Consider the following 244,626-nt stretch of genomic DNA (forward strand, 5'->3'; position numbering starts at 1 on the left):
TGCAAAGAAGGGCTTCTGTAACAGGAGCCTCTGGAACTATAGTTGCTGCAAAGCCAAAAGTGAAAGCAATGTCTACAGAAGAATCATTTGCTAAGGTATTGGAGAAGATAAATGACTCCTTGGAAGAATTAAAAAAGCAAGGTGCAGAGACTAAATTGCAAGTTGCTGAAACTAAAGTACAAGTTGCTGAAACAAATAAAAAAATTGAAGAAATCTCTGGGAAAATTGACTTAAATACCAAAAGTATAACTGACCTTGGGAATAAAGTGAACTCAAATGCAGAAGCAATTGGGAAATTATTGGAAGATTCATCTACAACACGAAAGATAGCTGAGGAAGCCAAGGAAATTGCAACTGCTGCGGAGGAAAAATTTCCACCAGTTTACAAGAAATTGGATGAGTATGAGCTGGCACTCTCTATGCAGGATATGCAACGCAAGGAGAGGAATTTAAGGATCAGACTTGTGCCGGAAAAGGAAGGAGACAACTTGGTGGATTATTTGACAAAAGAATTCTCTGATTTTTGGAAGCAGGAGTTGGAGAAAGAGGACTTTAAGATAGAAAGTGCATTCAGATTGGGAACAAGACAGAAGAAGAATCGACCCAGAGATTGTCTTATTTCTCTAAGATCAAAGGAGGAGCGAGATAAAATACTGAACCTGCACTACCAGACAACCCTTCGAATTGAAGATTCTTTTATTGAGATCTTCAAAGACATCCCTAAGAGTATCTTGGACGCAAGAGGACACTATAAGGACCTGGTGACACTGCTGAAGAGGAACTACATACCATTCAGGTGGGAATTTCCCCAAGGCCTGTCTTTTAAATATAAGGGAAAGAAGAGAAGAATAAAGACTGTAAGTGATAAAGACAAGTTCTTGGGAGAGCACGAAGAAGACCTACAGAAAGAGACATTTCCAGGACAGGGGCATCCATCACTGGACACGAACACGGCACCACCGACAGACGAGGAACAAAAACAGGGAGCTGTAGGAGGAAGGAGTAAATAATCCCATCATGGCTTTGCAACTTCTAACCTGGAATTGTAACGGCTTGAACATTCCCAGGAAGAGAAAAAGTATATTTCATGCCTTAAAGAAAGACCAATTGGACTTGATTTGCCTACAAGAGACCCACGTGACAAGAGCACACAGAAAATTATTAATAAATAAAAGACTGGGACAGGAATTTATATCCTCAGACAGAGTAAAAAAGAGAGGAGTGGTGATCTACGCAAAAGAAAAATTGCAACCGAAACAAATCTTTAAAGATGATCAAGGAAGATATTTGGCAATTGAAATTCAATCCCAAGGAGAGAAGTATTTGATAGTGGGAATCTATGCACCAAACGAAGGGAAAGCTGAATTTTTTAAGAAGTTGCATGGAATCTTGATGGACCATATGGATTACAACTTAATTTTGATGGGAGATATGAATGGAGTAGTTTCAACAAATATGGACAAGGCACAAAGACAGGTAATAACAAAAGATGGAAGACTACCAAAGACTTTTTTTGAAATGACTGACAATATGGACTTGATTGACATTTGGAGAACAAAACACCCATTAGAAAGAGAGGGAACCTTCTTTTCTGAAGCCAAAATGACATGGACAAGGATTGACCAAATCTGGGTGACTAGCAGTATGGCTCCGAACATAAAAAAAGTAGAAATCTGCCCAAAAACTTTCTCCGACCATAACGCTGTAAAGATGGTGATGAGGCAAACAACAACTGGTTCCTTCAGATGGAGAATGAATGACACATTATTCAGAGATGAGGAGATTTGCAAGAAGGCCCAAAAAACTTTGAAAGACTATTTTGAAATCAACTTAAGGTCTAAAGTAGAAAAAAGAATAGTATGGGACGCAAGCAAAGCCGTGATGAGAGGGTTTTTGATTCAGCAAAATACTTTAAAGAAAAGAAAGCAAAATGAGAAGAAGGAGAGAATTTTGGAAAAGATAAAAGAAGGGGAAAAACAATTAAGATCAAAGCCAAAATCCCAAGAGATTTTAAGAGAAATTAAATTTCATCAAACACAATATATGGAACTGATGAATCAAGAATTAGAGTGGAAAATTAAACAAATGAGACAAAAGACCTTTGAATCTGCTGACAAATGTGGTAAGTTACTGGCTTGGCAAATAAAGAAGAGACAAAAACTCAACACGGTAACAAATATAGAAGTGGAAGGAAAAAACATAAGTAACCCAGCGGAAATTAGGAATTGTTTTCAGAACTACTTTAGACAACTCTACACACAAGGGCCGCAGAAAGAAATGGTCATACAACAGTTCCTCGAGGAAAATGGGCTGAAAAAAGTTTCGCAAGAAAGTAAGACAATATTGAATCAGGAGATATCAGCACAAGAAATTGAAGATGCCATTCAAGGCATGACGCTGGGTAAATCCCCCGGACCGGATGGACTGACTTCCAAATACTACAAAGTTTTGAAGGAAGGGTTGATACAACCTCTGAAGGAAGTCTGTAATGAGATTATGGAAGGGAAAAGGGCACCCGATACGTGGAGAGAGGCCTACATTACACTTATACCAAAGACAGAGACTGAAAAGACCCAACTTAAAAACTACCGACCCATCTCGTTATTGAATGTGGATTACAAAATCTTTGCTAATATTTTAGCAAAGAGACTGAAAAGAGTTTTGATGGAGGAGATTCACGGGGACCAAGCGGGCTTTCTCCCAAAAAGGCATTTGTCGAACAATGTAAGGAATATAATTGACATTTTGGAAAAGCTGGAAGTGAACATAAACACTAAAGCTGTTTTGATATTTGTGGATGCCGAGAAAGCCTTTGACAACATTTCTTGGAGTTTTATGTTGAAGAACCTCCGGGGGATGGGGGTAGGCCAAGGGTTTGAGAATGGTATAGGTGCAATATACTCTGAACAGAAAGCTAAATTAATTGTAAATAATGTGGTTACAGAAGAGTTCAAGATTGAAAAAGGGACACGTCAGGGGTGCCCTATCTCCCCATTACTTTTTATATCGGTCCTGGAGGTTTTGCTTAATATGATTAGGAGGGACCAGCTGGTTAAAGGGATTCAGGTCGGAGTTAAACAATATAAATTGAGAGCATTTGCAGATGACTTAGTACTTACATTACAAGAGCCAGAAGCTAGCACGAAAAGAGTTTTGGAAATAATTCAAGAGTTTGGTCAAATAGCAGGATTTAAATTGAATAAGTCTAAGACAAAGGTTTTGGAGAAAAATTTGACACAGATAGAAAAGGAAAGGTTTCAGAATGAGACAGGGTTAACTGTGGTTAAAAAAGTGAAATATTTGGGTATAAATATGACAGCTAAAAATGTGAATTTGTTTAAAGATAATTATGAAAAAACTTGGAGAGAAGTGAAAAAAGATTTGGAGATTTGGTCCAACTTAAAGCTTTCCTTGTTAGGCCGTATTGTAGCTATAAAGATGAATGTATTGCCAAGAATGTTGTTTTTGTTCCAAGCATTGCAAATAATTGATAAAATGGATTGTTTCAAGAGGTGGCAAAAAGACATATCTAAATTTGTCTGGCAGGGCAAAAAGCCCAGAATTAAATTTAAGATATTAACGGATTCAAAGGAAAGAGGGGGGTTTGCCCTGCCAGACTTTAAACTTTACTATGAAGCGGCAGCTTTCTGCTGGCTGAAAGAATGGCTACTTCTTGAAAATACAGACATTTTGGATTTGGAAGATTTTAATAACATTTTTGGGTGGCATGCATATTTGTGGTATGACAAGGTCAAAGCACATAAAAGTTTCAAAAATCATATTGTCAGAAAAGCACTATTAAATGTCTGGGTCAGATATAAAGACTTGCTGGAAAATAAAACTCCAAGGTGGCTGTCGCCAATGGAAGCTAAGGCAGTTAAAAAGTTAAATATGGAGTCCAAGTGGCCAAGATACTGGGAAATTTTGGAAAAGGAAGGGGACAAATTGAGATTGCAGAGTTTTGAGAAATTAAAAGGGAAGGTGAGAGATTGGTTCCACTACCATCAAATAAATGAAGCGTTTAAACTGGACAGTAAAATTGGCTTCCAGGTGGAAAAATCAAAATTGGAGATAGAACTGTTAGAACCCAGTACTAAGAATTTGTCCAAAATGTACAATTTGCTGTTGAAATGGAATACACAAGATGAAACGGTTAAATCGGTCATGATTAAATGGGCTCAGGACATTGGTCATAATATTTTGTTTGCTGATTGGGAAAAGTTGTGGACCACCGGGATAAAATTTACGGCATGTAATGCCTTAAGAGAAAACATTATGAAAATGATATACAGGTGGTACATAACCCCAGTCAAGCTTGCAAAGATTTACCATGTGCCTGACAACAAATGTTGGAAATGTAAAGAAACTGAAGGTACATTTTTTCATCTTTGGTGGACTTGCCCGAAGATTAAGGCATTCTGGGAAATGATCTATAATGAACTTAAAAAGGTATTTAAATATACTTTCCCCAAGAAACCAGAGGCCTTTCTCTTGGGTATTGTCGGCCAAGGGGTGTTAAAGACGGATATAACTTTCTTTATGTATGCTACAACAGCAGCTAGAATACTCATTGCGAAGTACTGGAAGACGCAAGAACTACCCACACTGGAAGAATGGCAGATGAAGGTGACAGACTACATGGGCTTAGCAGAAATGACGAGCAGAATCCGAAACCAGGGAAGAGAAGCAGCGCAAGAAGAATGGAAAAAATTCAAGGACTATTTAAAGAAATATTACAAAGTTAATGAAAGTTAGAATGATGTTGGACTGGAAAGTAAATGGTTGCTATTAGCAATGGTTAAGACAAGGAGAATAAGGAAGTATAGTCTAAATTTAAATTAAAATAGGGGAAGATTTGCTGAACAATCGATAAGAATTTGGAATACAGAAAGGGGAGGCATGAGGAAGTCGGGGAAGATAGGATATGAAATTAGGATATGAAATGATACATGTTTTTTTTTGTTCTGTTTTTGTCTTTGTTTGTTTGTTTGTTGTGTTGTGTTTATATGGAAAAAATAAAAATATTATAAAAAAAAAAATAGAAAGGGCGAGACCCCGGCGGGCAGGTGGACCCAGAGGAGGAAAGAGCAGCGGAAAAGGTGGAGCAAGGCGAGGGTCTTAAACTGGTGTACAGGGGGAGGAGATTCAGAGGGATCATCAGCGGTCTGACAGTTGAGATGTGGGGCTGCGCGCTGCAGCTCTGGAAGTGAAACTGAACTTCAATAAAGACTTTTGTACTTAACAACGAAGCAGCGTTGGTCCTTTGTGAGCTGGGACCTTGGGCAGCTCTGACACACACGAAAGCTCATACCAATAACAAACTTAGCTGGTCTCTAAGGTGCTAATGGAAAGAAATTTTTTATTTTGTTTCGACTACAGCAGACCAACACAGCTACCAACCTGTAACTAGTACTGTCCCCTTCAAGAGCTGTGCTGGATCAGACCAAAGGCCCATCTAATCCAACACCTCAACCTTTGGGATTTTTGACTGTTGCTTTTTGACTTGCAGGAGAGCGGAAGCCATCAAGTTATGTGAAAGTAGCATTATTCTCCAGCCTGTCAGGATTTCATAATTTCAGTCTCCCCTTCATGAGTTTTCCATTCAGGTATGAATTACAGAGGAAATGAATATGAATGGAAATAAATTACAGGTGAAATGGATTCTGAAGCAGGAGAGGAAGTCAGCTAGCGGGAGAAAGGGGGAAGGGAGTCAAAGGCCAATAGCAAAAGGCCTCCAGCGAGACTCAAAAGAAAGACGGTATCAGGGACAGATTTGCCTGAGGCTCACAGATGGCAAGAAAGGGTTGTAAGGGATGCCATAGAATCATAGAATTGATGCATATATGGTGGAATTGTTTAAACATCAGACAATTTTGGGAAACAATATACAGTGGTGCCTTGCAAGACGAAAATAATCCGTTCCGCGAGTCTCTTCGTCTAGCGGTTTTTTCGTCTTGCGAAGCAACCCTATTAGCGGCTTAGCGGATTAGCGCTATTAGCGGTTTAGCGGCTTAGTGGCTATTAAAGGCTTAGCGGCTAAAAGGCTATTAGCGGCTTAGCGGCTTAGAAAAAGGGGGGGGAAGCGAAAAAAATCACAAGACTCGCAAGACGTTTTCGTCTTGCGAAGCAAGCCCATAGGGAAATTCGTCTTGCGAAGCGCATCGAAAAACGGAAAACCCTTTCGTCTAGCGGGTTTTTCGTCTTGCGGGGCACCACTGTACAATGAAATGAAAAAAATGTTCAGATATTCATTTAGGAAAACATCAGAAGGTTTTCTATTGGGAATAGTACCAGGAAGTCTAAAGGAAGAAAACAAGACATTATATTTACATGCAACAGTAGCCGCAAGGCTATTGATTGCGAAAAATTGGAAAAGTGGTATTATACCGACAAAAACAGAGTGGCTTGCCAAATTATTGGAGTATTACAATATATCCAAAACAGTGGGAGAAATTGGAAGGATCTCAAAAGAGAAGATAGACAAGGACTGGAAGTCAGAACTCCTATTAGAATAAACAAGTTCCGTTATAAATACTGAAATACTAAATAAGATGGATAACAATGTGTAACAGAAAAAGAAGCAGGAAATTGGTTTAAAAGTGTGTGAAAGAAAGTAATAGAAGTGGAAAGAAATTGCAATTGAGTAGATCGGAAGTTTAACACAAGGGTGGGGTGAGGGGTAAGGGGTAGGAAAAAGAAGTATCTATGGGATTAAGTGTGGGTATGTATGAATATTTTTAAGGATTGTATGAAATGTATGTTTGTATATTCGTAATGTGTGTATTAATGCTGAATTATTTTAATAATAAAAATTAATTAAAAAAAAAGAATTGTAAAGGGACCTCAAGAGTCATCTAGTCCATAGACTTTTTATCATATGTGGTGGGAATGTAGTGAAATTAAAAAAATCTGGGAAATGATATGCAATGAATTGAAGAAAATGTTCCAATTAACACTTGTAAAAAAGCCTGAAGCATTTTTGTTAGGGATTGTAGGAAAAGACCTGCCAAGGAAATTTAAGAACATATTCATGTATGCGACAACGGCGACAAGAGTCTTGATAGCACAAGGATGGAAGAACGAAGAAATCCCGACAAAAGAACTGTGGCAAGGGCAATTGATGGATTATGTGGAACTGGCGAAATTGACGCACAAACTCTATGATAAGGACAACTGTGACTTTAAAGAAGAATGGGAACCTTTTACAAAGTACTTAAAGAAACAACAAAATGAACTGGAACTTGGCAGGTTTTGAATAAACAAACACAAATTTATTATTGGTAACATATAGACAGATAATTTAAGGATCTTTACAACTTTATAATATGCAGAGAATAACATGTGCTGAAAAACCAGAGAGAGGAGATGAGGGAAGTCCGGGCGGGAAGGTGGGTTTCTTTTGGGGAGGGGGGAGGGAAAATTAGGGGGGAAGAGGATGATATGTCTTTGATAAATTGTTATGCTGAAATTCTTAATAAAAATTATTTAATTTTTTTTTAAAAAGAGTCATCTAGTCCAGTCCGCTGTGTTGCTGGAACCACAGCTAAAGGATCTCTGATGTGTGGGCATAGAACATTCTGTAGCATGTCTGTAAATATTTGCCATGGATCTCTTTTTTTATAATAATTTTTATTAATGTTAACATATAAATTATAATACATACCACAAAACTTCATCATTTATACAGTCTTTTTGGACTTCCCTCAGCACCTCTGATGATCCACCGTTTTAACCACTTCTTATGCCTTTCTTAAATTCTTATTACCTTTAATTGTCTTAACTAACCCTCCTCCCCCTTTATCCATTTTTGCAATAATTCCAATAATACTCCTCACAAAACTTCTTGCAAGCCTACAAACGTAGTCTGATCATCACAAATACTTTTCAAATAATCTGTAAATTTACTCCAGTCTTCTGTGAATTTCTGGTCCCGCCAATTTCGAATCCTTCCTGTTAGTTTATTCAGTTCTGCATAGTCCATTAATTTCATCCTCCATTCTTCTTTCGTCGGTAACTCTTCTTGCTTCCATTTTTGGGCCAATAACATTCTTGCTGCCGTCATTGCACATAAAAACAGCTTACATTCCTTTCTATTTATATCACTTCCTACAATGCCCAATAAGAATGCTTCTGGTTTCTTTATAAATGTATATTTCAACATTTTTTCCATCTCATTATATATCATCTCCCAGAAGCTTTTCACCTTTTTACATTCCCACCACATGTGATGAAATGTTCCTTCTTTTTCTTTACATTTCCAACATTTATTACTAACTTTATACATTTTAGCTAACTTGACGGGTGTAATATACCAGCTATACATCATTTTCATTATTTGCCATGGATCTCAACCAATAAAAGCTGCTGTGGGCAGTTCTGGTTGCCTCATTGCAAAACGGATATTGAAGAGGTGTGAAAAGGGTTCAGAAAATGGCAACCGAAATGAGGAAGGGAATGGAGCAACTCCCCTGGGAAAAAAGGCTGCAGCGTTTAGAGAAAAGGTGAATAAGAGGCAACTTGGGAGAAGTCTAGAAAACGATGCATGGCAAGGAGAAAGCGAACAAAGGAAAAAAGAATTATCCCTCTCTCTCCTAACACTGGAATTCGTGGACATCCATTGAAGCAGACTGTTGGAAGAGTCAGGATGGAGAAAAGGAAGGACTTCTTTCCTGCAATGCAAAGTTAGACTGTGGAACTCCCTCCCACAGGAGGCGGTGCTGGCCACAAACTTGGATGGCTTCCCAATTTTTGCAGGGGCACAGTTAGTGCCAGCACCGTCCGTTAAGAGTTTGGGTGTAATCTTCGACACTGTTATGTACAGAAGTTCTCACCCTGGGCCAGCAGGGGGATACTGTAGATAGTTTTCACTCAGGTCCACATATGCAAATAAGGGAACGAAAGTGACGTTCAGTGATTGGATAGTTACAAAAAACGGTTACTGTTGCGTTCTAGTGGAGCTCTATATAAGCAGGCTGGCTGAACCCTTCAGTTCAGTTGTGTTCTGGCCTGTGAATAAACAAGAGCTGTTTGAAGAATCGCTGTGTTGTCTGATATGTTCACCCACAACTTAACAGACACCTCCCTTTCCATGGAGGCGCAGATTTCAGCTATAACAAAGGCGGCATTTTTTCATCTCTGCCAAGCTAAGCAGTTGGCTCCTTACCTCTCTCGCCCTGACCTAGCCACTGTGATACACGCGACGGTCACCTCCAGAATGGATTATTGTAACTCATTCTACATGGGGCTGCCCTTGAGACTGACCCAGAAACTCCAGAGGGTGCAGAATGCTGTGGCGAGACTCCTTACAGGGTCCTCGTTGTGGGATCACATTCACCCGGTGCTATACCAGCTTCACTGGCTCCCGGTGGAGTTCAGGATCAGGTTCAAAGTGCTGGTTTTAACCTTTAAAGCCCTATGCAGCCTAGGACCCTCATACTTATGGGACCGCCTCTCCTGGTATGTCCCACGGAGGACCTTACAGTCTGCAAATAAAAACATCCTGAAGGTCCCAGGCCACAGGGAGGTTAGGCTGGCCTCAACCAGAGCCAGGGCTTTTTTGGCTGTGGCTCCGATCTGGTGGAACTCTCTGTCACAAGAGACTAGGGCCCTGCGGGACTTGACATCTTTCCGCAGGGCCTGCAAGACAGAGCTGTTCCACCAGGCTTTTGGCCAAGGCACAGTCTGACTCCCTCCTTTGGCAATCCTCACAGAACTCTAGCCCAATGGTTGTCATCAATTTGATTTGAATTGATTTTAGAATGAATTGATTTTAGAATCCTGTGTTACTTTTATTGTCGTTAGCCACTCTGAGCCTGGCTTCGGCTGGGGAGGACGGGATATAAATAATTTATTATTATTATTATTATTATTATTATTATTATTATTATTATTATTATTTTATTAGGGATTGAACAAATCAGTGGAGGACAGGGCTATCGGTGGCTATCAGGACTCTGCCTCCATAGCTGGAGGCAGTGATGCTTCTGAATACTATTTGCTGGAAACCACAGGCGGGAAGAAGTCTCTTGTGCTCGAATCCTGTTTGTGGGCTTCCCACAGGGATCTGGTCAGCCACTGTGAGAACAGGATGTTGGATTAGATGGGCCATTGGCCTGATCCATCAGACTCTTCTTATGTTCTCAAATCTAAAAAAGGTAAAGATAAAGCTGTTGTGGTGCGTCCGAGGGACAAGGGGCAATTGGCAGGCCCCCAACTGGCTCCAGCTCACCGGCCGGTTGCCAGTCGAACTCCAGTCCTCGGTTCTGCATCAAAACTGTAACTCAGAGCTTCAGAAGCCTTTCAGAAGCTGAGCACGCAAGCCAGCAGAGATAACAAACTCTTCGCGACGGAAGGGCGGACAGAGGCATACGTAAAGCATATTTACAAGCAGTTTATTCAGGATAGATCAATAAAAAGAAAACATGTCTGCTCTCCTTCATGTCTAAGAGCAAGAAGCATAAAGCAAAAGCTATACACAAACGGAAGTTCCCAGCAAGCTGTGCTGGAATGTAAACAGACATGTGACATACAACAGCTCCACAAATCTGTTTAGGTGCAACGGAACATCAATATCCTAACGAAAGGACCCCTGGACAGTTAAGTCCAGTCAAAGAAGAAGAGGAGTTTGGATTTGATATCCCGCCTTTCACTCCCTTTAAGGAGTCTCAAAGCGGCTAACAATCTCCTTTCCCTTCCTCCCCCACAACAAACACTCTGTGAGGTGAGTGGGGCTGAGAGACTTCAGAGAAGCGTGACTAGCCCAAGGTCACCCAGCAGCTGCATGTGGAGGAATGAAGACGCGAACCCGGTTCCCCAGATTACAAGTCTCTTAACCACTGCAGCACACTGGCTCTCTATGAGGCGACTATGAGGCGCTCATCTTGCTTTCAGGCTGAGGGAGCCGGTGTTTGTCCACAGACAGCTTTCTGGGTCATGTGGCCAGCAGGACTAAACCGCTTCTGGTGCAACAGGACACCGTGACGGAAACCAGAGTGCACGGAAATGCCGTTTACCTTCCTGCCACAACGGTACCTATTTATCTACTTGCACTGGCGTGCTTTTGAACAGCTAGGCTGGCAGGAGCAGGGACTGAGCAACGGGAGCTCACCCCGTCATGGGGATTCGAACCACCAACCTTTTGATCGGCAAGTCCAAGAGGCTCAGTGGTTTAGACCACAGCGCCACCCGCATCCCTGTTCTCAAATCTAGCAGAAATGCATGGAAGATGGAGGATCAGGCTTGGCTACTAGGCACAAGGAATGATGAGCAAATCTGTCAATTTTGGTTTCTTTCAGTTTCTCGTTTTTCCAATCCATAGTCCTGGGCAGGGTTGAGTCCACAGTGTCTTTCACCTCGCCCTCAGCATCCTCAGGTACGCAATGGATGTAGGACTGTTGTAGCACAGCTGTTTGGAGCACCACTGTAATTTTACTCATCAGGAGAACCATAAGAGGTGTCCTTCAGCTGTGCTGCTGTTATATAATTTAGCCGATTTCTTCACAGCACTCAGCATGTCTGTAAAAACTCTCTTTTCTGTACGTAGAGAAAAACAACACTCTGTGCAAAAGGGTTACACGGAGAGCTTTTGGAACCAGAGTACAGGACTGAATGGACCTTTGCTTGTTTAGTTCATAAAATGTACCGTATACATGGTTTGACAGGTGTGTTGTTGTCGTTGTTTTAAAAAAGCTCAAAGTGATTTACAAAAAGAACAAAATAAAAGGACTCTTTTAAAACATTCCGAAGAGCAAATTAGCGACAAACTAAAAACAGATTAAAACAGATGGGACTTCAGCAGTTCAAAACATTCATCCTGATTTGATCCCAATTTGCTTGCATGAATACATCTTCCTATTAGTGATTTGTTCATCCCCTGCTTTTCAGTGCATTTTCCTGTAACTTTCCTAACCATAAACATTTTGTTGGTTTGTTTTCCGAGCGGATTTGTTGCACCTGAGCACTTCAACGGTGCGAAGCTGAATTTCTGCTGTGCGACTGAATCCTCCGCACAAAGTAGTGATGGAATGGAGGTGTCCTCTGTAGTTCAGATGGTCAGAAGGTGGAAGTGGAGGTTGTGGGAATGTTCAGGGATGCAGGAGAGGATATATTGCCTGATTCTATCCTTATCCAACTTGTGTTAACAAGTTCCACAATTTCAGCAGAGTAACATTCCCCTTATTTTAAACTTTGCAACGGATGCGTTTGCTCAGGCTCGCTAAAGCCTCTATAATAACTGTTGTGGTATTTCCCCCTTATTCCCTCATAAAATAGAAGAGACGACACAGTCTTTTACAAAAGTATAAAAAGAGTTTACTCACATTCTGTTCACAATCAGATCCCAGAAGGCAGACTTAGCTTAATGAAGTAACATACACTTGGAATCTATTTCATAAGGAGACAGTCCCTTTGTCCTCTCTTGGCTGGAAGCCAAGAGGGCAACTTTGGCTTAGTAGATGTTGTTTCTTCGATGCATGTGGTGAAAGAGAGAGAGATGGCTGCCCTGCCCTGTGCTTTTGTCGTTACCTGCACAGGTGAGGCCACGCCCACCTCTAGTCACATGCAGAGGAAGTCTGTCCCAGCCCAGAAGGAAACAGGAAGTTTACCTGCTGGCTGGACAAATATTCCTCCCCATGTGTAAACAGGTTCACTCTAGGAATGTTGTACTTGACTGCTCTTGTGTTTCACATCCCACAGAGGTCAATCAGTGGCTTTTGACCACAAGAGCCAAAAGGAAGCTCTCTGTGTACCTTTGGAGGGGATGGAAAGCTCTGTCAATTCTGGGTCTCTCTATTTCTCATTTCTCCAATCTTAAATTCAGATGTCTGTATTGGTTGGAGAACCACATTGGAAAATCTAGATATGTAAGTGCCAGTTCCCCAAACACAGCTGCTATTATATTATTTCAGAAAGTGTGGGAGAGTTGCCTTTAAGGCAGGCTTCCTCAAAATCGGCCCTCTGAATGTTTTGAGACTACACTCCCCATCATCCCTGACCACTGGTCCTGCTAGCTAGGGATCATGGGAGTTGTAGGCCAAAAACATCTGGGGGGCCAAGTTTGAGGAAGCCTGCTTTAAGGGTTCGTCCACACTTCTGCCTAGAAATCACGGGTCTGACCGGTTTTGCTTTTACCCCACTGTTCCCGCCCCCTCAGAAATCCTGCTCTTTAGTGCTAAATTGGAACAAACAGCAACCTGTGAAAAACCCAATTGTCGTTTGTTCCGATTCATTGCTAAACCATGGGATTTTCCGGAGGCAAATGGCAGAGCAAATGGAACCGCGGATGAATGCTGATGGTGAACTGAATCAAATTCTTGCCCCATTCCTATAACCCCTGAATGAGAGGTTTTGCTGGAGGAGAGTCTTCATGTCCTCCTCCTCCTCCTCCTCGATTTGGAACCAGAATGCAGGACTAGGTGGGCATGAAGGAGCTGGAAGCTGCATTGGGAAACAGCGGAACCAGAGGAAAGGGGCTCCGAAAATTCACCACCCTTCCCTAAAGTTTGCAGGTGACCATAAAGGGAAGAGGAAGTAGCGAGGATGGGCTTGTGCTCGCATCTTCTGTTCTAGCAACATCTTGCTCACAGCACAGGGTGGATATTTATATCTCTACAGTTTAGGAAAAGCAGAGGAGCTTGTCGCTCGGATGTCTTCAGTGCGTATTTTGAGCCTGTTATATAACAAACAAAGAAAGAGCAGAAAGAAAATAGTTTCTCATGGTTGCCCCCTTCCATTTACTTTAGAAGACTCTGAATGTGCCGAACCGCCAGGCAGAGCATCATCTTAGTGCCATTTAATGCAAATTACACGGTGAACATGGAATGGGCAACAATCAGATGCACAATAGGTATTATATCGAGAGCTTGTTTGCATCATGCGTTTGTGGGAGGGAGGGAGGGAGGGAGGGACGTGGGTGATGCCACCCCAATTCCAGCCATCAGGGGTACAGGGAGGCACAGCCCTGGGGAGGTGACAAGTCATTAAGGCTACTTACACCTTGTTCCTCTCTTCCCTCCCATGGCCAGGTTCCTGGTTGCTCTCCTAATGTGCCCACCAGCCTGTGCTTGCTGTGGTTTAACATCAGATGAGCACATAACAAGATCTCTGAGCAGTTTGCAGGTGGTGCTCTAAAAGCCTCATGAAAATAATAATAATAATAATAATAATAATAATAATAATAATAATAATTTATTTACACCCTGCCCATCTGCCTGGGCTTCCCCAGCCACTCTGGGCAGCTTCCAACAAAATATTAAAATACCGTAATGCATCAAACATTAAAAGCTTCCCTAAACAGGGCTGCCCTCAGATGTCTTCTAAAAGTTTGGTAGTTGTTCTCTTTGACATCTGATGGGAGGACGTTCCACAGGGCGGGGGCCACTACCAAGTAGGCCCTCTGCCTGGTTCCCTGTAACCTCATTTCTCGCAATGAGGGAACTGCCAGAAGGCCCTCGGCGCTGGATCTCAGTGTCCGGGCAGAATGATGGGGGTGGAGATGCTCCTTCAGGTATACTGGACCGAGGCTGTTTAGGGCTTTCAAGGTCAGCACCAACACTTTGAATTGTGCTCAGAAACATACTGGGAGCCAATGTAGGTCTTTTAAGACTGGTGTTATGTGGTCTCGGCGGCCGCAAACTGGGATGAATGCTCAATAAACGGATTGCCTAAGGTATCCTCTAGGTGAGCCGAATTCTGGGTCCAGGTGCCTCACTCCTCCGTTGCCCAGATCGTCTCATTCACACAACCACCTGCTTGTCTGCTTCGCTCCCAGCCTGAGGGAGGAGGGCCCCTCTGCAATGACAAAAAAATTAATAATGGAGGTGTTTTCTTTTCTTGTCCCCAATCCCACATTTGGTCTGTTCCAGCAAGATGTTTCAGGGCCCACGGCCATCTGTCTGCTGGCTTGTTTCAGAGAGATGCTACTGCCACCACTTGCATTTTTTGCTTATCGATGAATTGCCTGTTTACTTATCGCCTGGAAGGTAGGAAGAAGGCTGGATCCTGTCTCCCCTGCATAAGCATCACCTCTGAGCTGTGCCAGACCTGCTAAAGGATGAAGGTTTCGCTTGCTCCTGCTCCCTTCCTTAAAATGCAATCAAAGGGATGCTTCAGTTTGCTAAACTCCTAAAACACGCCGAGTGTGGCTGAATGGAACAAACGGTTCACTCACCCCAGTATCCTGTGCTTGGCAGAGGTCACAAGATCTACCGGAAGGATGGTGCGCAAGGCTGCTCTCAGAACCATCTGAAGTTGCTGTCAAGGTTCAGGCTCTAGAATAAAGTTGGCGTCAAGGCTGCTTATGTAATTCTTCCTCCTTGATTTTATTCCCAAAGTGGCATGCATGTGTTTGCAGTCTTCCATTCTTCTGCTTTTTTTTTAATTTAAGGGCTCCCTTTTAAGGGCTTCTGTGCATGTACAGTAAGGTTACCAGATTTTTTTCAATGAATCCAGGGACACTGCAAACAAACAAAAAACAAATAATAATAATAATAATAATAATAATAATAATAATAATAATAATATCTTTATTGTCATTGCCCCCTCTCAGGGACAACGAAATTACTTGACTGCTCCATAAAAACCCTAATTAAAACAATACAGTATAGTACAGCAAGGAAGATTAGATGACTTTCAAAGTCCAGGCTTCCCATTCAGGGCCGAGATCGCTCTGGAGAAGAAGCTGTTCTTAAGACGGCTCGTTCTTGTCTTCATCGTCCTGTATCTCCGTCCCGACGGCAGGAGCTCGAAGAGACAGTGACCAGGATGCGATGGATCTTTTACTATGTCCAGTGCCTTCCTATGGCACCTTGTGGCATAAATCTGCTCTAAGGTGGAGAGTGGGCAGCCAACAATGCTCTCTGCTGCCTTAACAACTCTGCACAACCCCATCCTGTCCTGGGTAGTACAGCTTCCGTACCACACACATAAGCCATAAGTGAGCACGCTCTCAATGGCACAGTGATAGAAGGCAAGCAGCAGTTTCTGCGGAAGATGGTTTTTCCTTAGAATTCTCAAAAAGTACAGTCTCTGCTGCGCCTTCTTCACAAGCCTCCTTGTGTTGACACTCCAGGACAGATCCTCTTGTAACAACCACTACACGTTGAGGAGCAGCCCCATCCCAACTCCTATTTGCATGTAAGCAGGAGGGGGCAGGGATCTCTCAGCCAGCGCGATGCCTCCCTTCCCATCGGAGCAGCCCCAATCCCATTCCTACTTGCGGGCAAGCAGGAGAGGGCGGGGATCCCTCAGCTGGGAAGGGAGTCTTCACATTGCCTAACTGAGAGATCCCTGCCCCCTCCTCTGGGCGGCTTCCAACAAAGATTAAAAATACATCAAAAGGTAATGCATTAAAAACTTCCCTAAACAGGGCTGCCTTCATATGGCTTCTAAATGTCAGGTAGTTGTTTATCTCTTTGACATCTGATGGGAGGGCGTTCCACAGGGTGGGTGCCACTACCGAGAAGGCCCTCTGCCTGGTTCCCTGTAACATTGCTTCTCACAGTGAGGGAACCGCCAGAAGGCCCTCGGCGCTGGACCTCAGCATCTGGGCTGAACGATCGGGGTGGAGACGCTCCTTCAGGTAACCTGGACCGAGGCCATTTAGGGCTTCAAAGGTCAGCACCAACACTTTGAATTGTGCTCAGAAACGTACTGGGAGCCAATGTAGGTCTTTCAAGACCGGTGTTATGTGATCTCGGCGGCCGCCCCCAGTCACCAGTGGAACCCTGGAAAACCACTGCTAATCAGTGTAGACAATATTTAGCTAGATTGATCAATGGTCTGATTCGGTATAAGGTAGATTCCCAAGTTTCTATTGAGGATTCATCCTGATTCACTTGTGGAAGGTCCACATGGCTTCCCGTTATGCTTCTGTTCACCCCATGCTTTTCAGTGCCGTTCCTGTCACTATCTAAATGCAAAAAGCCCCTTAAAAAGAAGTGGATTTCCTGCTCCAGGGTGACAGAGGACATTGATCTGCTTTAATCACGCAAAGCTAAATTTCTGGTATGCTCTGGAATCCCTTCCACAGAATAGTGACAGTCTGGAGGCATTGTTATACTAGTAGCTGTCATTCTCTCTCTCTCTCCAGGGAAGACCAGGAACTGTCAGTCGGTGCTGCAGGGCTGTGAATCAACAATAGGAAATTTGCTGCATCCTTCCCAAGCAGTTCAAAGGATGCTTCGGAGGAGGAACCATGACTGCTATAAAACCAAACTTTGTTTTTAATAGAGAGATGCTCTGATTGGTCTGCAACATCTCATAGAATCATAGAATCATAGAGTTGGAAGAGACCACAAGGGCCATCGAGTCCAACCCCCTGCCAAGCAGGAAACACCATCAGAGCACTCCTGACATATGGTTGTCAAGCCTCTGCTTAAAGACCTCCAAAGAAGGAGACTCCACCACACTCCTTGGCAGCAAATTCCACTGTCAAACAGCTCTTACTGTCAGGAAGTTCTTCCTAATGTTTAGGTGGAATCTTCTTTCTTGTAGTTTGGATCCATTGCTCCGTGTCCGCTTCTCTGGAGCAGCAGAAAACAACCTTTCTCCCTCCTCTATGTGACATCCTTTTATATATTTGAACATGGCTATCATATCACCCCTTAACCTCCTCTTCTCCAGGCTAAACATGCCCAGCTCCCTTAGCCGTTCCTCATAAGGCATTGTTTCCAGGCCTTTGACCATTTTGGTTGCCCTCCTCTGGACACGTTCCAGTTTGTCAGTGTCCTTCTTGAACTGTGGTGCCCAGAACTGGACACAGTACTCCAGGTGAGGTCTGACCAGAGCAGAATACAGTGGCACTATTACTTCCCTTGATCTAGATGCTATACTCCTATTGATGCAGCCCAGAATTGCATTGGCTTTTTTAGCTGCCGCGTCACACTGTTGGCTCATGTCAAGTTTGTGGTCAACCAAGACTCCTAGATCCTTTTCACATGTACTGCTCTCAAGCCAGGTGTCAGCCATCTTGTATTTGTGCCTCTCATTTTTTTTGCCCAAGTGCAATACTTTACATTTCTCCCTGTTAAAATTCATCTTGTTTGTTTTGGCCCAGTTCTCTAATCTGTCAAGGTCGTTTTGAAGTGTGATCCTGTCCTCTGGGGTGTTAGCCACCCCTCCCAGTTTGGTGTCATCTGCAAATTTGATCAGGATGCCCTTGAGTCCATCATCCAAGTCGTTGATAAAGATGTTGAATAAGACCGGGCCCAAGACAGAACCCTGTGGCACCCCACTAGTCACTCTTCTCCAGGATGAAGAGGAACCATTGATGAGCACCCTTTGGGTTCGGTCAGTCAGCCAGTTACAAATCCACTGAGTGGTAGCATAGTCAAGACCGCATTTTACCAGCTTCTTTACAAGAATATCATGGGGCACCTTGTCAAATGCCTTGCTGAAATCAAGGTAGGCTACATCCACTGCGTTCCCTTCATCTACCAGGCTTGTAATTCTGTCAAAAAACGAGATCAGGTTCGTCTGACATGACTTATTTTTCAGAAATCCATGCTGACTATTGGTGATCACAGCATTCCTTTCTAGGTGCTCACAGACTGTTTGCTTAATGATCTGCTCCAGAATCTTCCCTGGTATTGATGTCAGACTGACAACCCCTTGAGAGGTTGTGGACTCTCCTTCCTTGGAGGTTTTTAAGCAGATGTTGGATGGCCATCTGTCATGGATGCTTTAGCTGAGATTCCTGCACTGCAGAGGGGTTGGACTAGATGACCCTCGGGGTCCCTTCCAGTTCTACAATTCTGATTCCATGAATGACATCTTCCAGCCTTTACCACCCTGGTGGCATCCAGATGTTTTTGGATTGCAGCTTCCATTAACCCACTTCTGACAGGAACTGCAGTCCAAAAGATGTTAAATTATTTTTGTATGCCACAACTGCTGCTCGTATTTTGTTAGCTAAAAAGTGGAAAACCCAAGAATTACCAACGATAGAAGAATAGCAGATGAAGATGATGGATTTTTTGGAGCTCGCCGACCTAACCGGAAGAGTCCGCGACCAGAAGGAGGAGGAGTATCAGGAAGAGTGAATTAAATTTAATGATTATTTAGTTTAAAATGTTAAGTTAAATTAACTGAAAACAGATACCTAATTGGCTTAGGATTTTATTTATGTTAAGTGATGAATTAATATGTTTAATTCCATAATGTGAAGATTTAAGGATGTTAATGTTTAAGTTAAATTTCATAAGAATTGTGATTTGGAAAACCGTTAAAAGGACATGCAATGAAATTCAACCATGGGGAAACAAGGAAGTCACTTAACAAAGTTAGTAAGTGTGATTTTCAATAAGGTTATGATTTATGTTTGTTTGTCTTGTGTGTTTGCTTGTTTATAAAATTGTGAAAACCAATAAAAAAACTTGAAGAAAAAACACAAAAGCATCTGGGTGCCACCAGGTTGGCAAAGGATGACATAGTCAAGCCAGGCAAAAACTCTCTGGGTGTGAAGTAGAGCCCATGAAGGGGCGTGGCTTGAGGAGAGGGGCGTGGCTTGGGAAAGAGCTCTGGGGGCCAGAGAGAGAGAGGACTGGAGAGCTGGATTTGGCCCCAAGGCCTGTTCCATCCCTGCTCTATTATTTGTTGGAGAGAGAGCAGGTGGGGAGGCAGGGAGAGGGAGGGGAGTTGAGATTTACAGATCTCCCTTCCTTTCAATTCCGGCTGCAAATGACTTCGCAACTGCTCTCCCACACGCTCTCAATACGGATTCTAGCAAGTCATCTCCCACCCACATGGAGTGCATCATTTTAAATCTGGAGAAGAGTGTGTGCGTGTGTAAGAAATGACAGAAAAGGCATTCTTTGGGAGATGAAGTTGGCACACAACTCACTAAAATGAGAGGGCACTAATTTGGCCCGTCTTCCACTGGTCTTGGTGGCTGCTGGCATAAAGTTTCTTCAGATCCCAGAACAATCCAAGAGGTATTAATTATTATTTTATATACATTTTATTAGTTTTTTTTAACATATCATTTCCAACAATCATATAACATAACTTCTTATCTTATACAATATTTTAGACTTCTGCCAATACCTCTGCTGATTTTCCATTCTTTATCACTTATTCTGCATTTCTTAGTAAAGGGATCCCTGACCATTAGGTCCAGTCGTGACCGACTCTGGGGTTGCAGCGCTCATCTTGCTTTATTGGCCGAGGGAGCCAGCGTACAGCTTCTGGGTCATGTGGCCAGCATGACTAAGCCGCTTCTGGCGAACCAGAGCAGCGCACGGAAACGCCGTTTACCTTCCTGCTGGAGCAGTACCTATTTATCTACTTTCACTTTCACGTGCTTTCGAACTCCTAGGTTGGCAGGAGCAGGGATCGAGCAACGGGAGCTCACCCCGTCGCAGGATTCGAACTGCTGACCTTCTGATCAGCAAGTCCTAGGCTCTGTGGTTTAACCCACAGCACCACCCGCCTCCCCTGCATTTCTTAATTTCTCTATTACTCTTAATTATCATTAACTACTAATTCCCCTCATAGTCTTTCTTCCAATATTTCAAATAATCATCCTTACAAAACGTCTTGCAGTCCTACTAGCGTAATCTGTTCATTACAATTACTTTTCAAATAGTTGGTAAATTTACTCCAGTCTTCTAAGAATCTCTGGTCCCGCAGGTTTCAAATCCTCCCTGTTAATTTATCCAGTTCTGTATGGTCCATCAGTTTCAACCGCCATTCTTCTTTCGTCAGTAGTTCTTCTTGCTTCCATTTTTGTGCCAATAATATTCTCGCTGCCGCCAAGAGGTATTAACTAATATGGATTCCATGCGTGATTAATTTGATAATTAAGAACCTAGGAATAGCTTGCGGCTGGACCAGATCAATGGTGCACCTAGACCAGCATCCTTTTCTCCCAGTGGCCAACCAGAGGACTCTTTGGGAAACCAGCAAGCAGGATCTGAGCACAGGAACACTCTCTCCTCCTGTGCTTTCCAGCAATTGGTATTCAGAAGCAACGCTGCCTTTGACCGTGGAGGCAGCGCAGAGCTGTCACAGCTAGCAGTCCTTGATAGCCCTCCTCTGATTCTCATAAAGCAACAAAAGCAGAAACAGTGTGTGTGTGTAGCCCAAGCCAGGAACAGGTTAGATCTCTGCAGGAAATACTGTAGTTCTGCCGGTGTTGGCAATTGTGGCCAAACACATGTAACCATTTTGTGCTGGTCCCGGGGTGTGTGTGTGTGGATACCGTGCGGCGTGGTCTGAGTCGGGTCCTGGGTCGAGGGTCTGGAGGCTGTCTGTCAAGGGCGAAGCTGGGTCCAAGGCAAGGAGCCGGGCGAGGTCAGGAACTCCGGAAGAGCAGGTCTGGGTCCTGGCAGGAACAGGTTTCCACTTGCTTTCGAACTGCTAGGTTGGCAGGACCAGGGACCGAGCAACGGGAGCTCATTCTGCCACGGAGATTCAAACCGCCGACCTTCTGATCAGCAAACCCAAGAGGCTCAGTGGTTTGGACCATAGCACCACCCGCACCCATATGCAAATAAAATAAAAGCTACCTACTGTCTGTCTATCTCCAATTTACTCTATCCCATTTACTTTACCAGTTGGACACGGATACGACTTCTTTCTTACTCCTAGACTACTAGACTAGTTTGTCCAAGGGGCAGATTTCCATAACGGCACCCACCCCTCCCACTCTGAGTGGCACAGCCCACTCTGCCTGCTCTGCTAAATATTGTACCTGCAAAAGGGTTTGGCTTTGCTACATAAGGGACCATAGAAAAATATGGTCTTCCACCTGAAGACTATTCTACTGACTCTACCACCTTATTCTACTGCACATGTAGACCAGTGAGTGTTTGAACCAGAGTTTCTATGGATCTAGAAAATGTCATCCTGAACATTTTCTGGGAACTGGGAACATGAGAATGCAAACATTTTCTTAAGGGAGCATCAAGTATAGACTGTACGTGCGGATCCAGGAAGCACACATTGTTCGGGATTCCTGCGTTTTGTGCGTAAAGCTGAAGGCGGCTGCTACACATGGATTTGCCTTCCTGACCTAGAAATCCCCCTCCATCCCATTAAACGTTCCAAATCCATGTTGGAAATGTATAACTCGTTTTGTAAAAAAACTAGGTCAGGTATTTTAATATTTTTCATTCATTCCGATTACGTTGGTAAATGGATGTTGGAAGTCAAAGCATTGATAATTCATCATGCACCATGTTAAGGCTAAACGGGAGATTTAAGCCTCATATTTTTCAAAATACTTTTTCTAATCTTAGGAGACTTCCAGTGGATGCGGGAGGGGAGAGCATTTGTCTAGCTTTTGTTTATTAATCTGGAGCAAAGCAACTCCACAGCAAGCTGAAAACTTTGTCTAGTTTTATGCACAGGAATCAGAAGCAGTATTTACTTTATTTCCTGTTTCCTGTATTGACATAAGAACATGGTAAAGGTAAAGGACCCCGTAACAGTTAAGTCCAGTCGAGGGCGACTATGGGGTTGCATCACTCATCTCGCTTTCAGGCCGAGGGAGCAGGCGTTTGTCCACAGACAGCTTTCTGGGTCGTGGACAGCAGGACTAAACTGCTTCTGGTGCAACGGGACACCGCGACGGAAAACAGAGCGCACGGAAACGCCGTTTACCTTCCCACCATGGTGGTACCTATTTATCTACTTGTACTGGCATGCTTTCAAACTGCTAGGTTGGCAGGAGCTGGGACAGAGTGATGGGAGCTCATTCCATCACGGGGATTTGAACTGCCGACCTTCCGATCGGCAAGCCCAAGAGGCTCAGTGGTTTAGACCACAGTGCCACCCGCTTCCCTATAAGAACATGAGAACATAAGAAGAGCATCTAGTCCAGCATCCTGTTCTTGTTGGCATCCTTTGGTGGTCACGATTCCAGCTGGCTAGCCCCCAGCTGGATCATGCCCTTCCAGTGACGAACCCCCGATCTCTGGTGCAACGTAAATAAGCGACTCAGACTTTAAAAGTCTGAGCACGCTGTATCAGCAGAGTGTGCTGCACAAACAGAAGAGGCTCCGAGGCTTGTGGAAACATATTAACAGCTAAAGATTTATTAAGCATAAAGCAGGACAAAAGAAACATGTTGTCTCCCTTTCTTCTCCTTAGAGAGTCCAAAGCAAAAGCTATACACAAAACAGAAGTTCCCAGCAGACTGTGCTGGAACATAAACAGACACGCAACAGTTCCATGTCTGTAACTAAAGGTGGAATGGGATTTTCCAACAGTTCTTACTATGGGCAATCAGATACCCCCAAGGGAAGCGCGCATGCAGGACCTTAAGCCATGGCCCTCTCCCCTCTGGTGGCTTCCAGCAACTGATATTCAGAAGTTTGGCAGATTTTAAAAAAAGAAAACCCGTTCCCCACCGTTGGAGGGTATTGAAATTTCTCATGCCTACTTCTTTCTTCTGACAGGTGCACAAAAGCACCCCACCCTGTGCAAATGATCAGTCTATGGGTTTTCCAGCAAGAGAACACTTTAGTTTAGAGACCCCTCGCCAACTCCCCTTTTTATTGCCTCTATTCATTCCACCAGTGAAAATGAGGAGTTCCTTTGCACTTCCTGGGGACGTGACAGGCAACTCAGTCGCACCAAAGGACCTTGCTGTCTGCTGCTGATTATGTCGCAAGAGAACTTGCGCACTGGCTTCCCACATGGGCTGATAGGCAGGTCCCCTGAGGGGCTTGCAATGTGGAGTCTGACCCAAGTCAAGACATGGAAGCTGTTTTCAAAGGCCTCTCGTGGCAGCTTTAACGGAAATCTAACATTTTAAAACCTCAAATCCTCATTTTGTTTTAAACTTACTGTATTATATATCTCACTCAGGAGGTTGTGGACTGTCCCTCCTTGGAGGTTTTTAAGCAGAGCCTGGGTGGCCATCTGTCATGGATGCCCTAATTGAGATTCCTGAATTGCAAGGGGTTGGACTAGACCACAGTGCCACCCGTGTCCCTTTTATTACCTTACACGTCGACTGTTGTTGTTTAGTCATTTAGTCGTGTCTGACTCTTCGTGACCCCATGGACCAGAACACGACAGGCTCTTCCACTGCCTCCCGCAGTTTGGTCAAACTCATGCTGGTAGCTTTGAGAACACTGTCCCACCATCTCTTCCTCTGTCGTCCCCTTCTCCTTGTGCCCTCCATCTTTCCCAACATCAGGGTCTTTTCCAGGGAGTCTTCTCTTCTCATGAGGTGGCCAAAGTCTTGGAGCCTCAGCTTCAGGATCTGTCCTTCCAGTGAGCACTCAGGGCTGATTTCCTTCAGAATGGAGAGGTTGGATCTTCTTGCAGTCCATGGGACTCTCCAGAGTCTCCTCCAGCACCATAATTCAAAAGCATCAATTCTTCGGCGATCAGCCTTCTTGATGGTCCAGCTCTCACTTCCATACATCACGACTGGGAAAACCATAGCTTTTACTATACGGACCTTTGTTGGCAAGGTGATGTCTCTGCTTTTTAAGATGCTTACACGTCCACTACATATGATAAAAGGTGCCTACAGTTCTAAGATTCTAGGTACAGTGGTATCTCGGGTTAAGAACATAATTTGTTCTGGAGGTCCATTCTTAACCTGAAACTGTTCTTTACCTGAAGCACCACTTCAGCTAATGGGGCCTCCCACTGCTGCCGTGCCGCCGGAGCACGATTTCTGTTCTCATCCTGAAGCAAAGTTCTTAACCCGAGGTACTATTTCTGGGTTAGCGGAGTCTGTAAGCTAAAGCGTCTGTAACCTGAGGTACCACTGTACTGCAGTGTGAAAGAATCATTAGAAAATGGGACAGGAGTGCAGGCGTTATTACCAGAAAAACTAATGCCAAACCCCTCACATCTGAATGCCCCTTAGCTGTTTATGGAGGGTAGGGACAGCCTTCGTCCCATAAAAGATGTTGAGATCTGCTGTCTGGAGCCCTTGTCTTTCGTGGCCCATAAATGTCCTGCTGGGATAACAAGCCATCCTGGGGACGCAGGATGAAGCCAGGGGGTGGGGTGGGGGGAGACACGTGAGGCCCTCTCTTTCTCCTGCAAGACTTTGCCTTGGAAATCGGCATGTTTTATAGGCTGCTCCAAGGCGGTCTCCGAAGCCTTTTGTGGTGCCTCTGCTGCCATGGCAACCTCTACAGATTCTGGTCACGGTGTCAGCCTCTCTCCCGGCCACCAAAAAAACCTTATCTAAGTCAACCGATGCTCCACAAGGCAGGCGTGAACAGAGCTGTGTGTGTTTGTAGGAGGGGGGTGTTGCCTTCGAGTGCTCCTGCTCAAGCCCAGAGAAAGCATTGGGGGTTTGGGCTCCTTCGAAGGGCTCAGCAACAGCTTCCCGGTGATGAGACGCTCCTCCTCCTGTGATCTCTGTCACACAAATGTGCAGGTACCACAGGGAGGAAGAGGTTGGGCTCTGGCTGACTGAACTGGTTTTTAAAAGCAGCTGCATCTTCCCCCCATCCCCCGCCACCCAAAACAGATACCATATATCTTGCTCTATAAGACTCACTTTTTCCCTCCTAAAAAGTAAGGAGAATGTGTGTGAGCCTTATGGAGCGAATGCAGGCTGCGCAGCTATCCCAGAAGCCAGAACAGCAAGAGGGATCGCTGCTTTCGCTGCGCAGTGATCCCTCTTGCTGTTCTGGCTTCTGAGATTCAGAATATTTTTTTCCTTGTTTTCCTCCTCCAAAAACTAGGTCCGCCTTGTGGTCTGGTGTGTCTTGTAGAGCGAAAAATACGGTAATATGCCCGTTACATGCCACCCCAATCTCAGAGCGGTGAGAAACTCCAGGTTCTGGGCAGTTAACCTGCTGTGGTTTCCTAGGCATGAAGGTCAGCGGAGACCGTGGTGTCTCTAGGATAAATGATTTTATAAGGGTATCATCCCTTAGCCGTAGCTCTTACAACCCAACTCATTCTTTTGGGCTGCTGATGAGGACACTTAAATTCATCCTCCATTTGGGTCCAAGGGACCCGACCGTTAAGTCCAGTCACAGACGACTCTGGGGTTGCAGCGCTCATCTCGCTTTATTGGCCGAGGGAGCCAGCATTTGTCCGCAGACAGCTTCCGGGTCACGTGGCCAGCATGACCAAGCTGCTTCTGGCGAACCAGAGCAGCACACAGAAACGCCGTTTACCTTCCCGCCAGAGCGGTACCTATTTATCTACTTGCACTTTGATGTGCTTTCGAACTGCTAGGTTGGCAGGAGCAGGGACCGAGCAACGGGAGCTCACCCCGTCGCGGGGATTCGAATCGCCAACCTTCTGATCTGCAAGTCCTAGGCTCTGTGGTTTAACCCACAGCGCCACCCGCGTCCCTTATGCTATCTGTTAAACTTATGCAAATAAAGCATTACTTACTCTTCATCCACTGGTGTGCTTATTGACTCCAGATCTGGAAAGAACCCTGCCCTTGGCAGAATAGTTGGTCCATCCAGCTCAGTGTTGTCTACACTGGCTGGCAGTTGCTCACCAGGGTTTTAGGCAGGGCTTATTCCCAGCCACAGCTGGAGATGTTGGGGACTGGACATGGCACCTTCTGAATGCTCTAACACTGACCTACGGCCCTTTCCATGGAAGGGTTGTATTTTTTATACCTACTAAAGGTAAAGGTACCCCGACCGTTAGGTCCAGTTGCGGATGATTCTGGGGTTGTGCGCTCATCTCACTCTATAGGCCGAGGGAGCTGGCGTTTGTCCACAGACAGCTTCTGGGTCATGTGGCCAGCATGACTAAGCCGCTTCTGATGAACCAGAGCAGCGCATGGAAACCCCATCTACCTTCCCGCCGGAGCGGTACCTATTTATCTACTTGCACTTTGATGTGTTTTCGAACTGCTAGGTTGGCAGGAGCTGGGACCAAGCAACGGGAGCTCACCCCTTCGCGGGGATTCGAACCACCGACCTTCTGATCGGCAAGCCCTAGTAGTCAGCAGTCACCTAAGGCAGGGTTACCCAAACTCCCCATCATCCCTAGCTAGCAGGATCAGTGGTCAGGGATGATGGGAATTGTAGTCCAAAAACAGCTGAAGACCCAAATTTGGAAAACCCTGGTTTAAGGTCATCCATAGTCCTTTAGCTATTGAGGTGCTGGTTGATGAAATATGCTGTTGGCTGTCAGCTACGCACAGTTCTAGGACGAAGGTAATCTGCTCTGGACCCAACATCCCTTTCTTTCTTTAAAATATTTTTAATCCACTCTTCCCAATGCAAAAAGCACAATTTTTTAATGTGAAATGAATGTTCAATCAATATTCCATTAGAAATCTTCAGGCTGCAATCCACCGCGGTAAGTACCACTGAATTCAATGCGACTTAACTCTAAGGAGGAGAGGATTACGCTGCTAATTAGAGACAGCGCCAGCAAAAAACTTTCATAAGACCCTCCAGCCGATTAACCAAAGACCTCACAAATAGGTGACCCTTCCTATAAGTACCTCCTACATGTACCTTCCATTATGGGCGTAGCCAGGGTTTTTGTTGAGGGGGCAGGACTTTTGGGGGGGCAGAACAGATGTGATTGGTCAGTTAAGTATTTTTATTGTTTTACTTGATCTAGGGGGGCAGCTGCTTCCCCTACCCCCCCTTTGGCTGTGCCTATGCCTCTCACAACATCTGGACAACTACAAAGAAGATGGAGAAACCAGTGGATTCAAATGATAAGAAATGAGTTTCCTACTAAACTATTGGACATTAATAATAATAATAATAATAATAATAATAATAATAATAATAATAATTTATTTTTACCCTGTCCATCTGGCTGGGTTTTCCCAGCCACTCTGGGCAGCTTCCAACAAAGATTAAAAATACATTAAAATGTCACACATTAAAAACTTCCCTGAATAGTACTGCCTTCAGATGTCTTCTAAATGTCAGGTAGTTATTTATCTCTTTGACATCTGATGGGAGGGTGTTCCACAGGGCAGGCGCCACCACCAAGAAGGCCCTCTGCCTGGTTCCCTGTAGCTTTGCTTCTCACAGTGAGGGGACCGCCAGAAAGCCCTCGGAGCTGGACCTCAGTGTCTGGGCTGAACGATGGGGGTGGAGAGTTGTTGGACAGTGGGACGGTCTCCCTCAGAAGGTTGTGGACTCTCCTTCCTTGGAGGTTTTTAAGCAGAGGTTGGCTGGCCATCAGACATGGATGCTTTAGCTGAGATTCCTGCATTGCAGGGGGTTGGACTAGATGACCCTTGGGGTCTCTTCCAATTCCATTATTCTATGAAGAGACCAGAGAGGATGACATCCACAACAGGGACTCTAGAATCTGGAGAGTCCCAGAAAGCCAGAAAGCTGGGTGACCACCAACTTAGGCCAATGGGTTTTCTTACTTGCCACTACTCTGAAGGCACTGCCAAATCCTCAGGGACGCGTTGAAGTGGATCTTTCACCTCCTCCTGTTTCCATCATCGCTTTTTTGGGTTGGACCAGAAAGCCCGGAGAAAGCGGACTCCATAAAATGGTGGAAGACAAAGTGGGTCAGCATGTTATTCTGTGGGCGGGGAATGTACAGCTTGTCTTCAGTCTAATTCTGTGCAATCTGTTCCACAGTGGGGGGTTTAGGATACATTGAGTAGGAGGCAAAAGAGAAAGGAAAAAAAAAGTTAAGTTTCATCTTGCATCCTAGTGCTGAAATTTCCCTGCTGCCATGGCAACCAAATTAGCTAAAAATAAAAAAAGTGTGCTACCTTAAATGGCGAACCCTGGCAAGCTTCCTCTGACGTCGACTGTGCCCAAGTTGAAATCTGCAATCATGGCTCTCTAACGGCATTCAAAGGTGCGGCATTTAATTAGCAGAGGAGTTTTATCTCTGAGCGAGGGCTTCCCAGCTGCTCTGCCTCCTTGCCTTGAAATTGGTGTGATTACAATTAGGCATACTTCACAGCTCCTGAAATCCCCTGTTCCTCGTTTAAAAACATCTTACCTAGAGAGGGAGATTGTAGAATCTCCTAGCTTGAGAATCCGTTTGAAAGCCAGCAGGCCCTGTCTTTCAGATTTCCATGTTGGAACTGAGCCCCACCAGACCTTCTATGGTCCCAGAGAGAGTGGATAACACCTCTGTCTATAGACCTTGCATCCAAATTCAAGTGGGCTACTTGCTGTTGGCCAGCTCCCCTTCAGGAACGTGGAGAAAGGGTGGGCATGGTCAAGGGATTTATTTGTTTAGATGCACAAAACCACTTAATGATCAATGAATCAATCAATCAATCAATATCTACTATATATTTTAGAAATTCATCATGTGAAAGGCTGGGCTGGATGAATCCCAAGCCGGAATTAAGATTGCCGGAAGAAATATAAACAACCTCAGATATGCAGATGACACAAGCTTGATGGCAGAAAGCGAGGAGGAATTAAAGAACCTTTTAATGAGGGTGAAAGAGGAGAGCGCAAAATATGGTCTGAAGCTCAACATCAAAAAACCGAAGATCATGGCCACTGGGCCCATCATCTCCTGGCAAATAGAAGGGGAAGAAATGGAGGCAGTGAGAGATTTTACTTTCTTGGGCTCCATAATCACTGCAGATGGTGACAGCAGCCACGAAATTAAAAGACGCCTGCTTCTTGGGAGAAAAGCAATGGCAAACCTAGACAGCATCTTAAAAAACAGAGACATCACCTTGCCAACAAAGGTTTGTATAGGCAGTGGAAGACAGGAGTGCCTGGCGTGCTCTGGTCCATGGAGTCACAAAGAGTCGGACATGACTAAACAACAACAACAAAATTTTAGAAACTGGTTCATTCACCATGCATTTCGATACCTCTTAAAATATTGTAACCAAATTTCACAGGATGATCCCTGAGATCAAGGCAGTGAGTTTCCATCTATGTTTAGATACGGACAGATGCCATTTTGAATCAATATGGCAGACTCAACCTTCAAAACTACACTGATCTTTTTGTTTTCTTAGCATTCCCACCCTCACCTGATATGCAGCTTCTGGAAGGTTCTCCACAAGGAAATGCAGGGGGAGGGGCAAGCTGAAAAGGGTTCCCCCCTCCTGTCATAGAAGATGCACTTTCCAAGTGCAAATAGCTACCAGGGTGAGATTCCAGCAGATTTCAATTTCCCATCTTGGAAGCACCATTTAGGAGACCCCAGCTCTTTGGAACAGATTGGAGCAAGGAATTAAGCTTATCTGGCCATCTGGGAAGAAGGGTGGACTCTTCTTGACCTACCTAGCCAAACAGAAGGGGGATTTGCTTTTTAGCAGTTGGCAAGTCTGATCACTTCAGAACCATGGCAGGTTCTCTGGGGTCATTCTGAATACAGCTATATTTCCACTTTGTATTGCGGCGAATTACAGTGGACAGGTAGCTTGGAAGTGAATATATTTGCTGCAGGGTCTCGCATTTCTAAGTCCCTCCTTCCCTGTAAAGTCCCCACCCTTTGGGAATAGCAACTCCTCCACTCATATATTAGGTATGGGTCACCCTCAATCAGGTAGTCGGTGTTTTGCAGAACCCAAGTGAATATCAGAAATGTAGGTTTGCACAATTAAATTGGATTAAAGCCCTCTGCCACCCTTTTGCAGTAAATCCACTTGAAAAGAATTGAATGTTTTGCTGTACGGAAAGTGATGGAGAAATGTACTGAAAAGTGTGGGATGAACGAATGATTACTGGGAAGGTGTATAGCCACAATGCAAGGAAATAAAGTTGAAACTCCAGCGGGTGCAGAATGCTGCGGCGAGACTCCTTACGGGGTCCTCGCTGCGAGATCACAGTCACCCGGTGCTATACCAGCTTCACTGGCTCCCGGTGGAGTACAGGATCAGGTTTAAGGTGATGCTTTGAACCTTTAAAGCCCTATATGGCCTAGGACCCTCGTACCTACAGGACTGCCTCTCCTGGTATGTCCCACAGAGGACCTTACGGTCTTCAAACAAAAACATCTTGAAGGTCCCAGGCCACAGAGAGGTTAGGCTGGCCTCAACCAGAGCCAGGGCTTTTTTGGCTGTAGCTCTGATCTGGTGGAACGCTCTGTCCCAAGAGACTAGGGCCCTGCGGGACTTGACATCTTTCTGCAGGGCCTGCAAGACAGAGCTGTTCCACCAGGCCTTTGGCCAGGGCACAGCCTGACTTACTCCTTTGGCAATCCTCTCAGAACTTCTAGCCCAGTGGTTGCCATTAATTTGATTGGAATTAATTTTATAATGAAATGATTTTAGAGTGTTTTATGGTTTTACTGTTGTTAGCCGCTCTGAGCCCGGCTTAGGCTGGGGAGGGCGGGATAAAAAAAAAATATTATTATTTATTATTGAATGCTTCTTGTGGTATAACAAATTAGAAACGGATGCTCAACAAAGACCTGGAGCAGTGTAACATAATGTAAGCTTTGTGCAAGCCAATCCAGGTTGTCTGGAGGAATCCAGTGATTAACAGCACTTCGTTTTTATTTTTAACGTTTAGAAAGTTCCATCCAAGCAAAAGGAAAAGCAAACTAGACCCTGCTAACGTTGGTGCAAAAGTCTTTCTTTCACTCAGGGGTGGGAAACTCAAGATGTTGTTGGACTTCCACCAGCTCCAGCCAGTATGACCAATCGTAGAGTTGGGAGGGACTCAAAGAGTCATTTAATCCAGCCCCCCCCCCCGCAATGCAAATAATAATAGTTAAAGAACCCCTGTTCTTTACAAAAATTAAAAAAGGAGCAGAGGCGTAGATGGTTCAGGATATGGAGCTTGGACTCCCAGGGCCACCCCCTAACAGCACCACTTCCTTCTCTTTCCTCCACAGCCCCACTGATGACTGCTGCCTTTGCTCATGACACCCACAGCTCTGCCTTGTTGCTGTTGTTTAGTCGTTTAGTCGTGTCCGCCTCTTCGTGACCCCCTGGACCAGAGTACGCCAGGCCCTCCTGTCTTCCACTGCCTCCCGCAGTTTAGTCAAACTCATGTTTGTAGCTTCCAGAACACTGTCCAACCATCTCGTCCTCTGTCATCCCCTTCTCCTTGAGCCCTCCATCTTTCCCAACATCAGGGTCTTTTCCAGGGAGTCTTCTCTTCTCATGAGGTGGCCAAAGTCTTGGAGCCTCAGCTTCAGGATCTGTCCTTCCAGTGAGCACTCAGGGCTGATTTCCTTAAGAACGGAGAGGTTTGATCTTCTTGCTGTCCATGGAACTCTCCAGAGTCTCCTCCAGCACCAGAATTCAAAAGCATCAATTCTTCGCCGATCAGCCTTCTTTATGGTCCAGCTCTCACTTCCATACAGCTCTGCCTTAGTGAGGCAGTTTTCTAAAGTTAAAAAGTCAGCAGGAGACATTCAGGTGCGTGAGAACTGAAGTGGTCCAGAGGAGGGAGATAATTAGTATACCAGGAGGGCAGATTTTTTAATTACTACTTGATTCAAATTAGATGTCATTTCCCCCCCTTTTTTAAAAAAAACATATTAAGGTGTCTGAACACTTCCAAGAAAGTAACAGCGCTTCAAGAATTAATTGCCAGTTGTGTGGCTCTTGACCTTTTCCCTGCAACTCTGTGTGAGCTGGGGAGAGGGAGGGGGAAAAACCAAGACAACTGGGTTGGAAGGAAGAGAAGACCAAATTTTCTAATTCAGTATAACGGAGCAAGCCACTTTACACCCAACCAGACTGTGAGTCCATCTAGGTCAGTATTGTTTACACTGACTGGCAGCAGCTGTCCATGGCTTCAGGCAGGGGATATTCCCAGCCCTGCATGGAGATGCCATTGCGGATTGACCCTGGGACCTTTTGCATGCAGAGCAGGTGTCCTGTCACTGAGCCACAGCCCTGCTGGTCTTCAGCAACCTTTGGAAGACCATGTGCCAGAGAAGAGGAGTTCAGAGATGTTTGTAAAAAAATAATTTTATAAGCTGTGTGTCCTCGTTTCTCAATTTGATCTTTCTAGGTGGTTTTGTATGTTTTGTGGTATTTTATGCATTATAATCTGAGTTCAAGGATGCACTTTCTGAAAGTAAAGGTAAAGGACACCTGGACGGTTAAGTGCAGTCAATGGCGACTATGGGGTTGCAGTGCTCATCTTGCTTTCAGGCCGAGGGAGCCGGTGTTTGTCCACAGACAGCTTTCTGGATCATGTGGCCAGCAGGACTAAACCGCTTCTGGTGCAATGGAACACCGTGACAGAAACCAGAGCACAAAGAAATGCCATTTACCTTCCCACAGCAGTGGTACCTATTTATCTACTTGCACTGGCATGCTTTGAACTGGTAGGTTGGCAGGAGCTGGAACAGAGCAGCGGGACCTCACCCCTTCACAGGGATTCAAACCGCCAACCTTCTGATCTGCAAGCCTAAGAGGCTCAGTGGTTTAGACCACAGCGCCACCTGCGCAAAAACTCTCAAGGAGCACATGACTCCTATGGATTCAAAGGGCAAGAAAGGAGATTCCAGCTATACATCAGGAAGAAGTTTGATGGCAAGTGCCGTTAGACAGTGGAACGGATGACCTTGGAAGGAGGTGTGCTCTCCTTCACTAGAGGTTTATAAACAGAGGCTGGGTGGCTGTCAGTCAGGGATTTGTTAACTGTGATTCCTGCTTTGCATGGACAGAGACGGATTTAGGGCAGTGTAACCACAGGGTGCAAGGACCAAGGGGATGCTTTCACACTAGTCGGTGCTGGGCTTTGGGAAGGAAGTGTGAGGGCTCTGACAGAATCCTAGAGTCCTCCCTCTTCCTTCCCCAAGCCTAGTTAGCACTTGCCCAGCTTTCTGAAGTAGGAGGAAGGGCTCTAGGACCCTGCCAGAGCCCTGTGCCTGTGGGATTGTTCAGGGTGGCAGGAGAGGATATATATTTTTATCCCTCCTAAGGATATATATATATATATGCTTCCTAACTTGCGCTAGCATAGTTACATTCCCCTTTCTTTCATGCACAGCAGACAGCTGGTTGCAGGCTTGTGTAAGCCTCTCACTATTATACAATTCAGTCTGTCTCAGATTGAATTGTATACTCCTAGTAAGTTTCCTTAAATCCCCCTTAAAATAATAAAGAAACGACAATCTTATTTAAAGTCAACAAAAGAAGTTTACTTACATCAGTTCACAGTTGGATTCCTGAAGGTAGACTTAGTTACAAATATGTAAATGTGGATCTACCCCATATGGGGAATAGTCCCAGTGCTTCTGCTAGCTGATAGCTAGCAGAACACTCCTAGCTAAGAAGCTGGTTCAAAGAAGAAGGAAGTGGGGGGGGGAGAGAATGCTACGTGACTCGTCCTTTTGTTACCTGGACAGGTTAGGTCACGCCCACCTTCTATCACATGCAAAAGGAAGGATGCTCCAGCCCAGGAGGAACAGGACATTTTGACTGGCTGGACCAAACATTCCCCTGCATATCCATTCTAGGAAAACAAGGAATATTGTATTTGACTGCTCCCAGTGGATTACACTCCACAGTGCCTCCTTCCCAAAGCATAGCATCTCCCTTGCCCAGCTTTGAGGAGGTGTGAGGGGCAGGAGTGCCTTGAATATGGCCATGCAATGGCGCCATATTACCAAGGTTCACCCTTGGCATGGGGTTGGACTAGATGACCCTTGTTGTCCCTGCCAACTTCATAATTCTATAATTCTGTGATGGAGGAGGGCCAGTGAGGGGTGTGGCTTGACCAGAGCAGGTGCCCGGGACAAATCAGCCATCTCCATTGTGCCTTGCTTTAGAGCTGTGTCATTCGGATGGACGCAGAATCTCAGAGCTGACGGGCCTTTGTTTTTTGTGAGTTTATGATGAATTGGCTCCAGTTTGATGGGGGATGTTTGGCTGAGGAAGGATTTTTGGCATGAGGCTCTCGTTGCAGGATTGGGGAAGGAGGAATGACTCACTCAAAGTAGCTGAGTGCTGGATCCTGGCAAGGAAGGCAGGGAGAAATGAGACAGGAGAGAGCGCCCGTTACGAAATCTGCAGTGCTTCCGCAGATGCCCTGTTCTTCTGAATGGCCAGTTATCAACCTCAGGACCAGCCCACACATTGAGGAAATGCTGATTTGTCCTGGCTGTTGTCAGAGCTGTAGCTACAGGGTGAAGTGGGAGCTAGCCAGGTTTCTTTTGCCCGGGGCGAAGCTTCCAGAGGGGCACGGTTGAGGCTCCCAGCCTGTGTGTGTGTACATATTTGCCCCAGGTGAAATAAAGCCTAGTTTTGCCCCTGGCAGCTGGTTCTCCAGTGAAGTACCGAGCACACACACAATGCCAGCCACTTGTGTGGCTGAATCATAGCTGTCAACTTGCAGATTTGAAAATAAGGGACCAGCAGCCTCGAAAATAAGGGATCAGCAGCCAAAATAAGGGATTTTCCAAGCACAGGTATGTTCAACTTCCGAGCCCCTCCAAGCCAAAGGCAGAAAGCCCAGCCAGCAGCCAAACGAAGCCTCAAGCGGTGGTTCCCACAGCACAGCAACCTGGCAAAGGGGATGCAGCAAGGAAAACCACCGTCACCTCTCCGCTGGGAAGCGCTGAGCAAAGGCGAATCCCCAGGCAAGGTGGCCGATTTGATTGGCACAAGGCATGCAAGCTCCACCCCCCCAGTTGTTCTTAGACTCCTTATTGGGTGAGCAACATGGCCAAGCAACACAGTTGGAGCCTCCCTCCTCCCTGGCTGGCAGGCAGGGAGGGAGGGAGGGAGAGGAGCTGCTTCCTTTGAAACCTGGGAAATTTAAGGGACATCATCAATAAGGGACAGCAGTGTGACACAGCGCTGGGATAAGGGATTTTCCCGCCAAATAAGGGACGGTTGACAGCTATGGGTTCAATCATGGAATCACGGAAATGTGGAGTTGGACCCCAGGGGTCATGTAGTCCAACCCCCTGCGATGCAAGAATCTCAAGTAAATCATCCCTGGCAGATGAGCATTCAATATCTGCTTTAAAACCTCCAGTGAAGGAAAGCCCACCACTTTCTGATGGAGTCCATTCCACCATCAAACAGCTCTTGCCTCCAGAAAGGCCTTCCTGATGCTTTGAATCTCCTTTCTTGTAAATTGAAGCCATTGGTTGGAGTCCAACAGCATCTTTCTTGGGCAAGCCTTGCTGAAAGGGGAGAGGAGCTAGCAGGTCTTATCACAAAACAAGATACCCCTTTGGATCCTAAAATAGCCCTTCCGTTGTACTACTCAGAAGCTGCTCAACAACTTTCCCACAAGGATCTAGTTACTCGCCTGATGGCTTACAATTGCAAGGAGCTGGAAGACTCTAAATGCAGGCATGTTTGAGATCAGGACCTCACAACTCAGGCGTTTAATATTGTTACACAAGTCGGTTCTTGGGAGAGACTGGCTGCAGGCAGCCTACACTGCTGTCTCTTGAAATGACTATGCAGTAAGATCTGGACTCATTGCAGACAGAAGGTGTAAATAGGTGAATAAGCCATATTCTCTTTTTTTTTAAAGAAAGTTTTTATTAAATTTTACATTTTTATCATGTTGTTGTCGTTTAGTCATGTCCGACTCTTCGTGACCCCATGGACCAGAGCACACCAGGCACTCCTGTCTTCCACTTCCTCCCGCAGTTTGGTCAAACTCATGTTTGTAGCTTCGAGAACACTGTCCAACTATCTCGTCCTCTGTCGTCCCCTTCTCCGTGTGCCCTCCATCTTTCCCAACATCAGGGTCTTTTCCAGGGAGACTTCTCTTCTCATGAGGTGGCCAAAGTATTGGAGCCTCAGCTTCGGGATCTGTCCTTCCAGTGAGCACTCAGGGCTGATTTCCTTCAGAATGGAGAGGTTTGATCTTCTTGCAGTCCATGGGACTCTCAAAAGTCTCCTCCAGCACCATAACTCAAAAGCATCCATTCTTCGGCGATCAGCCTTGTTTATGGTCCAGCTCTCACTTCCATACATCACTACTGGGAAAACCATAGCTTTAACTATACGGGCTTTTGTTGGCAAGGTGATGTCTCTGCTTTTTAAGATGCTGTTTAGGTTTATCATATTACATCATATCAATTCATCAAAATAAAGAAATGCATTCCCCCAATTTCCCTCCTCCCCCCCCGACTTCTCTCAACCTCCTATTCTGGTTCCCCTCAATATTGGTTTCCTCTGCTTGCTTTCCTGTACCTTCATAGGGAATCTCTATATAAATTGTATATAGATTATTGTTATCTTTTATCACTTTGGCATCATCTTTATAGTTTTTATACTTATTTTTGATAATTGTACATGTTTACTCAAACCCTGCTAGTGAATCTATTTCTTTACATTGTTTCTTTAAGTACAGCATAAATGGTTCCCAATCTTTTTAAAATTATTGTCTTTGTCTCTGAGTCTTTCTGTTAATTTCGCCATTTCAGCATATTCCATCAGTTTTTGTAGCCATTCTTCTTTAGTTGGTATTTCTTCACTTTTCCATCTTTGGGCTAGTAGCATCCTAGCCGCATTCGTAGCGTCCATGAAGAATTTCTTTTTTTCTGTTGGCAATTCATGACCTGAAATGCCTAATAAAAAAGCTTCTGGTTTTTTTTTTTAGTAAAGGTGAACTTAAACATTTTCTTAATTTCATTATAAATCATATCTCAATAATTTTTAATCAATTTGCAGCTCCGCCACATATGAAAAAAGTGCCTTCCTTTTCTTTACATTTCCAAGACTTATTGGAGCCTGTTCTGTACATTTTGGCTATATTTTCAGATGTAATATACCATCTATATATCATTTTCATATAATTCTCTTTTAATAGTATACAACCAGTAAATTCACTCTCCACAGTTTCCCCCATTCTTCCATAAGCCATATTCTTTTGTTAAATCATTTTTATTAATTTTCCAATAAAAAACATCCAATTAACATGTCAAATCATAACCCAATTAAAATAAAAAACTGAAATAAAAAAGACCAAATTCTCATCCAAATTACAATTATTAATTTTTTGGGACTTCCCATAGTCTGGACCTTGAAGCATATCCAAACTTCAGTTCTGCCTCTCCATAAGCCATATTCTTTTTTTTTTTTAATAAATTTTTTTATTGGTTTTTCAACACATATTAAAAGACAATACAACACATTACATAAACAAACAAACATATAAACACGTATAATTTCTTGACCTTTCTTTCCTTAAACCTTCTTTCAGCGACTTCCCCATACCTCCCCTTTCTGCATCCCTGTTTTAAATCATTCCAGCAACCCCTAATTTCAATTTCTTATAGCACTTTCTTTAAATCTTTTTTCTCATATCCAATTGTTTGTCACTGCAATTCTATTTTGCATTACCCAAGACATTTTAACATTCATTAATTTTGCAACAATTCTTAAGATAAACTTTAAATTTCTTCCAGTCTTCTTCCACCGTCTCTTTCCCTTGGTCACGGATTCTGCCAGTCATCTCCGCCAGTCCCATGTAGTCGATCACCTTGGTCTGCCATTCTTCCAGTGTGGGTAGTTCTTGTGTCTTCCAATACTTTGCTAAGAGTACTCTTGCTGCTGTTGTAGCATACATAAAAAACGCCCTATCTTTCCTTGACACCAATTGGCCTACCATGCCCAGGAGGAAGGCTTCTGGTTTCTTCACAAATGTGCATTTAAGCACCTTTTTCATTTCATTATAAATCATTTCCCAGAAGACCTTAATCCTAGGGCACGTCCACCAAAGGTGGTAAAAGGTACCTTTCAGTTTCCCATAAGCCATATTCTTAAAGCCACGTGGTTGGCACCACTTGGGCTCTTGCCACCGCTCAGCAGAGAGAGGGGCAGGTACCCAGCTTTTATAAGACTATAAATGGACAAACCAACAACCCATGGAAACCAATACTTTCAAGCAACCTGGCATAGTTTTATTATACCTGCAACGCTGGCAGAACATGGCTAGGGGCCTCAGAGGACGCATGGAAATTTGTGGAATGATGCCTTTGCCTAAAAACTGGAATGACTTCAAAGTTAGATGTGACTAAACAGATATTTAGTGCATCTCTCTCTCTGTGTGGATTGCTGAATACTGATGGTTGCTTCTTGTATAAAAACTTGAAAACAATAAAATGTTTTTTTTTGGGGGGGGGGAGGAACTGCACCAGAGCACTATAGGTCATCTCAGACCCACCTCCCACTCTGCTGCCCCCTTTTAGAACACCCAAAACTTTTTGCTGGAGATGGCTACCTTCCATCGACTCTCAAGAAAGGAAAAATCTGGGCATATTCAATGCAAAAAAACAAACTTTGAAGACTGCCTTTCTGTTCCCCGTTATTTAACTGCCGAGTGCATGCGCAAATGAACCAGGAAATCTATATCTGGTTTCATAACCTTTTCCCACACTCCTAACCACCGCTGCGTCTCTCCAAAGAGTTTAGCGAGCAGGGAAGCAAAGATTACAGCTCTTTTGCTTATGAAAAAAAGCAACACTCCTCGGGGCAATATTGAACATGACAAGGAGGCAGCAGCAGCATCTTGTATGGCCCAAAGCATTGTCTCCTCGAGTTAAAGAGGGCTGAAATATCGTGTCAGGTAGAAAGCCACGGGATGCGATGATGGTACATGACGATGGGGAGGTGGAGGGGGAAAGCAGCCCCACACTTCCTGGTTTTCCTATCCAGGAGGTTTGCTGCTCATTTGCAGACTAAGCAGACCCTCTACCCTGATACAATGATAAATGACCCATGGTTGCCCACAGAGGCGCAAACATTGAGAAGAGGAGATTTTTACTTGGCCAAAGGGAAGCCAGGCTTGGTGATGTGTGTGTGTGTGTGTGTGTGTGTGTGTGTGTGTGTGTGGAGAGTGTGGGAATGTTCAGGGGTGCAGGAGAGGATATATTGTGAGATTATATCCTTATCCAACTTGTGCTAACAAGTTCCCAAAATATCAGCAGAGTTTATAGACATTCCCCTTTAAGTTCGCAACGGTAACGCTTGCACAGGTTCGCTAGAACCTCTATAATAATTACTCTGGTAATTTCCCCTTTGTTCCCTCTTAAAATACAAGACACAACACAGTCTTCATAAAAGTATAAAAGAGTTTACTCACGTTCTGTTCACAATATGATCCCAGAAGGCACACAGGCTTAAAAGGTAAAATACATTTAGAATCTATCTTGTAGCAAGATAGTCCTTATCTCCTCTCTTGGCTGGGAGCCAAGAGAGCATCCTTAGATGTTTCCTCATCGAAGGAAGATGGCAGAGAGAGAAAGTGGCTGCCTGCCCTGTGCTTTTGTCATTACCTGCACAGGTGAGGCCACACCCACCTCTGGTCACATGCGGAGGAAGTCCGTCCCCAGGAAGTTTACCTGCTTGCTGGACAGACATCCCTCCCCATGTTCTAACATGTACACTCTAGGAATGTTGTCATTGACTGCTCCTGTGTTTACATCCCACATACCCCTTCTCAGGCAATACAACATATACAAAACATAAACAACTTTATTCAACCACCCAGAGTCCCAGCTTGACACGTAGATTCTGGAAACTCTCTCTTGGTAGGGGTTTCGTCAGGATGTCAGCAGTCATCTCTTGGGTGCTGCAGTAGGATAGCTCCACAAGTCCATCCTGGATCATCTGGCGTATGTAGTGGTATTTAACCCCAATGTGTTTTGTTCTGGCCAGGAACTTCTCACTCTGCGTCAGCTTCAGGCAACTTTGATTGTCCTCCAGCAAGCTGACAGGCCCTTTCCTCACCAACCCAAAGTCCTTTATGAGTTGATCAAGCCAGGCGATCTCTCTGCAGGCTTCTGTTGCTGCAACGTATTCTGATTCTGTGGAAGATAATGCTACACAGCTCTGTTTATAACTGCCCCATGCAACAGGTCCATCCCCAAACATGAAAACATGACCACTTGTTGATTTATAATCAGCATTATCCCCAGCCCAATCCGCATCAGTATACCCAACCAACTTAGGGTCTCTGACGGCTGGTAACCTTAATTTACAATTCATGGTACCCTTCAAATATCGCACCACCCTCTTTACACCTGCCCAATCATGCTCAGTGGGAGAATTCACTTTTCTGCTAAGAATCCCCACAGCATTAGCCAAGTCAGGTCTACATGTGGTAACTAAATACAAAAGTTTACCAATCGCCGACCTGTAGTCATTGTTGTCTGGCAACTGCTTCGAATCCTGCTGATTCTTCAGGAAGTCAGTAGCCATCGGTGTAGCAACTGGATGTGCGTCTTGCATCTGCATGTGCTCAACTAGCTCGTGGATCTTCTGTCTTTGGCTGAGAAGAAATGAGCCGTCCTCTTCTCTTTCCACCTGGATCCCGAGGTAGTACTGGACATCTCCTAGCTCCTTGACCTCCACCTCTTTGCTAAGGTGTTTTACTATTTGTGTATAGTCTCTCTCACTTGCTGTAGCAATAATCAGGTCATCAACAAAAGCTAAGATATATGAGAATTGTCCATTATTTGACTTACTGTACAAGCACTTGTCAGCGTCGCCTTGCTTGTACCCAAGTTGCGTCAGCATTTTATGCAACTTCTGGTTCCAGGCTCTAGCAGCCTGTTTAAGTCCATAAAGTCCTTTCTGGAGTTTGCACACTAAATGTGCCTCATGTGGTTTTACAAAACCTTTGGGCTGTTTCATATAAATTTCTTCAGAAATCTGCCCATGTAGAAAAGCGGTAGCAATGTCTATGTGTTTCACTCTCATTTTCTTGGAGGCCGCAATGCTTAAAAGCATTCTTACGCTGCTGTACCTCACGGTTGGTGCAAAAACTTCATCATAGTCTTCACCAAAACGCTGTGAAAATCCCTGTGCTACAAGTCTAGCTTTGTAGCGCTGCACTTCTCCTTCTGACCCCTTCTTAACCTTGAAAACCCATTTACTGCCAATGGCCTTCTTACCAGGAGGCAGCTCAGTGAGTGTCCAGGTCTTGTTCTGATGCAGTGCATCCATCTCCTCCTGCGCGGCCTTCCTCCAGAGACTGGCTTCAGCAGCTGGCATCTCCTGTATTTCTTCCCAAGTGGAAGGTTCCTGTGGAAACGCCGACCCTGCAAAGTAGGACAGCCGTAATGGTGGGACACCTTTGTTGGTTCTGGACGAGCGCCTGACCTCTGGTTCTGCAACCGCATCAGCTTCCTCATCCTCCTCCAACGCAGGCATGTCCCCATCTGAGTCCTCATCTTCGTCTCTGGTGCCGCCAGGGTTCTGGTCCTCTGCGTCTTCTGGTGCGTCGCCTGTAGGGGGTGCTGTAACACTCGAAGGCAGATTAGTACTTTGTGGGGTCTCAAAAGGGAAATATACGAACTCTTGAGTCCTTTCTGACTCATCTGAAGAATCCACAACAGTGTTCTTAGTGTCTACTTTTCCATATTCATCAAAATAAACCGCATGGTATGCATTTGTCTTACCAGTTTGTAAGTCCATAATTCTGTATCCTTTGCCTCCAGAGGCGTATCCCACCAGGATACCTGCTTTTGCCCTGGAGTCAAGCTTGTGTCTGTGTTCCTTGGGCACGTGGAAGTAACACGGACTTCCAAACACACGTATGTGCGACAGATTGGGAGCTTTCCCATGCCAAAGTTCAAATGGTGTGCGCTCTGCACCTTTAGTTGGCAGTCTATTCTGCAAATAGACCGACGTGTATACTCCTTCGGCCCACAGCTTCTGTGGCAAACATGCATCCTTTAGCATGCACCTTGTCATGTCCATAATGGACCTAAACTTTCTCTCAGCTATGGCATTCTGCTGTGGTGTGTAAGGAATTGTGGTTACGTGTGCAATTCCTTCCTTGGCCAGGAGAGCCTGCATTTCATTTGAGCAGTACTCACCTCCATTGTCGCTCATTAACACAGCTGGAGCTCTTTGGAATTTGTTCTTGACCATGGCAATGTATTCCTGGAGCTTGTCCACTGTCTCACTCTTCTCTTTGAGGAAATATACAACACAAAATCTTGAAAAGTCATCCAGAAATATTAAAATATATCTATTCTTTCCCAGTGAGGGAACATTCATGGGTCCACATATGTCAGTGTGCACTATGTCAAGCACTTTGTTGCTTCTTTGTTCTGCACAACGTGGAAATGAAGGTTTTACAGCCTTCTCAGTAATACAGCTTATGCACTTTGCTGGAGCTTTGTTGCTCTGCTTTACCTGCAAACCTCTTACAAGATCTCTTTTCTGTAGATCCAGAATGACGCTGGTGTCTCTATGTCCAAGCCTTCTGTGCCATAGGTCCAGATCTGCCTCATCCTTCTGGCTGGAATGTGCCACTTTTGCAGACTGGTTCTCTGAAAGATCAAGCTCATATACACCATTGATTAGCTTTGCTTGAGCAAATACTTTGCCATTTCTAGTCACTTTACATTCTCCATTTCCAAATGTGATCTGGAAACCTTTCTTGTCCAAAGTGGACACGCTGATTAAATTGCAGCTCAGCTCTGGAACATACAAAACTCTAGAGATTGTGTTCTCAATGCATTCATTGTTTATATTGCATTTCAGACTCATGGAACCTGCACCTTTTGCTTTAACAATGTTCCCATCTGCAATTTCAATTTCAGATCCTTCTTCATCCTCTATCTCATTAAAATAGTCCCTTTTATGACAAAAATGGGAGGATGCACCTGAATCCAAAATCCATTTATTACGTCTATTCTCACGATTCTGGACAGTTAAATTCCTTTCTTGCAGTAGCCATGTGCATTCACATTTCCCCTTCTTTTCCCCTTTTGGCTGAAAGGGGTGGGGTTTCTTCGCTTTAGGAGCTCTGCAATTCTTTGCAATGTGTCCTTCTTTGTTACAATTGAAACAAATCACTTTCTTAGGCATTTCTTTCATCTTTGTAAATTGCCTAGATGCATAACTGCTGTCTTTGCTTCTAGCATTTCTCACTGGAGATTCAGCTCTATCTCTGCATTCTTCTTTTAAATAACCAATCAAGTCTTTAAAAGTCAGACCTTGTCTATGTTCCATCAAACTTACAAATGCGCTAAAGCGTGGTCCAAGTGATGATAACAAAAATGCTATCTTTGTATCTTCATCAAAAGCTTTGGGAGTCAAATCAATTCTTTGAATAATCTCAGTAAACTTGTTGATGTGCTCTGTGAATTCCTCTTTTGAATTCATCCTCAATCTGGTTAATTTACACACCAAGTTTCTGAAGCAGTTTATGCTAGATTCTCCATACACTCGCTCAATATCTCTTAAGATTTGAGATGCATCATCTGTACTATTTATTAATGATAGCTGCTCATCACGAAGTCCACTCAAAATTATGTGTCTAGCTTCGCTGTTCATGCGTTTCCAAGCACTTATCTTGGCTAAATCCTCCTCAGTTGTTCCTGTAGGCTGAGGCTTTAAAGCTTCCAAAATGTGCTTATAATCTAAACATGCTATCAAGCGCTGCTTCCAGTGTATGAAATTGTATTCATTCAGCACAGGCATTCCTAGCTTTGCATCACTATCAAAAGCTGCTCTAGCCATCTTAAAATCCAAAATTTGAAAATTCTTCAAAATTTCAAAATTTCTCAAAATTTTAAAATCAAAATCTCAAAATTCAAAAAAATGCAAAAACAATTCTTCACTGCCTTGGGTCACTGTGAACTCTGAGGGAAGGGGGGGTTGCTTAATCCCCACTGCACAATGGAACAAAGGACCATGTGCTTACCAGGAAGTTAACTCAGAAAAATACTACTCAACTTAAAATCACAATCCAATGCAATCCTTCAAAAATACGCAGAAATATGCAATACTGGGGCCCAATAACCCTTTGTGGGAATGTTCAGGGGTGCAGGAGAGGATATATTGTGAGATTATATCCTTATCCAACTTGTGCTAACAAGTTCCCAAAATATCAGCAGAGTTTATAGACATTCCCCTTTAAGTTCGCAACGGTAACGCTTGCACAGGTTCGCTAGAACCTCTATAATAATTACTCTGGTAATTTCCCCTTTGTTCCCTCTTAAAATACAAGACACAACACAGTCTTCATAAAAGTATAAAAGAGTTTACTCACGTTCTGTTCACAATATGATCCCAGAAGGCACACAGGCTTAAAAGGTAAAATACATTTAGAATCTATCTTGTAGCAAGATAGTCCTTATCTCCTCTCTTGGCTGGGAGCCAAGAGAGCATCCTTAGATGTTTCCTCATCGAAGGAAGATGGCAGAGAGAGAAAGTGGCTGCCTGCCCTGTGCTTTTGTCATTACCTGCACAGGTGAGGCCACACCCACCTCTGGTCACATGCGGAGGAAGTCCGTCCCCAGGAAGTTTACCTGCTTGCTGGACAGACATCCCTCCCCATGTTCTAACATGTACACTCTAGGAATGTTGTCATTGACTGCTCCTGTGTTTACATCCCACAGAGAGAGGGGTTGCAGCTACAGAAGGCAATGAGGATAACAAATGAGGGTGTGATGGCCTGGGATTTGGACTCAGAGGCTGAACCTGAGGAATCCCAGCCTGCACAGGAGTCCCGCCTCCAGAACCAGCTGAGCCGGGACTGGGGCCTGAGCCTGAAGGGTCCTCACCTGTGCTGGGTCCTCAGGTGCAGGCACCAGCTGTGTCTGCTCTGGCTCCTGAGGTGATGGAGGACCCATTGCCTGCAGGTGCTCCACTCTCAGCCCCGTCAGAGGAAGCTGAGGTTGCCTCTGGGTCCGGTAACCCTCCAGCCTCTCCTGAGCTGCAGAGGCAGAGGGAACTAAGTTCCCGCAGGAGGAGTGCTCGCCTCCAGGCCAGGAGAGTCAAGTCACCTGAGGATCGGGGCCGCCCTATGCCTCGGGGCAGATAAAAGCCAGCCAGCCCCAGTCCCAGGTTGCGGGAGCAACATTGTTGGTAGCCTGTTCCTGCCTGCACCCTGTCCTGCTCTTCTGCCAGAGTTCCTGACCTCACCCGACTCCCTGCCTTGGACCCAGCTTCAGCTTGATGGACAGCCTCCATACCGCACCATCGACCTCGGACTGGACTCGGACCTCACCTCTCGGTTAGCCCCCGGGACCAGCACAGTGCACCTGGAAGCAGCTGTCAAGAGACCCCAGGAATGCATGCATAAGGGTCTTGCAGTGGATTCCAGCAAGAAAACGCTCCCGACCTCATAAGGAGCCCAGCTGGGTCAGGCCAATGGCCTGTCTCTAGTCCAGCATCCTGTTCTCTCAGTGGCCAACCAGATGCCTGTGGGAAACCCACAAGCAGGATCTGAGCACAAAAGCAACTCTCCCCTTCTGTGATCTCCAGCAACTGGTATTCAGAAGAATTGCTGCATCCAACTGTTTAGGCAGAGCGGAGCCATCCTGGCCAGTAGCCGTCAATAGCCCTCTGCGCCATGAATTTGTCAAATCCTCTTTCAAAACCACTTATGTTGGCAGTCATCACTGCCAGCTGTGGGAGTGAGTTCCATAGTTCAACTATAAGGTAAAGGGACCCCTGACCATTAGGTCCAGTCGTGACCAACTCTGGGGTTGTGGCGCTCATCTCGCTTTACTGGCCGAGGGAGCCGGCGTACAGCTTCTGGGTCATGTGGCCAGCATGACTAAGCCGCTTCTGGTGAACCAGAGCAGCGCACGGAAACGCCATTTACCTTCCCACCAGAGCGATACCTATTTGTCTACTTGCACTTTGCTGTGCTTTCAAACTGCTAGGTTGGCAGGAGCAGGGACCGAGCAACGGGAGCTCACTCCGTCGTGGGGATTCGAACTGCCGACCTTCTGATCGGCAAGTCCTAGGCTCTGCGGTTTAACCCACAGCGCCACCCACGTCCCAGGTATAAAAGGGTTTATACCTTGGCTTTTTCTATTCCTGAAAATGTCCCACAAGTGGGTATGGATTGGCGGGCACCAGCTTGGCTACAGGAGTTGCCGGAAGGAAGTTTAACAATTAATCTCTCTTCCCAGGGAACTCTGGGGATTGTTACCTCTGGGAGGTGAATAGAGGAGGAGAGTCGGGGGGGGGGGAGGGGAGATTCTGTGGCTCAAGCAGAAATCCACTGCTCTCGTGGAACAGCTGTGTTGGATACCACACAGACCCATCACAGACCACACAGACAAAAATGACTCCTAAGAGACACCAGGGAAGTCTTCTCCCAGTCCAGGATTAAATTGTGGACTTTTGCTACCACAAGAGGAGGTGATGCATGGACGGCCCTAAAACAGGTGTTTCCCATATGTTATTGGACTTCAGCTGCCATCATTCTAAGCCAGCACGATCAATGGTCAGAGGATGGTGACCTCTGCAGTCAGATACCATCTGAAACACCTCGGGGGACCCATCCCTGCCCTCTGTTTTCATAGGCAAATGGTCTTCAGATATTAACTGCGAGTGGCGCGGGACTGGGTGGGGGAGAAGAGATTGAACGGGGAGAGGGGCGATCGCCTCCCGCCTGATTTACAAGCTTCCCAGACGCGTCAGTCTGGATAAAATGCTGCGCTAAACGGGCCTTTGCTCTGGGGATCCAACCCGCCTCGTCCCGTCCCCCCTCCCAATCCCATTTACAGGTCTCCCAGTCCCAACTGGGCTGTGGTTCCCCCAGCCAATCCCCTTGTACTGGGCGACGGCGTCCTCCTGGGTCCTGGGTGAAGCACCCCAGGGTGTCCTGGGAGTGCGGGTGGGTGCCTAAGCCGCATCCAACGCTCCAGAGAGGACGTGCGCTTCCTTTTCCGCAGCAGGAGCGGCGCCTCTCCTCTGCTGCGGCCGCCCCCTCCTCGGCGAGGGCTGGGGGGCAAGAGGAGGAGCTCCTCTCTCCGGGGGCGGCTTCCCTGGGCCAATGGAGGCCGGGCACTGGGCTCGAGCTGGCCAATGGCGAGCGTGGGGGGGGCCCGAGGAGTGGAGGGGCGGCTGCGGCAGCCAGGCGCTCGCAGAGGCTGGCGGCGCGCAGGCAGAGCGAGACTGGCCGTCGGCGCAGCAAGCAGGCGCTGTCCGCCGTCCCTGGTGCTGAAAGCTCCGTGGTGCTGAAAGCGCCTCCGCTCGCTCGCTGCTGCTGCTGCTGCCGCCGGTGGCCGTCGAGGGGCAGCGGCGGCTGCTGTGCTCCATGGACGAGATGGAAGAGGAGCTCAAGTGCCCGGTGTGCGGCTCCTTCTACCGGGAGCCGCTGATCCTGCCCTGCTCGCACAACCTGTGCCAGGCGTGCGCCCGCAACATCCTGGTGCAGACGCCCGAGGCGGACTCGCCGCAGAGCCGTCGCGCCTCGGGCTCCGGCGGCTCGGCCTCCGATTATGACTACCTGGACCTGGACAAGATGAGCCTGTACAGCGAGGCGGACAGCGGCTACGGCTCGTACGGCGGCTTCGCCAGCGCGCCCACCACGCCGTGCCAGAAGTCTCCCAACGGCGTGCGCGTCTTCCCGCCGACCGTGCCGCCCGCCGCGCACCTGCCGCCGGCCTCGGCCGCTTCTCTGGCGCCGGTGCCGCGCAACTCCTGCCTGACGTGCCCGCAGTGCCACCGCAGCCTGATCCTGGACGAGCGGGGCCTGCGCGGCTTCCCCAAGAACCGCGTCCTGGAGGGCGTCATCGACCGCTACCAGCAGAGCAAGGCGGCCGCCCTGCGCTGCCAGCTGTGCGAGAAGGCGCCCAAGGAGGCCACCGTCATGTGCGAGCAGTGCGACGTCTTCTACTGCGACCCCTGCCGCCTGCGCTGCCACCCGCCGCGGGGGCCGCTAGCCAAGCACCGCCTGTTGCCCCCTGCCCAGGGCCGGGTCAGCCGGAGGCTCAGCCCGCGCAAGATCTCCACCTGCACCGACCACGAGCTGGAGAACCACAGCATGTACTGCGTCCAGTGCAAGGTGCCCGTCTGCTACCAGTGCCTGGAGGAGGGCAAGCACTCCAGCCACGAGGTCAAGGCCCTGGGTGCCATGTGGAAGCTCCACAAGGTCAGCCCCCGGGAGTGTGTCTGTGGGCGGGCGGGAGGGGGGAAGACCTTTTATTTGTTTGTTTTTTGCATTTATATATTACCTTTTCCTCCAAGGAGCTCATGGTTCTCCCCACTCCACATTTCAACCCACAACAATTCCGTGCGAGGTAGGGTAGGCTGAGAGACAGTGACTGGCCCAAGGTCACCCATGGAGATTCAGATGGGGATTTGAACCCTGGTCTCCCAGGCCCTGGTTCAACACTCTAACCACTATACTATAGGGCTGGCATGCAGTAACCTGAAGGGAGCTCCTGGTCCATTCTCTGGGGGGTCCATTCTCCTATCCATCCATCCATTTCATTTCTCTTCTCTCTCCATCTCTTTCTCTCTCACTTATCTACCTCTTCACTTGGTTCTGTTTAAATGTCTTCAGTCTCCAACTCTCCCTCTCCTTTCCCCCCCTCTCTTTTTCTCTCTCTGCCTTCCATCAGCCCCGCCAACCAGATGTTACCTGACTACAACTCCAGAGCCTCCACCATGGCTCACTGGGGCTGATGGGAGTTGTAGTCCCAAGCAGCTGGTGGGCACTAGCTGGGCAGTCAGCTTTGAAGAGTTCCCTTCTTCCCTTTCCATCTCTTGACTCCCTTCATTGCCCCACTTCGTCTTTTTCTGCAAGGTCCCTCCTTAGGGTTCATCCACACCATCCCCCAATGTGAATAGCAAGCTTCCTGGCCCTCCGTTAATTTTCATTTGCCCATAGGACACTCTCCTCTAAATCACTGCCTCCTCACACTTTCGCTCCGTACGGATTTTCTCATACCCTCTCATTTTTAGAGCATGCCTGGTATGTGAAAATCCAGACTGTGGGAGAAGGAACGTTTGTGGAGGCAGTGATTTGCAAGAGAACGTCATACGGGTAATGGAGAATCAATAGATGTACATCCATATTAAGTGACAGTATGGACGAGCGAACACTCTCATCCTTCCTTCCTTCCCTCCCTCCCTCCCGCCCACTCTCCCACCCCTTTCCTCTCATCAGCCAGCTTCCTCTCTACCTGACTAATCAATCCCACCCCCCATCTCCCTCCCTCGCCTTTAATGATTCAGTCTCAGCTCCATGTAAACAACCTTCTTCCCAGTCTTTGCTCCTCGGTGGGCTTCCAGGAGTCCCTTTCCAGACCCCCCCCCAGCTGCTGCCCCTCCTGTCTGTCAGCCAATCCAGCTGCTTCTTGGGGTGCCTCTCACCCTGATTTCGAAGCACAGAACTGCTGGGGCTCCGTTGCCTCTTTTCCCTAGGCTCTTGCCACCCCACCCCCCCATTTTCTTGGCTGCTGTTCAAGTGTTTGCACCAAGCTGCCTGCAGCGCAAAGCAACACAGTCCTGGGGTGAGGAGGTTGGGGGCATTGGGGGTGGATGAATTTAACATTGGCAGATGAGTGGGTGTGGGGGGTGGTCAGGAACAGGGATGGAATAGACTTTGTTATGCTGCAACCCTCGACTGTCCTTATATCACCCCCGGGACTGCCCAGGCTTCCATTGCCTTTGCCCACATCCAGGCGATGTTCCCCGCAGGAACCCCTACGAGCTTTTCTTGCAAACGCACCTCTCCTTTTTCAGGGAGGCTGCAAAGGGCAGGACCAGATATCTAGAGCCAGGGGTGGTGGGCAGGGTGCTGGGATCAATCCTGACTCGGTGCAGCTGTTTCGGGTCTCTCAGCTGCATTTCTGTGTTGCCATATGCGCAGGAATGTGTCATGTTTATTTTGTAAAGAGGGGGGAACGCTTTGCCTATGCCTGCCAGAGGTAATATTTTCAGCCCTGTTCCTTCACTGACGACAGAGCTGGCCATTGGCATTGGAAAAAAAAAATGAATTATTGGGTTCAAATGAAGGGTCTGTGGGGAGAGGGGCTTTAAGCCAGTGACAGATCTCAAGAGCATCAGAGGAGATTTCGGAGGCTGCTTTCTGGAGGATTAGATTTCTCTCCTGAACGCTGACCAGCCCCTCTGCAAATTATTTCAGACGACACTTGATGTTGATTGATGCAGCCTTTGCCAACCTAGTGCTCTCCTGATGCTCTCGGACTGCAACTCTCATCGGCCCCAGCCGGCACGAATGCAATGGGAGTTATAGTTTGACAACATCTGGAAGACACCAGGTTGGCAAAGACTGGCTGAATAAATATGGAGCAGCAACTGCAGTGGTGGATGGGAAGAATGAGATGAGGGGTACGGTTTTAGTCTCCCACCAAATCCACCCATTCTACACCCCACTCCACCCACCCACCTGCTACCCATGTCTAGCTGTCACAAGGGATCTGGCTGCAGGATAGTGACCCTGCCTTTGAGGTAACTAGGGCAGAGAAGCGACTCTGATGTGGCTGGATATCCCCTCCTCCCCCACGTACCCTGATGGAACACGTAAGCCGGGCATCAGCGCATGGATGCACATCGGCATAATTGATTCCCCTCTCTCACACACACCCGATCACCCTCACTGAGCTGTCTGGGCAGGGAGCCAGGATGTGGCATGTTCAGTATGGTGTGTGGGAAGAAGCCACCTAGTTACACATTTATCCCTGGAGAGGGTTTGGCGGTGGTGGTTTTTTGCTTTTTGCAAATGTCGCACCCGGACTGTGAAGTCCATGTTCCAATGCGCAAACCAGAAGCATCTGCCTCTGTTGGAGATGAAGTGCATGTACACCCATCACCGGCGGTTGAAACTCCAGCTACGATTCTGCCTGGTGTAGCCAGAACCAACAGTGTGTGCAAAATTACAGCTAAGTGTTGCATCGTGAGCAAGGAGACCCTGTTTCCTCTCTGCTCATCCGTGAAATGCAAAGTGCCCTCAGGGTCACAAATGTGGGGATAATCACACTGCCTCGCTCTACTCCGGGTTTTCTGCATGGATTGCTGAAACAATGTATGTGGTATGCTATGACTTAAGAGCAGCCAAAGCTTTTAACTTCAGGTCTCATAGTCAATACAGTGGTACCTCAGGTTAAGTACCTAAATTCATTACAGTGGTACCTCGGGTTACAGACACTTCAGGTTAAGTACCGTTCTTAACCTGAAACTGTTCTTAACCTGAGGTACCACTTTAGCTAATGGGGCCTCCTGCTGCCGCTGCACAATTTCTGTTCTCATCCTGAAGCAAAGTTCTTAACCCAAGGTACTATTTCTGGGTTAGCGGAGTCTGTAACCTGAAGCGTCTGTAACCTGAAGTGTCTGTAACCCGAGGTACCACTGTAATGAATGTAGGGCTGTTCAAGGTGCCATGTGAGATGTGGCAGTGGGACATTTCTCCTCAAGCCGCATGAACCAGGAATACACAAAATGTCAATTTTTGAAGTGGGAGCATTTGGAAACAAGGGTGCCCTACACCCAAGGCACTAGCCTTGCCTTCTGCAACCTGGTGCACCCCAGGTGTTTTGGACTACAACTCCCATCAGGTAATTATTGGTCGGGGGGTGCAGACCAGGGTTGGCCATAGACAGAGGGGAGGTATTGGAGTCAGAGCCAGTGATGGGCAGAACTGGACAGAGCACCCCATTTCTCTCTTTCAGCCACCCACCTCTCTCTCTCTCTCTCTCTCTCTCTCTCTCTCTCTCTCCCCCCCCCACACTTCTTTTCTCTCTTTCTCCCACATTCTCTCTTCTTTTCCAACCTTCCTTACTCTCTCATTTCTGTCACCACCACCCCCATCATAGAATTGTAGAATTGTAAGGGGCCTTGAGGGTCATCTAGTCCAACCCTCTGCAATGCTGGAATCTCAACCAAATCATCCACGACCGATGGCCACACAAACTCTGTTTTAAAACCTCCAAGGAAGGAGAGTCCACCACCTTCTAAAGGAGTGCATTCCAGAAGGTTCTTTCTCATGTTTAGTTGGAATCCATGTCACTTAAATCTATGGGTTCGAGTCCTACCCTCCGGAGCAGGGGACAACAAGCTTGCTCCTCCTTCCATGTGACAGCCCTTAAGATATTTGAAGATGCCCATTACATCTCCTCTCAGTCTTGTCTTCTCCAGGCTAAGAACCCCCAACTCCCTCAAGTGTTCCTCATAAGGCTTGGTTTCCAGACCCTTGATCATCTTTGTTGCATGCATTACAGCTTATCTGTTGGATGGATTTAGATGAGTAGGTGAGGATATTTTATTTATTAATTATCCATCCTCTTTCTCTCGCATGTGAGAATGCTATGATGATGATGATGATGATGATGATGATGATGATGATGATTTAGTGCATGGGTTCACAGTGTTTGCATCCCCGTGGGCTAGGGAACAGTGGCTGGCCCAAGGCCATCCCATGAGTTTCAGGGCCTCTGAACCCAGGTCCCCTCAGCCCTTGCCCAATGATCCCACTTCAGTGAAGTGGCATCGCTGCACCAAAGTCAACTTGTCTGGCCCAGTTCTGTTCAGAGGAATGCATTTAAAATCAGCCTTCTGAAATACGTTTTAATTCATCATTGCAATGAATTCTAATGATCTTCCAAGACATACTGAATTGCCGAGACATACTGAATTGGAAGAACTTCCTCACAGTAAGAGCTGTTCGACAGTGGAATTTGCTGCCAAAGAGTGTGGTGGAGTCTCCTTCTTTGGAGGTCTTTAAGCAGAGGCTTGACAACCATATGTCAGGAGAGCTCTGATGGTGTTTCCTGCTTGGCAGGGGGTTGGACTCGATGACCCTTGTGGTCTCTTCCAACTCTATGATTCTATGATTCTATGCCTTGTTTTCGAGACTGTAATTCATAAATATCGACAGGTGAATGGCCAAGTAACTGCTATTAGACAAAATGTGGTGGTGGTTTGCTTTTTGCAGGCAAGGGATTGGGGTTGGCCCTGCTATTAGATCGAATAAGGCAACTGCCTCAGGCAGCATTGACTCAGGAGTAGCAGCAGCAGTTTCTGGCTGTTCCTCCTGGGTCCCCAGCCAGTCTCTGCTGTTTCCACATGGCCACTCCTGCCCCACTTAGAAATCTGACCTGCTGCCTCAGGCATGGTGGGGAATGTCACCAGAGTGGAAGTAAGATTGACTTCTATATGTGGAATTAGGGGGTGGTCAACTTTTCTTCCGCCTCAGGTGGCAAAATGTCTTGGACTGGCCGTGGATGGCATCAAACAAAACTTTCTGGAGAGTGTCTTTGGAGAAAGACACAGGGCCTGGGACTTCACCTGCTTTATGTAACCAAGCAAAAGTTGTCCATGTGGGAATGTGGAGGATAGTAGGAGAGGATATATTGATTAAATATTATCCTTCCTCACTCACGCTAGTGAGTCATGTAGCACATTCCCTTTTACATTGCAGTAAGCTAGTGGATGGATTCGTGAGAATCATTTGAGTTAAGCAATCCAGATTGGATTGTTCCTGGTAAATCCCCTTTGGTTCCCTCTTAAAAACAATAGTGACACAAGGGTCTTCCTTTAAAAGTTCACAGTATGGTGCTGGGGGCAGGCATTATCTTGTAGTTACAGTTACAGAAAAGTGTGGATTCATCTTCTGTGAGGGATGAGCCCTGGTGCTGCTGGCTGAGAGCTAGCAGACAGCAGACAGCAAAATGGAGAGAGAGGATCAAGAGAGAGCAGCATAAGAGGAAGATGGTTGCGTGACTAGCCCCTTTATAGGGTCTGCTAGGGTCACGCCCACCTACCTGGTCACATGCAGGGTGAGGATACTCCAGACCAGGTGTGACAGGAAGTCTTCCTGGCTGGAGCAACATTCCCCTGTGTTTCCACTCTGGGCAAACAGGAAATGTTGTATTTGACTGCTTCAGTGATGTTACATCCCACAGTCACAAGGTACCATGGGGCCAAGCTGGCATTGCCACTTCATATATTTCACCCAGAGCTTGGTTACAACTGCCTTTGCCCTCATAGAGGATGGGGTCCTTTGATGACTGGGAGCAGTGAAGGTCATATTTCTGAGCAAGCAACCCACCCATCTTGTACCCAAGACTTTAATGGAGGGGGCTCGGAAAAGCAGCTCAGAGTGAATTTTTGTAAGATACAGTGGTAACTCGGTTTAAGAACAGCCCTGTTTATGAACTCCCTGTTTACGAACTCTGCAAAACCGGAAGTAGTGTTCCGGTTAGTGAACTTTACCTTGGTTTACGAATGGAAAGCTGAATGGTGGAAGGGTACTGGCAGTGGAAGGCCTCATTTGGGAAAGTATGTTTCTGAGCACAATTCAAAGTGTTGGTGCTGACCTCGAAAGCCCTAAACGGCCTCAGTCCAGTATACCTGAAGGAGCGTCTCCACCCCCATTGTTCTGCTCGGACACTGAGGTCCAGCTCCAAGGGCCTTCCATCCAGTTGGGAGGCCGGTATTATTGTCTCCTTTAAAAACAAATCTAAATTTCAGATAGGGTCCGGTAGAAATTGCTGAGCTATTTGGACCAATGGTCTGACCCAGTGTAAGAGATCATGGACACTGGTAACCAGTTTAGATCTTCAAATAGAGGAGAAATGTGACCATTGCAGTGGGTCCTTGCTGGCAACTTCACTGCCATATTTAATCCTGACAATAATAGCCTTAGAAGGTAGGTTAGTATCCTTGTCTCTATATTTTAGATAGGGTGGGACAGGGGCTGAACGAAGAGCCCCCTAGAACAGGGGGCAGCAAACTTTTTCAGCAGGGGGCTGGTCCACTGTCCCTCAGACCTTGTGGGGGGGGCGGACTATATTTTGAAAAGAAAAAAAAATGAACGAATTCCTATGCCCCACAAATAACCCAGAGATGCATTTTAAATAAAAGCACACATTCCACTCATGTAAAAACACCAGGCAGCCCCCACAAATTAACCCAGAGATGCATTTTAAATAAAAGGGCACATTCTACTCATGTAAAACATGCTGATTCCCTGACCGTCCGTGGGCCGCATTGAGAAAGCGATTGGGCCGGATTCGGCCCCCCAGGCCTTAGGTTGCCCACCCTGTCCTAGAAGGTTCATGCTCTGTGCACATTGGGACTGTGAGTGTGGCTGGCTTTAAGCCAGGAGAATCTGCTCAAGCCACTATTGCAGCACCTTCAGTTTGGCAGCTCTCAGCGCACAAGCAAGTAGACCATGCAGGGCATCAAGCAAAGATTGCCAGGGGGATTGCTCAGCAGTCGAGGAAGTGTGAAAGGAAATGTTGGCACCTAAGCTTTGCACGTTGCTTGTTGCAAAGGAACCAGGAACCGCACTCCAGGAAATTATTTCACTTCTTTTTCTGGTTGCCTCACCTCCCAAAGGATCTTGTAGAGTTGGAAAACGGCTAGCAAGATGGAGATGGAGAAACTCCACTCTGGGAAAAGGTTGCAGCATTTTTTGGGACTTTTCAGTTTAGAGAAAAGGAGTAGAAGTTCTTCTCCCTCTTTAACTGCATTAGAAGTCCTGGATTTAGAGATCACACTAGACAAGAGTTTCAAAAAGCATGGGGGAAATGCAGAGAATACTTCACAAAACAGTGCCCTAAAATACATACCTGGACTTGTTTCGATTAATGTCTGCAGGAGACTTTGTGGATATTTAAGTTATAATTAGAAAAATCTTAATAATTATTCATAAAGGAAACAGCTTATAAGAAGTAAATAAGGAGGCCAGATACAGGATAAAGGAAGTCTTTTATTTGCTGGTTTGTATTGTTGTATGTTATGTTTATTGTATTTCTGTACTGGGGGGGTGGGGGTTTATGTTATGTTGTAAATAAAATTTCCAATAAAAATTAAAAAATAATAATAGAAGTCCTGGATTTGAAAAAAAAAACTGGGATAGAAACAACAACAATATTTTTTTAAAAAAAATAAGAGACGTCAAACATGCACTCCCACAATTCAGAGGGGGGAGGGGGAGTGGCAGCACCCCATAGCCACCAATCAGGTGTGAGGCTGGTTCCCTAGGCATGCCTTTGGCTCTGTGGACTTCCTGTGCTTGTGTGCCGCCTCCTGGCAAGGATGGAGGGGGAAATGGATACTGTTTGCATTTTAATGAGAAACAATCCAATGTGCACTTTTCAAAACAATACCCAAACTGAAATCCAGTCTCCTCTTCAAAATTCACGCTTCCCTGAATTTTGCAATGCAGTTCTACAACCAGGCAATACATACAAAAATGTATATATGGCAGGAAAAGTCACCAACAGGCCCCAGGGTGGGTGACAACAATTTAAAATTGGAAAATAAAAGCAGTTAAAACAAATTACAGTCACAGAAATAGGGTGAAAATAAGAGTTTGGATGCATTCTTTTAGAGGATATTGCATGCAAAAATATGCATATTAGTCAAAACTTCACACCAAGATGTGTTTATCGGGGGAAATCTCCATTGAAATACTGATGAACTTTTATAGGGTTCTTTTTTAAATTGCAAATTGTTGCAGAAATGTGGAGAAATGAATTTAAAGCAGCTTCATCCAACCCTAACTCAAGGAATGGTTGAGGGACTTGGGGATGTTTAGCCTGGAGAAGAGAAGACTGAGAGGTGATTTGAGAGCCATCTTCAAATATCTGAAGGGCTATCACACTAGAAGATGGAGCAATATTGTTTTCTCCTGCTCTGGAGGGTAGGACCCCAGCCAATGGATTCAAATGTCAAGAAAGGAGATGATTTTAAACACGTGGAAGAACTTTCTGACGGCAAGAGCCATTCAACAGTGGAATAGACTTCTTTGGATGGTGGTGAACTCTCCTTCACTGGAGGTTTTTAAACAGAGGTTCCTTAGCTGTGATACCTGCATTGCAGGGGTTGTTGTTGTTGTTTAGTCATTTAGTCATGACCCCCTGGACCAGAGCACGCCAGGCACTCCTGTCTTCCACTGCCTCCCACAGTTTGGTCAAACTCATGCTGGTAGCTTCGAGAACACTGTCCAACCATCTCGTCCTCTGTCGTCCCCTTCTCCTTGTGCCCTCCATCTTTCCCAACATCAGGGTCTTTTCCAGGGAGGCTTCTCTTCTCATGAGGTGGCCAAAGTCTTGGAGCCTCAGCTTCAGGATCTGTCCTTCCAGTGAGCACTCAGGGCTGATTTCCTTCAGAATGGAGAGGTTTGATCTTCCTGCAGTCTATGGGACTCTCAAGAACACCATAATTCAAAAGCATCAATTCTTCAGCAATCAGCCTCTGCTTTTTAAGATGCTGTCTAGGTTTGTCATTGATCCTTCATGGATCACTGCCCCTTCATGGATCACTGCCTTGCCATGGTGAAGGGGCTTGAATAACTCAGAGAAGCTATGAGCTATGCCATGCAGGGCCACCCAAGATGGACAGGTCATAGTGGAGGGTTTTGACCAAACGTGAACCACCTGGAGCAGGAACCGGCAAGCCACTCCAGTATCCCTGCCAAGAAAACTCCATGGACAAAGACAACAGGCTGGACTCTACAATTCCATTATTCTTAGCAGCCATGGAATTTTCTGGAGCATCTCATTGACTTCACAGGTGGTTGTGGGGTGGGGGAATGAAGAAGGACCTTCCTTCACAATTGCAGCTTTCTTCGCCGCTGCATTTCTGCCCTCTCCTGCTCCCTCCCTCGCTTTCCTCTTCCTCCCACCCCGCTTCTCAACAAGCCCAGCCCTCCTGAGCTCAGGAGGCGGAAGTGAGCCTGCCTGACAAGACACAAACTGCTCTGCCAGCTCTCCAGTGTCATCCAGGCCGCCTCAGGGCAAAAGGGCGCTGGGTGCAACACGGTTTGCCACACATGAGCTTCTTCTCCCGGCGGTCTCCTCAGCCAAGCTGTCAAAATATTTCCCCAACATGGGACGCAGCCTGAAAGAAACCTTGCTCCAATCTCCCTTGCCTGGGAAGGTGATTTTTGCCTGCGGTCAGAGATGAGATCAGTTCTGTGAAGCATCCTTGCAAGAACAGAAAGGAGAGGTGGCAAAGCAGTTGGTGATGGGCGACTTCAGCAACAGGCGAGGGGGCTGCCGATCATGGCTTGTGCAATCTTTCAGGTCCTGTGGGTGCCTTTGGATACCCACCTTTGCAGTCTGCAGTGGTAAAGTCCAGATATAAGTTTAACACCTCCATGACAATGAGGCCTCCAACACCGGTGAATCCCAATTCTTCTCAAATTCTTATTTCCACACTTCGATACAGGTTGCGTTCATGGGATTTTGTTGCCTTCCTCTCTTAAATCACTAGAGATTTGGGGCCTGGGGGGTGGAGTGATGTTAGAAGAGGTAATTTGTAGCAATTAACACCTGGCTACAGTCATTCCAGGGACAGGGACGTGGGTGGCGCTGTGGGTTAAACCATAAAGCCTAGGACTTGCCGATCAGTAGGTCGGCGGTTCAAATCCCTGCGACGGGGTGAGCTCCCGTTGCTCGGTCCCTGCTCCTGCCCACCTAGCAGTTTGAAAGCACGTCAAAGTGCAAGTAGATAAATAGGTACCGCTCCAGCGGGAAGGTAAATGGTGTTTCCGTGAGCTGCTCTGGTTTGCCAGAAGCGGCTTAGTCATGCTGGCCACATGACCCGGAAGCTGTATGCCGGCTCCCTCGGTCAATAAAGAGAGATGAGCGCCGCAACCCCAGAGTTGGTCATGACTGGACCTAATGGTCAGGGGTCCCTTTACCTTTTACAGTCATTCCACAAGCAATTGATGGGTCACGGTTGTCATCTTGTGACATGTGGCAATGAAGGCAGCCAGAGCAATTGGTGTTCCGCTATCAAGAAGATGGCACATCCATGGCTTGCGGTGAGCAGAGCCCTGCTCTGCTCTGTGCATTCTATGATGTCCCAAGTGGTGGGGGAGGGCAGGACAGAGGGGATGCAAGCCCCACAGTGCAAATTAAACCAAGTGGTAAGGGGGGGGCGACGTGGTGGTGAGGTCAGTGTGGTGCAAACACAGCAGCAGGGCAATCCGGTGCACCCAACCTTGCTACCACCTTGCCCCTCCCAGTCTACCTCCCAGTTTAGAGTTATGTAACCAAGCAGAGCTCAGGGGCCACGGTCAGCTCACCGCATGGTTGGCTAACGCTAGTCACTGGCCAAATAGTTGACCTAAACTTCAGCCGTTTCATGAAAGGAGCAGTATTATGCAAAACACTCCCCAGAGAAATGGAATGGCTCAGGTTCACTGTCCAGTCTAGCAGTAGAAGAAAAGGTCTTAATGGCATGAGGGAGACAACCATGGGGCCCTGGTGGTGGTGCAGGCGGTTAGTGTCAGACAAGGACCTATACATTGCTTTCTTTTGGGGGGGGGGGGTACGCAGGGGTACGCGTACCCCTAAACATTTTGTGAATCTAAGTTTGGCCTCATTGAGGGGCAGTATTTCAATATGAGTAGGAAAATGAGAGTACCCCTAAACATTTTTTTATTTTAGAAAAAAAAGCACAGTACCTAGAAGACCAGGGCTCAAACTCCCACCCAGGCATGAGCTCTCTGGGTCTGATCTTGGGAGCCAGTCGCTGCCTCTCAGCCTGACCTACCTCACAGGGTTGCTGTTCTTGTTGTTGCTCTTCTTATTTTATTTATTGGGTGTTATGAACCACCCTGAGATCTACAGAAGGGCAGTACAGTGGTACTTAACCTGAAACTTACACTCGGGTTAAGTACTTAATTCGTTCTGGTGGTCCGTACTTAACCTGAAACTGTTCTTAACCTGAAGCACCACTTTAGCTAATGGGGCCTCCTGCTGCCACCCCGCAATTTCTGTTCTCATCCTGAAGCAAAGTTCTTAACCCGAGGTACTATTTCTGGGTTAGGGGAGTCTGTAACCTGAAGTGTCTGCAACCCGAGGTACCACTGTATACAAAACACATCCCCCATGTTGTGGGGATAAAACAGGTAAAAGGTAAAGGGACCCCTGACCATTAGGTCCAGTCGTGACTGACTCTGGGGTTGCAGCGCTCATCTCACTTTACTGGCCGAGGGAGCCGGTGTACAGCTTCCAGGTCATGTGGCCAGCATGACTAAGCCACTTCTGGCGAACCAGAGCAGCGCATGGAAACGGCGTTTACCTTCCTGCCGGAGCGGTACCTATTTATTTACTTGCACTTTGACGTGCTTTCGAACTGCTAGGTTGGCAGGAGCTGGGACCGAGCAACGGGAGCTCACCCCGTCACGGGGATTCGAACTGCCGACCTTTCGATCGGCAAGTCCTAGGCTCTGTGGTTTAACCCACAGCGCTACCCGCGTCCCTTGATAAAACAGGGAGGGTGATAAATGTGTGTCACTTTGAGCTCCCTGGAGAAAGAAGTGGGAAAGATGTTTGTGTGTGTGTGTGTGTTAAATTATTGTCTTGGAAGCGCCACCTCCTTTGGTCTGACACCCAGCGGGGCTCTTCTTGCATTCTAGAGCAGCGATGAGGGACCTCTGCCCCCTCCCCACTCAGGATGTTGTTGAGACTCCAGCTGTCATCACAGAATCATAGAGTTTGAAGGTGTCTCCAGGGTTATCTAGTCCAACCCCTTGCAATGCAATCTCAATTAAAGCATTCATGACAAATGACTGTGGGAATGTTCAGAGATGAAGGATAGGATATATTGTCTGATTATAGCCTTTCCAACTTGTGTAAACAAGTTCACACTTTAGCACAGTAACATTCCCCTTTTTAAACTCACAGCGGATGTGTTTGCTCAGGCTCACCTCTATAATAACTGTTGTGGTATTTTCCCCTTATTCCCTCATAAAAGATAAGACACGACACAGTCTTCTATAAAAGTATAAAAAAGAGTTTACTCAACTCACATTCTGTTCACAATCGGATCCCAGAAGGCAGACTTAGCTTAGAAAAGTAACATACATGAAATATACTCAGAGTCGCAAAGTGATTTCATGCTCTTTATTCAGCTCATAGTGGTGAGGAGGAATGAATGAAAGTCCCCTCAAGGTATCTGCTTTATATACATTATTTACACAATGGGCTGCACATGATTGGCTAATTCCGGAATTCTACTGTAAGCCAATCAGGTTGTGGATTCACTTCTATCTGGAGCATGATTGGGTGGTTCCTGCCAACCAATCATACTGCTGCATTGTTCTAGGACCAATCAGACTGCTGCATTCTGAATCCTATTGTTCTAGGACCAATCAGACTGCTGCCTTTTGGATCCTATTGTTCTAGGACCAATCAGACTGCTGCCTTTTGGATCCTATTCAACTCAGTACATAACAATACACCTGGAAACTATCTCATAAGGAGACAGTCCCTTTGTTCTCTCTTGGCTGGAAGCATCTTTGGCTAAGCAGATGTTGCTTCTTTGATGCAGGTAGTCAAAGAGAGAGAGGTGGCTGCCCTGCCCTGTGCTTTTCTCATTACCTGCACAGGTGAGGCCACACCAACCTCTAGTCACATGCAGAGGAAGTCTGTCCCAGCCCAGAAGGAAACAGGAAGTTGACCTGCTGGCTGGACAAACATTCCTCCCCATGTGTAAAGATGTTCACTCTAGGAATGTTGTACTTGACTGCTCTTGTGTTTCACATCCCACAAAGACCATCCAAACGCTTGTTTGAAACCTCCAACAAAGAAAAGTCCCCAACCTCTTACTGTCAGAAAGTTCTTCCTGATGTTGAGTCCAAATCTCCTTTCTTGCAACTTGAAGCCATTGGTCCAAGTCCTTTCCTCCAGAGCAGGTGAAAACAAGATTGCTCCATCTTCCATGTGGCAGCCCTTTAGATATTTGAAGAAGGTTATTGTATCTCTCCTCAGTGTCCTCTTTTCCAGGCTAAACATACCCACCTCCTTCAACCGTTCCCCATAAGACTTGGCTTCTAGACCCTTGATCATCTTGGTTGCCCTCCTCTGCACACCTTCCAGTTTCTCAACATCCTTCTTAAATTGTGGTACGCAAACCTGGACACAGGACTCCAGAGTAACCTTATGCAGTCAACATTTCACCAGCTTCTCCCCAAGAATATCATGGGGGACTTTGTCAAAAGCCCTGACTATTGGTCATGTTACCTGGGGATGATGGCAGCTGGACCCTTGATATCAGGGAGAGTGACATGGGTTCACCACCCTTATTATAGAGATTCCCGTGAGCCTAGAATCTGTTTAAAGCAAGGCTGCTCCTGAGATGGAAGACCAAAAACTGTAGGGAAATCCAAAAGTCACCAAATCTAGCAGCCGCCCTCACTGAGACATCTGCCAAACAAATTACTGACAGATGAAACAAGGCATTAATTTCTCAGATTTACAAGGGCATGCATGAAGTCTTTCCTTGTGAGGAGTCCCCATTGTGCGCCTGGAAGGGAAGGATGTAAACAGAACCATGCGCTACATCAAAAAATGTTTCAAACTGCTGAAGGAAAACCACCAGCCGTTTGTCACCCATGGGAAATTGCATTGTTCAACACTGGGAGTTTGTGCCTTGTGAGAAATCATTCCCAGAGACAAAACTTGGGGAGATTCTTCCCAAAATATGCATATACATATGCTTCACAGGTAGAAGCTTCAGGGTTCAATCCTGTGTATCTCTGAAGCAGGATCTGAGCCCAGGAGACCTCTTGCCTTTCTGTGCATTCCAGCAACTGGTATTCAGAAACATTGCAAAGCCATCCTAGATAGTAACCCTCAATATTTTTCTCCTCCATGAATTTGTCTAATCCTCTTGTAAAGCCATCCATATTGGTGGCCATCCCTGCCTCCTGTGGCAGGAAGTTCCATAGTTCAACAATGTGCTGTGGGAAGAAATACTTCCTTGTATCTTTCCTGAATCTCCCAACATGAAGGGCTCCTTCACAACTTCCCTTTGTCCCACAATTTCATCTGTTCATCCCTAGGCATGGGTCTGAGAGATCTTTCTTTTGTCCTGCCACTTTTCCCAGTGTTGGTGCTGACCTTTAAAGCCCTAAATGGCCTCGGCCCAGTATACCTGAAGGAGCGTCTCCGCCCCCATCGTTCTGCCCAGACACTGAGGTCCAGCGCCGAGGGCCTTCTGGCGGTTCCTTCAATGTGAGAAGCAAAGTTACAGGGAACCAGGCAGAGGGCCTTCCCGGTAGAGGCACCCGCCCTGTGGAACGCCCTCCCCTCAGACGAAACAAAATAACAAAATTCCTTCCAGTAACACCTTAGAGACCAACTAAGTTTGTTATTGGTATGAGCTTTCACGTGCATGCACCGGAAGGAATTTTTAAACTTTGTTTTGACTACGGCAGACCAACACGGCTACCTCCCTCCCTTCAGAGTCCATCTAGTCTTAGGCGAAAGAGGGTCAGGAATGCTGTTCAAAGATACTGAATCTACCAGCTGTTTCTCTCTTGATGTTTCCTCTTCCAGCTGTTCCTCACCCAGAATTTCCCAGCTTCTGCCTTCTGGACTATGTCCCTCTGCAAACCACTGTTTTAAATCAGTACTGTCCTCCTGCCTTTGGGAAAGTTCAGGAGAAGGGGATGGGGCTCCCATCATTGCATTCCGTTCCTCTGGGCCCATAACCAAAAATGTCGGTATCTCCGCTACGACCGAGCTACTCCTCTGGTCGAGTCCTCCGGAATCGCCTCTGACAATGATTAACGACCTGAGTCTCTGATAAGGCTCCAGAGTAATGCAGAGTATCCAGCAGCAGGGAAGGAGCTGAGAAATATGAGCTACATTGCAAAGAGCTTTTTATTTCTAACTACGCAGACAGAAAAGAAACATGCATGCTCTCTCTGTGAAAGCAGAGAGCAACTGGAAAAACAAAGGAATAGGAAACCAGGAACGTCACATCCATCTTCCGTGAGACTTCCAACAGCCTGGAAACTCTGGAATGCAAAACAGAGTCTTGTGACTCCAAGCACTGCACAGTGGCACAAACAGAAACCAACACATTCCTTCTCGGTCCCTGACAGCCTGTGAGTACCATATTTTTCGCTCTATAAGTGTGCGTCTTATGGAGCGAATGCAGGCTCCTTGGCTTCAGCGATAGCAATGCGAAGCCTCCGAAGCGCAGAGGGAGAGCTCCCCCCGCACTCCGGAGGCTTCGCATTGCTTTCGCTGAAGCCGCCTGAAGCCCCCGGAGCACAGCGCAAACCCCCTCTGCGCTCCGGGGGCTTCAGGCAGCTATCCGCAAGCCTTCGGAGCGCAGCAGGAGTTCCTGCTGAGCTCTGAAGGCTTGTGGATAGCCGCCTGAAGCCTGGAGAGCGAGAGGCGTCGGTGCACACTGATCCCTCTTGCTCTCCAGGCTTCGCTTCGCTGGAGAGGCGCTGCACAGTTTCCCCTCTCTGCGCAGCGCCCCTTCAGCGAAGCGGGAGGAGAAATGGAGGTTCCGCTTCGCTGAAGGGGTGCTGAGCAGAGAGGGGGAGAATTTTCCCCCCCTGTTCTCCCCCTCCTATGGTCCGGTGCGTCCTATGGTCCAGTGTGTCCTATAGAGAGAAAAATATGGTACTTCCTATACCAACTTCTCCTTCCCCAGCCCCAGCTTGCCTGGGCGTGTCCCAGTCCCGGCCACACCCCTCGCCAGGATCCTATTCCACCGCTTCCTCCTCCTCCCCGTCGTCCTGCCAGTTCATGACAGCAAGTCAGTGTGGTGTAGTGGTTAGAGAGTCAGCCTAGGACCCGGGAGAAAGCAGGGTTCAAATCCCCACTTGGCCATGAATCTCACTGGGTGACCCAACTTACCTCAATGGGTTGTTGTGGGGATAAACTGAGGGGGCGGAGGAAAGAACCATATAATCCGCCTTGAGCTCCCTGGAGAAAAAGATAGGATATAAACGCAATAAAAACCAAAGGCAGAAATGAACAGGTAGGAGATGTACCATCACATCCCAAAACACAAGAATCGAGACTGTGGGTTTTTATTCTCTTTCAAGTGTGGAAAGAGCATCGCTCATACAGAGGAGAAATCAATACCCTCCTCTGTGGAACAAATTAAAATGCCCTGTTTGTCGTCATCTACCCTCTGCTTCCTATTCGAATCCAGAGTCCGGGTCCTTTAGCTGCTTCTGTATTTGGCTAATCCTTCTCTGTCTGCGCTCCCTCTCTCTCTCTCTCTCTCTCTCTCTCTCTCTCTCTCTCTCTCTCTCTGCCTCTTCTTTCCCTTCCTCCTCTCTCTGCTCCCCCCTCTCCCTTCACTCCCTCCCCAGAAGTGCCTTCCTTCGCTCTGCTCCAGTAATCTCATTTCTCCCCGAAGCAACACTTTGGCTTTCCAGGCACAAAAGATGGCCTGCTAATTACAATCTGGGCAGCCTCCTCCAGAACCGAAAGACAGACACACACACACACACACACACACACACACACACAGTCCTTCCTTCTCCAAGGTCATCTGAGCACAAGCCTTCTTTTGCAGAAGCTGCCAGCCCAAGAGCCCCCCTACCCCCCCCCCCAGAGTGCTGGAATCCCTTAATGGGTTGCAAAAGGCCAAAAGGAGGAGGGTTGGGCGGCTTAGGCAGATCCCCTGTGCAATTTCCACAAACCAAGCATCCCAGCAAGCCGTAAGCCCACCCAGCCCTTGCCTTCTCCGGAGCAGCTGTCTGAAAGAACCGCTGATAATCCTCCAGCAGGCTGAGCCATTGAGCGAAAGCCTCTTGGGGTGAATGGGGAAGGGATTGCAAATGTTACAGAGGTTGACGTCATGCCTGGTGTGCAATCTCCAGGAAATAATGTACTTTTCTCTCCCTCCCCCTCGTACATTGTGGAGGCATCCTGGCCTCCAACTGCCCCATTACTTATTTAATTCTGCCGGGGAGTTTCCTGGCTGTGGATTGCTGGTGTCAAACATAAGAATGTAACATGAGCCTTGGCCCATCTAGTCCAACATCCTGTTCTCACCCCCATAATTTTTATTAATTTTTCTGTTTTACCATTTAAAATACTCACTTTTACATCCGTAAGATACCAGTGACTTCCCTTCTTCTCTTTCCGTGGTTCATTTTACAAAACATAAACCCCTGCATATTTTATATAAACTAGACCAGGCATGTCCAACAGGTAGATCGTGAACTACTGGTAGATCACTGGACGTCTGTGGTAGATCACCAGCAGATCATTGGCTCCCCCCGAATTTAGGCTCCCTTTAAAAAAGCTCAACATCTTTGCCCTGCACCCCCAAAAAGGGAGTAGATCACTGCCAATTTTTAACTCTGTGAGTAGATCGCAGTCTCTCGGGAGCTGGCCACCCCAAACTAGACCATTCAGCATTCCATTATTACATCATTCAAAACTTATATACATTATATACACTGCTGAATTTATCTTAATGGTGCCCACATTTTCAAATGAACGTAATTTTTCTCCATATATTCAATAAACATTTTCCAGTCTTCTTTAAATGTATGCTTTTCTTGATCTCTTATTCTATATGTTAGGTGTGCAAGCTGCGCATAGTCCATCAACTTAAGTTAATAATAATAATAATAATAATAATAATAATAATAATAATAATAATAAATAATTTATTTATACCCCGCCCATCTGGCTGAGTTTCCCCAGCCACTCTGGGCAGCTCCCAATCAAGTGTTAAAAAACAGTACAGCGTTAAATATTAAAAACTTCCCTGAACAGGGCTGCCTTCAGATGTCTTTTAAAGATAGGATAGCTGCTTATTTCCTTCACATCTGATGGGAGGACGTTCCACAGGGCAGGTGCCACTACCGAGAAGGCCCTCTGCCTGGTTCCCTGTAGCGTCACTTCTCACAATGAGGGAACCGCCAGAAGGCCCTCAGCACTGGATCTCAGCATCTGGGCAGAACGATGGGGGTGGAGACGCTCCTTCAGATATACTGGGCCGAGGCCGTTTAGGGCTTTAAAGGTCAGCACCAACACTATGAATTGTGCTTGGAAACATACTGGGGGCCAATGCAGATCTCTCAGAACCGGTGTTATGTGGTCTTGGCGCCCGCTCCCAGTCACCAGTCTAGCTGCCGCATTCTGAATTAATTGCAGTTTCCATGTCACCTTAAAAGGTAGCCCCACATAGAGCGCATTGCAGTAGTCCAAGCGGGAGATAACTAGAGCATGCACCACTCTGGTGAGACATTCCGTGGGCAGGGAGGGTTTTAGCCTGCGTACCAGACGGAGCTGGTAGACAGCTGCCCTGCCCTTCTGTTCTTACAGTGGTCAAAAAAGCCTGTCGGAAACCTGCCACCATGGCCCCAATATTCTCTCCTCTCATGGTCTCTCACTGTATGCCTTCGTCGTTTAATTGTGTGAATAAGTACTTCCTTTTATCTGTCCCGAATCTTCCAACATCCAGCGTTGTTGGACGTCCACAAGTTTGAGTGTTGGATCCTTGCACAGGTGTGTGGCCTCACCTGTACGGTCTTTTCTGGAAGCCACATATGACTCAGATTTAGCCCCAAAATGAGCATGAGAAAGAGCTCCTTGAAAAGTGCACCTGGTTTGACAGTTGCCAGGTGAACCTGGACACTCTTGTTTACATGTTAGGAACACGAGAAGCTGTCTCATACTGAGTTAGAGCACCGATTCCTCTAGGTCAGTATGGTCATGAAGCCCATGGAGGCATCTTGGAGAGAGTGGTTGGAAGGTGAGAAGGTGTAGGGCAGGGGTCTGCAACCCGCGGCTCCGGAGCCGCATGTGGCTCTTTTACACCTTTGCCACAGCTCTGGGGCGAATACTATCAAGGGGAGGAGGCGCATTGTGCGCCCCGACACTCCCCACTGTGGTGGGCGCTGTACTGGCTGTGAAGTCGCATGGGGGCGGTGCGTGCGTTAGTCACGCACCGTCCCGACGTCACCTTCCCGCCCGCCCGCTACATTGTAAGGGGCATGTACGCTGGTCACTGCATTGAAAAGGGGCATGTACGCTGGTCACTGTTTTGAAGGGGAGTGAAGAACACACACACACAAAAAGGTAACTTGTTAATTTAATGTTTATTTCTATGAGGAGGAGTAATTCTGAGGGGTCAAACAAAGAAATAATAAAAAAGTGACAAAAAAGTTATTTTTATAATGACGAGTTTTGCGGCTCCCAGTTTTTTTTGTCTTCGGAAACGGGTCCAAGTGGCTCTTTTTGTCTTAAAGGTTGCAGACCCCTGGTGTAGGGAATGGAGACGTGGACCCCGGGGAGAAGCTCAGCAGGCTGGGATCTGCCGGCTCAGATCCTGGAGAATGGCGGAGTGGACAGTCAGGGCAGAAATCCACATTGGACGTGGGTGGCACTGTGGGTTAGATTTGCTGTGGTTTACATTTGCTGAGAATTCCCTTTCTCTTTCTGAAATCTAAACGGCGGAGGGGTGTCACCTGTATCTAGTTTGTGTATTTCTTGATTGTGTCTAGTTTCGTATTCCTTGGAAAATCTTCACCCTGAAGCTTCTTGGCAGTGCCCCCACCCTGTGTTTTTCCATGTTACTTGAGAGAGGGGGAATTGAGTGGGAGCAGGGCTGATGAGTGGCGTCATTTTAATTAGAGAACCCTCCATTGATTAGCTCTCCATCTTAATGACCTTGCTGCTATAAATTACCCAAGAAAGAATTGACAAAGGATTGCATTAGGTCCCCGCCTTAGAGAGGCAACTGTAAGGTCATTTTCTACTTCGTTAAGCCTGGGTGCCCTTCCCCCTTCTCATCCCTCATCTATCCTAGGACACCAGCTCCTTTTCCAAGATTGAAGTCGTGGGAGAGGAGAAAAGCACTTTAACCTAGACGAAATTCCGGTCACTGCACACTGGTGATCTTTGTTCTTCCTCCAAAATCTGTTAATGCAAGCGGAAAAGAGACGGGGTGTGCAGAAAACTCTATCAGGACATAAGAACGTAAGATTTAAATAGAAAGCTGCCTTGTGTAGAGCCAGAGCGTTGGTCCCGATAGCTCAGTATTGTCTACACAAACGGGCAGGTTCTCTCCAAGCCCTACCTGAAGGAGCGTCTCCACCTCCATTGTTCTGCCCAGACACTGAGGTCCAGCGTTGAGGGCCTTCTGGCGGTTCCCTCGCTGTGAGAAGTGAAGTTACAGGGAACCAGGCAGAGGGCCTTCTTGGTAGTGGCACCTGCCCTGCGGAACGCCCTCCCATCAGATGTCAAAGAGACAAACAACTACCTGACATTTAGAAAATATCTGAAGGCAGCCCTGTTTAGGGAAGCTTTTAATGTTTAATAGACTAATGTATTTTTATATTCTGTTGAACCACAGAGCCTAGGACTTGCCGATCAGAAGGTCGGCGATTCGAATCCCCACAATGGGGTGAGCTCCCGTTGCTCTGTCCCTGCTCCTGCCAACTTAGCAGTTCAAAAGCACACCAGTGCAAGTAGATAAATAGGTACCGCTCCGGCGGGAAGGTAAACGGCGTTTCCGTGCGCTGCTCTGGTTCGCCAGAAGTGGCTTACTCATGCTGGCCACATGACCCGGAAGCTGTACGCCGGCTCCCTCAGCCAATAAAGCGAGATGAGCGCCGCAACCCCAGAGTCAGCCACGACTGATACCTAATGGTCAGGAGTCCCTTTACCTTTTCCCCAACTCTCTGATTCTATGGAATAAGGCAGGTTCTTATGTTCCAATGCTCCAGGAACCTTCTGCATACAAAGCAGGCGCTTCACCACCAAGCTTTCCCCTTTCCCTTGCTTTTGTGCTACCATCCATTTGCCTCTGAATTCCTGGCATAAATCTTCCAGTGGTTCCTTGTCACTGAAAAAGCCTCCGTGTCTGCATTGATGCACCTCAGGAACCAGCCGTGCAGTGAATTCAGGGCACCCAATTTACATAATGTGGAAGCAATTGATTGCGAGGAGGTGATGAGTAATTGTCTCAACAGCCCGGGCTCCATTTGCCTGCCGCTTCAGCAATCAAACTGCCGCCTGATGGAGCTTTTTCCACTGAGAGCGTGTAAAAGATCCGGAAGGAAATTCTTCCTTCAGTGCCTTTGCCTTCTGCTAACCAGGAGACTCCACAAATGGCCTGCCCTGGAAAGGGGCTGGTCAGGGATGGTGGTGTAGCAGGGACCCTTTTAAAAACCAGGGACCTATGGCTGCGATTGCATCTGTCCCTGGGGCCAAAAATGCACCTTTGCCCTGAATCACATGACTAACAGGAGCTGTCAAGAAGAATATTGACCGTCAAGAAGGATGCTGTCCCTTTAAGAATCAGAGAAGGAAGAAGCGCTGGTCCACAGAGCTAGGAAAAGATAAGGAGTAAATGATGACTCCTGATTCCCTTTCTCTTTTAGAAATACCGCTATCTATTTGCAATGGTTGACAGCATCTTAAAAAGCAGAGACATCACCTTGCCAACAAAGGTCCGTATAGTTAAAGCTATGGTTTTCCCAGTAGTGATGTATGGAAGTGAGAGCTGGACCATAAAGAAGGCTGATCGCCGAAGAATTGATGCTTTTGAATTCTGGTGCTGGAGGAGACTCTGGAGAGTCCCATGGACTGCAAGAAGATCCAACCTCTCCATTCTGAAGGAAATCAGCCCTGAGTGCTCACTGGAAGGACAGATCGTGAAGCTGAGGCTCCAAGACTTTGGCCACCTCATGAGAAGAGAAGGCTCCCTGGAAAAGACCCTGATGTTGGGAAAGATGGAGGTCCCACGGAGAAGGGGACGACAGAGGACGAGATGGTGGGACAGTGTTCTCGAAGCTACCAGCATGAGTTTGACCAAACTGCGGGAGGCAGTGGAAGATGGGAGTGCCTGGTGTGCTCTGGTCCAGGGGGTCACAAAGAGTCGGACACGACTAAACAACTAAACAACAACAACAATTTGCAATGGTTAAATCCATCATGTCTGCATGTGAGGGGGCACATTTGGGGTTGGGTTTCATTTTCAGGGGAGGGGTTGAGGCCAGTGTCAAATCTAGCTAGATGTCCCTTTCCTGGGCTGAAGACTACTATACTATGTCACTTCTGCTAGTGGTGTCTTTGAAGATAGAAACATAGAAGCTCAGGCCCTATGTTTTCTTCTACAGGCCCTTCCTCTGCACGGAAAGAAATCTGCTTTTTGCAGTACGCCCTCACCATGTAGTGTATCTGAGTATGTGCAGAGTGCATTTTTCTAGCCACAGGTTGCAGTAAATTCACATAAGGGGAAAAAAGTGACTATGAGCAGAGTGTCTCTTCTGTAATACTGCCTTTTTCTTTTTTCTTTCAGTAAGTGGGGAAATACTGAAAAACCCCAATCACTTAATTTTGTTCTGGCTTTACAATCCTGCTATCCTGGTGACTTGAGCATTTTGAGCGGGCTGGTAAAATTCTGGCTGGATATATGAGCAAGATCCCCACTGGGAAGGAGTGCAGTGCATTATAATGGGTTGTAGGATCTGAATTGCCATATTTTTTGCTCTGTAAGACTCACTTTTCCCCTCCTAAAAAGTAAGGGGAAATGTGTGTGCATCTTATGGAGCGAATGCAGGCTGCGCAGCTATCCCAGAAGCCAGAACAGCAAGAGGGATTGCTGCTTTCACTGTGCAGCGATTCCTCTTGTTGTTCTGGCTTCTGAGATTCAGAATTATTTTTTTTCTTGTTTTCCTCCTCCAAAAACTAGGTGCGTCTTGTGGTCTGGTGCGTCTTATAGAGTGAAAAATACGGTATTTACCACTTTCTGTGAAATTCACCTCCTGATAATCATTGGCTGAACCTGAGCTGTTGCGATTCTGAGCTGCTTGGAATATTAGGCTCCATAACCTACCTAGAATGTTGAGGCCCAGCCCTGGTGCAGGTGCAAGAACGTGAGCTCTCTGAGCATGTACAGAGGCTTCCACAGACTCATAAGACCCTGACCCTGATTTATGTACCCAAATCCCCTGAATTTCTGTTTGGTTTTATATGCTTTTACGCTGCCGGTTTTGGGTGGTAGTTTTGTTTTAATGAGGCTGCTTGTTTTTATGCTGCATTTACAAACGCTAAATGTTTTTCAATAAATCAAATTGAGTAAATATCAGTCTCACATCTGGAACAGCTAAAACCAGCCTGCACTTTTCCTGGGAGATGGGGTCCTTTCTTCTAACCACATATTTTTCCTCCTTCCCCCCACAGAGCCAGCTGTCTCAGGCGCTGAATGGACTCTCAGACAGAGCAAAGGAGGCCAAAGAATTTCTGGTGCAACTACGGAACATGGTGCAGCAAATCCAGGTACGCTCTTGAATCCGCCGGGTGGAAATGGGAGCTGGATGCAGCATTTAGGGACCTGAAACTGGAAGCCCAAATTGGAACTCTGGCCACTAGTGAACAAGGCTCACTGCCCAGCCAAGCAGCCCCCTAACCAGATGCCCTCTAGCTGTTTTTTTTTGGTTTATTTAATTTATTTAACATAATTATTACAAAATATAAGCAAAATATTGCAAATACATACATATATATATATATTTCAGATAAGCCCACATATATAAAAAAGATAAAAAAGAAGAAAAGAAAAAAGAAGAAGAAAAAACAAAGAGGAAAAAAGAAGAAAAGTTGGAAGAATTTCTTCCAAATTTCTTCTACAAATATCTCTTTTTTATAATAATTTTTTATTGTTTTACAACACACATAAACAATTTTATCCAATTTTAACAAACAAATTCTCTCTTTTCGAACTTCCTTCAGCTTCTCTGACAATCATCCATCTGTACCTCTTAGTTACACATTCCTTCTCCTTTAGTATTGTCTTTAGTCTTCCCTCCCACATCTATTGTTTTGACAATACCTCTTAGATTTCACAATGCTTCTTTAAATCCCACTAACGTCGTTTGCACATCACATATATTTTTCAGATATTCTACAAATTTCCCCCAGTCTTTGATGAACTTTTGGTCTTTAAGATATCTGATTTTCCCAGTTAGCTTGTCCAATTCTGCATAGTCCGTCAGTTTCGATCTCCAATCTTCTATCGTTGGTATTTCCTCTTGTTTCCATTTCTGGGCCAGTAGAATCCTTGCAGCTGTAGCAGCATATTGAAAGAGTTTACAGTCTTTTCTTCTTATCTCTTTTCCTGTAATCCCCAAAAGAAAAGCTTCTGGTTTCTTTACAAATGTATACTTTAACATCTTTTTCAGCTTGTTATATATCATCTCCCAGAAACTTTTAACTTTCTTGCAATCCCACCACATATGATAAAACGTTCCCTCTTTTTCTTTACATTTCCAACACTTATTAGACGTCTTAAACATTTTTGCCAATTTTGCTGGTGTTATATACCATCTATAGAACATTTTCATCACATTTTCCTTTAACGCTGTACATGCAGTGAATTTTAAGTTATCTTTCCATAATTTTTCCCAATCTTCAAATTGTATATTATGACCAAAATCCCTGGCCCATTGTATCATTACCGACTTAACTTCTTCGTCTTTCGTATGCCATTCCAACAATATCTTATATATTTTTGACAGAATTTTACAATCATTATTTATTATGTCAATCTAAAACTTGGAGTCTTTTTCTGCATAACCACATTCTTTCATATCTTTTTTAAACATTTCATTAACCTGAAAGTAATCTTCTACAAATATTTCAATATGAAATGAATAATAAAATTTCATTAATTGACTTCCATCACTTACACTGCACTTCCTATATACATTTTAAGCAAGGTTGTATCTGTTATTCTGTATTTTTCCCATACTATCTCATGCAAATATTATAATCACTAAGTTTTCTAAATATTTCATAAGTCTATTCTAAACACAACCAGTACCTCCAGCTGTTTTGAACTCCCATCAGCCGCCGACCATGATGACTGGGGGCAGATCCACACCATAATTTAAATCATCCATAGTTTAAAGCATCCAGCGTGCATGTCAAGCACATGACTTCTCCCAAAGTATCCCAGGAATGGTTAAGAGCATGAGATGAACCTGTTGAATCAGGCCAATGCCCTATTGAGCCCGGCGTCCCTTTCTCCGAGTGGCCACCCAGATGCTTGTGGGAAACGCGCAAGCAGGATTCGAACACAAGAACAACATTCTCCCGTCCCATAGTTCCCAGTGTAGCCTTATTAGACTTTACCGATTGGTGGGGTCTGCGTTGCTCCCGGACGGGAGGAAGGAAGTCAAATGACACCGAGGTTTGGTTCAGAAAAAGAGTTTATTCTGCTCTCCGGATAGCAGAAGGCACTGCGTGAATCGGTTCACCTCAAGCACAAAAGCAAGAGAAATTGCATACAGTATATATATCCTCCAGGCACCCTCTCCCCCCTTCCCCAGGAATCCACCACGTCAGCTTATACACGTAAGTTGACATCCATGACCATAAACAGATGTTCCTGTTCCAGCACTCCCGACCATAAAAGGTTGTTCCTGTTCCTGCATTCCTTATCTTGGGGTAAGAAGGTCACCAACTCTAAGAGCACTCCTGGCGCCGTTCCCGGGTCTCTTGTCAGACCTGACAAGGTCAGTGCGTCAGTGTGGTCAGGATGTAAGATAAGACCCAGATGTGCCATCCCTGCTCCACTCGGAACTGGCAAGGCCATCCATTGCCGTCATGGACTGATAAAGGAGAGGGCTTTGAGCACTTGTTTATACAGCTAGGTTTCTGTTTATACATTGATTCAAGTGCTCAAGTTAATACATTTTAGAAATTCTCCCTTGGAGAAGTTTCAGACTGACTGCACAGAAACCCATTCCTTCACCAGCAGCTGGTAGTTTGTTAAAGGTCCTGGGAATTGCAGCTCTGTGAGGAGGAAACTAGGGTTCCCATGATTCATTTTGGGGGAGAAAGTCACGTGCTTTTTCTGTGCATTGGAAGTCCATTGAACCCTGGGGCTGATGAGAGCTGTGGCCTAAAACAGCTGGCGGGCACAAGGTTGGCAAAGCCTGCTCTGTTGGACCATGTCACTTACGTGGTTTTTAAAATATTTATATTTTATTTAAGAAATTCAGTGAAAATATGATATGAAAGAAAAGAAATGTGAAAGGAAAGAAAGGAAAAGTTATCAAAACAATTCAATACAGCAGCATATATAAGTACAGTGGTACCTCGGGTTACATACGCTTCAGGTTACATACGCTTCAGGTTACAGACTCCGCTAACCCAGAAATAGTGCTTCAGGTTAAGAACTTTGCTTCAGGATGAGAACAGAAATCGGGCTCCGGCGGCGCAGCAGCAGCAGGAGTCCCCATTAGCTAAAATGGTGCTTCAGGTTAAGAACAGTTTCAGGTTAAGTACGGACCTCCGGAACGAATTAAGTACTTAACCTGAGGTACCACTGCACATAAGCAGCACTTTGTTTTTTTGTTTATTGTGGGCCCAGTCGCAGTGCCACCCCCACCCCCAGGCAGTGGCTAAATGTAAGATGTGATCCATAAACTCAAGCAGACAATGATCTGGATTTGAAATGGCCACAACTTTATTGATTGCAGATATAAGTGGATTTTTGGCTCGGGCGTTGGGTTTTACATCCTTTCCAGCCTGCCCAGACAAAACAAAATATATTTAATTTAAAAAAAGATAAGTGAACTTGGTTACCACGAGTTCCTGCTCCAAAATAACCCTGCACATTAGTAGTACAATTAATCCAACAAATTCTTAACACAACATTATGCTTTTTACAAACTGATTCCAAATATTTATCCACACGCAATCTGTGTTTCAAAGCAATCCGTTCGTATGTCGCTAGAGTCATCGTCTCTTTCATCCACTGATCTAAGGGAGCCATGGCGCCCACTCTGGGCGGCTTCCAACAAAACACTAAAATATTATCTTTCCGACGGAATAATATCAGTCTTTTCGCAAAAGTAAGGGCGCGGAGAATCCGTTTACACTGACCCTTTGTCAAACCCCAGGCAGCTGGAATATAGTTCAAAATAATATTACCATCGGACAGTTTAGATTCCCCCCACCCCAAGTAGTATTTAGGCAAGATGGAGAGGTGTTGGGTACCACTGCTGCTGCAGCAGCATCTTCTAAAGATATGGCATAGCCGAGGCAATTATTCTCCGTGCAGCCTCCCTGCCCCCCAGCCAAGCCTGATAACATCTCTGCAAATGTGCCTGGTGGGTTAATGCAAACCTCCGGAGGAATTGGGCTTCCATGCGGCATTGATTTAAAGTGTGGCTCCTGCGCTGTGGATGGCTGGCTTTGGTTTCCAGGAAGGCTGCTACTCCCCGCCTTTCCGCATTAAGCTGTGGAGAATCATCCATCACAGCCAGGCTGAGCTGTTGCCAAATTAAACCCCCGCCCCCTACCGCTGCCTCTCCCCACTTTGTATGCCTTGATGTCAGTAATCCCTCCGGGGACTAATCCTGCCTCGCCTAACAGAGCAGCCCTGCTGTGGATGGAGACACACAACTGTTTCAGTCGAGGGGTTTGATCTCCAGGAATGGGTTGGAAAGGCCGGGGAGGTTTTGCAGGAGCTCTGCTTTCTCAAGGCAGCACAGAGATGCTGTTCGATTGTGAGGGTCTGATTCTGCCTCGGTAGCTCGAGCGTGTTACTTGTTTTTGTGTGGAGGAGGGGTAATGTAAGGGCTGAGCAAAATAAGCACACGCTTAGGGCATCAAGGGAAAGGGGGGGCACCGCAGACATTTTCCATTGCTGGATTTTTTAACATTCATGGTCACAAATGGCTCAGCTGAGCATTCATTTCCTCAGCTGAAGTATATTTAAAATTCCAGCAGAACAACTATTCAACAAGGCAGACTGCATGTCTTATCTCAACTAAGTGTAGAAGCAGATGTTTTACATAAGATTAGTTTTGAGGATCTGGTCAAAGACTACAATTAGAAAAAGCAGGAGAATTTTTTCCAGATATAAATAAAGTGGAAGTAGACAAAAATAAACACTCTTTCCCATTTTACTGTGGGTTTTGTTTCATTTCAAAAAGTGTAAATTTATTTTATGGTTTATTATGGTTTATATTTTGAATTAGATATATATATATACAGGGCACCCAAATCCTTTAAGTGCTTATGGTCTCTAAAGCTCTTAATCTGGCCCTGATCCACATGTTCTCTTGTCCCACTGCTTCCCCCACCCCTGGGCAAAACTGCTCTTTAGCGCTCAGTTGGAGCAAACAGCAATCTGGTTTTTGCACAGATCGCTGTTTGCTCCGATTTAGACCTAAAGATTGGGTTTTTCCTAGGAAAGGAGCAGGGCAAGGTAGGAACTGCTTAGGTCCATGCTTTCTAGGCAACGGACAAGGAAAAGTGTGGGTGAGTCCTTAGTTCAGCGGTAAATGTGCATAACAACCAGCCATTGTGCACATTCACCAGGCCTCCTGGAGAATGTACACATCATCTGCACATGAAATGTATACGTTTCTTAGTCAAAATCCGCCACCTCCAGCGGGCCTTGGGGAATCTTCATGCAGCTCAGGAGAGCCTTCCCCAACCTAGTGCCCTCCAGATGTTTGGGGTTGCATCTCTCATCAGGCATACCCCTGGGACTGATGTGAATCCTACTCTGCAACATCTGGAGGGCACCAAGTCAGGGTAGACTTGCATGAGGACAAGACCATGTAATGGGAGCTGCTTCAACTGTCCCCATCACTGGGACCATCTGACAGGTGTTTTGCCCCACAGGAGAACAGCGTGGAGTTTGAAGCCTGCCTCGTTGCCCAGTGTGATGCTCTCATTGATGCCCTCAACCGGAGGAAAGCTCAGCTGTTGACGCGGGTCAACAAGGAACATGAGCACAAGCTGAAGGTTGGTCTGGGGTGAGGGTGGTGATGTAGCATCTGGGGGCACCGTACGGCCCTTGGACAAGAACGGCCAGCAAGGTTGACATGGGTGATGAACACAGATGGGAGACAGTCGCAGGAGGGGAGAGTAGCCTTGTGCTGGGGTCCCACTTGTGGGTTTCTTATTGGGGCTACTGGTTGCCCACTGTGAGAAGAGGATGCCAGACTCAATGGGCCATCATCGTGGCCCAGTAGAGATCTTCTGATGTTCTTCTGACTGGTTGTAAATAAGCAGGTGGGGGATGGCTGAGGGCAGACTGAGGTGGTGAGATGACATCCATAAAGGTAAAAGGTAAAGGTAAAGGACGGTTAAGTCCAGTCAAAGGTGACTATGGGGTTGCGGTGCTCATCTCGCTTTTCAGGCCAAGGGAGATGGCGTTTGTCCATAGACAACTTTCCACGTCATGTGGCCAGCAAGACTAAACCACTTCTGGTGCAACGGGACACCGTGACAGAAACCAGAGCGCCCAGAAAACCATTTACCTTCCTGCCACAGCAGTACCTATTTATCTACTTGCACTGGTATGCTTTCGAACTGCTAGATTGGCAGGAGTTGGGACGGAGCAACGGGAGCTCACTCCATTGCGGGGATTCGAACCGCCGACCTTCCGAACGGCAAGCCCAAGGACCACAGCACCACCCGCATCCCTAAAATATAGATCCATATAGGTAGCTGTCTCTCTACATTTGTGAGAACTGATGCCCTCCAGTTATTTTGGATTTCAACTGCCATCGCCTCAAGCCTGCACACTTGCTTTGCTGTTGTTGTTTAGTCGTTTAGTTGTGTCTGACTCTTCATGACCCCCTGGACCAGAGCACGCCAGGCACTTCTGTCTTCCACTGCCTCCCACAGTTTGGTCAAACTCATGCTGGCAGCTTCGAGAACACTGTCCCACCATCTCGTCCTCTGTCGTCCCCTTCTCCTTGTGCCCTCCATCTTTCCCAGCACCAGGGTCTTTTCCAGGGAGTCTTCTCTTCTCATGAGGTGGCCAAAGTATTGGAGCCCCAGTTTCAGGATCTGTCCTTCCAGTGAGCACTCAGGGCTGATTTCCTTCAGAATGGAGAGGTTTGATCTTCTTGCAGTCCATGGGACTCTCAAGAGTCTCCTCCAGCACCAGAATTCAAAAGCATCCATTCTTCGGCAATCAGCCTTCTTGATGGTCCAGCTCTCACTTAAAACCATAGCTTGAACTATACGGACCTGCACACACAATTCAGGGATAGCTGAGCATGGCTTCTCCCTGCGTCACCCAGACTCCCTGAAGCCCCCACCCCCCTCCAGCACACGCAGGAATGATTAGAGGGCTGGGATGATTTAGGGATGAGGGTGCAGCCACCATGGGAGGGAGGGGGCCTGGAAACTGCCGTAGCAACAGTTGCCATAGAAACACCCGGAGATGGAGGGAGGGAGGGATGGCAGTGTGTGTGGCATGTGGAGGACCAGCAGCAACAGATAAGCCCAGGGAGAATTGACCTTGGAGATGGAGGGCAGCTGCCTGTGTGCTGTGCACACTCCCCTCCGAGGAAAGGTTACAGCTCCTTTCCCAGGAGGGGGTTTGCGGCTGCACAAGAGAATTGATTGAAAGGAAATGGACTAGCGGAGGAATGAGAGAGTCCATCTCCCGGGCATTTTCAATGCACCACTGCAACACAGGCTGAATGTAGGAAGAAGGTTGGCCCTAACTGGGTCGGCCAGAGCCAAAAGTCTCTCCCCCTGGGAAGAGTCAAAGGCAGCAGTGCTGAGATGTTTTCCAGCCCAGTAAACTCAAACACATTTCTGCCTATTCAGCAGAGGATACCAATAGGTTTCCCTGCACGCACAGAGGCGTCCAGCTCAGAGCTTTTGGCTTTCCACCCTCATCCTTCCCTTACACCTCTCTCTGTGTGTCTTTGAAGACCGCTGGCATTTTCAGAGCCGAACTGAGATGTCTCTCCTTTAAAAAAAAAAAAAAAAATTATTGGTTTTTATCATACAAAATTATAAAACATACCACACAGTTTATCACAAATGCAATCTTATTGGACTTCCATCAGCACCTCTGATAATCCTCCGTCTTAATCACTTCTTATGCATTTCCTAACTTAATATTGCCTTTACTTCTCTTAACATATCCTCTCTCCTTCTGCATTTTTACAATATTTCTAATCTTACTCCTCACAGAATGTCTTGTCAACCTACAAACGTCGTCTGGTCATCACAAACACTTTTCAAATAATCCGTAAATTTACTCCAGTCTTTGGTGAATTTCTGGTCCCACCGGTTTCGGATCCTTCATGTTAGTTTGTCAAGTTCCGCATAGTCCATTAATTTCATCCTCCATTCTTCCAAGAACTGAGATGTCTCTTCAAAGCAAACCTGCGTCGCTCCTTACAGTAGAATGCAGCAGGGGCTGCAACAAGTTTTTCTGCTGCCCTGCACAGTGGTTGGGGTGGGGTGGTAGATGCAAACTGAACCATAGAATTGCAGAGTCGGAAGGGACCCCAACACACAACCCCCGCAAGCCCCCGCAATGCAGAAATGAAGAGATATCTTTGCCCAACGTAGGGCTCAAACCTATGACCCAGAGATTAAGAAGTTTAGGGAAGTTTTTAATGTTTGATGTCTTATCGTGTTTTTAATATTCTATTGTGAGCCGCCCAGAGCATTCCACAAATGGGGAGCCACTACAGAGAAGGCCCTGTTCCAGACCCTCCAAGTGTCCCTATTTTCTAGGGATGTGGCTAACGACAATAAAAGTAACACAGGATTCTAAGATCAATTCATTCTAAAATCAATTCAAATCAAATTAATGGCAACCATTGGGCTAGAGTTCTGTGAGGATTACCAAAGGAGGGGGTCAGACTGTGCCTTGGCCAAAGGCCTAGTGGAACAGCTCTGTCTTGCAGGTCCTGCGGAAAGATGTCAAGTCCCACAGGGCCCCAGTCTCTTGTGACAGAGCCTTCCACCAGATTGGGGCCACAGCCGAAAAAACCCTGGCTCTGGTTGAGGCCAGCCTAACCTCCCTGTGGCCCGGGATCTCCAAGATGTTTTTATTTGAAGACCGTAGGGTCCTCCGTGGGACATACCAGGAGAGGCGGTCCTGTAGGTACGAGGGTCCTAGGCCGCATAGGGCTTTAAAGGTCAAAACCAGCACCTTAAACCTGATCCTGTACTCCACCGGGAGCCAGCGCAGCTGGTATAGCACTGGGTGAATGTGATTCCGTGGCGAAGACCCCGTAAGGAGTCTTGCCACGGCATTCTGCACCCACTGGAGTTTCTGGGTCAGTTTCAAGGGCAGCCCCATGTAGAGTGAGTTACATGTGTGGGGTATAAATTGTAAAGGGGTGATAATTTGAAAAATGTATCCTTATGGAATGGGATGCCCCTATTTCCATTGGAGAAATGTTGGAGGGTACGCCGTTCTCGTGTTGCCACCCCGTGTGGACAGGGCACTCAGAGAACGCCTCAGATGATGAACGCAGAGTTCGGATGGTGAAGACATGATCACCGCAGTTCTCAAGATGCTGGGTTCTGGTCCCCATCTTGAATCATACAATGTGCGAGGGCTCCAAGACTGTGAAATGACAGAGTTCGTTCAGCTTGTTCTGATTAGAAGAGTGGTGTGTGTGTGTGTGTGTGTGTGTGTGTGAGAGAGAGAGAGAGAGAGGGATTCCTGAGAGAGGAGAAGCTCAGGAAGAAGAAACAGATGACGTTTGCAAAGCTGATAATGAGCTTTGGGGTCTCTTAAAGGTCTTGGATGTAACTTGAGTTCCCTTGAGCAGTTATTTACACAACATCACCCCTCAGTAATGAGTGCCCAGGCCCTCCCGGCTCCCCATCTTCTCTGCCTGCTGGATTGTTTTATGAGCTATAAAGTTGCGTTGAGCATTTGAGTACTTCATTGTGGCCCAGAGGCAGAACTCATGTGGGTCATACCATATTCACATTCGTTGGTCTTGGATTTGAAATTCCACCATCTTTTAATGTCATAGAACTTCCTAATATGTCCTCTAAGCCTTCCATAACAAAACCCACTGAAATAAATGGAAATTAATTCAGAGTGAATGTAGAACAGTGAAACACAAATCCATCAATTTTTAAAAAATTAAACAGACCGATTTCTAGGATATCCCTGCAGTATTCTTCCTAATAATATAATATAATATAATATAATATAATATAATATAATATAATATTATAATATAATATAATATAATATAATATAATATAATATAATATATATAATATAATATAATATACCCCGCCAATCTGGCTGAGTTTCCCCAGCCACTCTGGGCGGCTCCCAACCGACTATTAAAAACACAATACAGTATTAAACATTCAAAACATCCCTAAACAGGGCTGCCTTCGGATGACACCCCCAAAGATTTTAAGCCTTTTTTCTTTTTCTTTTTTTACAAAAATGTTAAAAACAAAGTCATTTTTCAGTTGACTTACCTAAGATCCAGGAGAAAGCACCGCCTTTTGAAAATTCCCTCCAGACATCACTTCCGCCTCTGAAATCCTGGTAATGTCCAGGAAAATCTGGGTGTATGACAGCCCTATGTGGACTTGCAAGTTTTTAACCCCCTGCATTTTTACTGAGGACTGGATTTTCCGTTCCTGAAACTTACGCTTTTGTTTTTGAATGAAAGTAAGTTTCTAGCCCTTATGGACATGGGAAGAGTCCCTGGGGCTGGAGAAGGGCCAAGTGTGACTTCCAGCGATGCTGGAATGGGGCTTGAGGACTCACTAGAACAACTTATTCGCTCTCCAGCGCCCAGCATCATAAATGATGCAGAAAGATAAATAACCATGCATAATGTGGCACTAATTATGCAAAATATATTTGCATTGCTTTATGAGCATCATTTATTTAGAGTGCAGCATTTGTCTTTGCTGTGGCTCAGAGGCTGGGTTTTAAATAATGCACAGCATACCCGGGCCAGTTTTTAACTCTTTGCAGGGCCAAGGGTTTGTAGCGTCCAGATCAAGGGACGTAATATTCCTGCTCGGTTCTGCCTTGGTCAGGCCACACCTGGAGTACTGTGTCCAGATCTGGGCACCACAATTTAAGGATGTTGACAAACTGGAATGTGTGCAAAGAACAACAACCAGGATGATAAAGGGTCTGAACCAAGCCTTAGAAGGAATGTTTGAGGGAGTTGGGTATGTTTAGCCTGGAGAAGAGGAGACTGAGAGGAGAGCCCTCTTCAAATTTCTTCTTCTTCTTCTTCTTCTTCTTCTTCTTCTTCTTCTTCTTCTTCTTCTTCTTCTTCTTCTTCTTCTTCTTCTTCTTCTTTCCAAAACCGAAAAAAGAAAAATTACAAACATCAAATTCAACATCCATATTCATTTTCTAACATAAACCTATTACATAATTAACTAAATTAAAATATACCTAATTACTCTAAACTTCTCTTTGTTGTATACAAACACAACACAGTTTGAAATTTTACATTAAAGTTTTTATATTATAAATAATATAGCCTGGAAAAGAGGAGACTGAGAGGAGATATGAGAGCCATCTTCAGATATCTTAAGGGCTGGCACATGGAGAAGGGAGCATGCTTGTTTTCTCCTGCTTTTAAGGGTAGGTCCCAAACCAATGGATTTAAGTTACAAGAAAGGAGATTCCGACTAAACATCAGGAATAGCTTTCTGATGGTAAGAGCTGTTCAGCAGTGGAAAGGTCTCCCTTGGGAGGTGGTGGACTCTGTTTCCTTTGAAAGCTTTTAACCAGAGGTTGGATGGGCATCAGGGATCCAGGTGGCGCTGTGGTCTAAACCACTGAGCCTCTTGGGCTTGCCGATCAGAAGGTTGGCGGTTCGAATCACCACGATGGGGTGAGCTCCTGCCAACTTAGCAGTTCGAAAGCACACCAAAAAGTGCAAGTAGATAAATAGGTGCCACTGTGGTGGGAAGGTAAATGGCGTTTCCGTGCGCTGCTCTGGTTTCAGTGTTCCGTTGTGCCAGAAGCGGCTTAGTCATGCTAGCCACATGACCCGGAAAAACTGTCTACAGACAAACACTGGCTCACTCGGCCTGTAAAGCAAGATGAGTGCCGCAACCCCAGAGTCGTCTGCGACTGGACTTAACGGTCAGCGGTCCTTTACCAGCCAGTGTGGTGTAGTGGTTAAGAGCGGTAGACTCGTAATCTGGGGAACCGGGTTCGCGTCTCCGCGTCTCCACATGCAGCTGCTGGGTCACACTTCTTTGAAGTCTCTCAGCTCCACTCACCTCACAGAGTGTTTGTTGTGGGGGAGGAAGGGAAAGGAGAATGTTAGCCGCTTTGAGACTCCTTTGGGTAGTGATAAAGCGGGATATCAAATCCAAACTCTTCTTCTTCTTCTTCTTCTTCTTCTTCTTCTTCTTCTTCTTCTTCTTCTTCACCTTTACTTTTGGATGGCCATCAGTCATGGATGCTTTAGCTGAGATTCTTCATTGCAGGCCCTTGCAGTACCTTCCAACTTTATGATTCTTTGATTCAAAGGTTTGTTGATAGGGATGAGAGGTGTCTGGTATTGCAAATACGGTATTTGCACAAGTAGATTCAGACACTCACCAAACCTCAGCCCTCACAAAGCTATAGTTCCCAAAGTGGTTTAATAATCAATCACTTTCCCCAGGAAACTCTGGGAATTGCAGCTCCCTGAGTGGAATAGCAAACTACAGTTCCCAGGATTCTCTGGGGGGGAAGGAACGGTTGTTTAAAGTGATATGAGCCCCCGTTAAATATATAGCATGGAATGGGCCTTATTCAAGAGAATTAGAGGCAGCTGGTAGTGTGTTGAATCGGAGGCAATGCCTCAAGTCCTTTGCAGATTTTGTCTGTAATGTATTATTGTACAGACATGTTGGCCTTCAACTGGGCTTGCTGTTGAGGTTATAAAAAGGCCATAGGTCAGGAGTCACCCCTGGCCTAGGTCAAGCCCTAACCTCACAGGCTACAGCTCTGTCCCCCGACACCAGTTAAGGCCCCACTGGGACTGTGTTGAACCTCCTTCTGTGAAGCTAAGATGGATGAGCCATTATTGAATTTTGGGAGCCCTTGAAACTCCTTCCTTGCCATACCTGAGACAGACCATGCATCACCCTGTGATTTATACACACGGAGTTTATGTGCAGAGCAGATGGTGGCTCCTTCAATAATATTCTGAAAGCGTCAACTTTGAGTGGAGAGGCGAGAGATTTCATTATCTAGGAAGAGCAGGAACCTCGACTTAAGCTGTAAAGAAGATAAGGAGATAAAAGATGGTTTCCCCCGCAAATCCCATATTTGCAATCTCGCTCTCCAGGGCTGGGCTCATCTCCGCAAAGAGCATTACCGGAGGCCGACGTGATGAAAGGGAAGGCTCTTTCAATGCTTTGCTTACTTGTCCTGAGGCTGGAGATTTTATAGGAACAGAGGAAGCTGCCTTATGCTGAATGCCATTGCATGCCCTGCAATAAATGAAATTAAGCACCCGAATGCCATTGCATGACAACTGCCTACCACCAGGTAGCAAACATTGAAATCAAATACTATTAATGTAGACACCAAACAACTGGCAAATATTTGAACACTGAGAGTCGACATCAACATTTGCAAAGGGGAGCAAATTACTGGGAACACATTGACTTCAGTTTTTTAAAAAAGGGAATGCTACTCAGAACTGTGTCTGTATATCTTATTTATATTTATTTCATAAAATTTATAAACTGGTTGTTTGTAAAAATAAACCAATAAAACAAACCACAAAGCGGCTTACAAAAAGATAAAGCAATAAAACCAAGAAACATTTATAATCCTTTTCAACATGCTAGAAGTTAAAATACTACAACAGATTAAAATTCACATTAGCATTTCTAAGCATCTGGGTAGGCTTAGACTGAACAAGAATGTTTTTAGAAGGCGCCAAAAAGAATACAGTGAAGGTCCCTGCTTGGTATCAAGAGGCAGGGGGTTCCCAAGTATAGGCGCTGCCATACTAAACAATTGAGTTCTTAGAAATATGGAGTGGGTGTTATGTGGCAGATGTGTTGTTGTTGCTTTGTCGTTTAGTCGTGTCCGACTCTTCGTGACCCCCTGGACCAGAGCACGCCAGGCACCCCTGTCTTCCACTGCCTCCCGCAGTTTGGTCAGACTCATGTTGGTAGCTTCGAGAACACTGTCCAACCATCTCGTTCTCTGTCGTCCCCTTCTCCTTGTGCCCTCCATCTTTCCCAACATCAGGGTCTTTTCCAGGGAGTCTTCTCTTCTCATGAGGTGGCCAAAGTCTTGGAGCCTCAGCTTCAGGATCTGTCCTTCCAGTGAGCGCTCAGGGCTGATTTCCTTCAGAATGGATAGGTTAGATCTTCTTGCAGTCCATGGGACTCTCAAGAGTCTCCTCCAGCACCAGAATTCAAAAGCATCCATTCTTCTGCGATCAGCCATCTTTGTGGTCCAGCTCTCACTTCCATACATCACTACTGGGGAAACCATAGCTTTTACTGTACGGACCTTTGTTGGCAAGGTGATGTCTCTGCTTTTTAAGATGCTGTCTAGGTTTGTCATTGCTTTTCTCCCAAGAAGCAGGCGTCTTTTAATTTCGTGACTGCTGTCACCATCTGCAGTGATCATGGAGCCCAAGAAAGTAAAACCTCTTACTGCCTCCATTTCTTCCCAGTGGCCATGATCTTCGTTTTTTTTTTTATGTTGAGCTTTAGACCATATTTTGCGCTCTCCTCTTTCACCCTCATTAAAAGGTTCTTTAATTCCTCCTCACTTTCTGCCATCAAGGTTGTGTCATCTGCATATCTGAGGTTGTTGATATTTCTTCCGGCGATCTTAATTCTGGCTTGGGATTCATCCAGCCCACATACTACATGTGGCAGATGTAGTGCTGCCAATTCCATCAACTGAAGTGGTTGATGGAGCACATGTTGGGTAAGGAGATCTTGTAGGTAAATTGGCCCTGACTTATTAAGAACTTTGTAGACTAATAGCAACACTATGAACTTGCCCCAGTAGCTGATTGGCAAGCAGTGCCAATCTCTGAGCACAGATGTTCCATGCTGAGTATGTCTTGTTCCCGTCAGCAATTGTGCTGCAGCATTCTGCACCAACTGCAGCTTCCGGATCAAGCACAAGGGAAGCCACGCATAGAGGGCATTGCAGCAATCCAGTCTTGATGTAACTCGGGTTGCCGTATCTTGAAGAGCAAAAAAAAGAGGACGCTATGATGGCCATTCAAAGCAAAGAAATGCAAATTCTTCCAAATTTTACCCCTGAAAAAGAGGATGTGCGGCAAGACCTTCCCAAGCCAGGAATGGCAATAGCTGCTGATTCCACAAGTCCACCATTGGTGAGACTCTGATATCTGGCCTGCGATTTGGAATCAGTGTGATAAGGACCTCATGTCCTCCTTTTCTGCAGCTTTGCAGAAACTTGCATGAACTCAGCTGTCAAATGTAATCACGAAGAAGCAACACAATGTGTGAGCCCCTCCTACTGGAAGCGTGCAGTATTGCAGTATACGAACTTAAGAAGGCATGGTTGACCTTGCCAACAAAAGTCCATATAGTTCAAGCTCTGGTTTTCCCAGTAGTGATGTATGGAAGTGAGAGCTGGACCATCAAGAAGGCTGATCACCGAAGAATTGATGCTTTTGAATTATGGTGCTGGAGGAGACTCTTGAGAGTCCCATGGACTGCAAGAAGATCAAACCTCTCCATTCTGAAGGAGATCAGCCCTGAGTGCTCACTGGAAGATCCTGAAGCCGAGGCTCCAATACTTTGGCCACCTCATGAGAAGAGAAGACTCCCTGGCAAAGACCCTGATGTTGGGAAAGATGGAGGGCGCAAGGAGAAGGGGACGACGGAGGACGAGATGGTGGGGCAGTGTTCTTGAAGCGACCAGCATGAGTTTGACCAAACTGCGGGAGGCAGTGGAAGACAGGAGTGCCTGGCGTGCTCTGGTCCACGGTGTCACGAAGAGTCGGACACGACTAAATGACTAAACAACAACATGATGGCCATTCAAAGCAAAGAAATGCAAATTGTTCCAAATTTTACCCCTGAAAAAGAGGACGTGTCCTGGAAAAAGAGGACACACGAATTACTGTGGCAAGACCTTCCCAAGCCAGGAATAACAATAGCTGCTGATTCCACAAGTCCACCATTGGCGAGACTCTGATATCTGGCCTGTCATTCGGAATCAGTGTGATAAGGACCTCATCATGTCCTCCTTTTCTGCAACTTTGCAGAAACTTGCATGAACTCAGCTGTCAAATGTAATCGCGAAGAAGCAACACAATGTGCGAGCCCCTCCTACTGGATGCTTGCAGTATTGCAGTATAGGAACTTAAGAAGAGTATATGCTGGATCAGGACCCGAGCACAAGAGCAACATTCCCCTCCTGTTGTTTCCAACAGCTGGTGTTCAGAAGCTGAACCGTAGGTTCACAAGGCAAGACAAAGTGATAACAGCAAGAACCTTTATTGAACTGCAGAACTGGACAACAGGGGCAAAGCAACTGCTTATAGACATTTCTGGAGGCCTGGGCCACTCCCACTCTCAACGTGATTGGCTGTCTAAACTTCCAAGCTGCGAATCACAAGTCAGAGCTTAAGGGCCAATGGCAGAAGCCCAAATCCTGAAATGTTCTGTGATTGGATTAGAATGTTGTCTTATTTTATTGTTGTTCGCCGCCCTGAGCCCGGCTTCGGCTGGGGAGGACGGGATATAAATAAATTATTATTATTATTATTATTATTATTATTATTATTATTATTATTATGTATCGAATCAGAACACAAGGGCTCAGAATCCCTAGTCCAGACAACACAGACCACTGAATACATAACATAATAATAATAATAATAATAATAATAATAATAATAATAATTTATTTATACCCCACTCTGGGCGGCTTCCAACAAAGATTAAAAATACATTAAAATGTCACACATTATTAATGTAGTGCAATATTAAATTGAGAAATATGGAAGAAGTGAGCAAAACGGAGAATTATCAGACAAGCTGATGGAAGTCCAAAAAGAGGATGTTGGTGATAAATTGGATGTTTTGTTTTGTATAATTTTATATTGGAAAATTAATAAAAATTATATTTTTTAAAAAAATAAAATGTCACACATTAAAAACTTCCCTGAACAGGGCTGCCTTCAGATGTCTTCTAAATGTCAGATAGTTGTTTATCTCTTTGACATCTGGTGGGAGGGCGTTCCACAGGGCAGGTGCCACCACCGAGAAGGCCCTCTGCCTGGTTCCCTGCAACCTCACTTTTCACAGGGAGGGAACCCCCCAGTAGGCCCTCGGCACTGAACCTCAGTTTCTGGGCTGGACAATGGTACAGAGATAGAACAGCATGGCTCCTAGCTCTGGAAACATTGCTGTCTTGTGTGTCTCGTTGCAGGTGGTGCGGGACCAGATCTCCCACTGCACAGTGAAACTACGCCAGACGACGGGACTCATGGAATACTGCTTGGAGGTCATCAAGGAGAATGATCCCAGCGGATTCCTCCAGGTTGCTGCTTGATTCTCTTCCCCCTTGTTCATACTCCTAAGAGAAGTGTGGATTTCCTCTTATTGCTGCAAATGCCCTAATTTAGACCTCCTTGAGTTCATGTATACAGTCATACTTTGGGTTACAGACACTTCAGGTTGCGTTTTTTTGGGTTATGGACCACTGAAACCCGGAAGTATCGGAACGGGTTACTTCCGGGTTTCAGGGGTCGCGCATGCAGCCGCTGCAGGTTGTGAACGCTGCTGGTTGCAAACATGCATCCCACTCAGATCACAATTGCAACCCGAGCGTCCACTGTACATTGTGGTGGTGTTCATGACCAGTCCTCTGAGCATAGCTGTCAACTTACAGATTTGAAAATAAGGGACCAGCAGCCTTGAAAATAAGGGACCAGCAGCCAAAATAAGGGACCTGCAGCCTCACCTGTTCCAGGCACTCCAGTCTTCCTGTCCTCCTGCAGTCTGGTCAAATTCATGCTGGTAGCTTCGAGAACACTGTCCAACCAACTTTGTAACCAGAGGTTCAGCTGAATAGAATCTGAATCACATGCACCACAAGGCCTATGCAGCCTCAACTTAAGATGGCTCCCCGGCCTGGCTTTGCACTGCAAAGTTTGCAGCAGCACGTGCCACAAAATGGCGTCCAGCATTCAAAAACCCCCTCAGCTTGCATTAACTAGCCACACACAAGGCATGCAAGCTCCACCCCCCCCAGTCGTTCTTAGACTTCTTATTGGGTGAGCAACATAGCCAAGCAACACAGTTGGAGCCTCCCTCCTCCCTGGCCGGCAGGGAGGGAGGGAGAGGAGCTGCTTCCTTTGAAATTTAAGGGACATCATTTAAGGGACGTTTAAGGGGCATCCATCAATAAGGGACAGCAGTGGGACATGGTGCTGGAATAAGGGACTGTCCCTTCAAATAAGGGACACTTGACAGCTATGCCTCTGAGCAACTCAAGGCTACTTGGCCTAGGAGGACAAGGCGCTTGTGGAAAGGGTAGGAATTGGCTGCAGGTTTGCAAGTCGTCTTGAGAAGATAAACCTGCTAATCTGTTTAACCTTTTAAGACTCGGTCCTTCTCATTCCATCAGGGATGGCCGGAGTGAAGTACAGGGACTGAGCACATCACATGCAGAAGACCCCTAAATTCAATCCCTGGCATCTCCTATTAAAAGGATCTCAGGCAGAGTCACTGGAAGGTGTCTCTGTCTGAGTCCCTGTGGGGAAACACAGCTGGTATAAAGAGACAGTAGTGGGCTTGATAGACCGAAAGATCTGAAGCTGCACAAGAGGAACCATTAAATGCATCTTTTCATTGAATATGCACTTTATAAGATGCAAAGAGAAGTTGCTGAGGAGATGCAGGTTGCTGCAGGCAGAGAAGCAGAGGAGTTTGGCGTCAATGGAACATTTCTTCCTGATGCAAATAGAAGCCTCAGAGGAGGAATTTTGCTCAGGACTACAGCAAAAGCTTAAATTCCCTCCTTTTTGTCTTCTGTGATCTGAATTTTCTCAGGTCTGTTGTGTGGGAATGTTCAGGGAGGCAGGAAAGGATATGTTGTTTATTAATATCCCTCCTAACTTGCGCTAGCAAGTTCCTTTACTTAGCAGAGTTTTACATTCCCCGTTTAAACGCACAGCAGATAGGTGGTTGCAGGTTTGATTAAGCCGCTCATTATTAGATTCCTGGTAAGTCCCCTTATATTACTCTTAAAAGAATAAACACACCACAATCTTGTGTAAAGTATATAAAAGTCCAGTATACCTGAAAGGAGTGTCTCCACCCCCATCGTTCAGCCCAGACACCGAAGTCCAGCTCCTAGGGCCTTCTGGAGGTTCCCTCGCTGCAAGAAGCCAAGTTACAGGGAACCAGGCAAAGGGCCTTCTCGGTGGTGGCGCCTGCCTTGTGGAACACCCTGCCACCAAAGAGAAAAACAACTATCAGACTTTTAGAAGACATCTGAAGGCAGCCCTGTTTAGGGAAGCTTTTAATGTTTAACAGACTATTTCATTTTAATCTTTTGTTGGAAGCTGCCCAGAGTGGCAGGGGAAACCCAGCCAGAAGGGTGGGATATAAATAAATTATTATTATTATTATTATTATTATTATTATTATTATTATTATTAGTTTACTCACATTATCAGTTCACAGTTGGATCCCTGAAGACAGACTTAGTTTCAAAGTATATACGTGTGGATCTGTCCCATATGGGGATAATCCCAGTGTCCTCTTTGGCTAAAAGCCAACAGAGTATTTCTAGCTAAAAAGCTGCTCCAATGACGAAGGAAGTCAAAAAAGAGAGCGAGAGCTTTGTACCTTGTGCTTTTGTTACCTGCACAGGTAAGCTCACATCCACCTCTAGTCACATGCAAAGGAAGGATGCTCCAGCCCAGGAGGAAACAGGAAGTTTCAACTGGCTGAACCAAACATCCCCTTGCATGTCCACTCTAGGAAACCAAGAAATGTTGTATTTGACTGCTACTTATTTATCACATCCCACATGTTGGCCTTGCACCTGCCTCACCACTGGTCCCCCCCACACACACTGATAACTCACCAAGCTGCAGATACTGTAGGCCAGTGGTTTCCAAACCTTTTGGGGGCCACTGCCCCCTTGGTTCCATAAACTCATTCCCCCTATAGAAAGCATTATTCAGAAGAGAGGTTTGCACGACCCACTAAGAAAGGTGATAACACAGTGCAATTCAAAACCGTAACAATTAATTGCACATTTACTCAAAATCCAATTAAAACTATTTAGTTTAATCAATTTAATAAAATGGATGGACTTGACTCAGTGATGCCAGCTCCAGCATCCTCCTGCTGCCCTCTTGCCACTTAACAGCCCCCAGTTAATCCCACTGCCCCCACTTTGGGAACCACTGCTAGAGAAAGACACCCACAGCTTTTGAATCCTCAGTGTTGTGGGAATGTTCAGGGATGCAGGAGAGGATATATTGTTTGGTTATAGCCTTTCCAACTTGTGTTAACAAGTTCACAATTTAGCAGAGTAACATTCCCCTTTTTAAACTCACAACGGATGCGTTAGCTCAGGCTTGCGAAAGCCTCTATAATTACTGTTCTGGTATTTCGCCCTTATTCCCTCATAAAAGATAAAACACGACACAGTCTTCTATAAAAGTATAAAAAGAGTTTACTCACACGTCATTCTGTTCACAATCGGATCCCAGAAGCCAGACTTAGCTTAGAAAAGTAACATACACCTGGAAACGATCTCATAAGGAGACAGTCCCTTTGTCCTCTCTTGGCTGGAGCCCAAGAGAGCATCTTTGGCTAAGCAGATGTTGCTTCTTTGATTCAGGTAGTCAAAGAGAGAGAGGTGGCTGCCCTGCCCTGTGCTTTTCTTATTACCTGCACAGGTGAGGCCATGCCCACCTCTAGTCACATGCAGAGGAAGTCTGTCCCAGCCCAGAAGGAAACAGGAAGTTGACCTGCTGGCTGGACAAACACTCCTCCCCATGTGTAAAGATGTTCACTCTAGGAATGTTGTACTTGACTGCTCTTGTGTTTCACATCCCACAAGTGTATGGCAGTCAAAGGGTATCCTGCGTCTAAGGATGGAATTTGCATTTTGGCTATCAAGGCTTGTGACCTTCCTCACCCCTGGGAGACTTCTCCATCCCTATATTTATCCAAGCCTCGCACACTCTGATTCACCCGTCTCCTTTGCCACCAGATCTCTGATGCGCTGATAAGGAGAGTCCACCTGACAGAGGACCAGTGGGGGAAAGGAACCCTCTCCCCAAGGATGACAACAGACTTTGATCTGAACCTGGACAGTGGGCCTTTGCTGCAGACCATCCACCAGCTGGACTTCATGCAAATGAAAGGTAAATGTCAGAGCAATCCTGTCTCTGTCTGTTTGGAAGGAGTGCCAGGCATGAAAATACGAGGGGGAGGAAAGAACAGCAGGTTTATCAGGGAAAAGAGACGGCGGAAGAAGATTGGAAGAAATTTAAGGACTATCTTAGGAAACATTGTAAAATTATTGAAGGTTAGAACGATGTTGATTCAGAAATTAAGTGGTTATAAGCTGTAATGATTATGTGATCAAGAAAAGAAAGGTTAAAAATTATACAGAAATTAGGGGAAGGATTTGCTGAATTGAATTAATTAGAGATTGGAATACAGAAAGGGGAGGCATGAGGAGGTCGGGAAAGTAAGTTTTATGAATATAAGGGATTGAAATTATACTTGTTGTTGTATATGTTTTGTATGGTTTGTATGTATTTTTACTGTTTTTGTTTTTTGGTTTGTTTTTTCTATTTTATATAAATTCTTAAAACCTTAATAAATATTTTATAAAAATAAAAAAAGGAAAGAACAGCAGGTTTAAAACAGCCGCTAGGTAGAATTTTATTTTAGGCATGTTATCTCCCATGCTTGAACAAAGTTCTCAGGGTGACTAACAACTGCACAATAATTAAATGTCTTTTTTGAAACACTGTTCCCTAGAAACCAGTTTTAAAAGCCGAGCTTTGCTAGTGAGTCTGGGTAGATAACATTTCCATATGGACCAAGACGAGTAATGTTAACTTGTTTCTTTAGGAATGTTACCCGGCACCCCAGTCTCTAGTCCCCAGTCGGCCTGATCTAACAGGCTCTTCTTAGATAGAATCCTAGAGATTCACAACACCATCTTACTAAAACAGGAGCACAACAGACATGGAGCGCACCAACTCATTGCACCATTCTTATGTCCTTAGTTGCGGACATAGCCTCTGGGCTAGGAAAATGACAGTCCAGTGAACTTGTAAAAGGGGAAAAGAGTATTGGGAAATGATCCCTAAGGAATTGAAAAAAATGTTTAAAAGTACTTTCCTAAAAAAAACTAGAGTCAAAAGCTTATTTATGTATGATGCTGCTACTGCAGCCTGTGTTTTGCTAGCCCCAAAATGGAAAACGAACGAGGTCCCAACCAAAGAAGAATGGCAACTTAAGTTGAGAGAATATGCACAACTTGTAGACTTAACATATAGAACATACATTTAGAGAAGATTGGAAAACGTTTATTGAATATATGGGAAATTATTGTGTGCAGCTGAAAATGCTGGCAGCATTAATAATAATAATAATAATAATAATAATAATAATAATAATAATAATAATTTTTATTTAGATCCCGCCCTCCCCGGTCAGAGCCGGGCTCAGGGCAGCTAACACCGGTAAAATTACAATTAAAACATAATGGGGGGGGGGGGACAATTTAAAATACAGGTTAAAATGCAATTTAAAATGCAGCCTCATTTCTCCATAGATCAAGACCATAAGGGGAGGGAAACATAAGGGTCAGACTGAGTCCAAGCCAAAGGCCAGGCGGAACAGCTCTGTCTTGCAGGCCCTGCGGAAAGATGTTAAGTCCCGCAGGGCCCTGGTCTCTTGTGACAGAGCGTTCCACCAAGTTGGGGCCAGTACTGAAAAGGCCCTGGCCCTAGTTGAGACCAATCTAACCACCTTGTGACCTGGGACCTCCAAAGTGTTGTCATTTGTGGACCTTAAGGTCCTCCGTGGGGCATACCAGGAGAGGCGGTCCCGTAGGTACGAGAGTCCTAGGCCGTATAGGGCTTTAAAGGTCAAAACCAGCACCTTAAACCTGACCCTGTACTCCACCGGGAGCCAGTGCAGTTAAGATAAATTCAACAGTGTAAACAAGTTTTGATGGATGCAATAATAGAATAATGAATGGTATAGTTTTTGTAAAATGTGCAGGGATTTATGATATGTAAAATGAACCATGGAAAGAGAAGAAAGGAAGTCATTGATATCATAAGGATGTAAAATGAGTATTTTAAATGGCAAAACAGAAAATTCAATTAAAATTATTTATATGTGTGTGTGAGAGAGAGAGAGAATGACAATCTAGCTTTCTCAGGATGGAAAATCCCCATGTTTACATGCCTGCAGTAATGGCTGCACAATTGCCATTTTAGGAAACAGGGGAAATAAATCTGATGCAGAAATGGGAGCCTTTGCTTCCCTCCTTCCTCTGTATGCCGTTCATTCCAAGACCTGTCCTTCCTGCATTCACACGACTGGGCACAATGCAGCCCTCCTTGCCCAGCTGCCTTCGCATCCGTTCCTCTCCTCCTTGCCAGCTCAGCTGCATTGGCACATCTCAACAGGCCCCATCTGGGGCAGAGTGGCAGAGCAGAGAGACCCAGCAACAGGCAGATGTTTGCTGGCGATGCCCCTGGGCGACCTGCCAGCTGTGAGGTGCCCATCTGCGCCATTGTGGCACTTCAAAGCCTCGCAAGGGGAAGGGATATCCAGACCCCCGTCTTGAAACAGGCTTTGTTGGAGGGCGACGCTCAGGGTGCCTGCCAGAGAACGCCACCTGGGTGGGAACTGTAGGCTTGTGGGGAACTGCGGTTCCCAGGGCTAATGAGAAGGAAGTTCTGAACTGGCAATTTGGTCTCAGTTTGCAGTAATGACAGTATTTATATAGCTTTTTTCCCCAAAAGTGGGGCTAATGAACAAGAAGATGAGATGGCTTACTGATTTCTATACACCCAGTAATTTAGAATAGAAGAAAAATGGGCAAGTTTTAGCTGGCCCCCAGGAGTATCACCTACAATTCCAGTACAAAAATTAAAACAGAACATATAATGCCAAGGTACAGAAACGTCACTACTTATATTACTTGAAGGGTTATTATAGACATGGACAGCCTCTTACAGTAATACTACTACTAATAATAATAAAGATAATGATAGTGATGATGATGATGGTAATAATAATAATAATAATAATAATAATAATAATTTATACCCCACCCATCTGGCTGGGTTTACCCAGCCACTCTGGGCGGCTACCAACAAAAGATTAAAAATGCATTAAAACATCAATCATTAAAAACTTCAAGGCTGCCTTCAGATGTCTTCTAAACAACAAATAGTTGTTTATTTCTTTGACATCTGGTGGGAGGGAGTTCCACAGGGCGGGCGTCACTACCGAGAAGGCCCTCTGCCTGGTTCCCTGTAACTTGGCTTCTTGCAGCGAGGGAACCGCCAGAAGGCCCTCAGCGCTGGACCTCAGTATACCCAGTACACCTGAAGGAGCGTCTCCATCCCCATCGTCCAGTCCGAACACTGAGGTCCAGCTCCGAGGGCCTTCTGGCGGTTCCCTCAATGTGGGACGCCCCTCAATGTGCCCGTCCTGTGGAACGCCCTCCCAGCAGATGCCAAGGAAATAAACAACTATATGACGTTTAGAAGACATCTGAAGGTAGCCCTGTTGAGGAAAGTTTTTAATGCTTGATGTTTTATCGTGCTTTTAATATTCTGTTGGGAGCTGCCCAGAGTGGCTGGGGAAACCCAGCCACATGGGCGGGGTATAAATTATAATTATTATTATAATATTAGGGTGAAGGATGGGTAATAAGCCAACAAACTCTGGCAGAACTCAGAGGCCCCGATTTCCACCCTGGCTGGCGGTAGAAGTCGGGGTTACACTAATTTCTGTTTAGCTTCCTCCCCAGTGCCGGCCCCCCCAATCCTCCAGCTGGAAGAGTGCTGCACCCAGAACAACAGTGCCACCTTGTCGTGGAAGCAGCCCCCACTTTCCGCGGTGCAAGTGGACGGATACATCCTGGAGTTGGATGATGGGAATGGTGGTCAGTTCAGGGTATGTTTTATGAGAGGCGCTTTTACATTGTGGGTGGTGGGTGGGAGGAAGAATAGTGCTGGCTCCGGGTTTTAGAGTTTGAAGGGTTCCTGGGGTCATCTGGTCCAACCCCGTGTGATGCAGGGATCTCAACTGACAGGTGGCCACCCAACCTCGTTAAAAGACCATTAAACTCAAATAGAATCGCGTGGTGAGTTCCCGTGCCCCCCAGGTGGAAATAATGACACTTGACACAATTATTAAGGTTAACGGGCTAAAAAAGGCCACAACTTTTATTGGTTACAGGTGATGAGCGGTATTGGCTTAGGCATTGGTCCTAACCGACTATATCCGACTCCAGCCCGTCCGCTGGAAGTCCGGGAAGGGTTAACCACCAGTAGGGGGAGACCTGCTGATGCACATCAACTAGGAACTCCCCCGGGGTCACTGATAGGGGGCGTGCCTTGGGCCCTCACCTCCATAGGCTTCGGACAGGGCCATGCCCCCCAGGATCCTTTATCGGACTACCCTTCAATATGTGGGGCAGGTGATGGCGCTACCTCCCCTCTTCCATCTACAGAGCAACACCAATGCCTAACCACCAATACCAAGGAAGTTGTGACGATTTGCTACGAGGTAGGCGAAAACCAAGTGGCTGGTGCCAATTTGCCAAGTGGGGAAATTCCTACCAGGCCCCTCAATGGTGACCAACCAAGGTCCATAGCAAGGTCAAGGAATGAAAACCTTATAGGGCGGGAGGGTGGGTGTTATGTACTGAGTTGAATAGGATCCAAACTGCAGCAGTCTGATTGGTCCTAGAACAATAGGATCCAAGAGGCAGCAGTCTGATTGGTCCTAGAACAATAGGATTCAGAATGCAGCAGTCTGATTGGTCCTAGAACAATAGGATCCAAAAGGCAGCAGTCTGATTGGTCCTAGAACAATAGGATTCAGAATGCAGCAGTCTGATTGGTCCTAGAACAATAGGATTCAGAATGCAACAGTCTGATTGGTCCTAGAACAATGCAGCAGTATGATTGGTTGGCAGGAACCACCCAATCATGCTCCAGATAGAAGTGAATCCACAACCTGATTGGCTTACAGTAGAATTCCGGAATTAGCCAATCATGTGCAGCCCATTGTGTAAATAATGTATATAAAGCAGATACTTTGAGGGGACATTCATTCATTCCTCCTCACCACTATGAGCTGAATAAAGAGCATGAAATCACTTTGCGACTCTGAGTATATTTCAGTGGGAAACTGGAACAGCTGATGAGCGGCAAAGAGGGAGATCCCCAGCCGTGTTCTGCCTTTATAGGGCAGGCCACGCCCCCTGAACCGGCCAATTGGCTGGCCAGGGGGTGACGCGGCTGGGAATCCCCCCAATCGCGTGGGGGCTGGCCTTCACCCACCGAGCATGTGGTGGGGCTGTGAAGCCCACAACCACCTCCTCTGAAGGGCGGCAGTGGCTTTGGGACCCTAGAATCACAGAACTGTAGAGGTGGAAGGGACCCCAAGGGTCTAGTCCGAGTCCCTGAAATGCAGGGGTTGAAACCACTGACGCTTTGTGTGCGTAGGCAATCGAGAATAGATTTCTGATGTGAGACTTGGGTGGGTGGAAAGCTAAGGCAGCACAGATGCCTTTTGGGGGGGGGCTGGCTTAAAATAGCTGCCTCCAACATCTTGGAAATAAAAGGCAATTGCTTCCTATCCTCCTCGTTTCTCTGGGGAGCTATGAGTTTCAGGGACAGTTACTCAACAATCAATTTTTCTTAGGAGCAGCAATCAAAAAAACAAATATATGTAATATATTCGCTGGGGAGCAGCCTCGGCTGCGTGGTCGGACATCTGCTTTGCTTGTAGAAGGTCCAAGGTTCAATTTCTGATGCCCCTGAGATGCCCCTGGCTGAAACCCTGGAGAGATGCTGCCAGTCAGTGTGGACAATATTGACCTAGATGATCCAGTGGCCTGGCTGCATAAGGCAGCTTCCTGTATTACCCTATATATTTAAGGTAGGATCATTGCGCAGTGACAGAGCACCTGCTCTGCATGCAGAAGCACCCTGCTTCAGTCCCCAGCATCTTCAAGTTGGGCTGGGAAAGGCTCCCTTCCTGAATCCTTGGAGAGCTGTTGCCAGTCAGTGTAGACAGCAATGAGCACAAGGCAACTTCTCGCAATCCTAATTTTTTGGACATTCGCGATTGTCGTTGACTCAACTGCGATTTGAGCCAGAGTCTTCCTTTGCCTACCGATATTTTGGACTACAACTCCGACCGGCCCCAACCAGCGTGGACTTTTGGAGTAGTGGTACAAAACATCTGGAGGGCGTCAGGTTGGCAAAGGCTGGCCTATGATCTTGCCTCCCACTGTGCACACCAGATCTCTGCTGCATTGCAAAGCTTCTCAGAAAGGGCCCGTTCCCTTTGGGAGCAGTCAAATGCAACATTCCTTGTTTTCCCAGAGTGGACATGCAAGGGGATATTGGTCAGCCAGTCGAAACTTCCTGTTTCCTCCTGGCCTGGAGCATCCTTCCTTGCATGTGACTAGATGTGGGCGTGATCTTACCTGTCCAGGTAACAAAAAGCACAAATCACGCAGCACTCTCTCTCTCTCTGACTTCCTTCTTTGTTTGACCAGCTTCTTAGCTAGGACTGCTATGCTAGCTTCTCATCTAGCATAAGCACTGGGATGATTCTCCCATATCCACATGTACATATTTTGTAACTAAGTCTGCCTTCAGGAATCCAACTGTGAACTGATGTGAGTAAACTTCTTTTACTGGCTTTAAATAAGATTGTCATGTCTTCATTCATTTAAGAGGGATTCAAGGGAACTTACCAGGAACTATACAATTCATTCTGAGACAGACTGAATTGTATAACGGTGAGAGACTCACACGAGCCTGCAACCAGCTATCTGCTGTGCGTGAGAAGGGGAATGTAAACTCTGCTATGTAAAGGAACTTGCTAGCGCGAGTTAGTAAGGATATTAATAAACAATATATGCCTCCCTGAACATTCCCACACATACATCAGCTTTGTATCTTTGTATCCTTAGGAGGTGTATGTCGGGAAGGAGACGATGTGCACTGTGGATGGACTCCACTTTAACAGCACCTACAGTGCTCGGGTCAAGGCCTTCAACAAGACCGGGGTCAGCCCCTACAGCAAGATGCTGGTCCTGCAGACCTCCGAGGGTAAGTCATGGCTGCCGGGATCAGGGGTGAGGCATTTTCCACTGAAGAAGGGCCAGGGGGGTCCTTCCTTGCCTAGGCTCATCTTAGGAATTCTTGCAGGAGATGCCCTTCCTTGTTTGGGTTGCTAAACTGGAGACCCCCTTCCCTCAAAAAAGGAGAGAAATGTCACCTGGGGAAAAGGCGTCAAAAGCGATTTCTGTCCTCCCTGCCCCTTCCGTTCCAAAAACGTGTCGCGCATTTGGCCATTTTTTCTATTTAATAGTTGCAGCCTGCTTTTCCAACAATGAACGTGGGGCTCCAAGCGGCTTGCGACAATCACAGCAGCGCTGAAAAGCAACAACCGCAGCAGCAGCGACCGCTCTAGTGTCTCTAACGCGTTGGCGTATGAGTAAAGCAAACAGGCAAAAACAAACTCATCAGTCAGTGTGATTCAGTAATGTCAGAAGATGGGGAAGAGCTGCTGGGCACTCTCCCTGGGGAGGGGCCGCTTCTTGGCTCAGGCAGCCTACTCCCAGGAAGTGAGATCATTCACAGTTTTTTAATCCTGACTTCTTTTTCACCTTGTATGAGTCCGCAGGTGCACCTACAGGTGGGAGCGCCTGGTGTTTTGTTGGAGCGCAGAGGCAACTCCTTGAGACCCAGAGTCTATTTCTTTTATATCTCTCTCTCGAGTGGGAAACAGCTCCTGTAAAGCTTTCCTCTGCCTCCCTCTCTTCTGACACGCACAGCCTTCAAATTCCCCCTTGGCCTCCGTTTTCCTACTTCTCCCTTCAGCCCCTAAAACAGGCTGTTTTGCCACTTGAGACGGAACAGGCATTAGCCACCCCCTCCCTGCACTGTTTGGCTCGCCACTGGCGCTGTGCCTCTCTTCCTGCATTGTGTGCCAGAGCCCACAAAGCACTGGCAGCAGTGCCATCTTCCGACAGAGGACTGTGCCGAAATCTCACAAGATCCCCTGCTCTCTGTGAGCTCTTGTGAAACTTTGGCAAGATGGAATCAAAGAACGGTGGCGTTGGAAAGGACCCCTAGTCCAACTAAGCAGTGGAGCATGTATCCATGGCGCCGGGGGGGGGCATGCACTGGGGGTGTGGAGGGTGAACGTAGCCTGCTGTGGACCAGCCCCAGCCACCACAGCCACTGGAGTGACCCCAGCCCAAGCTGCTTTGCGAGGCTGGAGTGACCCCAGCCTCCTAAAGCGGCACAGGGCCTTGCAATGCTTTGCAAAGGGGCTCGAGGCTGGGGCTGGGATTGGAAGGTGCATGGCATCTTCCTTGTATCTACGGGACCGCCTCTCCTGGTCTGCCCCGCAAAGGACCTTAAGTTCCATGAATAATCATAGTTTAGAGGTCCCGGGCCCTAAGGAAGTCAGATTATCCTCCACCAGGGCCAGGGCCTTCTCAGTGATGGCTCCGACCTGGTGGAATGCTCTGTCCCACGAGACCAGGGCCCTGCAGGATTTAACTTCCTTCCGCAGGGCCTGTAAGACGGAGCTATTCCGCCTGGCTTTCAATTCGAACTTAGCCTGATCTTTTATTCCCCTTCCTTCCCTCCCCCTCCCCCTCCCCTTTTTATGAAGATTCCCCGCTCTGGGATCCCACAGCTAATTCTCCCCTGGTCTCCTCGCTGGCCCAGACAGGACTAATTTAGCCAGCTAGCCCTGGTGATCGTCTAATGTTTATTGGATGGATTTCCCCCCTAAATTGATTTTATTGTTATTCACGTTTTATACTGTATGGTATGCTGTTTTTTGTTGCATCAATTAAGTGTTTTAAATTTGTTGTTAGCCGCCCTGAGCCCATTTTTCTAGACTGGGAAGGGTGGGGTATAAATAAAAAATTATTATTATTTCTCAAGGCACCCTCCCTGAGCCGCTTTGTGAGGCTGGGATCTGATCATATTCCAGTCTTGCAAAGGGCCGGCTCAAGGAAGGTGGCATGAGCAGCGCTCCCTCCCCAAAAATGTGCCCGGAGCAATTGCCCTGGGAGTCCCCTCCCCCCTCCCTACACTACAACCCTAGTCCAACCCCTTGCAAGGCAGGAATCTCACCTGAAACATCCTGGACAGGTGGCCACCCAAGCTCTTCTTAAAAACCACCAGGGAACGAGAGTCCACAGCCAATGTCTCTTCTTACTGTTCCACGGCTCTTACTTGCCTAAAGATAAGGTTTGCTTGTTCAAGGATTTTGGCTGAGGAGTGTGTGTGTGCGCGTGCACACACATGCATGCACACACACACACACACACATGTGTATATCTATAGATTTGCACCCAGCTTTGTAGATCTGTATGCAGAGTTTTGTATATAGGGTTGCATCCGACGTTGTTGGTCCCTTACCTTTCCCGCCCCGACCTGGCCACAGTGATCCATGCGACGGTCACCTCCAGGCTTGACTACTGTAATTCGCTTTATGCAGGGCTGCCCTTGAAGCTGACCCAGAAACTCCAGCGGGTGCAGAATGCTGCAGCGAGGCTCCTCACGGGGTCTCTGCCATGGGACCATATTCACCCAGTGCTTTTCCAGCTGCACTGGCTCCCGGTGGAGTACAGGGTCAGGTTCAAGGTGCTGGTTTTGACCTTTAAAGCCCTTCACGGCCTAGGACCCTCGTACCTACGGGACCGCCTCTCCTGGTATGCCCCACGGAGAGCCTCAAGGTCCATAAATAACAACACCCTAGTGGTCCCGGGCCCTAAGGAAGTTAGATTAGCCTCAACCAGAGGCAGGGCCTTTTCAGCTCTGGCTCCGGCCTGGTGGAACGCTCTGCCTCATGAGACCAGGGCCCTGCAGGATCTGATTTCTTTCCGCAGGGCTTGTAAGACAGAGTTGTTCCGCCTGGCCTTTGGCTTGGAGCCAATTTGATTCCCTCCCCCTCTTCCTTTTTTCTTTTTCCTTTCTCCTCCTGCGATGAGGCTGCATTTTAATATTCTAATGTTTCAGGATTTTAATGTTGTATTTTAATCTTGTTTTTTAAGTTGTATTCATTCAACTTGTTTTTATTATTGCTTGTTAGCCGCCCTGAGCCCGGCCTTGGCTGGGGAGGGCGGGGTATCAATAAAAATTATTATTCTTATTATTATGAGCTAGCAGAATGCCGTTGGTGGGGCTTCCCCTTCTTCTCCTATCCCTGTGAGCTCCCCCCCCCCCAATTTGGTAAAGCCATAACTGGGAGCCAGTGGCGGAGGGAGGAGGGTGCGGTGGGGGCAGTCTGCCACGGGTGTCTTCACTGAGGGGGGTGACATTTGCCGCGCCGCCCGCCCACGACTCCCAAGCCTACCCCGAGCCGTCGGGGAAAAGGGGGACAGCAGGAGGTGGCTTAGAAATTGCAGGTGAGCGGTGCACCGAATGTTGAGTGCATCGTGCACCCAAGTGGCTATCCCGTGCCTGGGAGGGCACCCTCCGTGCCCTCCCTCGGGAGCACGCCCCACCCCCCTCAATGGGCGCACCCACCCTGGGTCGTGTGGGCATATGCCCCTCCACTGCTGGGAGCTGACCTTCTGCCCCTGGAGCCACGCTCCCCTTGGGAGACTCCCCCCTCTTTGCATTTGCACAGGTAAGGAAGGGCTCGGGTGCCTTATTCGAATCACCTCTTTGGGGAGCTCTGACCTTGAGTTTGCCTTGATCTTGCATCTAGACTCCGAACCGGAGGAGCAGGCCCTGACTTTCCCAGTGCCTTTGGAAAGGCTGCAGCTGCGTAGATCCAGCCCCTTCTCTTCCACCCTTAACCTGCAAAACAGCTTTCCGGGGAGATCCTACTTTGAGCTCAGATCCTCGTCCCACCAAATGAGCTTGCACTCTTCTTTACAATCTCTGAATTCGGCCGGTGGGTGAGCCGAGCGTGCCTGGCGTTGCCTCTTGCGCTGTGCTTCTGGACGTCCCCCCGTTTTTGTTTTGGGGGTTCGGCTCTTGTTTTGTTGCTGTTTGCTTTTTTTTTTGCTTTTCTTTTTAATTTTTTTTTGGGGGGCCCTCCTCCCCTTCTTCCCCCGCCCATGGCGTCCGTGTGAGACGGGACTTGCTGTTCTATGTTGTCAGTGGCCCGCGTTCCACTGTGCAGGAAACTCTGAGGATGTAGGCATGATGTGTAACATGTTTGTTTCTGTGTTAAAAGTTTGTAGACTTTGTTTGAACAGCACCAGCAAGCAAGGATATCATTGCTGACATCCTTTACGTGGACCTGCAGTCAACAACATTGTCTTTGGGAAGGGGAAAAAGTCACAAATGTGCAAAGTTCAAATAGCATTTAGAAGGATATTTAAAAAAAGCTATTTACTTACAGTATTCTATTGATTAAATTTCTATCCTGCTGTTCCTCCCAAAGGAGCCCAGGGCAGGCAGCAATTACTGGATTTCACTACCAGATTGGGGATTTTTAAAATGCAACTTGAGGGTATAACACAACCTTTGCCAACCTGGTGCTCTGCAAATATTTTGGACTACAACTCCCATGAACACCCAGCCAGCACCCTCAGGAGCATATGGGCATGCTGCCTCAGGCTGATGGGAGTTGTAGTCCAACAAGACTGTTGAGCACCCGATTGGTGCTGTAACAGAAGAAGCAGGTTAGATCACAGATGTGCCAGTGATCAGGGATGATGGGAGTTGTAGTCCAGCAATATCTGGAATGCACACCACACCGACTAACTGTGGCACAGCATGTCAGCAAGAAGACTGGGCCAGGAAACGTCTCCCTAACAGGCTAAACTTCCCCCAGTGCAGAGGTTTTGGTGCAGGACAGGAGAACCAATGAGGTCTCTCCAGATGTTGGGCTGAAATGCCCATCACCTCCAGCCGGCTTGGCCAGTGGCCAGAGGAGCTGCTGTCCAACAACGTCTGGAAGGCAAAATGTTGGCTGCCGCCACGTAGGAAAACATCCAAGCTGCGTTTGGGTTCCTGAAGGCGTATAATTCCTGGGTGGGAGATGGGTGCCCACTATCTATAACATTGCTCTTTATTCAGCTCATAGTAGCGAGGAATGGAAGTTCCCCCAGAATGTCTGCTTTATATACATTATTTACACAATGGGCCCCATGTGATTGGCTATTTCCGGGATTCTCCTGTAGGCCAATCAGGTCGCGGATTCACTTCCACCTGGAGCTGGATTGGGTGGTTCCTGTGGACCAGTCAGACTGCTGCATTCTGGATCCTATTGTTCTAGGACCAATCAGGCTGCTGCATCCTGAATCCTATTGTTCTAGGACCAATCAGGCTGCTGCATCCTGAATCCTATTGTTCTAGGACCAATCAGACTGCTGCATTTTGGATCCTATTCGGCTCAGTACATAACACAAAGAAAAATGATTTAAGACATTCGAAAGGTTTAAAATAACGATAAGCTAAAAGCAGCTTAAGGCTTGCACCAGCTATCTAAACATCTGGGCAGGCTTGTCTGAACAGAAACATTTTCAGCAGGCCCCAGAAAGAGTACAGCGGAGGTGGCTGGTCTCAATAGGCAGGGAGTTCCAAAGTGTAGGCCACAGGAAAAGACCAGGTTCTTGCAAGCGCAGGACGGGTCTTACATGGCATCTGCAGCAGTGCCAGTTTCCGCAGATCAAAGCAGCCGAGTAAGGGGCAAGCTGGTTTCCACTGTGATGCCTTCAGCAAGAGAGCAACCAAGGAGAAGGAAGGTTCTAGAAAGCTGTCCTGAGCCTTGGGGTGTAATAGCAGCTCTTCACATGCATTTTCCTGCGGGATATTCTGGAATTATGGCGCCAAGGCCTCCGGTGCCCCTTCTCTCCGCAGCCACCGCCCACCCTTTCCTTCCCACCTTTGCAAGAACCAACCTTTTCAGTTTGGGTTGCATTTTTTTTTTTTTTTTAGGATTCTCCCGTTGCTACAAGCTTACGCTGATGTAACCTCCATTGGCATCTGCCTGACACCGGCGTAAGCGAAAGGAGAATAGCCCTGACATAGATTTCTTTCTTTCCGTCCACCCCATATTTTGGAATGAGGAATGGCACAGTCTTTTAGTTGCTGGGCTACACCGAAGGGCTGGACGCACAACCCCAGTTTTATTATATTTTCCCCATCGTCCTTTTATGGGTTACCCCATCCCACTGCTTTTGTGCGACTGGCTTTCGACATAATCCATCTCCGAACGTTTCTGATCTTGTGTCCCGTGTACGAAGAGTTGGTGGGTCTGCCTGTTTCCTTGTGCGTTCTTGGAGTCTGTATCTTTGGAGTGAATCGGTCTCAAGCTGGGCGGGTGGCTTGGGGGCGGATTTGTGGGGTGGAAGTAGGGATGTGCGGAAGGGAGGATAAACTGGATTCGGTTCTCTTTTAAAAAGCAAACGTGCATAATTTGTGCTTTCTGAAACTGAAACGTTTCCATCGTTTGAGATTCGCCGTTCTCCAAACTTTGCAGCGCAGTTCCCCGGCCAAGTAGTTTGTACAAAAACAAATCTCTTAAGGGGAAATTGACATACCGTATTTTTCGCTCTATAAAACGCACCAGACCACAAGACGCACCTAGTTTTTGGAGGAGGAAAACAAGAAAAAAAATATTCTGAATCTCAGAAGCCAGAACAGCAAGAGGGATCGCTGCGCAGTGAAAGCAGCAATCCCTCTTGCTGTTCTGGCTTCTGTGATAGCTGTGCAGCCTGCATCCGCTCCATAAGACGCATACATCATTTCCCCTTTTTAGGAGGGAAAAGTGAGTCTTATAGAGCAAAAATATGGTATTTGTGGAGATAACAGATAAAAACGCATTCTGGGAGGAATTGCTTTGCAAAAATGCGCACGTCGAACAACGTTGCGTACAAAACAAGTGTGTGATATGCTGGCGAATTTTCGTGAGAACGTCTTTTTAAAAAATTCACGAACTGGTGTGGAAATGTGGAGAGCTTAAGAGTGGGAAAAGAGGAAATTCACAGAAATTCACACAGTGTGTGAAATTCACAGATTCACCTATCCTTAGATGGTTGGTGGAGCTCTTCCCTAAAACTGACACCTTTTGCTTCTCTTGGGAGACGTTGCACAATGGGAAATTGCCCCCCAAAATGTGACGGTCACAATCCCCTAAGTTGGTCTGAATCCAGATTCATTTAAAAGGCTTTTGCTAAGTTCCACATGATCAGGGTTATGTGCATTTCTTCCGTTGATGCTCAAATTCCACCCCCACCAATTCATTCTCCGATTTATGCCAGCTCAATTAGGCACCCTTATTTTTATTTTTTCATCCATTAATACTGGCCCTGTGATTTTCTAGTCTTTGCCAACACACACACGAAAAAGAACAGTGATGGACAAGGAGAAATGAGGGTGTTTCTTTTACTGTTTTTACAAGGTTTTAAAACTGTTTTTAGAAGTTTTAATTGACTTCCACTATGGACTTGTTTGCTGCCATGGTCTCCTCTTTCAGGAGGAAAGGCAGAATAGCAGTAATTTATTATTTTTATCATCACCATCATAGAATTGTAGAGTTTGAGGGGACCTTGAGGGTCATCTAGTCCAACCCCTCCGATGCAGGAATCACAGCTAAAAGAATTCCTGGCAAGTGGCCACCCAGATAGGATAGGAAGAAAAAGTAGGACAGATAGGAAGGAAGAGGGAGCGGACATTGAAACTAGAACGCTCAATATATCAAATTGTATTTAATGTTGTATTTAATGTTTTGAGACTACAATTCCCATGAACCCTGACCACGGGTCGTGCTAGCTAGGGATCATGGGAGTTGTAGGCCAAAAACATCTGGAGAGCTGAGGCTGAGGAAGCCTGCTCTAGTCGCATAGCTAATGGTTGATGATATTATTATTATTATTATTATTATTATTATTATTATTATATGTATACCGTCTTTCTATCTTACAGTACTCAAGGCGGTTTGCAAGCTGAAGAAACAAAAAATGTACAACTTATAACAATCTGATGCAATACAAAAATGTGATAATAAAACAAAGCTTTAAAATAAGCAACCTACATCAAAAAGTAACATTCAACAATTATTAGAATAGTACAAAATAATAATATCAACATATAAAAGTTAAACAGAAATCCACTCAACAGTTACAATAAATAATTTCTAAAACAACGGCAAGCCACAGTACATAAAATAATACAATACAAATTGAGAAGCAGAAACTAAAGGGTGGGGCAAGGCAGGGGGAAAGAGGCCTTGCCTGATGGATAGACCTCGCCACTGGGTTGTCTAAAAGCCAGTGGCAGGGAGTTCCACTGGCTATGTGCTGTGCATGGCCAAAGTGCCACTTGTTGCTTGCCTAGAATCCGCTGCTGTCGATCCACTTCACGGGTGCCAGGTCTGGGTTCTAGAATGGGCATCTCTGGGAGCTTTGACTCCAACTCCCATCAGCCCCTGACAGGATGATCGGGACTGATGGGAACTGGAGAGACGCAGGTTGGGGAAACTCCATGAAATGCACATGTCTCTGGTTCTGATGGTGGGCCTCTGGCTTTGCAAGTGAATCTGGCAAATCCGTTCCGGCGGCTGTTGCCCGCTGGTGCCCCAGCTGCGTGGCTCCTGCCGCCCAAGTCCGGTTGCCCTTTCTCCGTGTCGACGTATGAAATGCAGTGTGTCTCTTTATAGGTTTTGAGGCTCAGTCAGGACCTTTCTCCCAATTGGGCAAGTATATACTTCCTTCCACATTTCGGTGGCATTTGTTCGCTCACTTGTTTTTAACCCTCGACTCCCCCCATTCGTACGTGACAAGGAGAGACCCCCAGCTATACACCCAATGTTTAAACTAACACTATGTTTGGTCCAGTCTGTCCCCCCCTACCTTGTTTGTAACACCTTTGAGGGGTGGGGGAAGAGGGGAGGCAGCCCAGGAAGTGATTCTGAAATGAGAAACAGCTGTTTTTAGCTAGAGGACAAAGCCATCAGCTCATAAGAATATACCGTATTTTTCACTCTATAAGACGCACCAGACCACAAGACGCACCTAGTTTTTGGAGGGGGAGATCAAGAAAAAAAATATTATTTACCCCCACCCCAGCCCCAAAGAGCAAAGAAGCCAAGACAGCCATAGGGATCCCCTGGCTGGAGAGGCTGCGCAAGGCTAAAGAGGAAGCCAAGGCAGTGAGCGGGATGGATCACGCTCGCTGCCTTGGCTTCTTTAGCCTTGCGCAGCCTCTCCCGGCTGGAGAGGCTACGTGCGGCTATGGCAATTCCCCCACCTCCCGCAAAAGCCCACAGGAGCCGTGCACCCTTTAAGGAGCCTGCGGCTCCTGTGGGCTTTTCTACAAGGAGGGAGAAGGGACTGACTGGCCGCGTCAGTCCCTTCTCCCTCCTGGGGAAAAGCCCGTAGGCTTTACCTACCTGCCTGCCTCCCCCCTGCATTCACTCCATAGGCTGCACAGACTTTCCCCCTTAGTTTTTAAGAGGGGAAAAGTGTGTCCTATGGAGCGAAAAATACGGTAAATGAATTCGCAGAGGCTGCTAGAATGCCTCTAGGGGGCGCCTTTGGAGGAAGGCTGTCTTAGAGCATGTGACTGCCCCAGTCTGCCCCCTGCCTGGACACAGCATAGTTAAGCAGAGATTTGAACCCAGATCTCCCTGGTCTGAGCGAACTCACTCTCAGCATCACATCACACCTGGCTCAAGGTGTCCGTCGGAGCCTCTGAAACTCATAAGGGATGGATCGAGTTATGGCACTATGGAAGCAGTCCAATAAACCTAGCTTGGAGTCAACCCTTTGAAGAAGTGAAATTTAGACCTGGTTTTTCTTTAATTGGGTGAGGGATTCTATTGGTTTCTTAGCCGAGTTGTGGGGAGGCAGGAGGAGCTAAAGGAAACCAGCCTCTTGCAGAATTTGGTAGCCTTTCCTTGAGCCCTTCCCTGTCTGCAAAAGCTGTGTGGTCTCCGGTAAACGTTATGTATAACTGTGCGAGGTTTCTGCTAATGCCAAATTGATGTGCCAGCTTTGGCCGGGAGGGGCAAACTAAAGTATGCAGCCAGGATACCAAGCTACAATGAAGCTTGCGGTTGGCGCTTTTGTCCCCTATCAATGCCGACACCGCTTCTCATTTGTTCCCCTCCATGCCTTTCGCTCGGAACGACAACAGTTGATATTAAAAAACTGGTAGCAGGTAGGAGCCAGTTTGGATGCACGGGGCCAATGGAACCTACTGACTGGCTGCAACAGTTTGTGTGTGTTTGTGAGTGTGTTTCAAAAACTTTGCGGCACGTGTGTTGTCCTCAAGGCGACGTCTTGCCCGTAGGAATTCCGGTAACCAAGTCGAAGCCGTGCAGTTGGCACATGCCCAGATTGCTACCCCAAAGCTCTGTGGGTTCCCAGTTGGTGCAGCAAAACTCAGCAACCCAACGGCATCCTCTGCTGTCCTCTGCATTCGGACAATGTGCAATTGCAGTGAAAAGCCTATACAAACAAAGCAGGCAAAGGCAAGGGCAATCAGGGAGCCAAGTCTGCAGGCCCAGGGCAGCCCTGCCATTAGACAGAGTGAGATACTGGCCTTCAGGCGGCAGGTGCAGGGGTGGGGCATCAGCCCCTGGCTTTTCCCCATGAGCCCGTGCTCCACCCATTTTCTGATCTTGCCTCTATCTGTCGCACGCAGCATCGTTTCCATTCTGTTGCAAGTCACCTTCCAACAAAAATGAAGCCATTTATCTCCCTATCTGCTGTGGGGAGTTACTGTACGCAGCTTGCATAACTTACATAGGGAGGAATTCAAATCCCTTTGGATTTGTCCCCAGAACAGGGCTGGCCCTACCACGAGGCAGAGTAAGGCAAGTGCCTCGGGTGGCAAATACTGATGAGCACTGAGTGGAGAGTGTCAGAACCTGCGATTGGCCGAGCTCCTCCGGAATCGCCTCCGACGTGGTTAACGACCTGAGCCTTTAATAAGGCTCCAGCCACATTCCCCATTATGCAGAGAATCAAAACGGCATGCAGAAGTGATGAGATTTATGGCTACATCGCTATGCTTTATTTCTTACTATGCAGACAGAAAACCACATCCTTTCTCTGTGAGAGGCAGAGAGCAACTGAAACAAACAAAGGAACAGGAAACCAGTAACATCACATCCATCTCCCGTCTCCCGTGAGACTTCCAACAGCCCGGAATGTCTCTGGAATGTAAACAGAGTCTTGTGACTCTAAGCAGCTGCACAGTGGCAAACAGAAACTAACAGAGAGAGCCCTCGGGGTTCAGTGGAGGATGCTGAAATAAGATGCAATGGTCTGCTGAGCTTTCGTACGTGGAATGGGACTGGGTGGTGGCAACTTCTTGCCCCCTGCTTCAGGCGGCAAAATGCCTTGGGCCGGCTCTGTCCCAGAAAGCATGTGGAATCATGGCCTTTGACCACCCTGCAACACTCCTCCTCCTGCATGCCTGCATGGAATGCATTTTGTGCCTCCCCCCCCCCCAGCCCAGGGACTGCCATCCCATTCACACAGGTAACTGCTCTTCCCTTGTGTCCATTGCAGTGGCCTGGTTTTCGTTTGACCCAAATACGGCCCACTCGGACGTCATCTTCTCCAACGACAACCTGACCGTCACCTGCAACAGCTACGACGACCGGGTGGTGTTGGGCAAAACGGGCTTCTCCAAGGGGCTCCACTACTGGGAGCTGTCCATCGACCGCTACGACAACCACCCAGACCCAGCCTTTGGTGTGGCCCGCATGGATGTTCTCAAGGACGTCATGCTGGGGAAAGATGACAAGGCCTGGGCCATGTATGTGGACAACAACCGGAGCTGGTTCATGCATAACAATTCACACACCAACAGGTACGTAGCCCAGAGCATCTCTTGTTCCCTCTGTCTCGTCCCCCCGTCCTCTGAACGTTGGAAGCACGCAGTTAGACTATGGAACTCTCTGCCACAAGAGGTAGTGTGATGGCCACCAACTTGGATAGTTTTAGAAGAGGGTTACGATAAGTCCTGGGGATAATTCAGACTGAAATCCCCAGGTGTCAAAAAAGGTTATTTATGTATGCTACTGCTGCAGCCCGTGTTTTGTTAGCCCCAAAATGGAAAATGAGCCAGGTCCCAACTAAAAAAGAATGGCAACTTAAGTTGACAGAATATGCACAACTCGCAGACTTAACATATAGAATAAGAGAACAAGAAGAACATATGTTTAAAGAAGATTGGGAGATGTTTATTGGATACAGTGGTACCTCAGTTTACGAACTTAATCCGTTCCGGAAGTCCATTCTTAAACCGAAACTGTTCTTAAACCAAGGTGTGCTTTCCCTAACGAGGCCTGCCGCCACCGATGCCCTTCCACCATTCGGCTTCCGTTCTTAAACCGAGGTAAAGTTCTCAAACCAAGACACTATTTCCGGTTTTGCGGAGTTTTTAAACTGAATCGTTCTTAAACCGGACAGTTCTTAAACCAAGGTACGACTGTATATGGGAAAATATTGTGTACAGCTAAAAACGCTAGCAGCATTAAGATAAATTCAACAGTGTAAACAAATTTTGATGGATGCAATAATGGAATATTGAATGGTACAGTTTTTGTAAAATGTGCAGGGATTTATGATATGTAAAATGAACTGTGGAAAGAGAAGAAGGGAAGTCCTTGATATCTTGTAAAATGGGTATTTTAAACGGTAAAACAGAAAATTTAATTAAAAATTTACACACACACACACACACACACACACACGAGTGGTTTCTTCTGGGGCGACGCAGGGGTACTCATACCCCTAAACATTTTGTGAATCTTTGTACTTTTGTCCATTTACTATATTTATTTTTCCTGATTTGAACTATAAAATGGTGATTTTATTAAGAGAAAATGAGAGTACAGTCATACCTCTTGTTACGTTTGGTTCAGGTTACGTCTTTTCAGGTTGCGTCCTGCGGCGAGCCGGAAGTGCCGGAAAGGGTTACTTCCGGGTTTCGCCACTTGCCCATGCGCAGACGTCCAAAATGACATCATGCGTATGCGCGGAAGTGGCGAATCGCAACCTGCGCACGCACAGACGCGGGTTGCGTTCTGCTCATGTGGTGAATGGGGCTCCGGAACGGATCCCGTTTGCAACCAGAGGTACCACAGTACCGCGAAGAAGAAGAAGAAGAAGAAGAAGAAGAAGAAGAAGAAGAAGAAGAAGAAGAGGAGGAGTTTGGATTTGATATCCCGCTTTATCACTACCCAAAGGAGTCTCAAAGCGGCTAACATTCTCCTTTCCCTTCCTCCCCCACAACAAACACTCTGTGAGGTGAGTGGGGCTGAGAGACTTCAGAGAAGTGTGACTGGCCCAAGGTCACCCAGCAGCTGCATGTGGAGGAGCGGAGACGTGAACCCGGTTCACCAGATTACGAGACTACCGCTCTTAACCGCTACACCACACTGGCTCTCAACATTTTTTTAAAGAAAAAGCACTGTGTGTAGAGAGAGAGAGGTTAACCATAGACTTGTACACTTGGAAGGGACCCCAAATGTCATCTAGCCCACCCCCCTGAGCTAATGAGGAGCGCTTTCTTTCTCGGCAGGACTGAAGGGGGCATCACCAAAGGGGCTACAGTCGGGATCCTGCTTGACCTAACCAGGAGGACCTTGACCTTCTCCATCAATGAGGACCAGCAGGGGCCAGTGGCCTTTGAGAACCTGGAAGGTGTCTTCTTCCCGGCTGTCAGTCTGAACAGAAATGTGCAAGTAAGGAGGAGTGGGAAGGAGTCCGGGCCTCTGGGAGGAGAGACCGGGAGGTTTCTTGGATCTCGGGATGAGGCGCTCCCGTCAGTTGCTGGAGAGGGGCAGGAAGAGAGTGGGAAGAACGGGAAACCCAGAGTTGCGTTGGCTGGCGATGACGGGAGTTGGAATCCAAAACAGGCGGAGGAACGCCAAGGACTAGAAACTTGCCTTGATGAAAAGCAAGCAAGCTGTGATTCTCAGGTTGCTGGGTTTAATATTCCGAATCAGATTGATACTCAAAGCTAGTGCCCTCAAGCAGGGCATTCTGGGCAGGGGGTGGGCTGGGCAGCAGGTGGCAGGTTCAAACAGCCCCCCCCAAAAATGTCCTGTTCTGAATTGCCCAAACACTCCAATTTCGCTACTCATAAACACGGCAGTGGGGCGGGGCAGTGGGGGTGAGTAGTGTTCTGCCCAAGCCCTCGTTGTCTGCTCTTGTGTGGAATTAGGGAACATACACAACAATGACTAAAGCAAAGCCACCAACTGGCACTCGGCCGCCTCCACCCCCTGATCATTGGGAAGGGCAGTCCCCCCAAAAAATTATTGGGAGGGCCCAAAGAGCTGGGCCCCTAGGAGTTGATGGCTATGGTGTAAAGACAGCGGGGGATTCATTTAATGTGTAAATATACAGTCATGGTCCTGCCATAATTGCCCCTCAAGTCCTAGTGACTTCCTGGGAATAATAATAATAATAATAATAATAATAATAATAATAATAATAATAGTATATTAAATTTTTATTTACACCCCGCCCTTCCCGGTTCAAAAACCAGGCTCAGGGTGGCTAACAACAAATTTAAAACACTGGGACTCTTCAGGATCAGGCCCCAGACTTGGTTCAGATGATGCCTGAGGCAAAGGATCCGGTGCAGACTGAGACTCCTCTGGTTCCGAGTCTGAGCCCAAGTCCCAGGCCATCACACACAAACACACACACACAGATATGTGTGAGCATGGGAGGATCAAATCCTGCCAGCTGTGATGGAATTAAAAATGCCACCCCCACTCCTCACCCGCTCAAGACATTTTGCTGCCTGAGGCAAGGGACAAGATGGTGCCCTTCCCCAAGGCACAGGCAGAAGCCCACTGGACTGGTGGTTGAATCTTACTCCAGTACTGGGAAAGGGAAGTGTCTTCTACTGCAGCTGAATGCAGCCCATCAACATAGCACTCACAATCCCCGCAGCTCAGCATCTGCCGCCTGAGGCTGCTGCCTCACTTTGCCGCATCGTAGGCCTGCCCTGCCACCTCTTGTTGAACCCTGTACCCAGAACCTCCATGTGTCCCTATTTTCCAGGGACGTCCCTGATTTAGAGACGCCGTCCCAGTTTCTGATTTGATCCTGGAATGTCCCTATTTTCACTGGAGAGTATGGAGTTATCCAACCCCTGAGCCGTCTGAAGGCAATCCTGTATAGAGAAGTTTTCTTTTAATGTTTAATGTTTCATTGTGTTTTTATATATGTTGGAAGCTGCCCAGACCCAAAGTGGCTGGGGCAACTCAGTAAGTTGTGTGGGGTATAAATAGTAAAGTTATTATTGTGGAATGAGATGTTCCTACAGTGGTACCTTGGGTTACAGACGCTTCGGGTTACGCGTTTTCAGGTTGCGGACCGCGGGAAACCCGGAAGTACCAGAAAGGGTTACTTCCGGGTTTTGCCGCTTGCGCATGCGCAGAAGCGCTAAATCACGCATGCGCAGAAGCGCCAGATTGTGTCACACACATACGCAGACGCAGTGATGAAGGTTACGAACTCTGCGGGTTGCAGACATGCCTCTGTCATGGATTACGTCCGCAACCCGAGGCTCCACTGTATTTTCATTGGAGAAATGTTGGAGGGTATTTGTACCAAGTTCTCTTTGCTTGCAGGTGACGCTGCACACCGGTCTCCCAGTCCCGGACTTCTACAACGCACGAGGCTCCATGCAGTAAGGAGTCAGGGGGCGCCCGGCGGCTTTTTCTCAGGACACACCGAGAGACCTGCATTCGTTTTCTTCAGGAATTGACCTCATGGGAGAAAGGAGGAGAATATCTGGTCGTCTGGTAACCCCAGGCCAGCGGAAACCAAATTTTTTAAACAAACCAACAGACAAAAAGTGGGGTGGAATCTAGAGAAGAGAAAGGACCAAGCAGACTTTGGGCACCCGCCAGGGCCACCCCTCTCCGCCTTTCCAGCCCCACCTGTACTCTCTTCTCTCTCTGTGTGTGTGCACGAGTGTGTGTTTGCTTTGCTAATTTTGCTCTTTCGGCTGACGACAGCGTTCCCAGAGAGATCCTGAGATGTGACTCTCTCGAATCAGCTTTTGGGTTCAGTTATTCTTTCAGTTTGCGATTTCCCCTTTCCCCTAAATGTGGATCAGATTCCCAAGGGCGCGGTGTCTGAACCAACTTCCGGATTCTCCAGCCAGAAGGAAAACTGAGCTTCACTTGCTACGGATGGAGAGTTGTGCATATAACATCAGCCAGACCCCCACCCCAAGCCCCTGGGCGGGCAAGAATTGGCTGGTCCTTGAAGGGTTTGCAGAGTCCAGTTGACTTTTGCCTCCTCTGTCCTCGTGGCCTTTCTTGCTGAATAATACCTTCTCATAGACATCAGCTTGGGATCACCACTTAATCGACATATAAAAGCCATGCAGGATGATGAATCAAGCCTTGGGAGATGGGATTTATCTTAATTTTTTTCCAGTCAATGCAGAGAGTTGGGGGAAAGGTCACATGACTCCCCCCCCAATTGCAGTGTTTAGCTTTTCATTTTTCAAAGATCAGGCACCCCTTTTTTTGATCCAGAGGATGCTCAAGGCAGTTCACCACAAAGCACAGAACACCGGTATAAACAAATCAACGCTGGAAAATAATAATGTTCGTTATGAAGGGTGATATTTTAGCAGGGCATCCTTTGGGGCCGAGTAACTGAGGCCTGGTTCTCCAGCCCAGATGTGATGGGGGCCGCCCCACGGAAGCTGTTCCCAGTACCCACATCTGAAGTGGTACAGCTCAGATACAGGTCTGACACACCTGTGAGGGTGAGGTGTGCGATTTAGATCACTCTACGGAGAATTCCTCAACACTTTAATCTGCATATGAAATTAGCACCATTTTCAAATTTGGAATTCTATTGGCAGAACTTCGTATTTGAGTTCTGAGTAAATTATCACTTTGTAGGAGCAGAGCATTTCCATTTTCAGTGAGCTTCAAAACTCAAATGTCAACATTCCAATTTCTGTATGCTCCCCCCAAAATGCCACCCAGAAATGCCCCCCCACCCGCATTCAGCAAATATATCCCATATCCCATTTCTTTTCTGATTGGGATGGATGGTTGTATTTAGCAGAATGTGACAAACTTCTGGCTCAAGTTAATTGGCTGCTTATCCAGACATTTGTCCTGTACCTCTGTAAATGGAGGGGGGTCACCAATCTGTCTCTGAACGCCTGAATTAGAAGGAGGCATCCACAATTTCCTCTAGTGTGCAACAAGGGCCCATTGCACACTAGAGACGGCAGCTCCCATAATGCACTTCTGTTTCTCATTTGTTTACATCGGCCTTTGCTATCCTGATATCCTCTGGCTGTTTCGGACTGAAGCAAAATGTGAAAGGTCACATCCTCCCAGTCCTATTCCAAGTACAAAACCTCAACAGACCGTTGAATCTTATTTCAACATCCTCCGCTGAACCCCAAGGGCGCAGGACATGTTGCATAACACGCACATGCACAGAGCTCCTTCTGCTTGACGCCCTTCAATATTTGCCGCCTGAGGCAGCTGCCTCTTGTTAGGGCCGGCCCTGTGGGACATCCTTCATGCTGCGGTGATTATCGCAGCTTTGACTGGAAACGGCTTCTTACATGATTGTTTTGTGTGCTAAGTCAGTTTGCAGAGATGCGACTCCAGACTGGTCACGGTGCAGGGAGAGATTTCAGACTGGGAGAGATCCATATTCACAGCAAGGCTCAAAGGCTGGCTCTTAGATATGTTCAAGTTTCCCTTGTAAACCAGCCAATTCGTTGTGTTTCATTTTCATGCCGTAATAATGCTACATTATCAGCACCAGTCAAACAGTCATCTTCCTTCCTCTATCTCGCTATATTTCCAAGGCAAAGAGGCTTGTGCCTTTGACACCCTGACCTGGTGCGCAGGCCCATTTAATTGTGACATCAGTCACTGTGGCTGCAACCCCATGCATGCTAGCATGGGGGTAAACACACCTTAATGCAATTTCCTTAGGAGTAAGCATGCACAGGGTTGCTCGGGGACAAGTCTGCAGTCCTAAACACACTTAACTTGAAGTATATCCTGTTGAGCACAGTGGGACTTGCATGGCTTCCTTGGTAGCAAGCAAACAGGATTGCATATAAGTGTGCAGACCATCGGGAGGCCAGAGGTGCAGGTATTAATTAAGAATAAACTCATGCATGGTCTGAAACATGGCAGAGGCAGGTATCTGCCGCTGAACCTCCCTTGAATAGCCACCCCTCTTGCCTTGTGCTTGATGCTGGGCTTTGTAGTCTTGGACTTACTGATTGCTTCCTACAGATATCAGAGGCAAGCACCCATGGGTGGCTTCCATACCACGTAGGTAACTGATGAAACCAGCTCTTTGGCTAGTCCGATGCTGTATTAACAATGTGAGATTCCCTGACCACGTCAACACGGAGTTGTCAATTTTGGATAACCTGCTCTAAATGGGCAGCTGCTTTTTTGCTCGGTGGGGGGCTTCTTGCGGGGTCCTTTTTGATTCTGCAAACAAGCTTAACGCGGCATGTTTCCGTTTTCTCTGACTACATCCCGGTGCATAGCATCCATCTCGCCTCATGTCCACGTGTGTGTCAGGACATAGTTTTGCATAGCAGCATTTCAAAATTAGCTACAGTGATGACTTTGCCTTAAAAAAACCAACAACTACGAGGCAGATCTAGCATTCCTTTGTGGTCAACAACAGACATGGAGAGGGGAAGAAAGAAGAGAGCAGGAATGCCTTCTTTTCACAATCTCAGGAAATTAAATATTCTCATTGCCATGGCTACCTCTCACGGTTGCCACCTTCCTGGTTTGAAACCAGGCCAACCAGCATTACCCCCACCCATCCAAACGCACTTCTTCTGTATCGCCATAATATTATTATCTGCTCATTATTTGATTAACTGTGTTGCAGTGTCAACCCAGGCTGGCTCTCTGTCATTACGTATCTGCCGAACTGGAAGGAACCACGTTGCAATGAACTACTCAGCCACCTCTGCTCCCAAAAGACCCACCTAGCAGCTGCCTCTAACTGCAATTTGAGATGGGCGCAGTGCATGTGACCCAGTAAAATGCGAGTGCAGATAAGGCCTCGACAGTTGCATATTTGCATGCATTTCCGTGTATCAGTTTACACCGGGGGCAGAAGGGTTTGCTGAGCATTTGCTGAGCAATGCCTTATAAGGAAACTAGTCTGGATTATGCCCGAGAGCAGGCAATGTGGTCAGGAGGTTGGTAGGAGGCTGGTAGCTTGCAGCAGGTGGCAAATCAGGACCTGGGACAGCTCCAGAGCATCAGAGATGTTGTTCCAACAAGAGTAGAAGCCCTTGTATTTCAATGGTGCAACCCTGGATTTTGTGGAAGCGCAATCCTTCAATTTAGAGCAGAGAGGGACAGCACTCTGTCTTGGAGCCTGGCAGTTTTGTGGCATTTGGGGTCTCCAGGAGAGTGGGGGGGCATAAATTATAGGGATGCTGATATCTGTGGTCATACCAACCATCCACATTCCATTTTGGAGGAGGCAACTTTAGAAAACCATAACAAACCCTTCCATTGGAATCTGTTCCCATCTTGGAACCGGCTGCGAAATTTGGCGAATGTCATGTACATACCCCATGATGCCTCAAGTTCATCCATGTGGTTGGTGCCATAATATTATTTCTGTAGCACGGACAGCATGCTGGTCTGATCTTTCCTTTTGCTTTCAGATTGGTGGCGCTCTCTAGAGATCGTTGCCTGCGGAGGGTTGAGATACTGTTTTCTTTCTTCTACCATTGTTTCTCATCGTAAGCTATTTAATTATCTGCTTTGATTCATTTAACCAGGAGTGGAGATAAATCAGGAATGGTGGGAAGAAAACAATCCAATGTAATAAATGTTAACAGCAAAAAACAAAACAAAACCCAAAGCAAAACAAGAAAGGAGATGTCTGTAAATAAGTAATTGTTCCCTTCTAGGATTTCCTTCCCCTTAGAACTGATTTTTCTCTGTTATGGTGATGTTGTACCAGCATTACGTTAAACATAATTTATTGAATGGGTGCTAACCTCGCAGTCATGCTCTTCGTTTTTCTCGGCTGCAGAGGAGACAGGTTGCAGGGTGACGCCGATCTCCTCCTGGGCTTGGGTGGCTGGGCCACCTGCGGCCTTGTTTTCCCATCAGCATCGATCTTGCTTCTTGATGATGTTTCTGATGCTTAGAATAGATTCCTAGTGACTTCGTAACATGTCGTTGGCAAATTATTGCAATCCTTAGCTGCAGACAGCCGCCCTCCCAGGCCCAAAAGGGGTCCTGTGTGTTGTTCTAATAAAAGATTTTAGTCAGAGAATTGCCAGTGTTTCTGACTGTTTCTTTGGGGGGGGTGTGCCTGGATCTGGAAGAGGAAGTCGGGGGGAGGGAGTGTAAGAGGACACTTACCGAAATACAACCCGAAGCCCAGGAGTGTCTACAATACAACATCTGCCCAATAATAATAATAAATTAATGTGCTGGTCCTGTGGGTTACCTGAGAGGCGAGGTCCAAGTCCGGTCCATGGTCAAAGGTGCAACATGGAGGCAGTCCATAGTAGCTGAAGCTGGGTGCAGGGCAGGGAGTCGGGTGAAGTCAGGAACAGGCATGCAAGCAGGGAGCCAGGGCAGGTCAGGAGCTCAGGCAGAAAAGCAGGACAGGGTTCAGGCAGGAACTGGCAACCAACAATGTTTCTCCTGCAACTTGGGACTGGGGCTGACCGGCTTTTATCTGCCCCGAGGCATAGGGCAGCCCCGATCCTCTGGTGACTCGCCTTTCCTGGCCTGGAGGCGAGCACTCCTCCTGCGGGAACTTAGTTCCCTCCGCCTCTCTGCCCTGAGCCTCTGCAGCTCAGGAGAGGCTGGAGGGTGACCGGACCCAGAGGCAACCCCAGCGTCCTCTGACGGGGCTGAGAGTGGAGCACCTGCAGGCAACGGGTCCTCCATCACCTCAGGAGCCAGAGCAGACTCAGCTGATGCCTGCCCCTGAGTATCCAGCACAGGTGAGGACCCTTCAGGCTCATGCCCCAGCCCCAGCTCAGCTGGTTCTGGAGGCGGGGACTCCTGTGCAGGCTGGGATTCCTCAGGTTCAGCCTCCAAGTCTGAATCCCAGGCCATCACAATTAATAAATAGCAACAAGAATAATTTTTGTTGTTGCTGCAGAGTATCAGCTGATAGGCCGTCTCTCTATTGGTTTTGCAATGTGTTCTCCTGCTCTTAAATCATAACAAGGAAAATAACATGGGTGACATTGGCCAGATGCCATAGAGGACAAAGGCCTCCCTCACTTTTAACAGTTGTGTAGAAGAGGGAATTGTAGCACATGTACATTTCATGGCAGCTATTAAAAGCGCAGGAGGTCTGTCTGTTGCCCCCTTCTTGACATCTTGGCCTTCCACGTCTCAAACGGCATCCTGATGCAATTCTAGGGCTGCCAGCTCTTTCGTTGGCCCCTGCAACTTGGCCTTTGGTAACGATGACATGTATTTCAGTGCTACAGAAACAAATCCATCAAATGAATCCAAGGCACAGCTGTTGAGTTGACCACCCTCTTCCTCAGTGCCTCTAGAAATATGGTCTTTCTGTGCAGTCTCGCAAGCCCCAAAATGGCAGCTGATCAAAATCTGGATTTTTGAAATGCTGGTGCTGCCATTTTGATTTTGCAGCGTTCTTCCCCCTAGGGGAAAATGGGCTACAGTATCATTTATTTATTTTTTATCACTGCCTGCTTTCGTTTTAAAAACTAGCCAGAGATCAGAAGAGACCATCGTCCCCCAGCAGATGGAGCCATAGTCACATTCTGTTCCCAGCCTTTGCCAACTGAACAACTTTGGCTCTGTAAAAAAACCCATTCTTGCAGGCAGAAAAATAATAAAATTCAATGTGGGGGGGGGGGGTTGACAATAAATTTTCCTCACCGGGTACCACCTCACCTTGCTATGCCACTGGCCATGTTCCACATATTCCGTGGTATGAATGGCACCATTTTCACACCAAAACTTCTCCTGAATCTTCCAACAATCGGCTTCATGGGATAGACAGGAATTTTAGCATTATGACGGAGAAAACCTTCATGCCCCACTGTCTCCACACCCTGTTCCTCCCCCACACCTCCTTTGCTCACTTCTTCTCTAACAGAAAAGTCCCAGAATTTGTAACCTTTCCTCTTGGCTTGCATGCCCATATCTTAAGTCTTCCTAAGAAGGAGGGAAGAATAGATGCTTTTGAATTCTGGTGCTGGAGGAGACTCTTGAGGGTCCCATGGAGCAAGAAGATCAAACCTCTCCATTCTGAAGGAAATCAGCCCTGAGTGCTCACTGGAAGGACAGATCCTGAAGCTGAGGCTCCAATACTTTGGCCACCTCATGAGAAGAGAAGACTCCCTGGAAAAGACCCTGATGTTGGGAAAGATGGAGGGCACAAGGAGAAGGGGACGACAGAGAACGAGATGGTGGGACAGTGTTCTCGAAGCTACCAGCATGAGTTTGACCAAACTGCGGGAGGCAGTGGAAGACAGGAGTGCCTGGCGTGCTCTGGTCCAGGGGGTCACAAAGAGTCGGACAGGACTAAACGACTAAACAACAACAACAACAAAAAGGAGGAGGGGGAACCTCCTGCCCGGAAACCAGTGTCCCCACTGTGAAAGGACGTGTGGATCCAGAATTGGCCTCCACAGTCACTTGCGGACTCATTGCTAAAACCGTGTTGATGGAAGACAATCTTACTCAGCTACGAGGGATCGTCAAAGAAGAAGACTCTCTAGCCCCACCGAGGATCGAGCCTCATCCCGGTTTGGGGACTCCAGATGTTGGAGGGTTTGGCTAAGTTGTTCAGCGGGGGCCTATGGGTTGGCAAGATTGGCCCCTGCCCAGAGGGCAGGCCCAGGGGGCAGAAATCTCATGCCTCCCCGCTTTGGCTTGGAGTGGCTAGGAGCCCACCCAACTGCCCACTCCCCAAGCTGCTCTTCCCCTGGCTCTGGGTGGTTCCTCTGGATGCCTCAGCAGAGGAATCTGCTTCCTGGCACGGGCCACGGCAGCCGGGTCCCCTCCCCAGTTGCCCAGTGGTGTACTTAGAAGTGCAGCTCCCATTCAGCTCCTTGCCAAGGGGGTAATGGAGAGAGCCTAGGTACGTCTCTGTTGTTGAAATACCGTATATACTCAAATATTTGTTGTTTAGTCATTTAGTCGTGTCCGACTCTTTGTGACCTCCTGGACCAGAGCACGCCAGGCACTCCTGTCTTCCACTGCCTCCCGCAGTTTGGTCGAACTCATGCTGGTAGCTTCGAGAATACTGTCCAACCATCTCATCCTCTGTCGTCCCCTTCTCCTTGTGCCCTCTATCTTTCCCAAAATCAGGGGCTTTTCCAGGGAGTCTTCTCTTCTCATGAGGTGACGAAAGTATTGGAGCCTCAGCTTCAGGATCTGTCCTTCCAGTGAGCACTCAGGGCTGATTTCCTTCAGAATGGAGAGGTTGGATCTTCTTGCAGTCCATGGGACTCTCAAGAGTCTCCTCCAGCCCCATAATTAAAAGCATCAATTCTTCAGCAATCAGCCTTCTTGATGGCTTCTATACATCACTTCTATACATCACTACTGGGAAATCCACAGCTTTTACTATACGGACCTTTGTTGGCAAGGTGATGTCTGTGCTTTTTAAGATGCTGTCTAGGTTTGTCATTGCTTTTCTCCCAAGAAGCAGGCGTCTTTTAATTTCGTGGCTGCTGTCACCATCTGCCGTGATCATGGAGCCCAAGAAAGTAAAATCTCTCACTGCCTCCATTTCTTCCCCTCCTATCTGCCAGGAGGTGATGGGCCCAGTGGCCATGATCTTCGTTTTTTTGATGTTGAGCTTCAGACCATATTTTGCGCTCTCCTCTTTCACCCTCATTAAAAGGTCCTTTAATTCCTCCTCACTTTCTTATACTCGAGTATAAGCCGACCCGAATATAAGCCGAGGCACCTAATTTTAGCACAAAAAAACTGGGAAAACCTATTGACTCGAGTATAAGCCGGTTCACAAACCTGGTGGCGGCGGCAGCGGCGGAGGAAGAACAAGCAGCCGAAAAGGGCTGCTTTTGGGCTGCTGGTTCCTCCTCCTCTACATCTGACAGCGGCAAAGGTGGCGGAGGAAGAAGGGGCAGCCCAAAAGGACCCTCACTCGAGTATAAGCCAAGGGGGGGCTTTTTCAGCGTAAAAAATGTGCTGAAAAGTTGGCTTATACTCGAGTATATACAGTATATAAAAAATAAGAAGAAAAAAATTGTCCAGTAGAAACTTAAAGATAAAGGGACCCCTGACCATTAGATCCAGTCGTGACCAACTCTGGGGTTGTGACGCTCATCTCGCTTTACTGGCCGAGGGAGCTGGCATACAGCTTCCAGGTCATGTGGCCAGCAGGACTAAGCCACTTCTGGCGAACCAAAGCAGCAAACGGAAACGCCGTTTACCTTCCCACCACAGCGGTACCTATTAATCTACTTGCACTTTGACGTGCTTTCAAACTGCTAGGTTGGCAGGAGCAGGGACCGAGGAACAGGAGCTCACTCCGTCGCGGGGATTCGAACCGCCGACCTTCTGATCAGCAAGTCCTAGGCTCTGTGGTTTAGACAACAGCGCCACCCGCGTCCCTAAGTAGCACCTTAGAGACCAACTAAGTTTGTTCTTGGCATGGGCTTTCATGTGCTGTTGATGAGGCTTTGCAAATTAAGCCGGTGTGGTTTGTGGCAAAGAGTGTTTGTCTAGGACCTGAGAGACCAGGGTTCAAAACCCTACTCAACCATAAAGCTCACTGGGTGACCTTGGGCCAGCTGCTCACCTCAGCCCAACCTACCTCACAGGGTTCTTGTGAGGATAAAATGGGGAGCAGAAGAACTAAGTAGATCACTTTGAGCTCCTTGGAGGAAAGATATAATTTTGAAACAAACAACACAATGCGTTCCCAGTTCAATCTCCAGGCAGGGAGGGGAATGCCTCTCTCTGTGAAATCCTGGGGAGCTGCTGCCAGTCAGTGCATGCATTATGGAACTAGAAGGACCACTGGGTCCGGCTCAGTAGAAGGCAGCATCTTGTGTTCCTCTCCGACTTCCTTCCTGCAGGAAACTCCGGCTTCAACATCCGATTTCCCCCCAGCAACCGTAATGCAGGAAGCTGCAAGAGTGATGGCTTCAGGATGGACTGATGTCAGGTCTATATTCAGTTGCAGCCGGGGGGGGTGTGGCCCTCCTCCTGCAGCTCCTTTGCCCTCCTCGGAGGTGCAGCAGGCACCCCCTGCTGTGAGCAGTCCACCCCGCTCAGCATTTTTGCATCCTTCCCAGACCCAACATCAAGGAAAGCTCATTTCTCCTGTCGCCTCTAATATCACGGGCCTCAGCCAACCCTCTCAAGCAGAATTATCGCGGGCGCCGTCGCCAGGCAAAGGACACCCTCTCCTTGACTTCTAAATTCCATTTACAAGGGCCCTCTGAGCTCCTCTTCTGTCTGGAGTTAGCAGCTCCTTGATGGGCAAATGGGATCTAAGCTCCCTTTCAGACTATAATCCTATCATTGGCTCTTGGTTCAGTTGGAGAGGTTAGGGGAAGCAAGACTCCATGTGACAGATCAGGTGTGCGATGCAGACCGGTTTCCAATTTCTGCATGTCATGTATAATTCTACAAACTTTTATCACATCGCCTCTCACCTGCCTTTCCCCTAAACTAAATCCAGAAACCCCAAATGCTGCAACCATTCTTCATAGGGGACTCACTCCATCCCCTTGATCATTCTGCACTTCCAGACAATCTTCAAGGGCAGCCCCATGCAGAGTGCACTGCAGTAATCTATCCCAAAGGTTATTAGTGCATGGGTCACTGATGTAATGATAATAATAATTTATTATTTGTACCCCGCCCATCTGGCTGAGTTTCCCCAGCCACTCTGGGCGGCTCCCAATTGAGTGTTAAAAACAATACAGCATTAAATATTAAAAACTTCCCTAAACAGGGCTGCCTTCAGATGTCTTTTAAAGATAAGATAGCTGCTTATTTGCTTCACATCTGAAGGGAGGGTGTTCCACAGGGTGGGCACCACTACCGAGAAGGCCCTCTGTCTGGTTCACTGTAACCTCACTTCTCGCAATAAGGGAACCGCCAGAAGGCCCTTGGAGCTGGACCTCAGTGTTTGGGCTGAACGATGGGGGTGGAGACACTCCTTCAGATATACAGGACCAAGACCGTTTAGGGCTTTATAGGTCAGCACCAACACTTTGAATAGTGCTCAGAAATGTACTGGGAGCCAATGCAGATCTCTCAGGACCGGTGTTATGTGGTCCCTGCGGCCACTCCCAGTCACCAGACTAGCTGCCGCATTCTGGATTAATTGCAGTTTCCGGGTCACCTTCAAAGGTAGCACCACATAGAGCGCATTGTAGTAGTCCAAGTGGGAGATAACTAGAGCATGCACCACTCTGGCAAGACAGTCTGGGGGCAGGGAGGGTCTCATCCTGCGTTCCAGATGGAGCTGGTAGACAGCCGCCCTGGACACAGAATTAACCTGTGCCTCCATGGACAGCTGTGAGTCCAAAATGACTCCCAGGCTGCGCACCTGGTCCTTCAGGGGCACAGTTGCCCCATTCAGGACCAGGGAGTCCTCCACACCAGCCCGTCTCCTGTCCCCCCAAAAACAGTACTTCTGTCTTGTCAGGATTCAACCTCAATCTGTTAGCCGCCATCCATCCTCCAACTGCCTCCAGGCACTCACACAGGACCTTCACCGCCCTCACTGGTTCTGATTTAAAAGAGAGGTAGAGCTGGGTGTCATCTGCATACTGATGGACACCCAGCCCAAACCCCCTGATGATCTCTCCCAGCGGCTTCCTATAGATATTAAAAAGCATGGGGGAGAGGACGGAACCCTGAGGCACCCCACGAGTGAGAAGCCAAAACCTCTCAGTCCAAGAATGTCTATAGCTGGTGAACCAACCACAGGTGGCCATAAGCCCTCCTTGCCACTGAAGTCACCTGTGTCTTCGGACACAGTGAAGCACTTCCAAACTACTTACCTGTTTTTTTGGGGCGGCACCTCACCTAGAATAGGCCAGCACCCTGATTCCTGAACCTCAGCCCCACTGACTCATGACCTCTGCCTTGCCAGGATTCCGGTTTGGTTTATTGGCCCCCATCCCTGCCTCCGGACACCAGTTCAGTACCTGAACTGCCTCTTCTGATTCAGATGGAATGGCGAGATAGCATAAAATGTCCCTCAAGCGATTATGCCTAGCAAGCTGGGTCTCTGTGTTTCCTCTACCTGCAAAGCCTCATGTGCTCTTAAGAATATGAGGAGCCCGCACGCAGGATCAGGCCAAAGGGGGCTCACCTAGGACAGCTTTTGTTCTCAGAGTGGTCAGCCAGAGGCCTCTGGGAATCCCACAAGCAGGATCTAACCTACCTCACAGGGTTCTTGTGAGGATAAAATGGGGAGCGGAAGAACTACCGTATTTTTCGCTCCATAGGGCACACTGGACCATAGGGCGCACCTAGTTTTTAGGGGGGGAATAAAGGGGGGGAATTATTTCCCCCCCCCCAGCCCCAAAGAGCAAAGAAGCCAAGACAGCGAGCGGGATCCATCCCGCTGGCTGTCTTGGCTTCCTCTTTAGCCACGCACAACCTCTCCAGCTGGGAGAGGCTGAGCGCGGCTTCGTTTTTACCCGCGGGGCTGGGGCGGGGGAAGCTCGGTCCAGGAGCGGCGGCAAGATTGTGTGCAACCTTGCCGCTGCTCCCACAGCTTGCGGGGCGGGGGGTGGGGGAAGCCTGAGCTTCCCCCGACCCCAGCCCCCAGAACAGGCTGCTATCCGCAAGCCTTCGGAGCCCAGCGGGAACTCCCGCCGGGCTCCGAAGGCTTGCGGATAGTTGCCTGAAGCCCGGGGAGCGCAGTGGGAGTTGTTGCTGTGCTCCCATGGCTGCAGGCTGCAGGCTGCTATCCACAAGCCTTCGGAGCGCGGGGGGAACTCCCGCCGTGCTCAGAAGGGTTGTGGATAGCTGCCTCAAGCCTGGAGGGCGAGAGAGGTCGGTGCGCACCGACCCCTCTTGCTCTCCAGGCTTCACCGAAAGCCTGCATTCTCTCCATAGGACACACACACATTTCCCCTTCATTTTTGGAGAGGAAAAAGTGCGTCCTGTAGGGCGAAAAATACGATAAGTAGGTCGCTTTGAGCTCCTTGGAGGAAAGATATAATTTTGAAACAAACAAACAACATAATGCATTCCCAGTTCAATCTCCAGGCGGGGGGGGGGGGGAATGCCTCTCTCTGTGAAATCCTGGGGAGCTGCTGCCAGTCAGTGCAGACATTATGGGGCTAGAAGGACCACTGGGTCTGGCTCAGTAGAAGGCAGCATCTTGTGTTCCTCTCCGACTTCCTTCCTGCAGGAAACTCCAGCTTCAACATCCGATTTCCCCCCAGCAACCGTAATGCAGGAAGCTGCAGAGAGCGATGGCTTCAGGATGGATTGATGTCAGGTCTATATTCAGTCACAGCCGGGGATCGTGGCCCTCCTCCTGCAGCTCCTTTGCCCTCCTCGGAGGTGCAGCATCAGGGAAAGCTCATTTCTCCTGTCGCCTCTAATATCACGGGCCTCAGCCAACTCTCTAAAGCAGAATTAAGCAGGACCCGACTGCAACTCCATTTGCCTCACCTGTGATTCCCAGGAACTCGGAGGCACACTGTCTCTGACAGGGAGAGAAAACATGGTAGCCATTGATGGCTTTCCTCTTCATCAATTTGTCTAATCCTCTATGAAAATCAACCAAATCAGTGGCCATCACTGCCTCCTGAGGGAGTCGTTGTTATTATTTTATTATTTATATTTTTATTATTATTATTTAAATTTGTATGCATTTTTTTTAAAAAAAATCACAAAATACAGAAAAAGCAAGAACAAAAACAAACCAATAATTCTCTCCCCCCTCCCACAACGCCTAAAAAAAGTGTACAGGACCGAGCTTTCCAAACTTTTCATCTGGGTGACACACTTTCTAGACATGCATCAATTCGCGACACAGTAAATCAGTTTTACTAGTTTGTGCTTAGACTAACCTTGTGAAGAATATAGAGAATATAAAGATTTGACGGATTATGAAAGAACCTAAGGAAGGGAAATGATTGAAAAACAGATGTAAAGGTGAGCAAGATAACTAACAGATGTGCAGTGAATGCGGTGGAAGACTTTTATAATATTTTAACTAGGATTTATATATTGTAATGTTTGAAGCATGAATTTGGTAATATTATTGATTATGAAAAGTATTTTTTGCTTTTGTCTTTTCTCAATTTTTTTTTTAGTTTGCATTTTGGAAAACATGTATATAAATGTGTTTACAGTGTTATGTATTGTCCTTTGTTTCTCTTTCTTTTTGTTTTCTTGTAAAATTCAATAAAAATTAATAATTAAAAAACACACACCCTTTTCCAGCCCTGGAAGGAGCACACGGAGCGTTTGTGCGACACACCTACACATTGCAGCCGACACATGGCCAGTTTGGAGAGCTCTGGTATAGGATGTTAATCAGACCAAAGCCTGGATGAAGAGGAATGTTTTTTTTACCTGATGCCTAAGGGTATAAGATAAAGACACCAGCCAAACCTCCCTGGGGAGAGCATTGCACAAACAGGGAGCCACTGTAGAAAAGGTCCATTCTCAAGTTGACATGCTCCGGAGCTTTTGTGGAGGGGAGGGTCACACGAATTCAGATGATGATTGAGGGGCCAGGTGAGTTCATATGGGGAGAGGGGTGCTTGACGTATTGCAGGCCTGAGCTGTTTAAGGCATAACAGGTCAAAACCAGCACTTTGCACTGGGCCTGGAAACTAAAAGGCAGCCTGTGCAGTTGGGCCAGGATAGGCTTAAACTGTCTTGCCCCAGTGAGCCACCAAATTCTGCACCAGCTGAAGTTTCCAAACCATCTTCAGAGGCAGGGCTATGAATAATGTGTTGCAGTAATCTAACCTAGAGGTTATCAGAGCATCTGGTACAGAGGCTGAGACCCTCCCTGCCCACAGACTGTCTCGCCAAAGGGGAGCATGCTCTGGTTATCTCTCACTTGGACTACTGCAATGTGCTCTACATGGGGCTACCTTTGAAGATGACCCGGAAACTGCAACTAATCCAGAATGTGGCAGTTAGACTGGTGACTGGGGCTGGCCGCCGAGACCATATAACACCAGTCTTGAAAGACCTCCACTGGCTCCCAGTACGTTTCTGAGCACAATTCAAAGTGTTGGTGCTGACCTTGAAAGCCCTAAACGGCCTCGGTCCAGTACACCTGAAGGAGCGTCTCCACCCCCATCGTTCTACCCAGACACTGAGGTCCAGCGGTGAGGGCCTTCTGGCGGTTCCCTCACTGCGAGAAGCCAAGCTACAGAGAACCAGGCAGAGGGCCTTCTCGGTAGTGGCGCCCTCCCTGTGGAACGCCCTCCCACCAGATGTCAAAGAGAACAACAACTATCAGACTTTTATAAGACATCTGAAGGCAGCCCTGTTTAGGGAAGCTTTTAATGTTTGACGCATTACGGTATTTTAATATTTTGTTGGAAGCCGCCCAGAGTGGCTGGGGAAGCCCAGCCAGATGGGCGGGGTATAAAAAATAAAATTATCTCGCAGTGAGGGAACTGCCAAAAGGCCCTCGGCGCTGGTCCTCAGTGTCCAGGTGGAACGATGGGGGTGGAGACGCTCCTTCAGGTATACTGGGCCACAGCCCTTTAGGGCTTTAAAGGTGAGCACCAACACTCTGAATTGTGCTTGGAAACATGTTGTTGTTTAGTCGTTTAGTCATGTCTGACTCTTCGTGACCCCCTGGACCAGAGCACGCCAGGCACTCCTGTCTTCCACTGCCTCCCGCAGTTTGATCAAACTCATGCTGGTAGCTTCAAGAACACCATCCAACCATCTCATCCTCTGTCATCCACTTCTCCTTGTGCCCTCCATCTTTCCCAACATCAGGGTCTTTTCCAGGGAGTCTTCTCTTCTCATGAGGCGGCCAAAGTATTGGAGCCTCAGCTTCACGATCTGTCCTTATAGTGAGCACTCAGGGCTGATTTCCTTCAGAATGGATACGTTTGATCTTCTTGCAGTCCATGGGACTCTCCAGAGTCTCCTCCAGCACCAGAATTCAAAAGCATCAATTCTTCGGCAATCAGCCTTCTTTATGGTGCTCGGAAACATACTGGGAGCCAATGTAGGTCTTTCAAGACCGGTGTTATGTGGTCTTGTTACGGGTCACCTTCAAAGGTAGCCCCACGTAGAGCGCATTGCAGTAGTCCAAGCGGGTGATAACCAGAAGGGGTGCATGGATCACTGATATTATTATTATTATTATTATTATTATTATTTATTATTATTATTTATACCCCACCCATCTGGCTGAGTTTCCCCAGCAACTCTGGGCGGCTCCCAATCGAGTGTTAAAAACAATACAGCATTAAATATTAAAAACTTCCCTAAACAGGGCTGCCTTCAGATGTCTTCTAAAGATAGGGTAGCTGCTTATTTCCTTCACATCTGATGGGAGGACGTTCCACAGGGCAGGTGCCACTACCGAGAAGGCCCTCTGCCTGGTTCCCTGTAGCCTCACTTCTCACAATGAGGGAACCGCCAGAAGGCCCTCAGCGCTGGATCTCAGTGTCTGGGCTGAACAATGGGGGTGGAGACACTCCTTCAGGTATACAGGACCAAGACCGTTTAGGGCTTTATAGGTCAGCACCAACACTTTGAATTGTGCTCAGAAACCTACTGGGAGCCAATGCAGATCTCTCAGGACCAGGGTTATGTAGTCCCGCTGGCCGCTCCCGGTCACCAGTCTAGGTGCCGCATTCTGGATTTATTGCAGTTTCCGGGTCACCTTCAAAGGTAGCCCCACGTAGAGCGCATGGCAGTAGTCCAAGCGGGCGATAACTAGAGCATGCACCACTCTGGCGAGACAGTCTGTGGGCAGGTAGGGTCTCAGCCTACGTACCAGATGGAGCTGATAAACTGCTGCCCTGGACACAGAATTGACCTGCGCCTCCGTGGACAGCTGCGAGTCCAAAATGACTCCCAGGCTGCGCACCTGGTCCTTCGGGGGCACAGTGACCCCATTCAGGACCAGGGAGTCCTCCACACAGATTGGAACAGATTAGAACTAGTTCAACTGTGAATGCCCTGACTTTGCTGGGATTCCCCTTCATAGGATGTCCGTAGGTTCTTGCATAATGAGAGGAGAAAAACGTTTCTCATTCATCCAAGATGGATGGAAACTTGTCCTCTTGAATCCGAAGAATTTATTGAAGGTGGCGGGTGGGAAAGGAAGAGGAACCCTTGCAACTGCCTACCGATAAGCTCTTATCCTTTTGCAAGAAGCTTCTGCCCCCCCCTCCTCACCGTGCAATGTTTAAATGCGTATTTTAACCACGGACGTTTCTACCCCAACGCTTTCCCATGGTGCTGTTTCACTGCGTCTTTTAATCCAGACGCCCTAAACGCCATGCGTGCAAATCGCTTAGAACCCTAAATCTGGCACGAATCTGGTTCACCAACGAACCAATAGCTTTGCCTACTCAGAGGTAAGGCCCTTTGAGCTCAATGGGGCTTACCCTCGGGTAAAGAGGGGGTGAGGGCCGCCGATTTCCGCTTCACGTCCCTGCCTGCCTGCCCGCCCTGCCCTCGGGGCCTGGCAAACTCCTGGCTGCGCCTGCCATCCCTCCTGCAACCGGAGCAACGCCAAAGCGGCTGGGGAGGGAAGAAGGAGCACCGCGGGAGGGGCGGCAGCCAGTCGGGAGCCCGATCCCGCCCCGCTTCCCCATTCCAGGGCTGCGCTGCTCCGCCCGCCCCTTCGGGCAAGAAAACTTCCCTGTCCAGCGATTAGGAGGCGGGGTCCCGAGGCTAACAGGCGTCCGCCTCGGCCAATGGCAGCCTATAAAAAGAGGGGCGGGGGCGGGCCTTGGCTCTTTCCGGGAAAGATCCTCGAAGCGCCTCTGCGCAGCACCGAACCCCGAAAAGAGAGGGGGCACCATCTTCCGACGCCCCGGGATCCAGCGCAGGTAAATGCTTCGCGATGGGCGACGCCCGTCTGCGCTCTTGTCCTGCTTGGCGTAGCTCCCTGGGGGGCAGGAAGCAAGGGAAAGTTCTGCAGGACACGCCCCAGGGGAGAAAGTTTTGGGGGCATTTGGGGGGCGGGGAGGGTGCCCCCTACCCCTCGCAAGTAAGCGCGCAAGGGGAGAAGGGGGAGAGGTCCGGGTAGGCGCTGCTGCAAACGGTGCGTAAAAGCGCACAGGGTAGAAGCGAGGCAAGCGGCTGGCTCTGAACTTTCTCGGGTGCGAGGAGGCACTTCCTTGGGGTGGAGGGGGACCCCCCCCCAGACTCATGCGCACACCTCGGGACAACTTTCTTCAAGGATGTTTTGCTCCCCCCTCCCAAACTCCCCACGGAAGAGTGGAAGGGAAGAGTGCAGGCGGTTCTGTTTAAGTGATTTTCCTTGCCTGCCAGGCAAAAAAAGCCACAGTTCACACGTGACTCTGAAAGAGGCGTGTTGCACTTCTGAGGTCCGCAAGAGGAGTGTGAACGCTTCCGTCGGATGCGCGTTCTCTGGGGGGGAAAGAGCCCCTCATCCGCTTTAAAGGTCTCAATCTTTCCCCCATAGAGGCAGCTCAGAAGTGACGCTGCGCTTCCGTGCACGCCCTTACTTGCCGGAGAGTAAGCCTCATAGAACGCAGTGGGAGTTAATTCGGAGTAAGCGTGCTTAGATTTGGGGCTACACAGTGCAATCCCAAGTATGCTTACTCGCGAGCAAGTGAGGTCTCCTTTAAAAATGCCTCTGCATAGGGTGTTATTTCTGCCACGGACCCTCTCTGACCCACAAGTGGGGCTTTTCCCAGGACCAGTTAAACTCATTGATTTTGGACCTTCTCAAACCCGAGGCCTGAATTGCTTTTGGGATCTCTACATTGGTGTTTTGTCCCACTGATCACGGCCTTTAGGTTGGAAAGGGACTGACTTTGACTTTTCTGCATCAAGAGGCAGTGTGGTGTAGTGGTTAGACTAGGACCTGGGAGAGACCAGGGTTCAGATCCCCACCCAGCCATGAAGCTCACTGGGTGACCTTGGGCCAGACCTCTAAGCCTAGCCTACCCCACAGGGCTGTTGCAAGGATTAAATGAGATGGGGGGTGCACCGCCGTGAGATCCTTGGAGAAAAAGATGGGGGTATAAATGCAAGCAATAAATAAATTTATTTATTCTCTAGTCTGATGGGCGTTGTAGTCCAAAAATCTGGTGGGCACTAGGCTGGGGAAGGCTGGTCTGCAGTCAAGAAAGAGACCCATCTCGCCTGCATGGTGGACTTTTGATCTGAAAACTGCCCCACTGTTGCACCCGGGTCCAAAATCCTGGACTAGACGGGCCTTGGGCCTGTTCCAGTAGGCTACTTTGTTACGTTCTCATGTTTGCAAATGGTGTTGCTTGCCACCCTGGACTCCTTTGGGACGAAGGGCAAGATGTAGATTGCAATAACCAAAGCGGAAATAAAATATTCGCACTGGGATAGCATGAGACTCTTCAGGGTCTCCGAGTCCCACAGTGGGCAAAAGACTCCTGCATCGCAGGGGGTTGGACTGGATGACCCTCAAGGTCCCTTCCAACTCCAGGATTCTGTGAACTGACCAAAGTCCAAAGCGGTTTGGAGAGAGACGTAGCCCATTGTGCTGCAACCAATTTATCTGGGCTTTCATGAAAGCCCAAGTGGGGATCCACGACTCGTGTGCAAAAAGGAAGGAGGAAATTGAGGTTCTTTTCTTGCTGTGTCTAAAGTTGCTGCCTGCCAACTTCCCTTCTTTCTCAGGCAGAAAAGATTTTCTCTGTCGTTGTGACTGGCCTGGTTAGCACTGAAGCATGTAATCTGGGTTTGGGCAGAACACTTCAGGCGGCAGTTGAGAGTTCCTATAAAATAATACTCTTCTAGACCCCCTTCTGCCTGACATGAGACTAGGGCCCTGCAGGACTTGATCATCTCCCACAGGGCCTGTAAGACAGAGCTATTCCACCTGGCCTTCAATTTGAATTAGCCTGATCCTGTGTTCCCTTTTCCTCTTCTATGAAGAAACCCTTTCTGGGACCCCACATTTAAATTCTTCCCTGGTCTCCTTGCTGGCCGTAGTAGGACCAACTTGGCCAGTTAGCCCTGGTGATCATTTGATGTCTACTGACTGGGTTCCCCTCCCCCAGTGACCCCTGAATTTTTGAATTTTATTGATATTGATGCTGCATTTTATGTTGTGTTTTATGCTGTTTTTAAGTCACATTTTAATCAATGTTTTATATTTGCTGTTAGCAGCCCTGAGCCTGGTTTTTAAACTGGGAAGGGCGGGGTATAAATAAAAAAATATTTTTATTATTATTATATGACATGCTAGCTGCCTAGGTACATGGTGCATGGGTGTTCATATGTAAGAGTATTCCATCATGTAAGCCTGCCTTTGCAATCTGAGGTGGTACACCCCAAGCTCTGATTTCCCACCTTTGCACCCCCAATATGCACCTTTGCAAACCCAGTTGCCAAGGCAGTGTTTGCAGTAACTGACGTCAGCTCCCTCCCCCAGTTTCCAGCCCCCCCAATCTCCTGCACCTCTCATAGAAGCGGGCCACTCAACCTGAACCCACAGGATGCAAAGAAAGGCGAAACTTAATTTTGTAATTTAAGTTTAGGAACTTAATTGGAGAGTTAAAATCGAGATGTGGAAATATCGACGAAAGGCAGGATTGAGATTTGGACATGCTTCAAGGTTCAGACTATGGGAAGTCGTACAATTAATAATTACAATTTGGAAGATAATTTGACCTTTTTATTTTAGTTTTTTAGTTTTATTGGATTATGATTTGATATGTTAATTGAATGTCTTTTATTGGAAAATTAATAAAAATGATCTAAAAAAAAAGAGGAACTTAAACGCCAGCCCAAACTCCTAATTCCACCTGTGTCCAGGAAAGGGGCTGTCTCCCAGCTGCTTCTTTCAGAGCCCAGCTCACTTTTAAACCAGACTCCTCCTCCTCCTCTTTCTTCCTTCATTCAGTCGCTTCTCAGCCCCACAGAGGGAGGCAGAGCAGGAGGGAGGCTGGCCTGAACAGGAAAGGGCTGTACCCGGTTGCTGGCCGGGAGCTCCAGAGTTCAGTGCCTTCCCGGCCGCACTCTCTCTCTTGGCGGCTGGGCCGTATTGTGCGAAGGGCACCCAGCGCTGTTGTCTCCTTCCTCCGACAGCCATGTCTCGCCCTCTGACGGACCAGGAGAAGCGCAAGCAGATCAGCATCCGTGGCATCGTTGGCGTGGAGAACGTGGCGGAGCTGAAGAAAGGCTTCAACCGGCACCTCCACTTCACCCTGGTCAAAGACCGCAATGTGGCCACCCATCGGGACTACTACTTTGCCCTGGCCCACACCGTCCGCGATCACCTGGTGGGCAGGTGGATCCGCACACAGCAGTACTACTACGAGAAGGACCCCAAGGTGAGACATGCGGGGCAAGCCAGAAAGCGGCTCTTATTGCTGCTTTGACACAGTTGAGCTGTGGAACTCCTTGCCACAGTAGGCAGTGATGACCACCAACCTGAACTAACGTTGGCCTGCTGTCCAGCAGCCTCTTGCTTAGCTGGTCCATCAGGACTCAGATTTCTATTTATGATTTGGTTAAATTGTGGATCATTCCATAGTTTATATAACATGCTTTGATTGCTAGCAGGCCTTTGTTTCTTGAACAGGTGGGATACATATTTTCAAAATAAGCAGGGGCAAAGTTCCCATGCTGAAAAATCAAGGAGTTCCAGGACCTAACTTCTTTAAATTATCGTACACGGAAATCGCCTTGGCGCGGTGATTTAGAAGGTGATTAATAAATCGGCAGTGGGTCCGTGCAGGTGTGTAAATCACCCACTGACTGCTTCTTGGAGACTCTCGCCTGGTGGTGTTAGGTGTGGTCCTTGGAAAAACAGACAGGCTTGAGGTGGTGATGGATGTGCCGTCCTTGGTTGAATTGCAAGAGCCACATGCCTTCGCATGCCGCCGCTCCTCATGTTCCCAGCCATGTTCCCAGCCATGTTCCCAGGTGAAACCAGCGCCATTGTTCCAACAAGGGTGAGGTCCGAGATCAGGGTGTTCTCCTTGGCAATGTGTGTGGCAGGACAAAAAGCAGCAGCTCAGGTGCCCTGCAAGGCTGTCCTCCTGTTGCTTTGGGGGACCTGGCTATATATGCACACATGACACAGTTGTGCAACATGTGCCTTGTGTAATGTCTCTAACACAAATAAGTGGGGATGTCTTCAGCACCCTGGTCTCTCTCCCTACTCGGAGACTGACAGTCTCTTAGGCAGGGAACTTGAGTCCTTGACCCAAGCCTCTTATCACTTACCTTTCATGCTAGTTTCCACATTTTTGTTGTTGTTTAGTCGTGTCCGACTCTTTGTGACCCCCTGGACCAGAGCACGCCAGGCACTCCTGTCTTCCCCTGCCTCCCGCAGTTTGGTCAAACTCATGCTGGTAGCTTCGATGACACTGTCCCACCATCCCGTCCTCTGTCGTCCCCTTCTCCTTGTGCCCTCCATCTTTCCCAACATCAGAGTCTTTTCCAGGGAGTCTTCTCTTCTCCTGAGGTGGCCAAAGTCTTGGAGCCTCATCTTCAGGATCTGTCCTTCCAGTGAGCACTCAGGGCTGATTTCCTTCAGAATGGAGAGGTTTGATCTTCTTGCAGTCCATGGGACTCTCAAGAGTCTCCTCCAGCACCAGAATTCAAAAGCATCAATTCTTCGGCGATCAGCCTTCTTCATGGTCCAGCTCTCACTTCCATACATCACTACTGGGAAAACCATGGCTTTAACTATACGGACCTTTGTTGGCAAGGTGATGTCTCTGCTTTTTAAGATGCTGTCTAGATTTGCACATTTTTACATGCACTTTTTGTGAATGCCTCCATGTTTGAGGGTGCTGGTTGGAGGGCTGCCTCACAAAATGCGGATTTTGAAGGATGGCTGGGTTTAAGTTGGAGGCTTGTAGGCAGCAGTGCTTCTGAATCTCTGTTGCTGGAAATCCCAGGAGCGGAGAACTGTTCTTGTGCCTTGCTGGTTTCTGCAGGAGACTGTCATCGGAACAGGGAGGGAGGCAGGGGGATACAGAGAACCTCCGCAAATTCTGAGAAGCAGCTCCTGTCTGGCAGTAGGGAAAGCCACACCTCCAGCAGAGCAGAGGGGGAAAGAGGTAGCTGGGTGGAGGGAGGGCTCGAAGATGCTACTGAGATCCCAAGCGCCTCACCTATGACGGCTGGCCAGGAGGCACACACCGTCGCCCTGCTTGTGCATAGGGGTGAAACGGAAGGAGGGGAGGTGGAGATTTGGGGTATCCGAGTTCTTATGTTGGGGGAGAAGCCGGAAGGGACCACTCCCGGAATCTGCAAGTGACTAAGACGGACATGAAATTTGTGGTTCTGCACTGTAAATAGTTTGCACAAATAAAAACCTGCAAAAGGCAGGTCGGAGTCCTGCCTGGTTACTCGTGAGCAACCACCTGACAGTTTCCCATGGAGGAGCGCAGGCTTCAGAGGCTTCGCGTTGCTATCGCTGAAGCCAAGGAGCCTGCATTCGCTCCATAGGACGCACACACATTTCCCCTTAATTTTTGGAGGGGGAAAAGTGCGTCCTATAGAGCGAAAAATACGGTAGGTGGTTTCTCTTTAAATTGCAAACAGAATTGCAGAAGTCTACTTTATTTATTTCTCTTTTCATTCTATTATTATTCCTCCCTCCCTTTGCTTTTGCTTTGTTTAGTTTTGCTCTGCTTTCCTTTTCCACCTAGATAGCTCAGTTGGTTAGAGCGTGGTGCTCACAATGCCAAGGTTGCAGGTTTGATCCCTGTAAGGGACAGCTGCATATTCCTGCGTTGCAGGAGGTTGGACTAGATCAGGTAGATCCCTGGCTGATCCTGGCAGATCGTGGGATCCTTATTGTGTACAAAAAGTTACGGGGGAGGGGAAGCTAAAAAAACCCCTCTATGCAATCCTGCCCCCAAAAAGCTGAACAATTCTGGCCAATCCACCCACCCCACGCACGCTCCTCCTCCCTCCAATGGGTAGATCACTGCCAGTTTTTTAATAGTGGGAGCAGATCACAGTCTCTTGGAAGTTGGACATGCCTAGACTAGATGATCCTCAGGGTACCTTCCGAAATAAAAAATTAACGTCATATATATATATATATATATATATATATATATATATGTTCATAAATGTACCAACCAAGCACGTACATAGATATGGGGACCACATGTCTGGAGCAGCACAGGAAGACCGCCCTGAAACCATTTCAACTCCCAAACTGACCAAATGTTTCCTCTGCAAGGAGGGAGGGGGTGAGGGAACCTTCTCATTGTCTCAGGAATTGGGTAATCACCATCTCAAAGGAATGGCCAGACTACCAGGAAAGGCAATCAGATAAGGCATTCTCAGATAACCTGGCAGACAGGAGATAAACAACGCACTCAGATTTCTGTTGTAGACCGCCTTTTCTGTGATGTAGGTATGATGTTTGTGGGGGGTGGTCTTGGGTTACACCCCTTCTGTGATGTATGTATGATGTATGGAGGGGTGGTCTTGAGCTCCAGGGCAGGGAATTTAAAATGTCTATATAAGGGCAGGCACACTTTTGTTAGGGGTTCCTCCCCCTTTCCTGCGTGTGAGGGGAGCACCCTGTTGCAATAGTTGAATAAAGATCAAACTTACTAGCTGCTTTGCTTCTCAATATTCTCTGGTTGGCCTCTGTTCTTTTCTCCTACCAATGGAGAATCTACAAAAGACTCTATAAGGGCTCTTGTGTCCCCCATATTTTGTTTACAACTCTTCCAACCCTACAATTCTCCTTGCATTTGATGCCCTCTACTCTGGGTCAATTAGGACGCTGGTGGCGCTGTGAGTTAAACCACAGAGCCTAGGACTTGCCGATCAGAAGGTCGGCGGTTCGAATCCCTGCCACGGGGTGAGCTCCCGTTGCTCGTCCCAGCTCCTGCCAACCTAGCAGTTCGAAAGCACGTCAAAGTGCAAGTAGATCAATAGGTACCGCTCCAGCGGGAAGGTAAACGGCGTTTCCGTGCGCTACTCTGGTTCACCAGAAGCGGCTTAGTCATGCTGGTCACATGACCCGGAAGCTGTACGCCGGCTCCCTTGGCCAATAAAGCAAGATGAGCGCCGCAACCCCAGAGTCGGCCACAACTGGACCTAATGGTCAGGGATCCCTTTACCTTTTACTCTGGGTCAATGAGGGTAGGCACATGAAGGTGATAGATGGTTGAAGAAAGACTGCATGAGAGGCAGAAGGGAAGATCTCCCGGGGTGGGAAGCTGGGAGAAGAAAGGGAAGCTCCCAGGTGAGCTACCTCCCAGGTGACCTTGCTTTTCTCTTTCTGCTTCTGCTTTTGTTTAGATTACCTTGTTTTCACAGTATCTCATTATGACAAAGCCTTAATGAAAATGCTATGCCACAAAAAAGCACAAAAAGTGAAAACGGAATTGAATTTCTTCTCCCTCCCAACTTGTGGATTTCATGGTGGTGAGGACTGAGCCTGGCTTATTAGCAGAATCCATGCCTTGCACCCAGAAGGTCTCAAGTTCAATCCCTGCCTTCTCCAGCTTTGAAAGATACGCTTCTTAATAGGGCTGGAAGAGACCTTGTCACTGCCAATCCTGAAAAGCGATAGGCTGAAAAGCAGATCTAAATCCAGCGTGGAAGAGCTGGTTGCCCTCCTCGAATTGGATTGACTTAACCATCTCTTCAGTCAGGGTTTGGACTGTTAACGGCCTTTAATGTAGAGCTTTAGCCTGGTAGATTAAGGAGTAATCCCATTTGTGACATCAGTCGGAAGCCCTTTCTCTCAAGTGAGGTGGACAGGCTCTCTGCTGAGACAGCTTTGCTCCTAATCTGCCCTTTCTCCTGCTCCCATCTTTGATTCGGTGCTTCATCCTAGAGACTTCCAGAATCACCTTCCACCCTGCCTCCCATTTTAACTTTAGAAAAGTCCTGTCTTGCCTCATCGGATGGGACCCAGAGGTGACCCTGAGCCACCATTTATAGCTCACATCAGGCTCCAGGGTGTGTAATAATAATAATAATTTTTTTATTTATACGCTGCCCTTCCCAGTTCAAAAACTGGGCCCAGGGTGGCTAACAACAAATTTAAAACACTTAATTATAAAAGCAGCATAAAATACAGTGTAAAAACATGAATAACAATAAAAATCAAAAATCAATTACATAATCCCCAGGGCTAGCTGGCTGAATTGGTCCTACTTGGGCCAGCGAGGAGACCAGGGGAGAATTAGCTGTGGGGTCTCAGAGCGAGTAATCTTCATAAAAGGGGAGGGGGAGGGAAGGGAAGGGAAATGAAAGATCAGGCTGAATTCAAATTAAAGGCCAGGCGGAATAGCTCTGTCTTACAGGCCCTGCGGAAGGAGGTTAAATCCTGCAGGGCCCTGGTCTCATGGGACAGAGCATTCCACCAGGTCGGAGCCACCACTGAGAAGGCCCTGGCCCTGGTGGAGGATAGTCTGACTTCCTTAGGGCCCGGGACCTCTAAACTATGGTTATTTCATGGACCTTAAGGTCCTCTGCGGGGCATACCAGGAGAGGCGGTCCCGTAGACACGAGGGCCCTAAGCCACAAAGGGCTTTAAGATGGAGCAAGCTTGCTTTCTGCTGCTCCAGAGGGTGGGAACTGAACCAACTGATCCAAATCGCAAGAATGAAAATTCCGACTGAACCTTTCTGATGGCAAGAGCAGTTTGCCAGTGGAACAGACTCCCTCATAAAGGGGTGGGTGCAATTTCCCTGTAGGTTTTTCAACAGAAGTTGGCTTCCCATCGGCCAGGGATTCTTTGGCTGTGTTTCCTGCAACCCAGGGGGTTGGACTAATGACCCCTGGGTGTCCCTTTCAACTCCGCGATTCTTTCCACAGTGAGCTGTGCTTTACAGCAAAGGGGAAAGGGATGCAGGTAGCGCTGTGGTCTAAACCACTGAGCCTCTTGGGCTTGCCGATCAGAGGGATGGCAGTTCAAATCCCCGCGACGGGGTGAGCTCCCGTTGCTCTGTCCCAGCTCCTGCCCATCTAGCAGTTCGAAAGCACACCAGTTCAAGTAGATAAATAGGTACCACTGCGGCAGGAAGGCAAATGGCTTTTCTGTGTACTCTGGTTTCCGTCATGGTGTTCCATTGCACCAGAAGCGGTTTAGTCCTGCTGACCACATGACCCGGAAAGCTGTCTGTGGACAAACGCCGGCTCCCTTGGCCTGAAAGCGAGATGAGCGCCGCAACCCAATACTTGCCTTTGACTGGACTTAACCGTCCAGGGGCCCTTTCCCTTCCCTTACCTTTACAGCAAAGGGGTTGGTCACTGTGGGAACTGGGAGCAGAGCTGTCGTGATGAGCCCCCAATTCTTGCAGGAGTAGAAATACTCTTAAAATTTGATTTTGGCCCTGCTTTCTCATGCAAATGCTCCTCATAGATGACAAAACCAATAAAATAGAATACAGTGGTACCTCGGGTTAAGTATTTAATTCGTTCCGGAGGTCCGTTCTTAACCTGAAACTGTTCTTAACCTGAAGCACCACTTTAGCTAATGGGGCCTCCTGCTGCCGCCACACCGCCAGGGCACAATTTCTGTTCTCGTCCTGAAGCAAAGTTCTTAATATTTCTGGGTTAGCGGAGTCTGTAACCTGAAGCGTCTGTAGCCCGAGGTACCACTGTAATGAAAATTGCCCCAAACCACCTGATAAGCGTTGGAGAAGTGACGCTCAGAGGCAGGGATAAGCCTATGAATTTTAACAGGCTATATTTCAGCACTGAATATGTTTCCTCCTGACTTGAATAGGGACACGGGTGGCACTGTGGGTTAAACCACAGAGCCTAGGGCTTGCCGATCAGAAGGTCGGCGGTTTGAATCCCCGTGACGGGGTGAGCTCCCGTTGCTCAGTCCCTGCTCCTGCCAACCTAGCAGTTCAAAGGCACGTCAAAGTGCAAGTAGATAAATAGGCACCACTCCGGTGGGAAGGTAAACGGCGTTTCCGTGTGCTGCTCTGGTTCACCAGAAGTGGCTTAGTCCTGCTGGCCACATGACCCGGAAGCGGTACGCCGGCTCCCTCGGCCAGTAAAGCGAGATGAGCGCCACAACCCCAGAGTCGGTCACGACTGGACCTAATGGTCAGGGGTCCCTTGACCTTTACCTATGTTTCCTCCTGACTTGAATACCAGTGATTTCTGTGGACTCTCTCCCTAATTTTCTGAGCAGTGGATGTTCCACAGGGTTTAGACATAGCGTGCCTTCTAAGATTTGTTCTTAATTACGACTATCCAAGCAGAGCAAATAAATCATCCCTACAGCAGGCAGAAAAACTACCCGCATCAAGGCAGGTATGCCTTTTTTTGTGGTTACTGTACACAAAGCTGGTTCATACCAGATAAAAACACAGAATTCAGGTCTCCTAGGGAACCTGCGTGTCTCAAGTCACGTCACCTGCAACTTCCTTCCCTCCCCAGATGGCAGACCTGGCCCTGGATTTATTCCCCGGCCCCTGCCTCCCAGAGCTGTCATTTTCTTTCTTTTTTCTCTCCCCCCCCCCCTTTTAAATTATTATGTTTATTGCAAAACATACAACATAAACAGACAAAAACAATACCACAACGACAACTAAACATTAATTGACTACATATCATCTAACATCACACATATTTTTGACTTCCAAATCACCTCGTCGTGCTTTCTAAATAATCTTAACCTATGCGCACTTCCTGTTATATCTATTACATATCAAGAAAATTCTTTACCTTTATGATTTTCTTTAATATTCAAGATTCAATCTATACCTGTCAGGAGAACTGCATTATCACTATATTGTTTTAAATATTCTTTCAATATTGTTCATACTTTGCTCACTTTCTGATTTGAGTTTCCTCTTAATCTCCCGGTCATTTTCGCAAGTTCCAGGTATTCTATCATCTTCACCTGCCGGTCAAGCTTTGTAGGAATTAAGTCAAATTTCCAATGTTTTGCTACCAGAATTCTGGCTGTCGTGGTTGCAAACATAAAGATGGCTCTAAAGCTTTTTTGGATTTCAGTGGACATAATGCCTAACAGAAAGGCTTCTGGGGGGTTTTTTTGGAAGGAGAGCTGTCATTTTTAAGGCTTCGGTCATCTTTATTTTGTTAAAGGTGGCTGACCGTCGTTTGCACCAATCGTGCTGGGGCCAAACTCAGAACGGTGATATCCTAACCCGGCCATTTGGCTCTGGAGACGGTTGCTGCGTGTTGGGCAACGAGATTGTTTGCTCACCGATGTACAAACCGTGACGGAATGGAGTAAGTTTGGTGGGGGAAATGTTCCTGGAATGCGAAGCACATGTCTGGCTGAGAATGAATTGCGTCAAATTGATCCTTGCTGGTGGCTTGTGGTTTGTCTAGGTCTGCCGGCTCTTCTCCTCTCCTTCCCTTTATAATACAATCCCCATGGTTTGTTGAATGTAGCGTTCTCAAAGCAAAGGAAAGATTGGACTCTGATTAATAGAATACACACGAGGCTTGACCAGCAAGACTCTGGGAGGAGTGCGTATAATAATCCCTCTCCACCCCTCGGCCCAGGTCGTTTTATTCACAAAAGAACTTTTTACACAGTGCTCGTAAGAACCAATCAGATTTCCTCTGAGAATTTCAAAAACCCCACGTGGGACAAACTTAAAAGTTAAAACTGTTGTTGTTTAGTCATTTAGTCGTGTCCGACTCTTCGTGACTCCATGGACAAGAGCACGCCAGGCACTCCTGTCTTCCACTACCTCCCGCAGTTTGGTCAAACTCATGTTCGTAGCTTCAAGAACACTGCCCCACCATCTCGTCCTCCGTCGTCCCCTTCTCCTTGTGCCCTCCATCTTTCCCAACATCAGGGTCTTTTCCAGGGAGTCTTCTCTTATCATGAGGTGGCCAAAGTCTTGGAGTCTCAGCTTCAGGATCTGTCCTTCCAGTGAGCACTCAGGGCTGATTTCCTTCAGAATGGAGAGGTTTGATCTTCTTGCAGTCCATGGGACTCTCAAGAGTCTCCTCCAGCACCAGAATTCAAAAGCATCCATTCTTCGGCGATCAGCCTTCTTTATGGTCCAGCTCTCACTTCCATACATCGCTACTGGGAAAACCATCGCTTTACCTATACGGACCTCTGTTGGCAAGGTCCAACTACAAAGAAACTATTTCCTACTTGATCATGCATAGTGGTCCAGAGTAAATAAAATAGGAGTAAAAGGAGGAATAAAATACATTCAGCAAAACCCCAGAGGTCATAAACAGGAGAGACAGGATGGCAGTATTTACCATCTCCTTGTGAACTCTCTTCCTGGCCCTTAAGATCTATCTAAAGATTAAACTACACCAAAGTAACCTACTATCTTTATGTACTGATGCCTGATGAAGCAACTGGCCTGTTTTTCAGAATGCTTATACGTGCCTGTCAGGTGTAGAGAAAGCAAATGGCAGAGGTGGAGAGGCCTGTGGGATTCGATCAGAAACTATTGTCAATGAATGAAACCCAGTCAACGCAGTTCTTTCATAGGCTTGCTCCATATTTCACAATGGCTTGCTCCATATTTCATAATTCCTCACAGCAATCCCACCTGAGCCCCACACTCTGGATGTCTGCACCCCTACAGTTGAAAACTTGATAAATCAAGAGTGCATGTTCAGGATCACTTCCTAAGGGAAGGACTCTGCTCCCGCCTTGCATGCAGAGGACACCGGGTTCAAATCTCCAATCCTGGCAAGTTGCAATGACCATTTCATCTTCCTTTCCAGAGAGTTTACTACCTTTCCCTGGAGTTCTACATGGGCCGGACTCTGCAGAACACCATGATAAACCTGGGATTGCAGAATGCCTGCGATGAGGCAATTTATCAGGTAAGGGGGGGGAAGGGGGGACTACTGCCATGCGCTCTACGTGGGGCTACCTTTGAAGGTGACCCGGGTCAGAATCGAGAGGAGAAACAGTATTTTGAAAACACTGAGAAGTGAAATAAATTTATCGCCTTATGGATCTGGTCATGGGATGGAGTCGAGGAAGTCTGAGCCTCTTCCTAAAGCTCCTGGTTTTGCAAATCCGTTGGCAAGTCGGATCTGCCGCTGAACACCCATTCACACAATGTTTTCCCCTTGTGTGCGCACACAGAAGTGATTCCTCCCCACCTTTTAAAAATAAAACTAATCCTAGAAGCGACAGCCGGTAGTACTTACAAAACTTAGAAGCTTCAGGTGGGGGAACTTGGCTGAATTTCCCAGAGGCTTGGTTGCCTCCTATTTGCCGTTAGATTTATTTCCGTTAATGGCCCACGGCTGATCTAAACAGTGCCTAAATCACTTGCACCCTCCCAGAACAAATTGTGCAGTTGTGTTGTGCAACAGGCCTCAGCCTGCCTGCTGCAAAAAACGGCTGATTTTGACAGTTTGGCCTCCTTCCGTTCCCATTTTTGCAGGGGTGTGTGTATTTGTGTGGGGCTTCACTTACACTGCAAACACAACTCTTGGGAGTGTTTTGCACAGAGGCAGCATGGTTTAGTGGTTAGAGTTTTGGGCCGGGACCTGGGAGACCCGGGTTCAAATTTCCCACTTGGGGATGAAGCTTATTGTTGTGACCATGGGGGCCAATCATCGCTACCTCTCAGCCTGACCTACCTTGCAAGGTTGTTGTGGGGGTTACATGAGATGGGAGGGGGGGAAACCGTGTATGCTGCCTTGAGCACCTTGGAGTAAAATGTGGGCTATAACTGAAATAAACAAATCTCTCTATGTGGCTGTTTAGCTGGGGCTGGACATTGAAGAACTGGAGGAGATTGAAGAAGATGCCGGCCTGGGGAATGGAGGCCTTGGCAGACTTGCAGGTAAGTGAGGAGCCATAGAAGTTGTCGAGTTGGAAGGGACCCCCAGCGGTCATCTAGTCCAACCCCCTGCTGTGCAGGAATGTTAGCTGAAAGAATCCCTGAGACTTTGACATCCAAGCTCCATTGAAAGCATTATGCTACCACTTTAAGCAGTCAGGACCCCTCCCCACAAGGAATTCTGGGAACTGTAGTTCATTAAGGGTGCTGACAGTTGTTAAGAGATTTATATTCCCCTCGGAGAGCCGCAATTCCCAGGGTTCCCTCTTCAGAGGGATCGATTGCTAAACCACTCTGGGAATTGTAGTTCTGGGAGGGGCGTACAAGTTTCCTTTTTTTTTTTTTTTTAAAGATATTTATTGAAGTTTTACAAAAACATAAGTTTACAAAATGAAAAAAGGTCATATAAAAAGAAAAAGATGCAAAAAAGAAAACATAAAAAAATACATGAAAAAGAAAAAAGAGAATAAAAATACAAAATTCAAAAGACAAATAGCTAAAAAAGAATTAAAAACAAATCCGTTTTTTGTAACTTTGAACTCATTAGCTTATTTCCTTGGCCTCCTCACACCTCCCCTTTTTGTATTCCCATTTAAATAATCAAATCAGCAAATCCTTACCCTCTTTCATTTATCTTAACTCTGTATCTTAACATATTATAACTCTATATTTTCATCCATTATCAATTCATTTTTGCATATTCTTATTAACTTTGTTGCTAATGCCACTTATTTTCAATCCAACACCATTTTAACATTCATTAATTTTACAGTATTTCTGAAGATAGTCTTTAAATTTCTTCCAGTCTTCTTCCACCAACTCTTCTCCCAGGTCTCGGATTCTGATTCCTAACACCTCTTGGCAGCCTCCACAAACTACAGTTTCCAGAATTATTTGAGGGGAGCCATGATTGTTTGAAGTGGTATCGTGCTGCTTTCGATGTGTGTTGTGAATGTGAACAGCCTGTAACTTCTCAAAACTCATCTCGGCTTCAGCTAGTGAGGCCTGGTTCAAATGAGAAAACACAGGCCATTTCCAATCGTGCATGGGAAACTAATCTGAGCAAAAATGAACCGTCTTTCTTGGTTCAGAAATACCAGATTTTCTTGGCGCCAGTTCACAAGGGCTCCGTTAATTTATGAAACAATATTTATTTATTTTATATGTTTCGTAAAATTTATATACCTCTTGATTGTAGGGGGGGGCCTCAAAGCGGTTTCCAAAAAATATAAAACAATAAGATTATGACTTTTTTAAAAATCAAAACAATAAGTTAAAACATGCAAAAAGTTCAAGCCACAATAGACTAAAAGAAATTAAAATTCATACAAGTTTTCTGAACATTTGAGTAAGGTAAGGTAAAGGGACCCCTGACCATTAGGTCCAGTCGTGGCCGACTCTGGGGTTGCGGCGCTCATCTCGCTTTACTGGCCGAGGGAGCCGGCGTACAGCTTCCGGGTCATGTGGCCAGCATGACTAAGCCGCTTCTGGCGAAGCAGAGCAGTGCACGGAAATGCCGTTTACCTTCCCGCTGCAGTGGTACCTATTTATCTATTTGCACTTTGACGCGCTTTCGAACTGCTAGGTTGGCAGGAGCAGGGACCAAGCAACGGGAGCTCACCCCGTTGCAGGGATTCGAACTGCCTACCTTCCGATCGGCAAGTCCTAGGCTCTGTGGTTTAACCCACAGTGCCACCCATGTCCCTTAAACATTTGAATAGGCCTGTCTAAATAAGAATGTCTTCACTGGAAAAAATACATCGAAGGGGGCTGCAGAATATCAATAGGCAGGGAGTTCCGAAGTGTCGATGCTGCCACACTGAATGAACAGCTTCTTACAAATGAGTTGGGAATATTACGTGGCACCTATAAAATGCCAATTCGGTTGATCGAAGCAGTCGAGTGGGCACATATGGGGTAGGCCATCTCGTAAGTAAACTGGTCCCAAGCTGTAAAGGGCTTTATATGCTAATTGCGACACCGAGATGCTTTTAGAAGATCTGTGTGCAGAGATCCGTTTCCCAGCCTGGTGCCTTTGGCTGCTGTAGTGGATCATGGGCTGAGCACATCCCTGGGGTTGCGCTAGTCATCTTTCCCTGTGGCTACATCATTCGGTGGAGCCATCCCTGCACAGAAATTGGTGGGATAGAGGGTTCCTGTAGGCCACGTGGTGAAGCCAGATTTCCTGCATCTCCAGAATCCCAACTCCAGTTTCGCTATTGATCCTTTTTAAGAGCAGCTTATACCTGCAGAGGAGGTGAGAAAAGCTCTTGAACTGTGGTCATAGCTGTCAACTTTCAGATTTGAAAATAAGGGATCAGCAGCCTCATCTGTCCCAGGGGCAGTCTACGGGATATCTAACAATCCGGGATAGCAGCGGGAAACGGTGCTGGAATAAGTGAACTTCCCACCAAAAAAAGGGAAGGTTGACAGCTATGACTGTGCTGGGTTTTGGTACCACTGAGTCTCTTGGGCTTGCCGATCGAAAGGTCGGCAGTTCGAATCCCCGCGATGGAGTGAGCTCCCGTTGCTCTCTCCCAGCTCCTGCCAACCTAGCAGTTTGAAAGCACACCAATGCAAGTAGATAAATGGGTACCGCTGTGGCGGGAAGGTAAACGGTGTTTCCGTGCATTCTGGTTTCCGTCACGGTGTCCCGTTGCACCAGAAGCGGTCCAGGGGTCCTTTGCCTTTACCTTTTTGTGGTTGGAACTGAGCCCACCCGTGCCTCTCCTTCCACAGCCTGCTTCCTCGATTCGATGGCCACCCTCGGGCTCGCAGCCTACGGTTATGGGATACGCTATGAGTACGGCATATTCAACCAGAAGATCAGAGACGGATGGCAGGTAACCTCGAAACCTGAATGTGTATGATTTGAAGCACGGCACAGTTTCTACCACTGTGTTGTGCAAGAGAAGACAGCCTGCATTGCTACGGGTGAAGGAAGTGCTCAATATATTTTATTGTGTGTACGTATCTTGGAGTTTACTCACAAGCTCCCTAGCTTGCATTGTGGTGAAATGCTGTTATGAGCTTTGCACATAAGTGGGCATGGGTGCGCATGAGCCATGCCCAGCCCGGCACGTTCCAGAAGTTTTCGATTATGGCTCCTGTCAGTTGATTGATTGGTTTTCACATATTACATTACAAATGTACCAAAGCCAACACCATTTCCTCCCCATCCCCCCAAACATTTACATTTCCTCAATATTATTCTTTTCTCCTTCCTCCCACTTCCCTCCGCCCCCACTCGATTTCCTCCACATTCTACAATTTACAATAATCTTTGCATTCTACAATCTTCTCAAATCATCTATATATTCTTATTATCTTTTCTTACTAATTTTTCTTCCATCCAATACTTCACATTTTTATCTAGGCATATTAGCGTATCTGTTTTTTAAGCAATATTTTGCCATATATTCATCAAAGCATTTCCACTCCTTAAATTTTTGATTTCTTCTTATTGCAGTTAATTTTGCCAAAATTGAATATTCATTTAGTTTACAAATCCATTCCTCCTTTGTGGGTGTAGTTTGTGACTTCCACCTAGCAGCAATCATTATTCTAGCAGCTGTACTTGCATATAGAAAAATCCCCCCCCCCCGTGGTATCTCTTCATCTATCAATCCAAGGAGATATGTCTCTGGTTTCTTTGTTATTGATATTTTCGACATCTTCTTTAGTTCTTCATGTACTACTATCCAAAATTTCTTAATTTCCTCACACCTCCACCACATATGTATTGTTGTTCCTATTTCTCCACCACATCTCCAACAGAGGTTGGATTTCAATTTATATGTCTTTGCCAACTTAACTGGCGTTAAGTACCACCTATAGAACATCTTTACAAAATTTTCTTTTAATTCTATACGAGGCAGTAAATCGTATTGTGGCTCCTGTCAGTCTTAGCCAACATGGCTGAGTTGTAGAATTAATCATAAGAGTTGGAAGAGACCTCGAGGGTCATCCAGTCCAACCCCCTACTACGCAGGAATATGCAGCTGTACCTTCCGGGCATCAAACTTGCAACCTTGGCGTTATCAGTCTCTAACCAGCTGGGCTATCCAGGCTGTAGTCCAAAACAAGTGGAGGCCACCAGGTTTATTTATTTTGAAGGATTACAAAGCCTTTTGATATTTTAAGAGTGGAAGAAGAGACTGCAGGATCAGGCCAGTGGCCCATCTAGTCCAGCCTCCTGTTCTCACAGTGGCCAACCAGATGCCTGTGGGAAACCTTCAAGCAGGATTCGAACACAAGAGCCCTCTCCCCTCCTGCAGTTTCCAGCAGCTGCTATTCAGAGACATTTACTGCCTCTGTCCGTGGACGCAGAGCCTAGCCATTGCGGCTAGTAGCCACCAACCGCCCTCTCCTCCCTGAATTCGTCTAATCCTCTCTTAAAGCCATTCAAGTTGGTGGCCATCACTTTCTCCTGTGGCAGTGAGTTCCATAGTTCAATGATGTGCTGCATGAAGGACTTTTATCTGCCCTGAATCTTCCAATGTTCACCTGCATAGTTTCATCAGCTTCTACCGTGTCGCCCGCTGTTTAATCGTCTCTTTTCTGAGATCAAAAGTCCCAAATACTGAAAGCTTTCCTCTCTCTTCCCTTGATAATTTTGGTTTCCTTTTCCTGAAAAACCTTCCCAACTCTATATCATCCTTTTTAGGCTGTGAACTCTCTCTCTCTCTCTCTCTCTCTGTGTGTGTGTGTGTGTGTGTGTGTTTGGTAAATAGTTTTAGGGGCCCCTCCTGTTTCTTTCAAAGGCTTCCAGGGAGTAGGCTGGGACAATGATTAACAGAAAATAATCTGGCAAACTGATAACTGGAGTTCAGGGAGGAGATCACAGACTAGATGTGCATAGGCTAATTTACCTTGGATTGATAAGAGTGACTTCCCTAGGCTAGATCTCAAAGGGGGGGGCAGAGAGGAGAGAGGGGCCCATTGCATCACCTCCAAACATGCTCAAGGGAATCTTCAGTGCAAAGGGCAGTCAGCTCTCATTGGGCCCCAGGACAGAGGAAAGAGCTCTGGGATTCTTCAGTTAGGTGTAAATTTCTGCCTTTTCATGTGCTGGGAAGTCCCTGCAAGTTCAGGGATCTGAGCCAACTTTTTTTTGGCAGGATTTTGGTGCACGGTTACGCCCTTCCGGGAGGCTCTGTGACGCCCTGAGCAATGTGTATGACAGGGTTCAGGAAAAGCCTTAGATGACTTCAGCTCTGGCCAGCAGAAGGAGAGAGCTCCAGGTTCTTCTGCAATAATAATAATAATAATGATAATAATGATGTGTGGAAGTGAGAGCTGGACCATAAAGAAGGCTGATTGCCGAAGAATTGATGCTTTTGAATTCTGGTGCTGGAAGAGACTCTTGAGAGTCCCATGGACTGCAAGAAGATCCAACCTCTCCATTCTGAAAGAAATCAGCCCTGAGTGCTCACTGGAAGGACAGATCCTGAAGCCGAGGCTCCAATACTTTGGACAGTGTTCTGGAAGCTACCAGCATGAGTTTGACCAAACTGCGGGAGGCAGTGAAAGACCAGAGTGCCTGGCGTGCTCTGGTCCATTGGGTCACGAAGAGTCGGACATGACTAAACAACAACAACAACAATAATAAATTTTTATTTATACCCTGCCCTTCCCGGTTCAAAAACCAGGCTCAGGGCAGTTAACAACAAATTTTTAACACTTTAAAACACTTAATTATAAAAGCAGCATAAAATACACTAAAAAAACATGAATAACAACAAAAATCAATAAGATAATCCCCAGGGCTAGCTGGCTGAATTGGTCCTACTTGGGCCAGCGAGGGGGTCAGGGGAGAATTAGCTGTGGGGTCTCAGAGCGGGTGATCTTCATAAAAGGAGAGGGGGAGGGAAGGGAAGGGAAATAAAAGATCAGGCTGAATTCAAATTAAAGGCCAGGCGGAATAGCTCTGTCTTACAGGCCCAACGGAAGGAGGTTAAATCCTGCATGGCCCTGGTCTCATGGGACAGAGCATTCCACCAGGTCGGAGCCATCACTGAGAAGGCCCTGGTGGAGGATAGTCTGACTTCCTTAGGGCCCGGGACCTCTAAACTATGGTTATTCATGGACCTTAAGGTCCTCAGCGGGGCAGACCAGGAGAGGCGGTCCCGTAAATACGAGGGCCCTAAGCAAGGTTTGTTGAGGTTTTATTGCTGTGAGCCACTCTGTTGCACACAGGTTGCATATGCACATAGAATAAAACCCACTATCCTAAAGATGCCAGAGTTTCTGCTGGTCCTCATTCCAAGGAAACAAAACCTGCGGGAGCACCTGCAACCTCTTGCGTGCTTCACTTTCGCTTCCCACCCACCCCCTTTCACCCTTCACAGCACCCCATCCATAGCTGTCCACTTACAGATTTGAAAATAAGGGACCAGCAGCCTCGAAAATAAGGGATCAGCAGCCAAAATAAGGGATTTTCCACGCACAGGTATGTTCGACTTCTGAGCTCCTCCGAGCCAAAGGCAGAAAGCCCAGCCAGCAGCCAAACGAAGCCTCAAGCGGTGGTTCCCACAGCGCAGCAACCCGGCAAAGGGGATGCAGCAAGGAAAACCACCGTTACCTCTCCGCTGGGAAGCGCTGAGCAAAGGCGAGTCCCCAGGCAACGCGGCCGATTTGATCGGCACAAGGCATGCAAGCTCCACCGCCCAGTCGTTCTTAGACTCCTTATTGGGTGAGCAACGCAGCCAAGCAACGCAGTTGGAGCCTCCCTCCTCCCTCGCCGGCAGGGAGGGAGGGAGAGGAGCTGCTTCCTTTGAAACCCGGGAAATTTAAGGGACATCATCAATAAGGGACAGCAGCGGGACACGGTGCTGGGATAAGGGACTTTCCTGCCAAATAAGGGAGGGTTGACAGCTATGACCCCATCCCTTTGGGTCTTCTGTTCTCCTTGTCACCCTCTGCTTATGGGCAAAAGCTGTATGTATGAATGAGACAAGGTCTGAACTGTTTACCAGCATTGCCAAACATGTAGTCCTCGGTTCCTTGCCAATCCCACCCCCTTGTTTTTTACATACTTGATGTACAAATTGCTAGAAAACTAGAGTTTTAAGGGGGTGGTGAAGATGAATGAAGAATAGGTTTGTTGTTGTTTAGTCGTGTCTGACTCTTCATGACCCCCTGGACCAGAGCACACCAGGGACTTCTGTCTTCCACTGCCTCCCGCAGTTTGGTCAAACTCATGCTGTTAGCTTCGAGAACACTGTCCAACCATCTCGTCCTCCGTCGTCCCCTTCTCCTTGTGCCCTCCATCTTTCCCAACATCAGGGTCTTTTCCAGGGAGTCTTCTCTTCTCATGAGGTGGCCAAAGTATTGGAGCCTCAGCTTCAGGATCTGTCCTTCCAGTGAGCACTCAGGGCTGATTTCCTTCAGAATGGAGAGGTTTGATCTTCTTGCAGTCCATGGGACTCTCAAGAGTCTCCTCCAGCACCATAATTCAAAAGCATCAATTCTTCGGCGATCAGCCTTCTTTATGGTCCAGCTCTCACTTCCATACATCACTACTGGGAAAACCAGAGCTTTCACTATACGGACCTTTGTTGGCAAGGTGATGTCTCTGCTTTTTAAGATGCTGTCTTTTTAAGATGCTGTTTGTCATTGCTGAAGAATAGGTTGGTCTGCCTTAAAGAACTGCAAGCAAAACCAAATCAGCAGGGAGCCTTTTTCTTGAAACTTGTCTTGCAATAGTTACTAACCTGCTAGTTTTAAAGGGAAGGTGGAATATATTTTGGGAGGATAAGAATGGTGGTCATGATTTCAAAAGTGCTTGATTATTCACATGTTGTTATCAATACTTTTACTGCATAAAATGTTTTGAAAACATTTCTTTAAACTCCAAGCTTAACCAAACGCTGGACGTGAATTTAGGGGCCATATAACACTAACTATAAAGGAGTCCATTCCATATGTGTTTTCATGCATAACTCTTCCTCTGTCACTTCTGTGAATGACACTGATTGTGACATGGTATTGTCTGGTTCCTCCTTCTCATGCTCATCCTGCTAGTTTTCTCTTTCTAGGTTGAGGAAGCTGACGATTGGCTAAGACACGGGAACCCCTGGGAGAAAGCCCGGCCAGAATACATGCTTCCCATTCATTTTTATGGAAGGGTGGAGCACACGCAGACCGGCGTGAGATGGATTGACACCCAGGTATTGGGAGACGGGGCACCTCCATGTCTTGCTTGTGGGGAAGGAGGAAGTTCAACTCCCCATAGCCAAGAAGATGGTCTTATTTGCCTCACCCAGTAGGGAAGGGGGATAGATTGGATTCCGTTTCCATTTCAGTGGGAAACAACCTGATTTGCACTTCTTGAACCAATACAGTGGTACCTTGATTCCCAAATGCCTTGGTTCCCAAACGCTGAAAACCCGGAAGTAAGTGTTCTGGTTTTCCAGCGTTTTTCGGAAGCTGAACGTCCGATGCGGCTGTCGGTTATTGTTTCCGGGGCACCTGCCCCAATCAGAAGCTGCGCCTTGGTTTTGGAACATTTTGGAAGTCAAACGGACTTCCGAAACAGATTAAGTTTGGCGGTTTTGTTTTTGCTATTTTGCGTTTTTGTTTTTGAGGCTTTTTCGGTTAATTTGTTTTTGTGACTGTGTGGAACCCAGTTCAGCTACTGATTGATTGATTGTGTGACAATCAGTAGCTGATTGATTGATTGTGTGACTGCGGAAATGGATAAAAACCCCCATCCAAACAATGACTATCAAAAGTGCAGGTAAGGAAAAAAAATAGTTTTAATTTTTTAATTTTTATCATCTACAATACCATTTTATTTATTTTATAGTGGGTTAAACCACAGAACCTAGGACTTGCTGATCAGAAGGTCAGCGGTTCGAATCCCTGCGACGGGATGAGCTCCAGTCGCTCAGTCCCTGCTCCTGCCAACCTAGCAGTTCAAAAGTACATCAAAGTGCAAGTAGATAAATAGGTACCGCTCCGGCAGGAAGGTAAACGGCATTTCCGTGCGCTGCTCTGGTTCGCCAGAAGCAGCTTAGTCCTGCTGGCCACATGACCCGGAAGCTGTACGCTGGCTCCCTCGGCCAATAAAGCGAGATGAGCGCCGCAACCCCAGAGTCGTCTGTGACTGGACCTAATGATCAGGGGTCCCTTTCCCTTTATATTGATTATTGCTTTCATTTTATGGATCAATGGTCTCATTAGATAGTAAAATTCAGGTTAAATTGCTGTTTTAGGGGTTGTTTTTAAAAGACTAGAACGGATTAATCTGTTTTGCATTACTTTCTTTGGGAACGGACTTCTGGGACAGATTAAGTTTGAGAACCAAGGTACCACTGTAATGTGGTTTTCATTTGAAATTTGCCCTGAATTTTGCAGTACCACTGTTTAACCAAATAATGTGTGCAAAAGCTTTCATAGATCAGTGAAAGTAACACATAAACACACATTATACAGTGGTATCTCAGGTTACAGATGCTTCAGGTTACAGACGCTTCAGGTTACAGACTCCGCTAACCCAGAAATAGTACCTCGGGTTAAGAACAGAATGAGAACAGAAATCGCGCGGCGGCAGCAGCGGGAAGCCCCATTAGCTAAAGTGGTACCTCAGGTTAAGAACAGTTTCAGGTTAAGAACAGACCTCCAGAATGAATTAAGTTCTTAACCTGTGGTACCACTTTGCAAATGTGTGTGTGTAGGGAGAAATTCGTACTAAAATTGCCGATGGGTTTCCATGAGGACTTTAAAAAAAAAATTAAAACTGGAGAAATGAGAAAATGCCACATTTGATCAATGAGATGGCCTTTGTTGGGCTCACCTCCAGAATCTGGCTTCCTGTGATAGAGGTGCCCTGCAAGATGTTGACCCCTCTTATGAAGGAACACCTGTGTCTGAAATGATGGGGGCAGTGGTGGTGGTGGTGGGGTCCCTTGGCCAGCCCCTCCCTGGGAGGGCATCATGCAACACATCTGATGCCCCTGGGCCTTTTCTCTCCACAGGTGGTCCTGGCTTTGCCCTACGACACCCCAATTCCTGGCTACATGAACAACACGGTCAACACCATGAGATTGTGGTCAGCTCGGGCTCCGAACGATTTCAACCTCCGCGACTGTAAGTGTTTTGGTTCTGTTTGCAAGAATATTTATATACTGCTTTTCTTAAAACCATATACAGTGGTACCTCGGGTTACATATGCTTCAGGTTACAGACCCTGCTAACCCAGAAATGGTCTTCTGGTTAAGAACTTTGCTTCAGGATGAGAACAGAAATTGGGCTCTGGCGGCGCGGCGGCAGCAGGAGTCCCCAATAGCTAAAATGGTGCTTCAGGTTAAGAGCAGTTTCAAGTTAAGAACAGACCTCTGGAACGAATTAAATACTTAACCCGAGGTACCCCTGTACAGTCATACCTCATGTTACATTTGGTTCGTGATACGTATTTCAGGTTGCGTCCCTCGGGAACCTGGAAGTACCAGAAAGGGTTACTTCCGGGTTTCGCTGCTCGTGCATGCGCAGAAGCGCTAAATTGCACTTTGCGCATGTGCACAAGCGCCAAATCATGCCGCGCACCTGCGCAGATACGGCGCTTCAAGTTGCGGGCTTTTCATGTTGCGAACGGGCCTCTGGAACGGATCCCGTTTGCAACCAGAGGTACCACTGTACAACAATTATACACAAAACCGGGCAATACACAAAGCATATTCAAGAAGTTAAAATCAGAAATCAACTAGGAGCTATTCTTAATTGCCTGCATAGGCCTGGAAAATGTGGGAATATTGAGGGTGGCAGGAGAGGATATATTCATTATTAATATCCTTCCTAACTCGCACTAGCAAGTTTCTGTATATAGCAGAGTTACGTTCCCCTTCTTATGCAGCAGAAAGCTGGTTGCAAACTCGTGTAAGTTTCTTAAGACAATACGCAATTCCAGCTGGCTTGTCACTATTGAAATGTGTTCTAGTATTTTCCTGGTGAGACACCTTTGATCCCTCCTAAAAGAATAAAGACACAACAGTCTTATTCATAAGTAACAAAAAGTAGTTTTGCTCATGATCAGGCAGTGCAGTGTGTGATCCCTGAAGGCAGGCTTTAGGCTTAAAGTTACAAATATGTACAAACAGGTTTACCCCATATGGGAGATAACCTGGGGAACTGCTGGCCACCAGTCCAGTCCAGGTGAATGAGGAAGTTCGCAGGACGAAAAAGAAGATCAAAGAGAAGGGAGGTGGCTGAGCGACTTGGCCTTTTACCAGGTCTGGAAAGGTCACGCCCACCTACTAGTCACATGCAAGGAAGGATGTTCCAGCCAGGTGTAACAGGAAGTTCAACTGACTGGACCAACATCCCCTGCATGACCACTCTAGCAAAACAAGGAATGTTGTACTTGACTGCTCCCAGTGGATTACATCCCACAGAAAGGTTTTCAGCAGGTGTTTAAAAGGTGGCCCAGAAGGCACCTGCTGAAGTTCTAGTGGCAGAGAGTTCCACAGGGCTGTTGGCACTAAAGGCTCGGTTTCTTGTTGTTGTCAAACGAGCCTCAGCAACTTGGGGAATGACCAGCCACACTGCTGCTGATCTCACTAATCGAGCTCAGATGTTTGAGATAGGGATAAATTGCCTCTTTTTTGGCTGTAGTCACAGAGTGTCTAGATATAGCCACCTTGTTTCCTTTCCTTTTTTTAAAATGCTTTTTATTGGTTTTCCAAAACAAAATTAAATAAAACATATACTCTTACATTCAACATTTTTGTATCTTCTTATTTACCATGCGCATTATCGCGCCCGGATTTCCTTCCTTCCCTACTTTGGCTTTCACAATTAACTTCCTCTCTTACAAATTCTTATTTACACTCTGTCCACGTCACAAGATTTGTATTAACCCTGCTACAGTCTTTAAGCTTCTACAATTATTTCATATGTACTCAACAAATTCACTCCGCTCCTCTTCGAACTTTGTTACTTTTTGGTTCCGAATTTTATAGGTCATTTTCGCCAATTCTACGTATTCAAACATTTTCGTCTGCCACTCCATTAAAGTTGGGATTTCCCATTTTTGAGCCACTAGAATCCTAGCGGCGGTTGTGGCGTACATAAATAATTTGTGGTCCTCTTTTCTTAATTCATCCCCTGTTATCCCTAGCAAAAAAGCCTCTGGTTTCTTTGGGAAGGTGTATTAAAAAAGTTTTTTCATTTCGTTATAAATCATGCCCCGGAATTTTTTCATTTTTTCTCATGTCCACCACATTCACCATCTTTTAATTTACACTTCCAACAAGCTTTGTTACTCACTCTGTACATTTTTGCTAGTTTAACTGGAGTGATATACCACCGGTACATCATTTTCATTAAATTTTCTTTTAAAGTAGAACACGCCGTAAACCTCACACCTTCATTCCATAATTTTACCCAGTTATCATAATCAATATTATATATTTCAATTTTGGTTTCCTTTCCTTTTTCGCTGTCTTGCTTTGCCTAGCTATTGTCAGATAGCTGATTGGAAAATTCTCGTTAGCCTCCTCCTTGCTCCCTGCTCCCCACCCCACCGCCGGCCACATCTCTGACCAACTGGTTCCTGGATTCACTTTTCAAAGAAGTCAGCTGTTGGGCCACAGTTAAATTTCTCTAACATTTTGGCCGCCTTTCAGCCGCCTGAGGTTTTAGTCGCCAAATGCCTCCAAGAAAATTGTCACCGTTACACAGGACTAGAAACTTGAGATGGATGGATGGGAGGGGAACAAGAAGCAAGTTGAGACTGCACGCTCCCTGCCACACACCATGTATCTCTGAAGTTGACAGCTTGTTTTTTCCTCCCCAAACCTTTTCTCTTTTCCCCCAGTTAACGTTGGCGATTACATTCAGGCTGTGCTGGACAGAAACTTGGCTGAGAACATTTCCCGCGTCCTTTACCCAAATGATAACGTAAGTCTCTAGGTGCAGAAATGCAGCCTTCCTCTTGTAGATGTGTGAGAGGGGTTGCTTGGGAGAGAGGGAGGGAGAGTGTCAGCCTTTCAGAACCAAACAAGGAAATGATTTTTTTGCAGGCTCATAATTCTGGATGCACGAAGTGTCCTCATAAAAGATCTGGGAATGGGCTTTGTCACCGAGTTCTTGGCTGTGAGTCTGCCTCAAGCAGGTTTCAAAATATGCTCATCTGGAGTGTTCTGCAAGAGCAGCTCTCAGTGCCAGACCTCCAACTCTCACCTCTCCCACAAAAGCTGCAATTTAATTCCCTGTGTTTTTATCTGCAGACAGGAACAGGTCTTCACTAAAGCATCATCTGTCTCTTGTTCCCGGTTGTGCTTTGGGCTTGAATTGGTCTTCTCCAACCTGGTGCTCTCCAGATGTTTTGGGACTGGTGGGCATTGTGATCTGCAACATCTGGAGGGCACCGGATTGGAGAAGGCTGCCTTACACAAATGTGCCTGGTGCTCATCTCATGTTTGCCCATCCAAGTTTAGTCAGTTACTTCTGCAAATATCACATAAACCACAAGTTGCTGCCGCATCAAACTGTGGTTTGTGCAATCCCACCAAACCAGGATTGCAAAGCATGTATTAGGTAAAGGTAAAGGGACCCCTGGCCATTAGGTCCAGTCGTGACCAACTCTGGGGTTGTGGCACTCACCTTGCTCTATAGGCCAAGGGAGCCAGCGTACAGCTTCCGGGTCATGTGGCCAGCATGACTAAGCCGCTTCTGGCGAAACCAGAGCAGCGCACGGAAACACCGTTTACCTTCCCGCCGGAGTGGTACCTATTAATCTACTTGCACTTTGAGGTGCTTTTGAACTGCTAGGTTGGCAGGAGCTGGGACCGAACAATGGGAGCTCACCCCGTTGCGGGGATTCGAACTGCCGACCTTCTGATTGGCAAGCCCTAGGCTCTGTGGTTTAACCCATAGTGCCACCCGCGTCCCTAAAGCATGTATTTAATAATAATAATAATAATAATAATAATAATAATAATTCATTATTTATACCCCGCCCATCTTGCTGTGTTTCCCCAGCCACTCTGGGCAGCTTCCAACAAAATATTAAAATACAATAGTCTGTTAAACATTAAAAGCTTCCCTAAACAGGGCTGACTTCAGATGTCTTCTAAAAGTCTGGTAGTTGTATTTCTCTTTGGCATCTGGTGGGAGGGTGTTCCACAGGGTGGGTGCCACTACCGAGAAGGCCCTCTGCCTGGTTCCCTGTAGCTTGGCTTCTCGCAGCGAGGGAACCGCCAGAAGGCCCTCAGCGCTGGACCTCAGTGTCCGGGCAGAACAATGGGGGTGGAGATGCTCCTTCAGGTATACTGGACCGAGGCTGTGTTGGCAGACCTGATTTTGGAGGGACCACCTGAACAAGAGTCTCTTGGGTCAGATGTGATAGCCAATGGTGTGTGAATTGGTTACTTGCCATATTCGCAGAAACCAGGGCTCACAAGGCGCGCATCTCAAGGCTCAGCTTATGTAATGGCAAATCATTGTTGGGGGTTACATGTGCACCAAAGTATGTGGAACATTTAATAGGTCCCTCCAACTTTTTCATTCTTAAGGACTTAGGCGTAGGTGTAACCCCCTAAACTTAAGGCATCTCACGAGATTAATAAACAAGGTGACAGTCCTTTGCCCTCCTGACTTCTGTTCCTCTGAGATGTCACCAGTGCTGGATTTACGTATAAGCTAAACAAGCTCTAGCTTAGGGCCCCACTCTCTTGGGGGCCCCCAAAAAATTTAAAGGAAAACAAATGATGTACATTTCAAAAATATAAGATAAAAAGCAAAATAAAACCTGCCTACAGCAACAGTGTTTAGTGTTGTGTAGGCTCCTATGATGTAAGTCATGGGCCCCGCCTGCTAGCCTGCTCCCTAAAATATCACTGGTTTGCTCCTTTCTATATATAGGGTGCCTACACAGAGCCTAGGACTTGCCGATCAGAAGGACAGCGGTTCGAATCCCCTCGACGGGGTGAGCTCCCGTTGCTCAGTCCCTGCTCCTGCCAACCTAGCAGTTCGAAAGCACGTCAAAGTGCAAGTAGATAAATAGGTACCACTCCAGCAGGAAGGTAAACGGCGTTTCCGTGTGCTGCTCTGGTTCACCAGAAGCGGCTTAGTCATGCTGGCCACATGACCCGGAAGCTGTATGCGGACAAACGCCGGCTCCCTCGGCCTATAGAGCGAGATGAGCGCGCAACCCCAGAGTTGGTCACAACTGGACCTAATGGTCAGGGGTCCCTTTACCTTTACATTCCGCATGGACTGATTGCATGGCAACATGGGCAAATGGTTTTAGATACCTATCAGGTCCATCAGTTACCATATAGCTTATATTCAACACAAAAATCAGCGACCATTTCTTGTTGCCAAAGGACAGCTGGACATATCAAGGGCCCCATTACCTTCAGTAGCTTAGGGCCTCATCAAACCTAAATCCAGCCCTGGACGTCACCATGAGGACTGGAAACAAAACCATCAAACTCTCAAGCAGCAAATAGTTGTTGGGAAATACTGTAGTTACTGGATTGCTGTAAGAGGAGGGTGCCGGGTTGTTTTTTAAAGACAAAGTGGGGGGGCCTTTGTGTGCGAATGTTTTCCTGTTGCTTTCTCAGCCCTTGAGCTGTTTCAGGCATTTGACACTGTCTTGTTCAACCCTTGCTGCCGCAGCCGGCACACCTGGTGAGGAGAGCTCTGTGTAGATCTGTAACTTTGGTGTGGCAGATTCGTTGGCATCGCTCCCTTACCACCTCAGCCTTCGCCTGTGACGTATTTCTGTGCTTCCCCCTGCTCTTGAATTCTCACCGAGGTGGCAAACCTATCTCCAGATCGTGCCCCCGAATGTGGAGGGAACGTTGTGGGGAGGGATCCTCCTCCACACCTTAAAAGTCCCTGCCTTTAGAAAGCTAGCCTCTCAAGGAAAGGGATCCTTGCCATTACTGATATGCTATTTGTCGACATGGAAGGAGTGTGTTTGTGTGTGTTTATATGGAGGAGTATCTGAAATGTTTGCTGCCTACACAAGTTTACTGCCTCCGTGAGAACGAGCCTAGAAATCCTTTTTGTGTCTTGATTTTTCACACCTGTGTCATTGCTTAGCCTAGCTTCTTTGCTGTTAATGGGGGAGGGGGGGATCTGATGGAAATAAGACTGAATTTTTTTCTTTAGACATCCAAGTGCTTTTAGGGCAGTCATGTGTGATCCCACTTAACTATACTGCTTAGGCCTGAGAATGATTTGGGACGGTCAAACTGCTTCATTTCCCATTGGTAATATCCTGTAACTCCTTGCTAAAATCCAGCAACTTTTCACGCCACAAATGTTCAGGGTGGGGGGTGGGATTCTGCATAGTTTTGCTATAATAGCCCCCAATGTGGTAGCATCGGGGAATTATCACAGATTAACCAATAAAGCAGAATGAATCTGCCGCTGATGCACTGATATTGTGTTAATATGACCACTGTAAAGCACTAAAGCAGGCATGTCTAACCGGTCGATCACGATCTACTGGTTCATGTTTGATCCTTGTTGATCATGGGGTCCTGGTCAATCACAACTTTGATGACTCCTCCCCCCAAAAAACTCAACAACCCTGTGCAATCCTGGATAGATCAGTGCCAGTTTTTTCATACTGGGAGTAGATCATTCTCTTGGGAGTTGGACTTGCCTCTCTCTCCATGAATTTGGAATATTCTTTTTAGGTTGGGGGGGTGGAGCCTTGAATCAGGAAGAAGGTAATTTCCATTCATGTGGTATACATTTCTAGGTCCTGGAAATCCACATTTCGTCTCTTTGAACAGCTTTCACAGGAGCACACAGTTGCTTACCTTGTGGCGACAGCAATTCTTTCCTTAAAAAAGAATTTTTAAAAAATCAAAAAAATCAGGCAACCAGGTTTGAAAATTGAAACCGATTCATTGGCTGTTAGATTGTGCTAGATCCCTGCAATGCCTTAACTAGTGCCGAAACATTTAAGCCTGCCTCCGTTCAATGAATCTCTCGCATTTCAAAATTGCAGTCCACACCTTGGGGGTCAGGATATGGAGTGAAGTGGCCAGCTTCTCTGCGAAACCCAAAATTTTTGCTCAGTCCCTCATTTAATTTCCCCAGAAGATTTTTAGATTAAAAAAATAATAATTCTAGCCTGCTTCATACAGTTTGTGTTCATCATTTCAACAACTGTTGGTTTCAGTTCTAGTTATCCCCTTGAGGCTAAATTCTACAAATGCCATGACAATGCAGACTTAATTTTGATATGCAGTTAAAGAGATGCTTGACTGGTAAAGTTTAATTCGCCACCCTGTGTCATCTGGGTTCCCTCTGATTCCAAAGACCCTTCTTTTGCGTCTCATCACCAAACTTATTTCGGTTATCAGCCCATCTCAAATATTATTATTATTATTATTATTATTATTATTATTATTATTATTTACTTCATTTCTATACTGCTTTATATTTTAAAGAAAAATCTCAAAGCGGTTTACGGCATATTAAAACACCAATAAAACAATCCGGAATCAAACATTTCTGAAGAAAGTCAAATGTGGCGTATGCAGTCAAAGCAACATAATTAACAGAAAACTAAAATATTGTCTTAAAGATTTCAAAATAAAACATTACAAAGGAGGTCAGCTGCGGAATACATATTTAACACAAAGTTAACCAAAAAAACACAAAAACTTAAACGTTTCAAAAAAAAAGAAAGAAAGCAAAAACGAAAACCATTGGTAAGTGAAGTCAAATATAAAATACCTTGTCCATCCCCAAAATTCCCTTTGGATTATTCATGGAATAGTAAAGGTTAAAGTGCTTTGGGAAATGAAAGGTATATTTTTTAGCATTTCTACAGTCATTTTTGTACACAAAGTGATTTGCAGTCCTCCCCACAAAACTGCCCTGTGCAATGAATTCACGGTTGCTCCCATTTTACTCCCCATATGTGATGGGAGTTGTAGCCCAAACATCTGGAAGGGGGGGACCAGCTTATGGCAAAGACTGCACTAGGACACGCCACACTGTTCAACAGATCTTGCCTGGTGTGTCTTATTATCAATGTTCCCAATGGGACGTTCCTCTCCATCTTTGCAGTTTTTCGAAGGAAAGGAGCTGCGCTTGAAGCAAGAATACTTTGTGGTGGCTGCAACCCTGCAGGACATCATCCGGCGGTTCAAAGCCTCCAAATTCGGGAGCACCGAAAGCGTCCGGACTGCTTTTGATTCCTTTCCAGACCAGGTATTTTTGTGTTTGCACGTGTGTGTGTGTGTGTGTGTGTTGGCTTTCACACAAAAATCATCTTCTTCTTTGGCGATCCCTCGTAGCCAAGTAAGATTGTCTTCCATGAACACGGTTTTAACAGTGAGTCCGTAAGTGACTGTGGAGGCCAATTCTGGATCCCCACATCCTTCCACAGTGGGGACATTGGATTCCGGGCGGGAGTTGATCACGGTGTGGATTTGCCAAGCGTGCCTTCCTCTTAGCATGTTTCTCCCTTGCGTCCTGAGTTTAAGTGTCTTCAAAGTCCATGACACCTTTGGTAAAGGCTGTTCTCCAACTTGAGTGCTCTCAGGCAGGTGTTCCAAGTTATTGGTGTTTATACAGTGGAACCTCAGGTTGCGGACATTATCTGTGACAGAGGCACTTCCACAACCCACAGCGTTCATAACCTGTAGCACCGCTTCTGTGTACGCGCGTGACACGATTCTGCGCATGCACAAAGTGCAGTTTAGTGCTTCTGCGCATGCGCGAGCAGCGAAACCTAGAAGTAACCCTTTCTGGTACCTCCGGGTTTCCCGCGGTCCGCAACCTGAAAACATGTAACCCGAAGCATTTGTAACCCGAGGTACCACTGTACTACATTTTTTTAAAATTTGCCTTGAGAGAGTCTTTAAACCTCTTTTGTTGACCACCAGCATTACGCTTTCCATTTTTAAGTTCAGAATAGAGTAGTTGCTTTGGAAGACGATAATCAGGCATCTGCACAACATGACCAGTTTGCAACAGTGAGGATGTGAAATTCAATAGGACACCTCTCCTTCGTCTGGTTGTGAAATATGCACGGCTGCGGGGCCACGTTGAGCCAGGATTCTGCCCCAGAACATATCTAGCAAGGGTTTTAGCTCTGGAAGATGTAGTCATACCGGCTGCGTACACGACATAGAATTGTAGAGCCTGAAGAGTCCAGCCCCCTGCAATGCAGGAATTTAAAGCACCTGGCTTCCCCCAAAGATCTTTGGGAACTATAGTTTACCTTTCACAGAGCCACAGTTCCCAGCACCCTTAAGGTAAAGGTAAAGGGACCCCTGACCATTAGGTCCAGTCGCGGACGACTCTGGCTCATCTCGCTTTACTGGCCCAGGGAGCCGGCATACAATGAGCCGGGTCATGCGGCCAGCATGACTGCGCCGCTTCTGGCGAACCAGAGCAGCGCATGGAAACGCCGTTTACCTTCCCGCCAAAGTGGTACCTATTTATCTACTTGCACTTCGTGCTTTCAAACTGCTAGGTTGGTAGGAGCAGGGACTGAGCAACGGGAGCTCACCCTGTCGCGGGGATTCGAACCACCGACCTTCTGATCGGCAAGCCCTAGGCTCTGTGGTTTAACCCACAGCGCCACCCGCGTCCCTCCCAGCACCCTTAGCACACCTCAGTTCCCAGAATGCATTTGGGGGAAGCCAGGTATCTTTTAAGGTGCTTTAAATTTGTGGTATGTATGCAGCCGTATTTACATAATTCATTATATACATCTGTAGTGAAACGACTCACATAAAAACCAAACAGTCTTAGTACTGTAGTACAGTCACAATACATTTAAAAGTATGGTGTCACTTCATCATAATGCTAAATCAAAATCAGCAATTAACTCACCTCAAAATTTTTAGCGAGCGTAAAGCTCCCCAACAGCTCAGGTAACAATATCCAGACATTGTTACAGCTCATGTAACAATATCACATCAGTAGCTAGGGAGAGGGAGGTAGTCATCTAACTCCTGATGACAAATATACGTCATTGAATTCAACTCAGTATTGATCCAGAGTAGATTCCAACGCAGGCATAGGCAAACTTGGCCCTCCAGATGTTTTGGGACTGCAGCCCCCATCATCCCTAGCTAACAGGAACAGGAACAGTGGTCAGGGATGATGGGAATTGTAGTCCCAAAACATCTGGAGGGCCGAGTTTGCCTATGCCTGCTCCAACGTATAGTTAGCAGAGTAAAAACCTAAACACGTTGCAGAATTCCCCAAAAATAGACCAAAGGCAATTGTATTTCATCCAGCAGAGCTTTACTGCTACTGAAGGCAAATTAGCATAATTAGTCACAAATCCAGTGCATTCAGGATTGGCATTTTCCATAAGAAATCCAGTTGCAGCAGATTTAACTTAAACTTACAATAACTTATAATTCTAAAACCTTAACACTATAGCATACTATGTACAGAACAGTGGCGTAGCGTGGGGGGTGCAGGGGGGGCGGACCGCACCGGGCGCAACATCTGGGGTTAGGGCAAATCAATGGGTTAGGGGGCGCAAATCCACGGGTTAGGGGGCGCAAATCCACGGGTTAGGGGGCGTAAATTACTTGCCTTGCCCCGGGTGCTGACAACCCACGCTACGCCACTGGTACAGAACAACACACCAGAAGGGAAACAGAAAGAGAAAGTGAAACCCAGGCTCCTTCTGGCCTTATTTAAAAAAAATAAAAAATGGACAATTGGCTCCCAAATGCTAGTGCAGGAAATATCACAGTATGTTGAGGTAAGAGATAAGAGAACCAGTTTAAACCAGTTGTACTCCACTTCTCTGAAGGTATAACCCAAACATCATGAACCTTCTGCTTGTTTCTTTCACGCAGAGAAGCTTCCAGAACCCTCTTGAATTTATTAGAATAGGAAAGATCTCTACCCATCAGATCAATACTTTCTGCACTAAGAAATGCAAACTGACAATATAGTAGTGATGATTTCCTCTGGGCATGTGCAGAGCAGCAAGAACCATTCTGTGCACAGCGGGAGGAGGGGGCAGAAAAACCCAGCGATGAGTTCTGTCCGAGGTAGACTTTAACCTCCAGCATCTCTCCTCTTAGAAGCTAACCGGCCAGTTTGGGGGTCCAAATGAATTGTTCGGTTCTTCCTTCTACATTTGCAGGTTGCCATCCAGCTGAACGACACGCATCCCGCCATGGCCATCCCCGAGCTGATGAGAGTGTTTCTGGACATTGAAAGGCTGCCGTGGGACAAGGTTTGGAACCGTTTTCCATGTCGCTCCTGTTTCTTTCCAGGGATCAAGGGCTGGAGCCTGGTTGCTGGATCAGGCCAATGGCCAATCTGGTCCAGCACCCCGTTTTAATAATGGCCACCAGGTGCCTCTTGAGGAGCCTCAAGAGCAGAACCTGAACTCAGCACCACGCTTGCAAGGCCAGCTAAGTAGAGCAAGGCTCTGATGGTTCTACGGCAGGCATGGCCAAACATGGCCCTCCAGCTGTTTTGGGACTACAGTTCCCATCATCCCTGATCACAGGTCCTGTTAGCTAGGCATGATGGGAGTTGTAGTCCCAAAACAGCTGGAGTGCCGGGTTTGGCCATGTCTCTTCTACGGTTGTTGTTGTTGTTGTTGTTTAGTCATTTAGTTGTGTCCGACTCTTCGTGACCCCCTGGACCAGAGCACGCCAGGCACTCCTATCTTCCACTGCCTCCCGCAGTTTGGTCAAACTCATGCTGGTAGCTTCGAGAACACTGTCCAACCATCTCATCCTCTGTCGTCCCCTTCTCCTTGTGCCCTCCATCTTTCCCAACATCAGGGTCTTTTCCAGGGAGTCTTCTCTTCTCATGAGGTGGCCAAAGTCTTGGAGTCTTCAGGATCTGTCCTTCCAGTGAGCACTCAGGGCTGAATTCCTTCAGAATGGAGAGGTTTGATCTTCTTGCAGTCCATGGGACTCTCAAGAGTCTCCTCCAGCACCAGAATTCAAAAGCATCCATTCTTCGGCGATCAGCCTTCTTTATGGTCCAACTCTCACTTCCATACTTCAGTACTGGGAAAACCATAGCTTTCACTATACGGACCTTTGTCGGCAAGGTGATGTCTCTGCTTTTTAAGATGATGTCTAGGTTTGCCATCGCCTTTCTCCCAAAGAGCAGGTGTCTTTTAATTTTGTGGCTGCTGTCACCATCTGCAGTGATCATGGAGCCCAAGAAAGTAAAATCTCTCACTGCCTCCATTTCTTCCCCTTCTATTTGCCAGGAGGTGATGGGACCAGTGGCCATGATCTTCATTTTTTTGATGTTGAGCTTCAGACCATATTTTGTGCTCTCCTCTTTCACCCTCATTAAAAGGTTCTTTAATTCCTCCTCACTTTTCTTCTACGGTAACTTCATATTTTCATCTGAATGATGCAACTGTACGTTGGGGACCTTCTAGGTCTTTCTCGTGGAATTGTGTGGGGACCTTCCCATGTGGTGGCGCCATTCAGCTGCACCCCTGTCTTCTCGCAAAAAAAAAAAGACTTCCTGGGCGAATAATATGTGCCAAGGGAAGTTGAGGTCTTTCACAATGGCTCCACCTGCTGGGCGCTGGTGGTAAGGAATTGTAGAATCGTAGTGATGTATGGGTTTGACCAAACTGTGGGAGGCAGTGGAAGACAGGAGTGCCTGGTGTGCTCTGGTCCATGGGGTCACGAAGAGTCGGACACGACTAAATGACTAAACAACAACTACAAGTGATGTACGGAAGTGAGAGCTGGACCATAAAGAAGGCTGATAGCCGAAGAATGGATGCTTTTGAATTATGGTGCTGGAGGAGACTCTTGAGAGTCCCATGGACTGCAAGAAGATCAAACCTATCTATTCTGAAGAAAATCAGCCCTGAGTGCTCACTGGAAGGACAGATCGTGAAGCTGAGGCTCCAAGACTTTGGCCACCTCATGAGAAGAAAAGTCTCCCTGGAAAAGACCCTGATGTTGGGAAAGATGGAGGGCACAAGGAGAAGGGGACGACAGAGGACGAGATGGTTGGACAGTGTTCTCGAAGCTACCAGCATGAGTTTGACCAAACTGCGGGAGGCAGTGGAAGACAGGAGGGCCTGGCGTGCTCTGGTCCAGGGGGTCACGAAGAGGCGGACACGACTAAACGACTAAAACACAACAACAAAAAAGTTGGAAGGGACCCCCAGTGTCATCTAGTCCATCTTGTAACTTTTGCACAACTAGGCCGTCCTCTCCCTTAACAGAGAGTTAGCCTGCAGAAAGGGAAAGGGGAATCAGACAGAAGGAGTTGTTGTGGCTAATCAGATTCACCCTAATCCACACACAGGTGCTTCAGACAGGTGTTACCTCCTTGAGGGTTCCCCCTGTGTCCTTCTCTGCCTGGGCACACACACACACACACACACACACACACACACAGAGAGAGAGAGAGGTTTTTAGAGAGAGATGGGGTGCAGAATGAAGCCCTCTCCCCCAGGAACCAGAATGCCATTAGCATTATTCATTGCCCAGATCCAGGCTGTAGGGGTCAAAGTGTGTCTCGTATAGTCCTCTTTGCGTGCATGGGGACATAGGTCCAGCAAAGTTCAGACTGCTGGCCTCGCTGCTCCACTTTCAACTCCAAACCTCCTATCTACCTGCCCCACCTGCTTCTTTGTTTGCAGCCTCTGCAAGCAAAAGCCATGCAAACATGCACACAAACCCATTGTATTCTTTCTGCTATGCGGTCGCTAAGCAGTTCCCAGGACTCCTTATCTTCAAGGTTGGAACAAACTGCCGGTGAGCTGCAATCGTCATCTATTATGGTAGCTTTTCAGTCTATCTGAGTTCCTTTCAAAGGAAAGGGTAGAGCAGAATTAAGAGGCTTGGTTTTAAAAGCATTCAGCGTATGTACCGTATTAGCCTGAATATAAGCCACACTTGTTTTTTCAAATTCCCATCTGGCATGGCTGCCCCCCAGAGAGCAGCCAAGGAGCATGGGGCAGCAGTGCCCATCCTGTCTGCAGCTCCTAAGCCTTCTCCAAGCCGCCAAATTGTAAAGGTGTGGCTTATTTGCAAGTGCGGCTTATATTCAGACCAATACGGTATGTCATAAATGTCTCAAGCAAGCATTGGCTTACTAGGTTGCCAAATGCACAAATTAGCCACAGTGCTTCTGCCTCATTCAAGTTGCCAACTTCCTAGAACCATGTTTAAATAATACAGGGTGCCTTTTAACCTTGACACCGGCACTGTGTACCAGTGAGCGCTGTCACATACAAAAAAAGCCCTGAGTTCAGGTTTCCCCCTTTTAATTTACCTAAAATACGTATTTTATCCCCCATCGGGGATTGAACCTATGACCTTCTCAATGCAAAGCAGATACTCTGCCACGGAGCTTGTTAACAGAGAAATCTGAGGGCTCTCTTGGACAAAAAAACACCAGCTAGGAATACCAGAGCAAAACAGCAGCCAGTAGGCTTGGTCTTGATTGAAGACTGTCGCAACAGGACTCCCACCTGCCACCAGGTGGAACAAGATGGAAGCCCTGAACAAAAGAGAACCCAAACTTTTATTAGCTACTAATCCCCATGTTACACACCCCCCAAACTACATCACTCATACATCATGGTTACATCATGAAAGGGGAGGTCTGGTGGCAGTAATCTGAGCATCCTGGACCCTGCCCCATGGTTCCCCTTGCCCTCCACCAAACACCCATCAAGTGTAACAAAAGAAATCTTTACATTTCCCTGTTTCCCAGCCAAGTTCATCACACCCTTTTGTTTTGATCTGGGTTTGGTATTTCTGGAATGGCTACCTGTCTGGCACTCAGGTATCAGGATGCCAGGGATTATCACTCAGGCAGAGGGGCTGCTGAGTAGCTGAGCTCACATGTCTATATGAATTTCTGAAGTTTTCCCAGTGAGCCAGTACATAGATACATTTATGAGTGAATTATTACATTTGGTATTGTGCAGCAGAGGCCCTTTGAATAGATAGGAAGAAACTGTGATGAAGTGTTTTGTGGGGACAAATCACAAAAGTCACAAAAGTGATTGTGCTGATTTGGGTAGTGGGCTGCATGTGCAGGATATCTGCTGGAGGGGCAAACCCCTCCCCAACCTATACATAAATTCCTGCAACAGCTACTTTAGCCTTCTGTTTCCTTTCCTTGCCCTGCTCACTGTCCTTCTCTCACTCTCACAAATCCTAGGCCTGGGACATCACCACGCGGACTTTCGCCTACACAAACCACACGGTTCTCCCCGAAGCCCTTGAGCGCTGGCCGGTGGAGCTGGTGGAGAAGCTGCTGCCCAGACACCTGCAGATCATCTATGAAATCAACCAGAGACACCTGGACGTAAGCAGGGCTGTGTCGCCGTGGTCCCCGGTTCTGGTTTTCAAGCCCAGTGCCGTGATTTGGGGGGCAGCGGAAGTGATTTCCTGGAGAGCCATTTAATGGTGCAGATGTTTTTGCCCTGCTTGCCTAGGGTGGAGCTCACACTCCCCAGTGGCTCACTGGATTCCAGGATTGGCTTTGCTCTTGCCCACAGGGTGCCAGAGGGCAGCGCACGAAGGGCTTGCCCTCCCTCCGATTTGGCTTCAGGGATCATCAGGTATAACCGAGGAGAACAGAAGCCAAGTTGGAGTGAGGGCCATGCTTCCTGCCCTCACTCTAATGCAGAGGTCAGCAAGGTTTACCTGCCATGGGCCCCTTAACTCCCACGGAGATTGCTCCGTGGGTCACAGCGTGAGTGCGCGTGAGCGTGTTTTCGGTGTCTGTACATGTGCAGGCGCGATTTCTGGCACGGAGGAGGCATGCGCGCCTTCCCATTATTTGCATATAATGGCGCTGTGGGTTAAACCACAGAGCCTAGGGACTTGCCAATCAGAAGGTCCCTGCAACTGGGTGAGCATCCCGTTGCTCGGTCCCTGCTCCTGCCCACCTAGCAGTTCAAAAGCACATCAAAGTGCAAGTAGATAAATACCGCTCTGGTGGGAAGGTAAACGGCGTTTCCGTGCGCTGCTCTGGTTCGCCAGAAGCGGCTTAGTCATGCTGGCCACATGACCCAGAAGCTGTACGCCGGCTCCCTCGGCCAGTAAAGCGAGATGAGCGCCGCAACCCCAGAGTCGGCCACGACTGGACCTAATGGTCAGGGGTTCCTTTACAGCCTTGCATTACATGGCAGCAAAACAGGACGGAAAGGCCCAGGACCTAATGGTCAGGGGTCCCTTTACCTTTACACTCGGAGCATTCTAACTCAGCTCCTTCCTAATCAGCATCAAACAGGGGGGAAAGAACAAAGGACAAAAATCCTACAGCACGGAAACACAGTAATAAAAACATCCTGTCTCCGTCACTTCCCACAATGTGGAATGAAAATATACACCGTCATGTGATATAAACAATCCCATGACTGCAACATGGTAAAGAATCCTAACAGTCCTAACTCTCTGCAGTGCAGAAATACTAGTTCTGTGACACACCCCCCCTTTTAAGCTCAAAGTTCTGCTGTCGTGTGGAGGGCTCTCCAGGGAGCTTCGAAACTGGGTTGGGCATCTTCCGGCATCCTTTTGGAGCGCTGTGAGTGCCTGAGCCATCTTTCCCTCCTTGTCTCTGCTCAGAGAATCGCAGCCATGTTTCCAAAGGACGTTGACCGCCTCCGGCGGATGTCCTTGATCGAAGAGGAAGGCATGAAGCGCATCAACATGGCACACCTGTGCATCGTGGGCTCGCATGCCGTCAACGGAGTCGCCAAGATCCACTCGGAAATTGTCAAGTCGCAAGTGTGAGTACGGGCGGGCATTCCGCGGGGCCCAAGTGGGTGGGCGTGGAAAAAACCTGGAACTAGGGTTTAGATCCAAGGTGGGCTTCTGGGTGCTTTGCCACTGGGCCAGTTGGGTGGTGGTTGAAGACAGAGCTCTAGAGCTCCTGAGCACGTGCAGATTGTGGGAGCGGGCAAGAGGAAATGTCTGCAGCCATCCCCTGTGGAGAAAGGTCTGCTTCCCCCAGAACATTTCCCTCTCTCCTTCCACCTTCTCTTGGTCACTGTTTCTTTGTAGTCAGTACCTTGACAGTTGGGGTATTGTGGTTTCCTTCCCATTTTTAGTCTGGCGGTTTTTGTTTCTGTTTTGTACTTCATAGGAACTTCTGTAATCATCTATCTCCCTTTCGTCTGGTGCTCTTCCTCTGAACCAGAGCAGAAAGTAGACCCGTTGTGCAATGCAAAGACCAATAAAATTGGCGATAAAAAAGTAAATCACAGTGAAAACTATCTGTGAAATCGCATCCCCAATATAGTACATACACACACACACACACACACACACTGTTTCCTATAAGATGTTGTTGTTGTTGTTTAGTCGTTTAGTGGTGTCCAGCTCTTCGTGACCCCACGAACCAGAGCATGCCAGGCACTCCTGTCTTCCACTGCCTCCCACAGTTTGGTCAGACTCATGTTTGTAGCTTCGAGAACACTGTCCAACCATCTCGTCCTCTGTCGTCCCCTTCTCCTTGTGCCCTCCATCTTTCCCAGCATCAGGGTCTTTTCCAGGGAGTCTTCTCTTCTCATAAAGTGGCCAGAGTCTTGGAGCCTCAGCTTCACGATCTGTCCTTCCAGGGAGCACTCAGGGCTGATTTCCTTAAGAATGGATACGTTTGATCTTCTTGCAGTCCATGGGACTCTCAAGAGTCTCCTCCAGCACCTGCACCATAATTCAAAATGATGTAGCAATGGTCAACTTGGACTGCTATAAGAGAAGTTTAAGCACATACACGCAGAATAAGTCTATTGTCAGGAGTGAGCCAGCAATAAATCACATGGAGCAATTTAACTCTTTATTAGAAGAAACAAGGTCTGCTCAGGAGTGCCAGGCCTAATAAGCACACAACTCTTCTCAATAGCTCTTGCCCCTATGAAGCATTTATGGAGACCTTCCCACAACTGCCTAAGTCACCTCCTCTCCTGGGTCCTTCCCAAGCAATCTGAGACATACCTGTCTTTGCTCCTCCTGCTTCACACCTCTCCTGGTCCTGGGAGATCAGAAGGGAGGAGAGAGTGTTGCAGCAAGAGGGGCAGACACCCTGACTTCTTCACCAGCTTGACTCCTCTCTGCCTCCCTCATCCCTCTCTCCTGCTTCCGCTTCTGATTCTGGACTTCTCTCTGACACAGACTCTCCCAGCTCACCAAGCCTTGTTAGCCCTTCAGCTTCCGACACCTCCTCTTCTCAGTCTTCTCCCTCTGACTACTCATCGTCGTTCCACCACCACCACTCCCTGGGCTTTGAGCCTTCTTCCCTTGGAGGTCCCCCAGCTGTACAGTAGGAGAATTAAGTGAAGGGAGGTGCTGTTGCACTTACCGTATTTTTCGCTGTATAGGACGCACCGGACCATAGGAGGGGGAGAACGGGGGGGGGAATTCTCCCCCTCTTTGCTCAGCGGCCCTTCAGCGAAGCGGCAGGAGAAACGGAGCCCCTTCCATTTCTCCTCCTGCTTAGCTGAAGGGGTGCTGCACAGCTCTCCCTCTCTGCTGAAGCCAGGAGAGTCTTGCTCTCCCGTCTTCAGCAAAAGGAACCCGAAGCCTTTGGAGGGCAGCGCGAGTTCCTGCTGCGCTCCAAAGGCTTCAGGCGGCTATCCTTGAAGCCTGGAGAGCGAGAGGGGACGGTGCGCACCGACCCCTCTTGCTCTCCAGGCTTCAGCGAAAGCAACGCGAAGCCTCCGGAGCGCGGAGAGAGCGCTCCCTCTGCGCTTCAGAGGCTTTGCGTTGCTATCGCTGAAGCCAAGGAGCCTGCATTCGCTCCATAGAACGCACACACATTTCCCCTTAATTTTTGGAGAGGAAAAAGGGTGTCCTATAGAGCAAAAAATACGGTAAGTCCTGCTCTTGAATTTCCCTTTGGGGCATTTGATCGGCCACTGTTCAAACAGGATGCTGGACGAGATGGTTGGCCCGACCCAGTAAAAGGCTCTTCTTATGATGCATTGTTAGCCAAGAAATCTTGATGATATAACAATAATAATTTATTATTTCTACCCCACACATCTGGCTGGGTTTCCCCAGCCACTGAACTGAGAACTTCCTTCCTGCGCAGGTTCAAGGACTTTGCAGAGGTGGAGCCAGAGAAGTTTCAGAATAAAACCAACGGCATCACACCGCGGCGGTGGCTCCTGCTTTGCAACCCGGGACTCGCAGAGTTAATTGCAGAGGTATGCAGCCCACCTGCAGTTGACTTTGCTCTGGCAGAAATCACACCGTTTCCATCAAGGCGGATTGTGTCCTGATGTACCTTGGACAGCAATAAGGCTGCTTCTGTGCAGCAGTTTATTCCCTTTCCCTGTAAATTTCCACGTTGTATTTGAGCTTTCACATGATGCAAAAGGCACTTCTATTCTGGAATATAGCATGCATTCAGAACTCATTTCTGTGTTATTTGGTTCCAGGAAAAAATGGTCTTCAGCCCCCTTAACCCAGAAAATCACAGTAGCAAAGTGATGAAATTTGGGGGCGGTATCCGAACATAGCTTTGCCTACCATTTTCATGGGGAAACAGAGGCATGCTGTTTTTTAAAAAAATATATTTATTTATGCATTTCACTCATAAAACTAATATATCGTGTGATTGTGAAAAGCAACAACTTCAAAACAGTTTACAAAAGATTTATGAAACATTATAGCTAATGCTTTGGATTAAAAACGGCTGCTTGTCCACAGTAAAATCAAGAAAAATTCACAACTCTGCTACAAAACATACAAAAGTTAAAATACTAAGAGGTCCAGACAACCTCTAATTTCTAAGCATGTGATGGGTAGGTTTGTCTAAACAGGAATGTTTTTAACAGGCGCCGAAAAGAGTACGGTGAAGGCACCTGCTTGATCTCAATAGGCAGGGAGTTCCAAAGTTCTGCCGCACTAAACTATCAAGTTCTTACAAATGCAGAACGGGTGTATTGCGACGCCTGTCGTGGTGCCAGTTCCACCGATCGAAGTGGTCAGGCGGGTGCATGTAAGGCTGGCATGGTAAGAGGCAGGAAAAAGTCTTTTTTGGGGAGGTGAGCAAATACCTCGGAAAGGCTGCTTGTCTTGAGGCAGGTGGTCTGGATGTCTCAAGCTCCCCGCTTCTCTTTTACAGAAAATAGGAGAGGAGTATGTCAAGGACCTCAGCCAGCTGACGAAACTGCACCGCTTTGCCAACGATGAGCTTTTCATCCGGGAGGTGTCCAAAGTCAAACAGGTAAGCGGGCGGAGGAGCTGGGCGTCTTCTTGTCGACGCTGCAGCTGGAGAGGAGGCAGGATTCTGCTCCCGAGATTCCTGGGAGACGCTGGACTTCATGGCAAGCAAACGTGGTGGCTGGGGGGGGGGGACAGCCACACGGCCTGTGATGGCTTGTGTATGCTCTTTGCAATAAGCACCCTCTGCTCACTCAGAGAGAGATTATTTTACATATGGGACGCGGGTGGTGCTGTGGGTTAAACCACAGAGCCTAGGACTTGCTGACCAGAAGGTCAGTGGTTCGAATCCCCGCGACAGGGTGAGCTCCCATTGCTCGGTCCCTGCTTCTGCCAACCTAGCAGTTCGAAAGCACATCAAAGTGCAAGTACGTCAAAGAGCAAGTAGATAAATAGGTACCACTCCGGCGGGAAGGTAAACGGCGTTTCGTGCGCTGCTCTGGTTCGCCAGAAGCGGCTCAGTCATGCTGGCCACATGACCCAGAAGCTGTACGCCGGCTCCCTCGGCCAGTAAAGCGAGATGAGCGCCGCAACCCCAGAGTCGGCCACGACTGGACCTAATGGTCAGGGGTCCCTTTACCTTTCCTATATTCGTAATATGTATGTATTAATGTTTCTGTGCGCTGCTCTGGTTTGCCAGAAGCGGCTGAGTCATGCTGGCCACATGACCCGGAAGCTGTACACCGGCTCCCTTAGGCCAATAAAGCGAGATGAGCGCAGGAGGGGTCCATGATTTACATCTTAGGAGCCTACACAACACAAAACACTGTTGCTGTATGCTGGTTTTATTTTATTTGTTTTTCATCTTATATTTTGGAAATGTACACCCAGGGTTTTCCCCCCTTTACATTTTTGGGGGGCCCCCAAGAGAGTGGGGCCCTAAGCTAGAGCTTGTTTAGCTTATATGTAAATCCAGCACTGTTCACACGTGATTCCACTCTCTTCGCTTTGCAGTGCTTCCCCCAAATGTTACCTTTGAGGGGGCAGCCTTGCATTACAAGGCAGCAAAACTGGACGGAAAGCCCCAGAAAACTTCTGTGCTATGAAAAGTTGTGGGATTTCGGCAGGAGAGTGAGGGACAGACCCCGGTTGGGAAAGGAAGTGTATGTTGGCTCTGAAACATTTGCAGGTGCAAACGGTGTTGAAAAGGAGGGTTGTGTGTAACCGCGCCAATACTGTCATGAAAGCAGAGCATCATTAATGCACAATTAAAAGGACGTCCCGGAAACGGCATTATGCAGGGGGCTGCTGCATCCGGTGCCCTCAGACCATGCCTTGCTGGCTATATTTGCTGCTGCTTTGAGCGATTGCTCCTTCCCTCTGCTCTCTCAGGAAAACAAGGTCAAGTTTGCCCAGTATTTGGAGAAGGAATACAAGGTGAAGATCAACCCGGCTTCCATGTTTGACGTCCAGGTCAAGAGGATCCACGAATACAAGCGGCAGCTCATGAACTGCCTGCACATCATCACCATGTACAACCGTGAGTAACAGCACGGGGGCAGCTGGGCATCCTGGGCAGTCGTTGTTAGCAGGCAGTGACAGCCTCACCTTCTAGGTGTTGGAATTCAAGCCTCTATCGGGAGAAGCTGGCAACCCTCCCAGGTACCCGGCTTGAGTTCCGGTGACCTCCCTGGCTGCATTCCCCAGCAAACGCAGGCAAGGTCGCTATAGGCGATTCTTCTCAGCGTGAGAAAAACACCCCCCCCCTCTTTCTTGCCCCCCCCCCGGCAGGGGAAAGAGATAGACAGAAACGTATTTACATTCCTTTATTTCTGTCTTTGCAGCATTACAAAAGCATGACTGCTCTCTTCAAGCTCCAGCAGTCTGTACTTTCTGTACAGCTCATATTACACTCTGAGCTAATTCTGGTGCTTTGCACTGTGAAATAACTGTCCCTCTGTTTCCCACAGACAGTCCCAACATTCCCACCATGTTTTGTTTCCAAGCTAGCACTTTGCAGCAGCATTGCATCCATATCGTAACACTAGGTGTCTTGGTGGAAAAGAAAAGAAGAGGAGGAGTTTGGATTTGATATCCCGCCTTTCACTCCCCTTTTGTTGTTGTTGTTGTTGTTGTTTAGTCGTGTCCGACTCTTCGTGACCCCCTGGACCAGAGCACGCCAGGCACTCCTGTCTTCCCCTGCCTCCCGCAGTTTGGTCAGACTCCTGTTTGTAGCTTCGAGAACACTATTCAACCATCTTGTCCTCTGTCGTCCCCTTCTCCTTGTGCCCTCCATCTTTCCCAACATCAGGGTCTTTTCCAGGGAGTCTTCTCTTCTCCTGAGGTGGCCAAAGTCTTGAAGCCTCAGCTTCACGATCTGTCCTTCCAGGGAGCATTCAGGGCTGATTTCCTTAAGAATGGATAGGTTTGATCTTCTTGCAGTCCATGGGACTCTCAAGAGTCTCCTCCAGCACCATAATTCAAAAGTATCAATTCTTTGGCGATCAGCCTTCTTGAGTCTCAAAGCAGCTAACATTCTCCTTTCCCTTTCTCCCCCACAAAAAAACACACACTGTGAGGTGAGTGGGGCTGAGAGACTTCAGAGAAGTGTGACTGGCCCAAGGTCACCCAGCAGCTGCATGTGGAGGAGCGGGGAATCAAACCCGGTTCCCCAGATTACAAGTCCACTGCTCTTAACCACTACACCACACTGGCTCTCATTTTGTGTTCTCCTTTCTCTCCCACAGGCATCAAGCGAGACCCCATGAAGCTGTTTGTGCCCCGGACGGTGATCATTGGCGGCAAAGTAAGCGATAGATTTGGGACAGAATAGGATCTACTACGGTGCCCCTTTTGGGCTGCCCTTGGAAGTGCCTGCCTGCCTGCCTGCCTTGGATTTGTCAGTGGCCGACGTGCCATATCTTGTGGGAGGGAGTTCCACCGATGAATAATTAAGCCCTGTGTGGAGGAATACATTTCTTCACCTCTCCTGATGCTACTACCCATCCAGAGTGCTAGTGTTATGGGAGAATGAGAAAAACACCTCCCTAAAGCATAATTTCATGTACTTCTAACGTGACCACACACCACCACCACAAAAGGAGAGTGTGAGGTGTTGATGGGGAATTTGTGCAGCTGAAAAGTCTGCTTCAACAACAACAAAAATACATCTAGAAAGCATCTGGAGGGTCCTGGATTCAGGGAGGCTAGGGGGAAGCGCAAGGATGCCCCTCTAGGGGTGCCCTCTTTATTGTGGATTCTGTTGGAAACACGCCCAGGAATGAGGCGTTCCCAAAGTAAAGGAAGGATTGAACTCTGATTAATAAGAATACACACAGAGGCTTGAACCAGCAAGACTCTGGGAAGGGTGCGTATAATAATCTCTCCCCCCAGCCCCTGGCCCAGGTCGTTTTATTCACAAAAGAGCTTTTTACAGAGTGTTCGTAAGAACCAATCAGATTTCTTCTGAGCATTTCAACAAACCCCACGTTGGGACAAAGTTAAACTACAAACACTAGTTAAGCATGCATACTTTTGGGGTAAATGAATGAAAACTACAAAGGAGTGCATTCAGCAACCCCGGAGGTCATAAACAATCAATACACATGATAAGAAGGATGGCCAGGAGACCAGCGATCATTATCACCTTTATGTGAAACCTGTTTCCTGGCCCGAAGATTAACATCCTAAGATTAACATATCAGAAAAGCTACAGAGCTACAGCAAAGAAACTGCCCGCTGTCTTTGATGACCCAGGACGCCTGCCTCTCTAAGTGGGTACGTGACTTGTGAAGAAAGAGAAATGGAACAGGGATGCAGAGGTGTGGATTGATCAAGAATCATCTCAAAATAGTTTAAACCCAGTCAACGCAATGCTTTCATTGCTGACACAGATGGCTTACTCTATATTTGTTACAATTCCTCATAGCAATCCCACCTGATCACTGCACCAGCTGCTACTGTTCCTTCTAAGCGCTTGCATTTCTGCCCTTCTTTCAGGCTGCTCCCGGCTACCACATGGCCAAAATGATTATCAAGCTCATCACCTCCGTGGGCCACGTGGTCAACAATGACCCTGTGGTGGGGAACAAGCTGAAGGTCATCTTCCTGGAAAACTACAGAGTCTCGTTGGCCGAGAAAGGTAAGGCCAGCATCGCCCGTCGCTGGCAAGAGCTGGCGTCTAAAAGCCTTGCATCATTTCTCCTGGCAAAGGGGCCTAAGAGTCAAAACCACACTTGTGCCTCATTGGCTTTCCCTACGACATTTTTCCTGTTCTTGGTGGGTCCCTCTTCCTTTGGCTAAAATGTTGGGGGCGGGAGAACATATCTGTGGTCCTCTAGATATTATTCAACTCCACCTGAACGCCAATTGCTGGAAACTGAAGGAAGGGAAAGGGCTCTGGGGCCCATTGGGTTGTATTGTATCCAACTAAGTTCTACTCTCAGAAGAACCATTTAAATTGATGACAACGACTAACTTGGGTCCATTTCTTTTCGCGGAATCCAGTCTTCACATGACAGAGGGCTTGCAGTAGAGCTTCCGTAACAGACCTTAAACATTTGATAGATTGATGGATTGCATTTATAATCCCGCCTTTTTCTCCAAGGAGCTGAAGGTGGCATAAATGATTGTCCCCCTCCTCATTTAATATCCACAACAACCTTGTGGTGTAGGTTAGGCTAAGAGGCAACCACTGGCCCAAGGTCACCCAGTGAGCTTGATAGCTGAACGGGGATTTGAACCCTTGTCTCTCCCAGGTCCTACTCCAACACTTTCTTCTTCTTTGGTGATCACTCGTAGCCAAGTAAGATTGTCTTCCATGTTGTTGTTGTTGAGTCGTGTCCGACTCTTTGTGACCCCATGGGCCAGAGCACGTCAGGCACTCCCGTCTTCCACTGCCTCCTGCAGTTTGGTCAAACTCATGCTGGTAGCTTCGAGAACACTGTCCAACCATCTCGTCCTCTGTCGTCCCCTTCTCCTTGTGCCCTCCATCTTTCCCCACATCAGGGTCTTTTCCAGGGAGTCTTCTCTTCTCATGAGGTGGCCAAAGTCTTGGAGCCTCAGCTTCAGGATCTGTCCTTCCAGTGAGCACTCAGGGCTGATTTCCTTCAGAATGGATAGGTTTGATCTTCTTGCAGTCCATGGGACTCTCAAGAGTCTCCTCCAGCACCAGAATTCAAAAGCATCAATTCTTCGGCGATCAGCCTTCTTTATGGTCCAGCTCACACGGTTTTAACAGTGAGTCCGTAAGTGACTGTGGAGGCCAATTCTGGATCCACATGTCCTTCCACAGTGGGGACGTTGGTTTCTGGGCAGGAGTTGATCCCGGTGAGGGTTTGCCAAGCGTGCCTTCCTCCTAATGTGTTTCTCCCTTGCGACCTGAGTTCAAGTGTCTTCAAAGCCCATGACACCTTTGGTGAAGGCTGTTCTCCAACTGGAGCGCTTGCAGGCCAGTGTTTCCCAGTTGTCGGTGTTTATACTACTTTTTTTAAGATTTGCCTTGAGACAGTCTTTGAACCTCTTTTGTTGATCACTAGCATTATGCTTTCCATTTTTAAGTTTGGAATAGAGTAGTTGCTTTGGAAGACCATCATCAGGCATCTGCACAACATGACCATGCCAACGAAGTTGATGTTGAAGAATCATTGCTTCAACACTGGTGATCTTTGCTTCTTCCAGTACACTGGTATTAGTTCACCTGTCTTCCCAAGTGATGTGTAAAAGAAACAGTGTTATACCAGGTCGGGCTATTGGCCCTAACTCGGAGTTGTCTCTTGGGCAGAAAAGTTGCTTAACAGCTTCTCCCTCAGCCTTTATCATTATCATTATTATTAGTTTTCAATTACAATAATCCAATAATAGCCTCATTATAACAAAACCAAATTATAATACAATTAGTAATACCAATAATTCAGACACCAAATTATACAATTTAGGTAGCCTCCCACGTGCTAGAACTGATGCTTTGCTTTATTTCTGTGTTCCAAAATCTTCTAAATTTCAATTACACTCAAGTCAAAATAACGTTAAATCCCTTATACAGCAACTGCAATTTTAACAACTTCCATTTGTATTGACACATTAAATGATTTATAAAGCTGCAGGTGAAGCATTCAAACTACATCCTTGTTCTTCCTGTGAGTGGCAGTTATTTTGTCCGTAATGTTTCTTCCTGTCCTTGTAAAATATTACGTCTATCTTTTCCTGGTTGTTGCTGTTCTCCATCATGCCTTGGGCAGAGCTGATATCCCATTGTTGTTTCAGAAGTTCTCCATTCCTCTGTCCCGTGGTTCATTGTTTGCAACTTTAGCAGCAGCTGCCGAAATCACACAGTCCCAATAAATATCCTGTTTTCGCCATTTTTCTCTCGGCCTGGGAAGGAGAAGAAGCTGTCAAACTTCAAATAACTCAGTACTGAACCTTATCAACTCCTTGGCAAGCTCGCAGATTCCTCTCCCTCAGCCTTTAAATTGGAAAAAGCCAGAAATTGAAATTGGGACATTTTTTCCCAGTTGCCCCACTGAGCTACACCCTTCCCTTTCCTCTAGGTGCAAGGCAGTTTGATATGTCCATATAACACAGTTGCTTGTTTGATTCTGCATGGGGTTTTTTTCTGATTACCTGCTGCGAGCCGTCATGGTTGGCTGTGACAGAAATTAATAATAATAATAATAATAATAATAATAATAATAATAATAATAAATAATAAAGGACCGCAGGAATGGCTAAAATTGCACCCTCTTGGCAGTGATCCCCGCCACAGATCTGTCGGAGCAGATTTCCACGGCAGGCACCGAAGCGTCTGGCACCGGCAACATGAAATTCATGCTGAACGGAGCCCTGACCATTGGGACAATGGACGGCGCCAACGTTGAGATGGCAGAGGAGGCTGGAGAAGAGAACCTCTTCATCTTTGGCATGAGAGTGGAGGATGTGGCTGAGCTGGACCGGAGAGGGTGAGTATGGCAGAAGCGAAGGTCTCGCCCACGCTTTTTGCTTGACCTGTATTTTGATTGGATTGTGCACTGATGAATTCCACACACACACATACACACACCCCGGTTCCAAGAGCTTTTCTCTTTTTTCTTTTAAAAATTTTTTAAAATATATTTACAGTGGTACCTCTGGTTACGTACTTAATTCGTTCCGGAGGTCCCGTTAAAGCATCCATGATTAAATGGGTGCAAGATATTGGGGAAAATATTATGCTTGAACAATGGGGAAAATTGTGGAAAGATGATATGAAATTCCCTGTGTGTGTATTGAAAGAAAATTACCTTAAAATGCAACATAGATGGTAATAAACACCTGAAAGAATAGCAAAAATGAATAAAAATTGTGGCGATGTCTGCTGTCGATGAAGCACAGAAAAAGGTACTGTGATGCACATATGGTGGAATTGTTTAAACATCAAACAATCTTGGGAAACAATATATAATTAAATGAAAAAAAATGTTCAGATATTCATTTAGGAAAACATCAGAAAGTTTTCTATTGGGAATAGTGGCAGGAAGTCTAAAGGAAGAGGACAAGACAGTATATTTGTACACAACAGTAGCTGCAAGGCTATCGGTTGTGAAAAATCGGAAAAGTGGTATTATACCGACAAAAATAGAGTGGCTTGCCAAATTATTGGAGTATTACAATATATCCAAAACAATGGGAGAAATTGGAAGGATCTCAAAAGAGAAGATAGACAAGGAGCTTTTCTCATTGCTCCATGGTTGTGCTTTGAAAAATTTGATCTTGCCCACTGAATTAGATCTTATCCAATTCACAGAAAATCCAGAGATTTTGCTTATGGTAAGATCAGATTTTTGACCCCTTGCATATGTTAATGGTGCAGCTCAATAATTACTCAATAATTTGAGTCACCCTACAGTTTGGAGGCGGCTGTTATGGCAGTTCTGTTGGCAAAGTTACTTTGCCTAATACAGGTGGAGTCCGGATAAATGCAAAAACCAGACATCACTGAACAAAAACGGTATATAAATTGAAGAGGAAAACTCCCTCCGAATTGCACAGCCAGTCAGAGCATGTGCTGCCTCAGTAAATGTGATTCCTCCATGTGAAACAATACTTCCACGTATCTCCATCTTGACAAGTTGGCTTTCATGTGAGTGTAATTAACCCTTAAGTTACAAACCAAATGATCCCTGCTGCTGAACTTCCAACAGATTTTCCTCACCAAATCAAGGGAGTTCACATGTCTGCCCCTCCTGGTATAACAAAATGAGATAGCTGAGGATGTCTTGTGACTGCAAAGCCAGGAGCACGTAACAGACCAGGCAGAGGGCCTTCTCGGTGGTGGCACCCGCCCTGTGGAACGCCCTCCCACCAGATGTCATAGAGAAAAACAAGTACCAGACTTTTAGAAGACATCTGAAGGCAGCCCTGTTTAGGGAAGCTTTTTAATGTTTAATAGACTGTTGTATTTTAATATTCTGTTGGAAGCCGCCCAGAGTGGCTGGGGAAACCCAGCCAGATGGGTGCATAGCTATCAACTTGCAGATTTGAAAATAAGGGACCAGCCAGCCTTGAAAATAAGGGATCAGCAGCTAAAATAAGGGATTTTAGCCGATCAGCTGAAATATGAAGATAAAAGGGGCAAGATAATTTTGGAGAACAGTGCTGGTTTTTAGCCCTTCGTTTCCAGAGGTTGCTGCTCAAGACACCAGCCGATGAAACACTGCAATTAAATAACTACAAGCAGCAACCAATTTTCGCGCAAAACGGAGTCCAAGCTACGAAGATGCTGCTGCAGTTCTGTATCTTTTCTCTCGTGCTCCATCTGCAGCTCTCAGTTCCATCAGGCGGGGCAGGAGGAAGGGGGGGGGGAAATAGCACCTGAAGTAAACCCGCAGATCAGACCATCTATGCTAGTCTACCACTACAAATCTATGGGAGAAGGGCTTGCGGTCCTTCCCTTGTAGCCCTTGGAACACCTGCCTGCGCCTCCGCCTCCTCCTCCTCCCTCTGAACTGCTTTCTCTATGGTTGCCCTCGCTCTCCTCTCAAGGCTCCTCAGCAATTCATAGGCCACGCCAGGCTGCCCATCTCATCCGGGTCCTTCGGTGGCGCAGCCGCAGTACGGCATAGCGGGAGTGGCGGTGGCAGGCAGAGAGGAGGCCCCAGGCAGAGACACTCAGTTCGGCGGCCGCGAGGAGGATGGCGGCGGAAGGGTCCAAGGCTCCCGCCAGCCCTGGCCGGGAGGGGCTCCCGGGGGCCGAGTCTGGTGAGAGGAGGCCGGAGGGGGGCGGGCCGAGCAGCCAAGCAACACAGTTGGAGCCTCCCTCCTCCCTGGCCGGCAGGGAGGGAAGGAGAGGGGATGCTTCCATTGAAACCCGGGATATTTAAGGGACATCATCAATAAGGGACAGCAGCGGGACACGGCGCTGGGATAAGGGAGTTTCCCGCCAAATAAGGGACGCTTGACAGCTATTGATGGGTGGGGTATAAATAATAAATTGTTGTTGTTGTTATATACATGGCCATCGGTAGTCTTCAATATGTTTGCTAAAGGTTTTCCTCCCTCTTTCCATCAGGTACAAAGCTCAGGAATATTACGAGAGGCATCCTGAGCTAAAGCAAGCCATGGATCAGATCAAGAGTGGATTCTTTTCACCAAAAGAGCCCGACCTTTTCAAAGATTTGGTCAACATGTTGTTCTACCATGACCGGTGAGTGGAGACCCCTTTGCAGAAACCTGTTGACAGCTTTGGCTAACGGTTGCTTGTGCCACCACTCTGTAACTTGCCCGGCCTCTGTGCCTCAATCGCAGCAGGGTCTGCTTTCCCTGACCCTCCACTCTGAAAAAAGTTTAAGGAACATAGAATTGGGACCCCAAGGGTCATCTAGTCCAACCCCCTGCAATGCAGGAATCTCAGCTAAAGCATCCAACCTCTGCTTCAAAACCAAGGAAGGAGAGTCCACAACTTCCCAAGGGAGACCTTTCCGCTGTTGAACAGCTCTTACTGGGGTGTAAATATGTACAATTTTTTTGGCAAAGGGTGTTTAAGGAGATAGCAGAAATCACGGGGTTAAAGCTGACCAAAAGTTCAGAGGTAGCACTATTATCAATTTACGATGGGGTGGAAGGTTCACGGGCTATGAAGGACTTGCTCACAAATTTATTGACAGCCGCATGAATTATCACAGCTAGGAAATAGAAGGGGCAAGCAGAAAATAAAATGTTATAATGGTACAAAGAGGTTTGGGATGTAGCTATTAATGATAAATTTACGTGTGCCATTAAGGTAAGACCGGAAATATGCAGGAGAAATGATTTTGAGGAGATACGGAGGGTGTTTGTAGAATTTGTACTGTTAAAACGGAAAGGGGTCAAACCATCGCACAGGGTGTTGAAATTTTGGGAGGTTGGATAGCTATAATGGAATGGTCTCAGGGAGCACATTTTTATGATTATGTATGATTAATTCTTGATTTAATAATGAAAAAGAGAAAGGGGGGAAGTTCTTCCTGATATCAGGGCCTGTTGAGGACCCTGTTTTTATTTTGACAGGACATTGGACTTTGATGGTGGCCTGAGGCCTTTCTATTTATGTGTAAAATAATAATAATACAGTCATACCTCGGTTTAAATATGCTTCAGGTTGAGCGTTTTCAGGTTACGCTCTGCGGCGACCCGGAAGTAACGGAATACATTACTTCCGGGTTTCGCTGCTCGCGCATGTGCAGACACTCAAAATGACGTCATGCGCGGAAGCAGCGAATCGCGACCCATGCATGCACAGACGTGGGTTGCGTTCACTTCAGGATGCGAACGGGGCTCCGGAACGGATCCCGTTTGCATCCGGAGGTACCACTGTAATAAAAAAGGCCCTGCCTGGGGTCTTCATTGTTCAGGCACAAGCCCCTCTGACGCCCGCTCTGACTCCTTCCTCAAATAGGTTCAAAGTCTTCGCAGACTACGAAGCTTATGTCAGATGTCAAGACAACGTCAGTCAACTTTACATGGTAAGATGGGCGGAGGGTGTCCAGCTGCTGCCAGAGGTCTCCTGAGATCGCCTTGTCGGCATCTCAACTCAGCCAAGCTGATAAGGCTGGTCTTTGGAATTGCCTCCCGACATGTTTAACGACCTCGAGCCTTTGATGAGGCTCCAAGGCACGTCCTCCCAGCAGAGTTCCGAGCACAGGGAAGGATGAGACAGTATGAGCTACATTTTAAAGAGTTTTATTTCTAAACTATGCAGAACAGAAAAGACATCCTCTCTCTATGGAAGCAAAGAGCAATTGCACAAAGGAACAAAGGAAACAGGAAACCACTAACGTCACATCCCGTCTCCCTTTCCCGTGAGACTCCAATAGTATGGAATCCCAGGAATATAAACAGAGTCCTGTGACTCCACGCAGCTGCACAGTGATAAGAACAGAAACTTACACGCCTTACCCTGTGTAAACGCACTCGCTTCGATCGGCCAAACTGGCCCCATTCCAGGCACCGCATAATGCCCGTTCCACATTTGTAAGAAGGGCTTTCAAGCGAGGTGCTAGGAGAGGCTGGAGGGAAGCCCAGGGGTGCCTCGTACCATTGCTAACCTTCCCAGATTCTCCGAAATGGAGCGAGAGGGAAAGTGCCCCTCCGCCAACACCACGGCCCTTTTTCTGGAGTTCTTCCAACATGCATGGTCCTTTGGGACAGCAGGGAGGAGAGGAAGTTGGTCCAAAATGCAACAGCTAGATTCCTGGCTGGGCGTTCCCTTATATAACCCCTGTTTTAAAACAGCTGCACTGGTTGTCAATTCGTTTCCAGGCCCAGTTCGAGGTGCCCACATTGGTGTTAATGCCCTGGGACACAGGTGGCACTGTGGTCTAAACCACTGGATCTCTTGGGCCTGTCGATCGGAAGGTCGGCGGTTCGAATCCCCGCAACGGAATGAGCTCCCGTTGCTCTGTCCCAGCTCCTGCCAACCTAGGAGTTCGAAAGCATGCCAGTGCAAGTAGATAAATAGGTACCACTTCGGCGGGAAGGTTAACGGCGTTTCCATGCGCTCTGGCTTCCATCAGTGTCCCATTGCGCCAGAAGCGGTTTAGTCCTGCTGGCCACATGACCCGGAAAGCTGTCTGCGGACAAACGCTAGCTCCCTCGGCCTGTAAGCAGAGATGAGCACCTCAACCCCAGAGTCGCCTTTGACTGGACTTAACCATCCAGGGGTCCTTTACCTTTACATTTTACCTTTAATGCCCTAAATGACTCAGGTCCCAAATATATAAGGACAACCTCCTTCCCTACAGACCATCTCAGGTGCTGAGTCCAGCAGAGGAGGTCCTCTTCGTAGTTCTCCTGCCCTCAGGCGCTCAGGGGTGTCAGCCTGGGGTGAGAGGACCTTTTCTGTGGTGGCCCCTAAGCTGTGAAGTCCGTCCTCATAGAGGTGTGTCTGGCACCTTCATTATACAGCTTCCGGAGAATGCTGTAGATTCACCTCTTTACCTTGGCTTTGGACAACTGAGGTGCATTATTTGTGGCTGTAAGTTGTTTAAACCTGCTTTTAATACTATGTTTTAATGTTGTGACCTGCCCTGGGACCTTAAAAGAAAGAGAGGGGGAAAAACACTAGTCTAGCCATAAATACACAAGTTATTTAGCCTGCAGACTTTCTGTCTCCCACGCACACCTGTGTTTAGTAAACTGTGGCCTTTTGTAGTTTCCTGGGTGTGCTTATTAACTCCATGCTTGATCACCTGTGGTTATTTCATCAGCATCCTTGTAGCTCAGGTGTGACTCACCTGTGGTCCTCCAGGTGTTGCTGGACTAAAACTCCCTTAATTCCTGGCCATTGGCCATGCTGCTTGCTCAGGGTCCAAAACAGTTCTCCCTCCTCCCTCCTGTAGTTGAAATCCCTCCTTGTTACAATTCTGTAGGTACAGTGAAGTTTTTCCTTCACTCCTATACTTTGAGATTCTTCTACATGCTGCATTTCCTATGTAGTTCTCCTCTTGCTGCTTCTTGCAAGATAACCACCTAGAACAGTGGTTCTGCAAACCCCAACTGATGTCCATGGCACATACCCATTGACTGACTGACTGTGGGCGCCATGTGCTCGCACGGGTCACGTGACTCGCACAGGAGCGAGGCCCGGAAGATGAACGTTTGCTCTGAGACATGTTGCCACCATTCACAAAACAAGAACTACTACAGAGATATCGAGATTTTCAAAAGAAGGGGGTTCGTGGCTTGGCTTTTGAAAAACAGGGGTCTGCAGTTCCTAGCTAACTGGGAACCACTGACCTAAAATGTATTATTATTATTATTATTATTATTATTATTATTATTATTATTATTATTTTATTTATACCCCGCCCATCTGGCTGCGTTTCCTCAGCCACTCTGGGCGGCTCCCCACAGAATATTAAAAACATGATGAAACATCAAACATTAAAAACTTCCCTAAGCAGGGCTGCCTTCAGATGTCTTCTAAAAGTTATGTAGTTTTTATCTGCTTGAGATCTAACGGGAGGGCGTTCCACAGGGTAGGTGCCACCACCAAGAAGGCCCTCTGCCTGGTTCCCTGTAACCTCACTTCTCGCAGTGAGGGAACCACCAGAAGGCCCCTGGAGCTGGACCCCCGTGTTTGGGCTAGACAATGGGGGTGGAGACACTCCTTCAGGTAAAATGCTGTCTGATTTCCCTACCATCAAACTTGGGGCTGGGTTAGGTTGGAACTTGAAACAAACCGTTGCTTCAGCCCGGAGTGTTTTGTTGAGCAGTCAAAAAGAACTCTGCACATGGAAATGAGAGACTTCCAGTTGGTCGCCCAGTAATGGCAGACGGGAGCTCTTTTGGCTGAAAGAGCCCCAGCGCTGTGAAGCAGGGGGAGACCGCAAGAGCGTTGCGGTCCCCCAGAAAAACCTCAGATTCGCCGTTCTGAGGACCTGGTGATCCGGTGGGTGCCCTTTGGTGACTTCCCCCACTCCCCGGTAACCAGGGGGATTTGAGGAAGTCACTTAACAATGTTACCAAGATTGGTTTAATTACAAATAGGTTGTATGTTTGTTTGTTTGTTTTAATTTTTTTGGGAAATTAATTAAAAAATTTGAAGGGGGAAAAAGGAAATGAGACCTTTGCGATTCTCAAGTCAGCTTCTTCTTTTTGGCCTATCTCCTTTTCTCAGAACGCCAAGGAGTGGACCAAAATGGTGATCAGGAACATCGCTGCCTCCGGGAAGTTCTCCAGCGACCGGACCATTAAGGAGTACGCCCGGGACATCTGGGGGGTGGAGCCTTCTGACTTGAAGATCCCACCCCCCAATGTGCCCCGGGACGTGGCGGACGAGATGCTGGCCAACGACACGTCCGAAAAGATGCACGTCTGAGTTTGCACGAGCCCCGGAGAGTTAGCTCTACCTGTGTAGTGAGTGTGCGGTCCTGTGTGCTTTATGCGAGGCAGGCTCACGCTTGTTTAGTGACGCTAACAGTAGTTAAAAGTTGTGGGCTCTTTTTCTTTCTGCTTTTATTGGCGTTGAAAGGGGAATCTGACTTATTCTGTGAATTCTGCAGAAGTGCAAAGCGAGTTCAAGGGCACTTCTGAGTGTCACGAACCCCCCCCCCTTCCCCTTCCCCTGGCAGCCTGGGAATTCCTAGTCCTAAGTCTCTTTTTCGAAGCTCCCAGGATGGGGCTGCTGTTGAACCTCCTGCAAAACCAGCTTCCAGGAGGGACCAATGGCAAGATCGAGTCAACGAGCTGCTCTTTTGCATCCTCGTCTCTTTTTAAAAGATAAGGGATTGGCTACCCATCAGATAAACCCTTCGCAGAGGGTGTGGGACCTGTCTGGCGAGAGAGGTGTGTCAAAAATGGTGGCAGCAGAATCCCTGGGGGTCTTAATGTTGCTGTCTCAGCCATCTTGTGGCCAAGGGTCTTCCCCCCAAAAAAGGGGCCCCTGCTCCAACTTGCCTAGGAGGATATTCAGACTCCATTTCTGCATTTCAAAGCTCTGTCTCTGAGCCTGTTGTTTTGGGTTGTTTGGCAAATGGCAGTCGGGTTTTCTGCAGCTTGTTATCTGCTCTGATTTGGCATTAAAATGTGGGTTTTCCCAGGAGAAGCACTGGAACGGAAAAAAAACACCCACCCACTCAGATGCGGAGCTTTAAAGTACAGACCTGTGCCTAGAAAGTGGGGTGCAAAAGGACGTCTGGCTGAGCCCTATAATCTGTCCTACAGTCGCTGGACCAAAGTGCTTTTAACGGATACCGTGAGGTATTGCAGCAGGTGCTATGTGTTCAATGCCATTGGTGCGCTCAGCAGGTACATGCCGGCTGCTTGCATGCAGTGAGCAAGATGCGCTAAGAAGGGGAGAGAGACTGTCCTGCTCAGGTAGTGCTTAAAATATCCACTTTTAGGTGCATTAATACAAAAAAAGAAGCAGCGAACCGCACATCTTTGCAAGGGCTGCATGCATCAGTTTGTGTTCCTGTCTCCCCGCTTTCTTGTCTTCCGGGTCCACGCCACAAATCTTGCATTCCTGAAAATTCACCTGGTAAAATAAAAACGAAATCCACTCTTCCTGTTCATGGCTCGTTTTATTATCTGTAGCGATTTGAACTGGAGTATGGCGCAGTGTTCCTTGCGGGTGGCAGCGGCTGGTCTCTTCCTGCGTTGCTGCTGTCACTTAACACTCTGGAGGAAGTTTCTGTTTCGGAACAGGAGGGAAACAAAGAAGCATGATTTATATTTCTTCAACCAGGGGCCATGCCAGGTATCTACTTAGGCAGGGCTGTCTTAAGCAAAAATCCACCCGGCTGCCTCAGCGTCTCACTGGCTCAGTCGCCCCCGAACTCACGGCGCAGAGCCGCCCACAGCAGAAGAGTCTGCCACAGCGCTTCAGCCAATGGGAGGCCTCTTCCCCGGACTCAACTCTCAGGCCCCAGACTCTCAGCCTGGCATCCCTGAGAGCCCGGCGCCCGGGTGCCCCGCACCCCTAGCACCTACGGGTAAGACAGCCCTGTACTTAGGCTGTCTTTAGGCTGGGACAGGGTTTCCCAAACTTGGGTCTCTATCTGTTTCTGGACTACAACTCCCATCATCCATGACCCATGGGCCCTGCTAGTTAGGGATGATGGGAGTTGTAGTCCCAAGTTTTGTAAACTCTGGTGCAACATTTGGGCGGAAGAGTACACTCTGTATGTGGGTGCACATATATGCCATTTCAGTAAATATGGAAGGTGTGTTTGTTTTAAATTGGGGAAAGTGATCCACTTGCAGTAGACCAGCCACTTCTGAGGATGTCTCCCCATCACCTAGGTCAAGTGTAGCCAATGTGGTTTCTTCTGTCTTATATTGGACTACAACTCCAATATAACATGGAGGAAGCCACATTAGCTCTGCAAGAACTTCCCAGCCACTGAAAGCCACCTCTGACCGCAGGGCCAAGAATAAGAATAAGAACAACTTATTATTTATAGCCTGCCCACAGGGCAGGTGCCACTACCAAGAAGGCCCTCTGCCTGGTTCCCTGTAGCTTCACTTTTCGCAGTGAGGCAACCGCCAGAAGGCCCTCTGCGCTGGATCTCAGTGTCTGGGCAGAACAATGGGGGTGGAGACGCTCCTTCAGGTATACTGGGCTGAGGCCATTTAGGGCTTTAAAGATCAGCACCAACACTTGGAATTGTGCTCGGAAACATACTGTGAGCCAGTGTAGGTCTTTCAAGACCGCTGTTATGTCTTGACATAACAGGCCCAAGTGCTGCTGTGGCATTTAAGCATGTTCTTCTTGGTCATGCAATGGAGAGACATGTTCCCTTCGCCTGCCATACTGATTTCTGCAATGATCACAGAGCTATTTTAAAAAATACTGAGGTTATACAGTCATACCTCGGGATGAATACGCTTCAGTTTAAATATTTTTGGGTTGCACTCTGTGGTGACCCAGAAGGAACGAAGCCACTCGCACATGCGCAGACGCTCAAAATGACGTCACACGCATGCACGGAAGCGGCGAAACGCATGTGCACATGTGCAGTCGTGTCTTACATTCGCTTCAGGATGCGAATGGGGCTCCGGAACGGATCCCGATCGCATCCAGAGGTACCACTGTACTGCTAATGGACAGGGCAGGAGGGTTGGACAGTCTCTCTCATCAAGGTGCAGGAGCGATGAAGAAGGGGTCCTCCCTCTTGCAAACAGCCAAGGCAAACAGCCTGGGCTAAAGGCTGATTCTTGGGCTTCCAGCACAGCAAATTTGCACATCCCCCTTGTCTGCTGCAGCAGGAAGCTGCGTGTGCCCAGCTCCTTGCTTCATCCCAGCCCTCAAAGTGTCAAAGGGAAATCAGGGCCTGGGGACCCCATTCTGCAAAAACGTTTCTCTTCTTTCCGCCCACTTACTTCACGATGCCGGCAAGATCAGGGTGGAAGGAAATGTACTCGTGTCCTAAGCCCAGGGCAGAAGGTAAAGGAATAAACATGACGTTCTCTTTCTTCTCCGAAGCGTTGTATGCAATCTCAAAGAGCTGCAAGGGAACGAATGAGGCAGGTTGCAGCATCTGGGGTTTCTTAGTTTCATAGAGTCTTACGGGGGTCGTCTAGTCCAGGGGTCGGCAACCTAAGGCCCATGGGCCAGTAGCAGCCCACAAGGCTTGTCTAACCGGCCCATGGCGACCCCTGCCACTGCCCGCTTTTAGCGATGCGGGGACCAACTTCTGGGTTGATGGCGCCTGTGTGGATGCTCATGGGCCCTCTCCTGACCCGGATGTGTGCCGGAAATAGCATGTGCGCACGCACACACGTGCTCCTCCGACCCAGAAGAGTGGGCATGTGCACACGCTTCGGCCCATCCTCCAACAGACGGAGCGTCAACCAGCCCATCCATGGATAAGGTTGTCGACCTTTGATCTAGGCCATACCCCTGCAATACTGGAATCTCAGCTAAAGCATTCAGGACAGATGGCCATCCTATTGGTAAAACCTATTTGGTGTTTCGCAACTTTCTGACTAGTTGCAGGACCTTAGCCAGACCTAGCAGAGTAAACTCAGAATCCACGGAAGCAATTGGCGACTTGGCTGCAGACAGGATAGACGAAGCAGGAACCAGGAACTTGTAGTTAGGTGTTTATTTTATATACAGTGGACTATTTACACGAACAGAACACGGATCTTTAGCTAGCTCTCTCTGACACGACTCACAACTCCTACACTGACACACAGAACTCTGAACCTCTGAACTCCTGAACTAACTCATTCCAGTTAGTAGGCCATTAATTATCACTCCCTTGAAAGAGCTTGACCAATCAGGGAGCTGTCTGCATGTCTCTGCAGGCAGCCAAACCAGGCAGACTTACTCCTTCAGATTGCCTTCTGGCTGTCTGCCAAACCTTAATTGACTCTGTGTGAGTAGCTGCACATACACAGTTTCCCAACACATCCAACCTCTGCTTAAAAACCTCTAAGGAAGGAGAGACCACAACCTCTCGTGGGAGTCTGACAGTAAGAGCTGTTTGACAGTTGAACAAAGTTTTTCTGAATGCCTAGTCGGAATCTCCTTTTTTGCAGCTTGAAGCCACGGGTTCGAATCCTACCCTCCAGAGCAGAAGAAAACAAGCATGTTCCCACCCCTTAAGATATTTGAAGATGGCCATCATATCTCTTCTCAGTCTCCTCTTTTCCAGGCTAAACATACCCAGCAACCCTTCCTCACAAGGCTTGGTTTCCAGACCCTTGATCATCTTGGTTGCCCTCCTCTGCGCACGTTTCAGCTTGTCAACATCCTTCTTAAATTGTGGTGCCCAGAATTGGACACAGTATTCCACGTGTTGTCTAACCAAGGCAGAATAGAGTGGGGCTATTACTTCCCTTGATCTGGGCACTGTTGATGCAGCCTAGAATAGCATTAGCTTTGATTTTCCTGCTGCATCACACTGTTGACTCATGTTCATGTCCCCTAGATCCTTTCCACATGTACCGCTAGTAAGTTAGGTGTCCCCCATCCTATATTTGTGCATCTGGGCGCTGTGGTCTAAACCACAGAGCCTAGGGCTTGCCGATCAGAAGGTCAGCGGTTCGAATCCCCGTGACGGGGTGAGCTCCCGTTGCTCAGTCCCTGCTCCTGCCAACCTAGCAGTTTGAAAGCACGTCAAAGTGCAAGTAGATAAATAGGTACTGCTCCAGTGGGAAGGTAAACGGCGTTTCCGTGCGCTGCTCTGGTTCGCCAGAAGCGGCTTAGTCATGCTGGCCACATGACCCGGAAGCTGTACGCCGGCTCCCTCGGCCAATAAAGCGAGATGAGCGCCGCAACCCCAGAGTCAGTCACAATTGGACATAATGATCAGGGGTCCCTTTACCTTTACCTCTTCCTGCCTAAGTGCAGAACCTGACATTTGTCCCTATTGAAATACATTTTGTTAGCTTGCACCCAGGTCTCCAATCTGTTAAGGTCAGTTTGAATTCTGGTTCTGTCTTCTGCAGCATTAGCTACCCTTCCTAGTTGGGTGTCATCTTCAAATTGGATGAGCACCCCCTCAATTCCTTCAAGTCATTTATAAAGTCATTGAACAATAACGGGACCAGGACAGAACCCTGCAACACCCCACTGTCGCTTTTTTCCAGGATGACGAGGAACTATTAACTGCAATACATACAATACCTGTAAAAGGATCAAACTGAGAAACAGAGACACACGACTTGTGATTTGTTATTATTATGGTTTTATCCCACAGAGTTCATGGTGGATTCCAAAGGTTCTCCCCCCCCCCTTTCCCTCATTTTATCCTCTCAACAGCCCTGTGTGGTAGGTTAGGGCTGAGAGAACTTGCAGCTGGAACACAGGACGTTTTGTGAGCTGGAATTGGAAACAGCATCCTGTTCTGACGGTCTCATCGCTAGCCCTCCTGCAAAATCACACCTTGCGTTGCAAGGCGAGACATCGGCCTGTGGTTTCATTTCCACTGTCGAAATCCCCCACCTCCAACTTGGCCCTGACTTTAAAACTTCTGGTGCCTTCAGAAGGTTCAAAGCATGTTGCAGCATTTTTTAAAAAAATTATATGTAGAGTGAACAACCCATTCACCACTCCCTCTTAAAATGAGCACCCTGGTCCCTCTGAAATAAATGCAGCTTGCTTTGAATGTTCAGGAAATGACTAAGCAACAAGGAATTCAAGGCAGAAGTTGCAAAGGATGTTTTAGAGCCGCGCATGGGTACCAGTTGCCCTACGGCTGTTGGATTGCAACTTCCGTCAGTCCCAGCCATCATAGCCCAGAGCCAGGGATGATGGGAACTGCAGTCCAACAATCCCAGAAGGGACAAATGTTCCCTAGCCCAGTTTGAAAGTGTAACCTATCTGACCTTGCATTTTCAGCCCTAGAATGGCAATTACGAATAGTCGCTCGCCTAGGATGAGGAGAACTGTGTCCCCAGGTGACCAAACAAGGAGCCCTTTGTAATTGTGAAAATAATCCATAGTTCTGCCCCCCCACCCCACCCTGCCACCATTTTACTGGCTAAGTGAGCAAATAACCATGGAGGCTTCGTTCCACGGCTGCATTGCCTTCCCACTTTTAAGAGAAACGAAAAAAGAAGATTAGAATAGTACAAAGGCTTTGTTACCTTTCTTCCATGTTGTATTGGTATGATCGCATCATCTTCTGCATGTATGATCAGGATAGGACTGGACAACAATTGGACGCTGCAGATGGAGACGGAATGCAATGAACCACCAAGCATTTGGTTATTCTGGTTTTATCCTGCATCTTTGGCCAAACCCTGGCTCCCAAAGTGATTTGGGAAATTAGAACACGAGATGATTAGATTTATATACCACCCTTCATCTGAAAATCACAAGACAGTTTACGAAATGGGTGGAACTTTAGCCGATAAGCTGGTTAAATCAATTAAATTTGCACGGGAGTAATTTAAAAAATGGTTTTTAAGCAAGAGTCATACTTTGGCTTTGGATGTGATGTAGAACAATCATAAGGGACGCAGGTGGCGCTGTGGGTTAAACCACAGAGCCTAGGGCTTGCTGATCAGAAGGTCGGCGGTTCGAATCCCCGCGATGGGGTGAACTCCCATTGCTCGGTCCCTGCTCCTGCCAACCTAGCAGTTCGAAAGCACGTCAAAGTGCAAGTAGATAAATAGGCACCGCTCCGGCGGGAAGGTAAACGGCGTTTCTGTGTGCTGCTTTGGTTCGCCAGAAGCGGCTTAGTCATGCTGGCCACATGACCCGGAAGCTGTACGCCGGCTCCCTCGGCCAATTAAGCGAGATGAGCGCCGCAACCCCAGAGTCGGTCACGACTGGACCTAATGGTCAGGGGTCCCTTTACCTTTACCTTTAGAACAATCTTAGAAAAGGCCTTCTTCTCCCTCTCCCCCCCCCTCTCTTTTTAAGTGTGAGGCCAGCTACAAAGCCTTTCCTGATGGCCCACCTGGTCCAATACGATTTTTCAGTGGTAGCAGCCCCACCAAGCAGGGAACAGATTTAAGAGTCTAGAAGTACCACATGGTTTTTATTCTAAAGGGCTGGGCAGGGCAGAGCGGTGACCCAGTAAGCAGCAAAAATTGTCCCTCCTTTCTCATCAGTTTGATCATTTGGTGACCAGGCAAGAAGTCATAATCCCCATCCACATCTGATTTTTACAGATCCCCCCTGAGGGGAGGGTTGTCTCTCTCTGCATACATAGAGGAAGTCTGCAAGAGTGAGGGGTAAAACCCATTTTGTTCAGGCGCTTTTGGCTGGCATGTGGACCCCAGTGGGGTGATGGCCAAGGGTGAACACAGACCCCAAAATAGTTCCCCAGCCTGTGCCTTACGGATGATGCCTCCCAAATTAAATTGCAATTTTTAGTTATTTAAGAAAATTTGAATACCGCTTGGTTGCAACGAAACCTCAAAATGGTTTACCAAAAATCTATTTTTTTAAAAAAATATATATACAGTGGTACCTCGGGTTAAGTACTTAATTCGTTCCGGAAGTCTGTTCTTAACCTGAAACTGTTCTTAACCTGAAGCACCACTAATGGAGCCTCCCGCTGCCACCACGCGATTTCTGTTCTCATCCTGAAGCAAAGTTCTTAACCCGAGGTACTTTTTCTGGGTTAGCAGAGTCTGTAACCTGAAGTGTATGTAACCTGAAGCGTATTGTCAGCGAACTGCCATCGGAGTCCTTTGAAAGACTGAAGAAGGCGTTCGCTTCGGAAGAGCAGCTCCTGCACGTGGATCTGGAGAAGCCCATGAGGCTGGAGACCAACACGTCAGACCGAGCCATCGGAGCCGTACTTTTGCAGCCAGGAGCCCAGCAGGGCTGGAGGCCGTGCGCCTTTTTCTCGAGGAAGCTGAGCAAGTCGGAGCAAAACTACACGGTGTATGACCGCGAACTGCTTGCTATCTATGCAGCGTTTCGCCGATGGAGACATCTGTTAATAGGGGCGCAGCACAAGATCCAGGTTTGTACGGATCACAAGAACTTGGAGTACTGGAGGACTGCGCGAGTACTCAACCAGAGACAGATTCGATGGGCACAGGAGTTCTCCAAGTTTTCCTTCGAGATCCGGTATGTGCCGGGAGAGGAGAACGTTAGAGCCGATGCTCTCTCCCGGAAGCCGGAGTACATGGAAGGAGAGGGACCACCGGAAGTCCGACACGTGTTCCCTGAGAACAGATGGGTGTGTGGGGGAGTGTTGGTTGGGAAACGAGAACTGGCCGGTCTTACTAGAAACGACGAGTTCGCTCAGACTAAAATCAGGGAACTCCGGGAAGGAAGGGAAAACCATGGAGAGTTTGAGGAAAAGGAAGGGGTACTGTACTATAAGGGAGCGCTGCACGTACCGGGGGAGACCTTGAGGGGAAGGGTACTCAAACAACTCCACGACAACCCAACAGCGGGGCACTTTGGTCAGCACAAGACCATGCTGCTTGTCACCAGGCAGTTCTGGTGGCCACGGGTAAGGGAAGTATGTACGGGGGTGCGACCACTGCCAGAGGGCAAAGGGGGAGAGGGCTGCCCCTGCAGGGTTACTGGAACCCTTACCCACGCCGGGAAGACCCTGGGAGGTGGTGTCCATAGATTTTATGACCGATTTGCCCAAGTCAAGGGGGAAGACAGCAGTCATGGTAGTAGTCGATCTACTGACAAAAATGTGCCATTTCATAGCTTGCTCGCATGCGGTGACGGCAGAGGAAACAGCCAGGTTGTTTGTGGATCACATTTTCAGGCTGCATGGGGCTCCCTCGAGGGTCATCTCAGATCACGGGAAACAATTTACCCCCCGGTTCTGGAGGAAGCTCATGAGCTTGCTGCAGGTCGAGGTGGGCTTCTCGGCAGCGAGACACCCGGAAACCAACGGGCAAGCAGAAAGAGCGAACAGTATACTCCAGCAATACCTACGCTGCTACGTCAGCGAGAGACAAAACGACTGGGTAGAGAAGCTAGCGCTGGCTGAATTTGCGTACAATAACGCTGAACATGTGTCCACGGGAATGAGCCCGTACATGGCCAATTATGGGTGTCACCCCAGGGCCTTCCCGGGGAGGGGGGAGGAAGGATGGAGCGTACCTGCAGCAGAGCAGTTTGTGGAAGAAATGGAGGCCTTGCACCAGCAACTCCAGATGAACTTGGAGCGGGCCAAGGAAATTTACAAGAGGCAGGCAGACAAGCACCGTCGGGAGGGGGGGCATACGGGTGGGAGACTGGGTGTGGTTGTTAACCCAAGGGTTACCCTTTAAGGGAGGGTGCAGGAAGTTGCAGCCGAGGCGGCTGGGACCTTTTGAGGTAACACAGCAGGTGAACCCTGTGGCATTCAAGCTCAAGCTGCCAGACAGCATGAAGATACACCCGGTGTTCCATAGGTCCCTACTCTCTCCGTACAGGGAGGGGCGGGAATTTCCGGGGCGGGAGGGAGGAGTCACCACACACCCGCAGGTAGAGGAGAGGGAACACCACAACCAAGCCACGGAAATACTCGATTCAAGGTGGCGAGGACGCAAGGTGGAGTACTTGGTAGCTTGGGAGGGAGAACCCAGGTCAGAAAACACGTGGGTTCCCGCAGAGGCAATCAATGACGGGTATCTGGTGGAGGAGTTCCACAGCCTGTTCCCAGATAAACCAAAACCACTAGCGAGATTCTGGGAGGAGCAATTTGGAACCACAGACGACGAAGAGGACTTTGTGGGTTTTCCTCCCTCCGAAGAGGAGGGAGGAGAAGCGTCGGAGGGAGAAAAATCAGACTGGGAGGCCCACCCCGCGGGAAGAGATCAAAGCGGGTGGGAAGCGGGTTTTGAATCCTCAGAGGATGGCGACAGCTCCTTCCGGGGATTCCCTGCATCGTCGGCCAAGGAAAGGGACGAAGTTGGATCAAAAGGTTGGGCCGGGGGTGGAGGGGGTCCTGGGGGGGAGATGGATGTCAGGGAACTGCCATCGGAGCTAGAGGCGGAGGCAAGGCTCCAAAGCGATGCTGGAGAAGGGCCCAGCAGGGAGAGAGGCAGCTCATCGGCTGGGGAAGGAAATCAGCGTAACACCAGGGATAAAGGAGGGCAGATGGGGGAAGCGGAGAGGGGGCTCCAGGACTCCTCGCCGGAGACCAGCGGGGAGAGCACGGGTCCTCCGCTGCCCACACCCACCCTGCGCCGAAGACTGCCGCGCAGGGAAAGTAGGCGGCGACTTGGCGTCAAAGAACTTCTTTGCTGGAAGAGGTTCAAGAAATGCCCACTGATGGATTCTTCTAGCGACTGAAACAGCCACGAAGTGAAGGGCTGTCCAGACAGAAAAGGTTTGACCAGGCAACCCAGCCTAGAGTGGCAGTAACTTACGCACGAGCAACCCCTATAACCATTACACGTATGTAACCCAAGGTACCGCTGTATCTATAAAGGACAGTTTAAAAAACATTCAAACACTAATTAAAACCAATGTTAACCTAAAAAACACACATGTAACTTCCACGTGTCTGGAAAAGGTTTTCCGCAGGCGCTGGAAACCGTACAGCAAAGACAGCTGTCAATAAAGCAGGGAGTTTTGAAGTGTAGCAGCCACCACACTAAATGTGTACAAGTATTGTGCAGCATCTATAACACTGCCAGATCCGCAGATCGAAGCAGTCAAGAAGGCACATGTGCAAGACGAAATGCCGTATTTTTCGCTCCACAAGACACACCTGACCATAAGACGCACCTAGTTTTTAGAGGGGGAAAGCCCGATTTTGGGGGGGGGGTCAGCTCACAGTTGTGCAGCTTCTTTGGCAAAGGGGAAAAGCCCCTTTTTTTGAGGATCAGCTCAAAGTCGTTGAGCTTACTTTGCAAAGGGAAAAAAATCCTGTTTTTATGAGGTTCAACTCACAGTTCTGCAGCTTCTTTAGGAAAGGGAGCCGTTTCTACAGTTTCCAGACAGGTAATCTAATCAGCCAGTCGCATGTCGCTGGGGAAACAAACAGCCTCCGTCTGCAGAACATTCAGCAATGGAGGCCTGGGCAAGAGCCAGCAATCGACCGCACATTCGCTCCATAAGACGCACAGACATTTCCCCTTACTTTTTAGGAGGGGAAAAGTGTGTCTTATGGAGCAAAAAATACAGTGCTCCATAATGTGGAATGTTGATGGAGATCTTAATCTTTTTTCTATATTTATTGCCGAGTTTCTCTTTCGAATGTTTAAAAGAGTTGTTTTCACTGAACATTGTGATAGGAATTTTATGGTCTTAGATATATGGTAATGTTCATAACCGCACATACATAGATCAGCACAGGAAGGCCAACCTGGAACCATTTTGATTCCTAAACTGACCAAATGTTTTCTCTGCAAGGTCAAAGTGGGAAACCTCCCATTGTCTTTTCCTTCACAAATCCTGTCTTAAGGGCACATTTAAGATATGAATAGGGTGTGAGCCTGTGACATGGCCCAGGAACTAAGTATTTATCACTACAAAAGACTGGCCGGGCTCCCCAGGCAATCCAATCAAGTAACCTGCCAGACAGGAGATAAACAATGACAGGAGAAAAACAACATTCAAATTTCTGTTTTAGACCACCTTTTCTGTGATGTGGGTGTGATGTATCTGAGGGGTGGTCTTAGGTTATACCCCTTCTGTGATGTATGTATGATGTTTCTGGGGGTGGTCTTGATCTACAGGGTGGCAATTTCAAAAGTCTTTATAAGGCCTTGCATGCCATTTTTCTGGGTCCCTCCTCTCTCCTGCGGGTGAGGGGGGCACCCTGTTGCAACAGATCAATAAATATCAGGCTTACTAGCTGCTTTGCTTCTCAATATTCTCTGGTTGGCCTCTGTTATTTTCTGCTACCAATAGGGAACCTATGTAAGGACTCTATATGGGCTCTTGGATACCCCATAAGGGAAAGGGGCAATTTTTGTTTACAACAACAGCCAGTGTGTGTAATGGTTAAGGGTGTTGGAGAGCTGGGTTCGAATCCCCACTCAGCCAGGAAAGCTCCCTGGGTGACCTTGGGCCAGCCACCATCTGTGCCTCACAAGTTCGTTGGGAGGATGAAATGGGAAGGAAGAGAACCATGTGCACCAATTTGAGATCCTTAGAGGATAGAGGTGGTATAGAAATGTTAATAATGATGATAATATTCTCGTTGTAAACCGCTTTAAGGGTTTTGCTTGGTTTTACAGTAAAGTGATGCATGCCTTTTATGAAACAAAACAAAATAAGAGGACACCAGTTTTGCTCAAGTGTACACAGACTTCTACAGGGACAGGTGCCCCAAACAGAACCACCTCGCTGCCACCGTGGCACCCTTCGGACTCACTTTTTGTCGTTTGGGAAGATCATACCCGCGAGAGCCATCGTGTCTAAGATCAGATAGTCAAAGCCAGGAAACTTGCGGTAGATCTGTTTCAAGAAAGGGCAGGTGACTGGTTAGAAGAAGTCTCAGCGGAACAGAGAGCCTGAAAAAAGGTGGACATTTTCCATGGATGGAAAATGCCTTTGTGAAATTGCCCCAGTAAATGTGTCAGCAAAGCAAACGTGTGTGGGGCAAGGGGGGGGTCTATATTGCTGCAATATCAGTGGCAAGAGGAGTCCACGTTCCAAATATAACATACCTTCTGGCTGAGGATTTATGTCAGGTGTCAGCAAGGTTTACCTCGCCTGGGCCGGTTCACTCCAGCGGAGATCCCTCTGTGGATGGATGGTGGCTAACAGATTGAGGTTGAATCCTGACAAGACAGAAGTACTGTTCTTGGGGGACAGGAGAGGGGCAGGTGTGGAGGACTCCCTGGACCTGAATGGGGTAACTGTGCCCCTGAAGGACCAGGTGCGCAGACTGGGAGTCATTGTGGACTCACAGCTGTCCATGGAGGCACAGGTTAATTCTGTGTCCAGGGCAGCTGTTTATCAGCTCCATCTGGTACGCAGGATGCGACCCTACCTGCCTGCAGACTGTCTCGCCAGAGTGGTGCATGCTCTGGTTATCTTCCGCTTGGACTACTGCAATGCGCTCTATGTGGGGCTACCTTTGAAGGTGACCCGGAAACTGCAATTAATCCAGAATGCGGCAGCTAGACTGGTGACTGGGAGCAGCCACCGAGACCACATAACACTGGTCTTGAAAGACCTACATTGGCTCCCAGTACGTTTCCGAGCACAATTCAAAGTGTTGGTGCTGACCTTTAAAGCCCTAAACGGCCTTGGCCCAGTGTACCGGAAGGAGCGTCTCCACCCCCATCGTTCAGCCCGGACACTGAGGTCCAGCGCTGAGGGCCTTCTGGCGGTTCCCTCACTGCGAGAAGCCAAGTTACAGGGAACCAGGCAGAGGGCCTTCCCAGTAGTGGCGCCTGCTCTGTGGAACGCCCTCCCTTCAGATGTCAAAGGGGAAAATAACTACCAAACTTTTAGAAGACATCTAAAGGCAGCCCTGTTTAGGGAAGCTTTTAATGTTTAATAGGCTATTGTATTTTAGTGTTTTGTTGGAAGCCGCCCAGAGTGGCTGGGGAAACCCAGCCAGATGCACGGGGTATAAATAATAAATTATTATTATTATTATTATTATTATTATTATTGTTGTTGTTGTTGTTGTTGTTGTTGTTGTTATCATCATCATCATCTGTGGGCCAGAGCGCACATGCACCCGCGATTTTCTGCATCTGCACAGGTGCAATTTCTGGCGTCTGTGTCTGTGCAGATGCGATTTCCGGCGTCTGCGCAGACATGATTTCTGGTGCCACAAAAGCGGGTCCCCGTGCCGCGCTGCGCTGGTTTAGCACAGCGCACGGCGACTCGCAGAGAGGGTGGCTCAGTTCGGGGGCGGCTCATGGGGCAGTTAAACAACCCCTGGGGGCCGCTTGTGGCCCATGGGCCTTCGGTTGCCAACCCCTGGTTTAGGTTTTTCCCAATGGTAATTACCATATTTTTCGCTCTATAAGACACACTTTCCCCCTCCCAAAAAGTAAGGGGAAATGTGTGTGTGTCTTAAGGAGTGAATGCAGGCTGCGCAGCTTTTGCTGAAGCCAGGAGAGCAAGAGGGATCAGTGCGCACTGATCCCTCTTGCTCTCCTGTTTTCAGCAAAAGCAACGCGAAGCCTCCTGGGCGCAGTGGGAGCGCTCCCGCTGCAATCCGGAGGCTTTGCGTTGCTTTTGCTGAAAACAGGAAAGCAAGAGGGATCAGTGCGCACTGATCCCTCTTGCTCTCCTGGCTTCGCTTCGCTGGAGAGCCGCTGTGCAGCTTTCCCTCTCTGCGCAGCGCCCCTTCAGTGAAGCGGGAGGAGAAAGGGAGTCCCTTTCCTTTCTCCTCCCGCTTTGCTAGAGAGGCGCTGAGCAGAGAGGGAGAGAACATTTTTTTTCTTGTTCTCCTCCTCTAAAACTAGGTGCGTCTTATGGTCGGGTGCGTCTTATAGAGCGAAAAATACGGTGCATTTGGTGGTCCAGAAAAGGCCTTTAGATCATCCTTGTTTTTAATTTACGCACACAGTTTGCAAGGCACATAAACCAATGGCACAAAAATTTAAAAAAACAAAACCACACAGCATAATTAATACACACAACAAAGCTAGCATTATCCATGATAAGACAGACTCATTAAAACAGCACAGCAATGAAAACATGATATGCAGATTGAGAGATCAAGGGAATGCCTGTGTAAACAGACGCCTCCCGAGATGCTGGCAGGTTGCCACTTTTGACAGGGAGTCTCGCATTTCAGGACGTTCCAGCACTATTCGGAGCAACTGGCACTTGGAGGAACGCTGCCTCCAGCTCAGGACAGGCGAAAGAAAGCCCTCCTTCACGCAGCACACCGTTAAACTGCGGAACTCACTGCTGCAGGAGGCAGTGGTGGCGACCAACTTGGAGGGCTTTCAAAGAGGATTGGACAAATTGATGGGGCAGAAGGCTATCAACAGCTACTAGCCACAATGGCTATCCTCTGGTCAAAGGCAGCAATGGTTCTGAATACCAGTTACTGGAACCCGCAGGATCCTTGCGCTCGGATCCTGCTTATAATAATAATAATAATAATAATAATTTATTATTTGTACCCCGCCCACCTGGCTGGGTTTCCCCAGCCACTCTGGGCAGCTTCCATAGAAACCAAAAATACACAATATCACAGATTAAAAACTTCTCTGAACAGGGCTGCCTTAAGATGTCATCTGAATGTCAGGTAGTTATTTATCGCTTTGACCTCTGATGGGAGGGCATTCCACAGGGCAGGTGCCACTACCGAAAAGGCCCTCTGCCTGGTTCCCTGTAGCTTTGCTTCTCGCAATGAGGGAACCGCCAGAAGGCCCTCAGCGCTGGATCTCAGCGTCTGGGCAGAACGATGGGGGTGGAGACGCTCCTTCAGGTATACTGGGCCGAGGCCGTTTAGGGCTTTAAAGGTCAACACCAGCACTTTGAATTGTGCTCGGAAACGTACTGGGAGCCAATGTAGGTCTTTCAAGACCGGTGTTATATGGTCTCGGCGGCCGCCCCCAGTCACCAGTCTAGCTGCCGCATTCTGGATTAGTTGTAGTTTCCGAGTCACCTTCAAAGGTAGCCCCACATAGAGCGCATTGCAGTAGTCCAAGCGAGAGATAACTAGAGCATGTACCACTCTGGCGAGACAGTCTGCAGGCAGATAGGGTCTCATCCTGCGTACCATATGGAGCTGGTAGACAGCTGCCCTGGACACAGAATTGACCTGTGCCTCCATGGACAGCTGTGAGTCCAGAATGACTCCCAGGCTGCGCACCTAGTCCTTCAGGGGCACAGTGACCCTATTCCGGACCAGGGAGTCCTCCACACCAGCCCGCCTCCTGTCCCCCCAAAACAGTACTTCTGTCTTGTCAGGATTCCACCTCAATCTGTTAGCCGCCATCCATCCTCCAACCGCCTCCAGACACTAGCCACAATGGCTATCCTCTGGTCAAAGGCAGCAATGGTTCTGAATACCAGTTGTTGGAACCTGCGGGATCCTTGTGCTTGGATCCTGCTTATGTGTTTCCCATTGGGGCATTGGGGGGCCACTGTGAGAACAGGATGCTGGACCAATGGTCTGACCTAGAATGCCTCTTGTCATGTTACATTTGACTTTTGCTCAAGGTACACTGAGAGGCCATATTTGGCTCTCTGGGCTGAAGTTCCCCACCCCGGCCAGACAGAATAGAAATTAAAACCGCTTGCCGGCTGGCACACCCCACTGTTTACAGAGTTGTTCAGCAAGCTGTTTCAGTGGCAGCAAGAGGGCCGCGAAAGAAGAGCACTAAATCTTACTTTTGTAACGGGGATGGTGGCAGCTGCATCCCGGATGTTGGTATAAGGAGCCTCCAGAACCAGAGCGTCGACTATGGTTCCATCTGCAGGGGGAAGAGGTGGGAATTGGAAAATGAAAGTGGAAGCAAACGCAGTCATGGGCTGCATCAACGCAAGTCGGGTGTCCAGATCAAGGAAAGTCATAGTCTATTTGGGGACTTCCCTGGCTTTTTTTTCCTGGCCCACGGAGGATCAGTCTGGATAGTTGGCCTTGGTGAAGACTTGACGTTTTCATCCCCCAAAAAAGTTTTTGAGTTGAGTTTCTACTGAAATGAGGATGCATTTTAATGTTGTGTTTTAATCTTGTTTTTAAGTTGTATTTCAATCAATTGTTTTTATACCTGGTGTTAGCTGCCCTGAGCCCAGTCTTGGCTGGGGAGAGCGGGATATAAAGAAAAATTATTATTATTATTATTATTATTATTATTATTATTATTATTATTATTAATTTCTTGTCAATTGATAAGAAAGAAGATTCCTACTAAATTTTAAGAAGGACTTTTGGATGGCAAGAGCTGTCAGCAGCGGAACAGACTCTCTCAAAAGGTGATGGACTTTCCTTCCTTGGAGGTTTTTAAAAAGAGGTTGGATTGACATCTGTCAGTGATTTCTTAGCTGTGATTCCTGTATTGGGGAGTTAGATCCTTGGTGTTCCCTTCCAACACTACGATTCTGTGATTTAATTCTACGAAAAGCGCTTGGAGAGACGCCAAGACAAATCCCTGGAGAAGGGCAGCTTTTCCCCACCAGAAGAACCAGGGCAGCAAGCTATTCCAGTCTGACAGAGACAAAATATACAGAAATCCAGGCTGGCTTGAACAGTCAACTTGCAAAATTTGAGGAGGGTGTGGAGATGGAGCCCTGTTACCCCTCCAGAACAACTGCAAAGCAGATTCCAAGAAAATGGAGACGTGTTTGATTGCTGCCGACACAAAATCATTGCAGGGTCGCAATCTAGTCCCCAAATGCAGGATCGCAGCTCGGAATCACATGTCGAGTTCCACCCTCATCCCATCTGTGACAGGAATTTTGAGGTCTTAGATATATAGTAATGTTCATAACTGGACGTACATAGATCAGCACAGGAAGACCAACCTGAAGCCATTTTGATTCCTAAACTGAGCAAATGTTTTCTCTGCAAGGTCAAAGTGGAAAAGCTTCCCCATTGTCTTTTCCTTCACAAATCCTGTCTTAAGGGTATGTCTGTGTTTGAATAGGGTGTGAGCCTGTGACCTGGCCCAGGAACTAAGTATTTATCACTACAAAAGAATGGCCAGGCTCCCCAGGCAATCCAATCAAGTAACCCGCCAGACAGGAGATAAACAACATTCAAATTTCTGTTTTAGACCGCCTTTTCTGTGATGTAGGTGTGATGTATCTGAGGGGTGGTCTTAGGTTACACCCCTTCTGTGATGTATGTATGATGTTTCTGGGGGTGGTCTTGATCTACAGGGTGGGAATTTCAAAAGTCTTTATAAGGCCTTGCATGACATTTTTCGGGGTTCCTCCTCTCTCCTGCGGGTGAGGGGAGCACCCTGTTGCAACAGATCAATAAAGATCAGGCTTACTAGCTGCTTTGCTCCTCAATATTCTCTGGTTGGCCTCTGTTATTTTCTCCTACCGATAGGGAACCTATGTAAGGACTCTATATGGGCTCTTGGATACCCCATAAGGGAAAAGGGTAATTTTTGTTTACAACACCATCTTTCCGGGGCTTCCCGGCTTCCTCAACACCCCAGTCTCTTCCAACCCCTATAGACCTGGGGGCAAACTATATGCAGTTTTGAGTGAGGGGCATTGGGAAAGTACATAGGAATGGCGTCACGAATGAGGATTCAGCAGAAGTAGGGGAGAAAGTGGGGAGGGGGACCCAGTTGCATCTGTCATTTGTGTTGACAGCCTCTCTCTTGACGTCATACGCAAACAGATGTTGCTTCACGCACGCGTTAACAGAGAGCTGTAAGAATAAACCGGAGAAAGAAGGGCGTTTTGAACATGCTCAGAAACACCCTTGAAGAATCCGCGTCCACTGAAACAGATTTCAGGGCCAAATCTGTGGCTCATGCCCCCAATTTGCTCACCCTATGCAAAAGCCAATCTCCTCACTTCCAAGAAGAAGAAGAGTTTGGATTTGATATCCCGCTTTATCACTACCCGAAGGAGTCTCAAAGCGGCTAACATTCTCCTTTCCCTTCCTCCCCCACAACAAACACTCTGTGAGGTGAGTGGGGCTGAGAGACTTCAGAGAAGTGTGACTAGTCCAAGGTCGCCCAGCAGCTGCAGGTGGAGGAGCGGAGACGCGAACCCGGTTCACCAGATCACGAGTCTACCGCTCTTAACCACTACACCACACTGGCTTAGTTTAAAGGTTTAATAACCCTGTAAAAGTAAAGGGACCCCTGACCATTAGGTCCAGTCGTGGCCGACTCTGGGGTTGCGGCGCTCACCTCGCTTTACTGGCCGAGGGAGCCGGCGTACAGTTTCCGGGTCATGTGGCCAGCATGACTAAGCCGCTTCTGGCAAACCAGAGCAGCGCACAGAAACAGCGCTTACCTTTCTGCCGGAGCGGTACCTATTTATCTAGTTGCACTTTGACATGCTTTCAAACTGCTAGGTTGGCAGGAGCAGGGACCGGGCAATGGGAGCTCACCCCGTCACGGGGATTCAGACCACCGACCTTCTGATCGGCAAGTCCCAGGCTCTGTGGTTTAACCCACAGCACCACCAGGCCATGTCCTTCACACAAAAGCGTGCGCAAATGCCTCTCTCTAATCTGTAGCTCAGTGGCAGAGCATCTGCCTTGGTGGCAGAAGGTCGCAGGTTCAATCCCTGGTGCCTCCAAGTAGAATTTAGGAACAGGCTCCCTTGCCTAAAACGCTGGAGAGCTGTTGTCAGTCAGTGTGGACAGCACTTTGCAGTTCCTATGTACCCACAACCAGCCCCCCTTGGATTGTGAGGACTTACCCCTTCCACACACAGATATTAATAATTACCTTTTTCTTTCAGCCTCCTAGCGGTGTTGGTAGCAATTCTGCAGGGAAACAGGAAAGAGGGATATTGTCACATCGCAGGCCCAGAAGATCTCTCCTGGATTAGGCCAATGACTCATTGAGCCTGACATCCTGTTCTCATGGGGACCAGCTATTATTATTATTATTATTATTATTATTATTATTATTATTATTATTTCTACCCCATCCATCTGCCTGGGTTTCCCCATCCACTCTGGGCGGCTTCCAACAAAAGATTAAAAAGACATTAAAACATCAGTCAATAAAAACTTCCCTAAACAGGGCTGCCTTCAGTTGTCTTCTAAATGCCAGATAGCAGTTTATTTCTTTGAGATCTGATGGGAGGGCGTTCCACAGGGCGGGTGCCACCACCAAGAAGGCCCTCTGCCTAGTTCCCTGTAACCTCACTTCTCGCAATGAGGGAACCACCAGAAGGCCCTCGGAGCTGGACCTCAGTGTCCGGGCAGAACGATGGGGGTGGAGACGCTCCTTCAGGTATACTGGGCTGAAGCCATTTAGGGCTTTAAACGTTAGCACCAACACTTTGAACTATGCTTGGAAACGTACTGGGAGCCAATGTAGGTCTTTCAAGACCGGTGTTATGTGGTCTCGGCTGCTCCCAGTCACCAGTCTAGCTGCTGCATTCTGGATTAGTTGTAGTTTCCGGGTCACCTTCATTTTTTTTTTTTTTATAATATTTTTATTTTTTCCATATAAACACAACATACATAAACATACAAAGACAAAAACAGAACAAAAAACATGTATCATTTCATATCCTAATTTCTTATACCTTTCTTCCCCGACTTCCTCATGCCTCCCTTTTCTGTATTCCAAATTCTTATCGATTGTTCAGCAAATCTTCCCTTATTTTAATTTAAATTTAGACTAGTCTTCCTTATTCTCCTTGTCTTAACCATAGCTAATAGTAACCATTTACTTTCCAGTCCAGCATCATTCTAACTTTCATTAATTTTGTAATATTTCTTTAAATAGTCTTTAAATTTTTTCCACTCTTCTTGCGCTGCTTCTCTTCCCTGGTTTCGGATTCTGCTCGTCATTTCTGCCAAACCCATGTAGTCTATCACCTTCATCTGCCATTCTTCCAGTGTGGGTAGCTCTTGCGTCTTCCAGTACTTCGCAATGAGTATTCTAGCTGCTGTTGTAGCATACATAAAGAAAGTTATATCCGTCTTTAACACCCCTTGGCCGACAATACCCAAGAGAAAGGCCTCTGGTTTCTTGGGGAAAGTATATTTAAATACCTTTTTAAGTTCATTATAGATCATTTCCCAGAATACCTTAATCTTCGGGCAAGTCCACCAAAGATGAAAAAATGTACCTTCAGTTTCTTTACATTTCCAACATTTATTGTCAGGCAAATGGTAAATCTTTGCAAGCTTGACTGGGGTTATGTACCACCTATATATCATTTTCATAATGTTTTCTCTTAAGGCATTACATGCCGTAAATTTCATCCCGGTGGTCCACAACTTTTCCCAATCAGCAAACAAAATATTATGACCAATGTCCTGAGCCCATTTAATCATAGCCGATTTAACCGTTTCATCCTGTGTATTCCATTTCAGCAGCAAATTGTACATTTTTGACAAATTCTTAGTACTGGGTTCTAACAGTTCTGTCTCCAATTTTGATTTTTCCACCTGGAAGCCAATTTTACTGTCCAGTTTAAACGCTTCATTTATTTGATGATAGTGCAACCAGTCTCTCACCTTCCCTTTTAATTTCTCAAAACTCTGCAATCTCAGTTTGTCCCCTTCCTTTTCCAAAATTTCCCAGTATCTTGGCCACTTGGACTCCATATTTAACTTTTTAACTGCCTTAGCTTCCATTGGCGACAGCCACCTTGGAGTTTTATTTTCCAGCAAGTCTTTATATCTAACCCAGACATTTAATAGTGCTTTTCTGACAATATGATTTTTAAAACTTTTATGTGCTTTAACCCTGTCATACCACAAATATGCATGCCACCCAAAAATATTGTTAAAACCTTCCAAATCCAAAATGTCTGTGTTTTCAAGAAGCAGCCATTCTTTCAGCCAGCAGAAAGCTGCCGCTTCATAGTACAATTTAAAGTCTGGCAGGGCAAACCCCCCTCTTTCCTTTGAATCCGTTAATATCTTAAATTTAATTCTGGGCTTTTTGCCCTGCCAGACAAATTTAGATATGTCTTTTTGCCACTTCTTGAAACAATCCATTTTATCAATTATTTGCAATGCTTGGAACAAAAACAACATTCTTGGCAATACATTCATTTTTATAACTGCAATACGGCCTAACAAGGAAAGCTTTAAGTTGGACCAAATCTCCAAGTCTTTTTTCACTTCTCTCCAAGTTTTTTCATAATTATCTTTAAACAAATTCACATTTTTAGCTGTCATATTTATACCCAAATATTTCACTTTTTTAACCACAGTCAACCCTGTCTCGTTCTGAAACCTTTCTTTTTCTATCTGTGTCAAATTTTTCTCCAGAACCTTTGTCTTAGACTTATTCAATTTAAATCCTGCCATTTGACCAAACTCTTGAATTATTTCCAAAACTCTTTTCGTGCTAGCTTCTGGCTCTTGCAATGTAAGTACTAAATCATCTGCAAATGCTCTCAGTTTATATTGTTTAGCTCCGACCTGAATCCCTTTAACCAACTGGTCCCTCCTAATCATATTAAGCAAAACCTCCAGGACCGATATAAAAAGTAGTGGGGAGATAGGGCACCCCTGACGTGTCCCTTTTTCAATCTTGAACTCTTCTGTAACCACATTATTTACAATTAGTTTTGCCTTCTGTTCAGAGTATATTGCACCTATACCATTCTCAAACCCTTGGCCTACCCCCATCCCCCGGAGGTTCTTCAACATAAAACTCCAAGAAATGTTATCAAAGGCTTTCTCGGCATCCACAAATATCAAAACAGCCTTAGTGTTTATGTTCACTTCCAGCTTTTCCAAAATGTCAATTATATTCCTTACGTTATCCGACAAATGCCTTTTTGGGAGAAAGCCCGCTTGGTCCCCGTGAATCTCCTCCATCAAGACTCTTTTCAGTCTCTTTGCTAAAATGTCAGCAAAAATTTTGTAATCCACATTCAATAACGAGATGGGTCGGTAGTTTTTAAGTTGGGTCTTTTCAGTCTCTGTCTTTGGTATAAGTGTAATGTAGGCCTCTCTCCACGTATCGGGTGCCCTTTTCCCCTCCATAATCTCATTGCAGACTTCCTTCAGAGGTTGTATCAACCCTTCCTTCAAAACTTTGTAATATTTGGAAGTCAATCCATCCGGTCCGGGGGATTTGCCCAGCGTCATGCCTTGAATGGCATCTTCTATTTCTTGTGCTGATATCTCCTGGTTCAATATTGCCTTACTTTCTTGCGAAACCTTTTTCAGCCCATTTACCTCGAGGAACTGTTGTATGTCCATTTCTTTCTGCGGCCCTTGTGTGTAAAGTTGTCTAAAGTAGTTCTGAAAACAATTCCTAATTTCCGCTGGGTTGCTTATGTTTTTTCCTTCCACTTCTATATTTGTTACCGTGTTGAGTTTTTGTCTCTTCTTTATTTGCCAAGCCAGTAACTTGCCACATTTATCAGCAGATTCAAAGGTCTTTTGTCTCATTTGTTTAATTTTCCACTCTAATTCTTGATTCATCAGTTCCATATATTGTGTTTGATGAAATTTAATTTCTCTTAAAATCTCTTGGGATTTTGGCTTCGATCTTAATTGTTTTTCCCCTTCTTTTATCTTTTCCAAAATTCTCTCCTTCTTCTCATTTTGCTTTCTTTTCTTTAAAGTATTTTGCTGAATCAAAAACCCTCTCATCACGGCTTTGCTTGCGTCCCATACTATTCTTTTTTCTACTTTAGACCTTAAGTTGATTTCAAAGTAGTCTTTCAAAGTTTTTTGGGCCTTCTTGCAGATCTCCTCATCTCTGAATAAGGTGTCATTCATTCTCCATCTGAAGGAACCAGTTGTTGTTTGCCTCATCACCATCTTTACAGCGTTATGGTCGGAGAAAGTTTTTGGGCAGATTTCTACTTTTTTTATGTTCGGCGCCATACTGCTAGTCACCCAAATTTGGTCAATCCTTGTCCATGTCATTTTGGCTTCAGAAAAGAAGGTTCCCTCTCTTTCTAATGGATGTTTTGTTCTCCAAATATCAATCAAGTCCATATTGTCAGTCATTTCAAAAAAAGTCTTTGGTAGTCTTCCATCTTTTGTTATTACCTGTCTTTGTGCTTTGTCCATATTTGTTGAAACTACTCCATTCATATCTCCCATCAAAATTAAGTTGTAATCCATATGGTCCATCAAGATTTCATGCAACTTCTTAAAGAATTCAGCTTTCCCTTCATTTGGTGCGTAGATTCCCACTATCAAATACTTCTCTCCTTGGGATTGAATTTCAATTGCCAAATATCTTCCTTGATCATCTTTAAAAATTTGTTTCGGTTGCAACTTTTCTTTTGCATAGATCACCACTCCTCTCTTTTTTACTCTGTCTGAGGATATAAATTCCTGTCCCAGTCTTTAGTTTCCGGGTCACCTTCAAAGGTAGCCCCATGTACAGCGCATTGCAGTAGTCCAAGCGGGAGATAACCAGAGCATGCATCACTCTGGCAAGACAGTCTGCGGGCAGGGAGGGTCTCATCCTGCGTACCAGAGAGAGCTGGTAGACAGCCTCCCTGGACACAGTTTCCTGTGGGAAACCAGCGAGCAGAATTCGAACACAAGAGCCCTCTCCCCAGCTCAAACCATGTTTCAGACACTGAGGTCTTGAGTGAGGTACCAGGTTTGTCCACAGGAGAGACAAAACCACACCTGAAGGTTGCAAGGGTCAACACTGTTTCCTCAGACCAAGATAGAGCAAAAGCTCTAGTCCCATGGAAGACAGGTAACCAGAGGTTTGAACTGGTCAGTCCAGTTGCAGCTGGTTCCAAAAGTGGAACTGGTACAACAGGGGTATACTATGTGTATGACAACTGTTTGTTTATGTCACTTGCTGCTGCAATAGCTTATGCAGCAACGGTTACCTAAAAATGGGGGAGTGATGTTAGGATTTTTATATATCCGAGATGCTCCAGCAAGTAGTACTATCGTACTATGATTTGTATACATCATGTGAGTGTCTGAGTGAGCGTGAGACAGGAAGTCTGAGTACTGTTGGAAGTCAGTTTCACTTCTGTATGTGATGCAGTTCTGTAAAGTAAAGGTAAAGGGACCCCTGACCATTAGGTCCAGTCGCGGACGACTCTGGGGTTGGGGTGCTCATCTTGCTTTACTGGCCGAGGGAGCCGGCGTACAACTTCCGGGTCATGCAGCCAGCATGACTAAGCCGCTTCTGACGAACCAGAGCAGCGCACGGAAACGCTGTTTACCTTCCCACTGGAGCAGTACCTATTTATCTACTTGCACTTTGACGTGCTTTCGAACTGCTAGGTTGGCAGGAGCAGGGACCGAGCAACGGGAGCTCACCCCGTAGCAGGATTCGAACCGCCGACCTTCTGATCGGCAAGGCCTAGGCTCTGTGGTTTAACCCACAGCGCCACCCGTGTCCTGATGCAGTTCTGTACTGGTGTTCAAAGAGCACAGATGTACTGATGGAGTCTCTGTATTATAAGACTGTAAATAAAGTAGTTTAGAACTACTGATGGAGTCTTTCTTCTGCTAGGATAAGCTAGAAGGCTAGCGTGTTCTTCTCAGAGGAGAGGGGTTGCTTATTACCGGTCTCTCTAGACTGAGGGAGATTTATGGCCAGAGAGGACCACCAGAGAGACGTCCCAATGACTTGGGAAGTCGGCAGCCTTCCCGGGCGTGTTTCCAACAGAATCCACAATAAAGAGGGCACCCAGAGACAGGGCTGAGAACGCAAAACCTACCCAGTGCCCAGCGAGTGTCCCCAGAAGATGACTGTGCTGTTGCGGCTGCGGGCTTTGACCCAGTCGTAGACAAACTGGATGTCCGTGGTGAAGCCATTTTCGCTGGGGTGGCCGGTGGAGTCTGCGTAGCCTGGAGGGAGGCATCGGATGAAGGATCAGAGGAAAACACACCATCCGCGTGTCCCGCAAGACCCCGGCATTATTTGTGCGTTGGAACTTACCTCGGTAGTCAACAGCCAGGACGTGAAAGCCGCTGTCACTCATGGCCTGTTGAGCAAATGAGCCAAAACTTCAGAAACAGAAACCTACAAGGAAGTCCTTGGAGTTAAACTATGGAACTCATTGCCACGGGAGGCAGGGGTGGCCAGCTTCGAAAGAGGATTGGACAAATTCCTGGAGGAAAAGAGGGCTGCCGTAGCTACTAGCCACAATGGGTGGTCTGACTCCATAGTCAAGAGGCAGCAATGGTTCTAAACACCAGTTGCTGGAAACCAGAGGAAGGGAGATGGGCCTCGTATTCGAATCCTGCTTGCCTGCTGGGGCTTCTGTTTGGCCGCTATGAGAACAGGAGCGGGGACTCGATAGGCCATTGGCCTGATTCAGCAGGTTCATCTTATGTTCTTATTTTTAAAGGGGAAGAGGGAACATCACAACTTACCTTTGCTAAACGAACTCTGTGACTTGTTGCTCTGTAAGAGAGGTCAAAGACAAGAGCCAAGTGTTTAACCATCGTTGCCGGCGATCAAAATTGCCAACTTGCTTATTTCCAGAATGACTCATAAACGGATCACAAGCCAGCCATTAAAAGACGTGGTTTAAAGCAGGCATAGGCAAACTCCAGCCTTCCAGATGTTTTGGGACTACAGTTCCCATCATCCCTGACCACTGGTCCTGTTAGCTAGGGATGATGGGAATTGTAGTCCCAAACATCTGGAGGGCCGGAGTTTGCCTATGCCTGGTTTAAAGTTTTAAAGTAGTTAAATGAGCAAGACTATTCAGGCTCACACCGGCCACACGAGGGGGAATGGCGCCACTGGGATTCCCTTGGGCATGAAACCTGGGTCCATTCTGCATGCAGGGCAGGTGTCCTGCACTAAGCTACAGCCCTTCTGTCCCAACATCCAGACGATGCATGCAGGAGAATAACAACTGAGCAGGGGAATCACAGAGCACCGACGTTGCCTTTGTTCCTTTCAGTCTCAAACTCACCTGTTCCCACCATTGCCATGGAGATAGATTATGATGGGATTATCGTCCGCCAGGGCCTCTTCGTACCAGCTGGGGCCCTTTCCCTCAGCCTCCTCCCGCATGTTGTCAGGCAAGGAGTGCCTAAGAGGAGAAGCAAAAGGCCTATTCAGCCGCAGTGGGGGCTGCCCCACTGCGGATGGAAAGGGGGAGCAGTGAGGCGAGTTGCATCTGCCCAGATCAGTGCACAAAGCGAGCCTTGAGCGCATCAGCTAAAAATATGGATTTGTGCACAGAGAAAGCAAAAGTGAGAGCAAAGCCGATAAGTGCATGCATGGTGCTTTGCAGATACGGATCATCCTCAAGTCTTCCCTCTGTAGAAGCTCAGTCCTGGCAAAGAACTCTTAATTATTGGCTCTGTCTAAACTTAAATCCACCCGGTCTACTGCCCTTACTGAGACAAGACCCCCATAAAAGTGCGTGGTTTAAAATTGTGCACCAAAAACTCCTCTCCTGCGGACTCCACCAACAACAGCTTCTCATGACGGGCTTTATTAAAGCAAAAAGGCTAATTGGACAGCGTCTGAAGGACTTAGAGCAACAGAACAATCTGGCCGTTATAAAGAAACTCTGTCCTTGGTATGCCTCCCCCCCCCTCTCAGTTTGATTCCCTGGCACCGTATTTGTACAAATTAACTATCCCAAAATACAGATGAGCCTTCACACTGGCCAGATTGGATGTGGTGCCCTCTGCCGTACTTGAGGGCAGATACCAAAAGATTCCAACTGAGAAATGACTCTGCCCCTGTAGAGATGGGAATCTGGAAACAGTGGCTCATGTTCTCCTGTCCTGTCCCCTTTATAAAGATCTGAGGAATGAGATCATTACCCAACTCCTACTTACCATCCCAGGCCGCCCATCTGAGGCCACATTGTTCTTTCTTTTATCAGATCAAAATGATCAGACGATAATCTTGGTCATTTGATTGCCCTTTTTACCCACTGCTGCCTTTTTATTTGTATATATTGCTTGTTTTATGGGACACGGGTAGCGCTGTGGGTTAAACCACAGAGCCTAGGGCTTGCCGATCAGAAGGTCAGCGGTTCGAATCCCCGCAACGGAGTGAGCTCCCGTTGCTCGGTCCCTGATCCTGCCCACCTAGCAGTTCGAAAGCACGTCAAAGTGCAAGTAGATAAATAGGTACCACTCCAGCGGGAAGGTAAACGGCGTTTCCGTGCACTGCTCTGGTTCGCCAGAAGCGGCTTAGTCATGCTGGCTGCATGACCCAGAAGCTGTACGCCGGCTCCTGTGGCGTTCGTACGGAGCCCCCTGTCGTCTCACGGACTATTGACCTGTACACCACTAATCTGCTGCCACCAACCAGGTCCACCCTGGTAAAATCACTTCAGTCTCAGTCAGCTTCTCAATTAATAAAGAAGAGTGTATTTTATTTCAGACACAAACAAAACTTTTACAGCATTCCAAATGTTGTTGCTCTTTACTTTCTTAGTCTTATTTTCCTCTCTCTATCTCTTCTACCTCCCCACACTCAAGAACCCACGGCCCTAACTGTCTCTCTAGTATCAACTACCTTTCCCAACCAGCCAACCCACAGAATCCTACCAACTACCCACCCACAACTCCCAAAGAACTCCTCCCAGAACTGGTTTTATAGTCCCACTGACTCCACCCCCCCTGGGTCCTGTCTGTGCAGCCTATTTAACTATTTCCCCTCCAGCACTCTCTCATATATGTTAACGTCACACTCCCTCGGCCAATAAAGCGAGATGAGTGCCGCAACCCCAGAGTCGGCCACGACTGGACCTAATGATCCCTGGACCCTTTACCTTTACCTATTGCTTGTTTTATGTTGCTATGCGCGTTGGCTAATGCGAATGAAGTTTTATCTATCTTATCTATCTACGGATCATCCTCAGCCCCAGATCAGATTGGGAGCGAGACTCGGAGGGTGACATGCAGATCAGCACACGGCCCCTGCCAGGCCAAGGGGCGGCCCTTACTCACCAAATCCCAATAGTGATCCCCGGTTCGGAGGTGAGATAAAAGTTCCTCGTGTGATTCAGATATACTTCGGGCTTCTGGAAATCCACCCCAAAGGGAAAAACAACTGCAAAAGAAGTTCACTTTGGAAATTTGCTCCCTGGCAAAGGCCTCGCGTTCCCCATGCGCCCCCAACACTTGTCAATACCATGATAAGCGGGTGAGGAGCATCTCTGCTTTATGACTTCGAATGAATGGGCAGCAAAACCAAACCACGCGTGACATGGCAGAAGTGGACAACGGAAAGTTTTCTTCCCTCTCTCTGAGAACTAGGACTTGTGGACATCCAGAGGAAGATTCAGGACAGATGGAAGAAATGACCTCCTCATCTACAGGGCACAGTTACACTGTGGAACTCCCTCCCACAAGACAGCCACGAACTTGGAAGCAGATTGGAAGAATTCATGGAGGAGAGAGCTGCTAGCAGGCTCAAGAAGTACTGAAAAGCGTTAAAAATACTCAATTAACTGAGGTTCTGCCGCCCTAGCAGAAGCCTGCCCCCCGTAATGTCGTCTTGGGGGGGGGGGGAATCTCCCAATTTAAAAAATCCTGGCTGTACTCATGGAAGAAGCGAGAGAAGCAGCCAGAAGTGGATTCGCATCCATAGCACACACTCAAAGATACAGAGGTTTCCACAAGCCCAAAAGGGACTGACGGCCTCTGGATTAAACCATCCATTTCTGCAGCCTAGACAGAACACAGCGGCAGCATGTTTGCAAAGAGCTGCAGAATATGCGCACTGCCTGGGCGGCACTGGCTCCCGGTGGAGTACAGGGTCAGGTTTAAGGTGCTGGTTTTGACCTTTAAAGCCCTATGCGGCCTAGGACCCACGTACCTATGGGACCGCCTCTCCTGGTATGCCCCACGGAGGACCTTAAGGTCCACAAATAACAACACTTTGGAGGTTCTGAGCCTCAAGGTGGTTAGATTGGTCTCAACTAGGGCCAGGGCCTTTTCAGTACTGGCCCCGACTTGGTGGAACGCTCTGTCCCAAGAGACCAGGGCCCTGCGGGACTTGACATCTTTCTGCAGGGCCTGCAAGACGGAGCTGTTCTGCCTGGCCTTTGGTTTGGACTCAGTCTGACCCTTATGTCTTCCCTCCCCTTACGGTTTTGATTTATGGGCTACTTTTAAAATTAGGCTGCACTTTAAATTGCATTTTAACTTGTATTTTAAATTGGTTCCCCCCCCCCATTATGTTTTTACTGTAATTTTACTGGTGTTAGCTGCCCTGAGCCCAGCTCTGGCCAGGGAGGGTGGGGTATAAATAAAAATTGATAATGATAATAATAATAATAATAATAATAATAATAATAATAATAATAATAATAGATGGAGCAATGTCTTGACTCAGCTTCCTATGTTCCTTTGCTCCCAAGACAAAGCCTGTTAAGATCTTCCTCTCCTGCAGTGATGACTCCGGCCGGCAAAAACCTTCCTATTCAAACAGGCCTTTGGAAACAGACATGCAGGAGATCTTGACCCCTGGGCAGCTGTCAGGGCAAACCGGCTTAGTTTGAGATAAAGACAATGCAGTTTGATACCAGGCAAACCCTTGATCAGCAATTGATTTCCAGAAGTTCAGCCAGCCTCTGGAGAAATCTTTGCTGCGGCCCGTTTAAAGATCCCAAGGCAGGCAATAGGCAGAGAGAATACTTACGGAAATTAAGAAAGACGAACTTTTGCAGCAGCGAAGGGAACATGCGGATGATGAAGGGGATGGAGGCGTACAAAATAAATACATTCAGGACCAGCGTCTTGATTTTACTGGCTTGGAACCAGTCCAGGAGCCCCCTAAAAGATAAAGAGGTAAAGAAATAATGATATTGGAAACTGCTATATATAATTACTAAGAAATTCAGATGGAAGAGATTTGAGGAAGTCAAATAATATGTTTATGAAGATGGATTTTAATTAATTAAGTAAGTGTTAGTGTAGTGATGATTTGTTGTATTTTATGTTTTATATTCTTTTTTTCTTTTTTCTGTTTTATTTTTTTTTCTTTATTACTGTCAACCTTTTCTTTTGTTATATCTATGTATGGAAAATAATAAATATTATTATGGGAGGGGGGGAGATAAGGAGGTAAAAAGACTTAAATGAGCAAAGAAAGGACAGCGATAATTATTTCCATATTATTTTTATTTATTGCATTTCTATCCCCACCTTTCCTCCAGTAAACTCCAAGCGGCCTAAATAAGTTTTCCTCCTCCTCCTCATTTAATCCCAGCAAAGGTAGGAGGTAGTTTTGGCTGAAATGTTGTGACTGATGAACCAAGGTCACCCACTGACCTTCATGGCAGATTGGGAGATTTGAACCCTGGTGTGTTGGCTTTCTTATCACTATTTTATTTTTTATTTTTTTAATGATGAAAAATTGATGAAGATGTGGCCATTTGTTTAAAATTTTGTTGACAAGGCCAGGAATATTGCTTGCACCCGAGGAGTACATATAGCTCAATGAGGATAAAATTTGGTGGAAACCATGTGTTTTAAAGAAAAAGTGGCTTATGAGCAATAGTGGCTTTCTCACAAGCAAAACAAAAAAAAATTTTTCCTTCCAGTAGCACCTTAAAGACCAACTAAGTTAGTTCTTGGTATGAGCTTTCGTGTGCATGCACACTTCTTCAGATACACAGGTTGATGGACTTCCATTTCTCACAAGCATACGTCTTTTTTAAGAGTAGAATAAGAAGACGCAGAAGTTTTAATTATAATTATAATTTAATTATAATTAATAGTCAAATTTGTCTGCCCGGGCCTCTGCCTGGCTCTGCAAAGCCCTGCCTAAATCTGCCCTCGAGTGCCACTCCTGCAGGAGAGCGATGACACGAGACGGGGCCTTCTCAGTCGTGGCACCTCACCTGTGGAACTCCCATCAGAGCGACATTCAGTCTGCCCTCAATGTCAAGATATTGAAGAGGAGGCCAGTGTCCGATTTATTTGGCCAGCCATACAGACCACACAACAGATGTCAAATAGATAAACAACTATAGGGCTTTTAGAAGACATCCCTGTATGGAAGTTTTTTTACGTTTGGGGTTTTATACTGGTTTTGTTGGAAGCTGGGGCAACCCAGTCAGATGGGCAGCATATAAATTGTTGTTGTTGTTCTTGTTATCGTTGTTGTTTGGTTTTAAATTACCTGTATAATTGTTTCTTTTATTTCTGCAGTTTGCTGCCTTGTGCAAGATACTAAAGAGTTTTGTATAAACAAACAAAATAAATACATTCTTTAGCTGCAATTCCTACACTGTAGAGGGTTGGACTAGATTAGCTAACCACCTCCCTCCTCCGTCTTGCTAGATTTTTACACAAGAGATATGCAGATACTGCTCTTAGCTTCTGATGCAACAGTTGGCTCAGCAAAGGTCTGGGCCCACACATAACCCAGCTGACAAGAGATTTCACTTTGAGGGTGCTTTGGCAAGGCACCAAAACACACCCAAGAGGCAGCCAAATCACAACTGCAATAGTCAGCTTCCAAATAAGCAGAACTCGGTTGAGTAACACCTGATAACAACACCCCCGGAGCTCACATTGCCCTTGCTCCCTACCCTTAGGTATTGGCAACACCACAAACTCCAAAAAGCTGTCAAAGCACTTGCACACTCCCAGCATGTTGTGACAGAGTCAGATGCAGCAAGTGCCTATTGCCCAGCACCAGTGCCGTCACTCGCACGTCTTCCTCTCTCATCTCTGGAGGCAGTTCTGCAGCTGTTCCCACCCTTTTGATTTACTGAAACAGCTACAGGCCGTCTGTCGTAATAAACAGCAAGGGGTTTCGCGGGATAAAACCAAGAAAATAAAACGGCAAAATGTCACAGCGGATCCCAAACGTTGCTGAATTTATTTACTTAGTTACAGTGGAAGATGCTTTAGTGTGTGAATCGAGGGCCAGATCAGAGTGGCCTGAGAGTTTTATTATTTGTTTGTTTCTTACGTTTATGTCAAGGCGGTGTACGTGGTTCTCCTCACAACAACCCAGAGGGAGGTTAGGCTGAGAGAAGGTGAATGGCCCAAGTCCATCCAATGCGCTTCATGGTTGAGGGGAGATTCGAAAGCCAGAACTTCCAGGCCCCAGTCCTGGGTTCGAATCCCCACTCAGCCATGAAGCTCATGGGGTGCCCTTGGGCCACCAGAAGACAACACAGTTTACATAGTAAACTGATCAGGGCTGTGACTCTTGACAGGCCCAGAAAAAAGTTGCTCATGAAGGCTAATTATTTTAATTACAGCTTATCACCTGGGCCTATCTGTAGGCAGGCATTTCAGCATGAGAAATAACGCTGGAGCCCAGCTCTGTGCATTTGTATGGAGGGAGATTATTTCCCACACAGTCCGGCTGCTCTGAGGTGGAGGGAGCAACAGTGAGAGGCTCCTGTAGGAACCTCAAACTTTTGTACTGCTGGAATGAAGCTTACGGGTCAAATTGAATAAGACTCTGTTGCTCCCCCCACAATTGCCTCCTTTTGTTCTCCTTCCCCTCTGCCACCATAGCAAACTCTGTGAGGGCAGGATTTTATTTTTTTACACAAATACACACACATGGAGGGGAGGGTGCCCAGAGCATGTGCAGAGTGCCCTGTCCATGCAACTGACTTGCCCCCCACAAAAAAATATCCCGATATTAACAGAAGGCCTCTGTGCCAGATGGAGAAGACAGAAATGGGAGCGAGGCAGGAGGGCATGGAAGAACATAAATGCACTCTGCACATTCCCAGAGCCACTCAGCTAACCCTGAAAACCAGCCCTCGGCACGATTGCCCTCAATTCCCTAGCCCCAGAGTAGCAGGGGGCAAAGAGGAAGGAGGAGGGGGGAATGCAAGGTAGCATTGCAGAAGCCCAGGCCACAAGTTGTTGTTGTTGTTTAGTCGTTTAGTCGTGTCCGATTCTTCATGACCCCCTGGACCAGAGCACGCCAGGCACTCCAGTCTTCCGCTGCCTCCCACAGTTTGGTCAAACTCATGCTGGTAGCTTCAAGAACACTGTCCCACCATCTCGTCCTCTGTCGTCCCCTTCTCCTTGTGCCCTCCATCTTTCCCAACATCAGGGTCTTTTCCAGGGAGTCTTCTCTTCTCATGAGGTGGCCAAAGTCTTGGAGCCTCAGCTTCAGGATCTGTCCTTCCAGTGAGCACTCAGGGATGATTTCCTTCAGAATGGAGGGGTTGGATCTTCTTGCAGTCCATGGGACTCTCAGGAGTCTCCTCCAGCACCGTAATTCAAAAGCATCAATCCTTCTTTATGGCCCAGCTCTCACTTCCATACAGGCATGTGCTAATTTTAAATAGTTGTTGCTGTTAATCTATTGCATTTATATCCCACCTTTTTTCTCCAAGCAGCTCAAGGTGGCACATATGCCCCCCCTCACTTAATCCCCACAACAGCTCTGTGAGGTAAGTCAGGCAGAGAGAAGGCAGGGACTCACCCAGGGTCACCCAGGGAGAGCTTCGTGGGCGGGTGGAGATTCGAACCTGGGTCTTCTGAGCCCTAGTCAGACACTCTGACCTCTGCCCCACACTGGTGGAGCCAATGAAGAGGATGGGTTGCTGAGATTTTGCAAGAAGTCTAGACATTTTCGAATCAAAGGCAAAAGGGGGTTTTGGTGTGTGTGTGTGTGTGTGTGTGTGTGTGTGTGTTTAATGGGGGAAGGAGCAGAAGGTCTCATCCTGAAACAGCACTCCTGGCAGCTCTTGCAGATGGCAGACCAGAGGATTTTGGCCTCTCCTTACCTCCAGAGACATGGCCTCAGTTAAGAGGGTCCGGGAGGGAGAGCATGGGGCAAAGACCCCAGACCAAAGACCCTGAAGCCCAAAGGTCTGTCTCACCCCCATTTTTTGGCCTCTGAGCTTTTGCAAGAGCAACGGCGCTTAAGCAAGGAGCATTGCACTTCCAGGCTTGGACAGGATCCCATCAGTGGGATGGGCAGTTACAGGATGGGTACCAGCGGCCTTCGTCCCACTCGCCCACGGCTAACTGGCTGGCTCCAGAAACAGCACTGCAAATTTCCTAGTGTGCAACAGTTCACACCCACTGCGCCGCCACCCTGGGGAAATGACAGCTCTGGTTAAATCCAGGGTGCAAATAAGTTCCCCAAACACCTCCTTAGCATTAAATGCTTGCTCTGCCAAGGATTGCAGTGGAGGAGAATGAACTGTGACGAAAGCACAGCTTTTCTCTCTTGCTTGTAACACCAGCAACTTGTGGACATCAAACAAAACTGAGCCCTGGAAGATTGAGGAGAGAGAACATAATGTTGTCCTTCACTCAGCACAGTTAAATTATGGAACTCACTCGAGTCCCACAGAAGGCAGGGATGTCTCCAAAAACAGGCCACTCATTCAACAGGGAACGGAGGGTGGTGTAGTGGTTAGAGCGCCAGTCTAGAACCTGGGAGAGGCCAGGGTTCAAATCCCGCCGCCCCTCGGCCATGAAGATCAGTGGGCTCACACTCAGTTGATCACACTCAGCCTGACCTAACTCACAGGGTTGTTGTGGGGGTTAATGAAGGAAGGGGAGAATGATGTACTCATTGGAGAAAAGGGTGGACTATAAATATTATTACTGTATTACTATTATTACTATTATCATGCAATAAGTAAATCATGGGATGCGGGTGGCGATGTGGGTTAAACCACAGAGCCTAGGTCGGCGGTTCAAATCCCCACGATGGGGTGAGCTCCTGTTGCTCGGTCCCTGCTCCTGCCCACCTAGCAGTTCGAAAGCACGTCAAAGTGCAAGTAGATAAATAGGTACCGCACCTCAAAGTGCAAGTAGGTACCACTCCGGTGGGAAGGTAAACGGCGTTTCCGTGCGCTGCTCTGGTTCACCAGAAGCGGCTTAGTCATGCTGGCCACATGACCCGGAAGCTGTACGCCGGCTCCCTCGGCCTATAGAGCGAGATGAGCGCCGCAACCCCAGAGTCGGCCACAACTGGACCTAATGGTCAGGGGTCCCTTTACCTTTACCTAAATCATAAGCAAACAAACTGGAACATTGAATTTGCTCCGGGAATGTCCTGGTTTGGAAAGCTTGAATAATAATAATAATAATAATAATAATAATAATAATAATAATAATAATTTATTTGTACCCCGCCCATCTGGCTGGGTTTCCCCAGCCACTCTGGGCGGCTTCCATAGAAAACCAAAAATACACTAAAATATCACAGATTAAAAACTTCCCTGAACAGGGCTGCCTTAAGATGTCTTCTGAATGTCAGGTAGTTATTTTTCGCTTTGACATCCGATGGGAGGGCGTTCCACAGGGCAGGCGCCACTACCGAGAAGGCCCTCTGCCTGGTTCCCTGTAGCTTTGCTTCTCGCAATGAGGGAACCGCCAGAAGGCCCTCGGCGCTGGACCTCAGCGTCCGGGCAGAACGATGGCGGTGGAGACGCTCCTTCAGGTATACTGGGCCGAGGCCGTTTAGGGCTTTAAAGGTCAACACCAGCACTTTGAATTGTGCTCGGAAACGTACTGGGAGCCAATGTAGGTCTTTCAAGACCGGTGTTATGTGGTCTCGGCGGCCGCTCCCAGTCACCAGTCTAGCTGCCGCATTCTGGATTAGTTGTAGTTTCCGAATCATTGGCACCCATCCTGAAAGCCATTACAAAACTTGATGGCATGCATGCTTACTCTGATGCAATTCCCACGGTAATCAAGGGAACTTTACTCCCTAAAGCACGTTCCCCTAACCTGGCGCTTCCAAGATGTTGCTAGACAACTGCTCCCAACATCCCTGACCCTTGTCCCGGCTAGAACACTCTGCCCTGAAGCTCATTCTCATCCTACCCGAGCCTGCAGGGTTGTTCGAAACACAAAACGGGGACTAAACGAGGAAAAGCGGCGGGGGGGGGGGGGGGTAGAATTGTGACAAGCAAATTCCTTTTGGCCAGTGCTGAATCCTGCCATCTTTCCTCTCTCCCTGTTGCAAGCATCGCCAAACTCCCCGTTCCCAAACACCCCTTTTCAGGTCATCGCGCGCGCGCTCCGTTCCCATTTCCAGCCTCTCTTGAAAACAAACGATGCTCAAAATGCATGTGACCTTATTTTTTTTTGTCTGAGCCTGAAATAAAAACAAACCCCTTCTCCTCGCCAGCGCATGATGAAAACCGGCAGCAAGAGAGCGAGGAAGCGAGCGGATGGGATGGCGGATGGAGGCGGGGAGCGCTCAGAGCCTCGCCGGGTGGAGAGGCGCAGGTGCCCGGGGCGCGCAAAGCGGGGCGACTTAGAATCCTGGCACGGTAGCCTTGCAAGGGACCCCCAAAGGCCATCCAGCCCAACCCGCTGCAATGCAGAAATCCCAACTCCACCAACCTCTGCCTCCCGCGATGGAGAGGCACCCCAGCTCCCTGACTTACCCGGCAGGTTGCCGGGGGCCCCTCGATGCGGACGCGGCCTGTCCCAGGTTGGAAGAGGCGGCGATCCCCTTGCCCTGCGCCCCCGAAGGCGCCTCCTGGGCGCGCCGCTTCATCCTTCGCCAAGCCGAGCCGCCTGCTCCGGTTCCGAGTGCGCGGCGGCGCCCGCGGAAACGCCTTCTCCCGGTCTCCCTTCGCAAGGGGCGAGGCAAGGGCGGAGCGCGCCTCTCGCTGAGGCGGTGCTCGCCTGCCCGCCTGCCCTCTCAGGACCGGGTCCGAGCTCCCACGTCGCAGCAGCCTGGTAGACTGCGCCGGCCGCTGGCGGCTCTTCTTTTGACTGCCCGCGCGGCTGCGCCCAGTGTCACTGCTGATGCAGGACATCGATAAAAAGAAAAAAATATTAAAAACACCAGCCCAAAGCCCTGCAGCACCTGAAAGGCATGGAAGCTTTCAGGAAGTCTGAACTGACTTCTGCTGCCACTGTTTGTGGGGCTGCCCTTGACAGTGCTTTTGCTGGGTTTGTCTTTATTTATTTTTTAGTTCTTGTGAAGCACCCTGGAAGTTTTTACGTGGTGAGTGGTAAATGGAAACCATTTAAAGCAGCGTTCCAGATGTTTGGGACTACAGCCCCAGCCAAAGCAACTGGAGGGCATCAAATTAGCAAAGACTATTTAAAAAAAAAAGATTGCATAACAGAAACCACAGAGCAAGTCTGGTATAGGAATCAGTGGCGTAGCGTGGGGGGTGCAGGGGGGGCCGGCCGCACCGGGCGCAACATCTGGGGGGGGCGCTCGCACTCGCAGCTCTCTGCCCCTACCTGGCTCACTCACTCTCTCTCACTGCAGTGCTGGCTGTGCGAATCCGATCCGAGCCACCGGGTCACCGCCCACTGTGGAGGGGGTGGGTGCCAGGCCTGCGGTGTGGAGAGAGGGCGAGGGACTACCTGGGGGAGGGACAGTGCAGCGGCCGCCCAGCACAGCGCTGAGCGCGGGAGAGAACCACACCAGACTGGCCCAGGCAGCAGCAAGAAGAAGCTGGCAGCGGCAGCAGGTTAGGGGTTAGGGGGCGCAAATTACTTGCCTTGCCCCGGGTTAGGGGGCACAAATTACTTGCCTTGCCCCGGGTGCTGACAACCCACGCTACGCCGCTGATAGGAATTGAAATATACTCAGAGTCGCAAAGTGATTTCATGCTCTTTATTCAGCTCATAGTGGTGAGGAGGAATGAATGAAAGTCCCCTCAAGGTATCTGCTTTATATACATTATTTACACAATGGGCTGCACATGATTGGCTAATTCCGGAATTCTACTGTAAGCCAATCAGGTTGTGGATTCACTTCTATCTGGAGCATGACTGGGTGGTTCCTGCCAACCAATCATACTGCTGCATTGTTCTAGGACCAATCAGACTGCTGCATTCTGAATCCTATTGTTCTAGGACCAATCAGACTGCTGCCTTTTGGATCCTATTGTTCTAGGACCAATCAGACTGCTGCAGTTTGGATCCTATTCAACTCAGTACATAACAGGAATATTCCCCATCAGCACCTTAGGCCTGGGAGTTCTGCCCACATGTGAGTTATTGCATTTTGCCTAGGAGGAGGCCAAACCCCAAGGCGATAAGGGTGATATGCCTGGAGCCCTGATAGGTGGAGAATATCAAAGTGTTACATCTTCCCCAAAAGTCCTTGCAGACAGCACATGCTGTCTCACAGCTGTCTTGCCATTGCAGCAAGAGGTGATCTACTGCCTCTGTTTTGTCAGTAACTCCTACTCACCTGATGCAACATCAGTTTGGATGGAAGGTGCACATGGAGAGAAAAAATGCCCTGTTGGGATGAGAAATGCCACGCAAACCCTCAACGAGAGAGGAGGCAAAGACATCTTTGGCTGCCTCTAGAGACTATCATTATTTTGCAGGAGGGATTCAGCCGCATACCTGAAATTCAAGTTTGTGCAGTTGGAAGTGGATCACCACACCTTTAAACTGAGCTTGGAAAGTTCCTTTTTAAAGAGGAGCTAACTTTACCTTTAGGGACGCGGGTGGCGCTGTGGGTTAAACCACAGAGCCTAGGACTTGCCGATAAGAAGGTTGGCAGTTCGAATCCCCGCGACGGGGTGAGCTCCCGTTGCTCGGTCCCTGCTTCTGCCCACCTAGCAGTTCGAAAGCACATCAAAGTGCAAGTAGATAAATAGGTACCGCTCCGGCAGGAAGGTAAACTGTGTTTCCGTGCACTGCTCTGGTTCACCAGAAGCGGCTTAGTCATGCTGGCCACACAACCCAGAAGCTGTCTGAGGACAAACGCCGGCTCCCTCGGCCTATAAAGCAAGATGAGCGCGCAACCCCAGAATCGGTCACGACTGGACCTAATGGCCAGGGGTCCCTTTACCTTTACTAACTTTACCTTTTACCAGCTTCGTGTGGTTCAGCAACTATGGCCATTCTTGGGCAGGGATAGCCTGACCACAGAAGTCCATGCATTTGTCACCTCAAGGCTAGATTACCGTAATGGCCTCTATGTGGGGCTGCCCTTGGGTCCTGTTTGGAAGAACCAGCTGGTGCAGAATGCTGCAGCCAGATTGCTGACAGGAGCTTCTGGTCGGGAACATGTGATGCCATTGTTAAAACAGCTGCACTGCCTGGCTGCCCGTCTGCTATCAAGCCAGGTCTTAGGTTCTTGTATTGGTTTTACAAAGTCCTGAACAGAATACTGCAGGGATCCTTATATCCCAGTTCGATCACTGAGATAATCTGCAGGAGTGTCTTTGGTTGTTCTCCAAGTTGGTGAGGCTTGTTTGAAAACAATGAGAAATTGAGCCTTTAGTGTCATCGGAACACCCTGCCACTAGAGATTCAATGAGTGCCTTCTGTGCCAGCTTTTTAACACCTGCTGAAAACTTTTCTATTCTGCCAGGCCTATGCATGCAATTAAGAGTACAGCCCCCCCACAATGCTCTATCAATGTTTGTTTTTAATTTATTTCTGTTTTTAACTAGTTTTAAACTTTCTGTTATTGTATACCACCTAGGACCCTCGTACCTACTGGACCGCCTCTCCTGGTATGTACCACGGAGGACATTATGGTCTGCAAATAAAAACACCCTGAAGATTCCAGGCCCCAGGGAGATCAGACTGGCCTCGACAAGAGCCGGGGCCTTTTCGGTGGTGGCCCCAGCCTGGTGGAATGCTCTCTCACAAGAGACCAGGGCCCTGCGAGATTTGACATCTTTCCACATATCAGTGGAAACAGCTGGTCTTGGCGAGTATTAAATGCTTCTAATTTTAACTTGAAGATTGCCACTTGTCCAGTTTTAGTTTTAATTTTAATTGTTTGAATTAATTGTGAGATGTATCTTAATTGATTGATCGCTTGTGTTATGCATATCGTCTTGTTTATATGATGTTAGCTGCCCTGAGCCTGGCTTTGGCCAGGGAGGGTGGGATACAAATAAAATTATGATGATGATGATGATGATGATGATGATGATGATGATGGTTTTATGGTTTTATATTGTTGTAAGCTGCTGTGGTACTGTATATTTTTATGATAAATTAGAAAAAATAATTCCAGGTTGCACCTTGCCTCTTATATAAAAACAAACTTGTTTGATTCATGCTCAGTCCACAGGTCAATTCAAGTTCCTCCAAATGACACCCCCCCCAAGAAAAAGGGAATCAGCGTTCAGAATGTTACAAGCTGCTGTGCCGAAGTATAAAATATACTTAAGAAGAATAAGAAAACACCAAAACACTTTGGTGTCAGACAGCTGCGGTAGCAGCACCAAAGTCTGGGCAGTGTGTCTGGAGGTCCTGGGCTGCCCAGATGTCAATACTGATGTTGTCAGGAGTCCAGGTTCCCAGCTTGATAACACAGTAAGTGTAGGTAATGAGAAAGGAGGATTTATTGCAAAAACAAATAGCTCCGGACAGCTCTAACGCAGCCACCGGCATTATCACTCAAGATGACCCTTCTGAAGACTCCTTCCGGTGTCGACAGAAGATATTGAACTTACGACCCTTACGTCTCTTGTTTTGCTTCCTGTCTAGCAGCCCTCCCATTGGCCGACTCCTCGGACTTAGTGGATCCGCTCCACCCTCTTCTTGTTCTGAGAGGCTGTCTCTGAGACTGTTCACACCTTTGTGTGCTTCCTAAAAGCTTTGGCTGTGTTCCAGCCCACTCTCAGCTACAGCCTTATCATCCTGCCGTTCAAGTTCAGGAGGAGGTGAAGACTGCAGCTGTTGGCTCTCCTCTGCCTGAGTGAAATCCCAGCCTCTATGTTCCTGGATGCTTTTTGCAGCCGGCTGCAAACCTTCGCTGGGAGCTGGCTCATTCCTGACAGATGTGGTCCAAAGGAAAGCAAACAATACATTAGGCACCAGCTTGGCTGCAGCAGTTGCCGGAAAGAGGCGTACAAGATGCTGCCACCCAACCACCTTAGGGACTCCGCTCCGTATTTGTGTAGGGTTTCCTCCTTAGCCTTTTCTTTTCCTGCAAGGCAGTGGAGGTAGAGTAAAAGAGGCAAAATGCTCCATCACATTTGGTCTCCGTTTGCCATGCTCTGTTTCAGAAGCTTCTCCCTGCTTCCCTGAGGCTGTGCCGCTCTGTTTGTTTTCCTCCCCGCCCCCGTGAATTTATTTAGAATTCAACAATGACAATGGAAAAAGCCACAGTAGTTGCTACATCAATTCATAACAATTAACCTATTTTAACAATATACAAATAGTAATAGAAAATTACACAACCTCACTTTTAACTTACCGAAATTTCATATTACACTTTCATCTCTTTATCTCTTTCTTAACATATCAAAAAGAGAAATCCCAAGAAAAGAGACACACACAAAAAGAAAAAAGAAGAAGAAAAAGAAGGGGAAGGGGGAGTGAGGGGAAGGGGGAAAAGGAAAAAGAAGACAAAACAAAACAAACACATTTGGCTTCCAATTAGACTCATTGTATTATTACTTCTACAATTTTTTCACACACAGTTCCATGTTACTGTATCTCTTTCTTTGTTTTCGTCAGATATCAAAAAACATTATATTTGTTGTTTGACAAGGATCATTCTATATCTGCCAGGAGATATTTGTTATTGTAATGCTTTTCCAAATACTCTTTAAAGATTTTCCATTCTTTCTGTACTTTCTGTTTTGGCGCTCTGTTTGTTTTCCATCGCCAAACACCTTGGTGGTCTCCAGAGGGCCTCCTGACCTGTGCATTTTCCACCCTCTGCCTGCCCACTTGCAGCAGGGCTAAGGAGCATCCTCTAGGGCCAAAGCATGCCAGGCACCTGCTGCCTCCTGGGGTATCGTGGTTTGTTAAGGGAAAACACACCTCTGCTGCTGATGCTGGCACTGGAAGCACTCTCTCTTCTTTGGTGATCCCTCGTAGCCGAGTAATAATAATAATAATAATATTTTTATACCCCACCCTTCCCGGTTTAAAAACCGGGCTCAGGGCGGCTAACAACAAATTTTGTTGTTGTTGTTTAGTCGTTTAGTCGTGTCCGACTCTTCGTGACCCCATGGACCAGAGCACGCCAGGCACTTCTGTCTTCCACTGCCTCCCGCAGTTTAGTCAGACTCATGTTTGTAGCTTCGAAGACACTATCCAACCATCTCGTCCTCTGTCGTCCCCTTCTCCTTGTGCCCTCCATCTTTCCCAACATCAGGGTCTTTTCCAGGGAGTCTTCTCTTCTCATGAGGTGGCCAAAGTATTGGGGCCTCAGCTTCACGATCTGTCCTTCCAGTGAGCACTCAGGGCTGATTTCCTTCAGAATGGATAGGTTTGATCTTCTTGCAGTCCATGGGACTCTCAAGAGTCTCCTCCAGCACCATAATTCAAAAGCATCAATTCTTCGATGATCAGCCTTCTTTATGGTCCAGCTCTCACTATGGGAAAACCATAGCTTGAACTATACGGACCTTTGTTGGCAAGGTGATGTCTCTACTTTTTAAGATGCTGTCTAGGTTTGTCATTGCTTTCCTCCCAAGAAGCAGGCGTCTCTTACTTTCGTGGCTGCTGTCACCATCTGCAGTGATCATGGAACCCAAGAAATTTAACAACAAATTTAAAACACTTTAAAACACTTAATTATAAAAGCAGCATAAAAACAGTATAAAAACATGAATAACAATAAAAATCATACATCAATTAGATAATCCCCAGGGCTAGCTGGCTGAATTGGTCCTACTTGGGCCAGCAAGGGGGTCAGGGGAGAATTGGCTGTGGGGTCTCAGAGCGGGTGATCTTCATAAAAGGGGGTGGGGAGGGAAGAGAAGGGAAATAAAAGATCAGAGTATCTTCCATGAACACAGTTTTAACAATGAGTCCGTAGGTGACTGTGGAGGCCAATTCTGGATCCACACATCCTTCCACAGTGGGGACATTGCTTTCCGGGCAGGAGTTGATCACGGTGTGGGTTTGCCAAGTGTGCCTTCCTCTTAGCACGTTTCTCCCTTGCGTCCTGAGTTTGTGCATCTTCAAAGTTCATGACACCTTTGGTAAAGGCTGTTCTCCAACTGGAGCACTCGCAGGCCAGTTTTTCCCAGTTGTTGGTGTTTATACTACATTTTTAAAGATTTGCCTTGAGACAGTCTTTAAACCTCTTTTGTTCACCACCAGCATTACGCTTTCCATTTTTAAGTTCGGAATAGAGTAGTTGCTTTGGAAGACGACAATCAGGCATCCACACAACATGACCAGTCCAACGAAGTTGATGTTGAAAAATCATTGCTTCTACACTGGTGATCTTTGCTTCTTCCAGTACACTGATATTAGTTCACCTGTCTTCCCAAGTGATGTGTAAATTTTTCTGGAGACACCGTTGATGGAATCTTTCAAGGAGTTGGAGATGGCATTTATAAGTGGTCCATGTTTCACAAGCATACCATAAGGTTGGTAGTACAATAGCTTTGTAATCAAGCATTTTTGTTTCCCTGCTAATGTCCTGGTGCTCAAACACTGTGCACTTCAATTGGGAGAAAGCTGCACTCGCAGAGCTCAGGCGATGCTGGATTTCGGCATCAATGTCGGCCCCCGTGCAAAGATAACTGCCCATGTAGGAGAAGTGATCAATACTTTCCAACGTTACACCATTGAGTTGGATTTGTGGCACTGCAGACCTCACCTGGAGTACTGTGTCCAGTTCTGGGCACCACAGTTCAAGAAGGACACTGACAAACTGGAACGTGTCCAGAGGAGGGCAACCAAAATGGTCAAAGGCCTGGAAACGATGCCTTATGAGGAACGGCTAAGGGAGCTGGGCATGTTTAGCCTGGAGAAGAGGAGGTTAAGGGGTGATATGATAGCCATGTTCAAATATATAAAAGGATGTCACATAGAGGAGGGAGAAAGGTTGTTTTCTGCTGCTCCAGAGAAGCGGACACGGAGCAATGGATCCAAACTACAAGAAAGAAGATTCCACCTAAACATTAGGAAGAACTTCCTGACAGTAAGAGCTGTTCGACAGTGGAATTTGCTGCCAAGGAGTGTGGTGGAGTCTCCTTCTTTGGAGGTCTTTAAGCAGAGGCTTGACAACCATATGTCAGGAGTGCTCTGATGGTGTTTCCTGCTTGGCAGGGGGTTGGACTCGATGGCCCTTGTGGTCTCTTCCAACTCTAGGATTCTATGATTCTATGAACATTTTCCAACATTACACCATTGAGTTGGATTTGTGGCACTGCAGAGGGGTTATTTTGTACTTGTTGATGCAGCACTTTGGTTTTTTAGATGTTGAGCGGCCGTGGGTGCAACGTAGTGGTTAGAAATAAATGCTGGAGATGCAAAGAGGTGGAAGGAATGTTTTTTCACATGTGGTGGACTTGTAAAAGGGTAAAAGAGTATTGGGAAATAATCCATAATGAATTGAAAAAAAATGTTTAAAAGTACATTTCCAAAAAACAACAACCCACAGAGTCCTTTGAGTTGGGGATAATCCAGATGGAAATTCCCAGGTGTCAAAAAGGGTTATTTATGTATGCCACTACGGCTGCCCATGTTTCGTTAGCCCAAAAATGGAAAACGAGCAAAGCCCCAACTAAAGAAGAATGGCAACTTAAACTGATGGAATATACATAGCTTGAGGACTTAACATATAGAAATAGAGAACAAAAAGAACATGCATTTAAAGAAGATTGGAAAATGTTTATTGAATATATGGTGGGAAATTGTGTAGACTTGAAAACGTTGGCAGCATTCAGATAAATCAAACAGTGTGAATAAGTTTTGATGGATGTAATAATGGAATACTGAATGGTTTAGTTTATATAAAATAGGCAGGGATTTATGTTATGCAAAATGAACCACGGAAAGAGAAGAAGGGAAGCCTCGGATAGTTTAAGGTTGTTTAAATGAATATTCTAAAATGTAAAACAGAAAAATTAATAAAAATTAAGTGGGGGCAGGAATGGGATTCAGATCGTAAGTAAAGGACAACTCTGGCTGGAAGCAAGATGACTGGTGTAGCGCAGTAGACAAGCAGGTAAGCCAGAGAACATAAGAACATAATTGGAGCCTGCTGCATCAGCCCAAAGGGGGTCCATTTGGTCCAGCATCCTGTTTCCACAGGGCCGACCAGAGCAACCTGCAAGCAGGACCTGGCATTCAGGAGCATCTCTGGCTCCAGCTGTACGGGGAACCAGGCAGAGGGCCTTCTCGGTGGTGGCACCCACCCTGTGGAATGCCCTCCCACCAGATGTCAAAGAGAAAAACAACTACCAGACTTTTAGAAGACATCTGAAGGCAGCCCTGTTTAGGGAAGCTTTTAATGTTTAGTAGACTATTGTATTTTAATATTCTGTTGGAAGCTGCCCAGAGTGGCTGGGGAAACCCAGCCAGATGGGTGGGGTATAAATAACTGTTGTTGTTGTTTAGTCGTGTTCGACTCTTCGTGAGCCCCTGGACCAGAGCACGCCAGGCCCTCCTGTTTTCCACTGCCTCCTGCAGTTTGGTCAGACTCATGCTGGTAGCTTCGAGAACACTGTCCCACCATCTTGTCCTCTCTCGTCCCCTTCTCCTTGTGCCCTCCATCTTTCCCAACATCAGGGCCTTTTCCAGGGAGTCTTCTCTTCTCATGAGGTGGCCAAAGTCTTGGAGCCTCAGCTTCAGGATCTGTCCTTCCAGGGAGCACTCAGGGCTGATTTCCTTCAGAATGGAGAGGTTTGATCTTCTTGCAGTCCATGGGACTCTCAAGAGTCTCCTCCAACACCAGAATTCAAAAGCATCCATTCTTCGGCGATCAGCCTTCTTTATGGTCCAGCTCTCACTTCCATACATCACTACTGGGAAAACCATAGCTTGAACTATCCAGACCTTTGTTGGCAAGGTGATGTCTCTGCTTTTTAAGATGCTGTCTAGGTTTGTCATTGCTTTTATTATTATTATTAATATTATTATTATTATTAGGGCAGGGCAGAGCCATCCTGTATTGTAGCCATCAAAAAGTTTCTCCTCCATGAAGTCACTCAGAGGACCTCCATGTACATACCTCACATTCAAAGCACGTTCGGCCACCCCCTCCCTTTTTGCAGTTTAACTTCACCCCCAAAGGTACACTCCATTGCAGCAACAGCACTGAGCAGGTGAGATTCCCAGCAAGCACTTCCAATTGCCACCTACAGGGGGCGGCATTGTATAACACCCTCTTCATTTATCTAACAACGGTGATTTTATTTTATGAAGGATGCCTTCAGTTGTAGTAATTTGAAGGAGAAAACAGCGCTGTCGTTTTTAAAGGATAAAACAGATGACAAAGCAGCACACAGAATGCAAAACTAGACAACTGCCCAAAATATATAGCACTCTCCGAATGCAGTTTGGGCAGCTGAAAACCCCTGGCTGATTTCTCACTGATTTCAATGGTTTGAAAGCTGAAGATTGCAGTCGATGAAGGACAGATCCCAACACTGTGTGAGTAGACTTCCACTTGTATTGGGGGTTTTTTGTTGAGAAAAGTGTAAATCCCGGGAGATACCTTGAAAGCGGGTGGAGGAAGGAGTGGAAAAAGTCTTTGAACAGGGGTAGGCAACCTAAGGCCTGGGGGCCGGATCCGGCCCAATCATCTTCTCAATCCGGCCTGTGGATGGTCTGGGAATCAGCGTGTTTTTACATGAGTAGGATGTGTGCTTTTATTTAAAACGCATATCTGGATTATTTGTGGGGCATAGGAATTTGTTCATTCTCCCCCCAAAAATATAGTCCGGCCCCCATAAGCTCTGAGGGACGGTGGACCGGCCCACAGCTGAAAAAGGTTGCTGACCCCTGGCTTTGAACTTCCTAGCACCAGAGGTTTGGCAAGCATCACATGTTCAAGTAGGACCTGATATAGCCTAGGAAAGGTTTGGAACGGATCATTTTTAAGGGATTTTTAAATTCATTTATATCAGGTTCCCGCAACAAGGTGCCTTTCAGATGTTTTAGACTACAATTTCCAACCAGCGGCAGAAAGCCATTTTATATTACCTGTGCTGACAGCAATCTTACCCAGGAATTGCTGGTTTGAGGGAGTCTGGGGGTTAGGTTTAGTGGGAAAGCTTCAAATGTGTCATAGATATGTCTGGAACCCCCCCCCCCGGGTCATCTAGCCCGCCCACCCCCTAAAGAATCCCTAACAAATGATCATCCAACCTCTGTTTAAAATTTACATATACATTTAAATGAATTAGGGACAGCCAAAGAATGATTGGGGGACAGTGGTATGATTTTTTTTCCACCTCTGCTCATAATAGAACTCATGGTTTTTCTCCTTCTTCACATTAAATGAGGGCTTGGGTATCTTGAAGTTAAGTTGTTGGTTTTTTTGGGGGGGGAGAGATTTAATTTAAATCTATGTATTTTATGATTTGCATGTAAATTATTATTTCTTTGCCACACTTATCTGCTGAGGAGCAGATTGTCTTATGAAACTTTGAACCCAAGGGTCTGTTTGTTGGTTGGGGTCAGACAGGGTGATAATTTAGCTTTATTTCAATTTGTTAATTTGTTGTGGTGTTTCTGTGCCTTCTCGGTAGGGCCTTCTCGGTAGTGGTGCCCACCCTGTGGAACACCCTCCCACCAGATGTCAAAGAGGAAAACAACTACCAGACTTTTAGAAGACATCTGAAGGCAGCCCTGTTTAGGGAAGCTTTTAATGTTTAATAGATTGTTGTATTTTAATATTCTGTTGGAAGCTGCCCAGAGTGGCTGGGGAAACCCAGCCAGATGGGTGAGGTATAAATAATAAATTATTATTATTATTATTATTATTATTATTATTATTATTATTAGGGACACAGGTGGTGCTGTTAGTTAAACCACTGAGCCTAGGGCTTGCCGATCAGAAGGTCGGCGGTTCGAATCCCCGCAACGGGGTGAGCTCCCGTTGCTCAGTCCCTGCTCCTGCTAACCTAGCAGTTTGAAAGCACGTCAAAGTGGAATGTAGATAAATAGGTAAACGGCAGGAAGGTAAACGGCGTTTCCGTGCGCTGCTCTGGTTCGCCAGAAGCGGCTTAGTCCTGCTGGCCACATGAACCCGGAAGCTGTACGCTGGCTCCCTCGGCCAATAAAGCAAGATGAGCGCAGCAACCCCAGAGTCGTCCGCGACTGGACCTAATGGTCAGGGGTCCCTTTACCACATTATTATTATTATTATTATTATTATTATTATTATTATTACTTATTAAAGATGTTCTTGTTTTACAGAAGTAAGTGTAATGTCTCTCGTATTTTTCCCATGTAACATTTTTACAAATCCATTGCATTTGTTGAGACATTAAGGGGAGAAAAAAAAGGGGTGGAGGGGGGAAGATGGGTGGGGGTGGGGTGGGGTGGCGATGTTTCCATTTTGCTTAATGTATGTAGGGTCTGGTGTCAGCGTCGGCCGTGCAGGTTCTCTGCTGTTCGCTTTTGTTTATTATTATTATATCTGTGTATGTTTGTTTGCTGAGTGAGGGAAGTGTAACAGCGTAATGCGATTGCATCAGCACACTTTATTCAACCGATAACTTCCTCTCCTTATGCACTTACTTATTCTGGAAAACCTAATAAAACGATTTCAAAAGGGAGAGGAAAAAGAACCCCGCAATAATGTAAGAAGGATACAAAATGGCTAAATTCAGGGAACTTCCGCCAACAGGTGAAGACTCTTGTATTTTAGCAGGCTCTAGGGGACTGAATGCTTTCACGGAAAGGACTTGGAAAACTGGGCTACATTGTTTGCTTTCTGTCTGCATTTTAATGGATACATTTTACATTCTTTTAGTTCCATTGATAGTTTTATTACTTTTAACCCATAGCCTTCTAGGGCTTTTGTATTTGCCCTCCATTTCACCATGTCTGAGACACATCTCCTTCCTATTCTTCGGGGACACCCTGACAGAATTATCAATAAGGATATGGGCAGGGCCGGATTTAGGTTTGATGTGGCCCTAAGCTACTGAAGGTAATGGGGCCCTTTATATAGCAGGCGGGGCCCATGACTTACATTAAAGGAGCCTACACAACACAAAACACTGTTGCTGCATGTAGCTTTTATTTTATTTTATTTTTATCTTATATTTTGGAAATGTATATCCAGGTTGTTTTTTCCTTTAATTTTTTGGGGGGCTCCCATGAGAGTGGGGCCCTAAACTATAGCTTGTTTAGCTTATACGTAAATCTGGCACTGGGTATTAAGGGATCTTAAGGTGGGAGGAATTAGAAATCTATTTATGTTAGGGCTGCCATATTTCAAAAAGTGAAAATCTGGGGACACAAAAGTTGTTGAGTTTTTGGGTTGTTTTTTGTTTTGTTTTTTGCAATATCTCAAAGGAAATAGTAGAAGTAGTAGTTTTAGAACTACAGTGGTACCTGAGTTTAAGAAAAGTCCTGTTTGTGAATGATTCGGGTTATGAATTCTGCAAAACCGGAGGTAGTGTCCTGGTTTGCAAACTTTACCTCGGTCTACAAGTGGAAACTGAACGGTGGAAGGTCACCTGCGACAGGAGGCCTCATTAGGGAAACCGTGCCTCAGTTTAAGAACAGTTTTGGTTTAAGAACGGACTTCCAGGACAGATTAAGTTCGTAAACTGAGGTACCACTGTATTTTGAAGTAGTTTTAGAACTTCCAACATGGGTTGCCATATGTCCAGATTTCCCAGGACATTTCAATGGTAACCATAGTGTAGGGAGATGAAATGCATCAACCCCCCATATATGGTGGAACTGTTGCTTAATTAAAGAATTGTGGGAGGGAATCCAGATCTCTGTCTCTCTCTCTCTATGTATATGTATATGCTGGTTGTCAACTACAATTGAAGGCATTAACAATGCTTCTGGGATTTGTAAAACATCAGCCACACAGTAGAGTATAGATTTCAGCTATTCATATGGCGTAGCAGCTTGTATATTGATTGCAAAGACGTGGAAAATGCATAAGTCACCTTCAGCCAACCAATGGAACAGGAAAATTTGGGACTTAATGGGGCTGAACAAAGTAACATGATACAAATGATTACAGGGTGGAAGAATGAATTCAACAGAGAAATTTCAGGAAAGTGGATTTCTTTTGTTCTTTACCGGACTTGACATCATACAAGGGAATCAGGTTTGTTGAATATCTCTAACCAGAGCATGAATGTATTTTGTTATAAATAGAATCCTAGTCATTCAAATAAAACAATTCTAAAAGGACTCTATGCTATTTTTGCTGCAACAGACTAATGCCCAAGTCTTCAGAGCAAGTCAGAAGTGGTGGCCAAAGTCTTGGAGCCTCAGCTTCAGGATCTGTCCTTCCAGTGAGCACTCGGGGCTGATTTCCTTCAGAATGGAGAGGTTGGATCTTCTTGCAGTCCATGGAACTCTCCAGAGTCTCCTCCATCACCAGAATTCAAAAGCATCAATTCTTCGGTGATCAGCCTTCTTTATGGTCCAGCTCTCACTTCCATACATCACTACTGGGAAAACCATAGCTTTAACTTGTTGTTGTTTAGTTGTTTAGTCGTGTCCGACTCTTTGTGACCCCCTGGACCAGAGCACGCCAGGCACTTCTGTCTTCCACTGCCTCCCGCAGTTTGGTCAGACTCACGTTTGTAGCTTCGAGAACACTGTCCAACCATCTCGTCCTCTGTCGTCCCCTTCTCCTTGTGCCCTCCATCTTTCCTAACATCGGGGTCTTTTCCAGGGAGTCTTTAACTATATGGGCCTTTGTTGGCAAAGTGTCTGTTCACAGAATCCAACAATCCACACGAAAGGTTGTTACAGTTCCACAGAATCCTTTCACAGAGTCTAAGACAAGGATTTCCAGAATATTAGCCTGTTACAGCAGCTACTACTATGCTATAAGATCCACTGCCCTGTGATATCATATATGAGTTTGAACTACCGATGAAGCCCTGGATGGCGAAACAAGGCTAATATTCCGGAAATTACTGATCCACTGGGTCTTCTACTTTTTTTGTTGAACTTTATGAGCTACCTCTGTTGAAATCTACAACTCAATACAATGAATAGTGTATATTATTTTTTCAAACGTACAGCCGGTTACATCTTGTGTGTTTATTGAATGTGTTTCACATAACCAGAGGTTTGTTGTTGTTTTGCCCTTTTGGGAAGCAGCAGCAGAGCTGTCCTAAATGCTCGATGTCCGCAGCATGTTAGAGCAACAGATGAAACAAGCTAAGAGCCTCTAATCTTCCTTTGCACACACTCCATATTGCCGGAGTGAAATATACTCAGAGTCCCGAGTGGATTTCATGCTCTTTATTCAGCTCATAGTGGTGAGGAGGAATGAAAGTCTCCTCAAAGTATCTGCTTTATATACATTCTTTACACAATGGGCTGCGCGTGATTGGCTCATTCCAGAATTCTCCTGTAGGCCAATCAGGTTGTGGATTCACTTTCATCTGGAGCCGGATTGGGTGGCTCCTGCAGACCAATCATACTGCTGCATTGTTCTAGGACCAATCAGACTGCTGCATTATGGATCCTATTGTTTTAGGACCAATCAGACTGCTGCATTCTGGATCCTATTGTTCTAGGAGCAATCAGACTGCTGCATTTTGGATCCTATTGTTTTAGGACCAATCAGACTGCTGCATTTTGGATCCTATTGTTCTAGGACCAATCAGACTGCTGCATTCTGGATCCTATTGTTCTAGGACCAATCAGACTGCTGCATTCTGGATCCTATTGTTCTAGGACCAATCAGACTGCTGCATTCTGGATCCTATTGTTCTAGGACCAATCAGACTGCTGCATTCTGGATCCTATTGTTCTAGGACCAATCAGACTGCTGCATTCTGGATCCTATTGTTCTAGAACCAACCAGACTGCTGCATTCTGGATCCTATTCGACTCAGTACATAATACGGAGTTAAGAAGCAGAGCAAAATGATGGCGAGAAGCTTCTTCCGGGGCAGCTTTGCACAACTTCTCTGTTCCGTGTGCTCTGTGTGGTTTTGTGGTCACTTCCTTCTGACCTCATTTTTTAAAAACCCCACCCCAAACTGTGTGTGTGAAGGTACCTCTCCTGTTCCCCCATTTTATCCCCACAATAATGCTGTGTGGCCACATAATCCCATACATTCTATTTCCCCCCCCAAAAAAAAATTCATTCATTTTATAACACAAATAAACAACACAAACAGAAAGACAAACAATACAAACAGATTCTTGTCTTATCCTTATTTTTTCTAAACATTGTTAGGTGGGCTTCCCCAAGTCCCCCCTATCTGATTTTGATTTTTCCTCATCTTTAGCAGTTTACATATATCATAATTTCTAACCTTTTTTTTCATCACACTTACTTTTACCATAAAAATCTTCACATTTTATCACTTACAAATAATACTATTTTAAAACACACTATCTTCTACTTCTAACCCTACAGCCTATATCCACTTTCAAAGCTATTATAAGATTTAAATATTAACATATTTTTTCAAATATTCCTTAAACTTCTTCCAATCTTCTTCCACCGTCTCTTCTCTCTGGTCTTGGAGTCTCCCGGTAAGTTCGGCAAGTTCCATATCGTCCATCATCTTCATCTGCCGTTCTTCGATAGTTGGTAAGTCTTGTTTCTCCCCATTCTTCGCTAGTAATATTCTCGCAGCTGTTGTGGCATACAGAAAAAAAGTAACATCCTTTTTGGGGATTTCACCCCATAATCCCATACATTCTAGATGATGAAACGAAGCAATGGGTACACCTGGAGAGAGACGTAATCGAAAACACCTCCACCCCAAGAAGAAT

General features: G+C 47.1%; 3 protein-coding genes across 8 annotated transcripts; 2 read left to right on the plus strand and 1 right to left on the minus strand.

Moving 5' to 3' along the window:
• The first annotated feature begins 47,627 nt into the window (after positions 1-47,627).
• On the plus strand, positions 47,628-120,547 carry TRIM9 (tripartite motif containing 9). 6 transcript variants are annotated; one of them, XM_083612845.1, is made up of 13 exons: positions 47,628-48,647; positions 72,445-72,540; positions 77,905-78,027; positions 89,438-89,548; positions 93,245-93,398; positions 97,034-97,191; positions 100,232-100,370; positions 103,999-104,187; positions 108,904-108,939; positions 110,382-110,405; positions 111,764-112,067; positions 113,784-113,946; positions 115,852-120,547. In XM_083612845.1, exons 1-13 carry the CDS (start codon positions 47,811-47,813, stop codon positions 115,912-115,914), a joined length of 2,397 nt encoding a protein of 798 aa, XP_083468971.1. In that variant the 5' UTR covers positions 47,628-47,810; the 3' UTR covers positions 115,915-120,547. The 6 variants fall into 6 exon arrangements, with proteins under 6 accessions (XP_083468971.1, XP_083468972.1, XP_083468973.1 ...); XM_083612846.1 differs by having other exon boundaries at positions 97,046-97,191; XM_083612847.1 differs by lacking the exon at positions 108,904-108,939.
• A 12,501-nt stretch (positions 120,548-133,048) lies between these two features.
• PYGL (glycogen phosphorylase L) lies at positions 133,049-192,749 on the plus strand. Its single transcript, XM_083612413.1, has 21 exons — positions 133,049-133,271; positions 136,480-136,724; positions 146,077-146,178; positions 147,077-147,155; positions 149,892-149,995; positions 155,192-155,323; positions 157,133-157,244; positions 159,970-160,052; positions 165,195-165,338; positions 168,250-168,342; positions 172,278-172,424; positions 173,690-173,853; positions 176,157-176,271; positions 177,195-177,296; positions 178,625-178,772; positions 179,980-180,038; positions 181,232-181,373; positions 183,981-184,188; positions 186,777-186,911; positions 188,142-188,208; positions 191,364-192,749. Exons 2-21 carry the CDS (start codon positions 136,482-136,484, stop codon positions 191,562-191,564), a joined length of 2,580 nt encoding a protein of 859 aa, XP_083468539.1. The 5' UTR covers positions 133,049-133,271; positions 136,480-136,481; the 3' UTR covers positions 191,565-192,749.
• ABHD12B (abhydrolase domain containing 12B) lies at positions 192,750-228,627 on the minus strand. Its single transcript, XM_083618825.1, has 13 exons — positions 228,426-228,627; positions 221,726-221,859; positions 220,030-220,132; positions 218,028-218,147; positions 217,477-217,507; positions 217,040-217,085; positions 216,819-216,948; positions 210,911-210,948; positions 207,879-207,961; positions 203,938-204,020; positions 197,786-197,864; positions 194,570-194,694; positions 192,750-192,878 (listed from the first exon to the last, which is right to left on the minus strand). Exons 1-13 carry the CDS (start codon positions 228,536-228,538, stop codon positions 192,854-192,856), a joined length of 1,110 nt encoding a protein of 369 aa, XP_083474951.1. The 5' UTR covers positions 228,539-228,627; the 3' UTR covers positions 192,750-192,853.
• Positions 228,628-244,626: the final 15,999 nt, after the last annotated feature.

This window comes from Podarcis filfolensis (genome assembly GCF_964270895.1).
Source record: "Podarcis filfolensis genome assembly, chromosome: 1".
NCBI classification, from domain to species: Eukaryota; Metazoa; Chordata; class Lepidosauria; order Squamata; family Lacertidae; genus Podarcis; species Podarcis filfolensis.

Excerpts from the sequence above, each read along its gene's own strand:
- TRIM9 (XM_083612845.1), top strand. The coding sequence starts at position 47,811 with ATGGACGAGATGGAAGAGGAGCTCAAGTGCCCGGTGTGCGGCTCCTTC. Across the intron at positions 78,028-89,437 it reads AACATGAGCACAAGCTGAAG|GTGGTGCGGGACCAGATCTC; the intron begins GTTGGTCTGGGG and ends GTCTCGTTGCAG. Across the intron at positions 110,406-111,763 it reads TATTAAAAAACTGGTAGCAG|TGGCCTGGTTTTCGTTTGAC; the intron begins GTAGGAGCCAGT and ends TGTCCATTGCAG.
- PYGL (XM_083612413.1), top strand. The coding sequence starts at position 136,482 with ATGTCTCGCCCTCTGACGGACCAGGAGAAGCGCAAGCAGATCAGCATC. Across the intron at positions 149,996-155,191 it reads AGATCAGAGACGGATGGCAG|GTTGAGGAAGCTGACGATTG; the intron begins GTAACCTCGAAA and ends TTCTCTTTCTAG. Across the intron at positions 178,773-179,979 it reads CATCATCACCATGTACAACC|GCATCAAGCGAGACCCCATG; the intron begins GTGAGTAACAGC and ends TCTCTCCCACAG.
- ABHD12B (XM_083618825.1), bottom strand. The coding sequence starts at position 228,538 with ATGAAGCGGCGCGCCCAGGAGGCGCCTTCGGGGGCGCAGGGCAAGGGG. Across the intron at positions 218,148-220,029 it reads GGGATCACTATTGGGATTTG|GCACTCCTTGCCTGACAACA; the intron begins GTGAGTAAGGGC and ends TTCTCCTCTTAG. Across the intron at positions 217,086-217,476 it reads ACAGAGTTCGTTTAGCAAAG|GCCATGAGTGACAGCGGCTT; the intron begins GTAAGTTGTGAT and ends TTTGCTCAACAG.